This window comes from Phoenix dactylifera, chromosome 3 (assembly GCF_051530095.1).
Source record: "Phoenix dactylifera cultivar Ajwa chromosome 3, Ajwa_hap1_PhDact_Kaust_v1.1, whole genome shotgun sequence".
Lineage (NCBI taxonomy): Eukaryota > Viridiplantae > Streptophyta > Magnoliopsida > Arecales > Arecaceae > Phoenix > Phoenix dactylifera.
This window is the reverse complement of record NC_143192.1, coordinates 47426198-47710736: the sequence shown is the minus strand read 5'-3', so window position 1 is coordinate 47710736 and position 284539 is coordinate 47426198. Positions and strand designations below refer to the sequence as shown.

The window sequence follows — 284539 nt, the reverse complement described above, 5'->3', positions numbered from 1 at the left end:
AACTAGTGCCAAGGTTTGAAGTGCCAAGGTTTGAAGTACCAGTACCAGTATCTATAGTGGTATCTTATCAATTCAACACGGTACCAACACAGTACACCTCTTGGTGCCGGCATGACAAATAAGAGGTGATGTACCATGTATGGTTAAAGTCAGCATCAAGGGGCACTTTGAGACCAATACCTTATCAGTACAATACAGTATGGCTAGTACGAACCACTATGCACGGGTAAATAATTGAGTAGTGGTATCACAGTCAGTAATCCATGAGCAACAGACAACAACCGACATTTTTTTTTCTTTGTTTCCCTTTTTCTTCCGCGAGATTTTCCACCCTTCATTCTAAAAGTAGATATTTCCCTTCGTTTGTTCTTTAAAAAAATGGATAACTTTATAAACAAATGCTATGAGGAAGACAAGTCACTACAATAATCACAGAGCTTAGAATAAAATCACACACATATAATCTGCATAATCTTTCGCAAAAGCAAGACCCCGTAGGATGCAAACAATCGATATTGAATGATTGTAATGTAGAAACAAATAAATAGATGAAATAGAAAGGGCGTACCAAGGCTTCAACCCCACCAACTGCAGCAATTGCTTCTCGATTTCTATCATCAAATGATAAATTCCACAAAGCACCAGCAGCTTCTTGTCTGTTTAATTTTACAAATGGAAGTAGAGATTGAATTAATTTCTTTACAGGCATAAATAATATGCAGGAAAAAAAATGAAATGGTGTTTTATGAAGCAAAGTAAAGTGAGCTAAACAAAAGCACGTCATGCAACAAGACTAATGAAATCGCAAACAAGTTATCTTCAAGAGAAGATTCAATAGATCTCTTATCTAATGGCGATGAAAATTGCCACAACTAGTTAGTCTTTGAAAGTAGAGGAACATATAAAGAAGTTGCCCTTTCAGCTTAAATGTCCTCTTGGTGGCAAATCAAGCTAATCTTCCACATTAAACAAGATTTGGATCCAAGCAAAATATATTAGTTTGTTAGAGACTTAGAGCTGACAAATCCTTTATTAGAAAAGATGAGAGTAGATCACAAAAGTTATTTCTATAAGAACAATTACCTTACACCTTCATTTTGAGAACAAGTTAGTTGCACCAATGCCTCAAGTGCACCTGCCTCTTGACCGACAGCAGCATTATTATTATTGCTATCTCCATGAGCAGCCAGATTAGCTAAAGCCCGAGCAGCCTGGAGATGTGGACAGGAAAATAAGGAAAAAGACAAATAAGCAGCAGCATTCTCTTTGAAACAGCATGCTACCTCTGAAAGAATCAAATAGCACTAAAACAGATACAGTTCAAACTACGTGGGAAGGAAGGAGATTCTTGCAGACACAGTTTGCAAAATTTTCGGTAATAGATACAAAGTGCATCTAGCCAGGTACCTAATGCCATCCACTCCCAACAATGTATTCCCAATGCTTATTCTAGATGAATAAGTATTGTGGCATTTCTGTTGCGACTAATTACATGTATGGAAATGGCAATGCTAATTTGACCATGAAATTGCCAAAGTGCTGCAAAAACTACAGCTCTGGTGCTGGTCATATTCTAAGCATGTAAGCACAAAGAATCTTGGATGAGAATTTATAATAGAATGTAATTTCAGATAAACATTTCCATTAGAATGTAATCTAAAAGGAGCATGAATTAGTACATCTTCCACTCTCCATATAGCTGTGCTTGAACATGAATCATGTGAATCATTCCAATAGTGAATGAATAAAGGTTTGCAACACAGTTGATATTTCAGCCAAGATCTCGTTTTGTATCATTCTCAGGCCATTAGGCCCTTCCACTTTGGTGTAGTTGTTGAACCCGGCCGAGTGTCATAAAGACAACAAAGCCCACTGAGTTGTGAACTGAAAGCTGTAGACAGTAGGTAGGGGGTCTAGTTTCTAGTTTTTGTTAAACCTCCAATATGATAAAACCTATATATCTCATCCCTTATTATGATAAGAATTTTGCTACAGTGTTTTTTTAGAATTGCGAATTATTTTTTGAATTAAAAATTCAAATGAATATCTTAAGATAGAAGCTAATCATGGATTTACCAAACTCTCGGAAATCTCAGTTCTTTCCCAGTTTTGCCAAAGTTCCATTTCAACCAAGATAAATGAAGATCTTAGCCCATCTTAGAGTATCAGCCTCCCACTGAGATAGCTGACATATCCGAAATTAAAAAGCTTGGAATGAAAATGATTAATCAAGATAGACAAAAGTAATGTTAAAATTTAAAAAGAAAAGGTGCAAACATATATTTGTCTTTCTTTCGGCGTAATATAAATTGGTTGTCCACAATCATGCTAAAAAAAGTGCAATTCAAACAAAATTCGAGGGTGAGATGATCTTTTTTGGGGGGCAGGGGAGGAGGGGGTGGCACAGATATCTAATAATTATTAAGGAGATAAATATGTAGGATCATTGAATAATAAGAAAAAGCACAGATTGCAATCACAGATTGCAAAAAGGTTGAAATTATGAAAATTTGAAAGTGCCCAAGAGCATCATTTGCCAGCAAAGACCAAAATTCCAAACTACTGAGTAGAAATAAAAGCATCAGCCAGACTAACATCTACAAAATTATTCAGATTCTTTCTAATACAAACTTCCTAACAAACAAAATGTGAAAAAGTTACTGATGAACTATATATTTCTTGTAAAGCATATGACTTGATGCAACTAAAGGAGCTCCCTCTTGCAAAAATGCTTTGAAAGCAATGAAAAAAATGAAAGATCGAGAATGCACCACATAACGCACAACCATCCCATTGTCTGAGGAAGGTCATCCATATGGCCAAGAGACACCATGTCAAAGCGGAAACAGCCTGATTTCAGTACAAAGATGGGTACATAGGCATCCAATAAGCAACCCCAGCACTCAATAGATAGTTTGAGCACTTAGGTCCTATTTTAGGTTTATTTTGTCAAGCCACAACTATAGAAAGTTGTATCAACATCCTTGTATAATTAAGAGTCAATTAATAGTCCTAGTTGGTTAATATAAGCACACAAAAAAAAGATTGATTTTGCCAATTAGAATACTTGATTGTCCAAAGAGATAAAAGAAATACAATAATAAGCTTTCTAGCTTCTCTAAGACTCACGAATCAAAGTCAAGGAGAGGAAAATGATGACTACTTTTACTGAAGAACCACCAATATGATTTTGCCATTTTGCATATGCAAATGATGGCTTTTGGCAGAAGTTTGGCTTTCGAGTTTTCTTAATTAGGAACTTAAAGACTTACAAGAAATCCAAAGTTGGCATCGGTTGTTTTATTTTTTTTTAAAAAAAAAACTGTATAAGCACCTTTCTTTTTATACGGTTGAATAAGATACCAAATCTAGAGTGCTCAGTTGTGAGTTTTCTCTTCTTTCATCGTACCTGAGGTTCTTTTCCAAGGGCATAATGCATGAAGAGTTTTGTGAGAAGACATGAAAAGGTAATTGGTGAAAATAAGGACACCCTAAGGACCATGAAAACTTAAAAGAGAAAGAAGGTGGGGAAAAGCAGAAAAAAGGGACCTGATCTCCGAAGCAACCACTCTATCTCCATTTCCACTTGTAACCAAAAATTGATCTATATGTTTCATTTTAACTTAGAATATTTCCCATATTTTGAAGCTAAAACTTCCATCCATAAATCATTTCAGCATCAAATCTTATACCATCTCAGATATAAAACACTATATCGTCACAAACAAGATATACCAAAGGTTCTCTAGCTGAATACCAAACATCAGCTCATCTGCAAAATGGTCTATAAAGTAAATAGCTTATTAATCTTTTTCAATGACCAAATTAGCTCCAGTTGTTTCTTCTTTAGGAAGTAAGGTGATACCATCAACCACTAACCACAGAAATCAATGTCAATAAGACAAAAGGGACACAAAGTTGACCTCTTATCCCTTCTTACAGACATGAGTCAGCTAAAATATAACTTATCCAGTAAACAACAAAAGAAGAGGAATCAGCACATACAACTCCCCTAGGCTCCAGCATTTAGTGGTAATTGCCCATAAATCTAAATTGATGCTTCCTATATAAACCATCCACGAACAAAAGTATTAACATTGTTGGCCTTGTTTTGCATGTAAAGATCTCAGCATTCCTTGTCAAAAATATATGCCCAGGTGACTCAAATTCTTTGATGCTGCTTTCTTCAACATACTAAAGTCGGTCCCTTTAGAGATAACAAGCATATCTCAATCTTATTGAAAAGCAAGTTCCCACATTTATAAGTCATTCAATGCATGGACTAAAGTATCACATGATGGTACCATGTCAGCCTTGCAATAGCAAGTTCGTATAGTATCACAAATCATTTGGTATCAAAGCCAATCCATATCCAGAGTTAGGTATTGAAAGGGGCAAGCAAACCATGGAAAGGGCTGCCTGGGGGAAAGGCTAAAGTGACCAACCAATAAAAATGACTACCTGGTGACCAAAGTGCAACTGCCATATTAAAGGACTACCTAATTGTCCTAGAGTGAAAGCTGTCACAAGGAAATGAATTATTTAGATCAGAATAAGAACCATCAAAGAGTTGGCCACCAAAGATATTGACTACAAGCATAGTGGTTTGTATGCACCTGGTTGCCTAGGCATTTTTTATGAACTGGTAGGGGTTGTACTGTCATATCATCCCAGTGCTTGGTATGCACAGGCACACAATAGCACTGCGACATGTCAAGCAGTGGTATGCAATTGTGTTGCATGCTAGTAAGGCACTGTTATGCTAGTTTGCGCTAAGCACCAGTATGCTAGTTTGTGCCACACAACGCAATAAGGCACTTTAATCTATGAACAAAAATCCTTTTTTCCATCAAAATTTGGCCAAAGAGCGACCAAGTATCAAGTGTTCTAGTCATAAACCATATTCACAGTCAATAGCACCAATCAAATGCATTCCATACATGTTAAACATAGCAAACTTCTATGTTAAGAAGCATCTCGGGATTGCAAAATTCTTTGCTAGTTTAATTTATAATACCACTTTAAAGAAACATAAAAAGGAATTTATCAAAAAAAAAAAAACTTCTCCATTTTTCAACTCTTGCCATTTTCTTCATTTCATTTGATCTCGATCCCTAGATGCATTTTAGTAGTTCTCCAGTTTCCAAAACTTCAAGTATCTTTTACCTAATCTACAACTTAAGCTCCATGAGACTCTATTCTCATCCCTTGACCAATTTAAAGGAGTTCAAAAAGGTGTAACTTAAAAGGAAACTTGCAGCACATTATCATTTGATTATACAAAGTTGACAAAAAATGTGCTGTTACCAACAATTGCCTTATCAATAAAAATAGTGTAAAACTTTGTTCTCAGTAAGACGAATAGGTTCTGGAAAACACTGTCACTTTGTCTTCATATAAGTCCATTGTTCTTGAAAGGATTGCATGTCAACAGGTCAAATTCTAACCCTACTTGGTGATTTTTCCATTCTTTGTAGCATAATTCTTTTAACTTTAACATATCACCACCAAATTCCCCTGTTGTCAAGTTGCTTGTACTAAGAAAGAATTTAACTTGCTAGTTTTTGACTAAATATGCCATGTCATTTGAAACTCTATCATCACAATGGACATGACGTTCAATTTTCCCTCCTTTAATAGTTGTGGTAACTTCTCATTGTCAAAAATGTAAAGATTTTGACCCTTTCATTGGTTCTAAGATCTGATGCATGGTTATAAGCTCAACATATAGCATATTTTTCAAGTAAACACACTACAACATCCTCGAGCCATTTACCTGATGGAAGCTTAGAACTTCAGTACAACAGTCAAACTGACAAGCAATATTATGTTAATTGCCAAGCAATTTATCAGAAGAATAACAACATTCTCCATGCCAGATATATATTGCTGCAAACAGGGCCGGACCGAGCCCTAGGCGACCGAGGCGGTCGCCTAAGGCCTCAGGCCAATGGAAGGCCTCCGGGAGGCTGACCAAAAGGAAGCAAAGGCCCCATATAAAACGGGAACATGAGCTGGCTATGAGTCTTCCCCCTTGATGGAAGGGAGGTGGAGAGTTTCCTGGCCTGCAGAGGGGCAATTTGGGAAGTTGGGGACAGTAGTTTTGTTTTGGGTGGAGAGAAAGAGAGAAGAGGGATTTGGTTGGCTTGATACACGTCTGAAGCCACTCTTATCTTTCATCCCTTCTCTTTTTTGGTTTTGGTCTTGGTTTTCCTTCCCTCACATTACTCCTGATCTAGCTGGGCCATCAGGAAGAAAGATAGGGGGATTGGAGATGGACTTCTTGGAGGGTAGAGAAAGAAAAGGAGGGAGGGGGGGTTGAATGGCTGCTGTGCTGCGATGTTGCAGTGGCTGCTTGGGTACACGCTTGAAGGGGAGATGGTGGGATGGGACTTTTATTAATTAGATGGAGTGAATTTCCCATAATGCCCCTACTTTCTCTTATAGAGAGGTTCCTTTCTGGACAAATTCTTTCCTTTACCTTGACCATGAAGTGCCATGGGATAACCTTTTCCTACTCTGCTCTTGCTTGACATGGTAAACAGTACTGCCAAGCATTATCTCAGTTATTTAATCAGTTTCCTGGGCCCTTCCTTAAGCATAATTACTTTTCCGTGCTTCCATTTAAAAATTATATTAAACTGAAAAAACTTTCTATCTATCTTTGTTGCATACATGCATTTTTGTTGAAATAATGTACTTGATGGCTATCTATTTTCATATCTTTTTTCTAAGTATTTTATACTTATTAAAAAAATTTACTATTAAAAAAAAAAGGCCTCATTCACTGAATCCGTCTTAGGCCTTCAAATGTATTGGGCCGCCCCTGGCTGCAAACACCAAATTGATTTCTGTTCGTGCTGCAGCCAATACCAGTTAAGATTTTAACTTTTTTATCGGTACTAAGATCTTCTGTTCCTATTGTTAGCAGCTCAATATGGACAATATTTTCCAAGACAACTCCAACATCCCCAGGACATTTGCCTAATGGCTGCTCAAAACCATCTCACAACAGTTAATCGACAACCAATGTTATGTCAAACTAAAGCAATTTATATGAAGAATAGCAACTTTATTTTTAAAAAAAAACTACATTCCAAATAGCACTGAATAGGGAGCCGCCGAATACACCAAATTAATTTGGATTGGTGCTGTTGCCAATACCAGTTAGTTTATTGCTCAATTTATGGGCTAGAGGAAAAATATAAAACAGTGCACTAAACTGTGGGACAAGGAGAATGATTGCTGCTAGCATATAAGGAGAACAAAACAGATCAAAATCATTTGATGTAAGACAAAGCTTTAGAATTTTTTTTAGGTCTTCTAAATTTTGCGTGTCTCTGTTATGTGGACACAAGCTTTAAAGATGCAGTATGAGATTGTTTAGTTAAAAAATTATCTACATACAGATGAAGAAGAAGAAGATGATGATGATGATGATGATGATGATAACTAATAAGTAATAATAATAATGCTAGTAGGAAATAAGGATAAAACCAGTGATACCTGTTCTTGTACTCCCTCAACCATGCACAACCGAGCAAGCTTTACTAATGCATGGACACCACCAGCCACAGCAACCTCCATGCTGCATTTGTCATCGGCAGCCAAATTTGCAAGGGCACCAGCAGCACGTTCCTGTTTAAGAATAAATACAAGAAGGCAGGACCTGAGAACATTATGTCTACTCTAGATAAACCAAGTAAGTATCACATAAGCATGTGTCATACAAGAACTCCATCTATCCCAGAGGGCCATTTGAAAATCAGATCCACCAAAGCTTTTACCCCACCAGCCTCAGCAATGGCCGCCTGAAACAAAATCCAATAAATTACTAACACAAACATCATGGATGAAAGGTCATCAAAGTTGCAACAGACAAAATGTAAACCTTGTGCTCTTCTCCCACCGAAAGGTTCCAAAGCCCCCCGGCAGCCTCTTCAGCAACCAACCTGTTCATGGATCTTGCCAGATCTGCAAGAATATTGATACCCCCTTCATCAGCAACTGCCTTCGCAACTTTGGCATTCACTGACAAATTCGCAATGGCCTGCACATTGAAGAGGACATTTATATGCATCCGATAACTCAAGCTCCAGTATCTGCTAGTGATAACATGGATCAACACAAAATCTAACCTTTGCAGCTTCAGACTGTAAACCCTCACGACAAGACTTTGCAAGCTCCAAAAGCAAAGGTATCCCACCATTCCGCATCACCACCTCTGCCCTTGCCGGGTCCACCGTTGCATTCTCATCATCAATCACCACAAATGTAGCAAGCCCAGTTGCTGCTCTCTCTTGCACATCCTCCTGTGAGCTCTTCACCAAGCTCAGCAACAATGCAGCACCTTGCCTTAACCAAAACTCATCAATGCCGCGTGGGTTAGTCTCCGCGATACGAAGCAGTGATTGCGGTAGGATCCACTCAATCCAGCTCATGATATCATTCAGGTTCTTATCCTTAGTTTTCCAACTTCTCCATTCCCCAAAGATTCCCTGCTCCTTTACCACAATGCCCTTGAACAAAGATGCAATTCCTTTGAGAATATCATTGAAAAGGGCAAGCAGCAGCTTGCCCCTGGTATTGCTAAATGCCATCGGACTGTGACTCCCTTCCTCCTCGAGTGCCACACAGTTTAGAGCGCACAATACCTTCAAGCTTTTGGACAGGGAGAGAAGCCTTGAGACGGCACTTGGAGACACGTCGGTCCTTGAAACATCCAAACCAATCAAGTTTGGAAGCTTGCTCCAGGAAAGGGAGGCAGTAGCCCACTTCAAGTTTCGTGACCCTGCCACGGATAAGAATCTCAGGGACGCCACCTTCCCAAGAGCAGTCTCGTCGATGCTCCCACAGTCCAAGAAGGCAATCTCCTCCAACTGCGGGCAGTGCCTCGCAAGGGCCCCAACTGCCTCTCCGTCAACCTCTCGGATGCCGGAGAGGCGCAGCCTCCTCAACTTCGTGCAGCACATGGCAACATGACGGATAGCATCGCTGGTGATTCTCTCGCACAGGTCAGGAGCGATCTGGAGGCTCTCAAGGGCCTCGTGGCGGGCAGCAATCACCGACAGCGTGGCATCGGTGATGTCACTGCAGTACTCCCCGGCAATCTCTTGCAGTCCGCGGGCCTGAAGGTTCATGACAGCAGCGGCAGCATCTGCGCCCCGGAAGCGGAGGTGGCGGAGGTGGGCGCACCGGCCGGCAAGGGCGGCAGCGGTGTCGGGGTCGCAGCGGTGGGCGCGGAGGTCAAGACTGGTCCAGAGGCAAGGGGAGGAGCCGAGGAGGCGCCAGGTGCGGCAGGTGGAAGCGAGGCTGGCGCGGTCCCGGTAATTGAGGCAGGAGAAGAGCTGGACCACGGTATCGTCGGCGAGGCAGGTCCAGTCCACGGCAGCCTCCCCGGCCCAGTGGCCGCCGCCGCCGCCGCCGGGGCGGGGGATCTCGCAGTCCTCGGCGGTCTCGGGGAAGACCGGGGAGATGATGACCTTCGCCTTACCCTTAGACTGCGCGCCTCGCCTCCTCAACCTCCGGCTCATGGAGGCAAAACCCTAATTCGCGGAAACAAGAAGCGGAGAGAAGCTTTGGGAACTCGAAGGCTCTATAATTCAAGAATTCGAGGATTTTTCTAAGAAATCTTTCGAAGGTTTCCGTTCGTTGATGCAGGTGAACTCTCTCCAGTTTCTTGGGAGATCGATCAAGAACAAAAAATATAGGAAGAATCAAGGGGTTGTGGAGTACCTGGAGATGGCGTTTTTGAGGTGAGGGATTGGGACGGGCGCTTCGATTTAATTTTTTTTGATCGTTTTGTTTTAATCGTATAAAGGAGGGGGGAATCGTGGACTTCTATAAGGGGAGAAGGGCGAGGAGGGGAAGAGGGGAGGTGATATAGAGGGCGGACGGGATTGAGGAGGGGGGACGAGGAGGTGAAACCCTCACAGCGTGGATCCGCCTCTCCTCTCTCTTGGGTTTTCTCGTTGTCCGAAAGAAGGGCGAGAGAACGCGAGAGCTATATATATATATATATACACACACACACGCGAGAGGTCAGGGGCGGGCTATTATTGTGTGTTTGGCTGGTTTTCTTATGTGACCGGAGAACCTGAAATTTGTTTGAGTTCCCAGGTGAATGCAATGAGTGTGATGAAGATGATCAATGGTGCGTTTTTACCGTCTGGTGTTGTTGGTTTAATGGTGCTATTGGGACTAGAGAGTTCTTCAAGGGAAGGGGGGTAACTGGATCTGTATAAGTGGAACCAAAATTGTGGAATTTGATACCTAATTATATGGCCTTTGGTACATTACAAATGGACAGAAAATCTTTGGCTAAGTGGCACTGCATGCATGATGCATGTGTACATTTGTATGTTGTGATGGCATGAGATATCTAAATATTTTGAATTGCTGTTAGAAACCCCTAAAATAATTATGACGTGGAATCAAAATTAACTCAGTGCCCTTGTAGAGGTTGGATTCAAATCAATTTTATTACCGAGTTGCCCGATGGCATGAGCTTCATATACAACATGGAGCTTTATAATCAAAACGTATGCTGGGCTATGGATGTTAGCAGGAGGTTTTGTTGGCAATTATGCATCTTAGTTGATATTTTTTTTATCATCACAATTTCTTTTTGAACATCCATTGTACATACTTTCTATTACTCGCCTTAACTTATTGGTATCTTTTAATGAAAGATGAATTTTTCTTATATATCTATAAATTTTACCAGTTCTCTATCTTTTTTTGGTCAGCCCCATTAGTACTCTAAAGTTACAAAGTTGCCAAAATAAGTTTCAAGCTTCGGACGAAATCAGACACTTGTATTCTCATTTTACCCAATTCACAATTCTTTATTCTAATTTTATCTAGCTAGTATAACAATAAACTAGTTGATTATGAATTGTTTACGTCTTGAAAATGCGTAAAATCTTAAATATTTTATTGTTTGGTGAAAAGACAACTAACCCTTCTCTTCTTCTTTTCTTTTTTTGAACTAAGGACTCGTTTAATTCACAGGCAAATTTTCTCACCGAAATATTTTTTGTGAGAAGCTGATGATTAAAAATATATAATGTATAGAAAAATAATTTTTGCATATATGGTTGACTATCAGAAAGATCACGTCGCCGCCCTTCTCTCCAGATTTAGATGGAAGCAAACATTCTTGGTCTTCAAGGACTCAACTAACAGCAGCACTTCATGCCCGTTCTCGTCGTCGAAACCCTCAACTGTGCAAGCACACTTATGATTCACCGGTCTTGCTTCCCACATTTGTGCAAGTGCTCGACGCTGGTACGCCAATCGGCAATAATAGACGGGGATGAAAAGGATGTGAAAGAGGAGGAGGTTGCGAAGGGGGATGACAATGTTCTTGATCTTCTAGATGAGAAGTTCAAATCTGCTTTCTATGTGCAACTCCTTGAGAAGTCTGTAGGCATGCCTAACTTTCAACATCTCACAACTGACCAAGTGTATTAACTAATGACACCCTGGGACACTTCAATAGCCAAAACGACTCGATTATGACTACACATATCATATAGTCCGCATGAGAACAATTGGAACAAAAGCAAAAAAATATCTGATGGACATTCTACCATCATATTCCTTCGAATGGAGGGCTGCTTACCATTAGAAATGTTATGACAATAGATCCCTGGTATGATCGACTGTCAAAGCAGTGATATCTGCAAAGACCTCTAAGGTCTAAGACCCTCATAATTTTATTCACTTTTATAGTTTTCTGACGAGATTTAGTGATTTTCTTTAGTCTCACATTGCTGGTGCAAAAAAAGGGAGCCTCTTGAGGTGCTTGTATAACCCCTTTAGCCCAAGAGGCCAAGACCAAACCAAGCCATCAAGCATTGCGTAGTTTCTATGTGCCCTGTTAGCAAAGCCCAAGCATATCTTGTACAAGAAAACTAAAGGTTTACCTAATAAGGTGGCTAGGATTTGAGAGTTTTGTAATTACGATGGACGTGGAGGATCTAGAGATATTGTGGGAGGTACTGATCAAGGGTGTAGTGATTTGGGGAAACCTTTTTTTTTTTTTTCTTTCCTTCTTGTTCCTAGTTTAGATTTTAGTTATCCTAAATTTAGTATAAATATAGCATAGCATGGCCATATTGATCTTTTAGTCCCCAAGGGTATTAGGAAAAAAAAAGTGATCATGCACTCTTCCTTCCCCATCAACTTTCTAGGTTAGTTCCTCCACAATCAGTTTCTTGATGGTCCTTGCTTTGATTCCAATACTGCACCCAAGAGTCCTCATTCCGCTTAATCTTTTTTGGAAAAAATGGCGCTCTTGGCACAACCAAGATCCTTGAATAGAGTATACCATGTCCTAGAAAAGTAGAACCCACAAATCAGTATCTTGTGGAGGTGGAGCGAAGCATTGGGCGGCGATTTTAGAGCATTAGTTTAGTAATAAGGTTTCGGATTGAGGCTTATCAACTCCTACATTAGTGACAATTCTCCACTAGTAACTGGAGAACGGTGAAACCTGGTACTACAAAGATTATCGAGTGATTTCTTTCTTATTTCTTTGCATTTCTCCATTTTTTTCTCATCAAGTTTGACATCTTTTTCTTTAAATTATGAGCTATTATCAAAGTAATATAGGTTTTGACATCGATCTATATTGTTCTCTGATTATGAAGAGACATACATGACAAGCGATCCATGTTCTATATTCAATGTTATTTTTTTATTTTTTAAAATTTTTTCTTTGCCGATCGACCAACTTTGATCTGATTGATAGATATTTTAGCTCGATAAAGTCTATATCCTAAATGCAAGAAGCTTATCAGTTTCAAAAGGCGTTCTTTTGATTTTTTTTTTTTTCATCAGTGCTCACTTACTCTATATCATACTTTTATTTATCTATCAGTTTTAGGATTTGGAGATCAATTTGGTATTAAAAAAGTTGGCAATTATATGGAGCTTCGTGTGTCGTATAGATCTGATTTTTTTGTTTTTTATTTTTTATTTTTTCCGATACTCTGCTGTTTACAGCTTTCGTAAAGCAGAGATAAAGAGAGATTTCAACTTTCAATCAAAACTTTGTTTTTTTTGGTACAACTGCTCATCCTATATTAATGTAGGTGCAGCCAGCATAATCAAGAACTACAATCTGACACGAATGTAAAGAGAGTGCCCCTAATGTGGCCAAAAAAATCTCTTCGGAGTGCTGCGCAATATACATCTATAGCCCTTATCATCTTCCGATATACATGCACTACCTCGAAGGCAATATAGTCTCTCAGAATCAAACGGATGTGGCATAGTAAGAGACTCCCATCCCCTCTCTATCCCTCCTTCCATATCCAGTCGATCATTGTAGCCGAGTCTCCCTCAAAGATGAAGCACGCAGCCTCCAGCCTTCGTTTCGCATAGGAGATGCCTTTACATACTGCCATGAGCTCCACCCCTATAGCTGATAGCCCATCGGTGCTCCACCTGCCCGCAGCAATCATCTATGAGTCATGATCTCTAATCACAAATCCCACACCGACCTGCCGCCATATCCAGAACCACTACCATTGAAATTCACCTTTAAATAGTCGAAAGATGGGGGTTCCCAAAAAATAAGAAGGAATCTGGGTGCTGAAGCGGCAAAGCAGGGGTTCCAGATGTCCCTGACCATCCCAAATGAACTTATTGTAGTAGCCCTGATGATCTCAACCAGCTGGATGCGAGCTCTCTCGACGACAACTGCCTGATGTCCCTGGCAATCGGAATTTTAAGTAGCCGTCCATGTTTCACCTAGAGAGATCTCTACCACTTCTCTTGCAAGGAACAAGTGTTATAGCAGCTGGCGATCGTAAAAGATTTCGTTCAATAAATTATATATAAAAAAAATATGATGATGTGGTCGGATAGTCTTAGAGGCTCAATGGAAAAAAAAAAAAACTAGTGAGTTCATGTCTTGCCCGGTTATCATAAAACAATGGTTGATGACAAGATTCCAGAATCTGCTTTCATTTGTTGACACGTGGCGATTGTGAATCGCGACAACAAAAGTGTCCCGATTCGTCCCACGCCCACTGGAACCCGGTGGCCAAAAATCGCGCAGCCTCTGACCCGCGCGGCATCCCGTCTCCCTCGTCTTCGCCATGGGAGGGCAAAAGAACGCCGCCTCCTCCTCCCGCCGGTCGTTCTGCTCGGGGTTCTGGTCCTCCGCTCTCCGGAGGAAAACCCTAGCATCCCAGTCCGACGCCGCCGCCGTCCACGGCGAGGTCCTCGTCCGTGGCCTCGGTCTCTTCGAGCTCATCCTCCTCGGGATCGGCGCCTCCGTCGGCGCCGGTATCTTCGTCATCACCGGCACGGTCGCTCACGATGCCGGGCCGGGTGAGTCCTGGTTCTCCTCTCTCCCTTCCTCGTCTAGCATCCGGTCCTTCTATCCGTGGGCATGCACCTAGAATCTTGTTTCTTAATGTATTCTCCAGTTATCATGACGAATTTCCTCTTTGTTGACTTAAAAATAACATTTTTATCACGGAATACATGAATTTGATTGGTTTAATTTAGAAATGCAATAATAAGTTGGATCTTTGACTAAATTTCTATTGGGATGATAGATTTAGAATTGGAAATCTTGTAATTTATCATTGAGTACTCTAATTACCATTAAAAGCTCTAGCTTGAATGACAGTGGAATCTTGTTATATGTATCTCAGCGAACCCTGAGCAGGTTTATCAGTTTATGCATGAAAATCTGAACTTCTTGGGTCTAGATATGAAAAAAAGGGAAATAAATGGTAAATGCTTGCTGTTAAGTCCTCTTTAAAATGGTGAAAAACTTAATATGTATGACATACATTGGCAATCGCGTGGAAAGAAAATAAGAACTCCAGAGCAAAAATGTGTTTTTTGTTTAGGCTTCTTATCCAACAATAGTTGTTTCTTGGGAAACTAATTGATGATCGATTGGGTTGTTGGTGTGCCAAAACGAGCAGATCGATCAACGGTTTCAGTCTATAAGAAGACAGGGTTCGGCCTTATTCAGCAAGAGGACTTCACAATTTCTAGCAGAACGAGAATAACACAAAGAAATGAAGCAAAAAGGAGACTGGTAACTTACAAATAAGTGAAACAAACCAATAAGATTGATTAGCACAAAGATAATCGAGTATAGGGTAGGGGATTCTTCATGGTGGAATGATCATCATATTGGAGAATCAAGATACAAGAGATTCATGGAAAGTTCGCTCCATGAGAATTCTTCATACAAAGTCTGGATAGTCGTTGAAGTGTTGCAGATGTCTCTGATTGTGCCTTGCTTTCTTGTAAACTTGGTAACTGCAGAAAACCGATCGCATACAACAGCCGCTTAAAAATCATCAAAGGCCATGTTGCCTTTTAACCTTTAGTTGGTTTCTGGAGCAGTTCTATAGCTCACGTGCTAGCCTTCAGTCACTTGTTCCTTTACATCAAATGTCAATTGAATATAAGATTAAGCGAGAAATACCATGGTCCGATTAAACTGTGTTAACCCAAATTTCATAATCTTGACTTTTACAATGAAATCAGCAACTGTCAGCCAAATGGTTGCATATATATAAATTTTAGTGTAAAAACTAGCATACATGCATGGCTCTGCAAGGGCTAAATTTTCATATGATTTTAAATAAATCTAATGGCTTAAGCACCCGGTATTTCATTATCAATTTGACATCTGAAAGCCTTAAGTTATTGCTAAAGGGGAAATGCCTAAATTTAAAAGTTGTTGAGAACTCGCACTGAAAGCGCAATTGCACTAGTCTTCTGGATAAGATTGGCAAGCAAGGACTATTATAATTTTTTAATCTACTTATTTAATTTGTACATTCAATTTTCTCCTTTTCTGGTTGAAGAATTGTCTGTACCTGCTACTTATCCATCGCCTACTTGAATACAGGTGTTACAATTAGTTTTGTTCTTGCTGGAGCTGCATGTGTACTCAATGCCCTGTGCTATGCGGAGCTATCATCACGATTTCCTGCTGTGGTTGGTGGAGCATACATGTACACATATGCTGCATTTAATGAGCTCACAGCCTTTCTTGTTTTCACACAACTAATGCTGGACTACCACATTGGTGCGGCGAGCATCGCCCGCAGCTTAGCGAGCTATGTCATATCCTTTTTGGAAATATTTTCTGTCTTGAAGGGGCATATCCCTAGCTGGATTGGAGGTGGCAAAGAGCTTTTTGGAGGAGTTGTCTCTATTAACATATTGGCTCCAATTCTTCTCATTATCTTAACAATGATTCTTTGCTTTGGTGTTAGAGAATCATCAGTAGTGAACTCTGTTATGACAGTAACAAAGGTAATCCTTTATGAACTAGTATGATTCTCTTCCACCAGTTTGTTAAATGGGTAATATTTTGTCTATCGTGCAGCTTGGCACCTTGCAATGGTCAAAAGAAGTTCTTCTGTAAATTTTTGTGTGGGTTGGTGCTCTGTAATAATCATCTTTGTGTAGGCAAAGTAATAGGAAATTGTGTGCAACATAATTAAACTATACAAGCCTTTTTCATAAAGATATTTGAACTTATCCACCAAATGGGTCCCTTTTTCATGAAGAGAGCTTTTCCTCTTTCCTCTCTCACATGTGCAGGCACATAAACACGTGTTTACGTGCACAGAGTCTTTAAGGAGATGCTCTCAGGTTATTAGTACCTTATGAAGAATGGACTCCCTGACCAAAAAAATACCCTTCTGATTTCATTATGTTTAGATGAAATGTTCTACATTTTACTGTATGTTCTAAGAAATTGGAGTCTGCCATTGGGTGTTTTATTCCCTGGGCTCTCCTAGCATTTGGATAGTTCTGAGAGAGCTGAAGGCATTCTAAAGAAACTACTAGGTAGCAAAATGATGTGAGAAAAAAAAATTGTGCTGGATGTCTGAGACAACTCAAGTAGCTAATTGTCTTCTTTGCAATTAGTGTTTCAATTTCAAATATTTGTTATCATGCCTTTCTTGCACCTGAATTACTCATAATTAAACTGTGATTTTTGAAATTGACTTTAGCAACTGCTCTTGCAGCCTGGGGACAGATTGTTTTCTCAAGCTCAGTAGCTTAGTACTCTGATGTTGATATTCTGGTTACACAATTACCTATTGTTTCTAGCTAGTAATATATAAATCATGAAAATGTTATCAAATATATAAATCATGAAAATGTTATCTTTCTCCTCCATTATAATTCTTGTTTGCAATTGCTTTTCTTGAAAATATGCATTCATCATTGTTCAGTCTTTGCAAGTGTCTTTTTACAATCTCCATGTTTCTTTAATTTCCATTTATCTTTGGTTGTCTTGTACACATAAAACTCTATAATCTTTACTTGTCGGGCTTAAATTTTGTTAGTTAGGTAATAGTAAGTGTTGAAGTTTAAATTCATTTTTCAACAGACTTGCTGAAACTATGACATTTGTACTGCAGGTTCTTATTGTCATAGTTGTCATTTTTGCTGGCTCATTTGAGATAGACGTATCTAACTGGTCACCATTTGCTCCAAATGGTATTAAAGCTATTGTCACTGGAGCGACTGTAGTATTTTTTGCATATGTTGGATTTGATGCAATTGCTAATTCTGCTGAGGAATCTAAAAGACCACAGGTAGTGTTGCTTGAAGTTAATTGGTTAAAGTTAAATATTTTATGGTATATTGGGGGTTTAAGTGTTATCAGCAGTTTGATAGTCCATTCTTTTTAAGTTTTTCTAGACAAGGTCAGCAATTTTTTTCCTTGAGGTAGAAACCACCAAAATGCAGAATTTTTGGATCTTTTGACCATCTTCATTTTTCGTTTTCCTTTTCTTTCAGAGAGACTTGCCCATTGGCATTCTGGGGAGCCTTCTTGTATGTATAATACTTTATGTTGCTGTCTGCTTGGTAATAACTGGAATGGTGCCATACAAGTTTCTTGCTGAAGATGCTCCTCTTGCTCAAGCTTTTACTGCTAAGGGTCTGAAATTTGTTTCAATTTTAATTAGCGTAGGCGCTATTGCTGGCCTTACTACTACCCTTCTTGTCGGTTTGTATGTTCAGGTGAGGGCTTGAGTTCCAACATGATTGGCACCCATTTAGATTTTGAGTTAAACAGTAAAGAGCTTGTTGTTTACCATGTGCAGTCCCGCTTGTACCTTGGGCTTGGAAGGGATGGCTTATTACCTTCAGTTTTTGCTAAGGTGCATCCAACACGGCATACTCCTATCCACTCTCAGGTTTGGGTTGGTTGTGTTGCTGGTATCATGGCAGGTCTCTTTAATGTGCATGAACTCTCACACATTCTTTCAGTCGGTACACTGGTATATGCTTTATTCCTTTGTTTAGAATTCTTTATGTTTTGTACCCTACTTTGAATTCATATTCAGAGATTTAGCACGTGATTGCTTTGCTGTCATAAACAACCGACCATAAACATGTTATTTTGCAATCCATCTTTCATCGCCAATATCTAATTATTTGTTTTCCAGACTGGCTATTCTGTTGTTTCAGCCTGTGTGATAACCCTCCGTTGGAAGGATAAAGTGGGAAGCCAAGGTTCTAGAATGTGCATTTCTAGCTGGCATGAAGGAATTATCAGTCTTGTTGTAGTTGCCTGCTGTGGTTTTGGAGCTGGGATCTGCTACCGCTTTGGTGGCTCATTTATCTTTTTGGTAGTTGCTATAGTGATAGCAATTCTCGCTGCAGCTGCGCTTCATTTTCGACAAGTGAGTGCCACATTTTTTGATGTTAGTGGGCCATCCTTGTTTCTAACGACTTGCAATATTAGTCTGATTAATTTAGTTACTGTTCCTTTTCCTTTCGGTAATATGCATTCTACGTGAAAAGGCAGTGATAAGAAACAGGGTTGGTATCTAAACAGTTTATATGGAACTGACATTGGGATATAAATGTATTAGGAACCAACCATTTTGATGTTCAAAACTAAAGTGTCATGGTATGCTTGATAATGAGGCCTCTCCATTTTCTTGCACTCAAGGGAAGCAAAGTTTTTTTTTAACCATACAACTGATCTCAATTGCTCATCTCATTTCCATCTCTTGACTTCTTATAAAATGGTAGCGTATTTATTTCTTCAAACAATGATAGGACTATATAATGCAATCTCCATGTGTATTCTCATAGTTCATATATCAACAAGAGTGTGTGATACAACGTGATTTTACCTGCCAACATGCAATGGATAAGGTTGGGCTGGGTGTCTCGTGGAAGCCTTGTGCTGTGGTGGTGACCTACTGAAGCGACATGTTAGCAAAATTTTTATATTGAACAAAACAAGGGTATGTAAAGAACACTTCTCTGTCTAAGAGGATTGATGTTCACTATTATAAATCTGAGGATCTTGACGGGAATTAAAAATGAATCTGTCATTACTACGTTCAGGTGAGTTGGACATTAACTTGTTCATAAGAGACCACAATGGACCAGGCATTGTCAATGCAGCTGATTTAGAATCCAGTTCATTACCCATTCAATGCCACCTGTCTGCAACCCAACCTGTTATTGTTATCTAGCAATACGACACCTTGATGCGACAATAGCCTATATAAGTAGCAGCATAGATGCTGCTTTGTTATGTGGTGATGACACTTGCATTGATTCTAATTATTCAGATATGTCCTTACTGCTAGCACTGCTAAACTTGCTAGTTGAACAAAGCATTAGTGATGTAAGGGCATAAAATGTTCAAGTGAAAAAGGGAGCTTGCTTTTTAACCATAGAGCATTTTTAGTTAACGAGACTTTTCATGGTTTGGTTTCCATGCCATAACCATAACCGTTAAGCCTTGTTATTTGGAGTAGACTTTTGTGAATTTTCATTTGCAGGGTATTCTGGCTAGCCGTTTTACTATGAGCTTCTGCAAATCCTTATTCGCAACTTAAATCCATGCTAGCTTAGGGTTTCCTTTCTCTTTCCTTTGACATTGATTCAAGCATCTCTCTTTACTGGGACATGTTACAAGTTGGCACCACTCTTATATTGCTACTGCATTTTGCCATAAAAAGTACTCATCCTGTTATATGACTTCTTTCCATTGGACTTGATCCACATTCTTTCCTCAGTAGGAGTATGAGCATATTTGATTGTTGAATGGCCAAGTTTAGGTTAATAGTGAAAGTTTTAATTCAGTTGGTTGGATCCTTTTAACACAAAAAAAAAGGTGTCTTTTGGGACTAGCTGAGTTGCTGAGACTTGAGGGTTATAATTTAGTCAGCTATAATTTATCCTATGTAAGATAGGCAGGTAAAATGAAATTATATGCCGTAGATCATTAATTTTCACCTTTTAACCAAAAGAAGATGATGTACTTTGAGGATGGCTTCTGATATGCATACCCAGACTGAGAATTATGCATGAGTCTGGAAGAGGTTGGATAAGCTTTGGGCGGTGGAATATGCAAGGAAGCGGTGGTTGGGGTTGGGGTGGAGCCCCTGCACGCTGGGGGTGCAGGCCATCTGAACTCTTTTTCGATGTTATGGAAATCTCCTGTCATGCTATTTCCTTCCAGATGTTGCTAACACATGTAATTCACTGAAAATCTAGTTATAAGGCTTTCTTTTACATCGCTGCGCACATGCATTACAGACTATTGATTTCTTGGCTGTCAACTCTCTGCATTAATTACTGGAATATTGCCTGCTATTATGTGATTGCCTCGATGTTTATGATATTTCTTGTGAAAATTTCACTCATTCACTTTCTTTGCTTCTTACAGGCTTATTCAGATCCACCTGGCTTCTCATGTCCAGGGGTTCCTGTCGTCCCAATTGCTTCCATTTTTTTCAATATCTTCTTGTTTGCTCAGGTACACATCTCCATCCACATCTTACACTTACAAACTCACACTCACACTATTGCTTACAAGAATCAACTGTAGTCTTGATTCTTGAAGAAAGTGTGGCATGCCCATTGTACTTTGAATCTGGAAATGTGTAATATATTTTCTGAACTTTTGTCTGTACTATAGGTGCTGATATGAAATTGTTTACTTGCATGGGCAAGAAATTTGCTTAACATCTATGTTCTCTTTAAGTTTTCTGTTGTTTCAATAATGCTGATGAAAGAAGACATGTCATAGTCCCCAATTTGAACCAAGCTGACATGACCTGCAGCCCCACCACATGTACCTACTGGGCCCTGACTGGTTGGTTTCTGTCTTCCCGTCCGAGACCAGACAGCAGAGGAGGCTGCTGCAAACTTTCATATACTTCTAATGCTTCATCAATGCATTCCCGTGACTCTTCTTTTGCAGGAGTATATAAATGCCAACCTCATAAGGAATACTAATAGGGCAAATGAGACTTTTTTTTTGGTACAACGGCGGCTCACACTCGACGGGTGTGAATACGGCCAACAAGATCAAATGAGACCTTTTCATGTGAACAAAAATCATACGTTTAAGCACTACTCACTCACTGAATTGATATGTCTTCTTGATTCTTCTGTTTTTCTTATTAAGAGATGTAGTTGCACTTTATAGGACTGGCTGTTTAAGAAAGAGAAGGGAAGTGCCTCAGATAATGTTTATAATTTACTTGTATTATTTCATATTTCGATCAGTTGAGAAATGATGTCATGATAGTTTTCCTAAATTACTTAGTCATTATCTTCGTTTTGACCTTCATTGTCACTGCAATTAAATGAATTCCTCTCTTCTGGTAATTATTTATGATCATAGCTGTGAGCTTTCACCATGCTGAGACCTTTTACCATACGAAAAGCTGAAAAATGATTTTCTAGTACTATTTGGCTAATCATAAGGAACAACTGTGCTTGCAGCTCCATGAAGAAGCATGGCTTAGATTTATCATCGTCAGCTTCATCTCAGTTGGAATTTATGCCATTTATGGTCAATATAATGCAAATGTGGTGAGTTCAGAGCACTCAATAATCTACCATGGGATTCCTTCAGAGGCAGCCTAGTTAAGGCATCTTATGAGATCACCGAAACATCTCTTGATTTAACCCCATCAGTTGGTGATGGGGACACTGGGTCCTCTACATATCAAATCAACCAATCCAGGAAGTTTTGATATGGTGCCATTGTTTGAGAAAGTTGAGTGAATTGCCAACTTCTTCTGCATTATGTATGTTTGTGGTGTATTACTCTGTATGATAAAAGAAATCAACACAATTTTTTGATGGCCTTTAATCTGTTGTGGGGCCCTCATTTGCATTCATATACTCATATATGTATATAAATTTGATATAAAGATCTTAAATACAGGCATATAACTGGTTGAGTTCTTGTTTGTCCAATTTCAGGCATCAACTTTGTCTTCTTCTTTGATAGGGGCTCGTTTCCAGTTCTGTTAGATCATGCAGTATCTGATCTACATGAACAAGCTGGTTTTATTGATTTGTAGTCATGAGTTATGGAGTATGTGGCGTACTGCTGACATGTTTCCCATGGTATGAGCAAAAAGTCGCATGAAAACCATTGGTTTTGCAAGTCCCTTCCCTGGTTGCTTTCTTAATTAATGGCCCCAGATCTTTTGTCGCAGCATTTCTTGAAAATTTCAATCGATGGATCTTCAAGTATCGTTACATGACTCGCGGTTCTACCGATCCAAATCCAATTTTGCTTGGAATTTTGCTTCTACCTGATGCACCTCCAGGTTCCCTTGTTCTTGCGCCATTCCCTCGTATGGTTAAAATTTTGCTTTTGTTTGGATGTTCCCTGTTTCTTGAAGTTTTTTTAGCACCCTTGGATTTTGCTTAGGGATGAGGTGGCATGAATCTAGGTGTCTAATGGAATCTCCATTACATTTTTTTGTAATGGAGAGGAATGTGAAATTGCCACCATTCTATAACATCAGAATTTGATTGAATAAAACAGTGTGACGCCTTCTTGGAATGCCGCCATTCTACTTCTTCAATGGATCAGGTTATTGTTCCCCCCCAACAAAAAAGAACAGGTAATGGTGATGAGTGATCAACACCTGCTTGGATGTAACTGGAAAGATCAAGAACGCGTATTCTACGAGGTAACCCCAAAAATATATTTTCCCAAAAATACATTTTAGCATGAAAGAATCTCGTCAAATACAGCAAGTGTAGGGGGGTGAGACCGATAGAAACTATAATTATTCAAGTTTAGATAATTGGAATGGGTAACTTAAGAGCCTAGACATGTTGCTACAATTGGTGAATGGCTAAGAAGTATGCACCATCCACACACTATGTGAATAGTTAAGTAATTTGGTGATCTCCTAGGAGAAACTCAGTAATAAAATTGGAGCAACAGAAGGTAATCTGGCATGACCCAAATGACGCACAAAAGTCTAAAAATAGGACGGAGTGGAATTGCTTGGCGCTTTATATTAGAACTCATTAAAACCCAATTCACATTTTTGAACAAGAAATAAGTTTATATATCAATAGAAGTTGTTGCATTATTTAAAATATCGAGGACATGGTTCTCACTTAATGTGGGAAGAGCATTTTGTCTCAAAGTGGCAAAATGAAGACAAAAAAATGTTGATTTGAGGAAAAGAAAAGTTGATGTCAGTGGCTCTTGGATTCGTGTCTCTTTTTTTTTATGTCGTTATAGAATATGAGAAAAATATGAAAAAATACGAAATATCTGATAATAATTGTATAAAATAGATACGCATAATATGCAAGTAAAACACTCATCAAAGAGTAATTTGGGAATCACGACCAACTTGAATAAGTAATCCATCCAAAAAAATAACAAAGGGAATCCCCACGATAGATCTTATGCTGAAAAAGGCAATTGGATAACCAATGTGGCCAGGAAGCTAACATGCCCAATCTAAATCAAGCAAACTGAGAGTTGGATTACTGATCTTTAAAAGAATGTTCAGTACTCAGAGCCTTTCCCCTTGGGTATCACACATGCTTCAAAAACTTGCTTAGAGACCTGTTTTCCACAATCTAATTTTTGTATATTCTAAGACCAATCTATTTTCAATCACTTATACAAAAAAAAATCTCTTTTTGATCATAGTTCTACATTTTTTATTTTTACAACCACTTTTGCTGCTTCTACCCTAGTTCGTTTTATTGAAATTGAGCTGACTTCATGCTGCATTTTCAGGCTCAAACAGCAAGATCAGACTTCCTAGACAACAGAATAGATCCAAAATATGATGAAATAATGCAGTTTATTGGACAAAAGGTAATGACTTTTTCTGACCTTATTCACATATCCGATCACTTACTCATAAGTAGGAGCATAATAGCTCTGTCATCAAAAATTAAAAAAGAATGCAGCTCTAACAGAATCCTAGAGAACTGGGATCCTTCCTTGCAAATTTGTGTTCAAAACTTTACCGATGAGATTTACAGAAAACATAAGCTTCCGGCGAGGAGAATATATTTAACTTCTTATAAAACTGAAATAGGAATTCTGTGACAGATTTCATCATTAAAGCGCAATAATGTAACCCATGGGAGCAGGAAACTGAACTAAAGCACAATTTGTGGCACAAAAAGAAAGATATGCACTTAGACACGAAAGGGACCTCATTCACCATCTGAACTATCTTCACTGGAATCTGGCAGCATAGACACAACTGCAGCACAGCAGAAAGATTCTCGATCCTTCAGGAGAAGACAGCTTCCATCTGAATTCCATTTCAGATCATAGATAACAAAGTTTGGAAGTGGAATACTGACACAGCATGCTCCAGATGGGTTCCACATATACAAATGTGGGCTCCCAGTGCATAGAACAAGGCGGGGGCATGTTGGGTCCCAGGCTGCAGCACGGATTGGTTCTTTCTGCATCAAAACTGCAGCAAGCTCGAGATGGCAAATATCCCATATCCAAAGCACAGTTGGCATGTTATCATTACGAGTGAAGACATAATGGCTGTCATTGCTCCACGACAACAGACCTGCAAAATTGTATGGGTCAAAGAAGTTGACAATGTTTTAACATATCCTTACTACCGAAGTTAATAAAACCTACATAACCAAAATTACGAAGTTAAAACTGCTCTGCACAAAAGGAGCTGCAGACCCCATGTTTTCCACACATAATATATAGCTACTCTATTGCTTTTATGTTTGACCATTATACTAGCCTCATATTCACACTCAGATAAAATCTACATTCCTCCTAGTTCAGACAACACAGTCTAAGAGCAGAACAGCTATATCAGAACTATTGAAATTTGACACATCAATATTTCTAATGCTAAGCCAGCGAGAACCGTATGATCAGGGAGGTTCACAAAGTTTACAGAAAGTTTACAGGATATATAAGGCATGCGACTTTTGCTATAACAGAATCATCTCGGACATCAAGAAACATAATACTCAATCATGAAAAAGAAATACTTCAAAATTCAAATGAAAACTTTTATCAAAGATATATCACTTATTCAGGCCCAGAACTTGGGAGATTTGGCCCCTGCATTCTTACAATAAAGACATGGAAAAGAAAATGAAATTTCATTAAGTTAAGAATAAGGGATGAGAGGCTAACCAATGCCTTGCTTTGGGTTGGGCTTATCTATGGCTGGCTTTTGGGATGGCAAGCTAATAGGAAAATCCATTACTTTGTACTTCACTCTGGAATTTCCCTCTGCAACATTTTCTGTAAATGAAAGCCAAAGAAAGAAAAAAGGTTAACAAAGACCCTTTGCAAAGACAGGCATCTAAGTACTTGTGCATCCACTAATGTAGTCAAAATGTATTGCAAAAGAATTTACATCACCATTCAGCATACAATAAAAAATTCTTAGTCCTATTCATAAATTGCTGGACCTAGAGTATATACCGACATTACAATCACCAACTCAACTACTGTACCCCTTGTCAACTGACCACCTCATTTTCTTGATAGATGTTACCTAGTAAAGAAAGGAGACCATAATCATTCTCTGTGCGCTCCTTTACTCATCAAATTTCAGCAGATCCCTTCGTAGATTTGATAGTATGAAATTAAGGTGGCGCTAAATTATGATTAGGGCCAGCTTTCATGAAGGAGCCCCTTAAATATCTTCTTTCTCGATGCAGTTTTCTTGTATGGAGAGTGATGAATATGTAACTTATTGCTTGAAATGGTACATTGACTAGCATTTCTTTTATCCCTAAATTATGTTGTTGCCAGTCGAACAAATCAGAGAGTTGATAAAATCTGGACTAAATTATATGATGTTATATTTTTTTTATTAAAAACAATTTATTAACTGAAGTTGCTTTGCCTCTATACTATTCTCACAGTTAAAAAAAAAAAAGGTGCTACAATGTCATGTATAAGTACATGCCACCTCATCATTTGTATCTTTCTTCTAATTGTTCTTCTTAATTAGTAATTGCTTCATTTTATAACATATATTGATGGCATATAATCAACCAATAATTTCTATAGCCTAGTGCGCACCAGGACTGTTTCCTTGTATATTATGAGGGAAATCATCAGTCAAGCATAATCCAGACATATCAAGTTGCAAAGGTTCATCCACTTCCTACAAAACAGATACGATATAATTATGCTTACTGTTAGACCTGTGATAGCAGCACAGTATAAAAAGAAAATTGTTAATATAAACAAAAATGTTTACCTTGAAAATGGCAGCATTACAAGGATTGCGAATCGTGGAGATGTGCATAAATTCTGCAAAAGTTTTCCAAGTCAGGTGGTTCAATACCCGTAACATCTGATCATAACTACCCACTGCTAGAAATTGGCCACATGGAGACCAGGCAACAGTTTTCACGCCTAAGCCACTCTCATATGCTTGATACTTAAACAGGCATCTCCCATCTGGAGAATAAATTAAAACCTGTATCAAGAGCAGTATTACCTTCAAAAAATACTCATGGCCGAGATAAGGAAAATTTTTGGATATCTTGCGGACCATGGAATAGAAAATTAATAGCTTTTGCACAACTAGGAAAAAGAAGATGTTTATAAAGAAAAAAACCCTCAAAGGTTTGATAAAGCATGTGTCTGCCTACTAGATTATAAGCAGAGTAGACTGAAAGTGATTGATAGGATTTCAAGGAAATATCTGTCAATTAGCAATCAGCCTGTGAGCAAATAAAACTTGTGAACACTTATAACTGGAGTTGTCGGTCTGGTATTCTTTCCTTGGAGTTAGATTGGAAATTCATCCTATGGTTGACAACAATCCCCAAAGCCCACCCTGATAATGAAACGAAAAAGATTTCACTCTGTCACAGATTCACCTACTGTAAATGGAATTTTGCTAACTAAATGATCTGAATCAACTGAGACCCATGGCATCTTGTAAATAATATACATGACTAAGGAAGAAAAACAACATTCTAAAGCAAATGAATATACTCAAACGGTCAAACCTTTGAGAAAGATAGGATTCACTATCCAAGTTTCCAACAAATAAAGCTTTGGAGTTCAATTTTTCAAGTAAATGATATCGCTCAAGAAGCTACTGTGGCCAAGCTCGTTCCAGTCAAAAGAAAAGCAGATCCTAATCTGCCTATTTTTATTCTTCACTGAGTTAGGAAGAAAAACGACATTCTAAAGCAAATGAATATACTCAAACCTTTGAGAGAGATAGAATTCAATATCCAAGTTTCCAACAAATAAAGCTTCGAAGTTCAATTTTTCAAGTAAATGATATCGCTCGAGAAGCTATTGGGGCCAAGCTTGTTCCAGTCAAAAGAAAGCGGATCCTTATCTGCTTATTTTTTCTTCTTCACTGAGTAAGGAAGAAAAAATGACATTATAAAGCAAATGAATATACTGAAACCTTTGAGAGAGATAGGATTCACTATCCAACTTTCGAACAAATAAAGCTTCGAAGCTCAATTTTTCAAGTAGATGATATTGCTCAAGAAGCTACTGGGGCCAAGCTCGTTCCGGTCAAAAGAAAAGCAGATCCTTATCAGCCTATTTTTAATTCTTCACTGGTACAATGTTGGCAATCCATTCTGCATATTTTTCTTCGCACAGTTTCCTGCACTGAGTTTTAACTTTGTGATCTTGCCAATAATTCTTTCTTCCAGCTCAGTCCTCTTCCTCCAGAATAGGTAACAAAACACATATCATATCAATCAACCTAATACAAATCATATCAAAGTTTACACTCTTTTGACTCAAGCTAGCAATACAATTCCAGAAAATTTCTACCAGAGTAGGAATGATTGATTGTGAAAGAAATTCACAGTTTTGTTGCAGCTTCTCTGAGTAACTCTAGAGCTTCCATTACTAATTAAGAAAAGGCAAACAAACTACTGTATCAAAAAAAAAGAAAAAGAAAAAGAAATCGATGCCAAAAGCTTTTTGATAATGCATATACTGATTACCTTATATTCAAGAAGTGAATCCCAGATCACAATGGCACTATCATCTGGAGACCACTCAACACCTGCTAAGTCTATCGTGTCAACAGCAAATGTACCCATAATTTCCCATGTATGACAGGAGAGCAGGTTTATATAATCCTTGCAATCACGCCTAGTGCTGACTGCAGCAAACTTCCCATCCTGGGTAAACGAAACACCCTTTGAGGCATGTTTCGGCCACTGCACATGGACACAAGCAGTGTTCACCAGCGACCAAACAGTCAACCGCAGCTGAAACTCCGATGTGGTCAGTATGTGACGGCTGTCAGGGCTCCACCTCGCATAAGCAATTCCTGCAGGACCTTCATCTATCTTGCAAGTCCATTCTGGCTGGGTTAACGACCATGCCTGCACCATTGGTCGCTTGTAAAGACCACAGAGTATGTACTCCGAGTCGAGGGCCCATTCGACATAACTTATCTTGTCGACACATGAATAGAGCTGAATGACCTGAGAGCATAGCAATACAAAACGTAAATTAACTCAAAGCATGAGAGGGGCAAAAGGAAGCAGAAAACGAAACTGAATTTGGTAAAGCCGCTGTTTCTGATGAAGGAGACATTCTGACAAGCATTGATGCCTCTTCAGGTCGGTGAATTTTTGACAAGCATCTTCTTGGTAATTTGGGAAAGTAAGAAAGACGAGCATCGCTCGAAAGCAAAACAAGACATTAATACTAAATACCATTGGCATTAAAACGGCTGAAAAAATCACATTTTTTCCACTAAATTTAGTATCCAAATCTAAAGGGGCAGCTCAATGCGAGGCAACTGATTAAATTGGTGTCAGAAGAGAAATCTAACGCCGGCCAGTAGAGAGCGTTGGGTACCTTGAGGGAGACGACGTCGCGGATGACGAGGCGGTAATCGACGGCAATAGCCAGGAATCGAGAGTCCGGAGAGAAGCAACAGGGGCCCGTCTGCTTAAAGGCGTCGGTGAACTCCATGGATCGATGCCTCGATCCGAAGCCTAGCGAGTAAAAAATCTCTGTAGGGCTTCTTTCTCTCGTGGATCTCGGCGAGAGAGAACCCCCTATAGAAGACGGCGGCGGCGGAGCTCCGGAGAGGTCTTTACAGAGATCCGGCGACAGGAGCGCCGACCAATGCGAAATGGGGCGCGAGGGCGCACCTCGGACGGCTTCGGAAGCTCGAGCGCTGGAAAAATAAACTTTGCATGAAATCGTGAATAACTGGTTTTAAAATATAGTTAGTATAATAAAATAATTACATAAATCTTATATAAGGTTGCCAATACGTTACTTTATACTCGTTTAACATATTCTAGTAAATTAAAACATTGTTAGTTGTTTATCTATATATTTATTATTAATCATTTTTATGATTAATTGTTATGTTAGCTACATTTTATTGAACTTTGTCATCTACAAATCTATGAAAGCCCTATTCAAATCTTGTGTAAATCTTCAATGTGCCAGTAAGCAAAGCAGAAAATCCAATTTAGATAGGCATTGTCTAAATTTCAGAAAACTATATGGAATTTGAAAAAAATAAAATTATACTCAATTTCTAAAATGAAAAAAGATTTTATTTGTTTGCAAAATCTCCTTTAAAAATTATAGAAAAGTACCAGTTACCAGCCCTTTGGAAATTTGTTTTTCTCACTTCATGAATTTGTTACTGAAAATCATGAGTATCCATATATATATATATATATATATATATATATATATATATATATATATATATATATATATATTCTAAAAGCAATATTTCTTGATTTTGAAACTATTTTTTTTTTCCAAACATAGTATAGAGGCATTTCTTTAGAGTTTTTTTTTTTTTTTTTGCTAAGATCATGGTTTGAATGTTTTTGGGTCTATCAACTTCCTTGTCAATATTTTTATAAACCTTTCTTAAATACTTTTTAAAATTACTGTCAAGCTCTTGGTGTTTGCTTTGTTCAATTAAACCTGCTTAGAGTTATGCTTCCATACTGAGATCTCCAAGCAACCTTCTGTAATTAGTTTTTCTTGTACTTAATAAATAAGAAGGTGAAAGCTTGTCTTCCTCCTCCTTGGCTCCTCCCTCTGAAAAAACCACCCCACTACCAAGCAAGTCTTCCATTATGTGACTGATTGCTAGAGATCCTTTGACTCAACAAACACCATTTTTTGTTAATCCAAATAATGTTATTCTTCCTTTAAAATTCCGCCATCAAAAGAGTTGGAACCTGCAATCGACACCAACCTGTTGTTGCACTCTCTCTCTCTCTCTCTGAATGGTGATAGTTCCAAGTTGAACTGCCACGATTATCTCAGATTACAAACTATGTACCCCAAAAAAACTCGGACTACAAACTTCTTGTGGCAATTCTTTACATCAATACTGCAGTCAGAGTTTGCTGAGATTTTTCAAGACTACATGGCCAGGATCTTGAAAGTGCGAGATCAATTTATTTTATATAAATCTGGGGGCAACAACCAGTAGGCTTTGCTTTCTAGTGCTCATCTATTTTTGGATAGAACATTTTTTTTAAGCCTTGTAAAAAACCTTCTAGATCCACAAAAAAGAAAAGGAAGAGAGACTTAATGTCCATTTCCAACAGGAAAAAGTGGTCATGGTTTATTAACCAAATAGTCCAGAGGGAGGTATCTCATACTTAAACATATAAGTAGCAAAGAAAAAATTCATGAGAAAAAAAAAGGAAAAGGAAAGGAAAAACTGCCGTTATCATCAAGTGCATGATGATTTGATTCATTAGCAGCTGACAGTTTCCTCGTTGTTGACAGCCTGAGGAGCAAATTTACATGAAGTATTGCTCTGTGTTTATCTAGAGAGCGTAGGTAAGTTGTATTAACATATTTTCAGACAGATTGCTAAATTAAAATAGTATTTATCAACAGCAAACATACTGTTCCATCGAGGATTAGGAAAGCTGATTGTGTTGTAAATTATTGTGACAGTCCGGTGAAGCATCATCAAACAGTACATAAAGAGCCTTAGGATTTAAATTTTAATGGACATAAATAAAAGGTCCCAAGTATCTTATTTTTCGACAGAGAGATCATACCATATATTTTTAGCAATGCAAAAGAAATAGCTCATGTGATTGCTTGCTCGAGGTTCGCTGATTCAGCAAACACCAATATTTGGTTACAAGCAGTAATTAAGGATAAGACTTTTTTCATGTAGGAACCTATTATGCAAGAGGCATATGTTAAATTCAATATGTTGTCCATGGCACTGCTATAATTTTTTAGCACAGAGCATAATTTCAAATGATTGAGATGTGATAAACCATTAATAGTTGTAGATCATGATGAAGTCCAAACCAAAAAGAAAAAGGCAGCAAAGAGCACATTTCATTAGAAAACCCAAATCCTACCATCCACCTTTCTGTTGTATATAGATTAATGCTTCAAAAAGCAAGACAATAACTGGCAGTGGAGCTGGTTGCCATTGAAAATGTTGACATGCAATATGTCATTACTCCTCTTGGATACAAGCTTGAAAATGCATGTGTCATCTTCTTCCAAATTGTTGTTGATGCAAAAAGTCTCCCAGCCAGCACCAAGTTGTGCATGGGGATTCAAGGAATTGTCGCTTGAATAATATATTCTTACTGGCCACAACCGCCCTTTCGGATCTCTGAGGATTATTCAGTTACTTGAAGGTAAGGATGCATGTTAGTGCGAAAAAACATATTGAGGAAATAAAAGGAAGCATGACTAAATGAAACAATAGAATGTGATCACTAGGTTTTTTGAGATCTATCTGCATCAGAGTTTGAGTATGGACAACAAAAGTTAGCTTAAATCTTAATGAGAGTCCTTGATTGAGGATATAGAACTTTTGGAGTTCCAGAACTAAACTCAATGAGATCCATCCATAATTTTGCAATGAAAAAAGGATCAAGCACTTACCATGTAAGGTTTCCAGAAAAGGTTTGAAGGCTTTATGGTGGCCTTAAAATGTGGCCCTGATGCACAAAAACTATTCATTTCAGATGTCTTGTGCTTACTTTTAAATGCTCCGGCTGCCCGCCTTTTTCTTTTCATGGATTTCTGCGGGGTAGCTGCTATTTGCCAATAATAACATACCATCAAGCCTGCTTAAATATGAACAAACATGAATTCAATATAAATCTAAGCAAACATTTCTCAAGCTACAGACACTACAAAAAAAAGAAGTAAAGCCGACTCTTGAATGCCGACGCTAGAGAAAAGTATCGATAACTTTGGCTCCCGCGCCAAATTTTACTGACGCTTCTAATGAGTGTCGGTAATTTGAAAGAACCGACGATGCTTAAAAGCGTCGTCGTAGTCCTTAAGTGAAAACGACGCTGGAAAGTGTAGGAACTGAACCTAGAATGATACTTTTAAGCATCATTGTTGTCCCCGACCTAAAATGATAGTTATAAGCGTCGAGCTAACACGACGCGTATAAGCGTCAATCTAAGACGACGCTTATAAGCATCGTCGAAGGCGAGGACTCAGCGCCTGACCCCGATCGGGCTCTCATTCTGCCCTAGCTATTCCCCTATTTCTCCTCTCCGGCGCTGCCCTAGCTTCCGTCTTCCTCCTCTCCGGTGCTGCCCTAGCCCCCGTCTTCCTCCTCTCCGGCGCCGACCGTCCAACTCCAACCTCCTCTCCTCCTACCTCCTCTCCGACACCAACCGACCGACCCCAACTCCCTCCGATCGAGGTATTTTTCTCCTCTTCTCTCCGCTCCCTCTTTGTCGCTTGTTCTCCTCCTTCTCTGCCTCCTCTTATTCGTGTGTTCATGGGTGTTTTTTCCTTTTTTTACTGATTCTTTAACTTCGCCTCCGTCCGAGGATCTCCTCCTCCTTCCTTCTCTCTGGCGCCGTCCGAGCAGCCCTCAAGCCTTGATTGAGCGGCATCCCTCCTGTCCGGAGACCGGCATCGACCGACCGGTCTGAAGCAACGAGGTAATGCACTATGCACTTATACTATTCTTTTTATCTGATTTTTTATTTGTTTTCAACGAATTTTATTTATCTATTGTAGAAAATTGTTAACTAAAAACTAATTCTAAGAAAAATTCCTAAGTCATGCTGCTTTCTCTTGGGTGTCCGTCATCCTATCTAGCCAGCAAAGGTGGCAGTATAACATTGATGCTGATCTAGGATCCTATTCTGCCCTACATGCCAGTTCCATGTTTTGGCGATCTTTAAATACTTTGAGATATATTTTGAAATAGTTTGAGAAGATCCGGGCCTCCTTGATTTTTTGTTCGTTTTCCAGTTGAGTAGTTCTATAGATAGGATTTCTCAAAACATATCACCATCATTATTTACTTAGTGTTGAGGTTGAGCTCAGCTGTGGAGGGCAACTCTAATTTGATCAAGTTCCATGGGTTGATTCAGCAGGGTTTTACTGTTGGTTGTCAACCTGAACTCTTGAAGACCATCTTCCAAGAATCAAACTGAATTTCTAACCAGGGAACTTTAGGCAAGAAAGGGTCTGTCAAGCAAGATTCCATTTCCTGATCATTCCTTTTTCTAAGTGATCCCTTCACCTAATGCCTTGTATTTTCTTCATGTTTCATATGTCAAATACTAGATTCTTTGAAGCATGCTTATAGTAGGCCTCATTAGTCCCTTCTGTGCTTAAGTTCTGCTGTCATAGTCATCTACATGCTCAGATGTCATCTTGTACCTCCTTTCTTCTGTTTCTTTCCCTCCATACCTCCGCTGGTGTTCCCTTTTGCTCTTGGGCCTGATTCTTTTCTTGCTTGCCACCACTGATCATCCTCTTGATATCCATTTTCTGAAGCCAGCAGTAAATATACTTTTGTTCATTTGGTTTCATCTCCTTTATATGGAATCAGAGAATTAATGGAGTGCTGCTTGGTTTGACAAAAGAATAAATAAAACTTTTTATATGAACCGGTTACTCTACATATGTAGGCCATCCTTCTTCATCCCTAATTTTGTTTATCTTTTTTACATAAACTGCGATTCAATCGGTATTCTAATAGAATGGACAAAAGTTGGATAAATAAGTTGAGATCCAGTGTCGAATATTTGGATGGGTACCGGTACGGCCAACCAACATAGTTGATATTATCTATATTTTTCTTTTATGGGGTCCGGTTCACTAAATATGGACAAAACAAGCCTTAAGGGTTCTAGATATGGGGTTTGTATTTTAGCTACTTTTATCTTTAATTAGTTTATAACTATCATATAGTAAAAAATTTTAAGTTTATTAATTTAGATAAAACTTCTAAATTTATTGATGATATCTTTGAAGTTAAAATTTGATTGTTGTTTGTGATCATTGCATATCATGTTTTGCTTTATTTTTCAATTATATGTATGACTGATGAGTAAAAATTTAAATTGGTTAGTGCATGGGTATGCATTTATGTAAAATAAATTTGTCGGGTATGGGGTTTACATTTTCCAGCCAGTTATTGTACAAATAGGTTGGGTATGGCTTGAGTGTTACTAGTCCTAAACCTGGCTCTATTTAACTCGAACTTGACAAACTCAACGCATTGCCTCCCATAGTTAAAATATCAGGCGTTATGCCCATATTGATCAAGGGTATCATGGTATGCATATTGTTTGTAACTAATACAACACTTGGATGCATGGGCATAAGAAGAAATCTGTTACTGTTGAATGATATAGGTGTGATAAAAGACATTCTAGGATGCCTCTTCTTCACTAAGTTAGCTTTGATTAAATTCAAGTCAGAAGTATATTCTTTAAGATAAAAAGAAATTCCGATTATTAGACTTAACATTGTCGGTAGCACAAGATTCATGGTGAACAAAACCTTGACATATATTTCCAGAAATTAATTAAGTCTAATTCACAAACTATCAAAACACAATGTGCGGATAAAACCATCAAAAAAAATAACAAGCTTAATTTTAATTATGTAAATTTACATTTTCTTGATAATTTAATTTTGATTATTAGTACTGAATAAGAAAGTTAAAATAATAAAATGTCTGGGGGGATAGTAGAAAATGAAAGCACTAAAAAATCACATCTGATTAGATGTGTTTGAAGTCACAGTTATATTATTGGAAAAAACAAACACATGATTAATCCATAAGAGGCTTAATAATTCAAATTTGATATGTTAGCCATGATGAGCTCTCCAGAGTCCATTATGCCTTGGCTCAAGCAAAACAAAAAACCAAAAAAAAAGGAAGAAACTAAAAAAGAAAATTCTGCACCTCAATTGAGCAAGGTCTCCTACTGCTAACCAATAATTTTTGTGGTAACTCAACAGACAATGCCGGTCAGAATGTCTTTAGTTCATGACGAACCTGGACAAAGAGGACCACATCAATAAGGGCATATATCTCAATAAGGACATGAAACCAATCAAAAAATATGTATGGGATAAACAAGCAACATACCTCCTGTATGACACACCATGTGGACTCTAAAGGTTGTACCTCTATGGATCCAACTAAGGGTTTTTCTTCCAACAAAACTTTTGCACAAGCAAGAACTGAATTTGCTATAGACTTAAGATTGTAACCTCTTTCGAGGGCCATCACTATCTTTCCTTGGGCAAACCCCATCAGCTTACAAAGTAAATGTTAAAGATTAGAATAGTTCAGACAGAAGACACTGGATTCTGTAAGAGAGTGCAGGTGGAGACATGACAATCTTAAATACACAAACAGAGGCTTTCAAGAATGGTTCAAATAAAAATAAAGTAACAGTGTTTTTTTTTTTTTTTGAAATAAGTAGCAGCAGCGAAATATTGATGCTGTAGAGATGGAGAATTAATATAACGTCACAAAATTTAACATGATAAAGACAAGAAATGTTTTCATACTTGTTAAGGAATTTCTGTGGGATATATTTTAAAATTTTTATGAGACAAAAAAAGACTGTAGAAACTACTCACCTTTTTCAGCATGAGTGAATATCTATATGGGGTGATGCAACTACCACCAAGTGGATCATCAATAGCTGTTGAAAAAGCACACTAGAAAAATATTTTGGAAGAAAGAAACTTAAATAAATTGTTTAACACTCAGCCCAACACATTGATTTTAATTGGTGAATTTAGCAAATTAGTAAAACAAGAAAAATGTTTTCAAAACAAATAATGCTATATGAGAGTTGAGTTGCTTCATTAAAATTAAGGGCAGATGAAATTAGCTCTTCCCATCTGCTAGGTTATCAATACCATTATATGCACCTCTGCTAGGCGTTGAGTGAAAGCATCTTACTAGTAAACCATATATGAGCTTGAGCCTTGCAGGATATCACAGCAGAAAATCATGCAGTAGCTACATGACTGTTTCTCACCAAAAATGGCCTTTTACTGTTTAGAACCATTGTAAAAACATCGAGAGCAGAAGTCCAACAGTACTACAAGCTTGATTAATTTGCAAACACCGAAAGATATTCGTCTCTACCTTCAAATATAATGATCATGCTAGCCTAGTTTCCACCAATTTAGGATAAAGCATCGCCAAAAAGTAATGTGAAAAACATAATTTGAAACCAGCGAAACCACCTGAATTTTGTTAGTCCTAGGAATGAGGACCCAAGAGACCAAGACACGCTTTGTCAAGTGATTTAGTAAATATTTCCATCTACAAATGTGACTGCTTATCTTTACATCATTAGCAACTTCGTCTTGCATTAATTGGATGGAGTATGTATAACTTTCAAATTTATTGTTTGAGTTGATCCAATGAACCATTAATCCAATAAGTTGAGGATTTCATTCCATCACAATAGAGAAACTTATATCGGAAGTTGTCTAAGACCTCTTTTCTGATTTTTATAATTATAATTATTATGTTTTAATTGTATCAATCTGAATTGATCCAATTTAACAGACAAATTCTCCAATTTGGGATTGTTCCAATAGAAACCGTTTGAAATCACATGAGAAGCTGAAAAATCTAAGCTTAAACAATTTGAAACAACCCATTAGGCCTAAAGCTGCATGAAGAAACACTGGAAAGCCAAAATGCTGAATTTTGCTATGCAATCCGCTTGTTGGTGGATTAGATAATCTAATATTAACAGATCTATGTGAGTGCATCTATACAAGTGCACATATTGTTCAGAAAATTCGGCATGCAAAAGCATCCAGATGAACAATTTCCATTGCACGCCAATAATAGATATGGCACAAAATCCTGAACTGAATAGATGGTTTGCAGGCATGCACTAAAAGAAAACTAATTTCGACAGAAGTAAAAAGAAAATAACCTGCATCAAATCCAGCAGAAATCATTAAAATGTCAGGATTGCTAGATTCAGCCACAGGAAGCAATACATGGTCCCAGACAGCTATACAGTCTGCATCACCACATTGTCCTTGCTCCCAAGGAACATTGATGTTATATCCTGCACCCGGCCCTTCACCAATCATGCAATATGAACCATCATCACGAGCAGGATAAAAGCTTCCAAAATCAAACCTACAATATGTAATATGCTTGTTATGAACAGCCATGTTAATGAGATCACTTCACAACGAGTTAACATTCACAAAAAATAAAACAGCATAGTCTACTTGTTCATTATTCAGGATCAGATAGCTACATGTTTGGCTGATTTTGTAGAGATGCCACCCTCAAATTGGGTTTTGGTAAAGAATTTGCAAACAAAAATTATTACATACCCTTTCATTCAAGAGAAAATTAGCTGTAATTGCAACATTATTGAAGAGACAAAAGCCCATAGCTTCATCAGGTTCTGCATGATGGTCAGGAGGCCTCACAATGGCAATAGCAGAATCCAAATCCCCTTTGGCCACCTTTTCAGACACCTACTCGAGGAATAAGCAAAAACAGCATTTGATGTTAACCTAGAAGGTACCATTATTATTTTATAAGAGTAGAATGCAGCTGACTGAGGTGCTTTATTTTTATAAAATTCAGTAACTAGTCCAGTTAAGAGATGGTGTGAAATTATTTTAGAATGTTTCTAACTAATTGGGTGGAGATGATTTAAATTGCAACCGGTTAAGAATATTGAACATGAAATTACCTCAATAAGTGAACCTGCTGCAAGGGAAGCAGCTTCAGATGAACCCTTGTTAAAATATATAGAATTGAAATTTGAGGCAATCCTAAGACGTCGAGAATTAAATTTTTTTGAGATGATATTCTTGACCAGTTTGACATGTCTTTGGATATGAACAGATGTTATGTACTTGTCCTCAGCTTCCTTGGCACTCAGAACTACGCACCTGGACATAGGTGGTAAAAAAAAAACAAATAACAAAAAACAGAAGTTCAATAATTATGCATACTTCACACCAAACAGTGAGTAAAGGGTCCAGCGAGACAGAAAAAAGGAATAGATTTCCTAGGTTCTTACTACTGAAGGTCGAATTCCAGGCACAAGTGATGAATAAAGTCGACACCTGAAGCCAATTGTCGGCTAATGATGGAAGGTAGTTGATATTAATACAAACTTGCATCCCTTTCCTAAGTGGGAGTTTCGATTCCCTTGCCACGTACCCTTTGTCCCGATCCTCCTCAGTTTATGATCTATCCATCTACGTGGACGGTGGGCGATGAAATCACGGACTGCATCGCTAGATTCCGACTCGAACTGGGAGTATCCACAGGATATTATAAATAACCCTCGCTCTGGCCATGCGAACCATCATCAGCTATGGCCTCCACATTGAAACGCCTCTCCGAGGACGAAGTCGCCGGGATCCTCTCCTTCCTCCCAGCGAAAGCCATCATCAAGCTCCGAACCCTCAGTCGGTACGTTCTGCGTCGCTCTGCATGCAATCACTTCCTCCTTACCCAATCTCGTCACACCAAAGCCGACTCGGGCTTCTTCACTCGGCCATACTACGGCCCCGTCGTCCTCACTCTCCTCGACCCTCATGCCGGCATACCCAATGAAGGCCTCCGGTTCTTGCAGCACGCCGAAAGGGTCGTCCGGGCCTCAGCCAACGGTCTCGTGTTCTGCTCAAACAAGTCTAGAATCTTAGGCAGCTTGTGCGTCTGCAATCCGGTGGCTCCGATCGCCACGCTGCGCTTCATCCCGCCCCCGACCGGCGAAGAACATCACGACCTGTCATGCATCGGCGTCGCCGTCGACCGGATGTCGAGAGGCTACGAGCTGGTCTGCTTCACAAAGCCGCCAGATTGGCACTCCCCCTACTGTTTCAGGGTCTACGCCTCGGCGGATAATGCATGGAAGTTCCACAAGATGGTCGATGGAGGTCCAAGAGATCTGCAACTGGAGTATCCGGTTATTTGCGGCAGGACAGTGTACTTGGCTTCAACTTGTGGGCCGTACATGCATACGGCCCCGTACATTGTCGCCTTTGATATCGAAGAGGAGGGCTCCGAGATTCTTTCGATCCCGAGAGAGGCAACGAAGGCGTCTGATTGCCATGAGATTCGGATTGCAAGGTGGGGTGAGAAATCTCTGTGCTTGATAAGTTGCCGGAGATCTTCAATTTTTAAACTGTGGGCGATGTCTCGGGATCAAGGGACCATAGCATGGGTTGAAAAATATCAAGTTAGCATGATGGAGATGGGGCTTACAAGTCCGGGAGACGTGCACTCGTTTACGGTGATCAACAGCGACACGCTTGTTTTTGTGATGAATAGCTCTATCTATAGCTACGATATCAAAAAAAGGGCGTTGAAGGAGTTGCAAAAAGGCTACCCTTCAGGTTATCCGATTTTGATTTCCTATGCAAACTCCCTACGGCCCTACTGAAGATGCGAAGCTCGGCAGCTGAAAATTCTAGCGCCCATTAGCGCGCGATGTTGTGGGTAAATAGTCAACTTCAGATGCTTATTTAATTTTTAGTTTAGCTGAACTAGGGTAAAATGACAGAAATAAGGGATTTTGAGGAAGGTGTGAGTCATTGTTTTGAATTTTTACTGATATAACCCTCAAAAAAAAATCTTTTTATTTGGGTAACTTCGAGCCCACCTTTTATTTGTAATTGCAGAGAGACTAGGGAACAAACTTCTCTCCAAATTGTATGCAGAGATAAGATCATCGGCATGATTTTTGGCATTGGATTCGCTAGTATTGACAGGAGTGTACTCTTTCATGCAAATGCTCAGATCAAATACTGTGACATTAAAAACCATATCACCTTCATAATCGAACACCAAAAAGAATCCCGCATGTAATCTATGGGCTTGAGCAAACTCTTGCTAACCCTCTCCAAAGTACAAGTTTTCACTATTGCCTTGTACTTTCACATGCCATAGATTGCCTAGAGGACTCCTTAGAACTGCTCTTTTGCTCGTTTTTGTGTTGATTTTGCCGTTGAATTTCCGAGGTAATGACTGCATGCATATAAAAAATGTATGGTATCAAAATATTCACTCATATAGTACAAAAACCTGAACAACTCAGCTTGCATGCTCTAATGAGATAACAATGTTCTTTGGATTGATGGAAGAGAGATAGGTGCAAATAGGTAGCAGCATCCTCACTAAATGCACACACATCATTTAATATGGTTCAAATGTGTGTTACTACTAGTAAATGCTGCTTGCTAGCTGCTACATTTTCAGCCTTAAATGAAAGTGATATATGTTGCACTTCGGGGCCACTACATGCACAGGTACCATTATTTCAGTTGATGCCACTACTTCAGTGGCACCTAACCTGTTGTCTTCCTAAAACATATAGGCACCTTACCATAGTTTTAGATAAAGTGGAAACATGCTAAAAATACAAGCATTCTCACAACTTTTAACATCCTCCCACTTTAGTTTCACAAATCACAAGTATATCACGCGCTCCTTTTGCCTGTTGGAAGTATTAGCCAACATCAAAGAATGCAATTTATGCTACGAACGATCATAATCTCACATTCTTTGGACAAATTGTCACAAAGATAAAATAACACAATGTTTGGAAGTTTTTTAACTTCAAAGTCCTTATTTTTAATCCTCTTTCCTATCTTTTTATATCTTGTCTCATTCTATGAGAAAGGTTTCATGACTTTCATCCCTCTTCTACTTTTAGGATATTTCAATTTTGAGAGTCGAGAACGTTAGATGTAAAATATCATTAACATCCTTGCAGGAATGAAGACCTGAGGATGCATTAATAATTTCATATCCGTAGCTGACGGTGTTAGACTTCATAGGGATGTTTGGCTCTATTGCAACAAATTCGTAATTTTCGAAATTTAATTAAAAATACAATATTTTAAATAAAAATATAAATCACAAAATTTTGAAAAAAATTTATACAATTTTTTCTATATTCATTATTGGTTCTCATATAACTAATATTGAAATCATATAAAAAATTATAATAAATGCCAAGGACGAGAGTTTTAGCTTTCCATGTGCAGTTGGAAGTTGGAACCACACTTAATGATTCACTCGTTGGAATTTTTATTTTCTTGTACAAGAATATAACTCTGTTTTGGTAAGTTATCAATCATACCTCAATTAGATGACTCTTTTTTTGTAAGAGAATCTAATTTTAAAAATAATAAGATAAGCAACAGCTATTAGTCTTTGTTTTTTTAATTTATACCATAATGGCAAACATATGAAAATCTCGTCCCCTGTTCCAGATTTTCAAGATAGATGTTAACCTTAAGTTCACAAAATTAGAGTACAGATTATAAAAACATAGCCGGAGTCTATGACGGACAAAATGGCAATTATCTGATCTGCTATTAATGATCGTAAATCAAATTATTCTATACATAATTGGCAGCACAATGTTGATCAAAAGCTGCAGACAGAACTCCTCAGTGTGGCATAAAAACCAACGTGAATCTTCTGAAGCTTCTGTATAAAAAGGCGAACGCAAAAGTGTAACCAAAATAAATAAACAAATAAATAGCCTCTTTAGCGAAATTATCTTAAGAATGAAGAGAATGTTGCAACACTGAACAACATAAATACAGCCAACACATGATCAGCGGCATAGGCTTGACATTGTATTATGACCCAACACACTTAGCCCACCCAAAGTAGCGCCTTATTTTTTCTGGCAACAGGTAGGGTCCTAGAAAAGATGGATCCAGGTCTGGTGCCCTAGAATCTGACCAGATATAAACCCCTCTTTCCTGCCAGCTACCAGGAACTGTGTTGTCGAGCACAAACGCCACAAGGAGAGCAACCACCATGTTGAGAGATAAGAGAGCATTCAATGCGAAGTTTAGCTGCACAGATCATAAAACTAATTAGTAAGAAACAGTACAAATAAGATCCAGAATAAACTAGATGGTCGTTACAAGATGGACCAGTTCGTGCACTATGTATTGCAGTTCATGCTTCATTTTTCTTAACTATACCTGTAACAAAGTCTCATGAACATAAACAGAGTCCGATGCTTCCATCCTGACATGTAATAGTACCAGATTGTTGATGTGCTCAACAATGTTAATACTAGATGTTTAAGAAACTAGTTACCCTCACATCACATTATTTATACTGCTGGATGAATGAACACTTTTTGCAAGTCTTACAGGTGGGCTAATAGCATGTTATACAAATGATCAGCTCTAGCATTAGCCCCCGATGCTTGACTGAACTGCCTATTAGTTATTGTTTCCCTCATTTATGGCCCATGAATTTGTCTCACAAAGTAGAGGATGGCAGGCAAAGTGCTAATAGATCCATGTTACTATTACAATATTATTTGCACGAATGAGTTAGGAGATAATGCTGATGAGGCACACGTGTCACCAATGGAGATTGGAGGGCATCTTAGAAAATTAGACAATTAATGGTGTTTGTAATTTTGGGTAAGTATGCAAACTCATGCATGCATTATTTCATGAATGTGCCTGAAGGTCTTTCTGTGAAAGCTTACCCCTTTGCTGCCCGTATGGACTGGTCCATTTGATCCAGCCGCATAAGGTACAAAATAACTGGGAAGTATGAGGCTAGAACTGGGTTCATACTGTTGAAAATATGCAGGAATGGAGAGAGAGATGAATAAGGTAAACCCAACAATGATCATGTTCCTAGAGCTAGCAGTTTGAGTATATTGCATAGTTGATAGGCCAAGTGCTACGATCAGAGCCCACGTGAAGCACAGAACGGAAGCAGCCAAGGCAAGTGGGATAGAAGCAAGGAGTGCACCGATTTTTCCTGTCAAAAAGAAAAGGTAAAAGTAAAAAAATCTGTAACCAAAATACGATGCAATTCTTGTCCTGTTACCTAATGAGCAATCGCGCAAGGCCTGATAATTGTTTTGTTTGTATATTACATAGGTGAACTTCTGCTCTGAGGATTCTACCTATATAAAGAATGAAAAATGAATTTCAAGATGCCTAGGTACCACGCAGCATCTTACCTACAAAGGAAAAGAGGATCAATAAGGCTGCTCCAAGTTGCAAAGCTTTTCTGCTTGCCATTTTAGTAACATCAACGGTGTGTATATTTTCAGTCAGTGTTGTCGATCCAGTTCCTGTACCCCAGAGTCCAGCCAGAATACTTGAAACCCCCTCCAGGCCTATTCCCCTGCTGACAATTCCAGGTGTCGGGGGCCTTAAGTTGACTTGTATGGATGTAGCATGATAGGACCCAACCTGGAGGATTTTTAATTAGTATAACTACATTGAAATTCAAGCAGAAATTCAATTCTTATACTGAATATCATCAGATTGGGGCGAATGTCATCTGAGATAAATGGGTTAAGTCACAAAACAAAAGCATGTCTATTGTAATATTTGTTTTACTCTCATCAGTATCATAAGCACAATACTACAGGTAAATAGCTGTAATGCAAGAGGAAAAAAGTCATGGTGAGATCTCACCTTGCACAAAAAAAGGTGATAAACATTCTAAGAGACAAAATAATAACTGCTCAATAAAATTACTTGGCACCTGAAAACATAGATATGTTTGTATAACCGCCTATTTACCCTACGAATTGATGCTCATAAGATGGGGTGACTGGAACTTAAAAAATAGACTACATAAACCCCACAATTAGGACCAAAAATACAAATCAATTATATTAAAAGACAGATATGATAAGGATATAGGTTTCTGTTTCCAGTTGCATTAAGTTTTCTGTCAACTTATTTCAAATGTGCAGTTTTCCCTATTCATCTGGATTCAATATTAAGCTCTTTATATGGAATTAATATAAAACTCTAATGTGTTAACATAGCTAACAATTGCATGAAGAAAGGTGAATTTGATAGGATCTATAATCAACCTGTAGCTGAAGAGATTTATATCACCACTCCCATTGTATTAGTTTACTCAACTCCCAACTTCAAGTTGCCATAGATATGTTGTTAATTGATAGCAAAAAATAACTAAAAGATCAGAAATTCAAAAATTGTTGGAATCCTGTTCTTGCAGGTTACAGGGATCGCTTATTGCAAAAAGGAATTAACATCACAATCCGATAATGAAAGCCTCTAATAATACCGCAGCTTGATGTTGAGCAGGCATTATCTTTCAAATGCTCAGCTCAACAACTCTAAGCCTTCAGTTCTACATGTGTGTTCTCACTAGATGTTTTACAAAATGTCCAAGGCCACACTGGTGTGTACCATGCATCCTTGAGTGAAAAAGAAATTAGTGAATTTATCTGCTGGTTGAGTCCATAGCTACCTGGATAAAAGCTATCAAATGAAAAAAGAGAATGTCTTCAAATGACAGTTTGCTACCTTGGAAAGTAATGATCGTGGAAGAGCTTGATCAGAACCATATTGGTATAAGGCTTGTAAACCAATAGCAATAACCATCAAGCCTCATTGCAACAATTTAAGGTCGGCTTTATGAACCAGTTACTACTACCTAGGATGTAGGGATCAAGCTTGTGGTGATAAAATTTCAGAAACAAGTTATTGGGAATCTATAGGTGTATCCTAAGGGTCATCAAGATCAATATATGTTTTCCATGAGTCGAAATGCCCTTATCCTTTTTATAGCTGCACTTGTATGTTTAACATGCAACAATCACATAGAACCTAGTACTACTGCCCCAATTCAAAGGGTAAAAATAAACATGAAAGTGCAAAATAAAATGTCAAAACTTGATTTAATTATTTTGTCACCATAAATAAGAAAAGATTAATATTAGAAAAAGGGCAAAGACAAGATTAAATTGGGACTTTGATGAAAGTGTTACACTCCTAACCTAAAAATGGCATCCCTTGGTTGGCCAATGTATTGATGCTTGTGGCGGATTTGTTAAGGACACAACATGAAATGGAAATCAATCTATCATTTTCCCATTTTGGTCTGGGTGACTTATTTCAACAGTAACCTCAGAAAAGAAAATTATAAATCATATGTTCTTCATTGTAGACATGAGCTTCTCATAGTAAATAATACCTTCAGCATCAGTTGCCACTGGAAACTGTCATGAAGCCAGTGCTTATCAATATGCATTCATGCAAGTATATCTATAATGCAAGCGATGTTTTAAATGGTGCTTACCGAATCAACTGATGCGACCAGTGATACAATGACCATAATGAAAGATGTCTTGAAATTGAAGGTTGGGGAGCCCCACTGGAATGGATAAGGAACCCTGACCCAAGCAGCAGTTTTCAATGCATTAGAAACATCGGTCCGGCAATGCTTCATAGTATCTACATGTCTCCTGCAAGCATCCAGTAAGATGTTTGAACTAGGTATATTTGGGCTGCAGCCCTTATAGTTGAAAGCCCCACCGGCTGTCAGAAAGAAGGCATATGCCCATACAATTACAACACCTAGGGGAACCTGCCAGTGAATAATGTGAATAGATTGTAAGCATCACTTCCAACAAAGCTATATTAAAGTTGAATTCTATGAAACTGTATTAATTTAGATGGCCTGCAAGAGAAAGTCAGACATATAGTGTTTAGCCAGAAGCTAAATGTGCGGAAAATGGGTCTTGTGGATGCTATTCATGAGTTTAAAAGTTCACCAAAGGGACAAACAAAAAGGTTGAGGAAGATACCGCATAAATAAGGAATACATGATTCCCAAAGAAGGAAATTCTTCGAAGGTACTGCAATTAGAAAAGAGTGTTGAAATGGACATTATTGCACATTATCTGAATTTCATTACATTATACAAAAGCAAAATGATAAAGAATGTTTCACAAGATTGCAACATGTAAATCAGTATAACAGGCTTGCCAATCCTTTACCAGAGTGAAAATAAGAATTAATAAAATCAGGGGAATGCTGATCTCTACACAAGTTCCAGCTTGCGGAAATCCATAGCTGAAAAATGCCAAACCTATTGTGGCAACAGTGGGTGCAACTACCACCGGATTTATTAACCTGTGACATAAGCCAAAAAAAAACATAAAGCTTGATTTACCAGATGGTCATAGTAAACTTAAGTGCCGCACTTGCAGCATCTATCCAAAATAAGACAAAATTCTGAAATATTTATGTGTCCTATTTGGAATCAATCAGAACAAATTTAGTCTACTAGAAGTAAATATGGTGCCCCTTCAGAAAATGGACATACAAATCAATGCATGACATGGAAGCTAGACAGGCAATTAAAAAAATTAACAGTGAGGAAATAGGATCAATATTTCTTAATATTGAATGATATATTCATTTATTTTCCTGTAATTTTTAAAGCATTTCCCACATGTTCTCCTGCTTTGAGGGAATGCTGACTTCAATTCATTTCTCGAATGGCTTACCGAGGGAATGACAGGTTGCATGGCAAACATTTCTTAATACTGAATGATATTCTTATTAGCACCACATTTTTTAACTTTACACTTTACTTTTGTTGTTGCAAAGCTAGATTCAGTTTGGCACAGAGACTTCTTATAGTTTTTTTTTTTTTTCAAAAAAGGGGAGATCTTTATATTTAGTAACAAACACTAGTATGTTCTTTTTATCAACATTAAGTTCTCAAATGATACTTGTGCAAGTTGCATCAATCAAGTTTACACTCAATTGTCCATTATACGCAAAATTAGAGCAAATCTATGAATACATAAAGCCATGACAACTATGTTTGAGTATGAATTTGAAGGAGGTCCCAGGTTAGCTTTGTAAGACAAAGTTAAATCACCCGTGCCCCAATTGATATCTAGAGATTTAGTAGCAAAATTTCATAATTTTTTTTACACTTCATTCTCGGAGTTTACACCACATTATTTATTATAAGAAACACCAATGCTAATCTACAGAATTAACAAAACACAAAGGGAATTATAAAATCAGGAGGTGCATTATAAAGGGAATGCTATCATTTTTTTTTCCTTTATTCTAGTACACATACAATTCTAGCTCTAACATATTGGTTTCAGGCCATATCCTGTAATGAAATGATTGGACCAGTTTCTGCCCAGACTAGCCAAAATGCTTTAATTTCCTTCAAAAGTATGTTGGCCAAAGCTGGTCAACACTAGTAGCTGCAAGTTTGGACCCAATATGATAATCTGACCCTATTCAACCTCATTTGTACTAGGTTTAGGTTATTCGGTATTTAATTGGACCTGATTATGTTCATAGATTACTGCCCATGTTTCAAACAAGTCAGGTTTGGGTCTCGGTCTGCAAGTCATAAGTTGTGTATATATGCTTTTGAAATAATGTCAGGAAAAAAAGAATCTATGATGGCAAACTTCTTTAATAATACAAAATAAATGAAAGAAGAATATGCTTCTTTTAGGTGACATCATGTACCATAATTTACAGGAGGATAATCAACAGACATGGGAAATTTATGATGAAAGAAAATGGAAAAGAAAATCAGTCTTAGATGGCAAAGGAGCACCTTAAGCATTCTAAAGAATAACTTACTGCGACCACGAGTTGTTGAGAACAACCAAAAAGTTTAAAATATAACACACGGTTAAGGTCTTAGAGAACAACTAATTGAATTCAAAAAGAAATATAAAATTCAGATATACAAGAAAAGGATGAAGTTACATTCAACAGCAAAATTTCCACTTAATGCCCACTTACGAAAGCTTTCAATCCCTTCCCGCATACACACAAAACCAACAATGGATTTTTTTAAAAAAAGCAAAACCCAGTATTTGAACCCTGGACCTAATCCAAGGGCAAGACTCAGGGGAGAGGGAGGGGTTCCAACCAACTCTGCTAACAGTAATTGCAAACAGTGGATCAGTGTGAATTATACTGCCTATCATTTTTCACTGAACTGATGTATTACATGTATTTTATGACAATCACTTTTCAGGAAAAGAGAAAACTATTTGTAACTAAACATTTCAACATATTACTTCATAGGCAACAACATCAGATACTCCTGCTTTCTAAACTTACTGATAGCAGTGGTTACCCACCTAAACTATGAAATACAGTGACAACGACAAATCACTAAAAGCATTTGGCTCAAACAGAAAATTGCATGCTAGAAATAACAACATTGGAATTCAAGAATAAATAATCAAAATTTTTTTTAAAAAAATACAATTTAGCTTTAAAAGATACCGTAGAAGAAGTGACATGAGGCCACCGTATCCCAAGATTGTCTGAAAAACTGAACCAACAATTATGGCCCCTTGTAGTTCCCTCATTATGTGCTTAAACTTCTGCATGTGACCAAACAAAAGCACGTGATGTCATCAAGCAAAATAACAGCAGGACTGTTGCCCAGTGCAAAGTTTATAATTTTTTGAAATGTTAAAAGTTGGATATTACATTAGCATCTGAATTTCAGAGTCAACCAGCAAGTCACTATTATCGCTTGGTTACAAGTCGTACTCATAAAAAAATTACCTCTGAAGTACATGGATTGTGAGAAAATACAGAGATGGAAAAAATCTAATTTATTTATGTGGTCACATAACAAACAAGCTTCTTCAGGCATATGTGCACTGGAAAGGAAATGCTAAGATGATCAATTGCTCATTACGAAGGTTATGGTTTATTCTTCTAGCATAAGAGTGGCACATAAGTCTGATTATGGAAGTAAAACTAGATTCAGTTAGAGGCACCATGCTTGGTTGAATTAGGACACAAAATTCTTAACGTGGGTCCAAGTTCAAGTAGAACTTGGTTTGTCTTAATGAGGCTGCATGATTGTTTTTTTTTTTCTTGGGTTAAATCAATGAACTTTGGGCTAAGTTCGGTTGAAAATAGTATCTAGTACTAGTTGGACAAGGTTAATTGATCATTTATCAAACAATTCCATATTTGAATGAGGCCAAGTAGTTACTTAGTGTGACTAACTGCTGATGGTCAATATCAAGGTTGATAATCCGATCATGTAAAACAGATGTCCTTAGTACTTTAAGCTTGAACTTGATTAGAGCTTGATCTCAATTCTCAACTAAGCCAAGTTCAAGAATATTGGTAAGTGGTTGAACCAGTCCATACGAGTCAACTAGTCGAGGGAGACTTATGACCATTTATGAGTGTTTTGGGCCTTTCACAAGGAGGTTTCTGCTTTAGGATGGTTAACATAAGAGGACTTCACATTTCCCCTAGCAATTCTAGAATGACAGAGAGACCACTTGCTTTCTCTCTTGATGATATAGGTACATTTTATTAGACTCTTGGTTGCCCATGGTTGACATGAAAAAGGCAAACTAGCGAAACTACCCATTCCTACAAAGGGGGTGAATCAACAATTATCTGAACTTTGCCAAGCTACCAGATGCTCATCAAAGCTCAGGCATGACACTGTTCATCTCGGGTGTGACTGTAGCCACTTTCTTGGTGGTAAGATCACATTGAAATTTTGCTTAGGAGTAAGGTCAGACTTTAAGTTCAAAGGGAAAGTTGAACATCTGACCACTTTGCCCTAATTATTTTTGCCTAGTGAGTCATCCTCATGTATTAGGAAATTAACGATACCAGCTTCCTGTGCTTGGAAAGGGGTCCTCATTAGATGTCCTATGTTGGCTTTTTGCTTTAGCGTTGGAATAAAAACATCAAGAGTGTCAGAAAATATAAAATATATAAATAAATCTACCTCATCCTATAAGCTTAAGCTTTTGGGACAAGTGATGATTTTAACATGGTATCAGAGTAGAGGTCCTGAGTTCGAACCCTGTCTCCGCACTCTTTAACCCCATTATTAAAAATTTCACATGGTGGGCTCACCCAAAGAGAAACATGATATATACATAATGTCAACAGGTCTAAGTCCTCCCCCTTATGTCATGCATGGGCATCATCAAATTATTCTGCAAGGGTCTATGAAAATGGTATATTTTTTTACAGCAGCAAAGTTTCTGGATGACTGGCAAATTGTACAGGGCTTGACATATAAAAGTAGCAATTGATAACAATAGATCGACATGGTAAATGTTATCATAAGAACTAGAGACTTACATTTTGACTGAGATTTCGGAACTCTTCGGAGTTTATGATCACCAAAGCAGGGGCCAGATATACAAAGGAGCTTCCTTGAACGAGTGGAAGTCTAGTACCAAAAAAGGTATGCAATATTGTCGTAACACCAGAAACTAATAATGTTGTGGAAATGACATTAGCAGTGTCCTCCTGTGATCACAAAAGCTATAAGTCAATCTTCAAAACTTCAGTATGTTGCTTAAGATGATGGAATTGTAAAGGAAGACCCTTACATCAGTACCACCCATGGCTGGTACTATGATCAAAGGAATGAACACAAGTGAACCAGCCAATGATAAATAATGTTGCAAACCATAAAAGATAAGAGCCGCTGCAATAACAAGCATGATCAGTAATTGTCAGTGATAAAAAGAAATTTTCTTATTATTGATAAAAGATCCTAGTCAGAATTTCAATAGTTCCAGAAATGTACGGCTTTTGAATATTCATTGAAGAAGAAAGTGGAATAATATATATGAAACTTAAAAAGTTCATCTGAGTTGTATGGGGAATTTCCTCTGGAAAGCAGAAAATAATTCATTTCAATCGGCTGAAAAGGCTTATGTTAGTATTATAACATGTGAAAGAACGGAGGATTGCCAGGTCATGTATTAAAACAAGAAAAAAAATCAGAAACTGAAGACAGGGATTTCACTTTCGTTTCAAACTGTTTTGAGTTTTTAACATCGGGGTCAGACTAGGTCCGCCGTACCGGAACCGGTCGGCGTACCGGTGGCCGGCCGGACCGGTACGGTACCGGTCCGGTCCGGTATGTACCGGCCGGTACCGGTACCGTACCGGCCGATACGCGGTGGTTTCAAAAACCACAGCGCGCGGCGCTGTGGTTCTTTAAAAAAAAAATCGTACTGGTGCGAACCGGCCGGTACGGGCTCCAAACCGACCGGTACGGGCCCGTACCGGCCGGTTCGGATAAAAAATCGGAAAATACCGGTTTTTTTGTCATTCCGGTACCGGTTTAGGACCGGACCGGTACGTACCGACCCGTACCGGCCGGTACGGGCCGGTACGGCATTCCATGGGGTCAGTACTTCCACAAGCTTACTAATGCATGCCTGTGAACCATGAAAATATTGAAGTTGACAAAAATAACAAGAGAAGTTTTTGTTTTTTAAAAAATCTCCACATGAAACATGCATACTCGAAACTAGGTGAATTGACAGAGAGGTCCAATTTCTTTGAAACCTTCTCTAAAAAAAATAAAAACAGAACGAAACAAAACAAAAAAATCATTGAAAGCAACTGCTTGAGTGATTGTAAAATAATTCCCCAGTTTCAAAGACAAAGATTGCATGAATGAAGAAAACCAATAACACAAAGATAAGGGCAATGCACTAACCGAGACCCGGATTATCTGTAATGCCACACCGAAGCCCTCCAGGTCTGTAAGTCGACGGTTGCTCTGGCTCGGGAGATTCGGAAAACATGTCAATTTCCACTTCCCTCCCACCTTTCTTCTCATCCTTCTTCCAATCTTCATCAACTGCCACCGGAGCAACTGCGGGTCCCCCATTCCCACGGACATTAACATTCAAACCATCATTATTTGCTCTCACCGGATGCTCCTCCCTTATTCTCCTCATCTCATCTTTCAATCTCACTACCAGCTCAACCCCAATCCTCTTCTTATCCTTCTCAACCCTCCTTTCATCATCATTAAAATCCAGATTCTCGACATCGTCATTGGTTCTGGGCACTGGATTAATTTCAATTCCCCTATTCTCAGTCCGAGTCCTTCTCGTGCCCAATATCGGCTCGATCTCAGCTCTTTTAGTCAACGCTTCTCCACGGCGACCGAGACCCTTCTCCAAATCCAGTCCACCTCCGCCAGCGGCGGGGGCGGCGGCGGCCACCGGAGCTTCAGTTCTTTCATCGGGGTCCCTCTCGTCGATGCTACTCACCGTCGTGTCGCCGGAGAAATTGGGGTTGAAGCCAGTCCTTTTGGCCCAGGATTTCAGCTCCTTGGGATTGTGATCCGTCAGCGGCACGAATGGCTCGATCTGTGCCGGCCATGGCCCCGGCTTCTGCCGCCCCTTCGGCCTTTCCTTCCCCTTCCCGAAGCCCTCCGAGCTCGACCCAGACTCCATTGACGATAGAGAAAGAGAGAACGAGAGAGAGAGGAATCGACCTCAAAGAAAAAGGAACGAGGGAATAATGCCGAAGAGAGTGGGAGAAGAGTAGAAGGGAAGGAAGCGAGGATTAGAGGCGGCTTTTTTCGGTGGCAGTGGGGGAGTATGGAGTGAGGAGGCGGTGAGGTGTCCCTCTCTCCCGTTTTTGAAGATGGTGAGGTGTCCCTTTCGTTCGCTGTCGCCGTGGAATAAACGTTCGAAAGGTGGTTGGATTTCTTTTAAGCTTTTTAACGTTCGAGAGCAAGAGATTTGGACTCGTGCGTCGGGAATTAGTGTGCCACCGACGGATGGCACGGGCTTTGGTTTTGGAAGTTAAACGAGGGAGAGAGCGGGAGCCTGGGATTATTAATTCATGAAGCGCACTACTTTAGCATGGTGAAATTATATCCTCCACTAAGCCCTCAGCTCCAATATCAAAAATAGGGGCTGTAATTAGCTGCATGCATGGTTACATATTACATATCATGTAAAATATAATTTTTCTAGAAGACGCCCTCGTGATCTATTTGTTTCTTCAATAAAATAGATTATTGTATAGATAGGAGATCCACTTCAAGTTCAAGGCCTGATTTGGAGTTGGTAAAGTAATCAATAAAAAAAATTGATATTTTTTTAAAAAATTTGGTGGAAAGAGCTTATATTGTATCATATTATAGGAGAAAAAGTTGACACTAACTAAAATGGCACCAAATGAGTGGATGGATTGCTTCTTTTTTTTTCCGACATTTAAAAAGGAAAAAAAAGGTGCTATATCTCATTTGTTATATGATTACATGATGTATTTCTTTAAAAGGAGATTCATATTGATGAGCAATATCATGTTTCTTAGCAACAAACTATAATCCGTAAACTTGTATTTGACAATATTTGACAAGATAATGCTCGAACTACTCCTTTAAAGAAATTTGTTAAGTCTATGGAAATATATAAGACAAACTCAGCCATCGTTAAATAGCTACAAAGATATATATATATATATCTGTGTGTGTGTTCTCCCGTTACTATAAAATATAAAAGTTATAAAATCTGGACTTTCATGCTAGCAAGTGGGTATATATGTGAAAAATACAATTAATGTTATCCCTTTCGGAGAAATATGCATGCTTGTGCGACAATATCCTCTTAAAAGGAAGCATTTGAAAATGAAACATGACTAATGTTTCCTTTTGAAGTTGGTTAAATTTTTAGTTAGTTACTTTGATGAAGAAATCCTGATAAAATAAAATGCTATCAATATCAAAATGCTATTGTAGCAAATAAAAGAAAAAGAACTAAAAAGAAAAAGGTAGAGGCTCCATGTGGGGAAGGAAAGCCTTTGTAATTTACATGTATTTGTCCTGCTCGAAATATAGTACACTTATATTAGTTAAGTTTAAATGATCGGCAGAGATTAGCTTCCAATTTTTTCCGTCCAAATCTCAAAAATAAAACCTATAATCTATTTGTGTACGAGACCTTTTTTGCGATTGGATTGTTTTGCATCATTCTCTACCCGGAGAATCATTTATCTTCAAGGCAATGATTCCCGCCCCACCCCCCTCCCTTTTTAATCTTTTAGCAATAGGGGAGATGCCAACGCTAACCAATATTATTCAAAAATTTTGACTTCCCTCTACATTTAGAAGAGCTTCAGGATTCAATGCTTGGAGATTTTATACCCACTATATTTCTTAAAAGCAGTGGGGTTATACACGCATCCGCATACATACCAACCGATCTTGTGCTTGTGTGGCAAAATAGGATTGACGCAATTATTTAGAGACGAAGGAGGTAGCTCAGTGGAACTGGGCCTTACTTTCAACTAAACGGTTTCGAGTTTGAAACCCGCAGACGTCGATTAAATTGTAGAGACCGGATGCTCTCTGTTCGGACGCGTGGTTTGGAAGGACTTATTGGTCCGCTGATAGCCTCAGTGGTGCTACGTGTGACGTACTTATACGGAGGGTAACCATGCCGGAGTCCCAAAGGATAACGAGCCAGATCCACGGGTGGGGACTGTATGAATAAAACCGGCCGGCATGCCTAATATACGGTTATTTATGCCAGTATCGAATATTTTTCTGACGAGGTGAAGTCCAGTGGGGGTTGCTATGCAGGGATGGGCATGCCTCTTCCTCCCTCCTTCCCCTTCTTCCTAAACAAAAAAAAAAAAAAGGACAATGTCTCAGCAGTTAAAAACTTTTTTGCGGGAGTAACTGTTTCCATCTGATGTTCCAATCAAGTTTAACTTGAGAACCTTTAAGATCATATCCAAGAAGGAGCCTCCACACGGCCACACACGTACGCTACCCCAAACCTGGTTGCAGGGAATCCCAAGCCCGGTCTGACGGGTCGAACTCGGTTCGGCGTCTAGTCGGATCAATTCGTTTCAGATCAAGTCCGGGTCGACCTGACCCCACACGCACCATCGGTGCGTAACGGCCCAACCTCCTTCCTTACCGACCGCTTTCCGGGTCAAATGGGTTCGAATCCGAAGAAGCACCAAACCGGCTTCGTAATAATGGGTATTTAGGTCATTTCACTTCATGCATGGAAACCTAAACCGGCCCCTTTTGTCGATTGATCCTCCCTCGGCGAGCTTTCCTCTCTCTTTGTTAGGCCTGGGGTTCAGGGTTTATGCGGAGACTCGAGAGCTCCAAGACGTTTCCGACGTTTTAGTCCAAGAAGCCTCCTCGCAAAAACCCTAACCCTAACCTTTATCCCTACTTCCCTCCCGCCCTCCCTCGCGCGTTTCCTCTCCCAAATCCGCCATGGCTTCCTCGATCGCGTCACAGCTTCAGGCGATCAAATCCGTCCTGAAGGGAGCCCCAGATCCGATCAGAAGGCCTCGGACTCGCCCCTCCGTCATCTTTGATCCGAAAGAGGCCGCGGACATCGATCTCAGAACGATTCTTCCAATAGCCTTATCTGGCGAGTCCTTTCCTGGCCTTTCTTGATTTCAAGATCGAGCTATGGTGTTGATTTGATCCCCTTTTTTCTTCTTTTGGTTGATTTTACCGTCTGTCATCGAATTGCAGGGTTGGAGGTTCTTGTTGATCTTGATGGCCGCTTTAGAAGCTATGAAGATACTCTTTTTAGCCAGACCAGTCTCGAGTTGGACAGGGAGAAGATGGTTCCCAAAGAAGAAGAAAAGATCAACAAGTCGATACATTCATACCTGCGGTTGCTTTCCGGGCACTTGCAACTCCCTGCGGCTCTCAGGACCCTAGAGTACCTTGTTCGACGATACCAGTACATCCTTTTCTTGCCGCTAAATTTATCAATCTACTTGCTGCTTCATTAATCTTCTCGAAGCTAAAAATCTTTTGTCACTGGAACGGGCAGGGTTCATGTGTTCAACATGGATGAGCTGGTTCTTTGTGCATTACCCTACCATGACACTCATGCCTTTGTTCGGATCGTCCAGCTGCTGGACTTGGGGTGAGCATGAGATAATATATATATTTTAAATTTTTAATCTTATCTTTTTACTGACATGTAGCTCTCAATGACATTTTCAACGAATTGGTGCAGAAATAATAAATGGGCATTTCTCGAGGGCGTTAAAAACTCGGGTGCTCCTCCTCCTAGACAAGTCATTGTGCAACAGTGCATTCGTGATAAAGGGCTTTTGGAGGCTTTGTGCAACTATGTATGTAATTTAATTGCTGCAAATCATTTGCTTTTGTACACTGTGGAATATGTTAATGAATGATTTTTCTTTTTGTTTTGCTTTCAAGGCATCACCGACAAAAGAGTTCCAGCATTCGAGACCAGTAATTTGTTTTTGTACTGCAGTCATTGTGGAGGCCCTAGGTGTGATTCCTGAGCTCGACACAGATACTGTGCAGAGGGTTTTGGGATTCGTGTTCGATGGACTTAACCCTTCTATGCAGGGAGGTCGTGACCACAAGGTGAATTTCGCAAGTTTATACAACACTTGTAATTCTTTGTGCCATTTCTCCATCATCAGAGCCTTATCTGTGACATATCATTACATGAAACCAAGGTATGCTGAACCGACCGGTTCAGCCCGTACCGAACCGGTGCCGATAGGCACCCGTCCGGTACGACATATAAAATCGGTTTTGGTCGGTTAAGCCTGTACCGAACCGGTGCCGATAGGCACCAGTCTGGTACGACATATAAAATCGGTTGCGACCCCTTCTGGGTCGGAACCGGTTGGGGAAGAAGAAAGAAGAGGAAGAAGAAGAACAAGAAAGAAGAGGAAGAAAGAGGAAGAAAGAAGAGGAAGAAGAAGAGAAAGAGGAGAAGAAGAAGAAGAGGAAGAAGAAGAGAAAGAGGAGAAGAAAAGAAAGAAGAGGCTTATCGGTACCGGGCCTCGTCGGGGCGATCCTCATAGGGGCTTGCTCGCGGGAGAAGAACGAAGGAGAGAGGATCCTCGTCGGGGCTTGCTTACAGAAGAAGAGCGGAGGAGAGAGGAAAAAAAAACGAGAAGGCTCGGGAAGAAAAGAAATTCCGCACAGAAAACGCGCCCACGCGGGAAATGCGTCCCGCAAGAAAAACAGCGCGGGGCAAATGCATTTGCGGGCTGCGGTTTTAAGTGGAAAACGAGAAAAACGTGCGGAAACACGTTTCACACGCGCCCCGCGCGCTCTTGCGCGTGTTGTTCCCGAACCGATTCGGTGCGACCCAGTTCGATACGATACTGGTACCGTACCGGTACCAGTGCCCACCGGTATGTTGGTACTGTCGGTATGGCGGACCTTGCATGAAACTCATTTCTTTTGTGAAAACATTGGATGCCTTCCTTTTCATATTTGGGGTATTAGGTAATAGACTTAACATTTATATAGCTTCATTTATCTTCAAATATATTTGGCAGAATGTGGCATGGATTGCCACCAGTTAAAGAATAAAAATAGAGACCCTTTATTTACAAAATAAATCTTGGTTCTCATTCCATGAATATGCCTATGCTTGGCTTCCTCCTCCTAATGCATATTCAGAGGATTTTTTAATAACTCTGATTACTCTAATAAAATTTGGTTGTCTTCCTTTTTGTATTCATGGTGGTATGTAATAGACTTAACATTTATATAGCTTCATTTATCTTCAAATATCTTTGGCAGAATGTGGCATGGATAGCCACCAGTTAAAGGTTAAAAATAGAGACCCTTTATTTGCAAAATAAATCTTAGTTCTCATTCCATGAATATGCTTATGCTCGTCCTCCTCCTCGTAATGCATATTCAGAGGATCTTTCAAAACTCTGATTACTTTAATGATCCTTTTCATATTCGTGGTACTATGTAATAGACTTAACGTTTATAACTTTATATAGAATCATTTATCTTCAAATATCTTTGGCAGAATGTGGCATGGATAGCCACCAGTTAAAGATTAAAAATAGAGATTTATCTACAGAATAAATCTTAGTTCTCATTCCATGAATATGCCTATGCTTGTCCTTCTCCAAATGCTCTGATTACTTTAAAAAAGTTTGAATGTCTTCCTTTTCATATTTGTGGTACTATGTAATAGACTTAACATTTATATAACTTCATTTATCTTCAAATTATCTATGGCAGAATGTGGCATTGATACCCACCAGTTAAAAAAGATTAAAATTAGAGACCCTTTATTTACAAAATAAATTTTAATTCTCATTCCATTAATATGCCTATGCTTGTCCTCTTCCTCCTAATGCATATTCACAGGATTTTTAAAGCTCTGATTACTTTAATGAAGTTCAAAGGCACATCACATAACTGCATAACACAGAAACCTCTCTAAGGCAACACAAAGCATCAATCCATTCTCTCATGGGGAAAAATGAATTTCACCCTTAACTATAACGATCCACCGTGGGAACCTTAAACACGGAAATCTCATCAGGGCAATGTTTGTCTTCTAATCTAACATCTTTCAGGGGCAATTATCTATCACTAGTGATACAGTGCCTGATGCAATGGACTGAATTTTTTTAATTAAATTATTTTACCTTAGCTTATATCATTATTGACTCCTAGATGCTTTACAAACCTTGAAAAATATTGAGTACCATTAGTGTCAATGCATTTCTGTGGTGCATGCCTTTATCTGTTTAATCAGCCCCCTTTAGGTTGCTTAAGGGGCTAAAATTCAAATTCAATTTTGTTACCTGATTTTTGGAATGGACTTTGAGGATTGGTTTTGTGTATATGGTAGATTCACATGCATGGCAATGCATCATGGTGCTTACTGATTTATACTTGTGCATCTTGATTCGTAGAAGAAGATAAATCTCTCACTTTCATTGCATTCATTGTATGCATCTAGTATTGATTTTTTTCCCTACATTATGCATATTCAAATTTGGGCTTGATTGGCAAGCAAAGTCATCTATAGGACTTTGCCTATTCAGTTACTTGAAGTTGGACCAAACAAACAGACTTGAGCGATAAAAAGTTGGCTTGGAAGGTAGGAGAAATTACCTCCAAATAAATGTTAGATATTTATTTGGTTATTGCATATTGAAAGATACATGATACAATAGACTTGAGGAAATTATATTGATTTTGATATACGGAGGGAACATTAGGAAGAAGATGTGAGAACAAGAGCAAGGCTCGGAAGAAGGTTCAACATTCGTAACTTTGAGGTTCTGAGTATGCGGGGCTTCCGACATGGTATTTACAAAAGACAAATGTTAATGGCCAGTTCAACCAGAGGAGATAATTAACCCTAAGGGAAAAAAAATCCATGTCTCGTTTTTTTTTTCTTCGCTTTTTATTTCTGTCAGATCATTTTTTCCCATTTCAAGTTTTTTCCCTTTTCCATGTGCTTCAGCAGCCTGCCCTGGGTTGGCAACACCGACTAGTGCCCCCCACCAATGGGAATGGGAAAAAAGATATTATAGGGAGATTAAAATATAGAATGAAAAAATGTAGAAGTTGATAGAAATACATCGTTAGACTTCCGTCCTTTACTATTCCTCTGAATGTCCCGTTCCAAAAGACTCGTGCAATCTTCTTTCAGGCGAATGGATTGTGAATTAAGATGGAGATAATAATGGCATGTCCATTATTAAATCAAGCCTCACAAACTAAAAATATTAAATCCTAGTATCCTAGTATAAAACATATTCCATCCTGATTTGGCGGGCAGCCGAGATAGGATGTCAATGAGGACATCACAGGGCAATTTGGCTACAAGGTGATGCTCTCTGAGACGATCCATCTTCAGACACGGAGGGGAAATTGTTTAGCTCGAAATAGAGACTAGGCAAGGAACAAAAGTGGAACAGTTTTTTGGTGGGTTACATGTCTGGTAGGTAGGCTAGGAGATGCATGGGGCAAGAACTTTAACAGGTGGTGGCATGTTAGAGTCTCTACTTTCAGAAGATTCTTAATAAGAAAATTGTTTAGCTGAAGAAAGAGACTAAGCAATGAATAGAAATGGAATAGTTTTTGGTGGGTTACAGTCTGGTTGATAGGGAAACAATTTCCCCCTGCAGGTGCAATGACTGGTGTCTTCACCACTTTGATTATTATAGGGGCCTTCATCTTGGTAAGAGCAATTGCATATGCAGGTTGTTGGGTGGTGTTCCTGGCTGCTAAATCAATGCTGGGGTGCTCTCACTCTTTCTCCATATTTCTTTGGGTCTAAAATTCTATTTGTTGCTATGCCGGGATGCCTAATTAGGCCTTTTGAAGTACTCATTTGAGGCCAGGAACATCTATTGCTCACATTAGCTGCAGTTTGAGAAGATGATGCCACCAGACAGATGGGAGTTGTAAAGATTGGATAATAAAAGAGTCAGCTTCTTTTTATCTAGATAAGATAAAGACTGTGAGTCTGTTAAAAAAATGGCGTTATACTACAGTTTCTGGTCCATTATGTGGTATAGATATTTGCAAGCTTATGCACCAGCACAATTCTTTCCAGTTGTCGCATCATATTGGTGGTTAGTAGGCTTCATGCTTCTAGTGTTGCTTTATGGTACATTAGTTTATCTTCATTTTTAGAGTTTTTGCATTACATATATTTCTAATTAAATTATGGATTTCCATGCTTTGGTATGTGAAGCACTGTATAAAGGGCATTATCAAATGCTATTAACATATTACATCTTAAATTTTTGGGAATAGTTGTTTTCATACTTATGATATTTCTTTTTCATGTGTCATCTCCTGTTGAACAGAATAAAAGTTTTAATTTTCTACTATTGATAAATCTCCAAAATATTATTGCAGGCTGGTGCATTGATGGTTGTTGGTTTACTAGCAACTAGAGCAACATTGGCACCTAAACTCTGCCAAAATTTGGTTTTGTTTATTGCACGAATGGCTCAGCATGATGCAAATCTATCAGTGGACTTACCATGGCTTCGTGTGATGATAATGGCTATAATTAGCCTTGTGCAGGTATGAAGCGGTGGTATTTGATCTGGAGCACACCATTCCATATTTACTTGTAATTATTTGTATAAAATTGTTGACTTTGGAAGGACAACAAAATGGAGGATGTAAAGGAGATTATCTGGATCTCACCCCTTTAATACCTCCACAGTTTTTGAAAAAGTAATCTCTTGCATTTATCTGTTTTGCACAACTAGAAGTGCTCCTGTGAGAATTGTAGGTGCAATTGGATGCTGGTATATCATGAGGGAATAACTTTTACCTGGATATCCATATTGATCAATGACTGTTAAAGCCCCCTTCTGCTGCCCCCTTATTCCCCTGTGAATGATTTCTCTTCTTTCAGGAAATGAGTAACTTACAATCGCTGCCTTTATGCATTTGTCCACTTGTTCTTCAATCTTCCATTGTAATACTTCAAATACGACATCAACTTGAAAACTGAGCTGCTTCAATGAATTAGCATAAGCATTCTTATCTTGTTTTCTCCTATTTTCCTTGTGTCCTTAATTAGTTGGTGATTTTTTTAGCAAATATTCAGAAGCTCAATGAGCATGTCAGTGATGCTTGGTTCTCTGCGATGTCCTTTGTGTTAGGTAGATTGAGACATGTCTCAGCATGATAGCCTGTGTTTCTGGAGCTTCTCTACAATTCATGATATGTTTTGATATAGCATGAAATATTCAGACTCCTTGATTATAATTAGTGGGTTAATGTCACTTGCTGATGTATAACCATTATTTGCATTTGCATTGTTTTTGGCTTTTTGGTAGTTATAATTCTGTCATTTAATAGTTGGGGTTCAAGATTTTGCTATCTTGAAACCAATACTATTTTATGTTTTCTTGCGTTTTTGCTTCCATGAGAATTTCTCATGTTAAAGAGTTAGTTATAATTAGCCTATTTAAGGGTGCAACTTAGTGTGATCCTTTGCTTACCATAAATCTGATAGTAACTACCAACTACTTAGGTCAAAAATTAGGTTTGAGCATGTAGATCTAGTCAGTGATTTATAAATCTGATCAGCTGACTTTTCTGTATCGTACAACATTGTCTTTCACCCCTCTAAAAAAATGACCTAAGCATTCATTTCTAGTTTCTAACCATCAATACAAGAAATATAATCTTCATCCAGAGGTGGGTTGTTCAAATTCCATTCTTCGATGTAAGCATGAATGTAAGTTTCCTTTTCCTTTTTGCTGGAGCATTTGATATGTCTTGGCCATTCTAAAGTTGTATATTAATCATTTAATTTTATATTATAAGTATGAGCTATATCTCTGTCATAATGATATTCCCTGCAAATGTCGTCCTCTTAAGTTACCCATTTAATATATAATTTACTAAAATATTTTATGTAATAGCAAATCACATGGAGGTTTTTGCATATGCACCCATACATGTTGTCATATTTTAATGAAATCCTTCAAAAAAACTGTTTGTAAACTTGCAATTTTCTTATGACCATTACATAATTATTAAGCTTTGCTCCAGCTGTTTGGAGTTGGTGTAATGCTGAATATTATAACTTAAATCATGGTACATCTTGCTGACTAGTAGTAAAAAGCTCATCCATAATTCAGATTATAAGAGATAGGCTTAATGCTGATTCTTTATATGGCATTTTGGTTAAAACCTTTGTTCATTTGTCCGTTTTGTCATTTACTTTCCATAATATAAAATCATGTATGACCCATTCATAACTTTATACTCATCTCTTGGACTGATTTGACTTTTCAAATCCAGTCACAGTCAGTGCAGTTGTTTCCAAAGAAGACTTTGATGTTTCTGAAGGATATAAGGTATGTTTCTAACCTATGTTTTTCTTAAGGAGAAATATTTTGGTCAACTACGGAGTTTTTCTTTCCTAATATTTTTTTTGTACTGCACTGCTAATCCTTATATTTTTTTGTACTGCACTTCTAATGACCTAGTTTTGCCCTTTTTAAGGGATCTTCCTGGTGTACTTTCTGGATTGTCCAGTGAGTTCAATATTCAGAGGTTCTTGGGCCTGTATCTGGAGTCACTGATTGAATATAGGTGCTTATTTTTTTGACTTGTTCTTCCAATTGTTGTTTTCACTATTGTGTGGAAACTGATTGCTTTTATTTTTGCAGTACATCAGATGACTCCTGCTGCATTAAACTGATTAATATGATAGAGGCTCTAGATTTAAAGGATTTTGTTGGAAAGATTGTTTCTAAGGTGCTCTCATATTGTATGAAAATGTCACGGGGCTTGGAGAATTCAAGTTTACGTGAAGCAGGTATCCATGTTACAAATTTGTTATAAGGAATGAAGTTTTTTTTTTGGGAATGAGTCATCTCTATCAGTCGACCTTTTTCCCTCAATTTCAAAGTTTATATGCCAAATCTTTACCTGTATCTGATATGAGCACGTGTTTTTTTACTCTTCTTCTGTTTCCCTCCTTTTTATAGCTATCCTGAACTTCGTATTGATTTTGTGGCACTTACATTAGGTAACTGGGCAAAGAAAATTTTGGTTGTGATTGATAAGCACTACCCATGTGAACTTCGTGGAGCTATTTGCAAATTTCTTGAGGTTTGTCACAGTATTTTGGTTTTTCTTTTCTTACCGCAGTTGCATTTTTATTGCACTGTCTTCTTCTGCCTTGCACGGTCTTAAGTTTGTCTTGCTTGTGTACACCAGAACTCCAAAATCGATGCAGGTGATGAGCAGTCCATTTTGGAAACACTATCCCAGATGTTCAATGGAAGTTTAGACATCCCAATGGAGGTCTCTGATCCTAAAATATGGTTCTCTTTAGAACATCCAAAGGTATTGTTTCTTTTGAAATGTCACCTTTGGAAAACTAATTCTTCAGCTAATTTATTGATGTTAACTGCCCTTCCAATTGTCGGTTCTCATCAATATGGCCTAGGTGGCGGTTCGTCGAGCTACACTATCAAATATAGCTGCATCTGGTGTCCTGAAAAGTATGGCAGCTAATCCACAGGTAGTTTCTTGTTATTGTTAATGTATGGAACATTTGCTGTAGGAAGCTGTTTAGTTTGCAATTCTGAAAATTAGAAACTGTGATGTATATCATGGGAGCCATAGGTCAGAACCGACAACTGCTTTGAATTGCCACATGTAACCCAGATCTATGTCCCCTTGTGATACACGTCGCATGATTGCTAGTTCACAGGAAACTGTAACTGAACCATGTCCTTTGTGTGACTTAGATTTGTTTTGTTTGATCTATGTATTTGCTTTTTTTTGTTTTATATGTATATCAGCTCTTTGGGTTTCTTGTGTGTTAACTGATTTGATCTTTAAAATTGATGGCTCTCTGCCTCTTTTCTTTTAAAAATGGCGCAGAAGGCTATAAATTTAACAAATGCAGTAATACGTGGGCTTCATGATGATGATCTAAGTGTTGTTGAAGCGGCTTTGTCCATAGATGGACTGGCTGGGATAGTTGATGCTCCTTGTCTTGTCAAAGCTTATCGTGATGTTCTTTCCAGATGCACTGATGTACTTAATAAAAGTGAGTACTGTCCATGTCCTTTACAATCTTTTTGTATTACTTATCAATTTTATATTTTTATATATCTTTTCTTGTCGGTCAAATTTGCATGATAATAGCTGAGATCTTCTGTCTGATGTGGTTTACCAACTTCAATATTTTCCATTGAACCCTTCACCTTGTCCCCAACTCTTCTAATCTCGTCAGCAAGAACCTGGTATTGCTCCCATTGATTATCATTGGTTTGATGACCAGATCCATGCGTATCCAAAGATGCAGAACATCAAACTCACCTTCAGAAAAGAAAATAAGACCACTTATTTTGTCAACCATAATTTTCTTTTGGTAATATTTGATGTTATTCCAGTTAGACATTCTCTAGGCGCTAACCAATCTTAAAAAGTTGTTAGAAAACTATATCTGTTCTTCCATACCTAAGCCAGCTCTTGCCCTTGTTTTCATTTCAGGTTTCTTTAGGATATGACTTTTGATGTTTGTTCTAGTGATTGGCGATGAATGATGAAATCTATTCATAGTTTCTTGCTTGTGCTTTCTGTCCATTGCCTGGAGTATATTATAACAAAAGTCAATGGTTGGCTGTTTTTGTCCGCATAACTTGCATCCTTATGGTAGTCTTTCTGAGACTTGTTTTGACTAGATATCCTTGCCAATCATCTTATTGCTACTAAATTCTAGGTACTATTTATAATTGTCTACAGCAGTTCTGCTTGGAAGCCTCATGTATCTCTCTATTGTCAATTTTGCATGGAAGATATATGTTATTTGAATGTGGTTCTATGGTTGGTTGATTGAAGCTGTTATTTGCAGTGCTAATGCAGTTAAATGATGTTTTGAACTGCACACTGCTGGAACTACACTGTTGAACATTGTCGAAAGGGTTTCACATTCTTACAATCTTAGAAAAGCAAAGTGGCTATCTATGCTAGCACTTGATGCATACAATGCATGTAAGTGGGAGCATGAACATCTATAGTCCATCAGATGTGATATTGTCATGTTTTTTTAGTCTAACTGGCTAAATACATTCCCATTTTTGACTAGTGAACTTGTTGCTCTCTCTCAAGAGAGCTAGGGGTGAATCAGGATAAGCACGGTTGTTAAAGGTTTTTTATTTTATTTTATTTTATTATTATTATTATTTTTTTTTTGGGGGGGTTGTAATTAGGTGTAGAGAGTGGAGATTTGAGGAGTCTTTCAGCAGACTTACCGACGATGTTTATCAATCCATGTAAAGGAATTGGCATTGTATATGTTTAATAAGTAGAGATGCTTACAGTCTACTCATTTAATATCTTGCAAATACTTTGCAAACAAAAAATTGGAAAGTTCTGACAATCTATTAGCATGAGTATGAAGCCTATGTATGTACAATATTCATGGTAGGTTTAAAAGTGTGAGGCACATTAAGGGAAGCATAAATAGCTAGCATCTATTTGATAAGATATTTTTCTTTCCTTTAATCATTTTATGCAACTAGATAAATACAATCTCCACTTCTCTTTGGTGGATTTTCTTGTTCTTTCTAGCTGTTTTTTTCCTACCTTAGAGCAAGTGCTGAACTAAGGGGACCAGCTATTGTAAAGTTGGAACCACTTATAGGAGTGTGAAGAGTGGATATTCTAGGAGGAGGCGGAAATCAGTGGACAGGCTTTGCATGCAATAACATAAGAAAACAACATAAAATCTATTTGAATGCCAAAACGAATATTAGCTTAAGAAATTGCTGACATACGGTCTAATGGAATAGCAATTAAATGTGCAAGAAAAAGCTATTGGAAATTTCCCCTGGTTCAGTATTCAATGCCTCTTGCTTGTCCACTTGAATTTTGATCTCTTCCACTTTACATACGTGTTTATGTCATATGTATATATATTTATATTTACGTCCATATATTATGCATGGATGTATGCATAAAATATATATTCATCGATAAGGTTCGCCGCCTTGGTATTGGATACTGGTATCGTCTTATTACAATATTGGTATGCAGTTCGGTACAAGAGGGTGAGTTGTATCGAGCATCGGTACAGTATGAGACTGCGTACCGGTTTGGTAATGATATGGTACGGTACACTCGGTATGGCAAACCTTGTTCATCGATATATCCAGTTGTACAGCTTCCTATGTTTCAAAGTTTATCCTATTGGCATTTTTGTATATTGTCAAATTCATATCCTGTATCTGCATCTGTGCTTTGTTGTTCTGTTCGTATTTATTTGTGTGTGATTTCCAGATTGGGCATTTGTTCTATCTTGATTTCAGTGTCAGGCTATCAGAATGCATTCTCAAGTATGCTGAGATATGTATTCTTAGTGCCAAAGAGTGTGATTCTAGATAGAAGTTTTGAGGAATCCCACTTTGTTAGGGTTGCCAGCGAGGGATTGAAATCATTCGCTGAAGTGATAATTTGGTCCTTTTGTAATGGATGTTTTATATGATTTACATGGTCTAGTAAATAGGAGAGACTGTTTAGTTAAGGAATTGGACATTACTAAATCATATCGTAGTTAATAGCTGCTATAATGAAATTCATGCTTTAGTTGTTGTTGTCATAAAATAAAACCATTGTTCATAGCTGCTAATAATGAGGTTCATGTTTTTATTGATGTCATCGTAAAATAAAATTAATTCCAACATGTGACATGTATTTTAAAGCTTTAGAACATGTTTATTTCCAAGGATGGCAAATATAGTGTTCAGTTTTAAAAAAGGATTTTTTGCATAGATACCCTTCTAAATATCAGATTTTGCATGAATATCCTTTCAAAATTGATATTTGCATGTATACCCTCGTAAAACTTTGTTATTGTACAAATGGCCCTAATATAACGGTTGTTCTAATGGTGTTAAAAAAAATTATATTTATATTAATTAAAAATAAAATAAAATTTTAAAATTCTGCTATTGTCCCTGCCTTTTTCTCCTACCATCGGGATCGCGATCTATTTGCATGTCTATCCATTAAGGATATTTTAATCATTTTAATTTAAAACCGTTAATCTTTTAGCGTCGTTACATAACATGAGTACATATGCAAAAATAAAAATAAAAATAGGGTAGAATAGCAAAACAAGTGTTTTACGAGGATATACATGCAAATATCAATTTTGGAAGGGTATTCTTGCAAAATCCAATATTTAGGAGGGTATTCATGCAAAAAACCCTTTAAAAAAGGGTTCTATATCCTCATGTATTATTAGTGTATAGGTGACTTCTCTACATTTCTTCTGTCTGGACTTGGTATGACATGTTAGAAGTACGTTCCTGGCTGCTGACAGACAAGGGTGCAAGATGCAGTACTCAATCTTGGTTTGGGCCAATAAAAATAAGAACAATGATAACCTTTTTAAATTGCTCTTACATAGTTGCTGAGACGTCAAATAGGTGTTTCCGCTTGGTGTCTGAGGTTTATATTAAAATTTTCTGCGACTTAGAAATCCTTGTAGATAATTTCTTAGAATAACTTACTTGGTGATGGATATTACAATGCTGCTGCTTTGCACTTTTCCTCTTTTTATTCCATTTTTTCCTTGGTGATGGATGCTGTCTGCTAATTTTTTGCAGTTTTTAATTATTTTAATAATTTTTGTTGTTCATCACAGTCATCAATGAACTTTGCATTGCTTGGAAGGAGTTCTTATACTATGTGCTACTTTCTTGTAATGTTCATTTTATATGCATCCATTTTCTTCTATCTCTCTCATTCGTTTCCTTGTCTCTTTAGATACATCTAAAACATCACGAGCTTGCAATATTGCTGTATCATGCCTCGAGCGCTTGGTTGTGGAGTTTCGATCGCATCACTTAGATTGTTCAAAGGAAATTGCTACCACTATATTCCCTTTGCTTCTTGTTCTTCCAAAGGTCACATTTCGTTCTATTTCAATTGTTATCTTCCTGTACACCTTTCTTTTCATGATGCATATCTAGTTATGATTACTAAATTGTCCTCGTTCCGTACTTCACAGACATGGAGGGTGAATTTGAAGGCTCTGGAATTAGTTAAGCAAGTAGAATGGCCATTTTATATTGAAAGCTCAATTGTATGTGATTCATCTTTTTCTGATCAAATGAAGGTAAATACCTTGAATGTATGAACTTCAGATGACTACTATCATACTTTGATTATTGTATGCATATCTTTTTGATTACTGTAAGCTTTCTGATGGTAAGCTGTGTATCATCCTTGAACATTGACGTTACAAACTTTTATATCAACTATGTCATGGCTCAGATATAGAAGTAAGGGTTGGTAACCAATTGAAGATTGCCCCTTTTCACTATCTTCTCATCTTCGCTTCCATCCTGCTGTCTATTTCCCAAATACTAATGCTTGAATTCATGCAAAAATATTCTTGTTAGCATGCTCTGAATTATTTCCATGGACCATTTCATGGAATATCTGTATTTTATATCCTTATGGCATATGATTTATAAAATTTGTGATATGTGAAAATGCCTAGAATTCTAGTTTCTTTGAAATTCGTTTTAGAAAGAATGTGAGTAAAAATGTTTTGGGGTGTGCTTGGATCTCATCGTTTGTCTATATTATAATTAAAAGCACCCCTTTCTGTCCAGAAGCAATCCAGCATTTGGATTGTCGACTCTGTCCGGGCACCCATAGCTTTTTGATTGTTAAGTTGTTGAACATACAAATATTCTCTCACACATATCTCTTGCTCATATCACAATCCAGTTTTTGTATCAGGATTATTTCTACATCTCAAGCTTTGAGGTCGAATCTCTGTCATGACTAGATGAACTATCTCCCACAAGTCTCTTGCCTTCATTGCATTTCAAATCTCTCTACCATTCTTATCCTGATTCTTTGTAATTTCTCTCTTTTCTTTATCTGAATTTCCAAGCACCCCCCTTCCTTTCTCCTCCATGCAGTGCTGTATGCCCTGTGATACGAAGCCGGCACCCAACTTCGTCACGAGAGAGTTTTTCTTGCCCTCAAATTCCTACCTCTTGTCCTGTTCATATGTTGTTTTCTTATTCCATAAAGTGAATAACCTACCTTTGCAAGAAAATGTTCTTTTTCTATCCTTCTTCCATTGGAATTGGATGGCAAAACTATACAAGTAAAGCAAAACTATTCCCCCTTTGTAGAGAGAATAAAACTGGAAAAACATTCCTAAACTATGATGTTTTTCTCAAAAATAGAGGAATGCTTACGATAACTGTTAGTATATTCATATATATATATATATATATTATTGAGGGCATATGACCATCTTAAGTCCTGCTTAATCCCTTCCTCGTACCTACAACTCTTCCTCTTAACTTTTCTTTGGAGTTCGCTCCCGCTAGAGCTTGAATGCCACCTGTTTCCTTGAGCAAACAGAATCCAATGCCAAAGAGACATAAGCAAAACCCTTCCCACCTTTTCTGGATTTTGAGGACAAGGGAACAAAAACATAAAAAAATGTGAACCCAAAGGGAGGAGTTTGTGAAGCAGGTCTGGATATCATATTGATTAATGTTGTGGCAAGAAAAAAGCCAACATAAAGTGTAACTCTGTGATTGCTTGAAAAGGATGCTACCTGACAGCTTGGTCAAGGTGAGAGTCATGACATTCTTGTGGCTCATACATGTCTAGTTGTGTAATTGATCAAATTAGAACCGATAAAATGTTGGAGGTTTCAAAGTGGACTTGTTAAAAAATGCGGCACAATGAAGTTTTATCAAGGCTCTATTTCTGCTTGGCCTCTCATAAATACTGAAAAATTTATATATTCTAGCTGGAGGATTGGGGCAAAAATCATAATCATGCAAAATCTGTGATAGGCATTTTAAATTGAGGATTTATGCAGTTGTTCATGATCTTCCAAGAAGAAAAAACACTAAAAATGATGTATTTGGTGGTCTCTTGCCCTTGCATCAGGTGAACAAAATAAATAAAACCTAGAGTTACCATGCTATAATATATTTAAGCCACAAGTTGAGAACTCAAACCAGTGTTGATGATCTTTAAATGTTAAAACATGTAAAAACTCAGCTTATTTGGATGCTTTTAAAGCATAAACCAAATCAGAATATTTACATGATGCCATTAAAATTGTATATTTTGGGAGCACCTGATGCATAGTGATGAAGTTTGTCAGACTTAAGATTTGATTAAAGGTATTTTGGATGTTGTGATTGTGTTGTGTGTTGTGTTTATAAATAGATACACCTGTCAACTTGTCTTATCTAATATGTTATTCAGATACTGTGTGCTTTTTTGATCATGATTAGTATAAATTGTCTAATATCATCTGCTATTGTGGGTTGTTTGATATCTTAATTCTTCTCGTGAATCATCCCAAATAATGGAACAAAATGCTGATTTCAAGTCCTCATGTTCCATTCCTGTTCCATTGTGGCTCCTATTACAATTCTTTGTTATTCCTCTGAACCAAATTAGATGCGAGTAATGGTCATTCGTATTCGTTTGGGAGTAAGTGATATGTTTAATATGAATTAGTCGTCAGCATGCATGGTACAAAATGGGAACAGAAGATATCTTTGTATGAATTAATTAGTGCTATCTGGGGTATATTATGAATACAAATCATTCAATTAAAGATAAAATTTTAAAAATATGGTTACTGTTTGTGTTCCTTAATCAAGGATATATTCAGAATATTGATAAATTGATTCCCCTCTAGAATATTACTGTTTAAATTGAACTTTAGAATGGAATCACTATTCATTTCCTGTGCATTCTTTCATAACGTCAATTCCGATTCCTTATTTTCCATTCCCTCCCATTCTGATGGTCATTCCTACTCTTTTTTAACCCTGAGAACGAAACAAGGCTCATGACTACATGACAGGAGCCTGGAAGCAATTTGGTTTCTTGAAACTTGATGGGCAAAAGTTGTATAAACAACAAAGAAGAATGAAATATTGATTAGAATGCCCATATAAAATTCAATGCAGCACGTCATTGTATCTTAATATCGTGGGTGCATGTGCATTATATCTTTGTATGTGTATCTACATGCATTTGTATTCATCTTGTTTTGCATGTGTTTTCTTTTCGTCATACTTGTTAACGATGCATATTCTAAACTGTGATAAGTGTAAACCTAATGCAGAATCTGGAATTTGCTCATGCCACTTCCATGAACATGAAAACTATTGGAGCTTTAGCAGAAATGTTTGCAACAAATCCTGAAGAGCATATGCAGTGGTTGGTTGAATGCAGCAACTGTGGTGGATTGTCAAAGAGTTTATTCTATCTCATCATGTTACAGGCACTAATGGTGCAGAATGAAGGTATGCATATTAATTATTAATGATTTGTTGGGAGCACCTAAATCCAGCTATGATTTTCTGTCACATTTGGAATTAACTTTTATTTGTTGTTGTCCTGCTAATTCGTGCTGATTCATATATCTACCATTGCTACTAAGGACCTGTTTCTGAAATTGGAATCAGCACATGCAGTTGCTCTATTTTAGTTGCCTAATTATTGGATGTGACAACTTTTAACAAGTGTTCTATATCTCATGCTGTTAGAATCTGGGAGCCTATTGAAGCTATATCAAGCTTGCTTTTCTGCACTCAAGAATGAGTGGCATGAGATGGAACCTCAGGGTGGTTTTAGTCTTGTTGATGAGGTATATCTGTAGTGTCAGACTTTTTATGTATATTTTTTTAATTTTTATTTTTATTCTTATTCTCTTGCACCTTATTTGCAGCTCAACTTGGACAAACTTGATAAATCTTGCATAGGATTGGTGAACCAGCTGCTGAATGCTGATGTTGACATTTTGAATGTCAAAATCCTAATTTGCATTTTTTGGAGCCTACTGAAAAGATACATGGAAATAATTAAACAGAATACCACGGTGTGTGGATTCTTAATATTACCTTTTTTTCCCCAGAATTTCAGTAGAACACAAGCCTTGGATGCTTGAAGTAAATGCTGCCATTCTAGGTTTTGGTGATTTGGTCTTCTTGTTAACGAGTATCTACATTCTTTTACATGCAGGCGGTTACTGATGAATGGCTCTCTATACTAAATGAATTGTTTGTCTTCTTCGTAACTTCACTGTCGAAGAATGTTTTTAAAAAGCATCTTCAATTTCTTGTGACTAGTTGCAGCAAAGCTCCTTTTCAGTTTCTTTCGAAATATTTTGCAGAAGAAGGTTTGTGATGATAAATAATCTTCCTTTTACCTAGCACTTGTTCAATTATGTAATGTCTCAAACAGTTAAACTAATATCTACTGCAAAATATCCTTTCTCTGGATCTTTCTACCTTTCTTTTTCTTTCATTTCTCATCCGCAACAACAGCTGCATATTTGGAAACTCCAAAAAAGCCATAGCAGTTTTTATCTTGCATTTCTTTACTGATTTGTTTGAATAATTCCCTTTTTTACTTATTGTGATGCTCTTTTTGAAAATATATGTTTCTATTTATAGTATCTTTCCAGGATGATCTCGTGTAATTGGATTGAACCATTGTCATTCTGTGTTTACTTTCTACTCATGTATGATTGTTTATTGTAAAGCTTCATTCTAATTTAAGGTTTAGCTTATTCAAATTTATTTAAAGGGCTTTTTTGGATTTAGCTTATCCAAATTAATTTAAAGGGCTTTCTGATAGCTTAATTTTTCTTTTTATATTTCACATAAAATATATATTTTTTGACTTGGCTTGTGGGATCTGGAATGGCCTTTGAAATTGCCGTACGTTTGTGTTATATCATTGCAGATTCTTTATTTTTGTTTCTATGGAGATGGGTATGCCTGCTACTAGATTGGATTTGTTCTGTCATGCTTGCAGTGGTCGAGGAATAAATTGTTGAGGTATATGCATTTATATATTTGATAGGATGCACATATATATGTCACCTGTCTATATTTCTCGACCACCGCAAGCATTTATGTTGGAACATATTGAGTCTGGTATCTCTACCCCCTACCTTCCCCCTTCTCTCTCTCTCTCTCTCTCTCTCTCTCTCACCCCCTCCCCTCCTGCCACAGTAGAAAGGATTCACAAAGTAATGTTTGTGTATGCATGTTACTGGGTAGCCTAACGAGTGGGTACGGGGTGTAATTTCTCTTGTGCATTTGTGTGTTTTCTACTCCTTTTTTTCTTTTTCCCTTTTTTTCCTGTTTGGCGGGGCGTGGAATTCTGCACATTGGTCTGTGAGGCTGAGTGCGAAGGTGCTCTCATGTGTGCATGAGAGAGAGAGAGAGAGAGAGAGAGTATCACAGTATTTCTCTAGTTGATATGTAGAAACTGTAAAATTAGGACCAACCATGTGCATGCGTGTGCATATCACAATATTGGTTAACTTCACACTTGATATGTAGAAATTATAAAGTGAGCCTAGATGAATTGATGCTTGCGCTTATGTTGGATCTAGCAGTGTACTGAATGCAGAACATTGAGTGGACTTTGTTATGTGTACCTGTGTTTTGTTACTATAACTCTGAACCAATACCTAGTTGTGTTTGAGACTAAATTTGAAAATTCAACCTGGATATCCAGGCCTCTCATATATTATTATATTGATGGGCTATTGCTATCTAGAATAGAAGGTTCCAAGTTGGAGATGTGTCATATAATATGATCTCATTGTTATGTTTATGGTTTTTATGGGTCATTGTACTATAGCAATTTAAAAGATATTGCAAATAGTGAGTTTTGGAATTAATTGCCATTATATTCTTGATTTCTGTGCGTTGCTCGTATTCAATGGCTTCAAGAGCTTATATCAATATATTCTGGCCATTCAAGCCAGTTCTTTTAATTAGGATTACTTATTTAAACTGATCGTTACAAAATTTAAACCAGTTCATTGACTGATTCTACAAAATCTTATTTTTGGCTTATCCTGATTTCTTCAATATTTTATCATTGATTTTTGGTGCATTCATTTCCAAATTTTGTCATGTTTTCACTGCAAAATATGATTAGACCAGGGAGCAGAGATCATTGCAATAACAATGCTAATTTTGGTGAATAATAATCATTATAAGTAAATTATTATTTTTTTACTCATAAAGGAACAAGTGGGAGCTCATTGTATTCTGCATGCCTACACAGTACTTGTAATTGAGAGTTCTTTTTTGGGGTTTTAACATGCTATATAGAACTTGACATCAGCTGTCTTTTTCTGAGTATCCTTTGGCCTTGCAGGTGTTCCTGTTGAAATTCAAGTTGAAAGCCTTCTTTTGTTTTCTACTATTTGTTCTATGAGTGCATTATCTGAAGGAGGCATTGATGAAAACAGTCATTTACAGCTTCTATTGGGATTTCCTTCACTTCTCATTCCACTTTCAAATGAAGACAAGGTTTTGCTTTTGACTCTTGGAGCTTCTTGTTTGTTTCCAGTTCTTACAAAGTGTTGAAAATCTGGGTTTTTTTCAAGAAAAAAAATGAAGGTTTTGAATATTAGATGTGAATATGATCATCTACACTCAGTTGCAACCTTTTGTTTCTTTTCCAACTATAGAGTCAACACTGGCTTTTTGTGTAGGATGTAAGAACAGCTGCTGTGAATTGCGTTGAAGGACTCTACAAAATGTGGCGGCTTTTTGATGTTTCTCGGCTAAGAAATGGTTTTTAAAATCTTTTCAGGCTTTTCTTTTTTACATCTTGAACTTAAATGATTCTCATGAGTAACTGACTGTTATAATATGCTGTACTGGCAGGGAATGATACCATATTGCCTCGTTGTGTATCATCACCGACCTTTGGGGACTTTTTAGAGTCTATAGTGAGCCAAAAGAAGCTGATTTCCTCGGATGTGAATTTTCTTCCTTCATATTTGACATCAATGCTAAGCTTGTCTGGACATAACTTCTTAGTTCCTGAGAGCATTCACAATAGGTTAACCTCTTTTTCTCTTTCCTTTTTTCCCCCCAAATATTCTTGATGTATTGAAAATCACGGTATGCTGTGGCTTCACACTGTATAGGTCATTTGCTAGTTTTCATGGCTTTTATGATTTCCATATCATATTCATTACTATTGGACAGTCTTCTGGAATTGTTAGTTGGGTTTTAGATGAATTATTTCCCATCTAGTATGAAGGTAATACTAGTGGAGTGACATGCTGTGGTGTTACTTTTTTAGTTTCTTTGCATGTATATCTGCAATCAGATTTCTTGTAATGTGCTGGTTGGAAGGTGTAGGATTGGTCTTATGCATTATAGGCTTATCATGATTAGTCTTGCTATTAGAAAGTAAAGGAGCAAAAAGAACAGTGTCACCAATGGATTTTTTTTTTGCTTTGGCCTTGACATGTACATGTATGGCTATTTATATGCCTAAACCCACATGCAGATCTATAATGTCATCACTCCCAGGTTATTGTTAAGTAGATATGCACCGCTTATTACTCTTAAATTGCCATGGTGTATAAAGCAATTTGTGAACTTTGACAGAAAACTTGTTAGGGTGAGGTCATCACTGTGAATTCTCAGAGTTACTGCATACAACCTGACAGAACTTCATTATGAATGACTATAATACAAGCAACTTACATCAGCAAAACATAATGATTCATACTCTAACCTTCCTCTTTCAAGTCACAAGGCATTTATATAAACACGCCACAAAATCACACTACAAGTCTAAAGATTCACTGCTGCAACTTTCATATTAATCTATTTTATTGGCTTCATGTTTGCTGCAATAAAAATCTTCCAGACAAATTCTGCATTAACCTTCATCTATTTTTTCCTCTTGTTTCTTTGGCCAATCTGGAACCTTTCTGTAAAATTGACACTCAATGAATCAGGACATTGTTGATGATTAACTGATTGCTATTGCGATCTACTGGAAAGGATGGACTTCTCCATCCATGCTGGTGCATAGAGTTTAGAAATCTGACCATTCTTGAAAAAATTATTCAATTTATGACCTTAAGGATGAACTTCTCCATCCATGCCATGCATAGATTTTGGAAATCTGGCTATTCTTGAAAAAAGATATTCATATTATCATTGGCTGTCTGACCTTTTATCATCCTAATATACAATTTATCTGTGTTTTCTTTTCAGGTTTGATCAGCCTACAAAGGATGCCATATTGCTTTTTATTTTGAGTTTTGCTCTCAGATTTTCCTCTTATGGAAAGGTTTGTCTTAGTTTGGGTTAATACAATGAGTTTTATTCATGGTCTGCTGGCAGTACATGGTATACCATACCATACCGAGAGGAAATCGGTATGAAAACTTAACTTGAAGTTGGTACGAGCTCCGTACTATCCGTTCTGAGGCGTACCGCCCCATACCGAGGCATACCGAAACGTACCAAAGTATGTACTGGTCTGTACCGAAGCGTATCAATATGGACCAGGGCGTACCGATATAAAAATTAAGAATGGTTAGAGAGCTATTTCGGTATAGGAGTGTATCGTACCATACTGAACCGATAAGGTACCGATATGGTACCCGGTACTGAGATTGTGGACCATGGTTTTATTTGTTGGCCATTCAAGAATTTCTATTTTTTTTATAAAATTAATTGTGCATTGCTTGCATATAAATGTAACGACTTTCTTACTGTTTAGCTATATATAAAATGGTCCATATAGAAAGCTAATGAATTTTATACCTTTTCCCAGCTAATGGTATTATCATTGCTCAAAGGAATGGGAGATAGAATATTACATGTAGAAGGAGTCACATCATTACTGTTAGCACTTCTGGAAAGACGCAATAAATACCACTTTGGACTTGACAAAGTGCAGCAAAAACTGTCAAAGACTGAAGTAGAGACCTTATGCTTGCTTTTGGAGGTAATTTTAACAGTATTACCTGAAACTATCCTTTCACACTGTATTGTACTGTGGTTCCTCCTTTAACATGCCTCGCCTGTTAACTATTAGGATGCTTTAAGTCAAGCTTCTAATGTTTATAATGTTTCTGCAGGTTTGTGTTCCAGTATCAAGCTCTGCGCATATTGATGCTGACATCGTAGATTGTTTAAGAGTAAGTTGAAGGGCCATCGATATTATTTGATTTTGTGATTTCATTCTTTTGCGACAGCTTTATCATATATGTCGATATTCTAGTTGGTCTATCTTTATTTTATCTCCTTGAATGTTGCGACTTTCAGGTGGATGCTTCGTCTCCTGATGATGCTGCTGTTGTACGACCATGCGTTACTGTTTTGCAATCTCTGACACCTGCCATGTATGGTTGTTTGAAGACTGAAAGACAGGTATATGCTGAATCATTTTAGTCCATATTGTCAGACTGTACTTTGAGCTAATAAGCTCAGGGCCATAAGACCCATAGCGTTTATTTTTTTCTTATGCAGTTGTTTGTATGCACTACATAAACTTTTCTTTTGATGAACTAGCTAGTAACTTCTGATGGTGATACTGTGGTTTTACCATGACTTTGTGCCATATTCATATCAAATAATTTGCAGATAGACATGCAAAGGCAACATACATATAAGAAAAGATTCATGTTTTACTTGAAGTGGATTGGTGTTTTTGAAATTTAATTCTTGATAACCCAAAAATACAAATATGAAAACAATCATCAACTTTTCAACTTTTCCTGGAGAAAGTATGTAGTTGCAGATAGTTGGGCACATGTCATTATGTTATGTGGTATGAGACTGGATATATTTAATATGGGAAATGCAAGATAGAGTACTAAGTTTGTTCAGTTGTTCTCAGCCTCTAGATTCCTTATGCTGTCCATTACATGTAGTGTTCACTTGTTATGCAATCAATATTTCTTCTTGTTTTCTGTTATAAGCATCCTTTCTCTCTCTCTCTTGATGTCTTGTCCCTCACCATTTATTCTCTCTCCAAGTTATTTAATGTGAGAGATCAGTATGAAGTTATCTTCAAATCCACAGGCATTGCAGAACATGCTATTCAAACACCTAGTGACATAATGAATCATTGTTCCATGTCTTTCCATGCATCCTTAGGAGTAATAGCTTAAAGTGGTTGTATCTATGTTGTACATGTTGTACTTGTTTGTTAAATTGAGAGTCAGCAATCTCTTGTCAAGCTTGTTTGTTAGCAATATTCTGGAGAATATATAGTTACCTTGCTAGTTTGGTCTGGAGGTAGTCTTTTCTGGATTGCCATTCTTTCTTTTTGTCTTCTGATACCCAAATATCTCCCATCTTTTGCTTAGAAAATAAGTTTGGGAATCATTGCAGGAATTTATATAATTGTTGTTGGCATGTTAATTGCAGTGACATGTACTAGATTGTGAACTGACATTCATGTGATGATCTGACATTTATATAATTTTTCAGGATCAGCTTTTTGGCAACCTTGTTTTGCTATTCCGGAATGATAATGGAGACATACGAAATGCCGCTAGAGAAGCTTTGTTGAGAATAAATGTGCGTACTTTCTATAAGAAACTTTTCTGTTTGCTGAGATTTTATGTAGTCGAGTTTCTTCTGCTTTTGGTATATCATATTGTAGCCTTCTATATTTCAACTTTAATAAGACTGATTTTGTTTCTGTTGTTAAATGCATGCTATCATGAGTTAGCAAACCTAGTTTACTTGGAAAGGTTTTTTTGTTGGTTATCTAGTTTGATATGTTTAGTATTCATTTCAAGAAATTTGTGCAGTCTAGATTCTAGCTGAAAAATGTAATGCTAGAACAAAAGTCTGCATAGGAGAACTGCAGTACAGGAGTCCTATATTTTGTCCTTTTTGATACATACAATGATGCTACATGTTAAAGACTGCTTGCTAGGTTGGACTAAATTATAGTGCTGGGAGAAGAATCTGGGAAACTCCATTGCTGCTGACATAAACCACCTGGAAAATGAGTATCTTATGTAAATTCTTTATACACATTCACTGAGGGCAGGGAAATTTGGGCTCTGGACGTTTGTCAATTTCTCAAGTCCTAGCATGATAGGTGACTAAACTAATATGTAAGCAAAGATGTTAGGTGAAAGTAAGATGTTTTTTTTTTTAAACTTCTGCTTCATGTAGCGTATAATCCTTGTTTATATGTTTTGATTGGAGTGCCTTGGGACTATTATCATCAACCATTTAAATATTACTTTTTAATCTAGTGCAGAGCTTTCACATGCAATATGTTGCCAACTTACAAGGTTGTGTAATGGATACGATAATTCATTACTGATTTTGTTGATTGATGCAACTCACTGACTAAGCTGGCATCTGTTGCTGTAATAAATTGATATATTGATAATTGAAGGTTACCGTTGAAGTCACTAATGGGTACTGGAAGACTTGCTATTTTTCAACCGATCATGGACATCATGCTGATATGCGTTAGTAACTAAATGCTAGAATCATGCATGAGATTTTTTTTGGAGACTTAATCATTGCGACATTTATTTTTCTATTCACTTAATTATTCTAATTAATGTATGTTTTGATGAATCTTGTATCATATTGCATGGAATTTTTATATACCTGTTATAGTTCTTCAACAACTTGCTCATATTTTCTCAATACTGGTTCATATGTATTTGGACCTAGAGTGTTTGAGGTCTTTAAGATCTTTCTGTAGGTTGTTCTGTGCTCCATCAATTACACTCTCTGCTACACACTTACACATATTTCAGTTTGTGTTGGAATATAATGGAATAATTATTGAAGCACTCTAGCTTTTTTTGCATACAACATGAAAAAGGACTTTCATTCAGTGGGAAGAAAATTCTGATGAAGTAGCTAGTTTAATATGAAAAGTATACATGATGAATTGTGAATTAAGAGATGGTTCTGTGCCTCTCTCTCCTAGAAATGAGTCATGGCATGTTGCCCCATAGCTAAAGCTTGGCACATACTTGTAGTTTCATACATTAGAGTTGTTACAGAAGAGTTAAGAAGTTTTCTTAGCGTTATTCCATTGCTCTCGTTTGCTTGTTCTTTGCGTTAATTGATGTAATTGTATCTGTTTTTCTTGACTAATGTAAATCAACAGTAGTACTAAACAACATACTGGATTCACTTCCAAGCATTATGCTTCTTGTTTGGAGTCCGTTGCTACCCTTGTCTAAAGTGCTGGTTATGCTGTATGATATAATTGATGGTTATGCTTTTTCTTTGGCAGATCAACCACTCAACCATAGTTAGGTTTCTTGAATTTATTCTCTTACAAGGTCATGAGATTGGCTCCTCAAAAAGAGTGAAGAGAAAGAAAAATCTGATTCATTTCAGTTTTGGCATCTCTCGAGATACATTTAGTAAAGAAGAACCAACACTGTCCATTCTTGTCTCTTTTCTTGATATTTTGTTATTCAAGAAGAATATAGAGAAAAGGTTTGTGCCAACCATACCTGTCAATCCTCCCCCCTCCTTTTTCTAGTCTTACCATTATATCTCACCGGTTGCTTCTGTATTTGCAGGGAATCCTTGGTACAACCACTTTTCCAGGCTCTAGAAAAACTTTTTTCTAATGATTGGCTTCTTGGTCTGATTGGTCAAGGTGAAAAAGGAAGCGGAGCCTTATCAGAAGTTCCTGAGTCCCTCATCAGTGCTGTCTATCAAGCTCAACAAATAACATTATTAATTCTTAAGGATATTAGTGATTCACTTTTACTGGATCATCCAATAAAAGTAATTATTATTTTCTTGTAGTGATGATTTTAGTTTAGCATGTTCTTTCTTATCATCTGCTTCTTCCTTATCAGAAACATTTAATTTTTATATCATTTTACATTTATTTTTCAGGATGACATGTTTGATAAGGTCAACATGAATCTTCTGATTGAATGTGCCCATACTGCTAGGGATGTCGCAACTCGCAATCATGTATTCCTGTTGCTCTCATCTGTTGCAAAGGTTTCTTCTAGATGGATTTCAGAACATATCGTTGATATATTTACTGTAATTGGAGAATCTGCTGTAAAGCAGGTTGGTCATCACATCTCTAAGTTGAATATTATTTCTGTCATCTGGATGGCTTTCAATTTTGTTGTGTTCCATGAAATGCTTTGGCCTCAGGAAGATATTGACATTTATGTAGGAGAGTTCTGTAAGAAAATAACTGCTACTAAAAATTGTTAAATTGGTGGTTACTGCAGATTGATGCTAACACCATTAGTCCTTGTATATTGATTGCTTTCTGTATGTACTCCTGGGGTCAGACTTCTTTTGTATAAAAACATTCAGTGTTAATGAAGTTGTGTGCTAAGGTTAATGAACTATATGCTACGGTTAATGAACTATATACAAGAAACCTAACAATTAAAAATTGTAACCTTATTATGTAAGTGATATGTTTGACATTATTTTAATTTGTCTTGAAGATCTCGTGTACATTCAGCTATTACTAACATGTTTTAGGTATTATGTTGTCCAGACTTCCAAAACAATATAATCTAGAATTTTACTTGATTATTAGTGATGATTCAGTAATACAAGAAGCAAAACAGAGGAATTAACTAATTCCCACTTTATTTTTCTCATTGATGTCAAAGAATGACAGTCATTCCCAACAAGTTTTGGAGGATATGATATCAGCACTGGTACCTTGTTGGTTATCAAAGACCAACAGTGTAGGAGAGCTGCTTCAGGTATTAAGATGTTGCAAGTCCTCACATGAACTTTGATTTTGCCTTTCTTATCATCCTGTTGATTGCATGGTTGCTGCTTTCAGATATTCATAAAAGCTTTGCCAGATGTCGTGGAACACCGAAGACTTACTCTAATGGTGTACCTTCTGAGGTACCAAGAAATTCAAGTTTTGGTTTAGATGGCTTTCTTCTTCGCACTTTGCTTAAGTTATTTAACAAATTGTATTACATTGCTTTTCAGGACATTAGGAGAAGAAGGTAGCTTGGGTGTGCTTGTTGTATATCTTTTCCACTCGTTGGCTTCACGGATTACAAAATTTCCTTCTGAACATCTGAGGGATCTGCATGATTTCTTTTCTTCATCCTCCTTAATCCTCAATGAGTGGGAATATGAATTTGCAGCACAAATATTCGATAAGTATTCTTGTAAAATATGGTTTCCTTGCTTGGTAAAGGTTCTGCAAGAAATAAGAGCACATAGTGAACAGGAATGGCTATTGCATGAACTATATTTGGCTATGCAGTTTATTCTATATAAGTTGCAAGATACTGAATTGGTTTTTGAGCTTGAGTCTGGGCAAGATGTGGATTATCTGCAGGTACGTTATTCTTGTATAAAGGATCATCAAAGTTCAATTTTAGCTTGAAAACTGTTTCAGAATTGTTGAATCCAGAAGCATCATTATTTGACCTTGATATGCAGAGCTAATAACTGAATTTTAGACCATTGTATAGTAGAATATAGCCATTGCATGCCTGTTGCATTGAGCGAGTACTGCATCAGCGAAGCTGGCGGTTCACTTATGGTCATTCTTAATTTTAAATTCTCTGTTCATTATCAATGTAAAAATTCTGGGCCAATTTTCCAATGATATGGTTGATGAATTATGTAATTTTACAGATTACACTTGGAAAACTTATGGAGCAGGTTGTTTTGCACTCGCAACTTGTCACTGTGAGATGCAAACAAGTCAGCATCACTTCAGATGTCATAAAAGCATTTAAAGATTGTGCTAATAAAGTACTAAAAACTATTACAAGGTGGATGTTGCCCTCTGCATACTTCAAAGGAATAACTCAGTTACTGGGGCATGCAGATGGAAGGGTGAAAAGGAAGGTAATTTATTCAGCTACATGAGCCATTCTTCTGTAATATGCACATTGTGGTTATGCATGCTTGGCATGAAGTGAAAATTTAATTGTAGTAGGAATGGAAGTTATAAACTGAAGACAACTTCACCTTTTGTTCTGTTAATGATTTCAAATGCTTTTACTTATCCAGCATTTCTCTTGATGATTATCTTCTATATTAATCTGGATGCCTGTGAATTGTTCTTTTACAAGACTCTAATTGATTAATTGTCAACTTTGTGAACAGACGCTTGGACTACTATCTGAAACTGTTAAGGACCATAGTTTGGTTCAGAAGGATCCCAAGGAGTTGAAAAAAATGAAGCAGAAGTTTATAGCATTTCCACTTTATATAGATGAAAGCTCCGCTCCATCGTTCAATGAGTTGTGTTTAAAAATAGTTGAGTTGATTGATAACACCATGGACGGTTCAGACAGTCCTGTGAAGCTTGCTGCAGTTTCCTCCCTTGAAATATTGGCCAAAGAGTTCCCATCTGATAACTTAATATACGGCACATGCCTCACAGTTATTGTAAAGCACATTGGCTCCGATAATTTGACCTTTTCTTCTGGGTGCATTCGAACCACAGGTGCTTTGATCAGCGTGCTTGGCTCCAAAGCACTATCTCATCTTCCCCTTGTTATGAAGCATATGATAGCCAGAGCTCATGAAATCTCCAATTGCCCCATTGGAAATTCCAAATATAACCAAGTTGATGTTTCTAAGGAAGTTACGTGCCACAAAGTGTCTCTCTTGCTGTCCATACTTGTCACTTTGGAGGCAGTTGTAGAAAAGCTTGATGGATTTCTGAATCCATATTTTGGAGATATCTTGGATCTTTTGGTACTTCATCCGGAATATTCTTTAGAATTAGATATGAAAGTGAAACTGAAAGCTGCTACAGTCCGAAAGCTTTTGTCAGAGAAAATTCCAGTAAGTTTTTGCTCATAAATATTTATCAGATACTGTACAACTACCTACCCTTGTTAATTTTCATGAAAATATTTACATTGCAGGTTCGCCTTATGCTCAAACCTCTGCTGCAAATATACTCCAGTTCTCTCAAATGTGGAGAATCAAGCCTATGTTTGGTTTTTGAAATGTTATCTAGTATGATTGGTGCTATGGATAGGTCATCTATAGGAACTTATCATGCAAAGCTATTTGAACAGTGCTTGATAGCACTTGATCTTCGCCGCCAATGCCCACAATCAGTCAGGAACATAAATGTGGTAGAACAAAGTGTCATCCATGCCATGATTGTTCTGACAATGAAACTTACGGAGACCATGTTCAGGCCTCTTTTCCTTCACAGTCTTGAATGGGCAGAGTCTGAATTTGAAGGAAGCGATCTTACGAAAAGCAGAAGTTTGGAACGAACCATTTCCTTCTATATGTTGGTGAGCAAACTTATAGAGCATCATAGGTAAGCCCTCGTGCATATTGATTTTCCCAGTTTCTGTTTCTGATTATGGTGTCTATTTTCTTTGCCGAAGTGACGCAAAATGACCATGATGCTACCTGGAATATTGTTGATGGGGAAGAAAGAAATGTTCCTCTATCACCTGCAGGGTTTGGTTGGGGATGGTCCTTTGTGATAGCTTGTGATTCAAAAGTTCTTTAACCTACTTGATTCTTGAATATTCGTAATATTCTTAGGGTCCATTTGGTTGGGGGGTACTCTGGCATGGGAAAATAAATCCCATGTCAGATTACTAGGTTTGGTACGAAAAGGAGACAAAAGAGATGGTAAAACAAATGGTAGATCCCATATCTATTTTTTGAAGGTAAAACAAATACAATCAAGGGGTGGTATTTGTTTTGATTACCAAATGAGGTAATCTGAAAATATCATTTCGTTACAAAAATTCTCACTTATATTATATTAATAATATTATATCAAAATTATATTAATATATTATAAATATATGAATATATTGATGAATAAATATTATTTATTAATAAATAATTAACATATATTTACTTATCAATAAATGTAGCATAGGATTTATTAATAATAAATATATTTATTTATATACCTAAATATATTAAAATTTATTTATAATAAGAAATACATTTTCTATTATATGTATAATTGATTTAAAATATTTAAATTAAACAGCATTTATATATATTTTAATATTCGAAATGGCCAATATTGATAACATTTATGTAAATGAGCCATAAATGCCCAACAAATGGATTGAGAAAAAATGTTATTCTTGGACCCTTTATTTAAGGGCATTGTTGGAAATTTGGCAAAATTTTCATATAAGATTACTTCTAACTAAATATAGTAATCTTTTTCTGATACCATTTTCCAAAGTAATTTTTTATCCTGCAATTATTTTCTTAGATAAATGATTCTTAGGAATCGTCAGAGTACCCAGTAATCTGATATAGCCCAACCAAACGAACCCTTAGATAATTTCAAGTCTTTTCTCTTGTAAATTCATTTCTGTTCATCTGATACAATGATTTGATGTCTTGTTGTTGAGTCATTGAAGTATGTGTAGAACTTGGTCCTTCTACAAGTATTTTAGAAACCTAATCCACAGACTTAAATTGACTAGTGAAAGATGATCTCCTTAATGCAAAGGGTCAAGGGGAACTTCAACTCAGCCAAGAGAGGATTCTTGAAAACATGGGTCCTGTAGCTCTCTATTTTTGGATCAAGGAAATTCTAAGGCAAACTTAGATTCCAACTAGTGCATTTAGGAAGCCTTAGAACATGAATATTTCATGTTTATGACTCCCATTCCTCCCACCCCTGAAGAGAGAGAGAGAGAGAGAGGTGCTGAAAACTACTTCACACTCATATCTTGCATGAGGGGGAAATTGTAATTGGTGACTGTTTTGACACTATGACAGACTTATGGAAAACCTGTACATTTTCATGCAACACCGATTGAAGTGATTCAAAATATGTTGGAATGGTGAACCCTTCTCTTAGATGGAGTTTTAGATTCCATTACTTGCTTCTGGAAACCATTGCCTCTGTCTCTGATTGTTACTCTTAGACAAAAACTTGCCTTTTGGGTTGCACTGATTCTGTCCTTGTTCATAAAACTTTAGCTGACCAATTTTACTATCTCATTTAGTTCTTTTCACACTTCGGGAGTTTTCAGCTTTTCTAAGGATGCTAGCTTTATCCATGAATTTTCCAACAATTAATTTCAGTGACATAGGCCTTTTTTAGACCTGTCACTAAAGAGATGATATAGGTGGTGGTCACATGTCACAACCAATGTAGGTTGAAGCCCCAGAACGACTTAACCAGAGGGCACTATAAGAATGTGGGAACCAACAATATGATCCAATGTGACAGTCTAATATCAGAAGATATTTAATGGTTAGTCACCATTGTTTGGTATAGGTTACATTATCAGAGAATCTGGCACTCATATTCCTTTGCCAGATGCTTATATTAGCAAGAAATCAGGCTAATGTTAGCAAACTAGGTAGTCTGAGTCATATTAGATCAGACTCCCAAAATTATGCTTTATTTACTATCTGATGAGCTTGAGTTATATTATGTAGTTGCTATTGAGCATAGACCAGCACAGAGTTTGGTTTCATTCTTTGTAATTTGAGTTATGTGGTGTAGTTCCAATATTGGCTGTTTAGAGCTCCTGAAGTATAGCATATCTTATGAATAAAGTTTCCTTATTCTTGCGTGGTGTGAGACCGTTGCGACTAAGAAATGAAGATTTTGAGTCCTTTTGAGTGAAAATCTGTATGGTGCACTTACAACAAATACACGCCCATGATTAAATTTCTTTGAACAAGAGAACTGCCTCTGTCATAGCAGCTTAAGCTAATTAATTTAGTTTCTCACTTTGTTAAAGCTCAACTTTGTTAAAATATTCTTACACTTTGAATTTGCGCTATTACTTTATTTTTCTTTTGCTTCTTTGGTCCATTAGAGGCTAGACAGAGAAAAGACAACATTCTGATAGGAAAATACATTCGCACCTGTGGCAAGATAGCATGGTTCACTGAAGATGTATAAAAATTCCTTTTCAGATATCATCATTTTCCTCTCTGCTAAGACTTCTTCCATCAATGGTATGTTTGAGGGTTGTCCCCTTCTGTTTGAGCTTAAACTAAACTAGAAAGGTAAGACTTTTTAGTCTAATCATTCCCCCTCTACTATGACTCCTTTCTTGTCAAGGGTATGTTTGAGGGTTATCCCTTTTTGTATGAGCATAAATAGCTTATCTAGGAAGGTAGCTTTTCTTAATTCAGTATACCTTCTTAAGAGTTGTGGCTGGCCCATCTTTGTTATCTGACCTAGGAAGTTAAATCTAGTTATGGATTCAAGTACCATGATATGGTCTTGCCTGTTCTTGTTGTATCGCATGTACTGCATTGGCCAGATATGGTCAGAGTTCCGGTGTATGTACCCATGTGTTGTACCTGTATTAGGTTTCTGGTGGTATGTCCTAGTTCGCCACGGGCTTAATTTTATAGCATGAGCTTTGGCATGTGGCTTAGCATGTGTTCGGCATGATATGGCGCTGAATGGTACCCGTCCATTAGGGCCTTGAAACTAATATCTGTAGGGGGTTCCCATGTGGTTGAGGGTTGGTTGTTAAATACTCATTCGAAAGTTGATCTTATATGGATAGGACAGGACTTACTGGTTAAAATCAATGTAGCTTCATAATTTATCTACCACGAAGGATGATTGTCTGCTATATCTATTGGTGCAGCATGTTTATCCAAGTCTTTGTCATAATTTCACATTGATGCCTTCTTATTAAGGTTCAATACCATAGATGTTCTGAAATCTTACGGCAATATGGCCATATAAATGTGATAAGGCTTACTGGTTAGGGTTAAGGTAGTTAGCTGCAGTGTTTCTAAAGAATCCGTGCATCTACAGTAACTAATGACAAGCATCTGAGAACAGTGATTTGTCTAAAACTACTATGCGAGAGTGGCCTGCCTGAAACTACTATGGAAGAGTATGTGCTCCAGAATCCTGTCCTTCGATTGACACAGGTGATACTTCCCATTTTTCCATTTATATACCCATTTTTTGCCAAGGTTTCTCACCAACACAATTTCTCCTAGTAACAGTTGTCCATAATTATGTTGAGACATGTGGCACTAAGTTGTCCAATCTTTCCCTCCAATAATGAAGGGAACCCCTGAAAGTCAGATAATGATAGCTGGATCTTTCAGAGAAATGGGACTGCTATAGCACCTCCTTTCCTGGTATTTGAAATATTTCCTTCAGTTAAAGTAGTTGACCTGCAATTGCTTCCTCTAGCTTTAAAGTAGAAAGCAATCTAGGACTGTAAACATGATTGCCAACTGAGTTCCTGAAAACATTTTATGCTATAAGTTCTGACTGATTTTGATTAATTACTAATGTCATTTTCCTGCTTATTCCTAGCAATTGGGTTTCAATATATAAAACATAGTAATATGTCCATCTGTTATAACCATAATATGTTAGGAGCTGGTTTGCTTAATCTTGATGGTAATGAAGTTTGATTCTTGTCAGTTAAATGTTTTCTTTATTGTCTATTCTTTTTTTTATTTTTCCCCCCTTTTCATGTTAACATCCAGGTGACATCTTTTCTTAATGCAGGTCCCTTTTTGTACCTTACTTCAAGTACTTGCTTGAAGGTTGCATACGATATCTAACTGAAGATCAAGATGCAGGTTTACCTACTTCAACACAAAAGAGGAAAAAGGCCAAAGTTGGGGACACACATAATCGTGGACAGGATAATGTTTTGTCAGCAAAGCAATGGCATTTGAGAGCACTGATTCTAAAGTCCTTATACCAGTGCTTCCTCTATGATACTGACCTGAAGTTTTTGGATTCCTCTAACTTCCAGGTTATCCTTTTCACCATTTAGATATCTGAAAAACATACAGCCGCATTTTGATATATGTTCATGTCATAATATCCTTCTCTTCCCTAAGAAATTTAGAATTGTTCTCCATTAGAAATTCTGGATTTCTTATATAGGTGTAGTAGAAGTTACGTTTCACATGGATTTATTTTATTAACCTGAAAGGTTGTCATTAAATCTATAATCAGCCTTCGCTTTTAGGGGAAGTATTTTGCTATACGTTTTTGACAGTATCATCTACCTCAACTCTTGCCATTTTAGGCAAGTTTTTAGTGCCAAATCTTGATTTATTAATTTTCAATGGGAATCCCAGCTTCGGACTTTGTTGAAAATAAAATCATGGTAAGATAAATAGGATTTACAACTTTTTAAACTTACTCTAATGCCTGGACACTTTCTAAAATAATTTCGGAATGAAAATTAAATACTTGGACATTGAATTGTTGGATGATCCTTAAGATAGTACTTATGCTGTCTTCAGCACAACACTTAAGGTAGATATGTGGAGTGCCTTGTTAATGGCACCTTATATAGAACTTGCATTAACTTTTCAAATGCTCATAATCTAAATTTTTGAGCGTGTTAATTGAAGTGTTTATTTTCTTTGCTTATTCCCAACCAGGGCCCATGAGCTGGTTTCAGTTTGGCCGAGCCAAACATATTCTTGTGGTTGTTTCCCCATTATTGTCTCAAGTTGCAGCAGTGGACATCTGGAAGTAACAAAAGATCTAAAGGAATTTAAATATGATAAAAGTTAGAAAATATAAGAGTACAGAGAGAAATAGGTATTACACAGTATAAACAACACCAAGTCCCACACTCTTTCGCTCGCACAGGAGGATCACATGCTGTTGGGTAAAACAAGTATGGAAAATGTAGGCATCATTAGATTGTATTGTATCATTCAAAATCTTTGTCTAATTTATCAGTGCCTGGTTTAGTTTGACATTATCAAAAAATTATTCCAACAAAATAAAATGCTAAAAATGTTTGTTTCACGTTTTCTATGTGATATATAGTTCCTTTGTTTGCTGGCAATGTAATTCATGACAATATGGATGTGTATAAAATTGTGAGCCTATAGGATATGAATTATCGATCATGCTAATGAAACAATAAGAACCTTTTTTTTTTGTAAAAATATATACTTTCATGAAGAAGTTGCAAGTCTGTCACATAGAAAACTTTGTATCCAGAATATTTGTCCATGAAGATTTAGGAGATCTTTAGGGAGTTATTAATTGTAATGAGCTTTTTTAGCTTCAAACTTGGAAGCTTGGGAGATGGATTTGAGCTTAAGCTTCAGAAATCCGATCTCATATCTTACTAATGCAGTCATTGGGTGGTCCAGTCTACTTTGGGAACAGCTAAGATTTCCCCCAAACCTTGAAAATGTTCTTTCTACATATTTTTTTTGTTTCCCTTGTAAATTGAATATTTTAAATTTTTAATGCTTCCAATTTTGTGAGTTTGTAAAATTCCAAGTTTATTCCTTTTTGCACAATTGCTGAAACCCTCTCTCCCCCCACACAGGATCGGTTCTGACCAAATGCCAAAACTGGCCTTGGTTTTGGATCAGTTTCAGCTCTATATTAGAACACTTAACTGTTGATTGCCAAGATATAATACCATGATTTTTACTTCAATAATTTTTGTTGAAATATATTAATTGAATTGTATTAGTGACTTATCAACTGGTTCTTTACTCAATGTCAAAACAAGCAAGCATGCCATGCAAGACATTTGGGACATTACTACACTTGGCTTAAGTACACAGCACCTATTCTAAACTACATGATATGATAATAATTGGTATATGTTTCCCTTCAATTAACTTTGAAATGATGATGATGGAATGTTGAAGCACCAAGAATTAAAATCATTGATATCTTTTTTTTTTAAAAAAAAATATTAAGATGGAATGTTGTAGCACCAAGAATTAAAATCATTTATATCTTTTTTTTTAGAAAAAATACTAAGTGTTCTAATTTTAAATGGTTTCCTTTTCCTTCTTGTTACAGGTTCTTCTGAGACCTATTGTTTCACAGCTTGTGGTGGAACCCCCTGCCTATGTTGAGCAATTGGTGGATGTTCCTGCTGTGGAAGAAGTTGATGAATCACTGGTATTGTGCCTGGGACAGATGGCTGTCACGGCACGCTCTGATGTTCTATGGAAGCCACTGAACCATGAGGTGAGCATAGATGCATTTTGTGGAGTCCTATTCTTTACTCTAATGTGCATTGTGACTTGTTGGAATATATAATAAATGATGAGCTTCATGTCCTTGTGCTTCTGAAAAGACAGTTCTCATGAGCTAATTCACTGACTTATTCGCATTGCAAATGTTTATTTATTAGCGAAAAAGATTCTAGTGAATTTCAGAACCTGTCAGGGACCTAGCGAATTTCCTTGAGGGGGTAAGAAAGCTAAGAAAGCTCACAGTTTTATTAGTTGATGGAGACTATGGTCATTTTGTTCTTTGTAAAGATATTACATGCGTAGGAAGTGAAATTCCTATTCCCAATTTTAGCCAGCAAAGCGAGATTTATTCCACTTTTTGTCATAAATTTGGTTTTGTGGTTGGCATATCGAAGAATATGAAAAATGCTACCACCTTGATTCTACTTTCATATAGTAATGGAGGCAACTCACTTGTAGAATGGCCGGCAGTTAATCATCTGGTTTTAATAAGCCATTTTTGGTTAATGTTGTCATCTTTTGTGAGGTTCCCTAGAAATATTTTCAGTGCGTGGAGTTTGGAATGGTGTCGAGACTCTGTAACCATTTTGTCATTTCTAGTTACCTTGTTATATTTCATGTTCTTTGTTAACTTATTTTACTAATAGACAGCAAAATGTTTGTTATTGGACTCATTAACTCAATTTTGAGGGAAGTTCATGTTAACTGGTTAATGTTGTCTTTGATCCCATCTTATAGAGACTATATTCAAGGTTCAGTTTGTTTTCTCACCCTGGCATCAGATCTCTAGTACATAGATACTATTGGTTATTTTAATGCAGGATGCTGCTGTTTGTAAAAACTAATCTGTCTGCTTGTTTTGGCAGGTGCTAATGCAGACAAGGAATGAGAAGGTCCGCCCAAGGATTCTAGGCTTGAAGGTCGTCAAGTACTTGGTAGGACACTTAAAAGAGGAGTATCTGGTGTTCTTGCCCGAGACGATCCCATTTCTTGGTGAACTGCTTGAGGATGTGGAGCTTCCTGTGAAAACTCTAGCCCAAGAGATTCTCAAGGAGATGGAGACCCTTAGTGGTGAAAGCCTTCGGCAGTACCTCTGAGAAGTTCAACACTTCGTTCTCTTTTTTCATTGATCAAATGTAAAAGGTCGAGCATATTTGCAGGTGGAGCCAGCCTGAAAGAGCTACCTCACTGCCATCATTATTCTAGTTCTTTTTCTGAATTTTTCATCTTTCTGATGACATACAAACTAGTATATGTAAATTAATCAATTCTTTATCAGAGATCAAATGTAAATTAACCCACCAAGCTTTTTTGACTAAAAATTTAAGTTAATTTCTTGATGGAAATCTCCTAATCGTCTATTTGACTTTGTAGCCCTTTTGGCAGCATAGCTTATACAGGTCGGAGAGGGCCTAAAATAGTTCAATGGTGAGGTGAAATGCGTAGCTGAATTCTTTGCTATGGTCGAATCAAAAGGTTAACTGTCTAGAACAGTTCAACTTGGCTTCAGATTGAACTCGGGAGACTGGTGACTAGAATTATACAGAGAATAATTTACACATACTGCTGTTTATGTTTCCCTTGGGATTTGATGGTTACCAAATTAGAACATGTTAGCAACATGCGAGCCGAGGATGTTAGACTTTGAGGACCCGGTTGATTGCAGAGATAATGCAAAAAATATCGATGGTTTCTTTTAAAACGAACCAAATCATGTCTTGTCCATGATGGGTAGCTGGACTGTTGCAATTTAGATTTCTTAATGGCTATGACTCGTGATAATGTTAACATACAAGCTGGGCAAGCTGAGCGGTGGGTTAAAGAGAGTGGACCTTGGATCGTTGACAGGTTACGCAATGGGAAACCTAAAACATTGACAAAATTTGCTGGTTGGTATGATTTATCCAATCCTTCCATAGGGTCTTCTCAATTTAGAGGTTCTCTACACCTGATGCCATGTTTGTTGGACACGTATGGAGGAGGAGGATGATGATAACAAGAATTTCAGCTGCTCATGTGGCATAGAAACTATGCTCAAGAAGTCTTTATACGCCTTGCAACATAATTGTCAAACCGATATCTAAATTTTTGGAAAAAATCCTCTCTCCGGTCAACTAGAATATACAATATTAATTAGCACGATAGGACTTTCATTTAACTATCAAGGAAATTATGAAGGTTGCTCAGTTGCACACGACATCAGAGTAAAACACTATGGTTCTTCGTTGACAGTCTTGCACATTGAGTAGTTCTACATCAAAAACTTCGAATTGTTTTGCACTGAAGAATGTAGAAGGTCCAACCTGTAATGAAAAGTATAATCGTCAGAATTTTTAACTGATATTAGCATAAGACCTGTCAACCAATAGAGCTGCTTGCTCGAGTTATACCCATTAATTACTATCCCAGTCCTTGTTTTCTTTGGCTGATGGAACATATTGAATTTCATGAATTTAGGTGTTTCAGGAGATTTCACCACACAATCAAACACTTGGTGTTGCAAAAATCATGACTTGCGTTTCTAAAAATCATTCTAAGCCATGATCAAAATTTAGTTCTACATTCAGATGCTCACAAAATATTCTTCACAGTGGTCTCACAGCAAACTAGGTAGCACTTTTTCCTAAAATCAAAGTGCTTGGAGGCATAAACTTTATGAGAATCGGCTCAATGCAGAATTATCCTTCACAAATGTAGAAAATTTGAGAGAATTTTTCTGATAACATCTAGGGGAAAAAAAAAAAAAACAAGAAAATGATAAAAGGTGTAACTTCTGCTTGTAGCTAGGTTAGGACCTAAAAAACATTGAATTCGTTGATCAATGGCAGAAATATTGTATACTATTGTTTGTTTCATGTATGATGACTTGGGTACTAGAGAGCATGTCATGCAGTGAAAAGTGATGATAACAAAGTAAGGACTCCAAATAAAACAATTGAACAAATAGAGAATACAGGGAATTCATCATGGGATGATTCATTAAATGCCACTCTATAAGTATTCAATTTCAGTAAGCCATATATCATAACAAACTTACTAGTATTTGTAACCTAACACTCCAAGGGAAGAAAACTTCTTGGAAAATATTATGGTTGGTGGACCAGAACTTGATGTCAAGTAGTTAAGCACCAAAACATAATGTTTACAATTCTGCAAAATTTCTCAAACACATGCACACTATTTCACTTTTGTTCCCGGTAGCAATCAGAACCTATAACTCTCTTCAAAACCAAGGGTTCAAGCCGTGCACTCTATTATGCATCTTCCTCTCTTCTGTCTCTTGCTAATCATCCCTTCTGCTCTTCCTATCTCTTCTTTTATCATTAATATATTATTTTCCTACCTTCCCTTTTGGGATTTTGTTCCAGGAATTTTAACCAACAAACAGTCACTCCTTGAAAAGATTTAGGCATCGGTCAGTAGTTGTATCAACCATATTGAAGATAGCCATAGCATTAGAGCAAGCTCCATTGAGATGCCTTCCTCTTCATCCTCTAATCATTGATCTTCCTTTTGCCTGTCTGTTTCATATATCTGATCAAATCTTGTCCAGAATATGAAAGAGGACATCAGATTTATAGGAATGAGTATAGAATGCTTATGGATTTCTTGTTGGGAGGTTAGCTAAAGCCTTTCTTTTAATGGGAGAAACACATATATTGCTGCAATGAGGTGAATATGCTGTTCCAAAAATGTTTGTGTGGATGTAGAACATGTTTGATGGCTGTGGCTCAAAACAGAATGATCAATCATGATGTTGCTAGTCTAGACTGGTCACTTGACTACACGAGTTTGTGCAATGTTTCCCAACATGGGGTTGTTTTGGTGTAATTTAAGTAAGCTATGTCAACCAAGAAGTTCTGCCTGTGAACAGAACAATCTCTGATAAGTCAAGTTTCTAAAATCTTGTGTATATTTCACACACGAGCGCACGCGCGCGCAGAGAGAGAGAGAGAGAGAGAGATTGGACTTCTAACAATTAAAGGAACACATTTAAGAAAATTTATGTGGAATTGCCACATGTTTGAAGCTTTAATAAATCCTTGATGACAAAAAGAAAAGGGAAATGGAATGAAATGGTTCATATGCAGCTTATAAATTCTGATTGAAATATAAACCAGTACTTGATATATGGAAAAATGATCTTTTCACAGTAGCACGTCATTAATTTACTTAAAATATCTGATCTCTATGTTTTACAAAAAAATGAAAATATCAACTTAGACACCATCCATGCAAGAGAATTCCAGGCCTGAAACTAGCATAGACAGGACTAGGCAGCTTAACAACCTTATATACTTATCCTATGAAAAAACAGAGAATAAGAACTACAGAAAACATCAAAGTATAGGACTTACTGGAGGGCCAAGTTCCGGAGGGATGATGATTCTTCGCTTCCCCCCTGGTCTCATGTCTCGTATTCCTTCTTCAAATCCTGCATTGACTTATATCATATTTAATGAATAGATATGTACAAGAAGATGCTAAAATGGCTCAACGTCTGGGCCTAACAGTCTTGCCTGGGACTAATGCTTTATTGCCCAACCGAATTTTGGCAGGTGCCCCCTGCAGGTAAGTGCTATCAATACGACGGCCTGATTCATTGTAACCAATGTAGTGAAATGTCACCTATTATCCAAAGGAACCAGCGTCAGTTACCTCCTTTAAGGCCTAGGAGAAGAATTTACAAATGAAAATAGTGAAATCTCTAAACTAAACATCTACAAAAGATCACAGAGCCAGGTGAAAATGCTCATTTATCTTCAAAAGCTTGATTCCCAGATATTCATAACATCAGATAGAAGATATTCTTCCGTACTTTGGCAACTATGGCCTGTACGAGCCACATTTTGAAGGGTGAAGTATGCAATGTCCCTTCAAATTTCCAGAGGGAGAGAAACAACAGGCTCAGGACTTTGGATTATAGCCAAGCCATGCAGGGTACTAAAGGTAATCATTAAGCTCATGACAAATACGAAATAACAGGATAAAGAGCTTGGGAAGAAGGGATTTGTTCGGATTTTGTTTCACAATGTACACTGCACTGGGAGGAAAATATAAATTGATACATGAGCAGTGCTGAAGTGACAGGTCAATCGGCTGAAATATACTTTATGGAGCAGCAGAAGAGTAACACACCAGCATCTAACTTTTCCTTGCAAGATTTCTGTGTTACATTTATGTTAGCCCTTTTTTCTCTTATGACTCATATATATATTACTTGTTTTGTCCTAGAAACTTTTGACAAGTGCGACTGTCTGATAGGGGGTCGTTATTGCAGGTACAGGATTGAAAAAAGGAACTTAAGAGCAGCAGGACCATCAGAACTGAGGTCTTGATGTAGGAAACCAGAAGACATGGGGAGTTGGAACTTGGAAAAGGGGCTTTTGTTATATGAGTAGCTGGTAGGAGAAGACATGTACTGTGATGACAGGGGGCCAGTGATCCACATCAATGTAAATCAACGAGTTTTGCGTTCCCTCTATCAAATTTTATGGCCCCGGCAGTGTCTTCTTGCACCTCAAAAGAAAAAATGACATGTAGACTCACTTAACACATAAAAATAAGTAAACTGAATCATTATTAAAGTCACAGAACGAATTCTTAAAACATCTCTGCAAGAGAAGAGGACATCCTTTTTTTCTGCTTTCATTCTGATCAACAACATTAATAAGCATAATAAAATTATGACTCTTACAAGACAATGAAAGGAAAAACCTGTTGACCATCCTTTGGGCAATCACCTTTACCAACTTGTATATCAAGATATATCAGTCCAGAGTCACGCTTTACATAGTTATCAGATGTCACAACTTTGACTTGAAAACCTGAATTATGTTCCATGGGCAAGAGTTAGTCTAATAGATTCTAGAAATAATGTCTCTCTATATCAAATTTAGATGACCTAGCTTACATGTATCCAGCATGGACACCTCTAACAGGGAAATAAAATGAACAGGTAGAGCACAGAAATTTTGCATATCAATTATCACCATTTAGGCACCATAACACTTAGCGAGATATTTTAATACGACATCATTGCAAATATTATTCAACCATGACTTGTGGATGACGAGATATATATCCATTCTAAGTGTGTCATCCCCTCTTTCTTTGTTTTTTTTTGCTTGTTTTTTGGTCTCCAATAGTCTACCATATAGCATATTCATCATTGACATATGAAACACCCATTCCAATTTGTTTCCCAATATGCTGGATTTCTGCTCAATTAGAGGTTTATCAGAGTAATGGAGATATAGAAACATCACCAACCATTGTGCATGTGTTAACTGAAAGTTAAGTAAGCAACATCGACTTTTCAGCATGTGAAAGCAAATAAAGAAACAACTAATATTCAAAATTTATCGTACACATAATTGCACTAAATGAACCGTCACCGCCCAGGCCTTAATCCATGAAAATAGGATTTGCTATGGAATGCAACTCTAGTTTAGAAGGTTATAGGGAATGACTAAGCAGAACTTTAACTGGAGCAGTTAATTCAAGGATCGTTGTAGCAGTACCGAGGTCTGTACCGGTTGACCGGCGGCACGGTTCAGTACACCCCCGTGCTGTCCCATGCCAGACCCGTATTGACATAGCAGAGAGGGCAGGGGAGTGAGAACGGGAGAGAGAAAAAGAGAGGGGGAGGGAGGGAGAGGGAGAGAGAGGAATGGCAAAGGTCGGTGAAGCGCGGTCCAAACATGGTAGAGAGGGTGGGGGAGAGGAAGAACGGGAGAGAGAAAAAGGGAGAGAGAGGAGGGCAGAGAGGGAGAGAGATGCAGAGTGGTGGATGGCTAGCCCCTTGCCGACTTTACTTAATATTTTTAAAATAAAAAAAGAACCCTATTTGAGACCCTTGTTTTGAACAAAATAGAGGTCCGGAGGGTGGAGCTTCTCCTCCGCCCCTCCGCAACCCTCCCCGACCGTCCCACCCTTCATCTCTTTCCCTCCCTCTCCCTCCCTCCCCCTCTCTCTCTTTCCTTCTCTCTTTCCTTCTCCTTCTCCCCCTCCTTCACTAGTTTCTCATTTTGAATGCCGGAACTATCCCGGTCAGTTGCTGGTACGACTCGGTATGCCCCAGGTGGTTCGAGACAATTACACATTCCTTGGATTAATTTAATGTCAACTTTGTAACATTTACTTCCAAGTGCATGGCCAAGGCAACGTTGGGGTCATGCTGTGAAACCTAGGTAACTAGTGGTACTGAAACCTACCTGGTTGTTCACAATTTAAGTTTATGCAACCAAGGATCAACCCTTCAAAATTACCCTAGACTTTGAAGAATCAAGAGAACGGAGGATAACAAGTTTTGGCATCCCGACTTGCGTTCACAAATGTTAAATTAAAGAATAAAAATGGAATAGTCCCATCTATTTTAGTTGTCTATTGCATTCACATTTTGTATTTGAGGGCCATATCCTTTTATAATTCTAAATGCTATGCTACTACCCTCAATAGTGGAATTATTGCACACATGCAACTTTATTTACTTGCCATCAGACTTAGTAAAGCTTTAATTGAAAAAGGCTCAGTGTGATAGATGCACCAGAGATAATTACATCAGCCATCAATCTCCTTTAATAATACCAAGTTCAATTTTTAATGCTTCTGTAAAGTAATTGGTACCAAACAACCTAATCGTCTGAAAACAAGTTTCTTGAGTACTTTGAGCACTAATAACTTTGGGGGTCATAACAGCCTCCTTCAGGGGGCTTACAAAACTGTATTTAATTAGTTATCAGCTATCAGAATATTATGAGTTAAGCGACGCCTTGTCAATTGAACAAATGGAACCGGAAAAGAAAAGTCATAGTTCCTTCAAGCTCGGGAAACTAAGTGATCCAAATCTTTTAAATAGGTTTTTTTTTTTTGTTCTTTCATTTGAGTTTTACTAATTCTTCTGTAGAATATGCCCTTCATATGACTTGAATGAATCCAAATTTGTTCAAATTCAATGTACTCTTTTTTTATTCAAAATACTTTCTATGCTCTTTGTATTTATTTCATGTAAGTTTAAACACTCCATTTCGTGTTTCTTCCCGACCCTCTTTTGCACACAACTTTAGCATCTTAAATTTCTCTTAAAACTTTTCACCCATTTTGCATGTCTATCTACTCCCTTTCTTGGTTTGCAAATCATTTCTAGGTGTCAATATGATCTTTCCTATATGAGATTTGTTGATGAATCATTTCTTACTCTTATTTTCACCCATTTTGGGTTTAGTAATCTCAATGAAGAACCTGATTTCTTTGATCCTTTATGTTACTCCACGTCTATTTCTTGCCTTGTATCCACCCAGGTGTCAGGTTCTACTGTTATGGCTGCTTACTCCTACCATCATATAATACATGGATACCCAATACTAAACTAAGCAATGAAAAAAATTAGGTGCACATATCATTCCATGATGTGCTCATCTTGTTAGAAGGGTCATGTGGGATGACCACGATGACTTCAATTGAAACTCATTTATCTTATATCAGATCTCCAGCTCTAGCTATGCCTTATCCTAACATAACTGCCAACAACATCAAATCAATTAGTTGCTGCTCATGTTTAATGGAAAAATTTGTCATCTTCCTGACAATTTGGCAGACATGGGCTTTACCTCCAAGGCTCTATGTGCCACTAAGAGGTGCTTGCTTTGTGATAGTCTAACGATGCAGTTTAATAGGAGATTGATGTATGCATTTTTAACATTTGGATATTAACACAAAATCTATGGTATCGTGCTAGGACATGGTCCATCTTAGTAAGTAAAGTATCACAAGATGGTATCTTTTAACATTAACCACAATAAAATGACTTTCTTTTGGAGAAATAGAAGTTGTTGGACTTAGTAAAATTGGTATTTGGTACAATCATAGGCATATTGTCTCACAAATTACTTTCTCATCCTTTTTTCGAGTTTTGGAATACGAAACACCTGTTAAACATTAAAAATTATGCTTCAAGGTCTAAAAAGCTCACATCTTAAGGCAAGGCAAGGATAATAATATTGAGGCATCTGCCAAAAGGTTAACATTTAATGCTGACGAGGGCTTACACTTGTGCGGCTCTATGTTGGGAGATTTGGAAAGAAAGAAATGCAAGAATTTTCACTAAGAAGAATTCATCCATTTATTTTGTTCTTCTAACGACACTACACACATTCGACCCTTGGGAGAAGTTATGCTCCAAGATACTGATGGAGGGTCATGCTAAATTGTGCAGCAGCCTAGGGTCTTTGGTGCAACAATCATTTTACTGATGTGGACCGATTCTGTTGCATTTGGCCTTTCTTACTTGTTTCCTATCAATCACCTTTCCTCTCTTCTCCACTCTTCTACATAATTACTTACTTCAATAAATAGGGGGAAGCTACTTACTTCTTCCATTTTCTCTCTCTCTCTCAAAAAAAAAAAAGATAAGGGCTTACACTTTTGCAAAGTGAGAAATGGGATAAACAATTTTCAAGGTAAATAAAAACAGTCATCATTTTGTTTTTGTATAACTTACTTTTAATAAAGAGATAATAGTTAAATGAATTTAATGATAATTATGTACCTTTTTAAAGGTCTTAACAAGATTCGTGAAATCGGTATTGCGACCCGAGGTTGGTATGTTATAGTACCATACATATTGACACACAATATGCATGCCGATGCCGGTCAGGTTCTGATTCACCAATCTAGAATTTTTCCTAGATCCGAAAGAGAGAGGGTGGGAGGAAAGGTGGTCCAGCATCCTATCGATCCATGACTGCCACGGGTTAGATCTAAGCCACTACATGGGGTTTTCAAGGTGGATCACCAATGAAGCAGAAGCCGGTGGCGATGGAGAAGGTCTCAGAGGCAAAGATTGTCAGCAAGAAGTTGGGCATGGTGAGAGTGAGCAACAGTGAGAGAGAGAGAGAGAGAGCAGGAGAGAGAGCAAGAGAGAAGTGAGAAAAGAGAAGTCGGGATAGGGTTTAGGGGGATGGGGAGGGGTACTTATAACCCTGATTGGTTTGGCCCAGCTGAATCGGGGTGTTACAGGGCTGAACTGGGCAATTCTGTTCGGTCCATACCAGTTTTAACCAGTTTATGTGCTGCAATAAACTAACTTGCAAAACCGGCTTATTTTTGCATTGGTTTGGTACGGTATGTCCCGACCCGAGCGGCTCAAGTTAGTTCTGCAGATATTGGGTATTAGCACATTTAAGAAAGATATTAAAGATAAGGGGTGATAATTAAATTGACTATTGTTGAGCATTCCCTTGGACAGACAAAATAACTAACGCTCCCTTTGTGGACTCAAGTTTGTAACTTAACAACTGAAACCCATGAAGCCTTTGGCTCCAGACTCACCAGAGATGACAAATGATGTACATCAACCTCTGTGTTTCCATTTAGAGCCATGATATTATGTGCGTTGCCTCTGCATCTATCCTTTTTTTATACAAACTCATGAATAAATGAACAGGCAAAAACATGAACAAATTTATGATGCCAAGAATGTTATTTCCAAAATAAGTGAAGCATCATATGTTTTCTAAAGGATAACATGTTATATGATAAGAGAAAAAAATGTCAATTAGCACTACACCAGCAAAATGATCTTGGTGCAGGCCCTAGGACATTAAGTCTTGTGCCAAACCTGCTTGGATGTCTGATTCATCCAAGTCTGGAAAAGTTGCTTGCAATTTGAAAGGAAGCAAAATATCCTAAGAAGTCCAAAAGTATGCAGATTTTACTTGTTCAGAAACTTCATATTAATAATTAGACAAAGTCATCTTAAGTTGCGACTTATATTTGTAACAGTAGAACGAAAATTACAAACTAAAGCAAAAACATCCACGAAAGATAAGTGTGAGGAAGATCCATCCCTTTTGTCATTAGTCCTCTAATATGCGGCAACCAATTTCTTATATTAGTGGTCTTCATAATCCAAATGGACTTGAGCAACTGGTTAAATGCACTCTAGCAAACGAAAATCTCCAAAATCAAAAAGTAAATATTCCTCAAAAAGCTGGCAGTTAATGGTGTTTTACTACCCCATGTGAGTCGTGTCATCTACTAATACTAATTCTCCAATTTACTCCTGATTTTTTTTTTAATAAGACATCACATGAACTACTAAACTATTGCAAATGTCTCATCAAGATAGTTCATAAAGCAATAGTCCTCCTCCGTTATCATTTTAACCATACTTCAACTTTGAAACATTCATTAGAATTGATTCTTGAGTAGCCCCTCAACAATAAATAATTTTATCCATGCATGCATATAAAAAGAATGGCAAAAGGAATCAAGATTTACCTTCTCTAATAAAATTTGGGAAGTCCTCGGGCGCATTGTTTGCCTGCTGCATCTTCTTGTTCTGCTCAAACAAGCGTTTCTCATCATACGGGCTTCTACTTTTCACCTTCCCAGAGGCAGCTAATGCCACCAAGAGGCCCGAAGAAACAAACGAGAGCGCAATGATAGCTCTCCGGCTTCTACTCTCCTCCCAATTCCATGTACCAACACTCCTTTCTTCGCCCCCCAAGAAACTATTTCTCACAAACAAAGCATCAAACAGTCAACACAGTCAATTAGTATAAAAACGCCAAGAATCATCAACTTGTGCCAACCGTGAGGATTTCTTTACCATTGTGCCTGTTTCTTTTGGAATTTAGAAGACCCAATGGCTACCTTTATCGGTAGAAATTTTCCTGCGACATGGAAATCGTATAATAACACCAAGAATTATATCAATTTGCGCAAAACATGAGAATCCGTGCCCACAGAAGAAGCCCAAAAAAACGAAAGAAGGGAAGATGTAAATGGGAAGATAGAGGGAAAGAGGGACGTACTAGGAGGTGAAGGTAAGAGAGAAGGAGAAGAAATAGTAATCTGCATGGTTCTCTTCTCTTCTTTTCTCTTTCTCTTTCTTTGTTCCCCCTTTCTTTGTAAAGTTTCAGGCCACCGACGGCGGCGGCATCCGGCGTTATCTCCGTGGAATCGTTTCTTCCGTCCTTCGCAGCGGACGGAAGGCCAGAAGGGGTGGGTGGCAGCTCCAGCTGCAAGCCTGCTTCTCCTTCGCAAGCCGCGGCAACCACCTCTTCGTGACTTTATCCTCTCCCCATCTCCAGTGGGGCTGATTGGGCCGTCAGATTGCCGTTTTCCCGAAGCTGATGGGCTTTCTTCACGCACATGGGCTGGCCGTTTGGGCCGTCTGATTGCCTCTGTTCCCGTTTTTCCAAAGCTGATGGGCTTTCTTCACACACATGGGATGGCCGTTTGATGACACAAGGGCACTGATTAAATTGCATCACAGTACACCGGTGTGCCCGGTGGGTAGCATATATGATGGTTCCAGGCAACCTGTCGTCATTGCCATCTTTTCTGTTTATTAAAATAAACGATAATTTTTAAATACAAATCTTTCTCTCTTTTTTTTGATTTTTTTCCTGGATATCCTTTCAAATTGATATTTACATGCATACCCTCGTAAAACACTTGTTTTGCTATTTTACTCTTTTTTTTATTTTTATTTTTACATATGTACCTGTGCTATCTAACGCCGTTAAAAAATTAACTGTTTTAAATTAAAATGACTAAAATATTCTTAATGAGTAGATGTGCAAAAAGAAATATTTATAACGCGATCACGATAGGAGACAAAAAAGTAATTTTAAAATTTTATTTTATTTTTAATTAAAATAAATATGGTTTTTATTAACGGTGTTAGAAGAATCATTATATTAGGGGCATTTGTGTAAAAATATTGTTTTATGAGGATAGAAAAATAAATATAAATTTAAAGAGAGTAAAAATTTCTTTTTTTTTGAGCCCAATGGCATGTAGCACTATGAACCACGGTGGCGCTGTGGGCCAAATTTGTTTATATGAGGCCTGCAATCATTGAACTGGATTTAGTGTTGGATATTTTTCTCTGTTTCATAGGTATGGTGATTATCTATACATACCTCTTATATAAGTTCTTGGAGTTGTCGTGTTTTCTTGCACATTCTATTCATAATCCAACATCATGATATGTAAGCATTTTTGATAGTAAAGCCGCATCTTAATTTTACTAGCTGCTGTAATGAAGATGGTTATGACACTTTTATATCTTGGTTACTTATTATGAGATGTGGAGTAGATTTAAGATGATAGATTATAGCTGTTAACTCTCTGACTGATCTTTTTGACTAACAATCGCCGTATCCTCTCATTCACCTAGTTAGAAGAGTCTTTAAAGTTTCAATTGGATGCAGTTCTTTCCCAGAATTAAAATGATAGCCGTGGCACAAAGCCCATTTTAGCAACTCAAATGATCAGAAGTCTTCTCTGTATTCTTTTTTTGCCATCAGGCAAGCTAAAAGAGCTGTCCGTGAAGGCATTAAAGTATGAAAGCTAATTATGACAGAGAAGAACTGGGATGGAGGATATGCTATTTTAATTTGGTAGGTAAGAGTTGCCATGTTAGTTGAAATGTCTGCTCTACTGGCAGAGAGCTTATCGATAGCTTTGCTGATGCACTACCGGACCAGTCAACAACTTCAGAATTGGCAGGGAACCAGATTTTTTCGGTGCAGCCAGCCATTTGGATGCTCTTTTATACCATCACAATTCTTAGCTCATAAAAAAAGAACTTTGTCATGTCTCATATAATTTTCTTATAAAATATAAAAATTTTATTTTTATTAAAAAATTATTTTTCACAACATCTCTCAAAATAACTAAATACGAAATATATTTTTATTTTTTTATTAATTGTTTTTTTGCAAACCAAATAAATCTAGTGAGACCTGGTTTGCTTCTTATTCTTTGGATTTTTTTTTTTTTTTTTTTGCATCAAAAACCTTTCCTTTGAAGCTGGCATGCCTTGTTCTTTTTCTTGTTCTTTTTTTTTTTTTTTGGTAAAAATGGTATATCATATAACTCTAATATAAGCATATCTTGTTAAATCAAAAAAAAGTAAAAAAGTATAAAAAAAAGAAGAATATTCCTCGTGGATGTGCAGACCTGTTCTTTGGTTAGAGAGACTTGCACGAGTTTCTATTTATATTGCTCACATACATGCTGCTCCATCTAGCTTCTTCTTGTCCGCCATTTCGAGCAAAATCTCATCCACTAGGTCTTGTTGCTACCTCTGTGATCCTTCCAGTTCCTCTGGCAAGTAGTTTTCTGTGCATAATTTGGAGGCTTTTGATTGCTGACATATTATTCCTTGATGCGGCTGCCCGTCTCGGAACTCAAAACTCCTGGTCATTTCATGTTGACCGAATCTTTTCTAAATTCTGTTTCTCTTCGTATTTGCAGCTTGAGTCAATTCATTGATCTCTCACAATCTTCTTATTTCGCGTCATTGTTGACCACATTTCCTTGTTATTGTCTTTTTTCTGTGTGTGATTGGAGTAGGATGGGTTTCCCTTTTATAAGGTATGCATGCCAACGGCACTTACATATGTACTTTTTAAATATATAGAATTATATATAATTTTTGCAAAATTTTAAATGTCTACATGTTAAGAATATTTCAATTATTTTAATTTTAAAGCCCTAATATCTTATTGGCCTTAGATAATGTGGATACACATGCAGAGAGAAAAAAAAAAGATACACATTTAAAACAAATATTTGATATAACTACATATATAAATATTAATTTTAGAAGAGTATTAATGCTAATTTCAACATTTAGGAGGGTATGTATATAAAAAAAAACTTTAAAATATAATAAGTGAAAATTATGTATAGTCTTTTAGGCAGCAAAAAGTTTTTTGTACTTGGATCTTCGAGGGATATCGTATGGACATAAGCAGCCTATTTTAATGCCTTGCCCTAAGAGCGAAGCAACTAAATTATACTAAATAACAAGTGCAAATGAAATATCTGACATCATAATCTCTGAACGGTGAACTTGACTATAAATAGCAGGCCCTTAGTCAATAAATATTATATATATATAACATTCATTGGATAAGGACCTGCTATAGATATAGAAATTTGAGACTTTCTTAGAATCATCCCACCGCTTTGAGTCCCCCGTATTGTGTCCAAAGATCTTAGTATTATAGAATAGATAAGACTACCAAGCTTATGTTTTCTATTCGAAAAATGCTTAGAATTTTGACCTTCTTTTCATACTATTTTTCTCCTTGTGTACACCCTCGGTTATGAACTCCTATGCCGAAACCAATAAGATCACACATTTTCACATGGTCTTTGTTCTCGAAAGCTTTTGTTTAGTTCAGAATCTTAGACCGGAATTGCATTCATTTGCTCTGCTAAGGAATATTCAAATTTCCATTCGTCTTTCGTTTAGTTTCCCTGTAAAAACCATTCATCAGTTTGCCAAATTCACTAATCACCACTGATCTATATATATATATATATATATTCATTCTTTTGTTTCTGTTATTATTTAGACTGTTGAGGAAGCATAAGGCAAAAGAACCCCCCTTCTTCCACCACTTCGGAACGAGCTATATTGAAACTATTTCCCCGATGGCTTGTAGGAAGATTTAAGCAACATAAACATCAAATTATTTGATTGTTAAACATCATAATCTCCCATGACCACGAGGTAGTGTTTAATGTTATATGACTTGGCCTATCTCTTTATTATATTATAGTGCAAACTCCCCTAATCCTGTATTATCTACCAGCAATTACTTGTTTCATCTGTCATATCAATAAATACTCTTATATTAAAAAGAAAAAGTTTGATTCAGTTCTCAATCTCTTCAAACGACAGCAGAAACAATTGCACTAGTAAAAACTGGGAGTTTACTTTTTTAGGCTTATAAAAGAATCTTTAATTGGATGAAAGATGACAGCATCCATATGTGCCCTCTCAAGTGCATTTACACATGCCCACAACTTGTTGACCTTATAACAAATTTTATGGTCCTATATATATACAGAGTTATTAAGTATGGCCAAGTCTATCTTCAAGGTATAATTGATTAGGATTCAACACAAACAAACAAAAAAAAGGGGAAAGAAATGCAGTGAATCAATATTTCAATGCTTATGCTTCTCTTAAGCTCAAGTATCATGTTGATGTTCCAGCTTGGCCTAACTTCTAGAGAGGGAGAGAGAATGATCTTTGGATGAGGCTGAGATATAGAACGATCTTGTCCATATTAACCATACATAATTTGAAGCCTTCAATTCAACTTAGGAGATACCAAGGAGCAGGAGGGATTAAAGTGGCTTTTGATCCTGCGGTCCTAAGATTTGAAGATGCTACGTGTCACCTTTTTCTATGATTGAAGTAGAGGGAATATGGGTGTAGTTGTAGACTATTGAATCCAATTCAAGGCCTACTGATGTAACTGTCGACTTCTGACTCCAATTCAAGGATCCATGGCCCCCCGTTTTAGACTCACATCCATCCTAGCTGAAGCTCTGAAAGGAACCCTCCTTGAATTGACCAAACAGAAAAGCATGGGCTCCATCACAGGATCGAATCCTTTGTCAGATAGAAAAAGTTGGTCTAGCAGTGAGAAGGTTGGAATTCTCAAGTTTATGTGAATATAAAATAAACTAGAATCCTCAATTTAAGCAGAATTTCAGCAGATCACGATGATAGCATTTGAGATTATTTTATCCATGATCAGAAAAGTTTCACCTTCTCTAACTCTTGAATCAGATTATTTAATTTCATACAGCACTATAATTAGAATCTACACGGCAGCTGCGAAGAAGCTTCTCCGATTATTAAAAAAAAAAAAACAAAGAAACTTCTCTCGTGTTTAATTTTTTAAGTAACAGGGTCGCAAGGTCACCTCTGGTTTTACCAGACAAAATATTGCGAGGCTATGTCTGCATCTGCATTATAGTGGATATAAACAACAATTCTGCAATCGAGAAAGCGAAATCTTCTAACCCTTTGCCTCAGATGCATCCACTTCATAAGGCCCGAAAACTTCGAAGCCTCTTAAACTAATCTCGAGCTGATCCCTCAGCAGACACACGTTGCGATCGATCTCATCATCAAACGATTTGTAGATTGTTTGCATGAATCCAAAGTTTATCTTGATTTGTTTAAGCTGGTGGAATATAGAGAAGTAGCAGGAGTCCATGTTTAACAAACAAAGAGCGCTGCCGAGGGCTGACAGCCTCATGTCATTCCACAGTGTATTCATACCAACTTTTGTTTGTTTCCATTTGGTCTTGCCTCCATTTTAACCAGATTCGAATCCTCTTGAATAAGTCATGATAATGGAGTGCAACAGAGAAGACAATCTTCTTTAATTTAAATGAATCAATACGCGGTCAGGCAGTCCCTTATGAGGCCGTTGTTCATAAATCACCTTAACAGGGCAAAGTGAACTTATTGAATAATCTCATGTTCTTCATCTAATGCAACAGCTGTGACCGCACACCCAGAGTGATCCCTCGAACAGATCGATCTGGGGGTTGACTTGGTCCCTCCATGGTGGCTGAAACAACTGCCAGACAGTGAATTTAGTATGGTTTAATTTACAGCCAATTGGATTCAACGCATGACCTATTGACCGAAACTGATACCTAAGCTATTATTTTATATCAAGATAAATTTATCACACCACAGCTAATGGATAAGCTGGAAACCATGAAACATTATTTAATTATGGAGTGGTGTCGTGATCTAGCTTGGTCAACTATTGAAACCGTGTATATGTATCAGAAATGATACCTAGTTTGTATCATTGAAGTAGTACTTCAGGAAAAGCCATGGCTCCAGCCTCTCTACCTTCCTTCTATGGCCTTGGAAGACTTACTCCTAGAAGCAAGGTCCGTCTAGCGCTGCAAACAAGAGCTCACGGCTCAGCAGATGAAGGTAAGTCGATCATGTCATCACCTAAAAGCTGAACTGACCATTAAATGGCGGGATAAGCAGTTCAAGCACTATTTTCCCTTCATTCTTCTAACTTGTTACTTGATGAATGTTTTTTCTTTTTCATTGTTGGGGGGTGGTGGATCTGGTAGGGAATTCGTCGCAAATAAGCATCGTTGATGCGAACATGGGTGCGCTCAGAGAGAGAATGGTGAAGTTGAGAACGCAGGAGAGATTGCAAAGGTGGTGCAATGGTGGCGAGGGCTGGTATTATCAAAAACAGTATGATTCTAGTCTCAAGAGAAGCGCAATGCTTTCCGAGACCTTGGAGGCTGCAGAACTAGTTGCCGGGACCTTTGGGATGACCATTCTCAGCTGTACTTTTTGCCTTTGCCTTGTTTCCTTGATGGCTCATTTGGGTAGATGAGTATTACGGACTACGTTAAATTTGTTTCCTTTTTTTGTTTTTAGATGGAAAGTCCCATCACTAATTCATTAAGAGAAGGAAATTATGCTAAATTCGTTGTTTATTTTTTCTGATATTTCCTCATAATAGGGATTCAAAGTTTTCAACTTTCAGTTTTTCTTTCTTTCTTTCTTTTTTTAAGACACCTCCTGGGACATGGCAGACATGAACCTCCCTATTGCATACTGGCATCTCTTCATGAAGAGGAGTCTCTCTCTCTATCTCTCTCCCTATGTAACGTGGCGTAGAAAATTATAATAAAGGTGATAACGAACCGTCTAAGAAAGATCATGCCCAAACTGATTTCACCTGCCCAAAGCTGCTGTTGCTGATATACAATAAATAGCTAAGATGGATTGCAGAAGGAAAGTAATAGACCTTTCGTTTTAGTAGCATGTGTTAATATGGTAGATGGACTGTTTCCATTTTCTAATGTATGTACCAAATTAAATAGTCATCAAACAGCTGCTTGGAAGTTTCTAGCGGACAAAAACAAAAAATAGACGTCCTTGCTGGGCTATTGCTATTAGCATGCTAACATGCTATTAACTCCTAAAACCAGGAGTCTAGAAAAGACGAGCTAATTTGGTGGGCTACATGAGCAGAGTTTGGGATTGCAGCGCCTGACACCGTTTCACATCAGCTATATGATAGTATTTGCATTCCCCGTTAACAAAGCTCCCGGTGTTTAAGGATATGGTTTTCATCCTGGCCTCTATTTTCAAGCAATCCAACAGTTGATGGAACAATTTAAGAGATTCTCTCCCTTTATTTGTAAGAAAAATCCAGAAAAAGATGACGTGGAAGAGATTCGAGCTAATGGAAAGGCCGAAACGCTAAGGATGAATTCTACTCACACTGTAAAAAAGAATGCCATAATCAAGGCCCGGTTTTGTTATCTTGGCATCGAGATAATTTAGAAGTTGGAAAGTAAAGAGAAAATTGCAGAGTTTATTTACATTATATATGAAATATCATCATCCTCCCTACTCATGTAGGCTAAGCTATCATCGGGCATCAGCATGAAATTTTTAACCTTTATTTTTTTTATTGACTTATTATTAATTTTTTATGGCCAAAGACTAAAATTGTATTAAATCCTTTTTTTTTTTTTTGATATCTATATCGACAGTTAATTGCACTAAAATTGTATTAAATTCTACTCACACTTTAAAAAAGAATGCCATAATCAAGGCCCGGTTTTGTTATCTTGGCATCTAGATAATTTAGAAGTTGGAAAGTGAAGAGAAAATTGCAGAGTTTATTTACATTATATATGAAATATCATCATCCTCCCTACTCATGTAGGCTAAGCTATCATCGGGCATCAGCATGAAATTTTTAACCTTTATTTTTTTATTGACTTATTATTAATTTTTTATGGCCAAAGACTAAAATTGTATTAAATCCATATATTATTTTTTTTTTGATATCTATATCGACAGTTAATTGCACTTCTTATTAAAATATCGGCCACCACATCAATGTATCAGTTGGATATGTTGTCTGACGTATTTGAATGTCTGCATGAGAGATTGGTTCAAACACAGATCATAGCACAGAAGCAAAACTAGTTGCCAATGACAGCATCCTAGAAATAATTAAATTTATTACAGATCTATATTTTACAAATTGCAGCACCACACTTCCTAGAGAGAGGTACAAGTACTGCAATTTTAATGATTGCTGCATCTCATGGCATTCCCCACAGCTAGATTAAACTACAGTGGCTGACTTCTGATTTCCCATGCCAAATAAGTTATCAAATAATTTTGGGGCCATAGGAGGAAGAACCGCCGGCACTGGAGCCATGAAATTAACAATCTTTTCATGAACATTGTACCTGAACATAGATTTCAATGAGAAGCAATAAGTCCAATAACTTCATTGGAAGACCCTTGAGTAAAAGAATGATGATAGTGATGATCACCTTATCTTGCGGCTCTTAGAAGCACGACGGTCAACTACCTTGCGTTTCTTAGGCTGCAATCTTTTCAAAGCATAAAATGCTGTCTCTGCAAATAACAACACCCGAGGATGCAATTGAATAAACATGATATAATAGCCTATAATCCAAACTTCAAATATTTAAGATTTTTCTTTTCATGCATAATTCCGTGAGCTGCTATGAAAATTTCCCTTTTGCAGGGAAAGAACGTGCAGAATGAAAGGCTTGCACAGGCACTGACCAGATGATGCAAGATTGCATGACTCTAAGAATTCCTTCAGGAGTTGCTGGTAAAATTCAGAGTCATCGAGAAGTTCAGGATCTCCATCCACATTCCCATCCTGGACATTGCATCAACATATATAAAATAAAAATGTATCAGAACAAGCCTGTGAATTTTTGAAACATGGGCACACTTAATAAAGCAAGGAATAAAGATGGAAAGATCTTTCAGTGTTAATCCATGTACAAGTTCTACAATTAAATATTTGGTAGTATTGCTAATGCTGATACAGGAACTGAAAAAATCATCAAGTTACCAGATGCCCTTCTAAGTGCAATCTGAGCTTAGATGCATCTCGAGTCCATTCAAATACTTGGGTGACTTCAAATTAGAACAGAGGCATGATATAACTAATAAGTTCATGAAACAGGATTGAGTAGGGCCAACAGGAGTCCCATTGATGTTGAATGCATATCCATTTTGATCGTTTTGGTGCTACAGTAAGTGTCCATTTTATTCTTCACAGTTCATGTTTCGTAAATCAGTCACTGGAAACTCCTAAGCCTCATAGAAAACAGAACGATAACTAAAATAAATGCATTGATCGAGATTTAGGATCAGTTGAGACCTCATCTTTTCTACTTTCAAACTCCTCAGGAACCTGCAGTGACGCATACATATTGGAAGCAGTCCATGTCAGGAACTGGAGAAATAGAGAAAATAAAATGTTATGTATTGTTTTAGATATTAAGAGAAACTTACTTTTCCAAACATGCCAACAGAAGACCTCATTATTTGCATTCTCTTAATCATTCTGCTCGGATCCCTCATGTAACCAGCTACTTGCTCACTTATGTTCTGCACTCGCAGGAGGTAGAAAGGAACATGAAAACGGTTTAAGCTAGAAATTTTGTGATAAATACAGACTGTCCGTCAAATAGTTTTGAAAAGTACCTGATTAAAGGCATGCAATTTGCCTTTAAAAGCAGCTGCACCAGTTGTCACCTGTGTCTTCCTCTGCCATTTGTCTACCGAGTTATTCCTGAATTGTGCTATTCTGCAAGTAATATGAAAAATGATAAACTTTCCAGCTTGATTTGTGAAAATAATTTACAAAATAAACAGCTGAAAATGGAGATATCTCCGGCATGAGAATCTGCCAAAAAAGCTTTGTTATATTATTTTTCTTGTTGAATAGTATATTTCTAGCGTATACTTGCCAAACCAGATTCCTCTTCAATTATATAGGGCTCGTTTGGTTCGCGGGAAGCATTTTCCTTCCTAGGAATATGATTCCTGGGAAACAAATTTCTAGGAAGAGGATGCCTAGGAAAGTACTTTTGGCATGTTTGGTTGACCATGGGAAATTGACAAATTTCCAAGGTGCTTATGTTTGGTTGGCCATCCACTTTCCTAGGAAAGTTATATATAATTCCTATTATGCCCTTAATAAAAATTAGGTTTTTAATGCCTCTTTAATGCTTCTTTAATGCTGAAGGGACTTTTTGGGAAAAAGTAAAAATGGAGTGATTCCCGCCTCATGGGAAAGTAACTTTCCCATGTTTCTCATGGGAAAGACTTTCCCATGAAATGTAGGAATCACATTCCCATGGGAATACAACTTTCCCTTCTCTCTCCTTTGAAAACTCCAACCAAACAAGAGGCATCTCATTACTTTCCCGTTGACCACACTTTCCCCCCTTCTTTTCCCGCGAACCAAACGAGCCCATAGTGCATTTGTTGCTCTTCATCAGTGTTATAGTATTGGGAAGAAATAATATTTCTTCTGGAATTGTATCCTACGAACTCAGTTGAATATATTGTATTGAAGAGGCTAGAGGAATTTTACAATAGCTCCAATGTGAATGTGAGAAGATACCTTTGATGCATTCTGTGTATTTGTAGCCACTCCTCATCTTCCTCTCCCTTCAAATTATTAGAGCAATCTTCATCCTTACAAGATTCTTTGCTGTTTCCTTCATCAAAGCATATTAACAGTAGAAATCAATTAGTAATGAAGCAATTCACAAGCAACAGATGCCAACCAGCATGAAGATTATTTAAACTGATAAATATACAAATATACATATTACATACAATCACAAATCTGGAAATGTTGATCTAAAGTTAACATGGTAGGTAATGTGACGTGATAGTGATCTCCAACAGTGTACAATCCAATAGGCAATTTTGAAAAATAGCAAACTAAAAATGAGAAATTCTGCCGAGCTAGGAAAAATTACCAGTAATATATAATAAAGGATCACAAGCAAGCTGAACTAAGAAAATTTTACTATAGCTTGATTAATATTAAAATATATGATTGGCACAATTTCTGCTGTTTGAAATTTTCAAGATTACATAACAACTAGTTCTAGCTTTGAACACAAAAGAGCTGTCTTTCCTTTTGTCTCAGAAGAAAATTTCTGGTCTATCAGCAAATAGTATGTAACGAATAGTTCCAGCTTTGAACACAAAAAATGTCTTTCCTTTTGTGTCAAATGAAAGTTTCCAGTCTATCTTGAAAAAGTGATAATTGCTATGGAAGGAAATCCTTTCAAGTCAGGAACAGATGTGGAAAGTTTATGAGTAAAATTGAGATCAGGTGGGTCTTCACTCTTTTGGAAAAGTGTTGGCACTATTGGCATCCAGCAGTTGGTAAAATCAAAGGGCAAAAAGAGTCAAAAAGCAACATGACGAACTAGCTAGTTTTAAATCAGGTGGAGTATCTTCTGGAAGCATGCAGAAAAATTCTTATGCAGGCTTCAGACTTGCAGTACACACTGCCCCTGTGAAGATGACTTATTAGCACATGCATGGCTTAATACCAGGAAAATGTAACACATAATATGACGCTATAAACAGGCAGCATAGATAAGAGATTCTAGTGCCTGCACAGAAATTTTTATGCACAAATATGTAAAATAACTTTGTTTAAGCGAATGACCCTGCAAAGGAATTTGGGGCTACTATGCAGATGTATCGTAAAAGTACCCAGTCACCCTGTCAGCATTACCTCTCATCCCTCCATCACTTCCCTCTATCTTCCCTCTCATCCCTCCATCACTTCCCTCTATCTTCCCTCTACCTTTATTCATTCATTTATTCACCTCCGCCCCTACCCCCAATGACAATTATAATCCCCCTCACCTATAGCCCATTCCAACCCTCAACCCCACCATCACCACCAGGTCCCCCACTCTTTCTCTGTTCTTTTGTGATCCCAAAAACCCATCCCACCTTCATCACCAGCCATCCCTTGCTCCCTCTTATAGATAATCAAACCTTGTGTGTGTGTGCAGGAAACCATTTTTTCGTGCTTCTATTGGCTGCCTCTATCATCATCAGTAACAGGATTAGATCGATCCAAGTCCCACCCCTTCACTTACCCCGACCACCACTGTATAATCTGTGATTACCTATCTCTCTGTTGCTACACCAACTCTTCATGGCTAATTATACCAGACATTTACCTTGCATTAGTCTATAGTAGCTTCATGTTTGGATTGGGTTCTTACCAATCCATCAGGTTATCACATTGGATTGAATTTATCCTTCTTTCATGAACCAATTGAACTTAAGTCACCTTGATCTAGTCTGATAATTCTATAATAGTGGTTAGTAAATTTTACCTAGCAATTGGAAAAACAACTATACATGGTTTGGAGATTCTAAAGGTCCAAAAATTTTGTATTAGTGAAAGAGATGCTGTTATTTGGAAACAAGTAAGATACACGTTACATGGCTTCTACTTGTCATGCATATTATTCATAACTTGCAATTCTAGAAACTATAAGTTGATATATAACACAAGTATTATCCAAAATGTCAAAATGTTAAACCCCCTCCCCTAAAACTTGCATACAGTAATTACCTTAAAATTCTGTTACAAAGATAATAAACAAATTTTAGGACCTTTCTCCAATTTTTACAATTAGATTTCATGTTTTCCTCTCACAATATTAAAAATATAGTTAAATAAATTATGAGATATTACTCAAGACTTTACCCAATCCTAATGAGCTGCTTCAGTTTAAGCAAGTCATATTGCAAAAAATCAGTTTAGCTTTTTGACAACTGACCATTCTAATTAAGCACAGTTCATGACAACAATATAAGGAGTTCCGACATGGGTAGACAGGAAGTAGAAGTAGTAGTTCCATGAAAATATCACAGGGATAACAACAGTATCATCATGGAACACAGAGCTAGTAGGCACCATGTCAGAATATGCCACGTGTGAAGACTCAAACTAGAAGCAAGAAAGACTGCAAAATTACAAATCATACCATCTGTCCCTTGAACAATTGAAGGGTTTTGCTCAATCAAAGCCTGTAAACATTATTAGCCACAAAGTACCAGGTCAGAGGTTTTAGCAACGAATTGAACCTTTAATTAATAATACATTTGTTTTACAAACCCCTGAGGTGAAACAACTATACCTCCTGTAGCTCCAACATACAATTCAGTGTCTGCTTGGATGACAATATCAGGTCCGAATATGCTTGAGTAACCACCGCATCAGAATTGTGAAATAAGGATCTAATAGGTTCCTGATACAAACGTCATCATAACTACTAGGTCATCTAAATACCAAAATGTCGATCCAAAAAAATGCTTAAGAGGTTTTCTTGCGGTGGGCTTTCATGTAAATCACACCTGTGGCAGTCTATTTGAACTTGAAAATGCTTTGTGCAGCAAGAACCTGACCTCCAAGGTTCGGTCCCAGAGAGCCTTCAAAAAAAGAATAGGATAAAAGGTTAATGATCAGAAATAGCATACTGATATGAGACAGAAGCAACAAGTCACATGTTCGGAACATGAATATAATTGTAATATCATAATGAACAAAACTATAGCAGAAACTAAGGCACATAAAAATCACAAGTCAACTAAGGCACAGAAAACCATCTAGTTAGTGAGAAAAATAGCAGGAATATAATTGGACCCTATTTATAATTTAGATGGTCAGAAATGTTACAGAAAACAATCAGATTTATTTAAAAGAACTCCAGCAAATATTAAACAATAGAAAAAAAGGATACAAGCTAGACACAAATGATTAGGAAACAAATTTGAAACTCTAGCATCTTACCTAGTGAAGAAACAAAATTGTCTAACTTTTTCCATACATATGCATATATGCATGCATGTAGAGTTGGGCATCGGGCCGTGCCGGGCCGGCCCGGCCCAGGCCCACCGGGCCCGAGGTCTAAACGGGCCGTGCCGGGCACGGCCCGTTCAGCACAGAACAGTAGCCCGGCCCGGCCCCAGGCCCGTCTATTGGCGGGCCGGGCCGGGCACGGCACGAGACGGGCCGTGCCTGGCACGGCCCGCAACGGTTCCAAACGGGCCGTGCTTGGCAAGGCCCGTCTGGAGAGGGGGGGAGAAAAATAGCCGTTTCCAACGGCTATTTTGGAAAAATTCCAATTTTGCCCCTCCCAACAGTCCAAAAACGGCTAAATTGAGGGGTATTTTGGGAAAAAAATTTTGGGCTTCTATAAATAGCCCTTTCCTCCCTCATTCTCACCACACCAAACCAACTATTCTCTCCTTCTCTACTACTATTATTTCTCTCTTCTAAAGTGCTCTACTAGCAATTTAATTTTTAGTTTGCATTTAGCAAGTGTTCAAGTGCTACACAAGAGGAGGTTCCTGTTGAGAAGAGAAGGTCACTCCTGTTGAGAGCACAAGAGGAAGCTCAGAATCTCGACTCTGCCTCTGCCCTCCGACCCTCTACTCAATTCCTCCTTGTGGTTAGTTTTTATTTTTTGAATTCATCAATTTAGATATGTCATCTTTTGAGAAAAGTCAGTTTGGCATTCCTCCTGTTTCTGAGGAAGAAGAAACTAATCCCCAACCCCATGTTCCTAGTTCCTCTAGAACTAGTGAACCGAGTGAAGATCAAACCTCTTCTCGTAAGAGGACTAGTGCTGTATGGAATGAATTTGATAGAGTTATGGTTGATAGAGTCTGGAAAGCTAAATGTAAAAAATGTGCCAAACTTTATAGTTGTAGTAGTAGTGGGGGAACAGGGCATTTAAAAAGACATCAAGAGAGTCATAGGATGCATGATTCTCATGCTCAAACTCAAAGTACCCTTAATATACAAGGGGGATTACTTGTAGGTAATTTTGCATATAATCATAAAAATCAAAGAAAAGCACTTGTAAAATGGATAGTTAAGGATGAATTACCTTTTAGTTTATGTGAATCTTTTAATTTTGAAGAATATGTTCAATTAAACCTACAACCTGCTTACAAAAGAACTAGTAGGCGTACATTTAGAAGAGTAGCTATGACTAACTTTTTAGCAATGAAACAAAGTTTAATTGAAACACTTTCTAATTTAAATATAAAAATTTCATTAGCTTCTGATATTTGGTCAGCATCTGTAGGTAGTAATTGTTTTATTGTCATTACTGCTCATTATATTGATAATGATTGGCAATTAAATAAACGTATTCTTGCTTTTCGTGCTTTTGATTTTCCACATTCTGGGCAACAAATTTCAAATGTCATTTATCAAACTGCATGTTCATATAATATTAATGATAAAATTATGTCTATTACTTTTGATAATGCATCTAATAATAATTCTGCTGTTGCATTATTAAAAGACTCATTGCATCCCATGTTAGATGAAAATTTATTGCATATTAGATGTGCATGTCATATCTTAAATCTTTCTGTTCAAGCTGGCATGGGCATGATTCAAGATGTGATTTCAAAAATTAGAAATGCAGTTTCTTTTATTCATGCTTCAAGATCAAGACTTCAAGAATTTAAGAAACTATGTATAAATCATGGTAAACGTTTTAAAAAATTTAAACTTGATGTAATTACTCGTTGGAACTCAACATATAGCATGATACATGATGCATATCCATATAAAAACTTATTAAGTGCATATATTAATGATCGTGGATTAGGCTTTACATTGACTGAAACTGATTGGAATAAAGAAAAAATTTTGGAAGATTTTTTGCTTAGTTTTTATAATGCTACCAATGTTCTTTCTGGTATTTATTATCCAACTTCATGTTCATTTTTACAACAAGCATATATAATTAGTCAAAAATTTGCAGAACATAGATATGATGATGTTTTAATGCCTATTATTGACCTAATGGAATCTAAATGGAATGAGTATTGGGACAAGATATGTCCTATGCATAACTCAGCTGCTGTATTTGATCCTAGAGTTAAATTAAATGGCGTGCTAATTTTACTTGATGCATACTGTGAAAATATGAATCAAGATCCTGAACCTGCTAAAAATGAGGTAAAACAACTTCTTTATGATATTTATGCTATATATGATGAAAAAATTCGTGGATCTAGATTTTCCGTACAAACCTCTATTTCTTCTTCTAGTAGTTCTCGTTCGTCATCTATTTTTTCATTCATTGCACAGAGAAAACACACACATGCTTCAAGTTTATCTTCATCTTCTTCATCTTTAAGTAGTGAACTAGAATTTTATTTATGAAATGATCTTCAATCTGCATATGATGAAAATCAAATAGAGAATCTAGATGTATTATCTTGGTGGAAGAGTGTTAGAAATCAATATCCTGTTATGTCTGCAATTGCACGCGATATTTTAGCTGTGCCGATGTCCACGGTAGCATCGGAATCCGCTTTTAGTGCAGGTCGGCGTGTTCTTGACGAAAAGAGTAGGATGACGGACGAAACGGTGGAGATGCTTCTCTGCTTCAAAGATTGGTTGGATGCTGAGGCAAGACTTCAAGATAAAGGTGGACATAATACAACATCCTCTGATGATGATGATACAAACACTACTGAAGAGTGAATACTGATTCACTGAATCACTGATGATTAGTAAGATTTCTTAATTTTTTATAATTGTACATTTTTATTGTATTCTGGAGGTCAGACCAAGGTCCAAACCTCGGCCCTTTCTTATTATATTCTGGAGGTCAGACCAAGGTCCAAACCTCCCTTCATGTACCATTTTGATTTAAATTAATAAGTTGGTAGGGGTCTATGCCAAACCCCCCACCATTAAGGTGGCTTTATATTAATAAATCCTTAGTTTTCAATATGTATTAATTTATTAAAAAAATTTATGAAGCATTAATTTTTATGGAGACGGGCCGTGCCTGGCCCGGCCCAGGCCCGGACCGGGCCAGGTCCGCGCGCCGTGCCGTGCTTGGCCCGCGGGCCAAGAGCGGGCCGTGCCGGCCCAGGCCCGAAGCGGGCCGTGCCGGGCTCGGCCCGCGGGCCAGAAACCCGTGACCCAGCACGGCCCCCTTAAATGGGCCGTGCCAGGCACGGCCCGCTTCGTGCCGGGCCGTGGGCGGCCCGGCCCAGTGCCCAACTCTACATGCATGCATGAAAGCCACCTAGTTAGTGAATTTTAGTTACTTTTGCTTACATTACTATACATCATGAAATGTAAAAAAGGTCGGTCAATACCTTGAAAAGATTGTACAATTGCAAAATTTGACTACAATATTGTTAAACTTCCTAAATAGTTTATTATCATCCATGAGCAAAATCAACTCATTGTATCAAGAGAAACCTCAAAATGGTGCTTTTGGCACGTTATATGTTGGTTTAGTTGAAACCACCAAATTTACTGAATCTAAGCAAAGGCTTTAGTAGTTTGAGCTAATACTGAATGAAACCAACAGTTTCAGAATAGTTTAGACCAAAACAGTCCATTTTGGTCAGTCTTTCAATTTCAACAAAAATTTCAAGCGTTGACATCTTATCCCAATTAGTTTGCATTAATTTGTCTTCTCATATCTACAATTTCTTAAATGATATGTGACTAAATCTATATTGACAAAAATTAAAGTCCTCTCCCTTTTTCCCTCTCACAATTGGTAATATTCTATGTACATGTGGTGGAAAGGAGAAAGAAGAAAAACCCAAGTCCCGGAAATGGGTGAGCCTTACTGCAATTCACATCAATGATGAGATAGATCAAAATATGTTGATTTTGGACTTTGTAGAGACTTATGTAGGAGAATCATGTAGACATAAAAAAGGTACTATCAATACATGAGCTTTGCTTAATATTCACCACCTATAAACCATTAATTTCATAACACATAGAGCTTGCTTTTATTAATCACAAATAAAAAAACTGCTTTCGGGATGATAACTACAAATTACTTTATCTTGTTTTAGAACCAAGACTAATCTCATCTTTTAACTTCGCAAAAAAAAATTACTGTTTATAGTTCAATTTGTGCATTAAAATAATTTGGTTTATGTTCATGTATTATTATATGTACTTGGATAACAACACCTGCATATACAGAGAAGTCGAACAGATAATAATCTGATTGGAAGCAAGCAAGGTAAAAAGTAAATTGACAGTGAACATAAATACCTTTTGATTCTTTACTGCTTGTCCTTTTAGAGCATCTTCATCCTTATGACGCTTCAAACTCTTCAAAAGATTTCTAAATGACACCATATGGAAGATATTATTTCAATAAGATTTACTCATGGCAAGGAACATCTAAACAGGCTAGATTACACTCATTTTCCCACTGATTTGTGGAGCAAGTTTCATAATCTATGGGGAATTGTAAAAGATGCGAGACAGAAACTATTGCAGCATGGACAATGATGAAATAAGTGCCATGCATCAAAAAAATGTTTGTGAAAACCTACCAATGAATTATTAAGTAAACAAATAATAAAACAAAATATCAGCAATTACTATTTGCAGCATAGGCACAGAAGTTACATTTGTTGACAGCATAATAGAAAGCACCTCAGACATACAAATTAATGACAAACTAATAAGCTTCCATATTTCTTATTTCTAGAAAGTGACTTTCTTGCGCATATTAAGTACAAAAAAGCCAGGACAGGAGCATGCATGCATGCACGCATGCAGCATATGCAACGCAAATTTTCATTTACCAATTGTGAAGCAGCATGAACCTGAACCATAAAAAAGAGATAGCACTTAAAGATCCACAATGACAGACTAATAGGTTTATGTTTGTGCAACTCTAATTTAAATGTGTAACTCTACTTTAAAGGACAATTTTACTTATGTAATACTTAATCATTTGATATTGTAAATGACATAGTTGACCATAGATGTAGTTTCTTTCAGTATCCCTCCCTTTTCTATATAGCAGCATTAGTTGTTTTTATTAAAAAAAAAAAGGCAAGAAATGGTTTCATTTCTTGCCAACCATCACAAGAATTAAACAAACTGCAAGACAATATACTGATCTATAAAGAAACAGAGAAATTATGCGGGAAGCATTCTTCCAACACTGTAGCTTACAAGCTTTTCTACCTCTTTGGAGTCTGGTATAATGTACATCATGGACAACTTGGTAAAAATACCTAATTCATGTATTTCCATAATGTTGCCCACAAGTCATAAGTCCCTATATTCTATCACACTAAAGTAGAACCACAAGGAAATGGAGAGCAGCATGTGCCATGCCACAGGTTGGTGAGACTCAAATAAGAAGCTGCCAGCATGGATTAGAGCTTTTGCATCGATAACAATTGAGGTGTGCAGAATATAAATTTCTTGAAAGGTTTTGCATATTGGGTACACATCTAAGCATTGTGAAGGGAACGTGCAGAGAATTTCGCATTTGCATGACACTAGCAGTATATGTTGACGTATTAGATGCTAATATTCGGAAAGTTTCCATCTCCTACATATATGTTACATATTTCTTTCTAAAAAAGGATTTTATTTTCTTGTGTGCACTGTAACTACTTGGCTTGGATTGCTTTTCTTTAAACCTTTATTTGGGTGGAGGAAAGGGGGTTGGGTTTTTCTCTTTCGCAAAATTCCTTATTTTATCGCTATGTCCGGCAAGGTGCTCCATCACCTCTGATTGAAGTTTGCAGTTATGTAAAATTTCATTTGATTTTTTTAGCAAAATAGGGCTAAAGATGATTTTAAGAAGAATCCTCAAAAGTCTTGTATTCAATGTATTGTATTTGATAAGAATTATTAAAGTACATGTTCTGTCTAATTTTGGTTAGTAGTTTGTGTTCAGGTATATGAATGTGCCAGGCTTATTCTTGTCTTTTGCTTGACTCGAGAATCTTAGTCTACCCAGCCAACAAATGATATCAAAGTGACCGAGAAACATAGTCATATGACAGCTCCAGAATGAGTGGCTTTTTCCTGTTTCAATTCTTGTTGGGGGAAATGGTTCCAAAGTGCTCAAAGGCAGACCTTAGCTTATTGGTGGCCCATAATCAGCTGAAACCATATAAAAATTGAATTAAGGCTTACACATCCATACTTTTCAACAAATTGGGCGTTTTGCCTCCGTCGCCCCCTTGGGAGTTTGGATCCTCTCTCTAACTTAAATGTTTTCCCTTGGAAAAAAAGAGAATCTTCGTACAACCAGGTCAAAGGGTTAGAATAGGATTAGGTCTCGGTATTTCACAGTATAGAATTTTATAATTATGTTTACCGATAATTTTCTTTTTAGATTTTTCTTGGGCACAATGACTAGCAAGGGAAAGACAATTGGATGTAGGAAGTTGCTGTATAAGGTGCAGATTATAAATGGCTGGGCTAAACCTATGACCAGAGGGGAAAAACTACCATTTATGGATGGTGAAGCTCATTTTTTACCATCTTGCTTGAGGAATTGCCTTGAATAACCAAGGACTCAATCTACCACAAAATATTTGCAAAAGGGCCTGATATGCTACCTCCCTCCTCCTTGAAACCGGACACCAAAATCCATGGCTGTGTTCAGTTGCTGATTAAATGGTGGATAAGGTCAGATTATCAATTTAACTAACCAGACGCATGCCAAAAAATGATGGAATAAGCTATTTGGCCAAAGGCCCCAAAAGCCACATAACCTGGGTAAATTTATTTCATAGGGGAGGGTGAAACACAATTAACTACTTAAGCTTGTTAAAGCTACATCTCTTTAATTTTTCACTTTTTCCACAACTAATTCCAACAACCCTAGGAATGTCAACCAAACAGCAGATAGCATTAGCCGCTGATTAGCTAGTTAGGAGGTGGTTATAAATGGTTAAGTCTATCTGCCCCCTATTTATCTGTTCCATGTCCAAACACAGCCCATATGCTCACACAAACACTTATCAAATAGTTTTGCACAAAATCAAAATGTTTCCTTCCACAGAAATTTAACTGCAACCAGAGAGAAATTCTGATTATTTAATCGCAATGGGAGAGATTCTGATTTGCAGTGAATATTTTAGACCTATTCCGGAAACTAAAATACTAAAATCTAGACTTTTATTGTAAAGGAGCACCATAAATGGTGAAGACTATTCTTGGTCAGCCTGTAATGAGTTGAACAATTTACTGTATTTTCTGATTGAATGTGAGCAAACAATGGATAAAAGATCATTAGTCTCATGGGCAGCTTCAATCATATTTTCTGATTGCATAAAGCAGAACAACTATATATATGATGACTTTTTGCATGTATTATTTTTTAATTTGATCCAAACCCCTTATTACTGTCTTGAAGGAAGATCAGCACAATGTTCTATAATTTTTTATCCAACATAATCTGTTAATCTAATCTAAGCTGCTCCAGGGAGAATTTGGCAACCTTCCCAGACTGCATTTCCTTCAAGTAGCTGATTTATGCAGATGTCCATTCTAGATGATTGTACAGTTGGATTTTGCTGTTAGAGCAACATGGAAGTCTCCAATTTCCAATTGTTTGAAGTTGATGGGTGACTCATCCATCGATTTTTTCTTTCTATGAAGCCAACTATTCTTTCTTTTTCCCTGTTGGAACTCACCTCAATATCTACGGGAATGCAAAGCCAACATTTTTCACAAATTTACATAATTTATTTCGAATTTACTAATTTTATGGTACCTAAGTTGACATGAGCTATAAATTCGATATACATGCCTGTGATTCCATTATTTGAATACATTGAGGGAGTTAATTATGCTAATCCTAGAAATGTTTAGCGTAGTTGGAAAGCTACTTCAATTATTCTGAGTAAGTTTGGCAAAGTTTTGCACTTTTCAGAAAAACTATTGCAGGAATAACATGCCTAGATCAAACATTGTAATTGTTCCTCGTCAAATATCAATCAGGTAATACCCCCTGTCCCATCCTAAGCTGGGAATGTTGGTACAATTGTTCGTAGAAAAGTTGAATGTATAGTCACATTCAACCCTTCTGCAGATCCAATCTTTCAAAGTAGTTTTAACTTCATCCTTATAAAAAAATGGTTTCTCAGATGTTGCCATTCTATGTACCATAATACAATCTTATGCAGGTCTTTTGGTTTAAAAGTGAGCTATAGGACGAACCAGGTTCCAAAACTGATAAATTTCACTCAGAACCCTACCTAAACCACTTCTTTCTTTTTTCCTAAAAAAAACAAAAAGCAAGAAACAATGCACCAAAGAAAGGCCATCTTATACTGAGAATAAATCAAGAAATTAAAGGAACAGCATCTCCAGACTACCACAGTATGTGCAAAAAGTTATAGATCAAGAAAAAAATGACTTACTGCTCCTCATTGCGAAGACTGAGGTACTCCTTTTCAAGCTCATCCATCTCTGCATCTCTCTGTCCCTCAGTGTGCTCCGCGTCACTTCCATCATCCTCTCCCTCCTGGTCCACAACTCAAAATACTTAAAACAGAAACGCAACAAAAGGAGCAAACAAAAGCAGAAGTTTTGTCAACTTGACATACCATTTCACTTTCTTGATTGCTCTCTCCTTCAGAGAAACTCTCACTTGCATCATCATTGCCATCATCATCATCATCATCCACTTTCAATTGCGCAGGATCCAATTCCATCTCGCTTTCTGGATTGCTCTCGGCTCCTGAGCCGCTTTCACTATCATCATCTACTCGTTTGACTCGCTTCGAAGCTGCCTTCATTCTAAGTTCAAGGAATCTAGATAAAACCGTAGAACCATGAGAAATTAAGAAATTATCAAGAAAAATCTTACAAAAAAAGAACAGATCATAAGCAAATTTCTGAACTTTCTTGTGAACGATAGTTGTTCTTCAAGAATTTGGTCAAAAACTCCTATGAAAGGCTTTTGGTGACGACTTTTACCCGTCTCACAGGCTCTTCCAGGGTTTTGCTTCTGTAGCCTAGGGTTTAGATAACGAGTAGCCAGGGTTTTTTTTATTATAGCCAGGGTTTCTTTTCTTCTTTTTCTTTTTTCTTTTCTTTCTTTTCTTTTTCTTTTCTTTTCTTTTCCTTCCCTTTTCTTTTTCTTTTCTTTTCCTTCTCTCCTTCCTTCTTCCCGAAGCTTCTCCTTCTTTCTTTCTTCTCCTTTCTTCTTTCTCTCTCCTTCACCCACGACCCAAGGGAGGGGCGAACGGAGCCTTCGGGAGGGTGCCGGCCAGTGGCGCCTGCGGCGCCCGCGGCACTCGCGGCGGCCACGGCCTGCGGCAGTCGGCCCTCTCTCTTCCCGAGGAGGGGGGAGAGAGAGAGAGAGAGAGAGAGAGAGCTCGGGAGAAGGAGAGCCCGTGGCGGCCGCGGAGCTCACGGCCGGGCTGCCCGCAGCGGGGCCGCCGCGGCCGGCTTGCGGCGTCGCGGCGCCCGCGGCCGAGGCCAGCAGCGCCGGCGACGCTCGCGTCCGCACACGCGGTGAGTCCCTTCTTCCTTTTCTTCCTCTTCTTCTTCCTCTTCCTCTTCTTCTCTTCTCTCTTTTTTTAAATTGATCTATCCTCCCGAGTGGATCGGGAGGAGGAAAGGCAGTGCAGAAAGGAAAGGAGAGCGGAGACCCTTACCTTGCTCCGGGAATGAGCTGCAACGCCCCTCTCCGGCGGCAGAAACCCTATCTCTGAGGAAGGAGGAAGAGAAACAGTGAGAGAGAGAGAGGGGGGGGGGGGGGGGGGGAGCGGAGGGGGGGGGGTGGGGGGGGGCGCTTTTATAGCCCCTGGAGAGATTCTCGAGTATGGCCCTTAGGCTGGCCAGGTTGGGCTAGCCCACTGGCTCAACTGTGTGCAGGCCGGTCAATGGACCGGGCCCTCACAGTTTTGGCATCAAGTTGAAGGAAAAGCCCAGACCAACTGTGACATTCATGGTAGTAGAACCTCAGCTGTTGCTACGCATACTATGCTGTAGGAATAATATAGCTAGGAGTTAATGATTTAATGGTTTTTAAATTGACCTAATTCCAATAAATTTGATGAAGCAATGCAAAGTAAAAATGGAAAATAAACAGAAGTGATTTGTGACGGACAGTTTATTAATCCTATATGAGTACAATAAGTCCAATTGAAAGGTAGGTTGGATGCTAGGTTCTTTGTTGTGTAGTGGTGGATGATGTTGGAGGTATAGAAAAATGGGAGGGGATAAGAATTTCGACAAAAAAGTAGACTTTTATAAATTCTCTTAGTGCAAATTAATTTAAATACAAATAAAATAGCTACGTATGTCTTTGTAGTATAATAATCACAAAACATTAAGCCAGTAACCATTTTAACTAACTTATTAAGTTAAATCTTTGTTGTACAATGTTGAAATGATTGGCTTGTCTTGGTACCATGAAATGCCAAAATGCTATATAAGGGGAAAAAAATGCAACCAATCTAAAGTTGCATTGGATTAGCTTCAATCAAGTAGGTCCTTCCAAAAATTGAATCAGGCCTTGGGCCTCAACCAGAAACTGAATTAGGCCCGTCATTAGCTCAAGTCCGGACTGGCAGCTCAGGATGCCGATCTAATGGAGTCGGTCAATTCTTTGGTTCAGTCGTACAACTCGTGAAAATGGTCCCCTGATTTGTGATTGGGGTTCGTTTTCAGGGTATGGAAACCATAAGATTGACACGAATCTTGCAGGATCCATGGAGCCTAGGCTGAAATATCCTACAGATGGGGCCCTTCTCCTCCTCCTTCGGCCAAACCCTCCTTCTGCTTCTAATTAGCCCCTTTTTGTCAAGTCCATCGCCGCCCACTGCCCCATCTTCAACAGAGCAGCCGACTGCCGATCTCTGAGGCTCCAACCGCTGTACCACCCGGCCAATCATAGCATGCTCCACCTCTACCTCGAGGCCACAGCAGTGGAGCGCCTCGAGCTCTCCATCGCCATCGAGATTGACCCCGAACCAATTTGGTCATCTACGTACTCAATTATATTATTTTAATATTTGATAATTATATTATATAATTAATATTGACTATATTAATATATATTATATTAATATAATATAAATATTTAATATATTAATATTGATTAATAATATTTAATAATATATTATATTAATATTTATTAATAAAATTTAATTATTAATATATAATTAACAAATAATATGATGAAATTTATTTTTTTATAATTATTTTTGTAAATAAATAAATTTTGGGAGGTAATCCTATAATCTATATACTCCAGCCAAAGAAACACTTATAATATTTAAGGGACGTCAGGAGGCCAATCGAATGGCGGGACCCATTTTTAGAGAGCCAGTGAGAAGAATCTGTTTACTCTGGGCCCAAACCCGATGGGCTCTGGAAGATCCGGCAAAGAAAAAGAATTTCTTTTGTCCCCGGTGTTCATCAGGCTCTCCCCTCATGCCCCATTCATTTTCGCATCTAAGGTCACGGTCGCCGTCTAAGGCCAACGCCAGCCGCCGGCCATCTCCCAGGTGAATCTCTCCCCCAGTCTCTCTCACCGCTGCTGCCGACCAAGGCCCACAATCACCAAGTGCCCGTTCTTCTCCTCCACTTCCTCAACCCCTCTTCCACGTTGGCTTGCCGCTCCTTCCACCACCAGCGCCACCTCCTTGCCATCGACCACCACCGGAAGCCTTCTTCTGGCTCCACCATTGAAGCCAGACTGGTTAGCTAGAAAAATCTGGGGCTCTCGCTCAGCTACCATAGTGCTCAAGATTGTGTTTGTTTTCTGGATGCTCTTAACCCCTAGCTTCCTCAAGATGAAATTTGATGGCAGTGTGGCTGAGGGAGGGAGATGTGGAAGCGTAGAATTTGTCATCTGAGATCATGACGCCAGACTGGTGGCAGCAGGGGGTAGTGGATCTTGACACGTCTGTTACGTGCGCCGAGCTCAGAGCAGCATGGGAGGGCGTTACCTATGCGAGATGCGTTCTGGACGTGAACTGCATCCATTTGGAGGGAGACTTGACCACTGTGATTGAGTGGGTCCGAGGTCAGGGGTGCACTGTAGAGAAGAAGAGGCCGCTGCTCCATGACATATGCCGACTTCTGGAGGAGTGACTTTCACCTGGCCGCTCATATTTATATGAAGGCAAACTATGTTGTGGACTGGTTTGCCTCCTTTGCTGCACATCACTCGAAAAATTTTATCTGGATAGACTACACATCTACGCCAAAGCCTTTCTGTAGCCATTTGTTCTCTGATTTTGTTGATCGTATTCATATCCGATAGATATGAGCTGCCGTTGTACCCAAAAGAAGAAGAAGCACATGAACATATTTTACTTTTTATCTACGCTATCTGTTTGATGTAATGCCAAAGAATACTTGCGATTAGATGGATTTTTACACCTACTCGGGTTTCAGCGGATTTTATCAAGATTCGAGTTGTCGGATGGTGCCCGTGCCCGATCCTAAATGCTTTGTTTTGGTCAAAGCCCTGTTCATCGGCTCTGGCTCCAAACTCGCCTCTGAGAGTAGAAGAACCACAATTTGAGGGCATCCGACGTATAATGGCTCAAGCTATTGCTGTTTTATAGTAAGCAAAGCAAATCCATTAGGGGGGGCAAATGTGGTATATCAATGAATCAAATATTAGGTTGATCGGCCTGCTATTTATGATAGTAAGAACCACTTTGATGAGCTTTGATTAAATTAATTTTTAAAAATTATTATTGTTTTGATATGATCTGTAGCCTTGCATGCTTGTATGATCCGCTATACAGATATGTGGCGTCTGTTTCGCTAGATTTCACATATTGATGGTCTAAAAAATAAAAAAAGAAAGTAAATTAAATTCTAGGTTATATCATTTGCAATTTTGTGCCTATGCGGTGTATTCATGGGTTTTAATAGCATCATTGTTCCAAACTAAGTAAGTTGCCTCGCCTCATCAAGTGTACTTGTTTTGAATCCACTCTAATAGCTTCTCTGTCACTGCTGATACTACAGAAGGCAAAACATCGGAACTTAAATCAGCCTAAAAGCTTAAACCATTGAGTCTTGGATCCAGTCACTTATATGAATCCTCATTCTTTATATTACTTATTCATGGAACGAAAATTTCACTTGGTTTCTCAGCACCATGTGACCTCCCTTCAAAAATGTTGCAAGTAAAAGTGAATATTTGGCCAAAAAATAAAAAAGAAAGTTTTAAGATCCCGGAATTTGAATTATCTTACTGGGTGACAGACATCGGGATGGATTAAGGTCTTGATTTATCTTAGCCAATATGGTAAGAGTAATAATTTGGAAGGAACTATTGTTTTTTTATTTTTTTTGAGATTTGGGCTGGTATTATAGGACCAAAATATAGATATCTTGAGCAACATAGTAAATCTGAAATTATTAATTATATTTAGTTATTAATTTAAAATTGATTAGTTAGAAAACTAACTTAAAAATTAAAAAAATAAAAAATGGTTGATATGAATATACTGTATGGGCCGATACCATGGATTTTTTCTGTTTATTGCCTGAGACCGAAATTATATTGATATCTTCGATAATATAGTAAATCTACGATTATCAATTACACCTAAGCATTAATTTTGAAATTTATTAACTAAAAATTATTTCAGAAATAAAAAAATTAAAAAATATAGTCAATATGAAGATATTATATGAAATGATATCATAGATTTTATCATGGCTAAGATGATAGAGTCGAAATTTTCATGAATCTTATTTCAGGGTTTGCCCCATATCAAAAGAGCTGAGAAGACTTGCTTGCTAGCCCCAAACCAAGCAGGGCCCCAATGATCCAATCAAATGTCTGAAATTTCATACATAAAATCGATATAGCTTCATACAACAAAAATATATATATAAAAAAAGAAAGAATTGCGGAAACGCTGAGAAAGAACTTGGAAGCCTCTCCCACCTTGGTCGATGGATTTACTGCAATTCTTGGCTTTTTATTTTTTGGTGCAAAAGTTCTCTTGGCTTGCTCCACATTCTTTGGGTCTTTTTTTCTTTTTGCATCAAAAACCTTTCCTTTGAAACCTGCAGGCCCTCATTCTCAAGCTAGAGAGACTTTAGGCCTATTTAGAAAAGTTTTTGGAGGACCAAAAAGTACTTTTTGGTACTCCAAAAATACTTTTAGATGAAATAGAGGTGTTTGATAAAAATTTTGAGAAGTTGTTTTAGCTTTCTCAGAAAGCTAAAAACAACTTTTTGGAAGAAGCTCCATTTTAAAGCTTTTCGAAAAAGCACTTTTAGCCCCATCGGAAAGCTGTTTTTTTACCAAAATATCCATGATAAAATATAACAATTACACAAAATGTTCCTTTATAATTCTGAAAATCCACAGAAGGGTGAAAAATAAATTTACACTAATAATTATAATATTTTATACCTTTATTATTGTATTATACTATAAATATAATATTATATTACATTATATCATAATACATTAATATGTTATATTAAATAATTTAATATTATGGTATATTATGAAAAATTAATTTATGCTAATAATTATAATATTTTATATCTTTATTATTGTATTATACTTGTTGCCCAAGATAACAACCCGGGGGGGGGGTAAATTGGGTTTTCTAAATTTTTTATGACCTTAATCAAGTTGATAGATGGGTGAATTGTTTTGACTTGTGTTTAAGTATATAAGTGCAGTGGAAGCAAAATAAACACAATGCAAACACAAAAGAGCTATAGTTGTCCGGTGCACTCCAAAGCACCTACGTCCACTCCCCAAGCGTCCCCTTGGAAATTCACTATAATCTTTCAGATTACAGTTAGATTGTTTTACCGAGCTCACAATCCAAAAATCCTATAATTGGTTTTACGGGATCACCAATTAAACCTAACCGTTGGTTTTACAGGCTCACCAGCAACCTACACCGTTAGTTTTATGGGCTCACCAACAAACCTTACAAAGAGAAATAGAGAAGAAATTTAAAGCTCTTAAATGAGTAAGTAATACAATTATGCACTTAAAGAAGAGGTAAGAGAATAGTTATCGTTTTGTAGATTGCTTTTCTCTTTTTTGCCAATGTTGCTTCACTCCTCAAAGGGTTGGTAGAGCTCTTGAAGACACTTGAAGACTTCTCAACTACCTTCTTTCAGAATTTGAATGAAGCAAATTGATAAAAAACACTTGAACTTTCTTTTCTCTTGAATGCACTATTGATTTTTGCAAAAGATCCATTTTCCTGATGAATAGTGTCCCTTAAATACTTCTTCAACCCCTATTAGTCACTTGTTAGCTGTTGGAATGGAGAAACTAGTCGTTTCTAGCCGTTGGAGCACCAAAAAGTACATCTGCAGAACCAGTCGTCATGCTATCAATCCTGCTGGGGTCGATCCAAGCAAATCTGAGGTTGGCTCGAGTTACTGTTCCATAGGCTGGGGTCGACTCATGTTTTTCTGGGGTCGACCCGAACTTGGCTGGGGTCGACCCTCTCAAGAAGTCCAGAGAGTTGTTTTTCTGACATTTCAGGCTACAGTCGGCTCAACTCTTCTTGAGGTCGACTCGAGCTTGGCTGAGGTCGGCTCTCTTAGGAAGTTCAGAGAGTTGTTTTTCTGACCTTTCAGGCTGGGATCGCCTTAACTGTTCTTAGGGTCGACTCGAGCTTGGCTGGGGTCGGCCCTCTCAGAAAATCTAGAGACTTGTTTTTTCTGATGTTTCAAGTTGAGGTCGACTCGAGCTTAATTGGGGTCGACTCGACCTTGCCTGGGGTCGACTCCAACTATCTTGGGGTCAGCTCTGACACTAAATCCAGAGAACTGCTTTCTTATGAAACTTGTTGGGGTCGACTCAATCTTCAACGCTGATTTTTGGGGTTGACCTAAACCTTGTGCCAGGTGTGCCAGAAGTGCCAGCGTCGACTCCAATTCTTCTGGGGTTGACTCTAACTTTGTGCTAAGTGTTCAATAGGATGCCATAGCATGCCAAAACGTGCCAATTGTATCAGAGTCGACTCCAAACTTGCTAGGGTCGACTCTAACCTTGATTTTTTTGCATCTTAAGGTTAGTTTAGCTAACTAAATCAATAAAAAGATATTCCAATGAACCTAGGATAAATGGCACATATAAGTTTCATTTCTTTGACTAGTAAAAAGATAGAATTGCCCCTTGTCAAGAAAACTTCACTCTTAGTTTTGTCAAACTGAAAATTAGGTTTTTACCCAAGTTCTTCTAAAAAATTTATCCTATGATGAGTTCTTGAGAGTCTTTTTTAAACGTAGTAAAAAAGTGTATCCTGGATGTATCGAGTATGTATCGCTTCTTTCTTTCTTGAATGTATATATACTTAAACATCAAAATAACATTAAGATTCTCAATACTATAAATATAATATTATATTACATTATATCATAATACATTGATATGTCATGTTAAATAATTTAATATTGTTGCGGGAATAAACGGTCTCGGACTTAGTCCCACATTGACTAGATAGCGGAGCGGTCTATTCCTTAAATGGAGGAGGGCAACCCCTTTCTCTTCAGAGGTGCCTTTTGAGGGGCAAAATCGTGCGTTGGGAAGAGACTATAAAACCCCATTCAAAGCAGACAATAGCTACGAGGAGAAGCAGTCGCCTCCGGGCCGGAGGCCAATCTCCCTTGACCTCATCAATGGTAAGATCGGAAGGCGGAAGATCCCTCTGCAGCGCTGGACGCATGGGCTGGAGCCCGACCTCACTTGACCTCATCAATGGTGAGGTCGGAGGGCGGAAAATCCCCCCGTAGAGTTGGACGCGCGGGCCGAAGCCCAACCTCAACAAATATTATATAAAACTATTATGCTATAGTATACAATATTATATTACTATATTATAATAATATTATATTATATTACAATAATATTATATTATATTATATATTTATGTATTAATATATATTATATTTTATTATATTCTGTTGTATAATATTATGTAATATTTTTAATGGTTATTTTATTATATTAAAAATATTTTTTATCAGTTTGTTTATCAAATATATATATCAAAATTTTATAAATTTTAAAAATGTAGTTATCGAACATCAAATAGCTTTTTATAAAAAAAAATATTTAAAAATTTTTAAATCTAAAAATCCTATTTTCAAAAGCACTTGTTAGGTCTTGCTACTGCCTCTGTGATTCTTTGAGTTCCTCTGATAAGTAGTTTCCTCGCAATGCCCTGGAGGCATTTGATTGCTGGCATATTATTACTCGACGCTGCTGCCCGTCTTGGAACTCAAAGCTAGTTTTCTCATGTTCTGGACATATTATTACTTGAGGCTGCTGGCCAGGCTCGGAACTCAAAACTCCACGTCATTCCAGATTGATCGAATCTTTTCTGATTTCTTTTTTTCTTACTACTTGCAGCTTGAGTCAATTCATTGATCTCTCACAGTCTTCTGATTTCGCGTCGTTCTTTTCCTTTCCAAAAGGGGGGAGAATTTGCTTTACTATATGGTATGCATGCCATCGGCGCTTACTTTTATTAGGTTCAAATGTCCATATCCAAACTTCTCCGGTTCCTATATATTTAGTGAAAAGCATCCTATCCTTCAGGAAGCAGTACTGGATTGGTGTAACAAGAATTACTAGTTTCAGTATTAAAATATTCATGTATATTTTTTAAATATACAAAATTATATAAATTTTTTGCAAAATTACTATATATATATATTCTAATAAATATTTTTTCTGTATGTTTAAGTGTTAAGAATATTTCAATTATTTTAATTTTAAATAGCTAATATCTTAGATATATATAGTAATTTTACATAATTTATTAGAATATAATTTATCCTAATGGCCTTGAATAGTGTTGGTACACATGCAGAGGAAAAAAACAAAGAAAAAGATATATATGCAAAACAAATATTTAATAAAAGTACACATACAAATATCAATTTTGGAATAGTATTCATATTAATTTCAATATTTAAGTAGGTATGTATGCAAAAAAAAACCTAAAATATAATAGTAAACGAAAATTATGTGTGGTCTTTTAAGCAGTGAACATTTGTATTTGGTCTGATTTGATATCATTTTCTATTGGTTGGCATAAGTATCAATTTATATACTATGGGGCCTATAGTCTCCTCGATGTTCCCAAACCAAAGTCATGCCATTGGAGCATCAGTTTGTTAAGTTGACACAATATAGTAGATCCAAATTGGTCTCATCGCCATATATTCAGGAAGAATACTCATGGTTTTTGGATTTAAGGGATCCTGGAGGATTTTTTTATCAGTTTTTTGTAAAAGGGTATGTATGCAAAAAAAAATTCTAAAATATAATAGTAAGTGAAAATTATGTGTGGCCTTTTAGGCCGCAAAAATTTGCATATCATCTTCCATTGGTTGGCATAAGTATCAATTTATATACTATGGGCCTATAGTCTCCTCGATATTCCCGAACCAAAGTCACGCCATTGGAGCACCAATTTTGTTAAGTTGACACAATATAGTGGATCCAAATTGGTCTCACCGCCACATATTCAAGAAGAATACTCGTGTTTTTCGGATTTAACGGATCCTAGAGGATTTTTTTGATCAGTTTTTTGCACTTGAAACCTGGAGGGATATCTATGGACATAAGCAGCCTATTTTAATGCCTTGTCCCAAGAGCGAGGCAACTAAATTATACTAAATTACAAGTGTAAATGAAATATCTGATATCATAATCTCTGAATGGTCAACTTGACTATAAATAGCAGGCCCTTATCCCATGAATATTATATATATATATATAATATTCATTGGATAAAAATCTTATATATATATATATATATATATATATATATATATATATATATATATATATATATATATATATATATATATATATATATGCATGCATGTACGTGCGTCAATCTAAAAAATTTAGACTTTCTTAGAATCATCCCACCGCCTCGAGTCCCCCGTATTGTGTCCAAAGATCTTAGTATCATAGAATAGATAAGACTACCAAGCTTATGATTTCTATTCAAAAAATGCTTAGAATTTTGACCATTCTTCTTTTCATACTATTTTTGTCCTCGTGTACACCTCCGGTTATTAACTCCTATGCGGACCTCTCGCTTGGATGCAGAAAACTTTGCGCAACCAATAAGATCACACATTTTCGCATGGTCTTTGTTCTCGAAAGCTTTTGTTTAGTTCAGAACCTTCGACTGGAAGTGCATTCATTTGCTCTGCTAAGGAAGCCTCTTAAACTAATCTGGAGCTGATCCCTCAGCAGACACACATTGCGATCAATCGATCTCATCATCAAACGACGTAGATTGTTTGCATGAATCCAAAGTTTATCTTGATTTGTTTAAGCTGGTGGAACATAGAGAAGTAGCAGGAGTACATGTTTAACAAACAAAGAGCGCTGCCGAGGGCTGACAGCCTCATATCATTCCACATTGTATTCATACCAACTTTTGTTTGCTTCCATTTGGTCTTGCCTCCATTTTAACCAGATTCGACTCCTCTTGAATGAGTCATGAGAATGGAGAGCAACAGAGAAGACAATCAATACGCGGTCCGGCCGTCCCTTATGAGAGGGCCGTTGTTCATAAATCACAGGGGAAAGTGAACTTATTGAATAATCTCGTATTCTTCATCAAATGCAACAGCTGTGACCGCAAACCCAGAGTGATCCCTCGAACAGATCGATCTGGGAGTTGACTTGGTCCCTCCATGGTGGCGGAAACAACAGCCAGACAGTGAATTTAGTATGGTTTAATTTACGGCCAACTGGATTCAACGCATGACCTATTGACCGAAACCGATACCTAAGCTATTATTTTATATCAAAAGAAATATATTTATCACACCACAGCTAATTGATAAGCTGGAAACCATGAAACATTATTTAATGATGGAGTGGTGTCGTGATCTAGCTTGGTCACACTTGGAAACCGTGTATATGTATGAGAAATGAATCCTAGTTGGTATCATTGAAATAGTAGTTCAGGAAAAGCCATGGCTGCAGCCTCTCTACCTTCCTTCTATGGCCTTGGAAGACTGACTCCTAGAAGCAAGGTCTGTCTAGCGCTGCAAACAAGAGCTCACGGCTCAGCAGATGGAGGTAAGTCGATCGTGTCATCACCTAAAAGTTGAACTGACCATTAAATGGTGGGATAAGCAGTTCAAGCACTATTTTCCCTTCATTCTTCTAACTTGATGAATGTTTTTTTCTGGGGGTGGGGGTGGGGGTTGGATCTGGTAGGGAATTCGTCAATAAGCATCGTTGATGCGAACATGGGTGCGCTCAGAGAGAGAATGGTGAAGTTGAGAACGCAGGAGAGATTGCAAAGGTGGTGCAATGGTGGCGAGGGCTGGTATTATCAAAAACAGTATGATTCTAGTCTCAAGAGAAGTGCAATGCTTTCCGAGACCTTGGAGGCTGCAGAACTAGTTGCCGGGACCTTTGGGATGACCATTCTCAGCTGTACTTTTTGCCTTTGCCTTCTTTCCTTGATGGCTCATCTGGGTAGATGAGTATTACGGACTACGTTAAATTTGTTTCCTTTTTTTTTGTTTTTAGATGGGAAGTCCCATCGCCAATTCATTAAGAGAAGGAAATTATGTTAAATTCGTTCTTTATTTTTTCTGATATTTCCTCATAATAGGGATTCAAAGTTTTCAACTTTCAGTTTTTTTTTTGTTTTTTTTTTTTGAGACACCTCCTGGGACATGGTAGACATGAACCTCTTTATAGCATACTGGCATCTCTTCATGAACAGGAATCTCTCTCTCTCTCTCTCTCATCCATGGAGCTAGCGCTATATATGTTCAATGCTGTTGCTGATATACAATAAATAGCTAAGGCGGATTGCAGAAGGAAAGTAATAGATCTTTTGTTTCAGTGGCATTACTATTAGCTAGGCGACTACGTTTTCAACGCATCTTATTAGCATGCCATTGACTCTTAAAACCAGGAAGTCCAAAACAGACGAGCTAATTTGGGGGCTCGCACGGATCGGGAAGCAATGCCACCGTTTCACATCAGCTCTAAGATAGTATTTGAATTCCCCGTTAACAAAGCTCACGGTATTTAAGGATACGGTTTTCATCCTGGCCTATATTCTCAAGCAATCCAACAGTTGATGGAACAATTTAAGAGTTTCTCTCCCTTTATTTGTAAGAAAAGATCCAGAAAAAGATGACGTGGAAGAGATTCGAGCCAATGGAAAGGCCGAAACACTAAGGATGAATTCTACTCACACTTTAAAAAAGAATGCCATAATCAAGGCCCGGTTTTGTTATCTTAGCATCTAGATAATTTAGAAGTTGGAAAGTGAAGCAGAGAAAATTGCAGAGTTTATTTACATTATATATGAAATATCATCATTATCCCTACTCATGTAAGCTAAGCTATCACTAGGTACGTATCAGCATGAAATTTTTAACCTTTGTTTTTTTATTGACTTACTATTAAATTTTTATGGCCAAAGACTAAAATTGGAATCTGTTGCTGGTGGTCCAAACCGAGAACGATTGACACGACGGTGTGAACGGGGTTCCGCCTGAGTTGTCTTGGTTGGTGCTGGTTGCGCTCCACCTTCCGCCAAGGAACCTGCAAACAAGCCTTGCACCACCACCAGGGTGGTGATGGCCCTCCGACGGTCAAGTCAGAGGAGATTGGAGGAGGAGAGATGATAATCACAAGTGGGAGAGAGTGCTCTGGGAGGTATTGCTTACCCCCCCCTTCTCCCCCCAGCCGCATATATACCTGGCTGGGAGGTCTCTCAGGGGGGTTTGTCGTCGTGGGGCACGATAGAATGGCCACTGACATGGCCGTTACGGGGCGTCGTGGAGCAGCGCTGGGTACGGTCATGACAGGGCGTAGTGGAGCTCCGCTTTGTACGGTTGATACAGGAGATCGTGGGCAGCATCGGGTACAGCCGTTGCAGGGAGTAGTGGAGCAGGAGGCCGCGGCGTGCCTCTGGAGAATAGCCTGTCGTTATCAAAAGATCTCCGACTCGGGGTCGGAATGCTGGATCATAGGGCAGCCGACCCGGGGTCGGGCTGCGAAGCCGAGGAGGTCCGACTCGGGGTCGGAGTGCTGGATCATAGGGCAGCCGACCCGGGGTCGGGCTGCGGAGCCGAGGAGGTCCGACTCGGAGTCGGAGTGCTGGATCATAGGGCAACCGACCCGGGGTCGGGCTGCGGAGCCGAGGAGGTCCGACTCGGGGTCGGAGTGCTGGATCATAGGGCAGCTGTAGCTTTCCTGGATACGCGTGCCGATCACGTGGGGCATGGCGGCTCAATTCCCCCATAACAGTAGCCCCCCACTTCCGAGCCTGGAACCAGAAGGGGAACAGGTGAAGGGAGTGATGTTTCGAGATTGCCGCCATCCTTCGGAGAGGCGCGCGCGCTTCAAGCTTCCCGCCTTCTTTATGGCGTATGGCGGTTGCTGCTGACCTGGCAACCTGAGGATTTCGGCGGACATCCTTCCTTAATGGTGTCGATTCGCCTTTGGGGTGCGAGCGACCCTTCGGCGGCCAGGCGTCTTCTGGCGTCATCGAGGTGTCACTTGCCCTCTCGCCTATTTAATCGGGGGCCCTCCCCCGTCCGTCTTCTTCTTTACGGACATTTTCGAGTTTCTCCTTTGCGCTACCATTGTTGCCGCCGAAACGTTCGCTTGCTTTTCCTTTGACGCTCTCGGAGCCGTTCTTCCTCCTCTTCAAGTGAGTTTCCCACTCTTCTACTTTGAGCTCTTCATACTTTTTCTTTTTGTACTAGTGCACCCCAGTCGTTCCGGCCTTTCCCTCCTTCTTGACCCCGTCCTGACCGTAGATTGGCCATTAGGGATGGGCGAAGTGGGAGCAGATAGCATCAAGTCAAAACTGGTCGCCGAGGACTTAGACGGATTTGTGGCTCGGTACCACCTTCCCGAGGCCTGCAATGTCACGCTCCCAGGGCCTGAGGAGAGGATGTCTCATCCTCCTCGAGGGAAGATCGCCATCAATGAGGGCATCCTCCAGGCCGGGTTCCGCTTTCCCCCTTCAGACCTAGTCTTACAGGTGCTCCGGGGTTTAGGAATGGCACCGACGCAACTGGTGCCGAACTCGTGGCGTGCTCTGACGGTCTTCCAGGTTCTCTGTCGCTTGCATGCGATTCCCGCCACCTTGAACGTTTTCTGGGAGCTCTACGGCCTGAGCGGCCACCCCCAGGACAAAGGGTGGTGGTGCTTCGCAGCGCGGCGAGGGTGCGGCCTTGTCAAGGAGGGTCCTACCTCCATTCACCACTGGAAGGAGCGCTTCTTTTTCGTTGATGCAGACCCCTCCTGGGAAATCAGGGCAATCTGGGGGACGCCGGTGAAGTCCCCAATTGGCCTGTCGAAGTTGTCGAGGGAGGAATCCGAGGGCGTCGCCGCCTTGAAGGGGTTGGTCGCCGAGGGCCAGCTTCCCCCGGTGGGCCGCCTTATTTCTGAGGATACCTTGGTGAACGTCGGTTTGAGCTCGGTCCCCACCGACCGTGAGTCCGCCATCGTTTCTTTAGCTCTTTTCTTCTCTTTCGTTCCTTCTTCCTTTCGGTTTCTCAGTCCCTGACCATCCCGTCCTTCTTGCAGAGGTCGACGACGTCATGCGGTCGGTGAAGTCGAAGGCTGTTGGTAGGGCGTCCCTGCTGGAAGCAGTCCGGAGGAGGAAACGAGCTCTTCCGAGCGGGGCCCCACCGGCGAAGAAGTCCCGTAAGGAGATACCTCCGATGCCGACCGACGAGTCCGGGCCCACCGGTCAGGGAGATGTCGTGGGCACCGACCGGCAGCTGACGCTGTATCAGCCCTCCGGTGGTAAGGTTGCCGCTACTCCGGAGGTGCCACCTGAGCCTGCTCAAGACGGACGGGTCGGACGTGATCGGTCCCCGACCCGGCCTTCGACTCGGTCGGCTCCTGATGACTCGAGGAGGGACGCGCCGAGGCCCCGGCCGAGCGGGACCCTATCAATTCCTGGGGCGACCCCCGCCCCGAGCGCGATCAGCCGGACTCTTCCCCAGGCGATGGATAAGGGTAAGGCTGTAGAACCACCATCCGGCTCCGGGGAGAAATCGGGGTCTGCCTTCACTACCGATGGCGCCCGAAATCTCATCGAAACAGTGTTGCTGGAGAAGGACCGTCGGCGGGTCCGGGAGTTGGATGTCTCTGACGTTGGGGCCGCCAGCTGCGTCTGTCTCATGTCGGTGAGTGTTCTTCTGGCCGTCTTTCACCATTTATTGGTTCTGTTGTTCTCCGCCTGACTCCCTTATTTTTCCTATTTCTTAGCTCGCCCAGTACATGATCCGTCTGGAGGAGTGCTACAAGGAACAGGCGGGGCTTTTGGCGAAGGCCGAGGACCGGCTGAAAGCAATGGAAGAGGGAGGCCGGGCTGCGGCAGGCAGGACGACCGGGGACCTCGAGGCGAGGCTCCAGGAGGCCGAAGAGCGGGCACTCGGCTTCGCCGCCCTGGAGGAGCAACTGTCAGAGGCTCGGGAGCAACTCAAAGCCGCCTCGGGCCTCGAAAGCAGGGTCAAGAAGGCGGAGGAACGGGCTGAAAAGCAGTCCCGGAAGATCGCGGACTATCGAGAGCGGTGGGAGAAGGCCCAGCGGTCTGGCGACAACGCCTGCGACCGAATCCGCTCTTTTGAAGCCAAACTAGGCGAACTGGAGTCGGCCCTGGAGAAGTCATGCATGGACGTCCAAGAGCTCCGTTCGCGCCTGAAGGAAGCCGAGGCCGCTCGGGTTGCTACCGAGGCGAAGCATAAAGAGGCTCAGGCTGATCTGCTGAGGGTCTCCTCTGAGGCCGAAGGCCGGATTGTGGCGAAGGTCTTGGAGGCCAAGGCTCAGATTATGGAGCGAGCTGAGGCGGAGCTGGCCGAGAAGAGGGCGGAAATCGGGCGTCAGGCGGTAGAGGCTTATCGCCAGTCCGCCGAGTTCGCCCATGATATGTCGGAGGCAGTGCGGACCTATCGCCAGTCTGACGAGTTTGTCCATGACGCGTCGGACGCGGGGGCCGAAGCCTTCACCTTGGGCTTCGAGGAGGGCCTGGCAAGGGTGTCGGCTAAGTATCCCGAAGTTGACCTGAGCGAGATCTCCCTCCTGGACTCCTCTCCGGCGCCATCGCCTGCTGGTTCTCCTGCTGCTTCCCTACCTCCCGCGGACGAGCCCGGCGTTCCCGACCCGGGAGTTCCTCCAAGCTGACCTCTTGTACCTTTCATTGTCTTTTTTATTTTTGTATGTCGGCGTTTTGCCCAATTGTATGGGCCTCGGCCCTGAAAATTAATGCACGTTGAATATTTCTTCATCTCGCCCTCGTCCTCTTTTTTTTTTTTTTTTTTAGCTCTTGGTTGCTTCTTGCTGACTTTTGATTCCCGAAGTTCTTCCGGCGCTAGGCCAGGCATCCGAGGGTTAAACCTCAGGAAACTCTTCCGGCGCTAAGCCAGGCATCCGAGGGTTAGGCCTCAGGAAATTCTTCCGGCGCTAAGCCAGGCATCCGAGGGTTAGGCCTCAGGAAATTCTTCCGGCGCTAAGCCAGGCATCCGAGGGTTAGGCCTCAGGAAACTCTTCCGGCGCTGAGCCAGGCATCCGAGGGTTAGGCCTCAGGAAACTCTTCCGGCGCTAGGCCAGGCATCCGAGGGTTAGGCCTCAGGAAACTCTTCCGGCGCTAGGCCAGGCATCCGAGGGTTAGGCCTCAGGAAATTCTTCCGGCGCTAAGCCAGGCATCCGAGGGTTAGGCCTCAGGAAACTCTTCCGGCGCTGAGCCAGGCATCCGAGGGTTAGGCCTCAGGCAACTCTTCCGGCGCTAGGCCAGGCATCCGAGGGTTAGTCCTCAGGAAATTCTTCCGGCGCTAGGCCAGGCATCCGAGGGTTAGGCCTCAGGAAACTCTTCCGGCGCTAAGCCAGGCATCCGAGGGTTAGGCCTCAGGAAATTCTTCCGGCGCTAAGCCAGGCATCCGAGGGTTAGGCCTCAGGAAACTCTTCCGGCGCTGAGCCAGGCATCCGAGGGTTAGGCCTCAGGCAACTCTTCCGGCGCTAGGCCAGGCATCCGAGGGTTAGTCCTCAGGAAATTCTTCCGGCGCTAAGCCAGGCATCCGAGGGTTAGGCCTCAGGAAATTCTTCCGCTCGCTGGTCGGCCAAGGCTGGCGCAAGCCGAAGCGACCGGTCGGGGCTTCCGGCTAGTCTGCTCCCGGGATGATCATCGGGTTAGCCAGGCATCTGAGGGTTGTCAAGCCTCAGGGAAATTCCGCTCGTTGGTCGGCCAAGGCTGGCGCAAGCCGAGGCGACCGGTCGGGGCTTCCGGCTAGTCTGCTCCCGGGATGATCATCGGGTTAGCCAGGCATCCGAGGGCCGAGCCTCGGGAGATTCCACTCGTTGGTCGGCCTAGGCTGGCGCAAGCCGAGGCGACCGGTCGGGGCTTCCGGCTAGTCTGCTCCCGGGATGATCATCGGGTTAGCCAGGCATCTGAGGGTTGTCAAGCCTCAGGGAAATTCCGCTCGTTGGTCGGCCAAGGCTGGCGCAAGCCGAGGCGACCGGTCGGGGCTTCCGGCTAGTCTGCTCCCGGGATGATCATCGGGTTAGCCAGGCATCTGAGGGTTGTCAAGCCTCAGGGAAATTCCGCTCGTTGGTCGGCCAAGGCTGGCGCAAGCCGAGGCGACCGGTCGGGGCTTCCGGCTAGTCTGCTCCCGGGATGATCATCGGGTTAGCCAGGCATCCGAGGGCCGAGCCTCGGGAGATTCCACTCGTTGGTCGGCCTAGGCTGGCGCAAGCCGAGGCGACCGGTCGGGGCTTCCGGCTAGTCTGCTCCCGGGATGATCATCGGGTTAGCCAGGCATCTGAGGGTTGTCAAGCCTCAGGGAAATTCCGCTCGTTGGTCGGCCAAGGCTGGCGCAAGCCGAGGCGACCGGTCGGGGCTTCCGGCTAGTCTGCTCCCGGGATGATCATCGGGTTAGCCAGGCATCCGAGGGCCGAGCCTCGGGAGATTCCACTCGTTGGTCGGCCTAGGCTGGCGCAAGCCGAGGCGACCGGTCGGGGCTTCCGGCTAGTCTGCTCCCGGGATGATCATCGGGTTAGCCAGGCATCCGAGGGCCGAGCCTCGGGACATTCCACTCGTTGGTCGGCCACTTGTCGCTCGCCGCCCATCGGGGTTTCTCTGTGCCCAGCCGCGACCGTGTTTCTCCTCTCCTCCAAGCGTTGCCTGGGGGGAACACGAGAAGGGTATTAAACGCTAATTAATGCGTTACCTGGGAAATCGGATCGCCAGTTGCTGCTGGTGAGGAGTGTTAGTTGAGCGGCCGCGATACGCGGGTTCTTCGAGGAGGATGCGGCCTGGGCGCGAGCGGAGACACGTGGACCTAGGGGTATACGTCACCCGGATCGTCCTGCACAAAGAATGCGATTTAAGGAGAATGACGCTTAGGAAATCGCGGGGAGATACGCCTCGGGAGCCGGAACGGCTCCGGATTCAGTGCGCCTGCATTTATTGGAGCCACCCGTATCGGAACTACCAGGGGGCCGCAGCTTGGCTATAAATACAGGTGCAGGTACGATGGAATTTGCCAAGCCGGAGCTGCAGGTTGCCATGGATCGCGGACCTCCTCCTTGGCATATGACTGAGAGACTCCTGTCGAAGGAAAGGGGAGGCGCTCCCCTTACAACTTCAGCCAACTAGCCGTTTCATCTGGGATCAACAAGGAGGGTCTCCCCGGCGGAACTCCGCTCTAGGCGTTTCATCCGGGATCACATCTCCCCTCCTTGAAGTTCAGCCTCCCGGTTGAGCTCTGCGCCGGACGCTCAATCCGGGACCGCGCCTCCATATACTCTTCCCCCTCGAATCCCTTCTCTTCCCTACCACTGGGGAAGATGGGAATATCCTTTGGAGGCGGCGTTCCCCTGGGGGCAGCGGGAGCTTCTTCTGCGGCGGCTCCTCCTCTTTTTGGTGAGGTGCTGGATGGCGCCTCCGGTTAGAAGCACCCACTTCTGGTGGGACTGCAGCCGCCCTGGGTTGAGGGTTTGGGTCCCCACCTCTTCTTTACTTTCTTTACTCCCTAATTCCCCTCTGGGAATTCCTTGTAATCACACGAGCACGCCACTGTAACCAGAAATTATTGAAATGAAAAGTATTGCACCTTTTTAAATTGTCTTTCTGGCCTTGTTGTTCTACTGGTAATACATCCGCAGGTTAGCGGAATTCCAGCCCCTTGGAATTTCTCGGCCATCTAGGGCTTCCAACTGGTAGGAGCCAGGTCGGTTTACCCAACGAACTTTATACGGGCCTTCCCAATTTGGCGCTAGCTTCCCACCTTCCGTAGGTTGAGATGCCTTAGCTCGCCTCAGCACCAGATCTCCAATTCTGAAAAGCTTCGGTCGGACTTTGGAGTTGTAATATCGGGCCACCCTCTGCTGATACATTGCCATCCGTATTTGAGCCATTTCCCTTGCCTCTTCCAAGAGATCCAAGTTCCCTCGGAGTTGCTCTGAATTGGCCTCGGGTCGGTGCGCGGCCACCCGAGGCGAGGGGAGTCCGAGCTCCACGGGGGCAACGGCTTCCGTGCCATAGGTTAGGCTGAAAGGCGTCTCTCCAGTAGGAGTCCGTTGTGTGGTCCGATACGCCCAAAGGACATTCTCGAGTTCCTCGACCCAAGCTTGCCCCGTCCGGCCGATCCGCGCTTTGATACCTTGGAGGATTGTCCGATTTGTGACCTCGGCCTCGCCGTTGGTTTGGGGATGCGACACGGATGTGAACCGATGCTCGATCCCGAATTCCTCGCAGAAGTCCCGGAAGTGCTTGTTATCAAACTGTCGACCGTTATCCGAGATGAGGACCCGAGGTACTCCAAATCGGACAATGATGTTCTTCTTCACGAACTTCCGGACTTGTGCCTCCGTGATGGTGGCCAGTGGCTCTGCCTCCACCCACTTGGTGAAGTAGTCGATGGCGACAATCAAAAATTTCCGCTGGGCCGAAGCGACGGGGAATGGTCCGAGGATATCCATTCCCCACTGTGCGAAGGGCCAGGGCGCGGTGATTGGCGCCAAGGGGACAGAGGGGACTCTCTGGACGTTGGCGTGGCGCTGGCAGGCGTCGCATTTCCGCACGTGGTCCTTCGAGTCCTCCAACAAGGTCGGCCAATAGTAGCCTTGCCTCATGATCTTATGCGCCAAGGACCTAGCCCCCAAGTGCGATCCGCAGATGCCTTCGTGGACTTCGCCGAGGGCGTAGGCCGCTTCCGCGGGGCGGAGGCACCTTAAGAGGGGGGCGGTAAACGAGGTCCGATACAGCCTCCCTTCATAAAGTACGTAGTGGGCGGACTTCTTTACAAGCCGCCGGGCCTGATCTTCGTCTTCAGGGAGGATTCCTTCGGCGAGGTAGGCGACGAGCGGGTCCATCCAAGACGGCTCCGGATCAATTGCCATCACCGCTCCAGCCCCGTCAATGCTCGGGGCATCCAGGGTCTCCAGGTAGATTGCCCTCGACAAGTTGTGCGCGTCTGCGTCCACTAGGCGGGACAACCTGTCGGCCCTGGCATTTTCGCTCCTCGGGACCTGCTGAATGTCAACACTGCCGAGGTCGGGAATGAGTGTTTGCACCTTCCGGACGTAGCTCTGCATGGTCGGGCTCCGCGCCTCGAACTCCCCTCGAACCTGCCCGACCACCAGCTGGGAGTCGGTGAAGACTTTCAGACGCCGGATGCCGAGCTCCTTGGCGAGTTTGAGTCCCGCGACTAGGGCCTCGTACTCCGCCTCATTGTTGGTCACTGGAAATCCGAACCTCAAGGCATACTCGGCTATCACTCCATCGGGATTGGTGAGGACCAGCCCAGCCCCTCCACCTTCAGGGTTCGACGACCCGTCAATGTGGAGCGTCCAGATCGGGAGATCGAGGCTGGGTGTCTCCGGCGGCTTAGGTTCCGCCTCCTGCACAGTGCACTCAGCGAGAAAGTCCGCGAGCACCTGGGCCTTGATGGCTGGTCGGGGCTGGTAGCGGATGTCGAACTCACCAAGTTCTACTGCCCACTTCACCAGCCGTCCCGCATTCTCTGGATTGCTGAGAATCTGCCGCAGTGGTTGATCGGTCAAAAGGGTGACAGAATGAGCCTGAAAATAGGGGCAAAGCCTCCTGGTCGCAGTCAGCAGCGCGAAGGCGATCTTCTCAGCCTTCGTGTACCGCGTCTCGGCATCCCGGAGGACTCGGCTGATGTAGTATACAGGCTTCTGAAGTCTTGCCTCTTCCCGAACCAGTACTGCGCTGACTGCGGTTGGGGAGACCGCCAGGTAAAGGTAGAGCATCTCCCCCTCTTGCGGCTTGGACAGCAGGGGAGGAGACGCCATGTACTCCTTGAGCTGGTCGAACGCCGCATGACATTCGGCCGTCCAGAGGAAGTCTTTTGGGCGCTTCAACACCTTGAAGAATGGTTGGCAGCGTTCGGCCGACTTTGCCACAAATCGTCCGAGCGCGGCGACCCTTCCAGCGAGCTCCTGAACCTCCTTCACTTTGGTCGGAGGGGACATATCTTGGATGGCTTTGATCTTGTCCGGGTTGGCCTCGATCCCGCGCTGGTTGACAATGAAACCGAGGAACCTCCCGGCCGAAGCACCAAAAGCGCACTTCGCTGGGTTTAGCTTCATGCGAAACTTTCGCAAGGTGGTGAAAGTCTCCTCCAGATCTGCAATGTGCTGGTCTGCATGGCGGCTTTTTACCAGCATATCGTCCACGTACACCTCCATATTCCGGCCGATCTGCTCCTTGAAGATTTTATTGACGAGGCGCTGGTAAGTGGCGCCAGCGTTCTTCAGACCGAAGGGCATTACCTTGTAACAGTACAGCCCCCGGTCTGTTATGAAGGCAGTTTTCTCCTCATCCTGTGGAGCCATCATTATTTGGTTGTAGCCGGAGAAGGCGTCCATAAAAGACAGTAGCTGATATCCGGAAGTCGCGTCGACCAGTTGGTCTATCCGTGGAAGCGGAAAGCTATCCTTGGGGCACGCCTTGTTCAGGTCGGTGTAGTCGACGCACATCCTCCACTTCCCGCTCGCCTTCCGGACAAGTACGACGTTTGCCAGCCACTCGGGGTAGCTCACCTCTCTTATGAAACCTGCCTCCAAGAGTTTGTCTACCTCCTGGTCGACCACCCGGATCCGATCCGGGGCACAGTGTCTCTTCTTTTGCTTTACTGGTCGGTGGGTCGGGTCGACGTTGAGGGCGTGAGAAACGACCTCCGGGTCGATCCCAGGTACATCGGCCGCCGACCAGGCAAACACATCTGCATTGGCTCGGAGGAATTCCACTAACCGGAGCCGAGCTTCCAAGTCGAGGTTGGCACCGACCCGGACCGTGCGGTCCGGGCGGCCTTCTTCGAGGGGAACTTCGATTACGCCCTCGGCCGGCTCCCCGTGCCGCAAGGCCACTTCGTCTCTGGCGTCAAGTGACTCGACGCTTAGGGCCTCCATGGGCTTCTTCCCTTTGAGAGTTGCTAGGAAACACTGCCGTGCGGTCGGCTGGTCACCTCGGACCTCTCCAATCCCGGCCGCTGTGGGGAACCGCATGAGCAAATGGTAGGTAGAAACCACCGCGCGAAGGGCGTTCAGTCCGGGTCGTCCGAGGATAGCGTTGTAGGCCGAGGGGACACGGACGACCAAGAACCCGAGCCGCACCGTGGCTTCTGCGGGTGCAATGCCCGCAGTCACAGGCAGCTCGATGACACCTTCGGCCGAGATAGCGTCTCCAGTGAATCCTATGAGGGGGGTGGATGTTTTGTGCAACAATTATCGGGAAAAGCCCATCTTTTGGAAGGCCTCGTAATACAAAATATCAGCTGAGCTTCCACTATCCACAAGAACACGCCTTACATCATAGTCCGCCATAGTGAGAGAGATCACCATGGCGTCATCGTGGGGAGTCTGAACCCCCTTTACATCTTCATCACAAAAAGTGATTACATTTCCGACCCGCTGCCTCTTCGCGACGGCCACTCCTGATACTTCCGCCGAGCCCCCTGCGTTCCTCACGGGCCGAGAGCAGCCCCCAGTGATGGTGTGGATCACTCCCGCAAGGGGTCGATTCTGCTCCCGAGGCTCCTGAGGGGCCGGGTCGGCTAGACGCGGGTCTGCGGGGGGACGTCGGTCGTTTACATATCGACCGAGACGCCCCCGGCGAATGAGAGCCTCGATCTCGTCCCGAAGCTGGAAGCAGTCTTCGGTATCGTGGCCGTGGTCTCGGTGGTACTCACAGTACGCCCGAGAAGGCTTCCTCCCAGGGATCTTCTTCATCTGCCTCGGGACCGGGAGGTCCTCCCGCCCCTTGACCTCCATGAGGATCTGGGCCCGGGGGGCCAGGAGTGGGGTGTACCGGTTGAAGCGTCGGTGCGGAGAACGAGGGCGTGTGGCGCCGTGGTTCCTTGCTGGTGACGGGCTTCTGCGCCGGCGTTGAGGCGTCGGGCTCCTCCTCTGGGGTGCCTCTTTTCGCCTTTTCTTCCCGGGTTTTAGAGGGGCCTCGGCGCCTTTTCTTCTGGGCTTTAGAGGAGCTTCCCGGAACAAGGAGGCCGCCTCCTCGGCGTCTGCATACTGGTTTGCCCGAGACAACAGCTCCGGGAAGCTCCGCGGCAGGCGTTTGTCCAGGGAGAAGGTGAGTCTGCCCTTCCGGAAGCCTCGCTTCAGGGCTGAGAGAGCCACCTCCTGGCTCAAATTCCGGACCTCCAGTGTTGCCTTGTTGAAGCGGGTGAGATAATCCCGCAGGCTCTCTCCCTCGTTCTGCCGGACATCGAAGAGGGAGTCGGAGACCAGTCTTCGCCGGCTACTGACGGCGAAATGGCTGATGAAGAGACGGGTGAACTGGTGGAAGGACTGGATGGAATTAGCCTCCAGGCCGGCGAACCACGCCCTTGCCGGGCCGCGGAGGGTCGCCGGGAAGGCCTTGCAGAGGAGAGGATCCGATGCTCCATGGAGGAGCATAAGAGTCCTGAAACTCTCCACGTGGTCCCGTGGGTCCGCCGCCCCGTCGTAGGGTTCGATCGCCGGCATTTTGAACCCCGGCGGGTTTAGGGTTCGCAGGATCCTTGAGGCAAGCGCCGGCTGGGAGGAGATTTCCAAGTCGGCGAAGGGATCTTTGGAGTGGCCCTTCAGGACCTGGAGCTGTCTGTGGAGATCGTCCACCCGCCGGTCTAGGGAGCGCGACCGGTGGGTGGGAGACAAGGAGCGGCGCGAGGGGGACCGACTGGAGTGCGGGCCCCTCGAGGACTGGGGTGTCTGAGAACGCGCCCGGGTCCGCCTCTCGTACCCCGCGCAGCTCCGATGAGAAGGTCCTGGCAGAATGGACCGCACTCGAGAATCCTCCCCGCGCCGGCGCTCCTCTCCATGGGAGAGGAAGGAGCGCGGGTTGTGAGGAAGAGGCGAGTGCTCGGGGAGCAGCGGCTCCTGAGCCCGCTGCGGCACCCGAGAGATCACACCCTGCAGATTCTGCACTGCCTCCGCGAGGGTGCGAACCTGCTGGGCTAGCTGGTCGAACTGAGCAGGTTCGACCGTCTGAATGGGAGGAGAAGCGGTGGAATGCTGCTGAGAGTGTGTTGGGGACGCAGCAGCCTCCCGGCCAGAGGCGCGAGAGGTTCCGCGACCGGAAGCATTGGAAGCTCCGCGACCACCTCGCCGTGCCATTACGATCGTTCTGAGATTCGTGCCCTTCCTCTAGCGCCAACTGTTGCTGGTGGTCCAAACCGAGAACGATTGACACGACGGTGTGAACGGGGTTCCGCCTGAGTTGTCTTGGTTGGTGCTGGTTGCGCTCCACCTTCCGCCAAGGAACCTGCAAACAAGCCTTGCACCACCACCAGGGTGGTGATGGCCCTCCGACGGTCAAGTCAGAGGAGATTGGAGGAGGAGAGATGATAATCACAAGTGGGAGAGAGTGCTCTGGGAGGTATTGCTTACCCCCCCTTCTCCCCCCAGCCGCATATATACCTGGCTGGGAGGTCTCTCAGGGGGGTTTGTCGTCGTGGGGCACGATAGAATGGCCACTGACATGGCCGTTACGGGGCGTCGTGGAGCAGCGCTGGGTACGGTCATGACAGGGCGTAGTGGAGCTCCGCTTTGTACGGTTGATACAGGAGATCGTGGGCAGCATCGGGTACAGCCGTTGCAGGGAGTAGTGGAGCAGGAGGCCGCGGCGTGCCTCTGGAGAATAGCCTGTCGTTATCAAAAGATCTCCGACTCGGGGTCGGAATGCTGGATCATAGGGCAGCCGACCCGGGGTCGGGCTGCGAAGCCGAGGAGGTCCGACTCGGGGTCGGAGTGCTGGATCATAGGGCAGCCGACCCGGGGTCGGGCTGCGGAGCCGAGGAGGTCCGACTCGGAGTCGGAGTGCTGGATCATAGGGCAGCCGACCCGGGGTCGGGCTGCGGAGCCGAGGAGGTCCGACTCGGGGTCGGAGTGCTGGATCATAGGGCAGCTGTAGCTTTCCTGGATACGCGTGCCGATCACGTGGGGCATGGCGGCTCAATTCCCCCATAACAGAATCTAAATCCATTAGTTTTTTGTTGGTTTTTTGATATCTATATCGACAGTTAATTGCGCTTCTTATCAAAATATCAGTCACCGCATCAATGTATGAGTTGGATATGTTGTCTGACGTATTTGAATGTCTGCATGAGAGATTGGTTCAAACACAGATCATAGCACAGAAGCAAAACTAGTTGGCAATGACAGCATCCTAAAAATAATTAAATTTATTACAGATCTATATTTTACAAGCATCACACTTCCTAGAGAGAGGTACAAGTATTGTAATTTTAATGATTGCTGCATCTCATGGCATTCCCACAGCTAGATTAAACTACAGTGGCTGACTTCTGATTTCCCATGCCAAATAAGTTATCAAATAATTTTGGGGCCATAGGAGGAAGAACCGCCGGCACTGGAGCCATGAAATTAACAATCTTTTCATGAACATTGTACCTGAACATAGATTTCAATGAGTAGCAATCAGTCTAAGAACTTTAATGGAAGTCTCTAAGTAAAAGAATGATGATAGTGATGATGTGAGGATCCGTGCGGACGTGTGTTTAGTTCTACATCGGTTATTCGCTGGGTAGATCTTGAGTATTTATACAGGATCAAGGAACCTAAATAATACCTTCTGGCTAGCCATTTTGGGTGAGGTTCTGAGTTGTTACAAATGGTATCAGAGTGGACCCAGCCCATAACCTATGTGGACTTGGTGACACTGCAGCACGGATCCATCGGAGCTGACCATGGGCCAATCGTGGTGTTTGTGATTAGATTTGAATAAATTTGAACCCTTAGCCTGACGAGGACGTCAGGGCTTGAACGGGGGGAGTATGTGAGGATCCGTGCGGGCGTGTGTTTAGTCCTACATCGATTATTTGCTAGGTAGATCTTCGGTACTTATATAGGATCAAGAAACCCAAATAATATCTTCCGGCTAGCCATTTTGGGTAAGGTCCTGGGTTGTTACAAATGATCACCTTATCTTGCGGCTCTTAGAAGCACGACGGTCAACTACCTTGAGTTTCTTAGGCTGCAATCTTTTCAAAGCATAAAATGCTGTCTCTGCAAATAACGACACCCAAGGATGCAATTGAATAAACATGATATGATAGCCTACAATCCAAACTTTAAATATTTAAGGTTTTTCTTTTCATGCATAATTTCGTGAGCTGCTATTAAAATTTACCTTTTGCAGGGAAAGAATGTGCAGAATGAAAGGCCTCACAGGCACTGACCAGATGATGCAAGATTGCATGACTAGAATTCCTTCAGGAGTTGCTGGTAAAATTCAGAGTCATCGAGAAGTTCAGGATCTCCATCAACATTCCCATCCTGGACATTGGATCAACATATATAAAATAAGAATGCATCAGAACAAGCCTGTGAATTTTTGAAACATGCGCACACTTTATAAAGCAAGGAATAAAGATATTTTAGTGTTAATCCATGTACAGGTACTACAATGAAATATTTGGTAGTATTGCTAATGCTGATACAGGAACTGAAAAAATCATCAAGTTCCCAGATGCCCTTCTAAGTGCAATCTGAGCTTAGATGCATCTCGAGTCCATTCAAATACTTTGGTAGATGCATCTCGAGTCCATTCAAATACTTTGGTGACTTCAAAGTAGAACAGAGGCCTGGTATAACTAATGACAAAAAGTTCATGAAACAGGATTGAGTAGGGCCAACAGGAGTCCCATTGATGTTGAATGCATATCTATTTTAATTGTTTTGGTGCTACAGTAAGTGTCCATTTTATTCTTCACAGTTCATGTTTCGTAAATCAGCCACTGGAAACTCCTAAGCCTCATAGAAAACAGAACGATAACTAAAATAAATGCACAGATCGAGATTTAGGATCAGCTGAGACCTCTTCTTTTCTACTTTCAAGCTCCTCAGGAACCTGCAGTGACGCATACATATTGGAAGCAGTCCATGTCAGGAACTGGAGAAATAGAGAAAATAAAATGTTATGTATTGTTTTAGATATTAAGAGAAACTTACTTTTCCAAACATGCCAACAGAAGACCTCCTTAATTGCATTCTCTTAATCACTCTCTTAATTGCTCACTAATGTTCTGCACTCGTAGAAGGGAGGTAGAAAGGAACATGAAAACGGTCGAAGCTAGAAATTTTGTGATAAATACAGACTGTCCATCAAATAGTTTTAAGAATACCTGATTTAAGGCATGCAATTTGCCTTTAAAAGCAGCTGCACCAGTAGTTGTCACCTGTGTCTTCCTCTGCCATTTGTCTACCGAGTTATTCCTGAATTGTGGTATTCTGCAAGTAATATGAAACATGATAAACTTTCCAGCTTGCTTTGTGAAAATAATTTACAAAATAAACAGCTGAAAATGGAGACTATCACCGGCATGAGAACTCTGCCATAAAAGCTTTGTTATATTATTTTTCTTGTTGAATAGTATATTTATAGCGTATACTTGCCAAACCAGATTCCAATTGGATTATATAGTGCATTTGTTGCTCTTCATCAGTTTTATAGTATTGGGAAGAAATAATATTTCTTCTGGAATTGTATCCTATGAACTCAGCCGAATATATTGTATTGAAGAGGCTAGAGGAAGTTTACAATAGCTCCCATGCGAATGTGAGAAGATACCTTTGATGCATTCTGTGTATTTGTAGCCACTCCTCATCTTCCTCTCCCTTCAAATTATTAGAGCAATCTTCATCCTTACAAGATTCTTTGCTGTTTCCTTCATCAAAGCATATTAACAGTAGAAATCAATTAGTATGAAGCAATTCACAAGCAACAGATGCCGACCAGCATGAAGATTATTTAAACTGATAAATACACAAATATACATACAATCACAAATCTGGAAATGTTGATCTAAAGGTAACATGGTAATGTGACGTGGTAGTGATTTTCAAGAGTGTACAATCCAAAAGGCAATTTTGAAAAATAGCAAACTAAAAATGAGAAATTCTGCCGTGAGTTAGGAAAAATTACCAGTAATGTATAATAAAGGATCACAAGCAAACTGAACTATGAAAATTTTTCTATAGCTTGATTAATATTAAAATATATGATTGGCACAATTTCTGCTGTTTGAAATTTTCAAGATTACATAACAACTAGTTCTAGCTTTGAACACAAAAGAGCTGTCTTTCCTTTTGTCTCGGAAGAAAATTTCTGGTCCATCAGCAAATAGTATGTAACGAATAATTCCAGCATTGAACACAAAAAATGTCTTTCCTTTTGTGTCAGATGAAAGTTTCCAGTCTATCTTCCCTCTGTTTCTCACAGTCAATGACAATTATAATCCCTCTCCCATCTAAGCCCATTCCAACCCTCAACACCACCATCACCACCAGGTCTCCCGCTCTTTCTCTGTTCCTTTGTGATCCCGAAAACCCAAACCCACCTCCATCGCCAGCCATCCCTTGATGCCCTTCCGTGGACTTCAATCTTTTTCTTTGCTGGATCGGCCAGAGCCCATCGGGTTTGGGCCCGGAGTAAACAGATTCTTCTCACTGGCTCTCTAGAAATGGGTCCCGCCATCCGATTGGCCTCCTAACACCCCTTAATTATTTATTTTAAAAATAATTATAAAAAAATAAATGTTATCATATTATTTGTTAATTATATATTAATATTTAATATTTTTATTAATAAATATATTAATATAATAATATTATTAAATATTATTAATCAATATATTAAATATTTATATTATATTAATATAATATGTATTAATATAGCCAATATTAATTATATAATATAATTATCAAATATTAATATAATATAATATAATTGAGAGTGTTTTTGTGAGAAAATAATAATTTTAGATTTTTTCTACTTGGAGGGTCCGATACCCGTGGTTCTCCCTACAACTTAATGAGACGTATGCCTACCATAATAGATTTCCGCAGATGACTAGATTGGTTCGGGGTCAACTTCGATAGCAATGGAGAGCTCGAGGTGCTCCCCTGCTATGGCCTCAAGGTAGAGGTGGAGCATGTTATGATTGGTCGAGTGGCACAGCGGTTGGAGCCTCAGAGACCGGCAATCACCTGCTCTGTTAGAAATGGGGCGGCGGGCAGCGATGGACTCGACGAAAAGGGGCCAATCAAAAGTGGAAGAGGGGTTTGGCTGGAGGAGGAGGAGGAGGGGGAGGGGCCCATCTATAGGATATTTCAGCCTAGGCTCCATGGGTCTTGCAGGATTCGGGTCAATCCAATAGTTTATGTACCCTAAAAACGAACTTCAATTATGAACCGACTTGACCATTTTCACACGTTGTTCGACTGAACCAAAAAATTGACCGACTCTATTAGACCGGCATCCTGAGCTGCCGGTCTGGATTTGAGCGGATGACGGGCAAGCTGGCCTACCCAGCCTGCCCCGGGTATTAAGGTTCCATTTGGAAAAGCTTAGTATTTTTAGAAGAAATAAAAATATTTAGTAAAAAGAAAAAAAATCTGTTTTGGAGTTTTTCCGAAAAAATATTTTTAAGCCCGACTGAGAGCTAATTTTTTTTACCAAAATATTCCTCCCCCCCCCCCGGCTTCTCTTTTCATCCCCCTCTTTTCCAAACCCTCTTGATGGAAGCCTTCGATCATTGATCTCTGGGAGCGGGGAGATTGGAGGCACTGGAGGAGGAATTCTAGGATTTTGTTTAGGTTTCTTGGTTCATTCCTGGAGTTTTAGGGCATTCCTTGGGCAATCCGGAATCCGGTTTCCGGCGCTTGGAACCCTACATCTGAGGTTTAAGGAATCGAGGAAGCAATCGGGATCTGTTTCATTTGGGCCTGTCAACATATTCTGGCGCATAACCGGATTGTCCACGGCCTCGCCCGTAAGTTTGAAAGCTCTTCATGCGTTTTCTTTTAATTTAGTTTCTTACTCCTGGAGTTTGGATATGACTTATGAGGGTGTAATTGGGGAATCCGTGGGAAAGTTAGGGTTTTCCTGTATTTACGAACTCTCCGAGTTTAGAGAGTAAGTATTTGGATTGGGTTTATGTTATTCTGTGTGATTATTATTGATTTAGAGTTGCAGCCTGGATTTTTTTTTTTTGTTTTGTTTTGTTTTGTTTTGAAGGCAGCCATATTTCCCTTAGTGTCGAAAACATTAATAAATCTCTTTTTTATATTTTGCTGTCGAGTGTGATTTTTTTATTTTTTTTTTTGTGAATCAGCGGATCATACAATGAACTGAATTAGCAGTTTTAAATGTTATTGTGAAGCTCAGGAGGAGTCGCCTTTTCTTTCTTTCACTTTGAACAATTTGAATTCTAGAAAGCAGGGCAATTGAAAGAAGAAAAGCTGTCATGGATGGAGTCCTATAGCTCCCTATTTGAGACAAGAGTTAATAGAATGACCATGCTGTCAAGAGAGCATTATACAAGAACCTAGATAAGAAGACAAATCACCCATGCAGCAATGTGCGGTAGCATATTTTCAATAGATGTATTACATTTGGCTTCGATGTACTCTGGGAATCCATATCATTGCTTGCGATCTTTTATTCCTTCAATGTATGTATTTGTTGCCCTTTTTTTCCCCATTGGGTTCCCATTGGAAGTCATGGTCATAAGGGCAATAGTGATAAATGATCCAATGAACATAACATTGTCCACTCTTGTGTTGCGGTGAATGAATGGATTTCAATGTAACTAATTCAATGGTTGCTTGTGGTTTCATTGGTGTGGTACCAGCACTATTCATCGTAGTCTTGATGTTATTCTACTTTCTTCTTCATTAAACAGTATTTATATTTTTCATCTCTTGGTTGTCCCATTGAAATGATTATATTGCATTTTTGTATTGCAGAAAATAGAAACTTAACTCTGTGTTAATTTTGGAAACAGCCGCACATATACTTCAAATTGCCAACCTTTTGAAAGAATTAATGGTTCTGAGAATAGAATTTATAGTTGCTTTCATTTTTGGGCATCCTTCTTTGAAAATACCATCAAACTACTGTCTATATATGTTCAATCATATGCCAATGCATCATTTTTTAACTATTTGTATACAATTCTCACATGGACTTTATATCTACAAGTATTAAAGCATGTGAGAGCTGACTGAGTGACTTGCACCATATATTAAAGTTATCTTTCAAGCCTGAAGGTTCTGACTTCTGAGAAGTCTTTATCACTAAAACTGAAATGCATGCTCTCATGAAAGTAGAATGAAATTAAAGTAGAATGCAGAACTCTGGTTGCCATTGTCACACATTTTGCTAGCCTTGCTGCATTGTCAATTTTGCCATCAAAGTTAAGACCTTGTTTCTTCAGGCACCCGCTGTGATGTCCATTGGTTCCAACAGTAATATATGCTGTACTGAGAGTACTTCTTCACTCCTTTGAGATGTGCAGCGATTCTCATCCCACTGGTTCATTCCAGGCAGTCAGCATGCATGATGCATCTGGAAGCACTCGTCTCTCAGTTGACTCTCTTTTGATTGACTTTCGAAACAATAGTCATGCACACATGAAACTGTTCCATCCTATATATCTTGCCAATGCTTAAATAGAAACATGAAAGGTGTAGCTGAGTTAATTATGCTTGAAATTAAACTGCAAATTTATTTTTCTTTTGGATGGTTGTTATATGGCAAGAGATTTTTTTTTGTGACTGAAATCACTGTCACTCATTGCAAGTTACTTCTAAGGAATCTTCAGTAACTTTTATTAGTTGTGGCTTTGTTCGTGTTTTGGGGGTATTGGAGAGGTTTTATTATGCTCTATTGTATAATACTATATAATGTTGTTCATGGTCATTTTGTTATGCCAAAAATATTTTCTCAGTTTGTTTACCAAACACATGTTAAAGTTCTACAACACTTTAGAAATGTAGTTACCAAACAACAAATAGCTTTTTATAAAAGCTCTACTTTCAAAAGCTTTACTTTCAAAAGCTCTACTGCCGACAGCTTTCCCAAATGGGGCCAAAGAATACTTGTGATTAGATGGATTTTTGCACCTACTCGGATTTGAGCAGATTTTGTTAAGATTCGAGTTGTCGGATGATGCCTGTACCCGATCCTATCAGCTAACCCAAACCCAAAGTACTTCAATTCGGGCCCTTCGAGTCGGAGTTGGGAAAACTAGTAGATGTGTACCAGCTCCGCACCTTTCATTCTCTTCTCCTCCCACTAGTACCGGTCGAGTTAATATGATCTCCACTTTTCTTATCTTGATTTGGAATTCTGAAACTCTTCTAAATTTTCTTTTCCTCTTCTTAAAAGGGTTTTCAGAGGATGTTACCGATATGGAGAAGGGCGGCTTCCCATCTCTCCGCCCTCGCATCGCAGCAGAATAGATTGGGAGCTCGCCTTGTCGACCGGAGCTATGCCAAGGTTGCTGCCGCTACCGCTCCCTCGAGTCCGCCTACTTCGCCCCCCAAGCGCGTTCCAAGCAGCCCAAAGGTATGAGCAAAAACTATGGTTCTTGCTGTGCGGTAAATTGGCATGGGTTCCTTGCTTTCATTTCCTCCTTTATTCATCCATTTTATTGGCTTGTGGTGCTTTGCCCTTTTTCCCTCTATGATATCTTTATGTATTGTGTGAGCAATGACTATGCAAGTGTATCTTTATGATACATTGCCCTTGCTTTATTTTGGTGTTTATTATTAAATTTGGGTTATTTGGGTTAGGCTAAATAGTGGCAATTTGGGTCATTTTTCTTTTTTCTTCTTTTTGTGTTGAAAAGAGTGGATAGTTACTCATGGATGGTAAAAGTAACCATTGATCGACTAAGGGATTTGGTAAGGCTCTTGTTGCAGTACTTTATAAGACTTAAAAATTTATATAAAAGGACTTGTTATTATTATTCACAAGAACAACATAAGGTTTTTTTTTTAATATCCTCCTAAATATTGATATTTGCATGAATGCCCCTTTAAAATTGATATTTGCATATATACCCTTATAAAATATTTGTTTTGCATGTTCTTGCATATGTGCCCACACCATCTAACATTGTCAAGAGATTAGCAGTTTGAAATTAAAAATAACTGAAATATCCTTAATGGATAAAAATATTTATAAGGGTATACATGCAAATAACAATTTTGTAAAGGTATTCATGCAATTTCACATATTTGGAAGAGTTTACATGCAAAAAATTCTAACTTTATTTTTTTCTGTTTCAACTTGTTTTAACACTTAGATTTGTCTAGTACCTGCTCAATATTTTTTGTAGAAATATTGCTCAAGAAAAAGATTGATTTGACAATTAGATAATAAAAGGAGTTAAGAAAGTTCTTTCACTGATCATGAAATTATTCCATTTTATTCTTCTTCATTCATAACAACCACTATATCTTATTTCATCGAAATATGTCTTGTAATATTTATTGTTATAGATGCATATATAAGGGCATGTATTAGAATATAAAAAAAGATTAGAATCTCTTAAAGGCATACGATAGATTATAATGATCAAGCTTTCTTGCTACTGCTATACTCATGGGTGGAAGAATAACATCAATCATTCCCAAGAAAATTTATTGAAGGACTTCAGAACCTCTCAGATTTATTAACAACCTTTGTGGCCATGTGGTAGAAGGTCGCCCCTTACATTTTGTATCTTAAGCCATTTTTTATTGGAGCTTCAATTTTCTAGAAGAAAACAAGATCTAGTATATGGGGCATATCTTGTCACAGTAATATTAAATTAGCCACCAGCCTGCACACGGAAAATTTTACAGCTCTAAAAGATAAACATTGCAAATCTTATATACTAAAAAAATCTGTCACAACACCTTTCTTTAAATAATTCATGAAGCTAAAGGTAGGACCTGGCCATTTTCATGTAAAAAAGATACTATGAAGGATTGTCTATGGTGGAGAAAGGGGTCGAGAGAATGATTTTGATTTTGGACGGAAACGTAAAAGAGAGATAAGAAAATTTGTAAAAGGAGGTAGAGATATTAATTTCTAGCTTACTTGTTAACATGTTACCCGCTTCAGGAATAAAAAGATAATTTCATAATTTAAATTAATTTTTAATTTAAATAAATATAATTTTGGCTAATTATGTCAGCTGAATCGCTATGTCAAAGGTATTCATACAAAAATAATTTTTTGCGAGGGCATACACATAAATATCAATTTGGAGGGTATTTATACAAACTTCAATATTTAGAAGGATATTTATGCAAAAATTTAAGAATTTTTTACGTGTATGCCCTCCTAAATATGTGAAATTGTATGAATATCCTTCAAAATTGCTATTTGTATGTATACCCTTATCAATGTTTCTTTTTGCATGCTTACCTATTAAGAGTATTTTCGTTATTTTTATTTTAAACCGCTAACTTCTTAACAACGTTACATGGCATAGATACATACGCAAAAAAAAAGAAGAAGGGTATGCATACAAAACACGTGTTTGATGAGGGTATACATGCAAATATCAATGTTGGGGGGTATTCACGCAAATTCAAATATTTAAGAGGGTATATACGCAAAAAACCCTTTTTCTAAATATAAAGCTAATTTAATATTGTTACATGTTCTGAAATAACCCCTTAACTTCAAATTTATGATGAAGAAATGCCCAAGTTCAATATATTTGTGAATTCTAGTACAAAGTAATGAAGAAAATGACTTGAATTCAATAGGCATTGAAAAAGGTTTACAATTTATAAACATAACCAGTCATCAAAGAAATGAATTGAAAAAGTGAATAACATACCAATATACAAAGTACCATTAAGTAAATTACAAAGAATTTCACTTATATATAATAAGTATTTGCTTCATAGTTTCAACATATTATCTCAAAGTCGTGCTTCTTTTGTGGCAACAGTTTTCCTCATGGAGGCAAGGTTGAGGCCCAAAATTAATAGAGTGGACCACGGACCTTTGACTGATACCAACAATAGCAAAGTTTCTTCAGATAGAAATGATGGACACAGATCTCCAACAATTATAGTACCATTGACATAACTTATAAAATTTAAATCTGTGGATATGTTGTACTAATATTTGTAATAACTCTTCCTAAAGCCTATATTAAGGAGCTTTTTAATGTGGCCACAATTCTATTTTTCTTTTCATTTGTTAATGTTTGATGGTCTAAAAGAGGGTTGGCCTTGGTATAATGGTAAGGTTGTTCCATTGTGACTTGAGCGTCACAGGTTTGAAATATGAAAATAACCTCTCCATACGTGGGGATAAGGTAGCATACATATGACCCTCTCTAAACCTTGCAATAGCGGGAGCCTTGTTCATTCAGATGCCCTTTTTTAATGTTTGACTTGCAAGGTGGTGAGTGATGCATCATGACATTATATCTTAATTTCACGGCCTTGCATTTTTGAGAACTAATTGTAATTTTTTTGTCTATTTAAGAGTATGTATTCGTAACACACCTATAATGGTCAAACCGCCATGGGATTTAAATAACCAGTAATTACATGTCTAAAGCTTGATAGTTACAGTTAGGATTAACTCTGTGATAATTGCACTCACAGTAGAATGCAATATTGCCAGTTCATACATCAATGTGAATTATGTGCAAAAGAGTGGATATTCTAGGATGCTATGCAAGAATACTTTTGCAACATGAGTACAACTATTATCACAGAGGACTGATTATATGAAAACAATGCAGATCCAAAAGGTCAACTTATTTTCTTTTATAAAACAACTTAGGGATTTATCTTAAAATTTTTGGTTATTCTTCTTTCATTCATGGTGCAGGAATTTGGACCCATGTTTTCCCTATCGTACCATCTTCATTCCAAGCATGTTATTTAGTATTAATCCTTTCAAATAGACTGTTATTATCAATTTTTCTGTTGTGTAATGAATGTGCATGTAAATCATATTCATTCCTGTGTTGTAGCATAGCTTTTTGGCGCATCAAAATTTGTGCCTATCAGCTTTATCTATTGCTTGTATTTAATTAATTGCATATGTAGTGGAATATTATGGTGTTGGCTGGTTGTATCCCTTCTGTTAGTTTTTCTTTGCTTCAGTTAGTCCTACATGTGAACTAGTGGCTAAATAACTTCGTTACAAACTCATTTGTTTGGACTTTAACAGGTTATCAGCGTAACTAAGCTTTATAAGTTACCAGATCTTCTATATTAACTAATGTTAACTGCTATATATTAGACTGAAGCCTTACTGCTTCCTCAGGCTGTCAACAAGTTCAATTGTGCAGTTTTGAACCTTTGATTTCATGTTATCGATGCTTTTGATATACTGTGGATTAAAGATGTTCCTTTTCTTTTTTGAAAAGCGTATCATGTTTGGCTCCGTGTTTGAATGCACTGAAGCTGGAGTTTCATATGTTTTGACAGGTCGGACTAAATGCTTTGTTTTGGTCAAAGCCCTGTTCTCTGGCTTTGGCTCCGAACTTGCCTCTGAGAGTAGAAGAACCACAATTTGAGGGCATCCGACGAATAATGCTCAAGCTATTGCTGTTTTATAGTAAGCAGAGCAAGTCCATTAGAGGGGCAAATGTGGTATATCAACGAATCAAATATCAGGTCGATCGGCCTGCTATTTATGATGGTGTGCCTTCTTAGTAACCACTAATTAGCATATAACATTTATTTGCCTTCGTTTATTTGATCTTTCATCTTTGCATTAATTGACTCTCATTCGTGCAATGTACATATATGTTAGTTTGACTTTGACCGCTTATTATTAAGTTTTACTGAGTTAACAGTACATATTGCACGATTATGATTTTCCCAGACATTAATTATAAACTTATATTTTTGCAGTATTTCACTTGGAAAGAACATTTAAAACTACATTTTCTTTGCTTGTGCTTCATATGTGGCTCTTCTTACGTCGCTTAAGAGAAGAGGGTAAGGAAGGAGTTCAATTCGGACAATACCTATATGAGATCTACAATCATGATCTAGAGTTGAGAGTGTCCAAGGCTGGGGTTAGTGATCACTTCTTTTTAACTGATGTCTTTTAGTGTAACAGAGTTTTTGTTTTCTGTTCAGTTTAACTTCCTTTCATTTTTTTTGAGTTTTGACATAGTTTGTTGCTTATAGACTACAAATCATGTGTTGTGGACCAATCTGTACATGTACGTGAATCCTTCATCTTGCAGTGTCATGTTGCTTGCAATGCCACCGACTCATAGATATCCTTCTTGCGCCTGCTATCATGTAGAGTAAACAGAATGTGCATGATTATAATGAAGAGTATATTTTTTTCTGTGAAAAAGTACCATAAAACAGATAAAGGACATTGGTCAGTGCTATATTTTGACATTAACCCTGTGCTGCTTGTTTCCTGTTGCACCTTGGATATTGCTTATTGAGTAGACATCTGGACTAATTTTTATATGTTAGTGAGTAATGTTTTACTAGCAAGGAAATATTGCTTCATCCCATGCTATGTTACACTATTTTTGGATGTCTTGTGTATATTTTGACATTAGCCCTGTGCTATCATGTAGGGTAAACAGAATGTGCATAATTATAATGAAGAGTATATTTTTTTCTGTGAAAATGTACCACAAAACAGATAAAGGACATTGGTCAGTGCTATATTTCGACATTAGCCCTGTGCTGCTTGTTTCCTGTTGCGCTTGGATATTGCTTATTGAGTAGATATCTGGACTAATTTTTATATGTTAGTGAGTAATGTTTTACTAGCAAGGAAATATTGCTTCATCCCATGCTATGTTACACTATTTTGTGTATATTTTGACATTAGCCCTGTGCTATCATGTAGAGTAAACAGAATGTGCATGATTATAATGAAGAGTATATTTTTTTCTGTGAAAAAGTACCATAAAACAGATAAAGGACATTGGTCAGTGCTATATTTTGACATTAGCCCTGTGCTCCTTGTTTCCTGTTGCACCTTGGATATTGCTCATTGAGTAGACATCTGAACTAATATTTATGTGTTAGTGAGTAATGTTTTACTAGCAAGGAAATATTGCTTCATCCCATGCTATGTTACACTATTTTTGGATGTCTTGTGTAGTATTGCTGCTAATAAAAGCTGTCCGACCTGATTTAGTTTTGTCGACTTCATGTGTTGTAACAACTTAGCTTAGCCCTTGTCTATGATATGTCAGATGTGGAAAATAAAATAAAGCAAAACAAACAAAGCTCATCTTGCTCATGCTTTCTTTTATATTAATGAATGCTCTTGTGCATCAGGACTTTCCTTCCTTAAAAGATTGCATAGTTTACGTTTTTCGATGATTATGAAATGTTATTTGTTGACAGTGGAAGACAATCTTTGCTTGCATTTGCGAGTTCTTTGTACTTTTTTGACAAAAGCACTTGTTATCTGTACTCGTATTGCTGTGGAATTTGGTGTAGATAATTATTATGTAGTCTGCAATATCGCAGTCTGGAATCTTAGCTACATATAGTTTTAAAGTCAGATGGCCAGTTAAGTAAAAGAACAATTTTTCTGCTTTGAAATGGTAAACAGGTCAAAATTTGCAAAATAAAAGCCATGTGGAAGCGCAAGTTAATGTTGGTTAATAAAATTTTATAAATGAGTGCTGAAAGTGCATAATTAAAATTAGTTGAAGATTGTGCAACCAAGAAATAGATGAGAGGTCAAGAAGTTAAACTAAATTGGATCTTGTTATGCTCACTGATCCTCAAAAACTAATTCAGCATCTCTCTCTCTTGTTATTTCATGATTTTCTGGTCCTAATAGCTCTAATAACTGCCCAATCTTACAATTAGAAACATATTTGTGGATTATTACTGCTGGATTGCAGGTTAACTTGCTGTTGACAAAGTGGATGAAGGATCTAGAAAAGATATTCTATGGGAATATTGTTGCATATGATGCTGCTATGAGTCCTGAAGCTAAACATGATGATCTTGCAAACGTGATATGGAGGTGAGATATCTATTACAACCATATCTAGATATTTTGCAACAGGAATATCTATGGAAGTTTGGGAAGTCAACAGTTCCCACACAGTAACACATAATATTAAATGGATAAAGCAAGAAAAGAGTTTGAACAATTTAATGATAAAAGTAGTATAACTTTGGTGAAATAAAATAATAAATAAATTCATAAAAAGATTTTCTACAATCATTTATTAAAATTAATCATAAAAAGGGCAGTCCAGTGCATAAGGTTCCAACCATTGCAGGGTCTAGGGAGGGTTTAATGAACGCAGTCTTGCCCCCGCATGCAGAAGAAGTGGTTTTCGTGTTTCAAACCTGTGACACCTAGGTACAATGAAGTGACTTTACTATTGCACCAGGACTCATATTTATTAAAATGAATCATATTAATAAAATATTTAAATGTATAATAATATCAATGTGGAGACGCGCCTAGATTATTTGTTTATTAAAGATTTGAATTGTTTTTCAGATTTTATTGAAAAATATTTGTAATAATCATTATCTAATGCAAAAGTTTTTTTTTGTTGAGATAGGTAAATCATTGTAAATTGACATTATTTCAAAAGTTTAACATATTTTTTTGGTGAAAGCAAACAATTTTTTTGTTTTTTCAACAATTTGTGATAAATCTTACATTGGTGCTATTTCAGGAATATTTTTTCTGATGATGGCTCAGAGATATTAAATAATACTGCTGCTACTGCAGTCCAGGCATGTTCCTTGTCTATCTTCTTTATTCACTATTGCACGGGTATCTACAAGATAGATGCGCCATGTTCCTGCTTTTTTTGTCTGATGCCACTCTTGACTACCATGGGTTTACTTTTAGTCATTATTTGCCACTCGCTGAAAAAAACTTGGTTCAATTTTCTTGTGCTTTTAGGCTATGGCTAGATACACAAGGAGGGAGTCTACCTGCCTTTCATTGACAGGCAAATCACTCATTTTGCTGGATATTTTCATATCTTGACTCTAGCCTCTGTGCAGCATTTTCATATAAAAAGAATGTTCTGATAAATTTCCGTCAGCAAAGAAAACGCGCTTCAAAAAATTTGGTCTCACTAACACAATCTTTGCACGGACAGATGGAGAAGCAATATTCTCTGGCAACTTCACGTTCACCTCATTGGAAAACCAAACATCTAATCAAAAGAAGCCGACCAAATGAACCCTATGTGCCTTGGGAGAACAGTATGTTTCAAGAGCGACAAAATCATATGCTGAATAAAAATTTGTCCGGCCTTTGACTTTTTTTGGAACAAAAGGGTATTCATTATTTGTAATTTGCATTGATGGATACATTCCAACTCACTTAGGAACTTTATTTTCTTGAGTGCCCTCAAAATATCCGGTGGAATTATTTGTAAGTTAGTAAACATTTCTATGTCAGAGAATAGTTGGTGTACAGCCATTATGTGATCAATGTCAAGCTCCAGTAGGAAGATACATGACAAAATATTTGGCTTGTGAGTATTGTTTGATGGAAAATTTGAGCAGCCCCCTCCCCTCCCCCTGGGGGTGGCCACAGTACGATGAGCTTATCTTATTTGCTTTATTGGCACCATACTTCCCCCACAAGTTGTCCGTCCTGACACCTCTTCCTGTGTCTTACATAAATTTGGTTCATTATGATGGCTGAAGATGGGAATTGTCTTCCTCTGGATGGTCAGTATGTGAATGAAGAGTCAATTTTTGAGGGTAATGCTCTTTCTGCTAGTATTTGATTTGTAAGCAGCATCAAGAAACCAAAACAGTTGGTTGGCTGTATCAGCTGCTAGTGTTTGAAACTGGAATTCTTGCTTGAGCCTATAAAAGATTGTGGCAAAATGGGAGCATCAGCCAAGCAATTGATTCATGAGTCTACTAAAGAAGTATCTTGTGTTGTTTGATCAATCATCAATTTCAGATTTTGTTAAAAATTTAAAATCCTGGGAACAACTCGGGCCTCCATGGCAGCAGGACATAAACAGCCATTTTTGCTCGCATGTCGAAAGCATATATTTTGTTTTAATTTGTGTGAGGGATATGTCTACAGGCATCTGTACCAAAACTATTTTTGCACCATACAGTAACTAGTGCCGCGAAGTTGATGTTTTAAACAGATTTGGCTTCTTCTCATGCACCTTAGGCAAAGATACAAGCATGGATAAGTGCTAGTTTCATGGAAAGTTCAATTAGCTGACTACATTCCGAGAACCTGCCACCTCCCATGGCTGTCGACCTGTTCAAGTGCCTTCATGCCGAAATGCAAAGGGAAAAGATGAGCTTCTTTACATTTTGTCGATGAAGTGATCATGTTTCATATATGTTTCCACATTCTAGGGGAGATTGGAGAGGATAATTCATCATATGAAGACAGATAAAGAAATGAGGCCACAGAGCTCTGTTTAAATGCTTGCAGGTGCTTTTATACTTGATTAGTAAAAGGTTCTGTCTCTTGGCCAAAATGTAGAAGAAACTTTAGAAACATCAAAATCTGTTAACTGTTCAGAGGAATGTTTGTATGCATGACACTCTACATAAATAGCACATAATGGTTTGATAGATGGCCTATTGCATTTGTACTGGTCGGGCCAACAAAAAGATGGGTACTTCTAAAAAACCTTATTTCTTGATACCCTTAATCCTAGAATATTCAATTATCTATAAGCCTAATCTAGATAACAACAATAGGGATGAATTGGTGCCTTATATCATGCGCAGCTCTTACTTTTGTGATCTTCTTGGATCCAGCAACCCGTTATAGTAGCATTTCTCTTTTATTAAAAATGTCTGTTTCTTTTTTTTTTTTTTTTAAGGTAGGCTTGAGCATTTCTTTCAAATTTCACAGTGTTATCAACTATTCACCACGTACTGGTTGTGGGTATAATGCGTATGCCATTTTTATTCTAAATATGAAATTTGCGATCTTTTGAGTCATGGAATTTCAAGGATATTGATGGTCTAAAAATTTTAAAAAGAAAGCAAATGAAATTCTAGGTTATATCATTTGCAATTTGTGGCGTATTCATGGGTTTTGATCGCGTCATTGTTCCAATCTAAGAAAAGTAAGTTGCCTTGCTTCTTCAAGTACTTGTGGCTTCATCTAAGTCTACCTGTCCTGTATCCACTCTAATAGTTTTTATGTCACTGCTGATACTACGGAAGGCAAAACAAAAGGCTAGATACATATATCGGAACTTATATTAGCCTAAAAACTTAAACCATTAGATCTTGGATCCAGTCATTTATATCTTGGGAAACATAGTAAAACTGAAATTATTAATTATATTTAATCATTAATTCAAAATTTATTAGTTAAAAAAGTAACTTAAAAATAAATTAAAAAAAATGGTTGATGTGAATATATTGTATGGGTGATATCATGGATTTTATCTGTTTATTGGTCAAGACTGAAATTATATTGATATCTTCGATAATACAGTAAATATGAGATTATCAATTAAACCTGAGTATTAATTTTGAAATTTATTAACTAAAAATTAATTTAGAAATAAAATTAATTAAAAATATAGCCAATATGAAGATATTATATGAACTGATACCATAGATTTTATCTTACCCAAGATAATAGAGTCCAAATTTTCATGAATCTTATTTGGGGGTTTGCCACATACCAAAAGAACTGAGAAGACTTGCTTGCTAGCCCCAAACCAAGCAGGGCCCCAATGATCCAATCAAATGTCTGAAATCAAATAGAAATTGCAAGGTTTGTGAAGTTTATAACGAGGAGGGAGAACAGCCCCGTAATGATTAAGAATAGAATAAAAAGGATGATGGCGATACCTTTGTTTTCATACAAAAAATCGATATAGCTTTGTACAACAAAAATATGAAAAATGAAAGGATTGCTGAGAAAGAACTTGGAAGCCTCTCCCATCTTGGCCGATAGATTTATTGAAAGTCTTGGAAGCCCTACCCATATCAAGATAAACTTCAACTGTAGTGCGTTAGCGAATGGAGAGAGAGAGAGAGAGAGAGAGGAGGGACGGGGTTTGTGATTAGAAATTATAACTCCAAGTTGATTGTAGCTAGAGCAGCACACCTGTGACATGACAGTTATAGGGACAAAGTTCAGGACAATATGGGAGGGCATCACTTACGTGAGGAGTATTCTAGGAATTGACAACATCTTCTTGGAAGGAGACTCTGTTATGGTGATCGAGTGGATTCGGGATATAGAGCGGCGAGGCAACGACCACCCATTGCTCAGAGATATCTATAGGTCGGCGAGAGATTGTGGCTCATTTCAGGTTGCTCATGTATACTGGAAGGTGAACAAGGTAGCAGACTAGATCGCCTCCTTCGCTGCTTGTCATTCTAGAGAGGTGCTTTGGACATGGTCTGATGTCCCAAAAAAAAATGTCTTGGCTTTTTATTTTTGTGGTACAAAAATTCTCTTGGCTATAATATCCAACTCATAACAGCCAATTAACCACATAACTAAAATGTTATACTGCAAATTGTGTGCACCCATTCACGACATGAATGGAGGTATTAGCATCATTACAACAACTCCTCTAAGTGGTACATCAAATTATCTTGCATATATCTTCTGCATATATCTTGCATATATCTTCTGGCTGAGATCTCCATTTCACCAACATTATTCTTGTGTAACTTAGGAGTGGACAACCCTGGCTATTACTTTAAAGACTTGGTTTCTCGTAATCTGTCCGCCATAATAAGGAAGAAAGCTTATTGAACTGACCAAATCATGTGAACAGAATATCCAGTCGGCAGAACTGTTGAGGATGGATTGGGAAAAGCAAACACAGTATACAATACAAGTGGGGGTTTTGGAACAATGTAATAAGACCCACATAGTTGTTGGCAACAGTGCATTCTTGCAAACATCCATGAGGACAAAGTTTCGATGCTGGTGAGGACAAACCTTCAACTGTGGAGATCTAAGAGGGAATCTTGGAAAATTCAATCATCCTTGACGCATACATGTGGCCATATGAGCACCAGATGCACCCCTGGAATCAGTCTGGCTTTCGAATGCATGCAACAATTTCCACTTAATTCAGTATCTGATCTCTGGCTATTTTGTCCATCTAAACAACTGATTTTTGCTTGTCACCATTTGTGGGATAGAGAGAGAAGCCTGCAAGCTCATGTGCTTTAGATCTGTTAGTATTCCTCGGCTGATGACATAATTATCGAAACAAACCGTGCAGAGAAGGGATGGGGTCCTCAGCTTCCAGCCAAGCCAGCTTGGCTAAGAGGCCCAGGATTGGTTTTTCCCTGTCACATGGTTCTTCTTTATAATGCTTCAGCACAAAGGGAAGCGGTCAGAAGAAGCGGACCCAGAATCTGGGATAAAAGATGAAAGTAAACTGATGTCACAGGCCTGTGTTGGTTTTGTACTTCATCACAGACAACTCCAAAGTTCAAGCTATTTCTCAGCAGAGCCTAAAGGGTGATTCAGAAGAATTCTGCAGTAAAATTCTTCGAGCACTTGATGATCTGTTGCTCTTCTACACACTGCTTGTGGTGTGTCCTTCCTTCTTCAATTTGATCTGTAAAAGCTATACATGTCAGTGGTTCAACTGGTAGAATCAGAGAGGACCCAATGGAATCCCCTGATTGCTGCACTGTTTGTTGCTCGGCAACCAACATATGGTCCACACCACATCTGGTTGCTGAGGCTCCTGATTCAACGGTCACGAGGCATGTAGGTTGGTTGCTCAGAAGAAAGATTAAATTAGTCCCCATCTTTTTTGTCAATATCCCTGTGGTTCTTGATGGCTTCCTTAACAAAATGTCATCGATTTCCAAACCACAAAGAAAAGTTGTCACTTCCATTGCTGCCAACACAAAAGATTGCCAATTGTCACTGCCCAATTTCTTCGAGCCTTTTGACAATGTGCTTGATATCCGGTCTCAAAGCAGGTGAAGGAGAGCAGCAAGCCATCACTAGTTGGAAGAACATCAACAAAGTGTCCTCATTAGCGGAATTTTGTTTCCTACTCTGATTAATGAGCTCGGAGCTGAACACATCCGAGATTTTGTGCTCGAGTACCAAGTTTCTCAAGGAGGTTGGCAGATGAAGATCCTGAGAATGCAAGAATTTGTTGTTCGTAGGCTCCTTGTGAGTAAGCATCTCAAGCAAGACAACCCCCAAGCTGTAGATATCGCTCTCCGTGCTGGCATCCTTCATCTTAATCAGCTCTGGGGCTTTGTAGCCCTGAGCTGCAGAGGCTTCAAGCATTTCTTGTCCTGCTGTTGGATTCAAGAGGAGGTGCAGGCCAAAATCTGAGAGGCGAGGCTGGAAATCAGCATCAAGTAAAATGTTGTTCGACTTGAGATTGCCATGGACAACAGGCCTCTGCAGGGCAGTGTGGAGGTGATCGAGTCCCTTGGCGATACCCAGAGAGAAGTTATAAATAACGTCCCATCTTTGGGATTCAGCAACTCCGTCTGTAAATGTTAAAACACAATAGGTCCTTTAACAATTGGAATTAAGCTCAATTGGATAAATCAGGAAACAAACAGGAGATCAAGAGATGAAGAACACACACACACACACACACAAAAGAATAACAGTTGATCGGTAATTGAAGGGCAAGAAGACATGACACAGGAATAGCATTGTAGCCAGATATATAAACATAAAATGAAGAAAAACATCAAATGGGCCGGCTTTTCTCCAATAGCACGGAAGGTGACATAATTAACCATTTACAGTTCACATTTTACCAAAAAAAAAAAAAACGTTCTATGTCCAAAGATAAATAAAACTAAGAAAAATCAGTTAATAATGAAACTCCAAGGAAGATAAAACTCATCTCAGTATCCTTGCCAACAGAAGAAGAAATCTAAAATGATCCTACTATAAACAACAGCTTGAGAACTTTGAAATCTAGCTTAATTTGTCAACAAATCAAGCAGGAAAAAAATAATGTCAACTAATCAGCAAACAGAATATTGTAGTTCCAGACATATCCAGTTCTTCCATTTCTTCTAAAAGCATGTTTTGTTTTTCCCGATCTTCTTTCTCATACTGCAAAGCTATAGCACAAAAGCCCAAATGATTAATCCCTTCCTCAAAACATTTATGAGAATTTATGAAATAATTACGATGACATTCTCTAAATTCGCAGAAGGAGCATCATGACCTTCTAAATGGAAAGACCAAAGAAATGAATTGCTCTTTATGGACATTGCAAATAAAAGAAGAGAAAATAGAATCATAAAGTTCAATAAATGAACCAAGCACGATAATTAATAAGCCCATCCAAACATTCAAAAAAAAATGAACTTTATCTTGTTCCATATCCTCCATTTCTTCAAGATATCAGATAAGGACACAATCTTTATAACAAAAACAGCCAAAAATATCAAAAGAAGAATAAAAGGACATTGCAGATAAAAAGAGAGAGAAGGTTAAACGATTTAGTCCAGAAAAACGAATGAAGCACAAAACATAGAATGCCAACCCAGGAATTCCAATAAAAAAGTTCCTTTTTCTCAATCAAAATACTCAATATCTTCCAAATATCGCATAAAGTTGCAAACATTATACCACATTCAGCCAAAAATATCAACTTTAGAGCACCAACGGATCATGTAACTCACCCCGGAGGAACCGAGACAGAGTCCCGGCGGCGTAGAAAGGGTGGACGAAGAGCTTCTCCCCTCTTGGCCCGACATACAGCGCACTCAAGGGGACCAGATTCGGATGCCGGACGAGCCCCAGCATCCGGATCGCCGGGAGGATGTCCTTGGTCCGGCCGACACAGGCCGGACGGACGAACCGGAGCAGCATCACTGAGCCGCTCCGCTGGAGGCTAGCCCTGTAGAGCGTCCCGTAGCCAGACTTCCCCACCACCTCCCCCGGCGCGTCCAGGATGTCGTGGACCGTCAGATGCTCCCCTCCGGCGAACCCGATCAGCTCCTCCGCCTCCTTTACTCCCTCCTCCTCTTCATACCCAAATCCCCCGCCCTCCAACGACTCCCTCTCCCTTCTCCACCCGAATCTCCTCCGGAAACAGCAGTACAATGCATAAAGGAGTAGCAGAACTAGAAATGGAGACATTACACCGAGAGTCATCTGAATTTTTTGGTGCTTCTCCATCTCTTCTCTTTAAGAGCGGCGTGTTCTCAGAAAAATTCCAGTTCTGATGGTTTTGGGGGAAAATGTGATGTGATCGAGGTTTTTGAGGGGGTTGGAAGCTTCAGATCTGGGAGGAGACGAAGAGGAGAAGAAAGTCGATACCTTTCGGGCTCGGGAGGAAGCGTGGATGGATCGATTGCAGAGAACCCTGGGGATTCCTTTAGGAAGCGTGGATGGATCGATTGCTGAGAACCCCAGGGATTCTTTCAGGTTCCTTGGGAGGAGTGAAGAAAAGCTTCCACTCTGGTTCGAGAGAGAGAGAGAGAGAGAGAGAGGGAGAGGAGTGCGAGAGGGAAAGGAGTTGAGTTAGTTTGGTTAAAAAAGCTGTGGGAGCTACGTGGGAAGAACTGATTGGTGGGATCAGTGGGTAGTTTAACGCGGAGGCAAGCGGGCGTAGAAAATCTATTTTCCTCTGGAAATGGGATCTTTGTAGCTGTTTGGAAATAAACAGCAAACATCTTTTTTAATATATATATATATATATATATATATATACACACTCACGCACATCTTCCAAGAGATGCTTTTAACTTTTTACTGCCCGTTCTTTAATGGGCATATCGATAGGGGAGCAGATCAACTTTTTCTTAGCATATGAACAAATTAATTTTTGATAGATAACATTTATTTATAAAATAAAATAATATTTATCTGAAAGATAGGTAAATTAATTTTCCATTGACTAAAAATAATTTCTCTATTTTGTCCCAAAAATATTCCTAATCCTAATCCTAATATAATATATTATGTAGTATTATATTATATTATATTATATGTTATATACAATATAATATAATATAATGTATATAATATATAATATATAATTGTTATTATTATTATTTATGGAGGTAAAGAGGTAGAACTGTACTTAACCTGCTCCCACCTAAGTAGTCAGGTTGATTTTACATTTTCACTGGTAGGCTAGCCAAGTACTGCTAATAAATGTAAGAATTAATATCAAGAATTACAAAACACTTTATTTATTTATTTATTTTGGTAAGTATGGTAGTATAACACCAATATTTTTTATTATGAAACATCTTATGGTTAAAAGATGATATTATTTTTATTATCCAAAATATTATTTTTATACTGGTATATATGATAAAGCAGTGTTTTTAATCAGGTTAGCCATGAAAAGATCAAATAATGGCAATTATTTCTGCTTCATAACAAGTATCATAATGGAAAATAATGGTTATTTTCAACCAACTGACCCTAAGAGGGAGGAGTTGCTGTGGTGCACTGCACAAAACGGTGCTTCCGGCAAATGTCTTTAGGACATGCATCGAGCTGGCAGGAAACTGATACAGTAAATTAGGCTGGGCTGGGCCTGCCGCCCAACCTTCATGAGGAGGAAATGGAGACCAAGAGAAATGGCTTGAGAGGCTTTTAATGGAGTTTGTGGATTAAAATGATGGGATTTTAAAAAGGGGAAGATGGTGGTTGGCTCCTGGCTTGGGCGAGGAGAGGGATTCAGTTGATACTTTGGGAGAGGTTGGTAGGGTGGGTTTGTTTGTAGGGGTTAAATTGAACATCATAAGTTTAGGGTGGGCCTTTAATAACCACAATGAAGACCCAAGGTGGAAAGGAGAAGTCGTGAGCTGTAAAAGGAAAAATGTAGCTTAGACAACTATCATGCCGTTCCCACTTTGTGTTAATACACACACCCTTGGCCAGTTCCAATTGTCATGCTATTGATCAGCCGCAGTTGATGGCTTCATTTTGTTAGTTGGAGACTGCTAAAAGCTTACTAGGCCTCTACTTCAGGTAAAAGAGGAGTGAATTGACATTAGCCATCAGGTTAGGGGGTCGAACCATGTTCTACATAGCAAGCAAGCATCGTGTTCTAAGTCGATTCGAATTAAAATGAAGCCCACCCAGCCACATCAACTCCAAAATTGACCCTAGCTCTGATGTTTAAACATGACAAAATTTAGGGAGCATGTCGAGTTAAATTAGTTCGAACTTATAGGCATATGCTACAACTAAGAATTCGGGCTTAGAATTGCTATTTGCAAGGATGAGTTGGGAGAAAGTTATGAGATGTGTTGGAAGGATGAGTTGGAAATATTAGGGATTAGGTACAGGTAGGATGGGGCTTGTTAGGTTTGGGTTGCATTGAAGTTCGGTTGCATGAGGATTATTCAAGGCTTCAAAATGACAAAATCCAAATTTTACCCAAGAAACACATTTGGCTCAATCAAGTTCTAAATTACAATGTGGGTATGTGCATGTTCGGTCAGCATAGCTTTAGTTAAACCTTTGCATAACTTCCTAATTGAGGATGACTCGGCGATGGTAATTGGTTTGATCCAAGGTCAAGCTAAGAAGGCGGGGTCACATCCCCTAATTCAGAATATCTGGTGCTTGGCGAGAGAATGTATCTCTTTTGGGGCGAGTCACGTTTATTGGGAGGAAAATGGCGATGCGGACTGGATGGCCTCCTTTGTGGCTGGTCATTTCAGTGGATTATTCTAAACTTCGAAGGCATTTGTACCTAGAGTTTTAAGGGATATTTAGTTTTTTGATCTTCTTGGATGTATTCACACCAGAATAGTATGAAGCACCCATCTAAGCAAAAAAATAAAAACCTCTATATAACTAAGCCTTTTCCCTTTCTTTTACTTTTTTTCAGTTAAAACAAATCTTCTTCAGTCGCTTCTTGAAAGAAAGATCCAAACATAATTGCCTCATAGCTCCCTTGCTTAACTGCTTCCTCTACTTCTGACCCAAAGAGTAAACCAAGGATAACAATTTGCTGGTTTCGTATATACAAGTCAAGCAGTAATTAGCAGAGCTGATAAATGATTAATATATATACAGAACTTTTTTTGATTTGGAATTTTAAAAAAATAAAATGACACTTTCCACAGACCACCTCCCAAATCACAACAACCTTGTTACTAATATATATTGATTTTTCCTCAAAAAGATTTAAAGGTAATCTTTAGCACTCTGGTTTCCTCTAGACAAAAAAAAAAAAAAAAAAAAAAAAAAAAACCACTTCTAGCACTGCGGCAACTTCAAAAGAGATGTGGCAATCAATGAACCAGGAGACTCAGATAAAAGTAAAAGAGTAGAAGTGTCGTGATATCGACTGAAAGTTAAAGTATTCTGGTATCATATGGATTGATATCGAGTGAAAGTATTCTGGTATCCTGTGGGTGCTCGGACAATAGGTTTAATTAACGAGGTGGGTGAAAGCCTAGCGATCATGATGTGCTCCCTGTACTCCCTGTACCAAGAGCCAAACCTGTACCCGCAATATTGGACCTATGACAGCACGATGAACCGACCAATAAAAGCTCGACCAATAAAAACTCACCATCTAGATATGTGTAGCCTATCCAAAGTTCGTGCATTGAGTCACCCTGTATCTCAATCTCTCTCCACAGATGGCATCAACATGGCCATTTTTTATTAACCAACTTATAGCCTCCCAATTATTCGACGATGGATTTTGGTCTTCGTCTATATATCATGTTGTCTAAGGTTCTTTAGATAACTCTTAGGCATTCTTGTATTTTCTGAAAGTTATGTCTGACTTAAATATTAGAGCATTCCTCGCGAAACACGCTTCAGCGGGCAGATATTTTTGCTTTTCCTATTTCAGGTTGAAGCTAGCGCCATCCGAAACCATTCCTCCGTCATCCGACTCCACTAGAGCATTGTTGTAGAGATGTGCAACAATCCATTCTGATCCCTCTGATCCATATGATGGACTAGCCGAGTACTCCAGCGGCCACCACCAACTTGGCATTTGGATCGGAGCGGTTCGATAAGAGTATATGCTTTATTTCTAGTTTTAATTTACCAGAGAGAGGAGATAGACGCATGAAGTTGTCCAGGAGTATATGCATTATAGATGTCATTAAATAATGAAACTTTATAAATTCACTAAATAATAAAATTTTACTTTTTACCTTGAGACCGAGTATCAATTTGGAGACTCCTTTTTTGTTTAATGACATGACATATCTCTTGGTGCATTAGAGTGATCACAACGGCGCAGAAAATCTCAAAAAACTAGCCCTGTTAACTTAGTTTTATAATGGGAATAAAGCTTCCATAGGACCGAAACCATGGCTCGCGGGAAATGAAGAAGTGCGTGCATTAGTAGAACCGCCGAAAATACTGCAATGAAAAGAGTCTACATCAAGGCATCATGTGCACTTTCGCATGCTCATGGCTAATGGGTTGCACACGAGGAGCAAGCTTGATCACGGAGGAAAGTATGGTTAATACAAGAACGAACAAAGCTTCTTATTTGGTTGGAGTTTTCAAAAAAAAAATGATGAAAAAATAGCATTCCTATGAAAATAAAATTTCTATATTTCATGAAAAAAAATTTATGACGGATATGAAAAAGCTACTTTCTCACTGGTTGAGAATTGGATTTTTTTTTTTTTCTAAACATACCCATAAGTTATTAAAATCCATAGATAAGATCTTCCACTTTATTAAGAATATAATATATATTTCGCAAAAATTTTTCAAAAAATTAAATTTCCACCAAACATAAACCACTCTAAAATAATCTCTTTTTATGGTCAATCAAACATGCAAAATCATTTTTTCAGACATCATATTTTTAAGAATTAACTTTTTAAAAAAATACATTTTGCTAATCCAAAAATTCTTCTTGTGAACTAAACGAGCCCAAAGAATAACATTTATGCACTAATTTCTTGGTAATATAGTAACTTTGTGGCTTTTTTTTAATTAGTACATTTTAACATTATTCTCATTTACCACTTCAAGGTCTAATAGAGCAATGTGTGGGCATTGTTTTGGCCGAGATAAAATCGGTGTTAAGAAGGTATAAGGAGCTACAATTGCTGGCTCCTATTATCAGTAGCTCCCTTTCCTGACCAGACATGAACCCAAATTGGCCCCACTAAAATACTCAGGTCGTAGGATGCTTGCCATCACTGGAATTCTTCTTTTTGGACCAACCTGAGCCTGCCGAGTACATGGTCAGTCCTGGGCCCACATGTATTTGGCTGGGTCAGATCGTCCTGGACCTCTGAGACAAACTATTTGCACCCATATATTTGGCTGAGTTCGCAGGAAGGGCTCATCATATTATATATCACCAATCGCTCTCATATCATTCCACGGAAGCTTTTAGAAACGGTGACAACATAAGCATGTCGCATGCGCACACGGTAAAGTATAATAATGTTAATTATTTTTGGTTGTTAATTAATGAAGTTTGTTGAGAAGGAAAATCTAAGAAAGAAATCATACTTGGAGATCCATGAAAGGAATCCAAAAGGATTGGTCTGAACTAGGGCAACCACAATTGTGGAGAAATTGCTCTCTCATAAAGTGGTTGCCGGAGTAAATACCTTAGGAGAGTCTGAAGTGGAAATTAAGGAGCATTCTATATTCACTAGCCCACAGGCTTTGGAGGTAGGGTTTTGCATGTAACCACACATAGCTTGGTTACCAAGTTCGAGGCACCTATTTATTGGTAACATATACTATTGTTAGGGGTGATTTTTTTTTTGCTACCGTTTGTTATTTTTACCTTTCTTATGTAAAAAAAAATAAAATAAATATTTTAGATTCTTATGTATTTTTTTAATTTTATTAATTTTATTATTTTCTGTCTGAATTCTTTCCAAACTCTTAATGAATTTTTCGAATTTCCAATTATTATATCCAGCCGAATTGATTTCAAACACCAAATTTGTAACTATGGCACGTAAAAATTGGACACGTTAGATGGGTCTTGTTTTTCCAATTAGTGAAATAACAGATCTTGGATAGACTATAAAAGTGAGATTGAGCAAAGCCCTTCACCAGCTTTCTGCAATTATATTCTCCGAGTCTTTGCACTATAATTCAATGGAAAACTTTCCCTTTGAGATTCTGGCAACATGAGCATTATTTCTTATCCACCACGCGTACATACTCTATGTAATCTAATATTAAATGTAAACTAAGGACATTATTGCTGCCGATCATAAGAGATTGTTAGTTGAGGAGTCCCAAGGGTTGAGAAGAAAACAAAATATTGCAAGAGGATGTTGAGAAAGGACTCAAGAACGGCGGGTCAGTTTATATATATATATATATATATATATATATATATATATATATATATATATAACCTTTCGTTCTCAAGCCAATTAAATTGTGCTGGATAAAGCTGGCTGATTTCATAGAGTTATCAAGGCCGTGCTCCTAAACGTTACTAAATAACACATTGATGTTTTTTTAAGGAGGTGGATGTCTAATTGGCTACCCAATATCTGACTCCATAACCATGGAATATAGTTGACATCAAGGAGAAGGCATGCTTTATTTACTCTATACCGGCACGAGGGTGAATTGGATCCTGATACGAGTCCATGCCTACCTATAGATTGACGAGTGAAAAAATTAATCAATGCAATCTACATTCAAGAAGAGCCATCTGCGGTCTGCTATAATTCGGACCCTGTTTGGCAGAAGTGTTGGCAGCAGAGTTTTCGGAAGGAAAGCTTTTTAAAATAGAGCTTTTATAAAAAGCTATTTGCTGTTTGGAAACTACATTTCTAAGATGCTGTGAGACTTTAATATGTTTTTGATAAACAAACTAAGAAAATATTTTTGGTATGACAAAATGACCATAAAAGACATTGCATAGTATTATACAACGGAGCATAATAAAATATAATATATATATATTAATACATAAATATATAATATAATATAATATTAATGTAATATAATATAATATTATTATAATATAATAATATAATATACAACACTATAGCAAAATAATATAACATAATTTGATATTATATTATATTATATTTATAATATAATACAATAATACATATATAAAATATTATTATTATATATTAATAATATCAATTTTTTGTAATTATTATATTTTATCATAAATATTTTAGTCTGAAAAGAAAAAATTTATAACTCAAAATAATTTTCCGACGGAGCCCAAAAGTACTTTTTCGAAAAAGTTCCAAAATGAAGTCGCTTCCAAAAATCTATTTTAGCTTCCTAATAAAATTAAAATAGCTTTTTGATTTTTTTACTAAATACCTTTATTTCATCTAAAAATGCTTTTTGACTCTCCATAAGCTTTCCTAAACACAGTAAGTCTTGCAGATAGAACTTCCATGGCTCAAAATGGAAGTTGGTGTCCTGCTTACATAATTTGCTTATCCAGCACATCTCCTTTCTTACCATCCAAACCAGATATTCTATCCATCGTCAGAATTTTAAAATTCTGGTGTTCATTCCTCAAGATAGTGGTCATGAACTGATGCAGATTCTGCTGCTGAACCTCCATCAGGTCGGTTCGAACCCATCTACAACAAAGTCATTCAGACAATTTAGAAGTTCAAAGGGTGCATTATAAATGCCTGAAACAAAATGCTATGACAAACCAAGTACTAGATCTTTCGTTTATACGCAAGGAGAAAGGATGCAGTACATACGATGTCATTCGTTATCTCATTACATAATGTTGTACAATTTATTTCACATACATACAAGTTGTACTCATGCATGCAACCCCGACCTGAGTCCTTTTGCTTTCCCAGCTATGCTAAAACATGCCAAAAGGGACTGAAGATTCGGATACATGAAGGAAAACCAAAAAGATTGATAACAACATAATTACAATTTCACCACCATTCCTTGCAATAAACAGGGATGTCCACTTCCCAGCTGATCGGCCTCCAAAGAGCAGCTCTCCCTCCCAACCTTATCAGTCAACAGTATCTCCTGATTAGCTTCACACCCAAGCCAGAAACATGAGAGCCTTGCAATAGCTGCTTGGCTAGCAAACTGCACCCTGTATGCTAGGCTCAGCTCTGCCCATATGCTACTGCCTACATTGCTTGGTCCAACATCCCCATCATACCCATCAAGGTCAGATTCTGATACTACCACAAAGGAGCTGTCCTCGAAAGCCACCAGGTTTCGAGTGGTGACCAGTGCTGGTGACTTTACAATTGGACTGTCCAGACAGCTAGATCTTCCAGAGTTCTTCACCTTTAGCCGGTAGTACTCTTGGACAGCCTGCAAACCATACGGCAAAAGCAAATTTGTCAAGGATAACTAATGCTCGCAATGCTGGTCATCTTGGTGCAAACAAAAAGTAGAGATTTCATCGAACAATGTCACAAACAAGATTACAAAGGATCAACACTTTTTCCTGAAAAAAATTTACATTACAAAACCAATTCTAACACTTCAATATTAAGTTTCTTCTAATAAGTTAGCACCTCTACAAAGTATTACAAGAATGAATACATTCACATAGCAACTTGTTATTGCCTTTTCCTACTAGGATTGAAAATTCTGTATTTTTACATATCCACATGATGAAATCAGGTTTCCAAAATAGTATAATCTAAAAAGAAGTGCTTGGAATCATTGCCATTACTCGGACCTGTCACCTGACTTTATATTATGAATCTATGCATCTTTTTTATATTATAGTACTTTTTTATTTTTATTTTATAGAGTACAGAGATAATGTAATGATCTAGGACCTCCTTCAAAAATGCTAGCCAAGAAGGTATTCTTTGGGTTCCTTGGCCCCCTATATAAGTATCCAAGATCTTCCTAGCAAATAACTAGGGCTGTCAATGGGCCGAGCTGCTCGGGCCCGGCTCGGTAAAAGCCCGGCTCGAGCTCGGCTCGTTAGTCAAACAAGCCCGAGCCCGAGCAGCTCGCGAGCCCAAACGAGCCCAAAAGAGGGCTCAGTTCAATTAACAATTTAATTGGGTCCCAATTAAATTTGGACTCAACCTAATTAAATTTTATTTGGCTTAATCAATTTAAATCCCAATCTGATTGAACCCAATTGGATTTAAATCAGACCCAAACCGAGCTAACCCAAATCCATTTAATTTCTTTAAATCGAATTGGATTGGTTTAGGTTCGAACTCAGCCCGTTAACCCAAACCCAATCCGTTAACCCTTCCCTCCACCTCCTCTTTCTTTTTTTTTTCTTCCCCTTTCTTCTCATTTTCTCCAGAAGCTTCCCGCACCGGCGCACCGGGTGTCCCTCCCCTCCCCTCTCGCCTTCCTCCTCTGCCGCCGATGCCTCGCCGCCTCCTTCTGCTGCTGGGAAAGAAATCACACCCGAGGCCCCTCCCCCTCTTTCTTCTCCATTTCTCCCCCTCCCTTTTCCTCTCTTTGCCGACTCCTCCACGGCTCCACCGGCGAGACTGCATCTACGATAGATCACAGAGGAGGGGAGTCCCTCGCACAGGAGGGTCGGGCCATGGCCGGCGGAGCCCGCGGCTGGGCCCGCGGCGTCCTCGGCAGTGCCTGCGGCTGACGCCCGTGCCGGCGATGCTCGTGGCCGAAGCCAGCGGCCGCCGCACGCAACGAGATGAGTCCATTCTTCTCTCTTTTTTCTTTCTTCCTTTCTTTCCTTCTTTCTTCTTCTTTTCTTTCTTTCCTTCATTCTTCTCTCCGACGACGAACCGTCGGAACCGAGCTCGGCTGCTCGTTCTTCTCTCCGACAGAGATGGAGACGGGGATGGGGATGAGGATGGGGCGGGCTCGGGCTCGGGCAAACGAGCTTTACGAGCCCAAGCTCGAGCCGGGCTGTGCCGCCCGAGCCCGATACAAGGCTCGGTACCGAGCCTGAGCCCGAGCTCGAGCCGGGGAATCTGTGAAACGAGCCGAGCCAAGCCTACGGAGGCTCGGGCTCGGCTCGTTAAGAGCCCTACAAATAACTGATGTGAAACTAAACACACGCCCATATTGGTCCTCATATACTCTTTTTTTGTTTTAAGGCCTAGCATCTTCACCAGGCTAAGGGTCCAAATCCAGTTAAATACAATCAAAGTACCATAATCGATCCATGGTTAGGGCTGTTAACGAGCCGAGCCGAGCTCGAGCCTCCACAGGCTCAACTCGGCTCGTTTCACAAATTCCCTGGCCCGGGCTTGGTACCGAGCCCTGTATCGGGCTCAGGCTCGTAAAGCTCGTTTGCCTGAGCCTGAGCCCGAGCGGCGAGCCCGAGCCCGCCCCATCTCCGTCGGAGAGAAGAACGAGCAGCCGAGCTCAGTTCCGACGGTTCGTTGTCGGAGAGTGATGAGAGTACAAAAGTGAAATTTTCATATTATCTTAATTAGTATTATAGCTAATCTTTATTAATAAAATTAATAAATTAATGTTTTATTTGTGTCTGAGTGCAAGTAATTCAAGAGATTCAATAACGCTAGGTTTCAGCCCAATGCCTGGCAGCCCGAGCTCAATAAATTCTCCAGTGTCCGTGATGTGGCGACTTAACAGTTCCTAACCTAAAATTCCCATGTATCCACGTCAACGGGCTGAAGCAAGTGATTTCCCAACCGTCGCAACATTCCATCCGTTCGAGCCAGCGGCTGTGAGGAGCTTCCCAGTTTTCCCAACCGACCGTGGACCTCCATGCACATGCAAACGGGCTCTTCAATTCCAAGCACCGTGGCATCTCATCCGCCAAGGAAACACGAAACCAAACCGTCCGCAAGCCATCTGCCCGTGTCGCTTCCACATTCAACGCTCCCCATCTCAGCGCGTGGCTTCTATCAGCGACGTTCGTGACCACTCCGCTTCCCAGCCAAGATCGTCTGACCAAATTGCCCAACTCTTCAACGATCCAACATCCAGAAACCGTCCGCATGGCATCTCACGTCGTCCCCAAGCCGCGTCTCATCCGTTTCCAAGCACATTTGCAACGTTCAACCTCCCAACGGCAGTATTTCAGCAGCGCAAAAAGTCTTCAAGCCGCTTGGTTTCCAGTCTCCCAAACCGGCTCTTTCTTTCATCCATGAAGCAACACCCCAACGGCCATCCACGTGTTCCAGCGGAACCATCCCAGCAGCAAAAGCATCCCAGTAACTAGATCATTCCCAAGCCGAGTCCTCCACTTCATTTCCAGCAAATAAATCCCAACTTGTTCCATGAGTCTTCTCAACTTCCCAACGTCAATATCTTCCCAGCTTCCCATCTCAAGCAACCGCAGCATTTAGAATTTGGAGCACTCGTGGCGTCCGCAATTCTCTCTAATCCCTGCATTCAGTAACAGCAAAGAGGATCATTATTGTCCTTTTTTTGAAATGGGGACGAGAGAGAGAAAGGGGCAGCCTATAAAAGGGCCCAGGCGAGAGGAGGAAAAGGGGGGGGGGGCCTTCCATTCTTTTTCCAACCAACTACATTCCCCTGGGAGATGCCACGAAGGAAGGAACCATTCGGGAGGAAAGGGAGGAAGCCATTCGGAAAGAAAATAGAGCACTCTATTTTCTGAATAGGAAGGAAAAAAGGATTTATGTTTTATTTTAAGTTATTCTTTGCTTATCCTTTTTATAAAAATGCTTCCATCTCATATGAGTAGCTAAACCTTTTTTAGCTAAGGCTAGAGAAAAGCCTAGCATCTTCTTTATGTATTTTCTTTAATCATCAATGGGATTTCAATGTTAGTGATTTGATTTATGGTGCAGTAAATTTATAGAAATCATTTCAAACTTATATATTTTTTTTTTGATTTGTTATTTCCCCCGGGTATAACAGATACTTAGAAATCCCTGTAGTTTAAAATAGAATTACTGCAGTGCTGCCCATAAAATTAAATCTATTTAATTATGATTAATAGATGATTTTAAGAAAAGCATGATTAAGTGCTAGGCTGAATCCTAATGCCTTAGTTATATTTTTGTCAATCTGAATATTATTTAGTCTTTAGTTTTTGTTCATTGTCAAATCCCTGTGGATTCGATCTCGGACTCACCGAGTATATTACTTTGCTACACCCTATACTTGGGGTATTCTACATTTAATTTTCCTTTTTAAAAGAGTAAGATTAAAATCGTAGCAAGTTTTTGGCGCCGTTGCCGGGGATTTGCAACGTGCGAACGAGAACAAGGCTGCAAAATTTCAATTTTTACTTTCTGTTTCTTCAATTTTTCTTTATTTCTAATACAGCTGAAATTTCAAATTTTTTCAGATTCAAGGACGATACAAAGCAGGACCAGTAACGAGGAAGATCAAGATCACATTTTTGGATTCCCGGAGTGAACGAACTCCGACCGTGAGTATTTAAATTAATTTTTCTGTTTTGTTCATACTAGTCCTATTTTTCCTAGATTAGAATTTTACTCTTGTTTAAAAAAAATTAAAAAAATTATTAATTAAAATAATAAAATAATAAAAAAATAAATAAATAAAAAGAAAAAAATTTTAGCTAGTTTGCTTGATCAACTATTCAAATGCAATTTAATGTCATGACATAAAATGTTAAAAATCTTCTTGATTGTTGCATATAGTATAAAGCATTTGCATAAAATAATCTAAGGGCTGAACCCATTAAAAAGATAAGGTCGGAATTTCATCACTCGTCCTTAGCCAAAAAATCATCCCAGTGCATAAATATCCTAAGCCTAATTAAAATCAACTAGACGTTGGCCCCTAAGGATATTCGAGCTCAATAGGACGAAGACCACTGAAAGTTGCACCAATTTCGCTCTATGACCCCGGTCGATGTCTAGGCAAGCTTTGTCCCTCTAAGTGATTGAAGGGAGACAGTTTCTGTTCGAGGAAAGTGGGTTTTAAGTGGGACCTTTGCTATACGCATCGTGACCCCTCCACTTACCTGGGAGCTTACCTGGTCGACTAGGTTATTAGACCGGATTGGAGGCTTAAGTGTACTCTTCAAACCAGTTAGGAGCTGTCTAGAAATTTTTAGGAAAACATTAGAAATAAAGGTGCTATGCTTTGATACTGTTTGATTGTGAATAATTTTAGTAGCAGGGTGTCAATATTCATAGCTTTAGGTAATATTCATACTCATCCAAAACTCTAAAATATATATATATATATACAAAATAAATAAATAAATAATTAATAATAATAATAATTAAAAAAAAAGTCGACTGGTTAATTAGTCAGTATATGCGGTTGTGGCAAAGGGATAAAACGAAAAGATTATTCCGAGTTGAATCTAGGGATAAAAGTTCAAATAATCAAATGGAAGATAATGGTAGTAATCAGGGAGATAATGAATTTCAAGATGACTTACCTATTAGAACGCTTCGTGATTATCTACAACCTACTAGGACCAGTACTCCATCTTGCATGGTTATTCCTACTGCTGCGGGAGCCTTTGACATGAAACCAGGAATAATCCAATTACTCCCAAAGTTTCATGGACTTGACTCCGAAAGTCCCTACTTGCACCTAAAAGAATTTGATGAAGCGTGTTCAACACTTCAATTTAATAATATCAATGAAGAGATAGTGAAGCTTAAGTTATTTTCTTTTTCTTTAAAGGAAAAAGCTAAGTCATGGTTACATTCTTTAAGACCTAGGACCATAGCTACCTGGCAAGAGATGACAAGGAAATTTTTAAAGAAATTCTTTCCAACACATAAAACGAACACACTTAGAAGAAATATCATGAACTTCGCTCAAAAAGATGGAGAAACATTTTTCCAGTGTTGGGAAAGATTTAAGGACCTTCTGCTTGCTTGCCCACATCATGGATACGAAATTTGGAGAATCATCAGTTTCTTTTATGATGGTTTGACCTCCAATATGAGACAATTCGTGGAAATGATGTGTAATGGTGAATTTATGAATAAGAAACCAGAGGAAGCCTGGGACTATTTTGATCTGTTGGCAGAAAATGCACAAGCTTGGGATACAACAGATAAAAATGAAAAATCTAAAATAGCACCTAATGCAAAAGGAGGAATATATCTTATTAAAGATGATAATGATGTCAATGTAAAAATTGCTAATCTGACTAGGAAGGTTGAAGCCATGGAATTAAGCAAAGCCAATATAGGAAAAGCACAAACTATTGTTGAAAGTATATGTGGAATTTGCGAGAGTAATGCACATGTGACCAAGGATTGTCCTACAATCCCTGCTTTCCAAGAAGTGTTGCATGATCAAGCAAATTTCACAAATGCTTATAAGAGACCATTTCCTGAAACATATAATCCTAACTGGCGAAACCATCCTAACTTTAGTTGGAGACATGGACCCACTGCCAATGAATCTCAAGGGAATTCCATACCCTATGTGCCACCCCATAGGAGATCTCTTGAGGATACTTTGCAGGCATTCATGCAAGGGCAGACCCAGATAAATCAGAATACCATGCAGTCACTTCAAGAACTTAAAAATTCTGTAGGTAGAATTGAGGCTCAACTCAATGTTAGGGAAAAAGGGACATTTCCAGCCCAACCTCAATCTAACCCAAAGGGTCAACATGAGGTCCATGAAGCAAGTTCATCCCAACCTAAATTTGAACAAGTTAAGTCTGTTACGACCCTTCGTAGCGGAAAAATAATTAACAAAGAAATTCCAACGAAGGATGACAGACCTGAAAAATCCATTGAGAAAAGGGATGAAAATAATACTGAACAAGATGATCCAATACCTCATCATAAAATAGTTGCTCCATTCCCTCAGCGCTTACTTGCGGCTAAAAAAAGAGTACCTGATCAAGAAATTTTGGATATCTTTAAACAAGTAAAGATTAACATTCCTCTATTAGATGCCATTAAGCAGATTCCATCTTATGCCAAATTTTTAAAAGATCTTTGTACCATAAAGCGAAAGCTTTATGTACAAAAGAAAGCTTTTCTAACTGAACATGTGAGTGCTATTCTCAAACACAACACCCCACCTAAGTATAAAGATCCTGGTTGTCCTACCATATCTTGCATCATAGGAAACTTCAGGATACAACGAGCCCTTCTTGATTTAGGTGCAAGTGTTAACTTACTACCCTATTCAGTTTATGAACAGTTAGGACTTGGTGAACTAAAACCCACTAAGGTTACTCTCCAACTTGCTGATCGATCTATAAAGATACCAAGAGGAGTAGTCGAGGATGTACTTATCCAAATTGATAAATTCTATTTTCCAGTCGACTTCATAGTATTAGATACCCAACCTGTCATGAATTGTACCACTCCAATACCTGTTATCTTAGGCCGCCCATTTCTAGCTACTTCCAATGCTTTGATCAACTGTCGAAATGGAATAATGAAAATGTCATTCGGGAATATGATTATAGATTTTAATATATTTAACATATGCAAACAACCCGATAACGACAATGAAAATGATGAAATTCATGGAGTTAATTTGATCGACTCCATTGTAGAAGATGCTCTTGTCCCATCTCTTTCTTCTGATCCTTTAGAAACATGCCTAACTCATTTTGGACATACAGAGACAAACCAAAACTTTAGAGAAATCAGTGCTATATTAGATTCAGCTCCTTTGTTGGATACAGATAGGTGGAAATCTCGTTTTGAAGAATTACCTCCATACAACAATAGTCCTCTACCATCTAGTGTTCAAGCACCTAAACTTGAGCTAAAGCCTTTGCCATCTGAGCTCAAGTACGCATACCTTGGTCAAGAAGAGACTTTTCCTGTGATCATATCATCCCAACTCGAACAAAGTCAAGAATTAAAATTGTTAGAAATTCTCAAGGAACATAAGGGAGCAATAGGGTGGACAATTGCTGATATCAAGAGAATTAGTCCCTCAATTTGCACTCATAGAATCCACCTAGAAGTTGATGCCAAACCTTCTTGTCAACCTCAACGTCGATTGAACCCAAACATGAAGGATGTGGTTAGGGCAGAAGTTCTGAAACTTCTGGATGCGGGTATGATCTACCCAATTTCAAATAGTAAATGGGTAAGTCCAACCCAAGTGGTCCCGAAAAAATCTGGTATTACTGTAGTCAAAAATGCCAACAATGAATTAGTTCCAACTAGGGTCCCCACTAGTTGGCGTGTATGCATTGACTATAGAAAACTTAATTCTGTCACTAGGAAGGATCATTTTTCTCTACCTTTTATTGATCAAATCTTAGAAAGGTTGGCAGGCCACATTTTATTGCTTCCTAGATGGCTATTCAGGATGCAACTAAATTGCAATTGATCCTGAAGATCAAGAAAAGACCACGTTTACATGTCCTTTTGGCACTTTTGCTTACAAGAGAATGCCATTTGGATTATGTAATGCTCCTGCAACCTTCCAAAGATGCATGCTCAGTATTTTTTCTGACATGGTTGAGCGCTTTTTGGAAGTAATCATGGATGATTTCTCTATTTTCGGCTCCTCTTTTGAAAACTGTGTGAACCATTTAAGGCTAGTCTTAATTCGGTGTGAGGAGAAGAATCTAATCTTAAACTGGGAAAAGTGCCATTTCATGGTAACTAGGGGAATTGTTCTCGGGCATGTCATTTCATCTGAAGGAATTGAAGTAGACAAGGCTAAAATTGACTTAATTGCTAATTTACCCAACCCAAAAACTATTAAAGATATACGCTCATTTTTGGGTCATGCAGGATTTTATAGGAGATTCATTAAAGATTTTAGCTCAATATCTAAATCCTTATGTAATCTCCTTCAAAAGGAAACCCAATTTGTGTGGTCTAAAGAATGTCAAAGAGCTTTTGATAAACTTAAAAGCTTGCTGACCTCTGCTCCCATCATGCAACCACCTGACTGGTCGCTTCCTTTTGAAATTATGTGTGATGCTAGTGAATATGCAGTTGGGGTAGTTCTAGGACAAAGAAAAGAAAGAAAGCCTTATGTTATCTACTATGCAAGTAAGACTTTAAATAGTGCACAAAAGAATTACACCACTACGGAAAAGGAACTACTCGCCGTAGTATTTGCACTAGACAAATTTAGGTCTTACTTGATTGGATCCAAAATCATTATCTACACTGACCACGCTGCCCTTAAGTACCTTCTTTCAAAAAAGGATGCTAAGGCGCGTTTGCTTAGGTGGATCCTTCTGCTCCAAGAATTTTTTCTAGAAATAAGAGATAAAAAGGGGGTAGAGAACGTAGTAGCTGATCACTTGTCCCGTCTCACTCTTCCAGATTCCATAGACAATTCACCCATAAGAGACACTTTCCCTGATGAGCAACTCTTTGAGATCCAGTCGTCACCCTGGTTTGCAGACATTGCAAATTTTCTTGTCACGGGTGAACTCCCGATTCATTGGAATAAACAGGACAAAAGAAAATTTGACCGAAATAAAAAATTTCTTCTGGAATGATCCTTATCTTTTCAAATACTGCCCAGACCAAATTATTAGGAGATGTGCACCTAATGACGAATTTATTAGTGTCATTTTCTTTTGTCATTCTGAAGCTTGCGGTGGTCATTTCTCTGCTAAGAAAACGACTGCAAAAATTTTACAGTGCGGTTTCTATTGGCCCACCTTGTTCAAAGATTCCCATAACTTTTGCAAAGCTTGTGAGCGTTGTCAAAAGTTAGGTGGGATAACTCGTAGGAATATGATGCCCCTCAACCCAATTTTAATTATCGAAATATTTGACTGTTGGGGAATAGATTTTATGGGTCCATTTCCTCCTTCATTCGGAAATTTATACATCTTAGTAGCTGTAGATTATGTCTCCAAATGGATAGAGGCAATTCCTTGCAAGAATAATGACCATAAAACTGTGTTAAAATTTTTAAAAGAAAACATTCTTTCTAGATTTGGAACGCCTCAAGCCATCATCAGTGATGGGGGTTCACACTTCTGTAATAAGCCTTTTGAGGCTTTAATGCGAAAATATGGAATCACCCATAAAATCGCCACCCCTTATCATCCACAAACAAGTGGACAAGTTGAAGTATCCAATCGATCAATTAAGAATATTCTAGAAAAAACGGTTAATCCAAATCGCAAAGACTGGTCTTTGCGTTTAACTGATGCACTTTGGGCTTATCGTACTGCTTTTAAAGGCCCGATTGGTATGTCTCCGTACCGTCTTATTTTTGGTAAACCGTGTCACTTGCCTGTGGAATTGGAGCATAAAGCCTACTGGGCTATTAAGAGATTTAATTTTGATATAGATAAGGCTAGTTCACTACACAAACTTCAACTTAATGAACTAGAGGAAATCAGGAATGAAGCATATGAGAATGCTCGAATTTATAAGAACAAAATGAAAGTCTTTCATGATAGAAATATTATGAGAAAAACATTTGAGCCTTCCCAGAAAGTTCTATTGTATAATTCAAGACTTCATTTATTTCCAGAAAAATTGAGATCTAGGTGGACTGGACCGTTTATAGTTAAAACTGTTTATCCGTATGGAACTGTTGAGATAGAGAATCCAAACACCGGTAATATTTTTAAAGTAAATGGCCAACGTTTGAAGTTATTTTTAGACAACTTTACCCCAGAGGTTGAATCGACCAATCTGGAAGATCCTGTTTATCAGGATTGATCTCTATATCTGCTAGAGATCCTCTGTTTGTATCATAATTTGTCTTCCTTTCATTTTCTGTTATAATGACAATTGGAGAGCAACAACAGTATGCAGTCATTCTATCAGGTAAATTCTCACCTTCAGCCTTATTATCCTTCATACAATCATTAATGCCCTATTTTGTGCATTCATGTTGCAACATTGGGGACAATGTTGAAATTAAGTTGGGGGGGAGAGATTACTGTATTTTTCTATATATCATATCAATTGTCATATCTTTCAAAAAAAAAAAATAAATAAATAAATATATAGATATAATAATAATAATAGTAATAATAATAACAAACATATATTTTGTTGCATTTAATTACCACTCTAATTTTTCTAAGCAAATAAACATATGCAGCTATTAAGGCAAGGAGCGCATTATGACTTATCAGAGACCTATTACTAGATCCCCACACAAGTATTCAATGACAATAAGAAAACCTCAGGAGTTCACTTGTGTTATCTATTTGTTTGTTGACCTTATTCGCAAGAGAAGTACGAGTGTCCTTGTCCTAAAGTTCATGATTTGGTTTTCACATAAAGATAGAGTTTGAAATTTCCGGCTAGATCACCTGGGTGCCTTATGTTCTGACCTTGGTTGACCTATAGTCACAATACAGTCACGTTACATAAAAAAAAAAGAGAAATAATACAGTTTGTCTTCACTAAGCAACCGGGCCTCTTGCCTACAAAGCAGCGAGTGTTCGCGTAAAAAGATGAAAATAACTGAAATAAGTGATTAGTCTGGCCTCGTGGCATAGTCTGGTTCGAGTAATTAAGTCCGAGGGGTGTTTCACCTAATGCCTTGAGCCAACTGGATCGAGAGTCATTGACCCAAAGCTCGTTACATGGACCTTACTACAGCCTAATGGAGTTGGACTGTTGTAGTCACTGTAAAAGAAAAAAAAATATAATAATTAAAAATAATAATAATAATAAAAAAATGAGTGGGTTAGTTAAACTAAAACTAAGTGACATGTGGATGACTGGTTTGACTCCATTATTTTAGAACTCTGTGTACCCGGGATATCTAGTTGGGATTGATAGCTTCATTTTTATATGCGAACCATTCTGGACAAATAACTTGTGATATTCGGAAAATTTAGTGGGTCGGGAGCTAACAAATGGTAGTTAACACTTGTGAATTTGAGTAGTGCACCTAGAACTCAAGGGGTACCCAATTGTGGTGGAGGTATAGGTATTCTGAGACGTCACATTTACATTTGCCTTAAGGGTTGCTATGTTTTAAAGTATCTTCTAACTTAAAAACGATGTTTGTGGGTAACATCACTGCAAACCCTCACGAGACAACACTCGTCCACTAGGATAACCTAGGGGTTTAACGGCTTGTTGCACGTGCTAAGTGTAATCGTAATGCTCTACGAAAGTGAGTATTTATTTTAATTCATGCATATTGATATATATTAATAAAATAAACAATACTTTTGCACCCTCATTTTATCATTTTCACACTAAATTGCTAGAGACTAGCAATAAGCTAGTTGGGGGGTGTGATGAGAGTACAAAAGTAAAATTTTCATATTATCTTAATTAGTATTATAGCTAATCTTTATTAATAAAATTAATAAATTAATGTTTTATTTGTGTCTGAGTGCAAGTAATTCAAGAGATTCAATAACGCTAGGTTTCAGCCCAATGCCTGGCAGCCCGAGCTCAATAAATTCTCCAGTGTCCGTGATGTGGCGACTCAACAGTTCCTAACCTAAAATTCCCATGTATCCACGTCAACGGGCTGAAGCAAGGGATTTCCCAACCGTCACAACATTCCATCCGTTCGAGCCAGCGGCTGTGAGGAGCTTCCCAGTTTTCCCAACCGACCGTGGACCTCCATGCACATGCAAACGGGCTCTTCAATTCCAAGCACCGTGGCATCTCATCCGCCAAGGAAACACGAAACCAAACCGTCCGCAAGCCATCTGCCCGTGTCGCTTCCACATTCAACGCTCCCCATCTCAGCGCGTGGCTTCTATCAGCGACGTTCGTGACCACTCCGCTTCCCAGCCAAGATCGTCTGACCAAACTGCCCAACTCTTCAACGATCCAACATCCAGAAACCGTCCGCATGGCATCTCACGTCGTCCCCAAGCCGCGTCTCATCCGTTTCCAAGCACATTTGCAACGTTCAACCTCCCAACGGCAGTATTTCAGCAGCGCAAAAGGTCTTCAAGCCGCTTGGTTTCCAGTCTCCCAAACCGGCTCTTTCTTTCATCCATGAAGCAACACCCCAACGGCCATCCACGTGTTCCAGCGGAACCATCCCAGCAGCAAAAGCATCCCAGTAACCGGATCATTCCCAAGCCGAGTCCTCCACTTCATTTCCAGCAAATAAATCCCAACTTGTTCCATGAGTCTTCTCAACTTCCCAACGTCAATATCTTCCCAGCTTCCCATCTCAAGCAACCGCAGCATTTAGAATTTGGAGCACTCGTGGCGTCCGCAATTCTCTCTAATCCCTGCATTCAGTAACAGCAAAGAGGATCATTATTGTCCTTTTTTTGAAATGGGGACGAGAGAGAGAAAGGGGCAGCCTATAAAAGGGCCCAGGCGAGAGGAGGAAAAGGGGGGGGGGGGCTTTCATTCTTTTTCCAACCAACTACATTCCCCTGGGAGATGCCACGAAGGAAGGAACCATTCGGGAGGAAAGGGAGGAAGCCATTCGGAAAGAAAACAGAGCACTCTGTTTTCTGAATAGGAAGGAAAAAAGGATTTATGTTTTATTTTAAGTTATTCTTTGCTAATCCTTTTTATAAAAATGCTTCCATCTCATATGAGTAGCTAAACCTTTTTTAGCTAAGGCTAGGGAAAAGCCTAGCATCTTCTTTATGTATTTTCTTTAATCATCAATGGGATTTCAATGTTAGTGATTTGATTTATGGTGCAGTAAATTTATAGAAATCATTTCAAACTTATATATTTTTTTTTGATTTGTTATTTTCCCTGGGTATAACAGATACTTAGAAATTCCTGTAGTTTAAAATAGAATTACTGCAGTGCTGCCCATAAAATTAAATCTATTTAATTATGATTAATAGATGATTTTAAGAAAAGCATGATTAAGTGCTTGGCTGAATCCTAATGCCTTAATTATATTTTTGTCAATCTGAATATTATTTAGCCTTTAGTTTTTGTTTACTGTCAAATCCCTGTGGATTCGATCTCGGACTCACCGAGTATATCACTTTGCTACACACTATACTTGGGGTATTCTACATTTAATTTCCCTTTTTAAAAGAGCAAGATTAAAATCGTAGCAGAGAGAAGAATGAAGGAAAGAAAGAAAAGAAGAGAAGGAAAGAAAGAAAAAAAAAGAGAAGAATGGTCTCAACTCGTCGCGTGAGGCGGCCGCCGGTTTCGGCTACGAGCACCGCTGGCACGGGTGTCAACCGCAGGCACCGCCGCGGGCGCCGTCGGCCGTGGCCTGACCCTCCCGTGCGAGGGACTCGTCGGCTCCTCCCCTGATTCGCCGGTGGAGGGCTTCTCCTCCCGTGCAAGGGACTCCTTGGCTCCTCCCCTGATTCGCTGGTGGAGGAGGGCTTCTCCTCCCCTCCTCTGTCGCAGTCTCGCCGGTGGAGGAGTCGGCAAAGAGAGGAAAAGGGAGGGGGAGAAACGGAGAAGAAAGAGGGAGAGGAGCCTCGGGTGTGATTTCTTTCCCAGGCAGCGGAAGGAGGCAGTGAGGCATCGGCGGCGGAGGAGGAAGGCGAGAGGGGAGGGGAGGGACACCCGGTGCGCCGGTGCGAGAAGCTTCTGGAGAAACCGAGAAGAAAGGAGAAGAAAAAAAAGAAAGAGGAGATAGAGGGAATGGGTTAACGGGTTGGGTTCGGGTTAACGGGTTGGGTCCGAACCCAAACCAATCCAATTCGATTTAAAAAAATTAAATGGATTTGGGTTAGCTCAGGTTGGGTCTGATCTAAATCCAACTAGGTTCAATCAGATTAGGAATTAAATTGATTAAGCCAAATAAAATTTAATTGGGTTGAGTCCAAGTTTAATTGGAACTCAATTAAATTGTTACTTGGACTGAGTCCTCATTTGGGCTCGTGAGCTGCTCGGGCTCGAGCTCGGATTTAAACGGGCCTCATTTTGGGCTTGGGCTCGGGCTCGTTTGACTAACGAGCCGAGCTCAAGCCGGGCTTTTACCGAGCCGGGCTCGAGCCGAGCCCGAGCAGCTCGGCCCGTTGACAGCCCTATCCATGGTAGCCCCAAAAGAGCCCGTGCTGCACCTTCCCTAGTCCACATACATCATGGACTGAGTTTGCTCCGATACAATTTATAACAACCTAATATCTCACCCAAAAAGGCTAGCAAAGAAGGTGTTGTTTGGGTCCTTGGCCCTACATAATTACCCAAAATCTCCCCAACGTGGGTCCTCACAAATAAAGTATAGCAAAACCAAGACAAAGCAACAGATTTAGTCGGTGCAAAAGAATGCTATTTCTACACTATATATCAAAATAGAATTGAAATAAAGAAATGCAAGCACAGCAATTCTGATTCACTCATGTAATAGTGATGCATCAAGCAATAATATCATGAATTCATACAACAAAGATTTGTCAACTAATTTATCTAAAAACCTAAAGAACATATGAGATGCAGATAAACAAGGCATCGAAATTCAAATATACAAAACATTATGCAGTATTTCACCATATGGTAAATTTTAATCCTCAATGGTCCACATCAAGTTTGTGAATAGTGAGCAAGCTCCACATGCTTGATGCCGAGCTTCAAGGTAGGTCGGCAGTTCCTTTGAGCTACTTTTGGTAGAATTTAGTTTTGGAAAATGCTGAATTTGGAAAACCATGTACATGCTACTATGCATGTAATGGAAATAGGAAAACTCCAGTAGAAAGTGTCTAACAGGTATGAACATGGCACCGAAAATTGCAAAATCAATTTACCCTGCTGTACTCTAGAAGTGATTCCCCCAAAAATCCACCTGACTCAAATGTGAAATAGTGTCTCAAAATGCATGCAGAAAATGTGCAAAATAAGATAACCTTTATGGAAGATGATAAAAGTCCAACTTTTTGCAACTTTTACTACATACTTAAGTCCAATAATTTAAGGGACCCAAATAACATAATTACTAGCCACAATCTGCAGCAACAAGCTCAGCTAGCCCATTGTGCACTATTAGGCTCCAAGTCTCCTATAAGAAAACTAACAAGGCACTTAATCAACCACCTCATAATGCTAGTGCACAACTTTGACAAAAACAAGCATCGGGAATAGTCTTTGAAACACTATTAAGTCTTCCCCTTTCAGAGTTGTTTCTCACTATTTCAAACCCTACATATTGTGCTGTTACTAAAATTGTGCATTTCCAACTCAACAATATGGTCAGCCTAACAAGTACTTGAAACCAATCACTGTGCACCTCGTGAAGCCTCCAATGGCAATGATGACAAAACTACTTCCACAAACAACTTGAACACAAAAACACTAAAACTGCAAACTGTACGCTTCCGTTTTGGTTTAACTAATATGCAAACTCTTTTTCTTCTATTCATGTCTATAGTTACACTCAATTTGGTCCCTTGATATTTTAAAAGCTTGTCCTACAAACAATCTGTTTATGATTCAAATTTAGCATTTACCTCTTCACTAAAAACACCATAACAACTTGCAAATAATCCAAGGCAAGGGCCTCATGAGTAAACAATTCAAAACCCACATCAGAAGCTATATCATAAATAAGGGCCTACGCCTCCAGAGTAGAGCACCTTATAATGGCAACATTTGTATGCATACCATGAAGATCCATGCAGATTGTCAGAAGCAGTAGCAATACAAGTGAATCGGCTAGAATTTGATATCAGATTTTGACTTTTAAATAAACTGAAAACAATAGCAAAAGCTATCCCCCTTGGCCCTTGGTGAAATTTATGCTGCTCAACTATGATTTGATTTGATCCACTACAATCCACAAGCAGCGTCACTTTTGGAGTTTCACAAAACTTGTTTATGGGTCAAACCAATTGCATATATGGGTAATTAATACTGATCATTTTAATTTCTTTGAATTCCAAGTATTTTCCCAGATTAAGATTGAACTTTGCAAGTTTAGCAGTATATTTGAAAATAGTGTGACTTGAATTCCGAAAAAAATTATAGTAGTAAATTTTTTGAGATAGGATTTGCTATTTAAAATTTAAAACAAATAATGGTTTAGCTTATATACACTACATTATCATCAAATAATAAAATGATACATCACACTCTAAAACAATGTAAAGTATGAAATGATTTTAGTTTTAAAGAAAAAGAGGTGGCATACATGCGTGCTTGCATTCAATACATTATATGTTTCAACATGACACCAACAAAACAACATATTCAATAGTTGCAATCAATATAATATTTTTAAAATGAAGAGTGATTTGATTTATTATTTAACATTCTCCTTTTTTATATATTTTTCAATATTTTTGGGCCAAAACTACCAAATCTCGAGTCGATACTACTAAAAAGTGAAACCCACATGACCTGTCCAATGTCAAAATGAAATGAAGTTTTCAAAATCATGATTTAATGGTTCAGAATAAGCCAGTGAATGGACTAAATTTCTTGGCTTGAGTTGCTCATCTATACAACTAAATTAAAGGGGAGTTCAGCTCTCTCAATGCATGACATGTGTTGAAAATGTGATAGCCGAGTCCTGACCTAGATTCCTTAAGCAGGCCATATCTGCTCTCCATATGAGAAGTTGGGGCAAAGGTCAACACCTCCATGCTCCATTAACCCCTCGCTGCCCCCCATACCCACCTCATTCCCCCGTATGGGGCGGGCACCCTGCAGCATGGCTGCCCATCCGGAGCATCATTCTGATAGGGGAGGGACATGGCCTACCCTTCTATTTCTCATGTGTGCGTGTCCTCCCTCACCGTCGGAAACCACCACCACCGACGTTGTCCTCTTCCTCTCTTTCTCTCGCTCTGCCCCATCCCCACCTCTCTCCTCCCCCAAAGCAACGGTCGATTGTTGCTAGCCACCAGATTCGGCAGCCAAAAAGGTCCCCTTTTCCCCTCGGTTTCGTGGCCAGCCTTCATCTCCGCCATTGCCTTCGGTAAGCAGGCTTGGCTCCCAGCTCAATCTCTCTCTCTCCCTCCCTCCCTCCCTCTCGAATTCCATCAAGGACAGCGCAAGGGCCATCCTCTGCTCCCGCCTCGCCCGCTCCGCAAGAAAAAGTCCTTTTCAACTGCCAATAAAATATTTGTTTCAGATAAATCTGTTCCCCAATAGATTTCACAATTTCACCACCCGTTCCGTTTCTCACTTAGCTCTTAATTAGCCTGTAGTCGGTCCACCTCATCTCTTCCTCCTTTTCTTTCACTTCACAAGTAAGTGGCTGGAGTTTGAAAGGAGTGTCCCATTGCATTCTTTTTTATTTGTTTTGTTTTTTTAAGGTTTCTCACATGTTTTGAGGGGTGGGTTGGGAGAGGTAGAAGAGAGAGATTGGAACGGCATGGCATTGGAGCCAGTATTTGGTAAAGGGGGTGAAGAAGAGAGTTGGATGCATTAGTGGCATGCTCCACTACTTCGACTTCCACCACCTTCTCTTCATTGTTAGCAGTCGAACCATGCCAACGGAGTCATCACCTAGAGTCCATCACCCCACTTCTCAGCTCAATGCATTCTTTTTCTTTTGTTTTATTTTTTTAAGGTTCCTCACACATTTTGAGGGGTGGGCTGGCAGAGATTGGAAGGGAATGGCATTGGGGCTGGTATTTGGTAAAAGGGGTGAAGGAGAGACTCGGATGTATGAGTAGCATGTTCGACTTCCACCACCTTCTCTTCATTGCCAGCAGTTGAACCGTGCCACCGGAGTCATCACCTAGAGTCCACCACCCACTTATCAACTCAGGTAAATAAAGAAAGGTGGTTCAAAATTTTACTCATGTTTTCTTTTCGTCATGTTTTTTTTCTTCATATTTTCACTTAGACCAGATAGAATCTATGAAATTTAAGCTATTTGTCTAGATAACACAAGGTCTTGTCTACTGTAAACTTTTTGCTTAGACCAAGAACTATGGCCCAATGCAAGGAATATCAGTTGATGTTCTGGTTTGAATGAGTTTGGAGGTTTCAAGGGAATCGGACTGGCATAGGGCATAAAATGAAGCTTACTGATGATTGACAATGGTTTATAGGGACTTGCAAAATATCTAACATGATGCAACCATGCAAGGAAAATGATAATGGAGAGAATATGGATCGAGATAAATGATCCAATCATGTAGAATTCTATAGATGATAGATATGGTGGAGTCAACTGTAAGATGGATAGAAGTCTTTGACTTTAGACAACATTTCAGCATGAAAGGTTAATCCAATATGTCACAATGTATTGCCTCCTAATTTCTATAGAAGTTGCTGAACAAATAAACTAGATGTTGACTGGTAGGTTTCTAAGAGGAAAAGAAGATCTTTCTAAAACAAGGTTTGATTCTCATTGTTTGAACAACGTTTTGGTTGATATGCACATTATTACAAGAGAACAGGCTGTGACTCAGAGCTTTAAAATTATGATCACATCAGTCACCTTGAATATAGTCTCATATCTTTCATCAAGTTTGTGGGTGGAAATGTCATCATCCAGCATCTTTACTCATTACTTGGTGGATTTTACCTGGATTTGCACGAAGTGTCTATAAAAGAGATCATTCTTTCATAACACCAGAAAGCCATGTATTCAGCTCTCTGCCAAATTGGTTTTTCCATTTTATTTCTTCAACAAAGTTCTATCTGATAATCAAATCTAAACTGAAGTAACCATCCTGAATTTTCTCACTCATTTCATAGGATTAATACGTTGGGAGCATTTTATTGATCAGTCCAGCAATGGGTGCACATTTTACAATGTACCTGGCAAAGATGCAAGGTATGTTACATTTAATAACTTTTCTTTCTTTTTTTTTGAGGAAAATGCTACATCACAAAATTTGAAATACAGAAGATGCATTTCACAAATATTGAAATCACAAGTTAGTATGACCGCTACATGATTACTACGAAGTGCCTGGGAAGAAGTTTAAATTTGTATCCACATTCAACCAAATGGAATTGGCTGAATGTCCTGCTACAATTGATTTTGCAGTGCCTCTTCTATATGAAATTAGCTTTTTTTTTTTTTAAAGTGTGAGCTTCCAATTGAGCATACCAGCAAATTGCAACATTCTGATTGACCAAATATCCTGTTACAATTTGTAAATAGTTGACTGAATAAGCCATTAGTATTTTTGTGGCACTCATATGTGTATTTTTGCTAAATGCTCAAATATCTTTGCATCTGAGGTTTAGTGATATCTGAAGCTTTTTTCATTCTTGATGTTAGAGATTTCTCTCTGATCAACAACGGAAACTTATGGTCACTCATCATACTTTAAAACTAATACCTTTCTAATTGATGCTATTTTCTAATGCAGAGAATTCAAAGTCAGGATTACCTCTAAAAGATGCTGAAAGGTGTACTTTCTTTTATCTATGTGCCGCTATAAAATAGTTATTTCCACTACCTGTTATAGTATCCAACATCTTGCTTTGTGTAACGTCTACATGAAGAGTTGTAAATATCTTCATTGTCTTGCATTTATCAGCAAAAGCCAATAATATATTGTAATTGTAGATTTAAGTGTAATAAAAGGGAGAAGGGAAATGATAAAAATGGATTATAGAGAAAAATGGTAATCAGTAACAGCCAATAATATATTGGAAGTTTGGAACAGTAGTTTTAAGTGTAATAAATGGAGAAGGGGTAATGCTAAACATAGATAAGAGAGCAAAAAAAATCTCAAACGGAGGAACGGCAAAATCGAGTTATAGAACGTTTTTCAAGGATCTTTACCATTTTGCTATTCATAAACAAAAACAGTCAATCAAATATGTTGCCTTCACATGCTTAGGACGATAGTTTCTCAGTGGCCAAGAGCTTCGGTTGCCCTATCCTTCTCTCCCCCTCCCCCCTCCCTCTCTCTCTCTCTCCCCTCCCCCCCTGTGGTCTGCCGAACACCACCACCACCAAACCCTGCTATTTTTTTTCTGTTATTCAATTTATCCTGCCACACGTAGCGCGGGTTATTTTCTAGTAACAAATTAAATAGAAGCTTGTTTTGCAGCAGTTCTGCAGGGGAAAAAAAGAAACAGATTATAAAGTGCTGATAAGCTTAAAATTATTCATTATCAATACCACCACCCTTCTCCAAAAGAAAGAAGGGAGGGAAAAAAACATCATGACGAAATACATACTGATAAACCTAATGTCAGTTCTAAGCAGCCAGCATGTCAACATGTATCTAACTATCAAATAAGTGATTTGTGCAATTAGAATTATTTTGAAAACCTGCCGAAATGCCAATCAATACAGACATAGGAGACAACAATCTGATTTGTTTAATCTGCATACTTATTTATCAAATAAGGCTCAATCCAATAATTAAATAGAAAAAAAAAATCAATAAAGATAGCCTACAAGATTCATCTTCATAATAGAGAAAAGAGAGATGAGAGAAGAGTAGACCGAAAAATAAACTGATGATGATAAAGATGACAGAACAATAATGCTTATCAAGAGCCTGCAGAGGCTGTTATGAGTTACCTGCCACTGTGAAGAAGCTAAAAGAACTCTTGGCCTGCTTAATCTGACATATCGATATGCTGCCCTAGGTGTCATATGCCTATGTTGCACCTAAAAGATAAAATTCTATTACAAAAGATATTGCAAATGGACATCACTATTTCCTTAAAGAAAGGCTAATCATGCAACAAACCAGGTAACAGAGAACAATGGTTGTGCTGCGGCCTCGACCTGCTTTACAGTGAACATATGTAGTCTTCCCACTGGATGCATTCTCTTCATAGAGTCCACAAAAAAGAAAAGATCAACATTAAAAAAATAAAGAAAAATCAACCAAAAAGACATGCATAATCTTTTTTCACAACTCAATCCCAAAGAACAGAGGTCCAACTTCGCTAGTGAGCATGGGAAAATATGAAAGTTAAAAAAAGGGTTTCAATGGCACCATGGTAAAAAACAAGCATTATCATGTCATCTATATTATAGAGAGTGCATTGGAGCTTTGAGCCTGTAAATTTTCCTTCCAAATTTCCCATAGGTTTCGAGAACTGATCTATACCAGGGTTTGTTTTGTATAGGAGTGGGTGGAGTGGTAAGATACCAGTATAGAGCCTGACTTCGAGACTTAACATTGGCTGTAATGCCATGTATCAGCAGTAATCATGAAAGAGGTGCCCTTTTATCCAACATAAATGACAAATTACACAAAAAGATCTCTCCATAAAGAAAGAGAGAATACTGATTATGTCTCTTTTCTCACTGATAACTAAGTGCTCAAAACTAGTGTTTAAACATTCCTGAGATATCTAGCAAGAACTCTCTAAGGGAAGAAATTAAACCACTTAGGTCTATCCTTTCTAGGAATTTGTGGCTCGAGAATCCATGAGATAGGCCAATTAATTAAAGAAGCTGCAGCCTTCCAAACATGTGATATAATCTTATAATAACCCCCCCCCCCCCCCCTTCTCTCTTCTCCCCCCCCCCAACGCCACCCCCTCGCACAACACACACACACACACACAAATACAGACATGCACACACCCACTAACCTCATGCTCCATCCCCCCCCCCCCCCCCCACACACACACAAAAAACACCAATGCCCACTCCCACCTCCACCGCACTTTCTCTCGTGATTCTCAACAAGGTCCCTTCAACAAATGTCTCCACACATTTCATGCTTAATTAGGAGTATGAAAGAATCAGTGAGGAACATGGCCATGTGTTCTTGCTATTTTTCACATTATGTATCATACATATATTTTTGACCTTTTCTGTTTGTGATATACCACACAACTGGAGTACTGAGTGACAGGGTCCACAAGGAGGTTTGCCACCCTTCAAAATCAAACCCCTGCCCCTTAAGTGGCGAAGGGTAGAACCATCTGAACTAAAGTTTGGTGGTGCATGAAAGTTTCCTTAAATAGAAAAATAATATATAATGATTTGTAAGCAAGGAGAAGGTTATGAAAAAGGGCATCAGATTATATAACTGAGAAAGTTAGACAATATCGCAATATCGCTACCAATAATTTGTATATGTCAGGAATAACAAAATTAGGATTGTGTATTGTAACTTCTTCAATAAGTTGGTCAAAAGAAATCTCAAATAGTGTTTGCATACAAAAATATCGTTTTTTTTTTTGAAATTCTAACAGATTTTGTTACTTACTAAATGTTGGTGAATCAGTGAACTAGACCTCACACAATCAGGTCTAATTCCGATAATGCAACTACACTAAATAAATATTGCATCATAATTAAGGCTCCGCACCATAGAAGATAAATTTATCTGATAAGCATGCTAAAGTCAAAGAAGGCAAATGCCTACCATGGATGAAATCTACAGCTCGACAAATATCTCCAATCAATGGGGCAAAGAGGTAATCTCTTGTAGGTATCACCAAATGTTCAATCCCATGATCCTACAATAATAATTAAAAAGAAAATGTATATAAAGAGTTGTCTCATTTAAATTCATATAGAACAATGAATAAAAAGAACTGCCTTTTATGTACTTGAGAAGAAAAACGTCCAAATTACTTTAGTCATCAAAAAACAGTCATAACCACTGAGGGTGAAAATAGCACTGCCCAGAAATATGATGAAATACCAATAAACTGGTAGCAAATTTCAAGAATATAAAAGTAAGGAAGGATTTGCAGTTCAAGTATTGCAGTCACTTGCTTTTACATAATTCTCTCAATACTTTTTACCAAGGTCCGCCGTACCGGTACCGGTCGGCGTACCGGTGGCCGGCCGGACCGGTACGGTACCGGTCCGGTCCGGTACCGGTCCGGTCCGGTACGTACCGGCTGGTACCGGTCCCGTACCGGCCGGTACACGGTGGTTTCAAAAACCACAGCGCGCGGCGCTGTGGTTCTAAAAAAAAAAAAAAATCGTACTGGTGCGAACCGGGGGCTCCGAACCGGCCGGTACGGGCTCCGAACCGGCCGGTACGGGCTCCGAACCGGCCGGTACGGGCTCCGAACCGGCCGGTACGGGCCCGAACCGGCCGGTACGGGCCCGAACCGGCCGGTACGGGCCCGTACCGGCCGGTTCGGATAAAAAACCGGAAAATACCGGTTTTTTATCCGTTCCGGTACCGGTCCACGGCCGGACCGGTATGTACCGGCCCGTACCGGCCGGTACGGACCGGTACGGCATTCCATGCTTTTTACCATATAATCAAATGCAAGAATTTGCTGAAGGCAAGAATCTATGCACAAGAAGGCAAATGGGAGTAAGTACCTGTCGTGCAAGTTAGTAGCCAAAGTTTGCATTGTTAGAAATCTCTATAAAGGCAAGGATGCCTTGCATGAATTATGCCATTAAAATAGAAACCTCAGAGGACAACATAAACAACAGAATTGCTAAACAAATAGTGGTGGCAGCACTTTATGGCAGAGGCCTTAAAGTGAAACTGATCAAATTCAATCTGAATTGTACTGGCTTTGGACATAAATTTTGAAATTAAAGTATGAACAAAAGTCTACAAAACACGACATAAACAAAAAGCAAAAAAAATATAAATGAGAAAACATTAAAAGTAGACATTTATGTTCCTATCTATGAACTAATGTATTAGAAATTTTTTAACAATAACAAGATATAAGAATATATGTAGCAGGACATTGCCTGTATTAGGAAAATTCTAAAAAAAAAGCTGTCATGAACACAAATTAAAAAAAAAAAAGAAGAAACATTAACAGTAGATTGTTTATATTCCTATCCATTCTATCTATTAACTAATGTATTAAAAAAATTTAACAATAACAAGATATGAGAATATATGTAGCAGGACATTGCCTGATTTCCCTTCACAAAGCAATATTCGATCTTTTGCAGATTTGAAAGGAATAAAGCAGATTTATTTCTACCAGTTCACAATCCATTCATATAACTTATCCATGGTCTGAGATGGCTGGACAAAACAAATACAGGTTACATTTGAAATTTATGGAAATCTAATATTATCTTTGTAAAAAAACATAATATGTTATGCGGGCATGGTAGTTGCTTTTGTCAAAGATAGTGCATCAGATATCACATTAAGTTAAGATTATATAACTTCAAATTATGATTCAAGATTAGTTAAGCTCAAACTATCAAATCCACTTGAGGGCTGTGATTCCTCTATGCATTGCTCATTTCAAGGGCCTGTAGGTACATGCAGAACCAATTTAATCAAATCATCTTTATTCCATTGCATTACCTTTCTCAACTATGTACAATTTACTCTGTCACATTACAAAAAATTACACGAGATGAGGAGAACAAGATGCCTGCGAATATATCTATGTCATGCACATAAAATAAGGCCAACAGAAAATAAAGTACTTACAAGATATAGTGATGTAGGGACCAGGGTCTCATATGGTTCATTTAACGTGACAACTCCACAAACACCAAGTTGCTTCAGGCGAGGAACATCACTAGGGAATGGAACAGCACCTAGCAGTAAAAACTGATGGCAATAAGTTAGTCTCTATAAAACACATCATATAAGAAAAGTAGCATGGAAATCAAAATTATGCAAGAGAAAATGATCTGTCAATGTGACCACTTTTTAATATACATGTATATAACAGGGATAATAATATACAATATCTTAATGCATGCAGTATCTACATATCATAATTGTTACAGACACCTGCCTGGGCACCTAGTTGCCTACCTAGACTGAGAGCTCCTAGGCGAGGCCCACCGCATGGGCAGTCACAGGTCACCCTACTTTCAGGGCACCTACCTAGGTGATCGGGCCTCACCAAGACTGCCCAATTTCTTTGGATTATCACACAGCACAGCTCAAATGAACCAAGCCTGACTTGATTTGGTCAAGATTGATTGGAATTTGGCATGCTCCAAGCTTGATCCATATTTGAATCAGGTCAATTTTGAATCAAAGCCCAATCCACTGACTTTCTGGTAGGTTGGGTCAAATTTAAAATTTATTTTTACCGACCAATTGGTTTTTTTTTTTGGGGGGGGGGGGGGGGGGGGAGGGGGTGAATCAGGTTTTCCTTTTAAAAAAAACACAAATAATAAGAAAAATGCATTTATGAAAAAGAAATCAACAACCAAAACAACATGGATGCATTACCAAAAAAACCATTTCACAAAAGATTAATAAACAAGCACAATAATCAACATCAATAACACAAATCCATGAATAACTGTATAAAATTATAAATAACAGGACATAGCTTCTTAAATCCATATCACATGCACATTTGAAATGAGCCAAAAGTAAATAAGCCTGATTCAGAACTCTTCAGTTTGGATTGAATAAGGTCATGCTCCAGTTGCTTCCACATCATTCGCTTGCAGCCCCAAACATAACACTGATATCTTTTGACTCAGTTTTCACATGATTTTCTTCCTCTTGCTATTCATTTATATATAAAGATGAATTCATGAAGCTTTTGCCTCACATTCAAAGGTTTACCAATCAGACTCTTTTTTTCATCTTTGTTTACTTTTGATATTAGAGGAAAATTAAAATTATATGTAATGGCTGACTCTTGCTGCCAATCAACTTTGTGTTGATTTTTTAAATGAAACCAAACTGTTCCAAAATTTAACACAATATCCAAAATCTGGCTACAGACCAGAACAGTAATCAACTATTTATGACTGGATTGAATAATTTTCATTTTTTTTTTTGTTTTATTCTAACATCTTGCTTGCTGACTTCTAGCCAGCACCCATTGCTAGATATACATTAAGGCTGAAATCCATGTTCATCCTATATTTAAAAGATTTATAATAGAGTCTATGTTTTTTACTCCTACAGCTATTTGAACTCTCTCGCCCTAGCCAATGAATTTGGTAAACAATAGTGTGCCACTCAATTCACCCAGCATCGCACCTGCCTCTCGTCAATCTAAACCTCATAAACTACAATCGTAACAACTGAACCTTCAAATCCGTCCCTCTATAGTTTTATTTTTATTTTTGTGCTAATAAGTATGAATTTACCACCACCATAATTCCACATCATTCTTCAATTTTATGTAGTGCCAACAAAATATAGTCTATCACTTCTTGATAGGAAAACAAGAACTGATCATATCTTATGGCAATCAACAGTCATCCAAAGTTGGAGGGCAAAAATTTCATAAAATGAAATAAACAAAATCTCAAAAGGCAAAAATAAAACTGCAGAATGAGGAGCAAAATGACAGAATCGCACAAACCTGATCGACCTCATCCCACCAACGAAACTCGGACTGGATTTTATTGCGAAGAACATTATACAAAAGAGTCGGGTAGAAGAGAACCCGAGCCCCAACCCCAACCACCGCCCTCTTCGCATCCAATAACTCAACCTTCCTGTCATTAACCCCAGCAATCGATGATTCACCTTCCCCTCCTCGTCCTCGTCCTCCTCCTTCTCCTCCTCCACCTCCTCCCGAATCACCCTCGGTCAATTCCTCAATATACATTCCTCAAATTCCCCAATTTCCCCCAATTCAATCTCAAATCCCAACCCACGAACACAAAATCCCCAATTCCAACAGACGAATTCTTCACATCTCACAGAATCCGGAGGGTTCTATCGCAACCGATTGAAACGACCAAAGAGGGAAAAGAAACCATAGGTTTCCGATCCAAGAGGGATCGCATCAAAAGGCAACGATGGGGGAGATAGATGGGAAATAGGAGATAGCGAGAGTGTGTGTGGAATCCACGGCCGCAAGCTATTCTCCTTTTCTTGATCTCAAATCGAAGAAGCCATCTATCTCTCTTCCAGATTTTTTTCTAAAATTTTACGCCTCCTCGTTTCATCTTTCCCTCCCTCAAAACGGAAAGAGCGGTCACCCCTCGGAAACTACCAGCTGTCCTCCCTACCCCACCGAATAACTTAGAAGGCCAGTCTTCGAGAAAGACGGTTTACGTCGCTACCATATGCGTTCGCAGCTTCGTCGATGGAGGCCTCATGTCGGTTTGGTTATAGATCTAACGGCCTCCGCTTCCGCAATCGCCGGCGAGTTTAACAGAATGGGTGAATTAATTTGACCGTCGCATGCAATTGGGATCGGCGGGCCGTTGGATGTAGTAACGGATGAGTGAAACGGACGGCTGACAGTCACAGAGGGTGGGCGCCGCACGTCCAGGTGATAGGATGTGTGTGTCTCAGTCGGCCTTCGTACTTGGCTGTCTACGGTCTCGACGCGTGGCTCTACCGATCACGTGCTGTACACGTGATATACAACATCTATGGTCCCCTTTGCAGCAACACCTAGGTTTTGCATTTCATCTATTCTTTTTTCTCTTTCATGTTTCCAGAGAGACCAATAGAACCGTAAATTAGGTGGCTTTATATGTGATAAATCACCGTGGAGATGTCCTATAAGTTGAAAAGGGAGAGCTGCCTAAAGGATTCTAAAATATATTGTTTTTCGATTTTTTTGGATGTATCCTTACTAAAATTATCTAAATCATCTATTTTAGTAAAAACAATTATTTTTTTATCCTCCTACAAAGCCTTTAGGGGAGCAGTGCCGACCAACCTAGCTAATAGTTGTCAGGTTTTGCTACCGTACCCCAGTGGGAGTATGCAATCTCGATCATCTCTTTTCATATAAACGGTTGGGAATAGATAACCAGTTGACCGGTAGTGTCAGTTAAATAATTATTTTTTTTGTAATTAGTGGACATGTGTCAACTACTCTTTGAAGATTCTTCCTGCAATTCCTAAATGAGAATTTTGGCAATGAAAAAAGAAAAAAAATCAAAATATGATAAAACACAGTGCTCTCAATTTTTTTTAGGAAAAAAAAAATTTGAGTAATATACTAGTCTTGAAGCTCTAATGCTGTCGACCATAATAATAAGGTTACCATAGAAATTACTAAATATTCCAGTTAAAATGATCTCAGAAAGATAAATCCAAAAAATTAAACGCCTGACGAACTAGAAAATTCAATTGAATTAATTCATTCCAATGATAAAATTAATCTTCTAGGTAGGATCAAAGTTCCTTTTTTATATGTTTTACACTTAGGTAGCCGCATGCTATACTCGAAAATTTGGTAATCCACTGCAGAGCCTTGGTTATCTAGTCTTCCATAGTTTGAAGATACGTTGCTCTTGTATGGCAGATGATTTACTTGAAAGTCAGATCAGCTTTTGCGATATGGGAATTTTGGATCTATTTCTTATTTAACCCTTAAGGTACTTGAACCTTATTCCAACAGGGACCACCGTTAGTAAAGCCCTAATCATTCTTATGATTCTCTGAGTAAGCCCTATGACTACTTGATGTATGTAACACCTAAGTAGTGCTTCGAAAGGTGTCAGCAGGTGCGCGGAGCCTTATTGTGTCATCCCTCTTATGATGGATTTCAATTCATAAGGTGTGATTGTTAATAGTGGAATCCGATCATCAAATGGACTGCCTTTTCCATGACCTAAATCTCATAATGTCAATGTCCTCATATTGGACCCTCTTCCTCTCCATTTTCCGAAATAACATGGCAATATGCATCTACTTTTCTCTTATGTCCCTTAACTTTTTTAATTGCTTGGTGAAATTGCCCCATCGATCCAATGCCAATGACACAGAATCAATTTTAGTATAAATGTTCATTATGTACTTGATTACCATACATCAAGTCTGAAAGTTAATGATTTAATCACCTTTACCTATATAAAATTAGGCAAAATGGCCACAACATCCAACCACCTTGAATATTTGGATGTGGTTGTAATTGAAGGTTCTCTGATAGCAAGGAGCAATCAACAGCACTCGCAAGAATGAAATATAGAGATAACTACTGATGCATTTACTGTGCCAATTGATTACAAAATGCCTTGCTTACTAATCTTTGGATTTCCAAGATCAGTGTTCGGTACAAGAGTTGAATAGTGATCGAGGAAATCACATGCTCCAATAATCTAATTTCAAGTACATTGCCAAGGCAGAACGATTGCCATGAAAAGAGAATGAAGAACAAGATTAACAAATTTTGAATCTTCATTCAACTAGACTGGTGTTTGGAACTCTTTAAACTTCAGGAAAAGAAGAAAAAGACAGCATCATAGAGAATAAAATGTAGTAAATATCATCGGTTTCTAAGGCACCGAAATATGAGACTACTTTGGGTTTCTAAGGCCTCGCTGCCCGGTGGATCTCTTGATTGATTCAATTCTCTGAAGCCTAATCTGTTCCCTGAACTTGGCTATGAACTCATCGGCCTTCTTATCAACTTCGTTCGCCTCCGGGGCTGCTTCTGCCGCAGGGTTTGAAACTAGCACATGATCAGAGGCCTCGCTAGCGGCGTCATCGGCATCAGACTCATCCGAGGAAACAATCACCTTCTCCATGATGAATTCATTCTCCTTTTCAGCTTGATATTTTGGGATCGGAGGAGGCTGGTGTGGTTCATAGCCGAATGATTGCTCGGCGCCGCCGATCTTTGTTGCTCGATCTGGCATTGCGCTTGGGACGTCCTTCGCTCTGACCGTTCTGACCGACCTTCCAACCGAATAGATTTCTGCTTCATTTCTTCGTTTTGATGATGAGATCAAGGGATCAAAGCCTTCCCTTCCCCTTCTGCTCAAACGTTCCAATTCATCCTTGAAACTTTTCGATACGGGCTTTTTGTCGGAGACGGGGGAATAGCCATGACCAAGAAATGGAGGTGGGGGTGGCGGTGCCGGGGGTGGAGTAGACTTGTAGAAGCTCTTCTTCCTCCCCAAATCCTCGCTGCTTTTGGACCTCACTTCTGGGGAAAGAGAGGGGGAGGGAGAGAGCCTGTTCGTCGGAGGAGTGGAGGAGGGGGTACGGGTCGCCGGAGAACGGAATGATGGAGTCCTGGAAGGCCCGAAATCGGCTTCCAAGACGGAAGGTGGCGGAGAAGAAGAAGGTGGAGGGGCCATACCTGTACCCGAAGCTGATTCGTCCTTCACCTCCATCCTTCCTGATCTCGATCTCCATGGAATAGGAGATGGAAGGACGGCTCTCCCCTCTGGTACATTCTTGGAATTCAGAGCATCAAAATTTCTGGACTCTTCAATTCCATTAACCGAGCCAGAATGTCCATCAATGAATTCATTACAAGAATCCAGCAACCCCGAGTCCTGGGCACATGATTTCAAGCTTCGGACAGGCAGATACAGAGGCTTATTGGTTGCATGGCCGGCATCGGTTCCATCCTTTTTAACCACAACCACAGGATTATTTGGGTAGTACTGTGAGCTCCAAGTCTGGATCTTGCTCTCATCAAGAGGCCCATGCGGGCTATCAACCTCGTCGTCGTCCAAGTCTGAAGAGACATGAAGGATTTGGGAGATGTAAGATTGGGGGCTATCGACCTTCCAAGCAGCCTCCTTTTCGGGCTCGGGTTCGGTGTTGCGGCGGCTGAAAAGGCCGTAGGATATGGCAATCCCGACGATGAGAAGGTGGAGGAGTTCCCAGCTTCTGGTGAAGATGGATTGGTTTACAGACTCTGGGGCTTGGGAGGGAAAAAGAGGGAGGAGGGCGATGAAGACGGTGACGAAGATGACTTTGTACAGGAAACTGGAGAGGAATCTAGCTGAGGATTGTTGGGCTGGTGGGTTTGGAGTTCTATATTTTGGAGTTGGTAATTTGGAGGGGTGGAGAGGAGGATTTGGCTCTGCCATTGGAGTTGGAGGTTGCGATGCTCTTCTTCTTCTACTCTTTTCTTGCTCCTCCTTTCTTCTCTTTTGATCTCCCTGTTTTTCTGGAGATGAAGAGAGGCAGGAGGAAGAGGTGGAGAAGGAGAGGAGGGCAGAGGAGGAGGCTTCGTGACGAAGGGAAAGCGGAGGGAAGCAAAAGGCTGAGGAGAGGTGATGAGGCTGCCGTTTATAAAAAGGCGTGGGACGCCGCTTTGTTACCGTTGGTGGAAAATGCAAATATGCCCTCAACTATGCTTAAATTTTCCGACTATGCCCCACTCCACTAAGGGTGCATAACTATCTATCCATGTATACTTGGCTATGGGAGCTTCTGCAGTGCGCCTAAACCATACTACTGAGAAAATTATTGGTGATAATCATTGAAAGGTTTCATAAAAAAGAAAGCAAAATGGGATCTGGATCCAATAATATGTATTTGCATATTGAATACACTATTAACATGCGATAGATTAAAAGGATGTACAACCATCATTACTTAGTTTTGATTTTCTGTTTAAGTCCTGATGTCCTCATCGGATTAAGGGTTCAAATCCATATGAATTTAATCATAAGCACTATGATCGTCCTGTGGTCAGCCCCAATGGATTCGTATTGCAGTGTCCCCTAATCTATAAAGGTTATGGGTTAGGTTTGCTCTGATACTATTTGTAACAATTCAGGACCTCACTCAAAATGGCTAGCTAGAAGGTATTATTTAGATTTATTGATTCTATATAAATACTCAAGATCTATCCAGTGAATAACCGATGTAGGACCTAACACACGCCTCTACGGATCCTCACACATCTTCTAATATAATTTGCTAACTCATGGGCTCCTCTGTAATCATCTTCATCGGCAGATTCATTTTATGTGCCTTCCTTTCAATGCTAAAAGCAACTCCATATATCTAATCAACATAAAATGCTCGAAAATAAGATGTTAACATTGTGGGCTTGGGAGATTGGCCGAAGTACTGATGAGGTATCAGCTTAGAGTATCATGCTCAAATTTTGCTGGCATGATGAGTTTCAATTTGCAAAAGAAGGGGATTTTGGTCATTTGCAAAAGAGATTGGGCAGGGCACAGCTGAACCTCTAGAATTCCCCAAGGCAGTAGAGAAACAGAAGAATACAAGGAGCAAATGGAGGCAGTTCTGCAGGGAAGGCCAGGGATCCTTGGGGAGAGGACCAGGGTATCATCGTCGTAATGGGCAAGACAGAGGTCGAAAGAAGAGGGCGGATGTGGCGGTGGATTCTTCTTTTGGGGTGCATACGCTAGCTTTGGCTTGGGAGAATGTGGGTCTGAGGTGGTTTACCTTTAATTCCCCTCCCCTTGTCCCACTTTTGCGTCCCTCCTAGTTATTCATTGCATGTCTAATGGTCCAAAGGAAGAATATGAGATGCTCTTCGATTCTCACGCAGTCTTCAGTTTTTCTAACGAGTTTGAATTTATGCTATTCTTTACCAAATGGAGTGGGTCCACCATGGATGTTGCAGATATCTGCTTCAAGAAAATGGTTTCTTTCCATTGTTAAGATGTAGTAAACTAAGAAATCCCACACCAAACAAAAAAGTTTATATTATTTTATAGCAAAAAAAAATCATACATATACTCTTTTTTTTAATCATAAAGGAGGCTGGTAAAGCAGCCACCCATATTGAAGAGAAGAAATAATTGCAAAAGAAGAAAGAAAGAGTTACAAACAGCTAATAGAGATTGACCTATAGCAAAAAAGTTCATACAAATACTAAAAATTGTGCTCCTTCTTACGACAGATGCTTACAAGATTCCTGTCCTATTGACCTATTTGTTGATTAGCAAGTGGAAGAGGTTGGTGTTAGAAGCATACCTGTTGAGAAATTTTCTTACAAAATAGGCATCCTTGGTTTCAAATTATTTAAGAATGGGAAACCGAGATAGTTTTGTAAGAATCTAAGACCTTATTGAAAATGGTTAGTCGAAAATTATTATTTGGATTTTTTGATCCTATATAAGTACCTAAAATTTATCTAGCGAATAACCGACGTAGGACTAAATACAAGCTCGCATGGATCCTCACATATTTTCCCCGGCACAGGTCCTCACAGTTTTCATCACCTTTTTTTTTTTCGAGGACAGGATACGAATGTTTGTGAGAAGTTGGTGATGCAAATTTTAGGTTGGACGATTGGATCGTATCTATATACTATTTGGTTAGCTTTCTACTTAGCCTTCAAATGTCAGAAATACCTGCATGGAACTTGTGGGACATAAATGATCTCGCAATTATCGGTTGTGATAATCTATTACAGTTAGATGCTTATGCGAGGGATTCTTGGTGTTGTTGGAGTCTCCTTCAAGATAAGAGAACTTTGTTTGCATTCAGCTTAATAAAATAAGGGAACAGAGCAGGGTAACCATGTTCTAAGCCCTTCCAATTTAAACAAAAAGATTCCAACACTGCGGATTTGCTTTGTTCCACTTGGTGAATTCAATATACTCCTGCAGAATGGCGTTGGACCCACGCAAACAAACCATTTGGTGGACCAAGGCATGACATATTCCCCACGCATGTAGACAAATGTGCGTTTCTCGCTCGCATTCCTAGGCGGCCTTTTGGTTGTGGGTGTGACTTGGATGACTTTTCCATCCAAAAGGGTTAGGGACCATTTTGGTTCCACAATAGTTTCCAAAGGTGTTCCATCTAGCAATTTTATCATTTAGAATTTTGAAATCTTACATATACAAAAGTTCCGCCGAAAGCTAAGTAAAAGAAAACCCCATTGTCCGACGGACAACAGGTGTCATTCGTGTTGCTGCTTGCAAATAAGTGAGTGCATCATGCGTGCGCCACGGATGTCATCGGTAGTTACTGGGGAGACCATTCGGACAAGTATTTAGTTCTATATCGGTTATTCGCTTGGTAGATCTTGAATACTTATGTAAGATCAAAGAGCCCAAATAATACCTTCTAGCTAGCTTTTTTGGATAAGGTTTTCAGTTGTGATAAGTTGTATCAGAGCAGATCCGGTTTGTAACCTATGTGGATTAGAAAACACTGCAGCACAGATCCATTCGAACTGGCCACGGATCGAACATTCAAAGATTTGTGTTTGGGCCTAATATTCACGATGGCGGGTGTCGCCATCCGCGCCACTGCAGAAAGTTCCATTCCTCGACAAACATGCAGTCAAGAAATATGGACAATCTTCATCAACCAAAGCTAAGAGTGACGAGGCATGCATACTTTCTTACTCAGCTGCTTCTTTAAGTAGTAGAAAGTGCAGGAGATAGCTTAGAATTCTATAGAACTGATTCTAAAGCTTTGGTCTGATAAGTTTACATGCGTCTCATCTGAATCAACTCCCATCTCAGCACATGCTGATGGGATGAGATTCCATGTGCCATCCACTTAAAAAGATCATATATATTCTCCGATTCCATCCCATAGGGAGAAGGTCAGTTGCTCGCTTGATTGTGGCTTTATGCTAATAAGGTTTAATTAGATGATCAAAGGGAAGCTTCTTGAGCCTCGTAGATGCTTAATGGGCTATATGCGTACTTTATAAGCACGGTGATGCTTCTGAATTTCTCTAGTCCTTTCTATAATTTAAAGGAAAAAAAAAATCTATGAGGGCAGCTAAATGTATCCATCAAATATCTCAGACCTTAATTGGATTGCATGAGTCTTCTGGTTGGTCAAAAAAAAAAAAAAAGGGCCTCAGGCTTGCGCTGAGAACAGCTGATGAAAACTAAATGGAAGTGTACCACTTTCATTAGCTTTCTTATTTCATCAAAATAAAAAAGCTTTCTTATGATCATGTCCACTGCCGCAGAGTTTTATAAAGAGAATGCACACTTCTATGGTTTTGAATTTTGAACTCACAATATGATTTCTATTCATACTCTGTATATTTATACAATCAGAGAAGCATAATTTTAAGCATACAAAATATGTAACTAAAAAGAAAATTTACGACACAATAAATGGTCATATTTACAAAAATAAAAAACTGATTCTAGAATCATGGGAGGCACAAAAATCTGGCAGTGTTTATTGCGGTAGCCGGACTTGAGTTGTCACTTGCTTGACTGATCCTAAAATCATGGGAGGCACAAAAAATCTGGCAGTGTTTATTACGGTAGCTGGACTTGAGTTGTCACTTGCTTGTTTTCTTCATTTTCTTTGATACGCCCCCGCAAGAACAGGCTACCATCGGATAGGCCGATCTTGTCTCTTAGATAGCCTGTCCTTTGTCTTGAAAGCGGCTTGGTGAGTAAATCTGCGAGCTGGTCATTGGTGTGCACATGCCGAACATTAATAATTTTTTTCTCAACCAAATCTCGCACAAAATGAATGTCTATTTGGATATGTTTCATCCTTGAATGTTGGACAGGATTAAAACTTAGCTGTATTGCTCCTAAATTATCACACAAGAGTATAGGTGGTTGTGATAATGAGAACTTCAGTTCTTGGAATAGAGATAGCAGCCACATGGATTCTGCTGTTGTCGTTGCTAAGGCCCTATACTCAGCTTCCGTTGATGATCGTCCAATGGCACGTTGCTTTTTGGAGCTCCATGAAATGGGTGTGTTACCAAGGAAGATGAGATAGGCTGAAGTTGATTTTCTATCATCCAAACTGCCGGCCCAATCAGCATCCGAGAAACACGTTAGTGCTGGGTTTGATGTTTTTGTGATATTGATGCCGTGAAAAATAGTGTTCTTTAAGTAACACAGCAGTCTTTTAGTGGCCGTCCAGTGAGTTTGTGTGGGACAATGCATAAGTTGCGAGAGTTTATTCACTGCGAAGCTTATATCAGGTCTTGTTAATGACAAGTATTGCAATGCTCCAATCACTCTTCGGTATTGTGTTGAATCAGCTGATGAGGAACCATCTGCCAGCTTTAGAGGTATTGCGGTAGATAGAGGAGTTGTGACATCCTTAGCTCCATCCATGCTCGTTTTATCAAGTATATCTCGGATATACTTATGCTGAGTTAGAAACAAGCCTTCTTTGGTAGGGATGACCTCAATGCCAAGGAAAAAATGTAATGATCATAAGTCTTTGATGGAGAATTTTTTTCCAAGTTGATCAATAATGCTTGCAACGAATGTCGAATTATTTCCGGTGAGAATCAAATCATCAATATACACCAAGCAATAGGCAAGTATAGAACCATCATGAAACACAAATAGAGAAGAATCAGATTTAGCATTGAGAAAACCAAATTCTAACAGTGCTTGTTTGAGGGTAGAGTACCAAGCACGAGGTGCTTGTTTTAGCCCATATATTGCCTTTGTAAGACAGCAAACATGATTTGGTTTTTCCGGATTCCTAAAACCTGGTGGTTGCTTCATATATACTTTTTCAGTGAGATGCCCATGAAGAAAGGCATTATTAACGTCTAATTGCCTGAGAGACCAACCTTGCATAACAGCAAGGGTTAACATAGTGCGTATGGTGACTGGTTTTACTACAGGACTGAATGTCTTTTTGTAATCCAGTCCTGGTTTCTGATTCAACCCTTTTGCCGTGAGTCTGGCCTTGAATCGATCAACAGATCCATCAGCATGCCTCTTAATTCGAAACACCCACTTACAACCAACAATATTACAATCACTCGGTGGTGGAACTAGTTGCCATATATTGTGACGCATTAAAGCAGTCAATTCAGAGGACATGGCATCACGCCATCGTGAATCAGTGAGTGCTCCAGTAACACTCATGGGTTCCAAGGAAGGTGGAAGAGGATGCTTAGCGACTACAAATGATTTTTTTGGCTTATAAATATTGTTCATAGAACGGGTAGTCATGCGATGAGTGCGCACTTCATTGTTTTCAGAAACATTAGATTCATGCACTTCTAATGGAGAAATTTGATTGGAAATCAAGGTAGAGGAAGAGGGGTTACTTACCTGGTGAGGAGGCGGTTCTGGAGGTGACCCAGTCACACACGATGGCGAGACTTCAGCACCCAATACCGGAGATTCTGGAGCTTGAAGCGGAGCGAATGTGACTTTTGGCAACGAGATCACGACTGAGGGATTTTCTTGGCTTGATGTAGGTGAGGTGGTCACGGAAGTTTTAGGGCTTGTGTTTTGAAAAGGAAAAGTCCCTTCGTGGAAGATGACATGCCGAGAGTGAATGAGCTTTCGTGTAATGGGCTCAAGGCATAGATATGCGTTTTGGGAGAGTGAGTAACCCACGAATGTACATGGTTGGGCCTTGGGCTCAAGTTTATGTTTGTTATATGGCCTAGTTAAGGGATAACATAGGCAGCCAAATTGCTTGAGCTTGATGTAATTTGGGATTTGTTTGAACAATTTTTCAAATGGAGATTGATTGTTCAATGTTGAGGTGGGCATGTGATTTATAAGATACGCAACGTTTTGAAATGCGTATGGCCAATATGAAAGAGGCATGTGAGCGTCTGTGAGTAAGGTGAGACCAGTCTCAACAAGATGGCGATGTCATCTTTCAGACATACCATTTTGTTGTGGAGTGTGGGGAGCGGTTGTGTAATGACTAATCCCATGGACGGAAAGGTAAGATTTGAGGCCAATATATTCTCCACCATTATCGGAGTAAAGACTCTTTATTTTTGTATTAAACTTATTTTCCACAAGATTTCGGAATTGCGGAAAAATTGTTTGAACATTGGACTTATGAGTCATAGGATAGAGCCAGATATATTTGGTATAGTGGTCAACAAAAATAACGTAGTAATTTGAACCATCAATACCAATTTCATGAGATGGACCCCAAACATCTGTGTAAATTAATTCTAGGGGAGTAGTGCTAGTGAGGCCATAAGAATTAAACGGTTGACGATGAGCTTTATTTTGAGAACATGAAGTGCAAAGAGATAGATGTCCATGCTTATTGATGGGTAAAGAAAAAGCATTAATTAAATGATGAACAATTTTTGAAGAGGGATGACCAAGTCTTTTGTGCCATCCATCGGTGGTAGTATGTTCATGAACATAGGCAACGACATTTTTGGAGTTTATTACTAGAGTCTCCGAAAATGGGTACACTCCATCTTCACATTCGTCTTTGAGAAGTGTCGCCCCCGTGATTCGATCCTTCATAAAAAAATAAGGAGGATGAAATTCAAGGTAGACATCGTTATGCTTGGTAAAGTGGTGAACAGAAATAAGATTTTTTTGAATTGTGGGAACACAAAGGGTATCATGTAAATGAAAAACACGATTAGACGATGCAAGAGATAATGAACCAACATGAGATACATGCAAACCTGATCCATCACCGATTACCACCTCATCAGTACCATCATATTCAGTGTTTATTGACAGATTAGAGAGGTCGGTGGTCATATTGTGAGATGCCGCCGAGTCAACTAGCCATTTTAAATTTTTTTCCTTGAGAGGATCCTACACAGTTTGGTGTGAATTGAGCTGAAGGCATTTTTGGGCAGCTTTTGGCCGTATGGCCAATTTGATCACACCATTGAAACTTGGGCTTATATTTTCTGTAGCCCGAATTGGAGGAAGACTGCTGCGAGGGCCCATTTTTGTTGTGTCCGTTGTTCTCGCGGGGCTTGTTGGAGGAATACTTAGGGCTTTGTTTGAGGAATACTTAGGGCTTTGTTTGAGAGTAATTGGTTGTCGGAACAAAGCTTGCTACTGATTGATTCTCCAACCGTCGAAGGTAACTCTCATGACCTACAAGAAGATCATGTATTTCTTCAAATTTTAGGGAGGTCTCACGAGCACGAATGGGTGCCGCAATTTCTCTAAATTCGGAACCCAATCCATTGAGGATGTAGAGAGTTATCATCCGAAACGGGATGATCAATGACTGCGAGTTCGTCGGCAATCACTTTGATTGCTTGAAGGAACTCAGTGACTGTGCGATTTCCACGAGTGATGAAGGTCAAATCCTCCTTGAGTTGCATCGCACGCGTTCGTGATTTTCCTGCATATAAACGGGTAAGTGCTATCCAAGCCTCATGAGATGTTTTGTATGCAGCAAGGAGTGGGATAATAGTGGTGGAGGTGGAGGCAAGAATTGCGTGGAGGATGAGTTTATCTTGGCGAACCTAATAGGAGTTCGTGGCTTTGGAGGCAGCGTAGTTCGTTTCATCAATGGCAGGATATTTTTTGTCACCAGTGACAAAGTCAATGCGATCATAACCAATCAGCAATATTCAAATTGAGCCCTCCACTGAGGGAAGGTAGAAGGGGTGAGTTTTTCGTTAATGGTGGTTGCAGCATTGATGGTGATAATTGGGGAATCAGTGGTAGATGTAGGAATGACAACCATGTCGCAGGAAGCAAGTAGGGATAGACACTCGTTAGAGATTTGTGGCTCTGATACCATAAAGAAAATGCACACTACTATGGTTTTTAATTTTGAACTCACAACATGATTTCTATTCATACTCTGTATATTTATACAATCAGAGAAGTATAATTTTAGGCGTATAAAATATGTAACTGAAAGGAAAATTTACAACACAATAAATGGTAATATTTACAAAAATAAAAACTGATCCTAGAATCATGGGAGGTACAAAAAATCTGGCAGTGTTTATTGTGGATCCTAGAATCATGGGAGGCATAAAAATCTGGCAGTGTTTATTGTGGTAGCCGGACTTGAGTTATCACTTGCTTGACTGATCCTAGAATCATGGGAGGCACAAAAAATCTGGCAGTGTTTATTGCGGTAGCTGGACTTGAGTTGTCACTTGCTTGTTTTCTTCATTTTCCTTAATATTTTATAGATATTTATTATGACCTCTGTTTCAGTGCTGATCTCCCAAGAATCCATCACAAGTAGCTAGCAGTCACGCTGAGGTTTTAGTAATCATAAGAAAAAGAGCATGAGCTGAAAAAAGTCATCCATGCGAGCTTTAAACTGATACTGGTAGCCAAAGTAGCATGATTTGAAGGGAGAAGCATTCCAACTGGAGAGAAATCTAAAAATATCATCTATATTTCTCATCCCTTTAGGGCTCGGGTTGCACGTGCTATGCACGTGGGAAAAAAATAAAAGGCTAGAGAGAGAGAGCAAAGATAACTATGCAAAAATGATATGATAATTCAGAACCACACCCAAAATTACTCACTAAAAGGTATTATTTGAGTTTCTTGATCCTACATAAGTATTCAAAATCTATCCAACGAATAACTAATGTAAGACTAAACACACGCTCACACGGATCCTCATATACTCTCTTCATTTAAGTCCTAATATCCTCGTCAGGCTGAAGGTTCAAATCTATTCAAATCTAATTATAAGTACTACGATCGGCTTGTAGTTAGCCCCAATAGATCGGTGCTGCAATGTCTCTTAGTTCACATAGGTTATGGGCCGGGTTCGCTCCGATACTATTTGTAACAACTCAGGACCTCATCCAAAATTGTTGGCTAGAATGTATTATTTGGATTTCTTGATCCTATATAAGTACTTGAGATCTATCCAGCAAATAACTGATGTGATACTAAATATACGCCTGCACGAGTTCTTACAGATGAAGTCAAAAGGAGGTGGAGTCCTACTCTCAAGAGTTTCTAATGATGATGGTGGTAGAGACAAATAGATCCTAGAACTCTTAGTCTGATTTCTTATTACATATGTTGCTTCGTGAGCCGCACCCATATGGGTAATTTTAAAATGCATGGTTGTGATTCCATATGATGGTAGGGTTGACAATGATTTAAAGTGTCAAGTAATTGGAGTTGTCCAGCTTTAGTTGAAGTTTGAACTAAATCTAAATGAGTTAAATTTGATCTTGGCTCCTAAACTTTCTTTGAAATAAATAGTAGCTTCTAAACTCAACATTAATTTCTAACCAAGCTTTAGCAAATTTTTGTTTTCTAAATGAGGTTGGAAAGTATGTCGAGAGCCTGATAAGCATTGGTCAAGCATTACAACAATCTATAGAAAACTAATTTATTGGCTGACTGGACTCTTTGCATACAACCATAAGTACCAATATATATGTAATCACACCCAACCAATTTGAGCATTATAATATATTACAATCCTAAATTATGGGGTTGGTCGTATTTTTTCTACTTATAAATTATTAGTTGAATCAGATCCACTAGTTCAATAGTTGGATTGGTTCACTGCTCAACTGATAAATTTGAATCAACTAATAGTTTCTTATATCCACTGAAATGAACTTGTATGAGTTGTTCTCACTTTATTAAGCAGTTGCTCGAATGGATGACTGTGTCCAAATCAATGTAACGTTACCAATGATGTTTAAAACTTGTTTTGGAACTTAAGATCGTGGTATCGTGACGTCATGGAAACCTTGCCCAACGTCGCCCCAACCGTCTTATTAACTTCCCCTTCTCCTTGCCGTTTCCCGTTAACGTTCTGTTAACCGAATCCCGGTTCCAGAGCGGAGAGGATCAGGTAGTGACCGCTCTGCACGAAACAAATGGTAGTGGGCTTCTCACCGATCGCCACGTGAGAGAAGAACCCGTAAAACTGCTGGTGGGCGGAGCGCTTGGACTTGAGGGAGGAGAGGACGGAGTAAGGCAGCGGCGGCGGCAATGGCGGCGGAGGGGTTTCTGGAGGTCGAGAACCTGGAAGCCATCATCACAAGGATCGAGCAGAAGTCCCGCAAGATCGAGAGCTTGCTCAAACAGTGAGTCACGATCGAAACCCTAGCTCCTCAGAGATCCAAAAAATCCAACCTTGTAAATTTTCAACAGATCGAAGCCCGTGGAGGCTCTGAAGACGGCACTCGAGGGATCCCCTCTCAAGACCAGAGATGAGAGGTGCAAGGTTGGTCGGAATCTATTGCAGTCTTCTCTTTCGCTTGATTACTAGGGCTTATTTAAAATCGGATTCTTTGATTGGTTTCTTTTCGTCTGCAGTCGGCGAATTGGATAGTGGTGCATCGAGCGATAATGGCCATAAAGGATGTAGATGGCATGCTCGCTTCTTTGGATCCCGAGTACTACGATATTCTGATGAAGTGAGATCTCTATCCTCGACATGCTTTGTTAATCTTAGATTTTAATTTATAATTTTATTTTTAGATTCAATGTCGGTCTTGATTATTATTATTATTATTTTTGGCCAATTACAGTTCTTTGCTGTTTCACTGACAGTTGTATGAACATATTCTGGTAACTATATGATATTTTCTCATAGGTTAAACACTTCTTTTAGTTTTATAGATTATTCTGTTATTGTTGTTCTTCTTCTTGTTGGTGTTGTTTTAATTTATTATAATTGGTAGTTTGGTACTTTTATTAAGAGCTGGATGTAAAATGTGGATGTAAGAATTGAGTGCTGGCCAAAATCTAATTGGGAGCTAGATGGCTGTCCTGTTTTTGATGCAATGGTTGATATTATTGCAACAAACAACTGTGCTAAAAGTGAATTTTGGGGTGTTGGAGTATAATTGAATTTTCAAAGTTGTTAAAAAAGCGCTAATATCAAAAGATTTGGTCGATCCTGCAATGCTTGTATGTGCTTGTGTATGTAAATAGACCGAAAGCTTGCTATAAGCTTTTTATGACTCTAAAATCAAGGAGCATGTCGAAAGAATTACATTAGTGTAAGACTTCTTCATGAAATTGTGATATAGATGTTGTGTCTAGTTCTGTTTTATCTGTGCACCCATAGCCAATGCACTCATTGCTCTTGCAGTTAAAACGACTTGCTGGCTTGATTATGATGTGGTTGGCAAGTATCAGAAAGGTCATTTTCTGCTTTATTATGATTTTTGGGTCCCTCGATTAACATTTACGGGTCAACATTTCAATTATTTGGCATTATCTACAGCTTGTTATGCCTTTTGTATTGTACATGATTGGAGGATTGGTGAATGTCATCGTGTTGGAGAAATGGCTGATCTGGCTAATCTAAAATTTGCACGGTCACATAGTATCGAATTGAAATTCTGTTTCTTTAAGCAATGAATGAAGATATTTTAATAGAGTTCAACATGAATTAGGGTTTTCCTTCTAATATGTAGCTACTAAGTAGGAGTGACAGTACCTCAAGGTTTCTGCATGAAGCAGAAAGTGTCTGTAACTGAATTATAGGAGTGTTGTCAGAAGAGAAGCACATTGGCAGACTGTTCTTATAAGATAAATTGAAAATCGACATTCTTTGCTAAAGAGATGGGAATACTTTTATTGTAAACTTCATGAATTAAGGTTGCTTAAATACATGAATGATTGATCATGTGCTGCATATAAGATGCCAATGACTTTTATTTTATACTGATCCAGTGAGCCACACTGTATAGAAAAAGGACAGTTTCATTAAAATATTTTTTTTTTGAAATTTGACGTTCATTTTAAATGCTTTAACCATTGCATGTTTCAATGTTTGAGGTCCTGTAAATTGTTTTCAAGATAGAGTTGGGAATATTCTTTTTTTCAAAAGATTCCATTTCTTCATGTGGGCTAAAGAACAACCTATAGTTGTTGCTGGAATATCAAGGGAAAGTATATGCATGCATGATAATAATTATTTGCTGTTTAAGCTGAGAAAACGCTTATTTGCTCATCTTAATTGAATAGGCTTTCTAATTATGACACCCATATATATAATTTATAGCAAAGTTGGCTTGGAACTTTCCAGTTTGCTCATCCTTATTTTGTCTCTCCTTAGAAATGATATTTTCTCGAATATTTTTCATATGTCTATTTGTGTATCATATTACAGTTTACTTGTGAATGTATTTTATTTTTAATTTCTTCTCTGTTTAATTGCATCGTAAGTAAGTGCATGTCTATTGCAAATTATATGACATTCTTAGTATATTGACATGTTTTTACAACCACAAAAAAATTATGTTTGAATGAGAGTAAAATGGATGGGGCCCTGGATTGAAATCTGGAATGCTGGCCCAATATCATCTACAGAGTTTGAGGGAATGAAGAATGGAATTGGCACTGAACTTCAAGTATAGGATACTTTGAAAAGCTTTTGGTGCATACCGCGTGATAATTAAGTTCCTTTCTTGTTTCAATTTACTAGTGCTGAAATTGTTTTACTAGTATATAGTGCTCTTTTGTCTTGTTGTCAATTTGATGTATCTGTTATGGTTGTTGTTTAGTATATGTTGAACTCCCTTGTTTAGTAGTCCTCAAAAGGAAACATTGTACTCGAACTCATTAGATCTATAAAATCTAGAAAAGTTGAGGAAGGAATATGGAAGAAGAGAACATGGTACAGCAAACGTGGAATGTTGAGCATAGGACGTGGACCTAAAAAGATGGTGAAGTTAAGATGATGTTAGGAGTGCAGTTTTATTAATAATCTTCCTGGTTGATGTTCCTAAGTTACTGCATATACACATAGCGGTAGTTTAAAAAAAGCTAAGGAGAAATCTAACAAATTATATATGATCCAGCATGTGGAATATGATATAACATATAAGATGTAGTAAGTCAATACAAAATGCTTGGCAACATTCAATTCCAATCTGTTAGCTCGTTTCATCCTCCATGCTCAGACACAGTGCAACATACTAAGTTGGAAACCTGGGCAGCCGGGGCACTTATCTTTTTAAATATGCCCTTCAAAGAATAATGTGGGGCTGAATTATAAGTTGAAGATAGAGGATCTGAAGTGTAGGTTATCTGGAAGTTGTCCATTGAGCAGCTTTTGTGGCTGGATGTGATTTTGATGAGCCTTGTCGAGGATTTTGTTATGAGATTAGCAATTAAAAAAGAAAAAGAATCATGAGCTGGGTTAAAGGTGATAGCAATGGAAGGTACCAGAGCCTTCTTAGTGTGTGGAAAACGAGGGGCTGATCATCTGTATTTTAGCTGGGTGAAAGGTATAAGTTTAAAGGAAGATTGCTCGGTGTTGGTCATTTTCATTCCAAGAATCCTTGTAAATGTGGTGGTTAGTCTAGGAGCTTAGGTATGGAGTTGCTTAAACTTATTTGATACCTCATAATTGGGCTGCTTATCCAGTGATGCTGTTGATAGAATAATTATCTTCCTTCATATTAGTTCTGAAAGGACTGGAAGCAAAGCCGTTGAGAGCTAGAGTCTGCTGCTGTTTGGTATAATGGAAGGCTTTTCATCTGAGACTTATTTCTTTGTCAAGGGAATTCATTATGTTTTTTCCCTTGATCGGCAATAGAGGGCTTTTTCTTCTAAGAGTAGAATTTGCTATTGATTGAAAGAATTCTGCATTTTTCTTGTTGGTGGGATCCCCCCCCCCCCCTCCCTTTCTTTATTTCAGAAACACGTGATTGTTATCCTCCCTTCCTCTCCAGTCTTGGACCTTTAACATAGGAATTTGACACATGATCTTCTGAGCAAGCTTCACTTTGTTGTTTTAAGCTGTTCATCGCTTTCCCTTTTAACAATTGAATTCAACAACCTTTTCAAAGAGACAATGATCCCTTGCACCTTGTATCACTTCTAGTGGAACAAGAGCAGCCTCTACACTTTTCCCTTTCATGCAGGTATCGGTCACCACTGCCAAGTGTATATATACATAATGCTTACAACCTTAGTTGCTAAATTTCCAGAACTAAATATGAAGAGTTGGATCTGATTGGTGGGTGCACTTCTAATGTTTTTCGCTTTCAGATTGTGAATTATCATGGAAGGAAGTGGAAAAGTGCCTCTAGTTCTCTCTACTAACCAGCCAGCTTCTGAAATTGCACTATTGTTAGTTTGTGACAAGGACCTCTAGCTAGTTTCTGCATTTCTGCTGGGAATCACTTCTCTCATTGCTCGCCATCTGCTGCATTTGTATTCATACTTTTGTCATAAAACAATGCAGGTATTTGTATAGGGGCTTGGCAACTGGAGACCGGCCAACTTGTGACCAATGCCTGAGGATTCATGAAAAGCTTACAGAGCGAGCAGGGTTGGGCTGCATACTGCGCTCCCTCGCTGACACTGTAAATACTGTGTAAGCTTCGTTGCCTGTCGGTGTAGTATTATTTTTCTCTATATGTATTCACAGGCCTGTTTGTGTCATACAATTTCAGAACTTTTTGCGATTTGAGATCATTAAATAACATTTGTACTGGAGTTCTATATGGGGAAAAATGTGCAAGTTCAGAATTGCATCTCATTGGATTAACTGCAGTAAAGGGCTGACTTATGAGCATTGGCGCGTAATTGAGCTAAGCTTGAGCGATCCAGTCCATGCTCAATCTTAGTCTGAACTTTCTTGAGCCAATCCAGAGCTCAGCACAATTATTTGTTTTTTTGTAACTCATACTTCCTGTTTGAGAAATTGGCGAGAGCCTGGCATCTATTTTTCGTTTTTGTCTTGGAGCTCATCCAGTTTTTATACTGACAGAAATCTTATCTATAACTGTAAATAATAGCGCCTATTAGAAGGCAATTCGCTGCAGACTCCATCTTTTTGGTTTGTTTCTATCTCTGACTTTGCTGGAACCTCTTTAGCTGTATACAAAGCGTACGTCCTTGCACCAAAAAAAACTGCCTTCCTTTTCTCTTCTCTTTCTGCTCCTTTCTTCTTCTTAGTATATCCTGTTTCTTCTTCATTGGCCGTCACAAGATCCCCATCAAGATGAGAGCTAGATCTACTTCGTGAAGCGACGGAAGAGCCTCTTCTCGAAGGCGATTGGTAATGTATTTACTATCAGCCACCCTAGCAGAGAAGCTGTTGCCGATCGCTTTCTCAGCCTAGAAAACATCAAAGGCAGATAATCTGAAGATGATAGATTTTATGATAACATCGACATCATGGCTCGAGGTCGGAAGCTGCAAGTGAAAATCTTAAGAAAAGGTGAATCATCAACTGAAGAGTATAATTTAGATAGACTGCCCAAAGATTATCCACCCTGTCCAAAGATTATCCAACCATGAAGAAGATAGACTGGACAGTGAGAGCAGCGCAGAGGCTGAAGGATCGAGTGCGCAAGAGGAACATGCAGCGATGCATGATGGATAACATGAGGAAGTTTATTGTGATGATGAAGGGTATAAGAAGAATGAGAAGAAGATGATAGAAGAGAAGGCTACATTAATAGGAGAGAGTTCGACCTAGGAGACACTGTATAGCAGTCAATTTTGATGGAACAAGTGAATTGATAATCTTGAGTTAAAATATTTTATCTAAGAATGAATCATGGCAATTGAGTTTGATTGATAGAGACGTTCAACTAAGTTGAATAGATTAAACTAGGATCAACTATCAATTTAGATTAACAATGACTAAGACTACAAAGATGTTATAGGAAATATGGTTAGTGACAGTTTAGATTATAGAATAGGTTTAGTGGAGCGAAACTAGTTGTATTAAGGTATCAGGTTATGAATAATGAAAAATCAGGCTTAAAGTTAATCATGTTGGTTTATCATTTGAACAAGATATCTACAACCAAGGCCTCAAAAAAATAGAAAATTAATTTGCATTCCTGAATCATTCCATTGCCTTAGATCAATTATATATAAAATAATGAAGATGTGAATGAAACTATATTGAATAGAAATGGAGCTAGTTGTGTGAAGTTGTGATGTGCCTTAAGATACTATATGATTGTTATATCCAACGAACTATAGACTAATTTTCTGGAAAAAAAAACCTACAAACCAAATTCATTCCTAGGAAAATAAAAAATTATAAATGAATAATAAATTCGTAATATTATGTGATCAAAAATTTTGACCGATAAAGTGTAAGAAGAAAGTTCAAGCAAAAAAAAAGAGCACCAAAAAGATAGAAAAAATGCAGTTTATTCATGATAAACCAAAAATGAGAAGATAATATTGGGCACATAGACATTACACTAATTGAAGACAAAGTGATAAAAAAAATAATTAGAATCACAATGCCTATATAAATGGAGGTATAAAGAGGCTCTAAAAAGAAAAGCTACTCCTCCCATAGTTCTTAAGAAGTTATGATAAAAAATTTCAAAAAGAAATTGTTGCAACATAAAGATAATCTTAATTATTAAAAATTATTTATTTTATATAGTATATTAAACTATAAATGAAAGAAAAATTTATATGTTTATAGTGAAGTGAATAGAGCGGCTGAATTATGTAGATCATTTTATAAACTTCTACTTTTGTAGTTCCTACTCGATTTTTAAATATTTTATATATTGATTTTTTTAGAATAATATAATAAATCCAGATTTACACACACACACACACAAAATAATAATCTGTGGAGCACTTTTTTTAGAGGATTTTTTTTTTTTTTTTGGAGACTACCCGATATGCACTAGGTGCCACAAATAACCGTTACGGTTGACTACTCTCTAGTCTCCATCGCAGCCAACAGAACCCGCAGCACGGAAACCTTGGGATCCACACACGTGGCAGCGGTTTATTGCCCATCGCCCAAGTGAGCCGTCACATCGTGCGGAGCCCGTAGGATTCCAAGTCCGCGCCGGCTCTATCTCTAATCTCTCTCTTTGCCTGCCGAGAGAAAGAACGATCATCTCACCCTCTCGATCCATTGAACTTTCCAGCCCTCCTCCGCTCTCTGCTTCAAGGCAGAAGGAAAGAAGAAAGAAAAATCGAAGGTAATTCGACATTTTCTTGGATTTTAGGGTTTCGAATCTTTCTTCTCTCTGATTGAATTTGCTGAAAATACGCCGCTCTGCTTTTCCATCGATTCAATAGGAAAAAAAAAAACAATAACCTACGAGATTTCAGGATGGCATGGTTTTTTCCCCCCTAATCTGATGGATTTCGTCTAGGTTCGAATGTGATACTTTTGATTTACCACTTCAGTTTCTTGGTTGGATTGAAGTTTTGCATATAAATTACGCCGTATATGGATATAGGGCTCGATTGGTGATTCTTTGAAATATTTATCGATTATTCGATCGTTTTGAGGCTCGTGTCTTTTCTTTCTTGGAAGATAAAACCTGTTCTATTTCAGGTTTTCTTCATTCGTTTGATCGCACTTCGCCATGCCTTCCGAGGACTCGCCTCGCTGGCGTGAAAAGGCCACTGAATTCTTCTCTTCCTCTGGTAATCTACATCTAGTTATTCTTGATTTCTTTTTAATTAGGCGGTTTTGTTTTTGTTTCTTTTTTTACTCTCTTGTGATGCTTAGTGTGAGAGGCTTCGATTCAGGGGTGAGGCTTAAGCAAGCTGGGCAATCAGCCGGGGCTTTTGTGGGAGATGTAGCTAAGGATGCAGGCGAAAACGTATCTGATATGGCTGGGAAGGTCGGGTCGGTGGTCAAGGGCCGGTGGGTCCTCATTCAGCAAGCCAGGCAAAACAGGCCGGCAGCACCGCCAGGAGAGAGCATGCAAGAACGCCTTCTTTCTGCTGCCGCTTCCACTGGATTGCTCCTGAGGAAGGGCTTATCAGAAACAAAGGAGAAGGTTACCGTGGGAAAGTTGAAGGTCGAAGAGGTACAATTCCAATAGCTTTTGAAGTAGATACCGATTTCTTGGTTTTTATTTCCTGAACTTTATGTACTTATGTTGATGTGATGCATTAGTTGATCTCGGCCACTGCACCTGTCCTGTAGCCAGATTAGAGAAACTTGTTCTCATCGACAGTGAGCCACTAAAGAAAAAATAAAAAAAAGCAGGATTGCTTGATTAACTTTGACAACATGTAGCTATTCATTTACAGGAAATCATCTTGAAGATATAATAAGCCCATGAAAGTATTTATTTTGTCAGGATGTGTTGCCTATGTGGTGAAGCGATGTGCCACTCTTACAAGGATTCAAGTGCCAAGGATGCAGCTTTTGTTCTAAAAATTAGTTACCCTGTGGAATTCTAACATAGTTTTCTGTTGAGGTCTATCCTGTAGAGGCACTCTGATTGGATAGGATGACATGGACACACACACAAAAAGAAAGAAAGAAACATTGGCGGAATTTAATAAGCTGCACCTATGTAAACAACATGCAGGGCATATAACTGCTCGATCTTAAATCAGTTTTGACTTTCTTGGAAAAAAGAAGGTAGGAATAATACATGTAGTGGAATTGGCCATTGTAGCTACCTCCAATTCATCGGGCACCTACTATTGTTCCTCAATCAGACAACATGTTCAGGATTTTATTTTGTTACATACACATAGATAGATGAGGAGTGAGAGGCTTATCTGACTTATCCATCATTATTTTGTGATTCGCTTTCAATAGCTATTATTGTGTGGAACATTTGGGCAACTACCTAATGCTAAGTAGGTTGCAGACAACATGTAATGCAACCACGTCATGACAGAACCTATACCAAAGAAAATCATCAGATCAGGTTTTTATCAGGAGTTCTCGATCATATAACTCAGAGTATCTTATCCATTTTTGCAAAATGGAGGTGCACGCCATGAATGCATGTTAAAAATATTTATAAATTACTGGAGATCAAAAGCGTAAGCTATCATGGAAGGGTTCAATAATGTATACCAGCCTTAACATCCTCCAACCACCCCCCTCCACCCCCCCCCCCCCCCCCCCCCCCCCCCCCTCCCCTCCCCTCCCCAACCCCAACCAAAAAAAAACATGAAGGCATAAACGAGTCAAGAATGACTCAATAGGTAACAAGGCAAAGGGAAGAAAAGACTCGAGAATAAATGGGTAAACTTGGCCCAACTGGAGATTTGAAGCCATGATCTTAGACTTTGAAGCCATGTTATCTAACCACTAATCCATAAAAGCTGAAGTTGTTAGGGAAGAGGTCAACAATGTATATCAAGCCTTAACAAAAAATTGAGAAGAATGGTTCTAAAGAAGTGTCTCGGATTAATTAAAAGGCCAATAAGTCCTACTGATGCTCAGGCTAATGTATTCGACACATTACTGTTCTTAACACTATCAAGCCTGGGCTTTCTTTTTCTTTTTCTTTTTCTTTTTCTTTTTCCCTTTTCTTTTTGGGGGAGGGATGAGGTGTTGGGGTCAAGATTTAGTCCAATAAACTTTTGATATATCATTCAGTGGTTTCTTTGTCCTAATTTTTGCTTGTCATGTCTATGTTCTATTTTTTTTCTACTTTGCCACATTTTCATTTTTTGTGATACCAAAAAAGAAAAAAATCTTAAATCCTAAAAGAAATTCTTTTTAGGCGTTTCTCTTTGTTCTTATGAGGTGCACCAAAAAAACCTGAATTTAAAGCCACACTCTTGCTCTTCCTTCTATGTATCATCCCTTGTAATTTGAAGGATAATGCATGTTCTTTGCCTGTACTGCTTTCAGGCTTCCTTTTCTGGCATAGTTGCTAAAAGCAGCCAGTAAACCTCATGAAATTGAAGTCTTATGCTAAAAAAGGAAAAAAACAATGCATGCTATCATCACTTAGCAGCAGTTGGATATTGGTTATCCTGCAAACCTACTAAACTCTGCGGTTGACTTGGATGCTTTTAGAGATTATTGCTCGTGTTTTGCAACTTTGTTTAATATAATGTCATGGAAACATACTAATCTTAACTAAATATACTTTTGTCTTTTCTCTCCTTCATAATATAGTACAACTTAACTATCTTCTTCTTCTTCTTCTTCTACCTTTATTTTTCTTCTCTTTCTTTCTCAGAATTCAATTTCATGTTCTGCTGCATCATTTTAGTCTTCACCAAATATCACTACATTTTTTTCCTTAATAATTCCAGGCAGCAAAGAAGACAGCAGATAAAAGTAAGGGCATTTTAAATAATATTGAGCGTTGGCAAAAGGTACATCATTTATCATAATACAGAAAACTTGTTCTCCATTCAGCTGCATTCCTGCATGTTCTTACATGTTTTTGCATTTTGCAGGGAGTGGCAAGCAATGATGGTAAGTTTACATTCTTTCCTTGTGGTCGTGTTTTGGATATTTGTTTATCCTTGTTATCTGAAAATTGTAAGAGGATGGATTACAGCTAATATCCTCAACTGTTCTTTTCTGTCAATCATCTTGTAGTAGGATTCACCTGTAATTATTATAGGCCAAATTTAACCTTTAAACTTCTATAACATGATTAAAGACACCTGGTCAGCCTATCAAGGCTTGGTAAGCCTTTTCAGAAGCTCAAAGCAAAGCTTCACATTAATTGCTGTCTTGTAGCGAATCTCCAGAATTGTTTGCAACATATGGTCAGTGAAGCCAACTCAGTGCATTCTACAGAATTAAAGTTTGGTAGAATTCCAAATTTAATTCTCTTGGGGTCAAAAAATGCAGCAGATACATGATTATATCTTTGTAGCTAGGATGTTGTTATGTGGGGAAGCAAATGAAATGCATTCATAAAATTTTCTCATAGAATCGAGAATGAAGTTTTCATTCTATACACTGCATCCAATCTCCAAAAACTCTCAATTGTTTCGAACTTTCTATTTTTAGAAAGGGATTTTATGGAATCTCCATGAATAGATCAAATCTTATTCCATGATATTTCCATAAGATTCCTCTTTCTTATTCTTAAGAAAGCCCTTGAGGCTTAGTTGATCATCATTTATGTTTCATCTTTCTTTTCCTTTTTGTTTGTTTTAAGAAAGATATCGTCTGATTCTTTCTACATAAAAATATAAATATAATGTATAAATATACAAATAAATTAATATATATATATATATATATATATATGTATTAAAAATTAAGTATAATGTATCTGATTTTATGCAGCTGAGATGATATAGCTTGATGAAGAACAGAAGCACAAATAGTGTCTAATGGAGTCTATCGATATTGATACTTAGATGAAATGTGTCAAAATCTGATTGTTACAAAACAATACAAGTGGAAGGCAGAGACAAGTAACAGGCGATTTTGAAATAGGTTCTATGAGTTAAACCAGAATCTAATGTAGCTAATCTATAAGAGAAATATATATCTCAGAACCATAATGTTATGAATCCATTTAGATCTAATTTCAAAATAAATTATGTCTCATAGCTTCACTCTTAGTGTTTCTTAAGAGGGCATATGTCTGTGTGTAGTATCTTATTTTGAAACATAAGTGAGATAAGACACTGCAAAGACAAATGGGCAGTATGGTTTATTTTTAAGATTTTGAGATTAATTCTATGAAACTGAGATCTGTTGTTGTGATTATTAAGAGCATCTTATCATTATGGATGTATTTGCATACCTGATGTTGGCAACTTTGTCAGTTGAAGAGTCCAAACAACCTGGTTTAATTAAATTATTGCGACCATTATTGAAAATAATAACATGGAAAAGGGTAGAGACAACTGCTGTATGGGACCTACCAATAAATTCCCTCTAGGAAAAGGGATAGGACTACATTTTCCTATGACATAGGCATATCCCTTATAACCTGTCAGCATAAATGATGGCAAATATAACAAGTGAACTAAAGTGGGACTCTGACAAATTTGTCATACGTCAGCTACTGAAAGACAACTGATTTCTCCTTATTTTAATAGCCCGTCCATTGAACTTGCTAGCTATTGAGAAATGGAAGACAATGGGATCTTGGTAGCACCTTCTGGACCTTACGAGAAGTGCTGGTCCTGCTGGATCTATGGATTCAGCTTCGGATGACAATTTGATCATCAACATAATGAGTATAAGATTAAACTCCTATACAGTGATGGTGATCTCTCATGAATGGTTGGTCTCCAATAGTTTGTCTATGGCGTCGGTGTTACGAGCTTGAAAATTCAATTCCTAGCTTTATAGCATGTTACTCAAAAGGGGCAAGTGCTGGACAGTAGGTATATCTACTCTTTGCAATAAACATGCTATGGAGATCAGCAGCTGAATTGCATAATTTCACAATAGAAAATGGTCCTTCACTTATAATATGAGATACAGTTTGAGTACTGATTTTTGTGCTTATACAATCATTTGTACACAATGTTTATTTTGATCATGTTGATATGACGAATGTAAACATCTGAGCGATGCGAGATTTCAGTTGTAATAAGTTGTAAGACATATTTGTCACACCTCTGGACTTCATTGTATTTGAGCTTGCTTGCTGGTAAGAAGAATCGTTAATTTAGTTTGGTGCAGGTGGATTGGTTAACTGATGCATTTGAGCTAGAAAATGCATTGAATTATATCTGAATTTTAATCAGTTCTTGGAAACACAGGCAGTGAATGGCGCAGAATAAACACTTAACTTCTAATATAAAAGTTTAAGCAGTGTTCATAAAGTATAAGCTCTCTCTGTCATGTGTATGTATTTTCTGGAATGGTACAGTATTCCTTGTACCATCTCATTCTGGTGGTTTTTAAAACTTGTGTGTGTGTGTATAAGGGCCATTACCCAGTTGTCCTGGGACGGGCGGACCAGGGACAAACCTGTGTTTGTATAAGTGTCTGCCTCAAGACTCGAACCTATGCATTGCACTTGTCAACCCAAGCCTTTCTTATCATTGTCTCTAAATTTTTTGTTTAATTTAACTTGAAATAGTAATGATTTGTAATGTTGTATGAGTAATGAACTGTTTCATATGTAACGGGAAAAATATGGGAAGTTAAGCTAAAGCATGTTGTAATGAATTTGTTGCAGTATTTGGTGTTCCAATTGAGCTTACGTTAGAACGGCAACATTCTACCAGGCCTGTTCCTCAAGTATTGGTCAGATGTGCAGATAATCTCATTATATCAGGTGGTTTCAGATAAAAAGTTGTAGGAAATGGTAGTTTATGCATGACAATTGAAAAACTGATGCTGAAATTTGCCTCACTAGGATTAAGCACTGAGTACTTGTTTAAATCTGAAGGAGACAGAAAGGTTATTCGACACTTAATTTCGCTTTATAACCAAGGTATCGCTTCCTATCAATTCTGTTCTACTCTTGGATTGGAGATAATCATGAATTTGATAGTTTTATTTGAATGTTACAGACTGGAATGCATCTTTGCCAGAGGGTGTAAGCCCAGTTGACTTGGCTACATTAATTAAATGTTATCTCGCTAGCCTACCTGAGCCACTTACTACATTTGCTCTGTATCATGAAATTAGAGATGCAAGGAGTAGCTTACATGACATGAGAAATATTTTGAAGAAGCTTCCAAATGCTAATTACATGACACTGGAATTTGTTACTGCTTTATTGCTCCGGGTGAGCCAGAAATCATCACTTAACAAGGTAGTCTGTTCTTTTCTGGTCTTTATCTATCATGGTTGTAAATTTATGCAGTTTGAAGCTACACTTCTTTTTATGTGGTTATAACATACCGTCAGTTTTTAAAACAACTAAGCATTTACATACCCTCTGACCAGACATTTTATTTGTTATGTATGTTCCTTATTTATCTACTGCATGTGTTCATTTTGTGAGGGGCTGTTAATGTGGGTGAAAAGAGTAGAATTTGAGTATTCATTAGTTGATTCTATATGATCGAAATTCATTTGCATGATTTACAGAAATTGTAACCACTGATAATATTGCACATATGCATTGATGGTGTCACTTGTTGTGTTGGTCCCTATCATTCTCGTGAACTCTCTCAACATCTCAAGATATTCTCTTTGTAACCCATCTATAAATATCCATAGCCGTTTCAAGATATGCTTGCATATGTAGGTTTTTTTATTGTAGCCAAAGCACAAAAATGCTTCAAAGATCATTTTACCTTGAAGTATTCCTGGACACAATCTAACAGAAGTTGTTCAGCACCAAACCATTCATCTGGCAAACTTATCATTGGTTGTAGTGGAAATAATGAATTATATTTCCAAAATAGAAGTTGGCAAGATCACCTTAGCCTACTTTCAACAGTCACTTATCTAGGGTTGCAAGATGGTCGAGTCAACATGGAGTTGCATACTAGTGGTATTCTATTACAAGACACATTTCTGAATAGTCAAAAAATAAATAGAACCCTATCTAAGCATCATCAAGCATATACAGGACTAATTATCTTAAGATAAATTGGACCTCATCTGTTTATCAAAAAAGAATTGAAAAGATATGGGTGACAAATGGTGTCTCAAGGTTCTAGAGGGCTCATGTAGTTGAAGAGTAACTGGTCTTCAATGATTTGTGGTCCATGTTACATTAAATTCTCTTCTATACAATATATGGAACCTTATGAAGACCACAACATGTGGACCTCTACTGAAGTAATTCTCTGCTGTTTTTCTTCAATGGGAAAAGCGCAAACATGAGATCAGCATGGTTTATTGATGTCATGCCAGATTTGCATTAGCATGGTTTGTGCCAATGCTTGGCACAGATTAGCTCTCAGCTGGGTGGCATGGCCATCTAGGTTGGCATGGTACCTGCCTGTGCATCATACAGCCAGCATTTGATGCTGAACAAATCTCACTGGCTGGAAAGAGTAGTTGGCATCACATGATTCCAGTGCTCATGGATTAATTTAAGAATGGTAGTATCCAATAATAGAGGTCAACAATGGATGAGCTAATCTTCCATGCAGCAAGACATACCACCTGTAGAGAGCCTACCATGGTACATACCATGCTTTACCACCCTGCATCGGCAAACCATAAGTTGATATGGGGTTTTGCTGTGGTACATACCAAATCCAATACATGACCTGTACACCTTCACACCATGGTATTTCGAATCTTGGTCATGACGTATCATCCCCACAATGATGCAGAAAGTCCTATTTGAAGGGCAATATTTCTTAAGAGTTGCAATATGCATAGCCCAAGGCACTGAAAACACATGCCGGGAGTATTTTATTGGTTTCTAAATGAGTAGACAATTCATGATGTGTGGTATGCAAACACATGATGCAACTATGTGCAATCCATTGTACAATGAATGTCAATAGTACATGCCATCAAATTAAACTTCTTTCTTCTTAAAATAACTGGAGAAGGTGTTTGATTATTAGCAGAAACTAAGACAATCTTTGCCATCTCCTCTTATTTGCTTATAGCAGAAATCAACCTCTGGCATCCTATTAATTCTTGAGATTATGTTATACATCTATCTGAGAAACCAATTCTAGTGTGATTTCTTTAGGCATATCTGCTTTATTATATGTTTTTCTTGCTGGAAGTTTCCTTGTTTATGTTATTCACTGTTCTATTTTGTGTTTGTGTACATGTTATGTAGTTGTACACATGGTTGTTGATGCAATATTACTTAACAATATGAACTTTGTTCAAGTTCGTACATTCAGCTTTCCTTAATAAATGTTGGAAACAGAGTACTTTTTTTCTGCCATTTGCTCTGCATAGTCATCTCCTTGAAAATCCTTCTAGTTATCTGCATCTTCTTGTCATTCTAGTTGTTCTAATCTTCAGCAACATTTTTAGAATCATGAAAAAACTGCAACCTGAGGAAGGCATCCGTTGGATTAAATTAAGTTTTATAGGTTTCTGTCCCTACAAGGCATGTTTTGCATTTTGTGAGGTCACAAAAAAGAGCTTTCGAATAGATCCAAAATTGTAAGAATATTGTTTTTTCTTTTGTGGGAAAAGGAGGCAAAGGAACCATATTTATTCAAAGGAAGAGAAAGAATTTTAAAGGAGAAAAGAAAAGATTAGACAGAGTCTAATCAAGAATACAAAACAAGTAAACTGCTTGGTGACCTATGTCTATGCCAGAAATTGGAGACAGAGTAGTTACTTTTGTGTACATAGGATGGACCAATCATTGAAAAGACTGAGACGGGAATGGAGGTTTTGCTTGGGCAAGGCAGCTTTGTTCAAGAAGGTTTCTCGCATTCTGTTCTTTCCAGCAGGTCCATAAGAAGGCAGCACAGAGCTGATCAACACCAACTCCAAGGCTTTTAGTGACATTGGATCTCTCCATGTAGTCCAGAGAGATTGAACATTAGCAGGCAGATTAAGGAGGTTTAACTGAGCTAGTATTACTGACCAATGATCGTGAATGAACGAACACTTGGAAAGATGGGATCCAACATCCAAGGATTCCACGGTCTCACTACAGAAGGCATATCCACCAAGATCTGCTTCAGTTTCACTTTTTGAGATTCTCTCTGGTATTGAGCTATCTTAAGAGGAATAGGAATTTTCAATAGTTTACTTCCAAAAGGGCAGTGTGGACACCCAGTCCTGAGGAGTCCTACAAGGAAGCTGTAGAGAATTGAACTGGATTCTTACTTCGCCATAGGACCGAATATGTGCATGTGGATGGCCTGACTAAGTTCTTTGTTTTTCTTCTAATTGCAGTGGGTGGAGGACTTTGATATTCCATACAGCTCTACTGTGTTCCATTTAGAGGCAACGGTGATCCTAATCTTCCTTGAAACAGCATAGAATTGGGGAAAAGTAAACAAAGCGGGATGTCTCCCAGCCAAGTATCCTCCCAAAAATTGATGTTGTGACCATTCTCAAGCTCAGGTTTTAGTCCATTCCAGAAGGGAAGAGTGGATAGGATCCTTTTCTAAACCATAGATATTCTTTTCCTAGCCTTCCAGATAGATGCTAATTTGATTTTTCTGTGATAAGCCCATCGTATCTGAGTTCTCCAAAGTTCTGTGTCTGTTTTCAGGAATTCCCAGCCCCATTTGGCTGGGAGTGCTTGGATCTTGACTTCTAGATCTTTGATTCCCAACCCTCCTTCCCTTTTGGTTTTGCGTACCAGTCTTCCAGATAGCCAGACAAGCTAATGCAGATGCAGAAGAGAGGACCGAAGCAGTGGAAGGTCCCCAAAGCTGAATTATCTCTCAGGATACACGTCTTACAGGTGCTTTGTGACTGCTGATGTGGCTATAAAGATTGGTACATATTTCCAATTGTTTGGTGGAATGGATATTTGTCCAGCTCCTCGTAGTCGCCAATATGGGTTGGGTGATGTCTTAGAAAAGGTCTAGCTTACTACTAAGTGGAGTAAATTAATTTGGTTCCAGAGTAAGGTTCTCCTTTGTGTTGGATTCTCTGCTTCTTCAAGCAAGTTTTTATGAAAGCATTTAATAGGGCTGTATAGGATACTTTTGATGTTTTCTTCACGATTAACTGAAGTTTCTGATGCATGTTAGTCCGTAATTCTCTGTTGCAGTTGAGATTCTGGACCTCCTCTTTCTTTATTCTCCCCTGCCTGGCTTGTTTCTATCTTTTCTTTCTTCTCTCATTGGAGTATCTTCCTATCTGTTGAAATCAAAGAACATTCTTTACATTTCCAACCCTTCTTACTTTTCTATTTCAGTTATGAATGAATTTCATGTGCATATACAGGCAGATTGTTATTTTAGAATTGAATATATCATTAAAATTAATTAAATGCAGATGGACGCTCATAGCCTTGCTGTGGAATTAGCACCATTAATAATGTGGCAGAAAGGTGATTCAAGAGAAGATTTCCATGTTCATCTTAGCTATACATCAAAAGGTCCTTCGAAGACTCTGGATCTGGCATCAAATCAGCATGCCTGGGATGGCCTTTTGGGTAAGTATTTTTTTTTTTTTTTGTGGGGGTGGGGGTCGGGGCTTTGGAATGTGATGGATTTTTGAGTAGTTCTCTGTACTTGGACACACACACTTAAGATCTATTATGAGGTCAATGATTTAGAGTATCTTACCTTCATTTGACAAGCTATATGAGTTTTTAGGTTTCTAATATGACAATATGGAATTGCAAAAAAATTTCATGTGCATCTAAGCACAAGCCTTGGTGATAACATATTTCAGCCTAAACATTTCTGGAAATCCACAAGGCTTTGCCACATTAGGTTGGATATAAAGCAAAGAACAACCAGTTGAAAAAAAACATGCGTATAAGTCTACACAGCAAACAAAAGACTCATACTCTGACTTTTTGTTTTTTGTTCTAGTTATAGGTCAGTTATTTTGACCTTAATTTCCTGCGCTCTTTCTTCCCTTGGAAAATGCTTTTCTCAGACTTTTCTGTAACAAATTTTGACATGGATTTCCATGTTTTGCTTCACTTATTTTGAATATCCACATGGTATTGGCAAATAATAAAATCCAGCTTATAGTGTTAAAGGTTCTAAACAATCTTTTGAAATTTACTCAAGAAAGGGGGGGGGGGATTAAGAAGTGCATCTTCGACTATATTGATAAAACTTTGATTATTATTAAAAAACTTTATTTGGTGGCAGATGAAGATGATGATGATGATGATGCTTCTTCCCAGATCCCCTTGGATGATGATGCACCCCCAGATTATGGTGCCATTGAGGTAATCCAGTGCCTCATTGAACATCACAATGCCATTTTCACAGATGCAAATGAGACCATATGGAGATGATTTAGGTCTTTGCTTTCCCATTTGTGTGAGCTAAGGTGAAATTTGATGTATACACTTCTTCTGATCTGGGAAGTGCCGTTTCTCTCAGGAATGTGATTTTCTGTAGATTGCTGGAAAAATATATTTATCTAGGAGAGTCTTGAGCTTTAATATATTTGGATTCTATATGGTTTAGCTTCTTTAGGGGAGACTTAGAAAAGATTTTGTTGTTTCATCAATAACACATAATTTATAGCTTGTAGATATTGTACAGTGGAGAATTTTTTTGGTTGTATTTGAATACCAGTTTGGAGCATTAGCCTTACCAAGAACAATTTTTTATATCTTTTCCCTCTTTATCTCTTCAAAGGTACGAATATGCTCCTTAGCAGATAACGGTCATCAATTTGATTTGCATCTGGCGATGATGTAATTGCATTTATAGGAATGTGGCCACTGATGATGATATAATTTCACCTATACAACTTTGGTTGGATCCATGTTTGACAGCGTATTGGGGCCGGATCGGAGTCTAAGGCCTTGCAGTTGGGGTCATTCATAATAACTCGTGGCCTAGAATTAGAGATGGGCACTGGGCCGGGCCGCCCATGGCCCGGCACGGCCCGGCACGAAGAAGTAACGGGTCGTGCCTAGCACGGCCCATAAAAGGGGGTCGGGCTGGGTTACCAAATCCTGGCCCGCGGGCCGAGCCCAGCACGGCCCATAAGGGCCTGGGCTGGCACGACTCGTGGGCCAAGCTGCCCAAGCACGGCACGGCCTGCGAGCCAGCTCGGCACGGCCCATAAGGGCCTGGGCTGGCACGATTCGTGGGCCTGGGCCCGGCACGGCCCGCGAGTCAGCCCGGAACGGCCCATAAGGGCCTGAACCGGGCCTGGGCCGGGCCAGGCACGGCCCGTCCCCCTTAAAATAAATGAAAATAAATTTTTTTAATAAATTAATAAATATTGAAAACTAAGGATTTATTAATATAAAGCCACCTTAATGGTGGGGGGTTTGGCATAGACCGCTACCAGTTTATTAATTTAAATCAAAATAGTACATGAAGGGAGGTTTGGACCTTGGTCTGACCTTCAGAATACAATAAGAAAGGAGAAAAAATAGAGATGACTCACTTTAACAATTAAAAAAATAAAAATATACAATTATAAAAAATTAAGAAATCTTACCAATCATCAGTGATTCAGTATTCACTATTCAGTAGTGTTTGTATCATCATCATCAGAAGATGTTGTATTATGTCCACCTTTATCTTGAAGTCTCGCCTCAACATCTAACAAATTTTTGAAGCAGAGAAGCATCTCAACCGTTTCGCCAGTCATCCTACTTCTCTTCTCGTCAAGAACACACCGACCTGCACTAAAAGCGGATTCCGATGCTACTGTGGACATCGGCACAGCTGAAATATCGCGTGCAATTGCAGACATAACAGGATATTGATTTTTAACACTCTTCCACCAAGATAATACATCTAGACTCTCTATTTGATTTTCATCATATGCAGACTGAAGGTCATTTCGTAAATAAAATTATAGTTCGCTACTTAAAGATGAAGAAGATGAAGATGAACTTGAAGCATGTGTGTGTTTTCTCTGTGCAATGAATGAAAAAATAGATGACGAACGAGAACTACTAGAAGAAGAAATAGAGCTTTGTACTGAGAATTTAGATCCACAAATTTTTTCATCATATATAGCATAAATATCATAAAGAAGTTGTTTTACCTCAATTTTAGCAGGTTCAGGATCTTGAATCATATTTTCACAGTATGCATCAAGTAAAATTAACACGTCATTCAATTTAACTCTTGGATCAAATACAGCAGCTAAGTTATGCATAGGACATATCTTGTCCCAATACTCATTCCATTTAGATTCCATTTGTTCAATAATAGGCATTAAAACATCATCATATCTATGTTCTGCAAATTTTTGACTAATTATATATGCTTGTTGTAAAAATGAACATGAAGTTGGATAATAAATACCAGAAAGAACATTAGTAACATTATAAAAACTAAGCAAAAAATCTTCCAAAATTTTTTCTTTATTCCAATCAGTTTCAGTCAATGTAAAGCCTAATCCACGATCATTAATATATGCACTTAATAAGTTTTTGTATGGGTATGCATCATGTATCATGCTATATGTTGAGTTCCAACGAGTAATTACATCAAGTTTAAATTTTTTAAAACGTTTACCATGATTTATACATAGTTCCTTAAATTCTTGAAGTCTTGATCTTGAAGCATGAATAAAAGAAACTGCATTTCTAATTTTTGAAATCACATCTTGAATCATGCCCATGCCAGCTTGAACATAAAGATTTAAGATATGACATACACATCTAATATGCAATAAATTTCCATTTAACATGGGATGCAATGAGTCCTTTAATAATGTAACAGCAGAATTATTATTAGATGCATTATCAAAAGTAATAGACATAATTTTATCATTAATATTATATGAACATGTAGTTTGATAAATGGCATTTGAAATTTGTTGCCCAGAATGTGAAAAATCAAAAGCACGAAAAGCAAGAATACGTTTATTTAATTGCCAATCATTATCAATATAATGAGCAGTAATGGTAATAAAACAATTACTACCTACAGATGCTGACTATATATCAGAAGTTAATAAATTTTTTACATTTAAAGTAGAGAGTGTTTCAATTAAACTTTGTCTCATTGCTAAAAAGTTAGTCATAGCTACTCTTCTAAATGTATGCCTACTAGTTCTTTTGTAAGCAGGTTGTAGGTTTAATTGAATATATTCTTCAAAATTAAAAGATTCACATAAACTAAAAGATAATTCATCCTTAACTATCCATTTTACAAGTACTTTTCTTTGATTTTCATGATTATATGCAAAATTACCTACAAGTGATCCCCTTGTATATTAAGGGTACTTTGAGTATGAGAATCATGCATCCTATGACTCTCTTGATGTCTTTTTAAATGGCTTGTTCCCCCACTACTACTACAACTATAAAGTTTGGCACATTTTTTACATTTTGCTTTTCAGACTCCATCAACCATAATTCTATCAAATTCATTCCATACAGCATTAGTCCTCTTACGAGAAGAGGCTTGATCTTCACTCGGTTCACTAGTTCTAGAGGAACTAGGAACATGGGGTTGGGGATTAGTTTCTTCTCCCTCAGAAACAGGAGGAATGCCAAAATGACTTTCCTCAAAAGATGACATATCTAAATTGGTGAATGCAAAAAATAAAAACTAACCACAAGGAGGAACTGAGTAGAGGACCAGAGGGCAGAGGTAGAGCCGAAATTTCTGAGCTCCCTCTTGTGCTCTCAATAAGGAGTGACCTTCTCTTCTCAACAAGAACCTCCTCTTGTGTAGCACTTGAACACTTGCTAAATGCAAACTAAAAATTAAATTGCTAGAAGAGCACTTTAGAAGAGAAAAATAATAGTAGTAGAGAAGGAGAGAATAGTTGGTTCGGTGTGGTGAGAATGAGGGAGGAAATGGGTATTTATAGGACTCTAAATATTTTTTTTCCAAAAATACCCCTCAAATTAACCGTTTTTGGACTGTTGGGAGGGGTATTTTGGGAAAAAACCAAAAAATAGCGGTTTCCAAACGGCTATTTTTTTCCCCCTGCCAGACGGGCCGTGCTTGGCACGGCCCATTTTGCGGCCCGTGATGGGCCGTGCCAGGCACGGCCCATCTCGTGCCAGGGCCCAGCACGGCCCGCCACCCCACGTGTCACACCTCTGGCTTTGGCGCGCACGGGGCGTGCGCAGGCTCTGCCATGCGCAGGCCGTGGCACTGGGCGCACGGCCGGGCAGAGCGAGGAAGTGTGCGGCGGAGCACACATGAGTGGCCAAAGGCCGGCGCTGGCCTGTGCACGGGCTGTGCGAAGGAGGAGCACAGCCGGGCCAGGCGCCGGGGCGTGCGCGGGTGTACGCACGCAGGATGGCCACGGGCGCGCAGATGGCGTGCCGAGCACTTGGCCGTGGCCAGGCCTTGTGCGCACTGCACAGTGCGCAGATTACAGCGCAAATGGCAGTGACCCTGTGCAGCGGAGACAGGCCGGATCGAGCCTGTGCACAGGGGCGCACGTAGCGGAGACGTGCGCGGACGCTGGCCCATGCGCAAAGGCGCGCGTGGATGGGTCAAGCGTGGAGGCCAAGAGAGCGCGCGGAGCGCGTAGGCGTCGGCCCACCTGCAGGCCGTGCGCGGGGCACAGAAGGGCGGACGCTGCGGCGTGCGAAGGAGGCGCACGCACCAGGCCTTGGGACGGCATGCGCAGAAGACGCGTGCCCAGACTTGGCCGTGAGCAGGCCGTGCGCAGGAGCGCGCGCGGCCAGGCCGAGCGGAGTAGTGCGCGCGCGGCGCGCGCACACAGTCGGCGGACCGTGCGCGGGCGTGCGCACGGCAGAGCGGCATTGACGCGCGTGGGGCGCGCGCAGAGGAGCTGGACCGCGCGCAGGTGCGCGCGCGGCCAAGTGAGCCAGGGCCGGCCTTGCGCTAGGGCAGTGCGCGGGGCGCACGGCAGGAAGGACGCGAGGGCCGCGCGAGGGGCGCGTGGCCGAGGCCAGACCTTGACCAGCGTGCGCGCGGGGCGTGCACGCGCAGAGACGGCGAGCCGGGCATGGGCGCTCGGTGGATCAGCAGGGCCACGCGCTGGTGCGCGCGCGGCCGAGCGACCAAGGCCAGAGCAGTGGCCGGGCGGGCCACTGCAGCACGCAGGCAGGCGCGCGCAAGAAGCCGCGGGCGCAGGAGCGCGCCCGCCCTGTCTGGCGCAGGGCAAAGGCCGCGCGCAGGCGCGCGCGCGGCCGGGCCCGGGCGCGCGCGCGCCGGGCGAACCAGGGCGCCGGGCGGCCCTGGGCGGCGGGGCAGACAGCCGCACGTGGGCTGTTTCCCCTGCGGGCTACAGGCGGCGGCGGGCTGGAAGCTGGGCAGGAGGCGGTTTCTGCCCAGGCGCTGCCATTGGCTGATGCCTCTGTCCAAGGACACTTGGCGGCCTGCTGTGCATTGGGCGGTGGCTGGGCAGGCAGCTGGGCAGCTGGGCAGCTGGGCAGGAGGAAGCACATTCCTCAACCGCCAAGGAAGCACAAATCCGGGTGAAGGTCTTGTTGGCCAATGGGAGGCGAGAAAGGCATGGCACACGGATTGTGGCTGCAACCAGATGGCTTTGGGTTGGCTATAAAAGGGCCCTAGCCGGATGCATGGAGAGGATTTTGGCTGAAGTCTTGTGGTAGGATTCTAGCGAAAGGAAAAGAGAGCTTAGAGGCTTGGGCGGGGCTGCTTTTGGGGCTGTTTTGAGGGTCGCCAAAGGAGCGCCGGGCCACTAGGCCCTTGGCCAAAAAGGAGCTTGGCCAAGGCACGCTTGGCAGAGGCCAAGGCATGTTTGGCAGAGGCCAAAGAGAAGGCTTCCTTGCGGAAGACTTGTGAGCCAAGGGAGGGTTCCTTGGCCGACCACTTTGGGGTTCCTTGGAGGCTTCGGGAGGAAAGCCTAGGCCTAAGTGTGGGCTGAAGGGGAGTTCGAAAGAGGTGAGCTATCCTTGTACATGCGTCCACCAAATGGAGTTTTGTGAGGGTCTATTTGGGCTTGGGGGCCAAGGTTGGCTGGGGGTTTTTAGAGGGGCCAATGTAGTGGCTATCTCCTCGGCTTGTGAGGAGGGATTTGTGTTGGTATGAGCAATACAAACCTTCTTTCCCCTAAAGACTTGTGCCTATGTGTGTGCTTGGTAGGATAGGGTCTTGGCAAGGGTTTCAGCCGAGCCAAGACGCATGCGGGGCTTGATCCGGCCTTGGCGCATGCAAGAGGCTGACTAGTGGTGGGTAGCCAACTCCACACTAGTGCCGCACACCGAAAAGAGGGAGAACTCAAGGAAAAAATTTGGTTACTCCATTCCGACCTTTTCAAGGGTGTGATAGTTGGTATCAGAGCTGCGTCGGGAGCGGTTCTTGGAGGATTCTTGGCGGGCAGCTAATGGCACAGTGCGCAGGAGGCGCACAGCAGCCTTGACGGCAGGACGGCGGCACCACAGGCCTTGGCGGGTGGCCAAGGCAGGGCAGAACCTGGGCGCAGCCCTTGGCAGGCGGCCAAGGCAGTGCCCAGGCCACTGTGCAGCCAGGCCGTGCGCAGGTGCACGTACGGCGCGCCCAGGCCAGACCGTGGACGGCGCGCGGGGCGCGCGCATGGGTTCTTGGCCACAACAGCAGGCCGAGGCGCGCAGGGGGCTGCCGGGCGTGGTGCAGGCCCGTCGGCCAGCAGGCTGGCCAGGCCCAACGTGCGCCCAGGGCGTGCGAGCGGGCAGGCTGCGCGTGTGTCGCGCGGCAGAGCGGAGGAGCCGGCCATGAGGAGGAGTCCTCGACGGTGGACTTGGACGATCTTCCGGGTATGGGACCGGGAGAAAGGTCCAAGGCCGCGGGCTTGACCCCACTTTCGGGTATGGGACCGAAGGTGTGGGCAAAGGCCGTGGACGGGCGAGGCAACGTAAGGCGAAGGTCCACCATCCGGGTTGCCTTGAGGGGAGCCGTCGACGAGGGCGTCGACTTCTTCCGCCGGGGGAGGATTGTCACACCTCTGGCTTTGGCGCGCACGGGGCGTGCGCAGGCTCTGCCATGCGCAGGCCGTGGCACTGGGCGCACGGCCGGGCAGAGCGAGGAAGTGTGCGGCGGAGCACACATGAGTGGCCAAAGGCCGGCACTGGCCTGTGCACGGGCTGTGCGAAGGAGGAGCACAGCCGGGCCAGGCGCCGGGGCGTGCGCGGGTGTACGCACGCAGGATGGCCACGGGCGCGCAGATGGCGTGCCGAGCACTTGGCCGTGGCCAGGCCTTGTGCGCACTGCACAGTGCGCAGATTACAGCGCAAATGGCAGTGACCCTGTGTAGCGGAGACAGGCCGGATCCAGCCTGTGCACAGGGGCGCACGCAGCGGAGACGTGCGCGGACGCTGGCCCATGCGCAAAGGCGCGCGTGGATGGGTCAAGCGTGGAGGCCAAGAGAGCGCGCGGAGCGCGTAGGCGTCGGCCCACCTGCAGGCCGTGCGCGGGGCACGGAAGGGCGGACGTTGCGGCGTGCGAACGAGGCGCACGCACCAGGCCTTGGGACGGCATGCGCAGAAGACGCGTGCCCAGACTTGGCCGTGAGCAGGCCGTGCGGAGAAGTGCGCGCGCCGCCGCGCGCGCGCACACAGTCGGCGGACCGTGCGCACGGCAGAGCGGCATTGACGCGTGCGGGGCGCGCGCAGAGGAGCTGGACCGCGCGCAGGTGCGCGCGCGGCCAAGTGAGCCAGGGCCGGCCTTGCACTAGGGCAGTGCGCGGGGCGCACGGCAGGAAGGACGCGAGGGCCGCGCGAGGGGTGCGTGGCCGAGGCCAGACCTTGACCAGCGTGCGCGCGGGGCGTGCACGCGCAGAGACGGCGAGCCGGGCGTGGGCGCTCGGTGGATCAGCAGGGCCACGCGCTGGTGCGCGCGCGGCCGAGCGACCAAGGCCAGAGCAGTGGCCGGGCGGGCCACTGCAGCGCGCAGGCAGGCGCGCGCAAGAAGCCGCGGGCGCAGGAGCGCGCCCGCCCTGTCTGGCGCAGGGCAATGGCCGCTCGCAGGCGTGCGCGCGGCCGGGCCTGGGCGCGCGCGCGCGGGCGAACCAGGGCGCCGGGCGGCCCTGGGCGGCGGGGCAGACAGCCGCACGTGGGCTGTTTCCCCAGCGGGCTACAGGCGGCGGCGGGCTGGAAGCTGGGCAGGAGGCGGTTTCTGCCCAGGCGCTGCCATTGGCTGATGCCTCTGTCCAAGGACACTTGGCGGCCTGCTGTGCATTGGGCGGTGGCTGGGCAGGCTGCTGGGCAGCTGGGCAGGAGGAAGCACATTCCTCAACCGCCAAGGAAGCACAAATCCGGGTGAAGGTCTTGTTGGCCAATGGGAGGCGAGAAAGGCATGGCACACGGATTGTGGCTGCAACCAGATGGCTTTGGGTTGGCTATAAAAGGGCCCTAGCCGGATGCATGGAGAGGATTTTGGCTGAAGTCTTGTGGTAGGATTCTAGCGAAAGGAAAAGAGAGCTTAGAGGCTTGGGCGGGGCTGCTTTTGGGGCTGTTTTGAGGGTCGCCAAAGGAGCGCCGAGCCACTAGGCCCTTGGCCAAAAAGGAGCTTGGCCAAGGCACGCTTGGCAGAGGCCAAGGCACGCTTGGCAGAGGCCAAAGAGAAGGCTTCCTTGCGGAAGACTTGTGAGCTAAGGGAGGGTTCCTTGGCCGACCACTTTGGGGTTCCTTGGAGGCTTCGGGAGGAAAGCCTAGGCCTAAGTGTGGGCTGAAGGGGAGTTCGAAAGAGGTGAGCTATCCTTGTACATGCGTCCACCAAATGGAGTTTTGTGAGGGTCTATTTGGGCTTGGGGGCCAAGGTTGGCTGGGGGTTTTTAGAGGGGCCAATGTAGTGGCTATCTCCTCGGCTTGTGAGGAGGGATTTGTGTTGGTATGAGCAATACAAGCCTTCTTTCCCCTAAAGACTTGTGCCTATGTGTGTGCTTGGTAGGATAGGGTCTTGGCAAGGGTTTCAGCCGAGCCAAGACGCATGCGGGGCTTGATCCGGCCTTGGCGCATGCAAGAGGCTGACTAGTGGTGGGTAGCCAACTCCACACTAGTGCCGCACACCGAAAAGAGGGAGAACTCAAGGGAAAAATTTGGTTACTCCATTCCGACCTTTTCAAGGGTGTGACACCACGGGTCTAGGGCCGAGCCGGACTTAGCTTTTAGGCTAAGCGGGCCGGGCCAGGCACGACCCGTTCATTCTGTGGCCCGGTGGGCCTGGGCCGAGCCGGGCCCGGCACGGCCCGATGCCCATCTCTACCTAGAATCGACATCGGAAGAAGTTCATTTATTATAGAAGATATAATATAATTGGACATTGTAGGACACTAAAAACTTGAGGTACCTTTGGTATCATCTTTATTTTATTCTATTTTCAGACAGAAAAATAGAAATATGTTTTTATTTTTTAAAATTTAAAATTATAAACCTGTTAAATATAATTAATTATTTTTGAAAAATATAAATATGTTGGTGGTAGAAGTCATGTTAGTAAGGGCAGCTGCTAGTATTGTTGCTTGCAAGAGGGATAGGGGTAATGATGGAGGTGATGACAATAGTAGTAATGGTGTGGTAGAGGCAGCAATAATTATGGTAGTGGTAATATGGTGGTTGATTGTGGGGTTATTTGTGGTATGCTGTAGGGGTGATGGCAATAGTGCGAAAAATATTGAAAGTAAAAATATTTTACTTGCATTTAAAAAAATAAAGTATTTTTTAAAAATATAAAATAAAAATAAAGTATTTTACTTGCTGATACCTATATGTCCTCGTTTCAGAATCTGGCTTCGATTTCTTTAAATCATACCATGGACATAAAACTTTATAGCACTCACACCCACGCAAAAGTAGCAACCCACATAATACCATGCAATGTCGGAAAAAAGAATCAATACAGGAAACCAGGGATCGAGTTCAAATCCCAGTTCCAAAGGAATACAACAGTACGATCAAATCTAATTGGGTCGAACTTCTCATTCTCCCCCGCCCCAAATGGATAACGCTACCATGATGTAGATGAAGCCGGGGGCGGCGGCGGCGGCGGTGTCGGCGGCTCCAGGTAGTCGAACATGTCCGCTGGTAAGTCGTCAAAGAAGTCCCCTGGATGCTCGTCCACCCTCTCGATGCCATCGTGCCCAGCATCCAGGCCCAAGAACGGTAGCCCTTCAGGTGGTGGCTCCGGGCAAGCAAGTTCTTCCGGGAAGCTCGCATCCCCGAAGCCCGGCGAGAGTCCCGGGGCATCCTCCGGCAGGACTGGGAGGCCGACGAGCGGGTGCGGGAGGTGGTCGAAGGGCGGTTGCGACGGCGGTGCCGTGTCCGACAGGCACGGCTCTTTCTCCATGGCTAGTTCGAGTTCAAGCAGGGGAAGGGCCGTGTGAAGGTCGAGCGGTACCGGGCTCAATATATCCCGCATTTGAGTCATCTTTGAGGCCTCCTGGCTGCATTGGCCATCTCCCTCAAATAAAATTCGATCCAGAGAGGGATCCTGATGACAACCGAGAAGATGAGAAAATAATGCTGGCAACAAGCACTTTAAACTGTGCTGAAAGCATTTGCAAACAATAAATGTTGTAATTTGTAAACTACCAAAGCATTGGGCAGAAAATCTGAAACCACTTCTGAGAGTTGAAGCCAGTGTCTGCCATATATAGTGGGGGGTCTTAATTGAGAGAAGCTTCACCTAGATTTCAGGAATACTTTCTTTCTTTATGCAAGAAGACTAAAATTCAAAATAAAACAAGAAAACTGGGCAGTAAAATTCACCACGCTTTTGGGTATGGTAAGAGTTGAAGATGATTTATATATATACATGTATTAGTGCATATTCAACAGATAATAACAAAAAGAAAAAAACAAACGGCGAGTAAGAATGTCAAGAGTTAAAATACCAAGGTATTTCAAGAACCTATGAATGATCAGTGAATGGTTCATAAAATAATTCATGATGGACAAATAATTCATAAAATATAGAATTGATGCTTTCATCCATGCATATTTTCTTAGGTTCATTTTTTCAGTTCCAGAGAGAGTGCAGTTCGCATGAATAATCTATAAAGGAATAGCCCATCCTCATCTACTCCCAACTTGAGGCATCAAATTAAGAAAGCGAGTCAAAATGCAACTTTCAAACTTCATAAATCCATGCAGTCTGACCTCCAAATTGGGCAGTTGATGAGAAGGGACAGGCATCTTCCCATGGTTCTTATTGGATCTGGACGGCAGGGGTGTCCTGAGGATCCTCGCGAGTCTCTTCTGCCTGGTGCTCCAGAAATTCTTCACATCATTGTCCGTCCTTCCCGGCAGATACGTTGCGATTCTCGCCCACTTGTTCCCAAATCGCGCCTGCAAATCGATCACAATCCGCTCTTCCTCCGGAGAAAACTTGCACCCACTGCTCCATGCATGCATGCAGCCATCATCGTCGTTATTCAACAGCCATCCAATTTAATTAAAGCCCATCAGCATCATCAAAATGATCGAACATGCAAGCCATAAATTCATGACAACCATCACCACATAATATTGCTTGCAAAGAAGAAAGAAGAAAAGAAACGAAATATTTAAAACACTAAGAAACAGATAGTTCGCTCTTTCTGTAAGATTCAAAGCTTATTTATGAATTTCTGACGGGGAACAAGGAAGGATGGAGGAGAAAGAAAGCGAAGTTGGCGTACGTTTTCAAGTCGGGCTTGAGTTTGTTGACCCAGCGGAGGCGGCAGGACTTGCCGGAGCGGGGAAGGAGGCCTTTGGATCGAATGGAGCTCCAGTCACGGGGGCCGTGCTTTCGGACGTACTCTATTAAAATCTCGTCCTCCTCGGCCATCCATGGGCCTTTCTTCAGCGCCATTCCTCCACCTTCCTCTTTGCCGTTGTTGCTGGGGGTCTTACTGCTGCTAGTGATGCCTCCTCCGGCTTCTTGCATTGTGTAGCATGGAAAGAAATAGTTAACAGACCGGACTTCTTTCAGTCTTCTCTTTCTTGCAAACGGAATGAAGGGAGGAGAAAGGAACAAGTACTGCGTGAGCCCCGGATGAGGGAGAGAGTGAGTGAGAGAGAGATAGAGATAGAGAGAGAAAACAAAGTTTCAAAATTAGAAAAATAATGTAGTTCACTGCTGATGGCTTTTTTATGTTTTCCCCCCTCTTCTACATTTTTTTTTCTTTCCTTTTTATTGTAATTTCTTTCCTAACCCACTAATACCCACTATCCCCTTAACTACCAACCACTAACCATCCTCCCAAAAAATGCGCCCCCTCCTCTCTCTCTCTCTCTCTCTCTCACACACACACACACACACACACACTCACAATCACACTCACTCTCTCTCTCTCTCTCTCACGCACACACGCACACACAATTCAACTCCATGTAATTGAGATATGATCATTTCTAAAAATAAAGTGATTAATTGTTCATAGATAAGGCACTGTGATGTGTTTCTCTGGTTAAATGAAATCAACGAGCAATTTGGGACAATAGAATAAGATAGACTGCACATCGTTTCATACTCTGATGAAGCCGAGAGGTGAATTTAATTGAAGTCTTCAGCACAGTGCAGGTTTTAATATATTTATTTGACATCAAACAATCTAACGATTGTTATATTCATTAAAAAAAAAAAGTCAGTCATCAAATTGAAATCTAATTAACCACCAAGATTAGCTGAAAGTATGTATGTATGTATGCATGTAACTCCTAGAAGATCTCAAGCTCTTGCAAATCTCTTACGTGGCGCATCTGTGAATAGCGTGAACTATTCTTGGAAGTTGTGAAGCCAAAGGTTGAGCAATATAGATAACAGCCATTCAAGATTTCAGACCACCTTTGTTACGTTATATATAATAACAGAGAAAAGTTAATGTCAATATATTAAAGCCCATATTTATTTAGTATTATAACAACCTGTTGTTGTACGTATCATTACTTTCAAAAAAAATGACCTACAGTAAAAAATAAATTATGACATTTATCTGATATTTGTATTATTTTTAATAAAACATTACATTTTAAAATTCACATTTTTATATTTTCCCTCGAAAAAGCTGATATGGTCTAAAATAATGATATTAAATGAAGAATGATTTAGACAATAATATTGTTACCATTTATTTCTTGTTATTTGCCATTATATCATTATAATAGTTATTATTCAGATATTACATAACTCAACCGTATGGTTTTTATAATGATCAATAATGGTTTTTATAATGGAACAATGCCACTATTGAAACCTTGGTTGAAAGTGAAATTGGCTCGGTTACTTAACGTAGAGCAAGAGAGAATGGGAGGATAACGACGAGTACTACAAGGATGAGGACAAGTAGAACATTATGGTTTTCGTATGAGTACGTGCCAATTGCCATGTATGTTTAGTTCGTGCCTTGTTCCTTGGGTGGCAGGTTCTACGGCTAGCTGACGAGGGAGAACGCCAAAAAGGTTTGGGTTGATGGTGGTGGGCAAATAGAGCTGTGGATGTTCGAGGGAATAACAAGTCTAGACCTTGGGTGTTGAAGACATGCCAATGATGCCAACAAGAAGCAACATTCTACGTCACAAGGTGATAGGATCGTTATTGTAGTTCTACTTTAGATACACAGCCTACATCTTGGATTATAAAGTATGACATCGTATCCAATCGTTCGAGTAACAAAATTACCACGAGCGGGACTATATGATTATTCTTCATCTACTTTGGTTTCTATTTAGGTTTTCCATTTTCAAACCCCTTGCCTCTTTTTTTTTTCTGTACAAAGAATGCTTCCTACAACTAGCTAGTTAATGTATTTAGGTCGATTACAATATCACCTATCACCATAGTGCGCAGACTCTCCATCTTAATGTTACTTAAGATTACTACTTTCCAAGGGTAAATATTTCAAGCCATGATCCTTTACCACGATCTAGCAACTTGACCAAGTCGTCTCGAAAGCGTTGAGACCGAATTAAGCAAAAACGTTAAGTGTACTATCAAATCCATATCTTGGTCATTATCCTAATCTTGTGACCACAGACATTGTTAGCCTCGGTCACTTAAGTACCATGGGTGTTGTAATAGGTGATGGTGACAATGGAGATAAACATGTCTCATCTTGATAGCAACTTATTACACCACATTACGACTTGTTTCTTCTTCAATCTTAATTCAATCTTACTGAACTGTCTAACCATATGGAATGCCCTCTTTACTTCTTCCATACTCGAGCACAGTTCAACACTACTTTCGAAATATCAGTTCATAATACTTGATCTCAAGGCATGCCAACATGCCCTATTTCAGTTTACACAATAAACTGGCAAGTGATGGACTCCTTATGATTGATACAGTCTGCATTTATCTATGATTCCTTGGAAATTAAATCAAAAGGCCATAGTCAGCTACAAGAAGATTTCTTATGCATCAAGGTGCTCCGAAAATTTCCTGAAAAAATTTAGAAGTTAAATCCCCCAACATGTGCTACAAATTAATGAATCGTGTATGATTATGTTGATATCACAGGAATTGGGGAGAGGCAAAAAAAAAAAAAAAAAAAGCTATTAGAGAGACAAGAGTAAGCGTTAGATGTGTGCATTCCCCGAGCAAAATAATGCCTGGAGGACCCTATCATTTGGTCTCCTTTGGAGGAGCCCCTATCCGTCTCCGTATGCTTGCACCAACCTTCTTCATGTCATCCACCTATATCATCGTCATCACCACCATCACCGTTACATATCAATAAAGATATTTGTTTATAAAAAATGGAGCCTCTAAATACTGATATGTAATGGTCTTATCTGAAAATATTCTGAAGAAAAATAATGTTGATTTATAAATTTGTTTCCTCTGAAAATGCTCCCAGGAAATAATAGTAGTACTATTGTATAAAGGGGCTTATCTGGAAATATTCCTGGGGAAAAAAATGGAGGAGTATAACGGTAATGATGATTTATGAAGGGACTTCTCTGAAAATATTCCAAGTAAGAATTGGAAGGAGTCTAATGGTAATACTGAATTGTGGAGACGCTTATACGAAAATATTCCCAGGAGAAAAAACGGGGACGTAATGGTAATACTGAATCAATGAGGAGCCTATATGAAAAACATCGCAGAAAAATATTCGAAACTAATTCATGAAGGACTTATGCGAAAACATTCCAAGGATCAAAACGGAAGGAGGTATAATGCTATTCTTATAGGTGACGGGGCTTATCCGACAATATTTTCCGAGAAAAAGAAGGGCGTGTTGTTAGAGTTACCGTACGAATGCCGGTGGCGTGTACGGCGCCGGCTGCGGCGGTGGCGCCGGCGCTAACGAAGACGGTAGAGATGGCAAAGGCCTTGAATGGCATCATGGCGCTGCTCTTCCCGCACCCTCGCCGGTACCACGCGATCCCCGCCGTCAGCTGAGCCGAGCTCGCCGCCACCCACCACCACCACCCCTCCCCTCCTCCTCCTCTTCTCTCCATCTCTCTTCCTCCTCCACCGCGCTCGATCGGTCAGCAGAGAGAAACGGCGATAGAGATACAGGGCCCTTTTGGCTCTAGGGTTCCCGGAGAAACGAAGAAAGAAACTGAGGTCTGATCACCGACGGATGAGGTTACCTTCTTTATAAAACAATCATGCAGGGTTTATTCTTGTTCCACGAAATACGGCAATCTCTAAGACTGTGAGAGGAGCCCAGCCGTCTGATAGATGATCCTCCATTTTTGTACGGCTCTGATCATCTTCGCGAAGCCTGGAAGAGATACACTATTCTCACCGGGGAGTCGGAGATGACCACCACGCTATTCGTCGCAAACCCCTCTCTGTAGCTAGGTAGTTGCCATGGCTCTCAGAAATCTCTCGCTTCTCCTCCTCCTCCTCCTCCTCTTTGAATCATTTTCTAGGGTAAGGGACTGTAACTCTTTAGATATGGATTTGTTCTTGTTTTCATTAATAATTTTGATCATTTTAATTAATAGCTGGGATGTTGGACTCGATCTGTAAGCATGTTTGTTGTCAGGAAATGGGGCCTGCGGAGGGGCAGAGCTTCCCGGTGGTGGTTAGCACCTGGCCCTTCGTGGAGGCGGTGAGAGCCGCTTGGAGGTCGGTCAACGATCGTGGATCGCCGGCGGTCGATGCCGTGGTGGATGGCTGCACTACATGCGAGGAGCTGCGGTGTGACGGCACAGGTTAGGTTGCTAATACACTTGGTTTTGCGGCATAGTTTGTGAAATTCTCGAGTCCATAAGTATGCTTTGCCTTTTGTTTGGGAACAGTTAATCATTTCTTTTACTCTTGGATTATTGAATGCTGCTCAAATTCGTTAAGGAATAAGGAAGAGCTAATCAATTCTACTGAAAATGGGAGAAAGTGTTAATCCATGCCAAGGTAGTGGACAGGAGGTAAAAACTCATTCATAAATACCAACCGCACTCCACTTTGTCCTTTGGATAAGCTCCAATGGATTAAATAACATGTGGGAACATTGGTGTCGAGGGAAAAAAAAACTTCTTGTAGCTTTTTCTTGAATTCCTAAATGATGTAAAATCAATAAATGATATTGATGAACCAAGTTGTCCTTTCAGCTTTAAATAATCTTATGATGTGGCACTGATTGACTAACAGTGATAAAGGAATCCTCTTAATAATCTAATGTGGATGAAGAAGAATGAATTGTTGGATAACTGATTAAGGAACTAGAATGTTTGCTGAAAATAGCGGGGCGAGTTAGACATTCTAGCTTCAGTTTACATCCTAATGAATTAAAAAAGTCTATAAAAACAATTCTTTAACCATAATTGCCACTCATAATGCTTTTCAAGAAAAGAAATAAAACATACAATTCGCTCATAATTCATCAAATCACGTACCCCTGTATTAATACGTTTTGGACACATCTAAATCATGTCCCAAGGTGTCATAAATTGTTCGTAGCAACTTGCTGTAGTGCTAAACATTTTCTCAAGTTTCCGCAACTATTTCTTAATATTGCTGGGATATAAAAAAAATTCAGCGTTGGTCATCTATATAAAGAGTCAACTGTACCAGACTGCCAATCTGTTTATGTTGAAACCAAAATGAACTATTATCAAAACCTTCTTAAATCTTGTATAGTGAAGATGAAAAAGTGGTATTGATATTTTAGGCTAGTTAGCTAATGGGTTGGGCTCGTTTTAGCTAAATTGCCTCTCCTCTCGATCCAAAAGATTGGTTACAACCGATGCTTTTTAGTGGTCTCAACATTGTATGATGCACGTGATACTAAAATTACCAAATTGAGAAAATACCAACTGATATTCTGTTGAGCATCAAGATGAAGAGAATTGTTTGGATAAATATATAGGACAAGGAAAGATATCGAACATCTTTCTTGAACAAGAACAAATTGTTGCAACTTCTTGGCATCACCATTGATAAAATTTGGAGTCTATTCTCTGAAAAATGAAGTAACTTTTAGCATAAAAATTGAAGATTATAATTGTAGTGTTGTATAAGCCAATATCAGGCTTGGGACATATGGAGTACCCTATATATCCTCTGGCACAGCAAGGGTCATTTTACTCCAGATATTGAAAAACAATGAAGCATGGAGAACTGGGCATGCTGTAGATATTGTCCGTCATTGTCCTGTATTTTTCATCATAACCTATGTTTATTTGAGCACATTGTATGAACATAATTCTATCGATCTTTACGCGAAACAAAGCCTTGCCTTCCTTGATAATTGTTGTGTTTTGGATATATACTGTATTTTTACATAACAAAGTCAAGTATGTCACTCCTTCCCTGTTATAGATTGATTAAGTTTGTATATGGACAGTTGGACCTGGTGGCAGTCCAGATGAGAATGGAGAAACTACATTAGATGCTCTAGTTATGAATGGGGTAATTATCCACCCATTTGCATGTCCTTGCTTCCATATTTGGTTAAAGATTATCTTGCTGTTACACGTATAGAAGATGATGGTCCAGTGCTTGTTTGCTAAGGACGTTGGTAGGCAACAATGGAGGTCGGAGCTGTGGCTGCTATGAGATATGTCAAGGATGGTATTAAAGCTGCGAAGTTAGTTATGGAATACACACAACATACTTTGCTTGTTGGAGAGAAGGCCTCAGTATTTGCTATTTCAATGGGTCTTCCAGGACCTACCAACCTCAGTTCACCAGAGTCCATTGAAAAATGGATTAAGTGGAAAGAGAACAGCTGCCAGCCTAACTTCCGGAAAAATGTCATTCCTGCATATGACTGTGGTCCTTATCATTTTAGTAATTCTGCATCAACGGCACTTGAGAACACTTGTAGACTTTCCAAGAATGGGATTGGTGAGGGGAACTGGTCTGATGGAAACAATCTCTCGAGTCTTGAGTCAAATTCCAAGTTGATAAATCTCCATAACCACGACACAATCTCCATGGCTGTAATTGATAAAGTAAGTCTCGTTGACTAAGTTTGATTGGAGTTTATTTATAAACCTAAAAGTTTACTGTGCTTTGCATAGATGGGACATATAGCAGTTGGGACATCGACCAATGGTGCTACATTTAAAATCCCTGGCAGGTAAGTGTTTGGTTGATATATTAGTTTAATAATGGGAATGTCTTTAAATGCTTAGGAAAATTGAAATTGTGCTTGAGCCCATCAATCTTTAACAAATTCCTAATTTGCATTTCCTTATAGTGTTTGTTCATGCTTTGCATCTTTAACCTTTTTGCAGTTCATATATCTCTTGTTTGGTTGGGCCGAGGCCTGAGGCTATATATTTTGCAGTTGCAGTTATTGCTCTGTTCAACTTATGTGGACACGTACATTCGATAATTGATATGTGCTCTCCGAGGGGCAATATTTGCAAAATAAAGCTTTTTTCAAGCATCAACTTGCAGTTCAGCTTTTTAATGTTTTGATTTTGTCATATCTTGATCCAGAACCCTTCCAAGGAATACATGAGTATCAACTGGAAAGCCAGAGAATAGATCCATTTTAGAAATTACAATATGTTCTGACATGAATAATCATCACTAATCCACTCCTATCTGCTGAATGCTATGTTATACTCTGAACATATGAGTAACGAGGCTCTTGATTCCAGGGTGGGTGATGGCCCTATTGCAGGATCATCAGCATATGCTGATGATGAAGTTGGTGCTTGTGGTGCAACTGGAGATGGTGATATCATGATGCGCTTCCTTCCATGGTAATATGCTCGATCTTTTCTTTTCAGGTCATTCATGGATGAATGTGACCACTGATCCTTTTCATAGCCTTGATCCATGATTCACATTTCACAAATTGGTTACTTAGAATTGGTTTACCTGCTCAGAGAAAAACAATATCCCAAGACAAACTCTCTTTTAACCCATTCATGTAAATGAGATGGTATTGATTACTAATTCTGAGGGACCTTTTTAGGTTTCTTGGCTGTATTAAACTTGTAGTTCAAAATTGTATAATGCTTCCAAACCGGCATTTTGCAATGTTAATTGTTATTTGTTTGTCAAATTCATTTTAACATCTATTTATATTACTAAGCAAACCAGACTTTTCTTGGAGAGGAGAGAGATCCTCTAGCTTTTCCTCTCAAAAAAAAAGGCTAAAGGAGAAAATTTCAATATTTTAAGTTCTAACAGTCCTTTCATCCTTTACATGTCCTAAATTGTGCCACATGCCAATATTGATTTGGACGTAGCTTGTTAGCAGTTCTCTCTCAATCAGTAGTAGCGGTATCTCTCCCCTTTTTCCTCTCTTGGGAGGCTGAAGATGGAGAAAGGGAGGATCCTCTTCTTTGATGGTCTTGTTCTTAAGTGCTTGGGAAGGTTAACTAGTGATGAACGAACAAACAACATTTAGTGGCCTCCTTGGAGATGCTTGTTGATCACAGAATTCCAAGTGGTGTATAACCTTGTAACCTTCTAGTGATTTCCTCATCCTCATTACCCTTCCAAGGCTCACTTTAGACTTTTCTATACTGCCTGTGAAGTTTGACTGTACAGTAACTTGAAATAAGTAGAAGACAAGGCCATTATCATACCAGAGTGTGTCTGACAAAGTGATTACTGCAGCTATCAAGTTGTGGAGAGCATGCGGCGTGGAATGGAACCTAAGGATGCTGCAGCTGATGCAATAGCAAGAATTGCCCGTAAATATCCACATTTTGTTGGAGCTGTTTTCGCCCTGAACAAGATTGGCACACATGCAGGAGCTTGTCATGGATGGACATTTCAGTACTCGGTGAGAAATCCCAGCATGGATGATGTGGAAATATTCACAGTGGTGCCTTAGAGAACAGCAGAAAAGGCCAACGATAATGAACTTGGAAGTCATTGTGGTACCTTTTTCCCTTGTACTGGGAAATAGCTAATGAGCTTGCCACTGCTTTCTGATTATTATGAGAAAAAATTGTCTATGTCAGATTCAGTTGCAGGCTCATCATCCACAGGAGCATGAACAATACTGAGCCTTATCCCGTTTTTACAGGGATGGCAAGATTATTATGTATGTTGTGGAATGGTGCTTCTAATGATCACTAGACAAAATCATATTCATTTCTTATTAAACTGATGTTGATTTCATTTTTGCAATCTGATCTCTTTGTTCTTCTCAGTTAGGATTTGCTCCATCGTAGAAGAGACTTTCAGTCATCCAAAAGGCACGTCTTCATCACTTATGACTGGAAGGTTTCTAGATTTGTGTTGCTGTGAGTTAGGACTTGCCACTTAATCTTGGAGGTCATGATAATTCCTTTGCAAAATTGCATGGAGTCTCATATGAAATTACTGTGATTGATGTGACAATTATCTTGCAGTTCTCCGGTTCCACCAGAATTAGTGGCGATTAAGTGCAACTATCTCCAGCTTCAGGGATGTGTCCACTGAAGTGGTGATGTTGAGTTTCTAACCTCGCCCGTCTGTAGATTTATTTTTGCTACTATGAGAGGAAGTATTCTATCAAATTGTTTAAAAAGTGGGAACAGTGTGTATGGCCTCTGACACTTTGGTCATCAAGTTAAACCATTCTGATCCAGAAAAAAATGCAGTTGTCAGTTTATGGCCCGACCCATCCATGACTAACCTGCTTTAAACAAGTTCAGGTATAGCATAAATGGCGTTGGATCATAAATAGATCAACCAGTTTAGATTCATTCATTAAATAAATTTGGTTCAAGTTTAGATATTTGCGGCCCCTAACATATTTTGACCCATTTAATACATTAAAGACCTGCTTGACCCATTTTGAACATATTTAATCCATTTAAGACCCACTTAACCTGTTTAGCATGATTTAATCTATTTATCGAACAAGTTATACGAGCTTGAACCGGGTTGCCAAGGTTTTTTTTTTTTTTTTTTTTTTTTTTTTGATAAGAAAAGAGGGGGGTGAGGAGAGCCTCACCCGCGTAGCAACCCCCATTGGACCTCCTTTCTGCTGGAAAATGTTCGATGCAGAAAGAATATTTTTTACTTGTACCTTCTCCATCCGTGGCAGAGCACCACTAGCGTAATAGCCCTATCACCGTGTGAGTACGTCACACTAGTACCGCCTAAATAATGACAGACCAAATAGCGACTTCATAGGACAAACCAGATGGAAGGCATCCAGTCCCCGCATTTAATCGATGCCTGCACGTTTCGAACTTGAGCCACTCTGGTGAAATCAAAGCCCTATTCCCACCGTGCTACCACCTCGATGGTTAAGTCTGAATTTTTGATCCATTTAATAAGTAAATCAAGTTCAGGCTAACAGAATTTTAACCCCATCGGCATCCAGACCTTTTGTATGTATCCAACACGACCCTACCTGAATGCCCTCCTTGCTTGCAAACTCCTCCACTTCCGTGGACTTTGTTCCAATTTGTAGAACCCTACCAGGAGTGTTGCCCTAAATGCCTTTGCCAAAATCCAGAAGAAACAGAAGACAGGCATCTAACGTATAAGCAAGTCCAAGCACATGCCTCGAGGGATGAGGTTTATAAAAGAATTACAATGGAAATCCGTTACAGTGATAGAGAGAGATTTGGAACATATAGATAGAATACCAGGGTCTGTCTTTTATTCTCCCGAGGATAAGAATATTGGTATAGCTTGTGCAATGTTTAAGATTCCTTGGTTATAATGACAGGATGAGATAACTCCAAAATCCTTCACCTTCTGAAAACCATATGAATGCCTGAGAAACTATTGCTTGGGCTGTGCAGAAGCATAGTCGCAAGCTCACATGAAGCTTCTCCACACACAGGTACAAGAGAACATTAAAGCTTACACGTCGAAGGAAGAGATCCAAAGTCACCAAAAATATATGGTGACTTCTACCTTGTTATCGGGTCCCAGCAGAGCTGTAACATCAATAGGTTCACTGATCTATTGTTGCTTGCTGATAAACTCTTGCTTGCTCCAGCTCCTAACGCTTGTAGGATCAAGACTGAACAGATTCTTTCAAGACTTGGAAGAAAAGAAAAGGCAGAGACTCCAAAGCACATGCAAGTAATATATAACACAAAGTTGTTATCATGGTGTCTGTGTCACCCAGCCAAATCACAGATAGGCAGGCCATTTATTCAAGCTAATGAATCAGAATAACAAATCATTGATCTCATCCATCTTCCAAATAAAATATACATACAATTTCTGCTTATTGAAGATTAAAAACATTACCATTATCGAAATGTGCTCCTTGATATCGCTATCAATCGACCAGCCCGCGGAAACTGCAAAGAAAGTGAACTTAATTTTAATAAGAATACATGCTTCAAGAGCCAACTAGAGCACGTAACATTAAAGTATGGTTTGCTGCATTACTACTTTATCCTTGTCCCACAATTAAGCAAAAGAAGAATTCATCTGTGAATCATCGGACCCAAAAGCAAAAAGAATACAACAAAAAATGACAAATATGATATGTTTAATTATTATATGAGGAGCATCATCCGGGATGGATTCCTTCTTGGTTAAAACCAAAACATCCTTTTATTACAGCATTGTCCGGTATAAACACGTCTTGTTCTGCAACTTTCCAGAATTCTAGCCATTATAATATACATTGCAGGCATCGCCCAGAGGACGCATCACCGTTGTGCATCGACAAAAGCTAAAAGAAATGACAGGGAAGGACATAACGATGATCATCTTGCCCAATGCTTTCAGGCAAAGCAATTTCATCCGTATCATGCAAAGCACATTTAATATACCATTTACCATGATAAATGAATGAGAAACAAAAGGCACAAATGTTGAGTGTCCAGCCTACTCACATTGATCCAGAAAGTAAAACCCACTCCGTATAATGCGTCCTTCGATGCACCTTGACAAATGATCCTCTATAAACCCTTAGGACTGTGTTTGGTTGTGGAATAATCCTGGAAGAGAGGTGATTTATCCTGTTAACCTGACACAACTTTGTTTTTTGGGGGATGAGATTAGTTTGATCCATTATGCCCTTGGGTTAAAGTTATTGCTAGGGGTAGTAGAATAATTTTAACCCTGCATAATGTGAGTTATGCCTTCTCTCTTACTTTTTGTGTACACCCTTATTTTTTCATTTTAATTGTTCCTACCAATTTCCAGTCAAATGATAATTTATTTTCAACTCAGGGACAATGAAATCTTGGAGAGATACTAAGGTTAGGGATAGTTATCCCTAGGTTTTCTATCCCACAACCAAAACACAGCCTGAAGGTCACTGAACAAGGCATTTAGAAAGGTTAGATCAAAATTATCAAGGTGCAAAAAGATAAAGTGATAAGATGGTTAGTAACCAAACATAATTAGTGAAATGGAATCCACATGTGCATCACTACATGGGACCACCAGACTTTGTATATATAACAAACCACTGGCAAGAAATGTATGCCTTAAAGCACCAAATAACCATCAGGATTCTATGCAATGCTGATACTGGAATTGGGAGTCTGGCTCATTCCCTTCACTCTCGTTCTTGCACCATGCAGGCAGTTTGTTCTTCTGGTCGCAAAGCTCCAGCAGCTTCATAAAAGTATAAGATATCAAAGATCTACATCCCCAGCCATTTGGAGCCGGTTGGCGAGGCTCAACACCATGACCTTTACACTGTAACATTACAGTCCTTCAAGCAAATCCTATGGTGAGACAACTCAGCTTCAAGCATGTCTGGACATCTCACATATAACAGGCATGACAACTTTTGTATGTATCATGTTCCTTCTTCAGTTCAATCAAAAAAATAAATGGTGAAAACTTCTTCGGTGAGTTATTTTGATAGAGGAAATACAATATAACAATGAAATTGCCCTTGCTTGGTTGATATTCTCTTTTATTCCAACACAAATCCAGCTTTGTTGAAGATGGATACATACAGATTGAAATTTCATGGAGGAGAATGATCAATATCTGGGGAAGAAACAGCAGATTGAGCTATTTTTGGTCTTTGTGGAAGACCTTGCGCTGTCCATTTTTCCAGCACAATTGGGTGTGACAAACAAGAAAATTATGAGTATTGCAATGCAAGCAAAAAATTCTCAGAACATCAAAATAAGCAAATTATCTTCCTTCCCTCAAACTAACAAATTATCATAGACAGAATGTAGCTAATAGAATGTTTAGAGGTGTCCTCTGGAAAAGAATAAAATGATTTTTGAATTTTCCTACCTCAATGATTATTTTGAAATGGGACATGATCAATTGCAGGACCAGTTTGATCCAAGATCCTTCTGCAATAAGCCGCTGTTACCTCAACTCCTTTTCTCAGCTTTGCCATGCTTAATTTTAGCTACTAGTGTGTGATTGTATCTGGTCTCTGCCTATCTTCAGCTTCAATCCTTCCCAAATTTTTCTAGGCCTGTTCATCATCCTTCAAAGACATCAACCAGAGCTGGTACATTTCTTGACATACTTGTGACCCATCAGAGTCAGCTAAGAGGTAGTTTTCTTTTGCGATTCTATAGTACAAAACAGAATTTTTGTGTTGCCTCCAACTGTGGCAATAGCTAGCAATGATGTTTATCACTCGAAAATATCGCGGGCAGGGAAACTCCACACAGCGAAGCATAAGTAAATTTAAGCAAGAATCCATGGAGATCAGATTGCATGGTTCAGTCCCCAAGAGTTCTTAAAAGAAACTTCAGCTTCATCCAGCTCCCTCAGGCTACAGTGAGCTGCTGCAATTTAAGCCTGGATGTAATCACCAAACTGAAGGTAACTCCACAAATATTTGTATCTTTTCAAGGTTCTTTGTGCATTTTGAGTTCTTGATAGCTAGACAAAGTCTTTCATCCAGTGGCTTTTAAGCTCAAGCTTGTGTAAAATGTCACTGGCACTGCTCGAGACTGCATCTCTGACCAAGCACTCCTAGGGTAGCTATTAAGAAATTCCATAAGCACGGTTATAGCAATGTTTGCACAGCCCATTCTCTCACTATGATATTATGAATGCCATAGAAGTACAAAATAAGTAAATTAATTGCCCCAGCTGTAAGCATCTTAAATAACTCTCTTTGGGGAAAAAAAAAATCCACATGTTGCAGCATTGCTCTTGCCCAAGGACGCCTCAGGTTCCATTATATCTTCCACTGTTTGCTTTTCTTGGGTCTAACATGGAGGAAGATACAAATTCAGAAACATAAATAGTAAAAAAATTTATATACTTGAACCTTCAAGTAAATGTTAAATTAAATATAGGAAGCAAGACACTAATAAACCCAAAGACCTCAAAGAAACTGTGAAGGGATATCTGCTGATAAGTTTAGCTCCCCTGCTTCACATAATATTCTACATAGACAAAAGAGATTATAATTGTAGGAACGATAAATCCAATGACAAATAGTAGATAATCACAAAACAAAAAGCTCACTGAAGGACCAGGGTGAAGTAAAATTCATTCATTGAGCTAATTCAAGAACCCCATAATACAGGAGATAAATATGTTCAACATATTACATTACTTTCCATTCTTAAAGAGCCCCCAAAAATCAATACAAAATTATCCTTCAGCACATTCCACATTTCATTTCTTTTTTTTTCCCGGGGGGAGGGGGGCGGTACATGAGAGAGAGAGAGAGAGAGAGAGTGCCATCAGCACTTATCTGTTTTCTCATATCTTAAGAGACCCTATGAACATTATCCACCTTAGAAATTTACTATTAGAAGTGGAAATATTCACCTACTCTTCCCCAATTCATCTCAACTATCAAATTGGTTCAACAGCTCATAACTTTGCATGTGCATCTCATTCATCTCAAATTGGTTTAATTGATCCACCCGTTACTGACTGCACAAGCAGCATACTCTGAAGTTGACTAGGACTTCTTAATAAACAGAAACTGCAGAAGACAAAACCAATCGAAATCATTGACCCTTGTTCTCCTCAAACATTATTTCTTTAGGGACACCTTAAACTAAAAAACTACATAACCATCTAACATCTCATAAACCCAGATCATATCACCACTATCTACCAACTTTTGACCATCATGTATGCTACCCCTAGCACAAAAACTTTTGCTAATTCTTCAACTTAATACCATCCCAACCAATGTAAAATCACATCTCAGGTCCCTCTCACCATCATACTAAATTTTAGTCTTGTCTTCACTGCAACAGATCATTAGATCAACAGTTCAAACAAAATCAGCACTTTCATGTATAATCTCCATAATTGACAACATTGTATTGCATTGAGCCTCATGGCAACTGAAGACACAAGGATGGTTTTTTGCCTCTAAAGATAAACACCACACCAACCTTCAACAAGACAACGTGATTCAACAGCACCAACATAATCCCATTCAACAAATGGACCAGTGGTACTTAGATACTCGGAATTGACATTTCAAAATGCTTAGAATATCAAAATTCCTTGCAAATCTTATTAATAGTTCATATTTTCAAGCTAAAGTGCCATCATCTTCCCACATAAGCCTTCAAACTTCTAGCTGATGATGTTTAACATTTCTTCAAGAAAGCATTGTTGTTTGCTTTGGGCATATAGCATTAGGTATGATGGTTTGGAAATAGTATATTTAAACCATACATTCTCGCAGCTCATCTCATCCATAAAGACATATGTCCATATGTCAGGTTATATTTAAGGTAATTATGTAATAAGTTTTAAGATCCTTGGAATTCATGTTATGTCTACTGTAACCTGCCATAAAAAATGCCCCACCAAAGGCCTTCAATGACCTTGCCTTTCAACCATTGAATACAGCCTTCAACCTTTAATGTACTTCTACATTTCTACCATATTGTGTTATCGGCCTTTGTGTATATTATTACATCCAATATTCAAGATGGCATGTTTCTTCCATATGCCTCCGAAAGTAAATAGGCAGAGCATTGGATAAAGGAACAACCGAAATCTCCAAGCTGAAGTCCCAGCCACCCTTTTTATCATCCACATTTCTCTAGCTTGGAAAATCTTGTCACACAAATTAGTAGAACCACCTGAAGCACAGCAACAGCCCCAACAAAAACAGAACCTTTCCCTGTCTACTCACTCCATTAGTATTTGCTTAGCCAACCAATCCATACCTTAAATTCAACCATCCATTCTTAAATTCACCTTCACCAAAACTGAAATTCTTCACAAGCCAGAGGAGCTGCCCAAATCCTTGATCTTCAGGCTAGCTCTTCTCAGTTTTAGTTGCTCACCGAGCAAAGCACAATGCTCCATCAGCAAATGGTTCATTCCCACCCATCCAGAGTTACAAGACTCTGCATTCCTGCATGAATTTTTAATAACTCTGCCTCCTTGTTCCTGAAATCAGATCTGGCCATTTGTACATATGGACCAACTTTAACCTTTTCATGCTATTTAGTTTGAACTATCTGACCAAATAACAACAGTCAATCATCAACTTAAGGAGTGCAATAAAAGTGTGTTCGTTGATGACAAAAGCTGATTTCGGTTAAGTAAATCAACTCTAGTTAATTACGTACAAACATTTAGGAAGTGTTGAAACAAGCAAACAACTAACAAGATGCAAAGGTGACCAGAAACATATTACCTAATTCAATGCGATTACATATAAGAATGCACAACACTTAAAACTCTGCTGTAAATAGCAGAAACAGTTCTATTTACCTACGATCGAATTATATTTCTTCGATGCACCATTGCCAATATGAATCCAATGTTAAGAAACAAATTTACGTAACTCAAAATAAGGACTTGTGTTGGATTGGCACAACATAAACGTTAATAAGAATTTTGGACCAAAACAAAAAACGAAAGAGGTAAAGTAAAGGAAAAAAAATCGAAAGTTTACTCAAGAAATAGAGGTACAAAAAGCAAGATTGGCCCCTCTGTAAAAACAATTACACAAACATAGATACTATTTACACCCCCCCTCCTTTTTTTTTTACATCTCTTAAAAGAATTGACTAAAATCATGGACGATCTAATAAACTGTCACTAGTCATTTTCAAACAGTGCCCATGTTAAGTAGGAAAACCAATGTCTGCGGATCCAACTGCCAAAGTCAGTTATACTAAGGCTATTGAACTGGACCAAGAGAGCATGACTTCGCACAAAGATATAAACCTTTAAAATTGCTGAAATAAATGAACACTAAACAAGAGAAACAGGTGATCAAAACACATGTTTCTTTACAATCAAATGCACTTTACACAGAATATGGCCAGTAACTATAGGACTGTCATATCTGGCAGTGTTCCAACGGTATAAGAGGTGACCATGTCAGGAACAGAAGATGGCAGCACACTTTCCAGGTCAGCCTAACTGAATTTTCTTAACAACCTTGAAGTTTGTTGTCCCAACAAAGATTTTGCAGTCACAGATAATTCAGAGATGTGATATACCAACTATAGCCTGAAACTAATGTTCAGTGATGCCTATTGCCATAGTTCATCCCTACAATCTGAAAACAAAACCATAAATGTATATATATGTGAGATTCAATTCACAATTTTGAAGATCACAGATGTTGATAATGCTTATAAATGTACCTTTATGATGATGAAAAATTTGTAGCAGCTCAACTGATGGCTAGATGGAAGGCTTTCAACGACTCAATTTTTCTTTTTTGTAATCATTCAACAATTGGCTCGAGATTCTGGGCGAGGCAAAAATAAGTTTCTCTGACTACCATCAGTGTTACTTCTAGAAGAGAAACACTCCAACCATTGTTTAGGAGCTGCCGGGTGTATGCTATAGAGGTTGATCATGAACCTCTTCTCGGAGTTAGCAAGGACAGTAGCTGGGGCAAAAGGCTTCTTGAGCAAACCATGCTCCTTAAGCCAATTAAGGATCTTATATCTGGGCCTGATCCTATTCTCCAGATCAAAGCAAAGAAAAGCTGGGAAGACATTGAGGTACTGCAAAGAATAGTTCAAGTCATTACATAGGTAATTCACCTTCTCATGGAGCGATTCCTTGCTCTGGTTAAGCAATTTGGGAGTCGCGCTTATCATTCTACAAAGCATTGAGTACCCAATCCCCATCTCTAGAAGGAAGTCGAACCGCTCCTGCAGCTGATCTTTCGTGCTGTTTATCAACGAGGCAGCTCTGATGGTGCTCTTGTTCTCACCAAAACCAATACCAAGCAAGAACTCCACTTTATTGTCCACAAACTGCTCCTTTTTCACAGATTTTAACCTTTCCAGATCGTTCACAAAATCACTCTCAATCTTCCTATCGTGCAAAGAGGCAGTATTAGAAGCAAAATCCGCTGAGAGGTACTGGTGATTCCCCTCTGAAACGATCTTGCCAAGGAAGCACTCGTGGAGCTCCATAGCTCTCAGTGAGCCCGGCAAATTGCTCAATTTATTCTTGCCCATCACGTACGGGAACCTCCGAGACAGCGAAGCCACTTCCTCTTTAGTTAGGCCGATGCATTGCATATACTCGGGCATGGCAATGCTCGGGTTCTCCAGATCAAAATCCAAAATTTCAGGATGCTGCAGAAGAAAGGTCCCGGCTTGCTCGCCCTTCATATCTAATCTGATGAAAAAACTCAATTTTTGGGCCAATGCGGCCTCGTCCAGCTCGAGAAAAACCCTCCGATTCCTGCCAATCAGCTCTCCCATCCGACCTTTCGGAGAGCCGAGCTCGTAGAAGACCCGGATCCTCCTGCAAATCCGAAGGAAGACGTCGACATTGCCGTCGTCCTCGCGTGTTGTGCCAGCAACGGCGCACCCGGCGAGATCGAAGTCGACGAAGGCGCGCTTCAAATCGTCGAGCAGGAGGTCGACGTCGCTGCCGGCGTCGGCGTCGCGGTCGAGGACGGAGGGGAAGGCGAGGCAGACGGCGATGACGCAGAGGCGACGGAGGCCGCGGGCCTCGAGGGCGTGGAGGCGGGCAAGGAGGACCGCCGGGGGGGTGGAGAAGATGGAGGGCTGCTCGCGGTAGAGGAGGCCGAGGCGGGTCCAGGGGAAGGCGAAGCGGACGAGGGCGGAGACGGCGGCGAGGAGAGGCGGGTCGTCGGAGAGGAAGAGGGCGCGGGAGGGAACGGCGGGGTGGGTGGGGGGGAGGCCGATGGACTCGAAGAAGAACTCGAACTCGTTGACGGGGCGGTACGACAGGAAGCGGCGGAGGGTGCGGGGGAAGTCGGCGGGGGAGGCGGCGGGGGGGAATGGTACCTGGGAGACGAAGGCGGAGAGGGAGAAGGGGGAGTTGGAGGCGATGAGGTCAGCGTGGGAGAAGGGGAGGGAGCGGGTCGAGTGGAGGTAGTCGGTCAGGGCGCGCTGGGCCTCCAGCAGGGCGCGCGCGCGGTGGCGGTAGCAGAGATTCTTGAGCTTGGGGATGGAGAGGGTGCAGAAGAGGACGCGCGAGAGGATGAGGAACAATGAAATCTTCGGTTTCTTACTGGAAGAAGAAGAGGAGGAGGAGGAGGAGGAGAAGGAGAAGGGGAGGAGGCGCATGGCGCATGGTGAGGGGGGAGGGGACAAAGAGATGTGAAGGGTTTTACCGTTCACTGCTAGGGTTTTTGCCCCATTCCAAATGCCAGGGAGGGGAAGGGGAAGGGGAAGGAGATGGGGCAAAGTAGGAGGACAAGGGGATATCATATCATTTGTGATGCCAGGATTGGAGATATCAGACGGCTGAAATTTTTCAGTAGATTTAGAATGAGGTTTGGAGAGCCATTTGTGTGATGAGGCTCAAGGGCTTTGCACCAAGAGACCAAACAAGGCCTCATGCTATTTTTTTCTTTTAGAGAAAAAAAAAAAACATATTTCATTACATTGTAGGCATGGTGCAGACACCTTCGAAGGGCATTTGTAGAATTAGATTGGACCTCTCTCACCCAGGGGAGAACCATTCTGTAAATTTCAGGACTCAGGTTTATACTTGGTGATTTGCTTTTCCTTCACATATTTAGGTGCATTTGGGTAGGATTAGAAAAATCAGCTTGTTAGTTTGTGCAATGGCATCCTAATTTTTGCTGTGAGTTGAAGTGATTTAGATTCATCAAGTTCAAGAAATAAGCTAAAAGCATTCTGAGTATGAATGAAAGTGGATCAGATAATATCTATTTAGATCAGTTTTTGTATCCGAATTTATACGGATATAGATAAAAATTTGAGCATCCAACTAATATCTACATTTATATCCATACTTTCGGTATCCAATTTGTATCTGTATTTATTTAAAATAAATAAATAAATATATATATATATATATATATATATTTATTTTTGCATCCGACTAACATCCGTATTCGTATCTGTTTTCGTCTAACAAAACAAATATGGATATGGATATGCTAGTATCCTATCTGTGTCCAATCAGATTTGGACCCTAATCCTGAGAGAAATTTAGAGGAATAAGTAAAGAGAGATTTAGCATATTTAGCACTAGTCAATAGGCTTTCGCATAATTTTTCTAGTCTACTATGTTTTTTTTTCCTTACTTTTGATCATAGGATATGGAACCCTATTGCAACTTGCAAGTTGATCTGATTCCTACTAATTTGACAGTGCTAACGAGTCATGACTCAGTGAATTAGGTGATTAAGGTTAGATCTTATTCCAAAGAAAATTCTCATGCAACCTTGTAAACCACAAATTATGTGTGTGACTCATTTAGTTTCAAAATGAAGAATGTCTGTTAGCTTCTAAAATCAAGTTCATAGTTGGATTCTAAAATCAAGTGCAAAGAAACTTTTGTGGTTTAGTAAATGTTTAATAAAAATTGCATAAAATGCGAATAGACCCTTAAACCATGCCTAGTATCTTCACCCAGTTTTCCTTGGACAATGTTACTATGCACCAAAATTATGTTCATTGATCATGTTTTATCATTCATCAACCCTACTGAACTCCTAATGAAGAAAAGCATGAGCTTTGGACATTGCAAAATATTTAAAAATTTTTGAGAAAAGGAAAATAATAACAATTGTGGTAGTTTATATTTATATCCAGCAAATTATATATTATCAACTAAATAGGCTGTATTTTTGTATATTAGTTGCATCATCTATCTGTTCAGACGAAGAAATCTATACAAAATAAATAATTAAGTAACCGTTAGGTTTGCATTATATTTTTTTTATTGTAATTATTTTGTTATCTTTGCACTTAAATGAATGTTTGCTTGGACTTTTTTTTGTACAGCCTTTAGAGCAAAACGTCCTTAAAATTAGAGTAATGGCATGAGGGTCTATAGAATGATAGTTGGCTCAAATTTCAGGTTTGGATATTTTATTCTCTTAATTTTTTGGCATGAGATTGGGTCCGATTTATATCCAACGTAGAACTCATCCACATTGGAATTCTTTATCTCTTACCGGATTGTTTGTTGCTAGGTGAGAGTTCGATGACTAATGTACTCGACATTGATGCGGATGTATGCAATTTTATGTTGGTTATGTTGGTTTTAAATTACGCACTCTATAACATACTATGTTAATGCTATGGTTCATTCGATAAAATTTTTTTCATCTCCAAACAATTCAAATGATGTTTGATATCAGTTTCTGATTCTTTTTTCTTAAAAGAAAAAAAAAGAAATAAACTCTAATGACGCTAAGGTTCTCGAGTTGGTAATTAGATGGTTCATCGTTAAGATTTTAGCTCCACGCAAATAACTGGGAAAAGCTTGGTGAGTATGATCATGATTACTTAATTAGTTTAGCTTATCCTTCAATTTTTTTTATAAATTATCAAGAAATCTTGACATCTTTAAATCAGACAAGTAAGAACCAGATCCTGTATGCAGGACAGGAACATAACATAACATACATAAAAGGGTCATATTTTAGCTCTAATCTTTCTTTTTCTTGATAATTAGGTCAGATTATTGTTGGGCATATTGCACATCCTTGTCCTTAACAACATCAAATATTCATCATAACAAAAAAATCATTTTTTTGAAAAACTCCATCTGCTTCTATAGAAAGATTGTGGCTGAATTTTGAAATAACAAATACACATATTTTAATTAGCAAAAGTAGAACCCTGAAGTTCCTAGAGTTTCTTTCAACCTGCAAAGAGGATATCAATGTGCTGGTCTCAGCCTAGTCCTACTTTGCAAGCTAGAAGGAGGCAACCAAGAAAAAGGCAGTGGCTCCAACCCCACCAACCATATAAGGATTGTTCTAACTTGTCATCACATTATGCCTCCGGAACATATCCTGGTTTTTGCCAATCATGAGCTTTCCACTCGGGCAATTGTTGGATGATCATCTGCAAATACAGAAAAACAGAGCAATCATCTTCGAAGCGCAGAGATTTGCTCGTAAATATGAAGATATATAAAATTAACCATCATTAGTATTCTCGAAAAAGAGATCGGCCACTTCGATATATAGCAGCTCACTTACTTGTCCTCTGGAATCTTGTTTACCGACCACAGTTTGGCATGCCAATCTCCATGTCTTCGGTTTCTGAAATTTATAAGATGAGACAAAACATTTTCTACAAGGAAAGAGCAAATGCTAATATAAAGTTACGTAGATCCAATATTCCAACTACTACTAGGTGAGCTGGTTGGACGCCAAACACCTGAAGTGGAGTTGCTCAAAGTTGTGGCCATTGGCGTGGTCTCCAGTGCAACTAAAGAATGATCTTGGAGTGTGATTAGAGAAGAATTCTAGCATTGCACTTAAGTTTTTCCAGTGGGGCATACCTTCCTAAGTTTTTCCTTCTCTTTCTCAGTGCGTGGACTTAGTAATTCCTTACCCTCAATCACCTGCCAATTTGGACATATCTCTTTGCTTATTCGAGCTGTCCATTTGCATGTCAAAAGGAAGAGCAAAACTATCTTACACATGAGAATGCACTTAAGAAGTTAAATATTTGTCGAGCTGCATGACCGTTGGATGCAGAATTAAATAAGTTGTCTACCAGTATGACAGGAAATATGAACCACCTAACAAGCAAAGACTTCAACAGCCATGATTTTGTTGAATAGCTGCTCATCACTGCTAAGAAGACAACAAACCCTGGCCTAAACAGAGCTTAGAGTTATACCTCCACGATGCATGTTGCACAAGTGCCAACTCCCCCGCAATTCAGCAGCGGTTTCTCCTGCAACACCAAACTGTTAACATCATTCCCTAGAGGAAATGCACCAAAAAATAAGGTTAGAGATAGATAGATACTAGCAACACTGCTTACATAAGGTCCATATAGATCAATGTTAGAATCCAACATTATATCCCTTAGCTTCTGGCCACCGCATGCCGACCGATAGTGTATGTCCGGCGTCCCATCGGGAAGCAGCCTCGACTGCATCACCATCATCACCACCACCACCACCACCATGAATTGAATTGATTGGGAGACCTCTCAGAAGAAGGAATATGAACATAACTTGTAGGCAATCTTATAGTTGTACTTACACCGACGAATGCGAAATCAATTAGTGGGGGTTCTTGGGGCATGGCAGCTTCAGGTCCACTGTTTCCAGTGGCTGTTTCAATGGCATGAAGCTTTCCTCTAAGGAGGCCTAGCTGTTTGGTTGGGTGAAGGAATTTATGGGATTTGGTATTGTGGTTGAAACCTGGGGCTAGTGGGACTGAAGAGAACCCTGGAGGATTGCAGTGAAGAGCTCCCATTCTCGTCAGCGATGGAGATCAAAGCCGAAGGGAGGGGAGTGAGGGTGGATTCGGTGCTGTGCTTTGCTTTGCTTTGTTCCGCCGAACTTGGGTTTGTTTCTTATCTTTGACTGCTCTCTGTGTGGCCCTTGTTTTCCTTATCTGCAGCTGAGGTGCAGAGCTGCAGTTGGGTCTGCCAAGTCTGGGTCTGGTGTTGGCCTGAATTAATTAGTTTGGGTCTAGGATTTGTGTCTGAAGCTCACCACTAATGGGACTGGGTTTTGATTCTGTTTCAGGTAGGGGGCTTGAAAGAAGATTGATCATTCTTTTGTTGGAAATTGGTGGGCTGGAGTCTTGGTTTTGGCAACTGATCCAATCTAAAATTCTAAATTCAGTTTGGCTTTAATTGTGCAGGGATTGCAGATCTTTTAGCACCATAAATCTTATACTCATAGGGTGAATATTTTTTTTTTTAAAAAAAATGGAACTGGTTTAGTTGTCATGGACCATTAGTGGAACTTGGAAGCACCACGGTTCCACAGGGACCATTGGATCTCATTCTGAACCCCTATGTCATGAGGCAATCACCTTCTAAGCGAGTTAAATAAAGTGGCTTGGACAATTTTGGAGACGGGTTCATCGATGGACGTGGTTGAGCATGGTTCATTCAGAGTGGCCGGTTAGGTTAGCTTATATCACCCGAAAAATGACTTGACTTAGAAATCTCATTCAAGTAGGTCTTGCATATCTTGAAAAATTATTACTCAATTCTCTCTCTCTCTCTCTTTTTTGAGAAAATATCATACCCTTGTTGAACAAGAATAAGTTGCAAATCTCTCATATTTGTATATGGATTTCTTGTATACAATAATATGTACAGAGTGTATATATAAGTCTAGTTATAATAGATTTTGAGTATGATAACAGCTCTATTAATATGACAAGTTGGTTATATCAACACCCTTGATTAGTCAATTACATATTTGCACGGAAATCAAAAGAAGGGCATAGCGCTACAGACATCATTTTATGTGAAGAAAAATTATAAATAGGTCCTGATTAAAAAAATAAATAACTTATAATTCTCCGATAAAATAAGGCCTTGGCAAACCATAGTTAGTGTATGGTGTTGGTGGCTGAAACCCCTGGATTTGCTCAAAAGGAGAAAAAGTGGCAACAAGGGAGATTTTAGGTTTGGGGAATCAGCCCCATTTCGTAGAAAATGATGGCGTAGTGATCACGTTGAGTATATACAAGAAGGATTAAGATAGATGATCATCCGTTTGAGATTTTTTGATTGATGTTAAATGAGAGGTAATTTTTAAAATTAAATTAACAAACCAAAATAATCCAGCTTCGGAAATTTAAAAAGTTGGTAGTTTAAATTAAAGTAACATGTCCATACTAATTGTTGAAGAAGAAAATATTCATAAATTAATTGAGAAAAAACTTCTTGTAGGTAAGTAATGCGACCATGAAAAAGATGACCACTAGGGTCAAGAAAATAAGCAAGAAACATTTCATTTTGGCCACAGACGTGGACTAATTCAACATGCTTGCCGATGACTCTAAAGAATAAATTAAATGGATTGGATCATTGCATCAAATAACGTTGTCTCCAATGGCTTGCAAGCAGTCCAGCATCGAATTGCTCGCTGTTTTCCTTGGTTCTACATGTGGTATCGTTTGTGATGTACTTAGTAATTGGCTGCATGTAATGAGGCCTAGGCACAAGGCCAAATGAAACGAGTCAGAACTTTGGCAAACGATTGCTTTATGTCTTAAATCAGATTTCAGTTAGTAGTTAACATGATAAAATTATCAAATTGATAGCATTAAACTTTAAAATAACCTCGCAACATTGGTGTCACACTTTGAGATACGTTGATCTATCTCTTTAAAAAAAAAAAACTGACTCACATCAGGATATAGTTATATATTGAAGATATAGAGATTCTTCAAATCATTTATGAGATTGTTTCAACTTGTTAAATAGTTTAACAGGTCTACTTACAGACCACTAACTTTTGTAAAAGATTTTTATTGCTCTTTTGTGTTTTTTTTTCTTGCAAATCCTTTATACTACTGTAAATTTTTTTTTGTTAATAAAGGCCGAGTGTTTTTGCCTCCTTCTTCGTCAGTCTTAGGAGTCTTGCCACAGCCAGGTTTCTTGCCTAGCAGCAGTCCAACTCTGAGCTATCAAAATAATTCGTTGGAAGCCATCTATGATGACAACTGAGCAGCACCATCCCAGCAAAAAGAAGAGGAAAATAAAAATGGCAGTACTATGGATGAAAACAAGGCCCTTCCCACTCCAAAGTTAGTAGACTTTGTCTCCTTAGAAGAAAACTCCCTGCTGGCTGTATTCCTGAATTAATTTATTCTCAAGTTGAGGGGGACTTTTAACTCCTTGCTAGCTGTATTCCTGTGTCATCCAGTAAATCACCCACAATCCAAGCAGATATAACAAGAAGACTTGGTCCAGTCCGTGTTCTATCTTATTCAATCAACCCATAAAGGATTGGCTAGACTCATCCTACTCATTTCAGTCTCTGCAACTTTCCAGAACTTGGTTGACACGACTCCTTGGGGAGTCAATATTCCTCGGTCCTGCTCGTCCCGAGTGGAAATTTAATTGTTAGCAAAGGAGTCAAGGCAACAGAGTGTTAAACCCGCCAGAGAACGAAGGAAGTGATAAAACGCTTCTCCACAGTCTCTTGTTACCACCATTCATTCCAATGTCGACACCAGGAGAGTATGCCCAGCCTGCCTTCTCTCTCTCTCTCTCTCTCTTTTTCTCTCTCAAACACACACACATACATCAATAATCTTATCCCTGTGCAATAATTCTAAATTTCTAATGGATTTGTACATGATATGCAATTCTTCTAATCCTATCGTATTGAGTTTTTTTAAAAAAATTTATCTGTGACCTTTTTGATTTAATTGTATTATTGAACTTATATTGGATCCAGCAATCCGAGCTTTCAAATTTTCTAACTTTTTTTTTTTTGAGAATATGTATCTGAAAATAAAGTTTTCTTTCTAACTACGCACCCAATTCGATAATATTTCTCGAGTTCTTGTTGTATGGATGCTTGAAAATGTTGTACTCTATGTATTTTCCCTAACATATTGATAGTTGTTTCATCAAAACACACACACACACACACATTGCTAGTTGTTTTCTCAAACTGTAAGTAGATGGGTAAAGAATTGTTGTATTATTTAATAAATACTGAATTAAAGATAATAGAGCACTGGAGAACCTTTGGCTCTCTTACCATTTTTATTGGATGCCATTTCAGATACTACAGATCTCTTCCACCCGTGACCAAGGCTTATGGAGTCTTCTGTCTGATGACCTCGGCAGCTTGTCGTCTCCACTTGCTCAATGCCCGCTATATTTTGTTATTCTATGATCTCGTTCTGAAACAATTTCAGGTTCTATACTATGATTTAATTAATGCGACCAACTTGTACAGATTAATGCTGTTTTTTTTTATGGAGGGTAGAAGGGCAAGTACCACTTCGTTGGGATTGTTGCATGCAAATCATCATCTTCAGATAGAATGACTGCAATTTAAAAATCCATAATTTTGATCTTTTTGTCAAGGCATGCATATAGATCCTGGGCAATATATAATAGATTTAGATTTCCCCTCATCTTTTTTTTTTTTTTAAAGTCCATTTTTTATTTTAATTTTGTATATTTACGTTGTTAATTTTTTCTTTTGTGGACAAATGCAGGTTTGGAGGCTTGTAACGAACTTCTTCTTCCTTGGTCCATTTTCCATATATTTCGGCTTACGCTTTCTGATGCTGTAAGGAACTTTCTTCAAGCAGATTCACTTCATAATTTTCATCGACAACACCGCACATAGGAATATCGAGGACAGACCTAACATGGTTTGTGCCAGGGAAATTTCAGAAATTTTGTAGCACAAATTAAGACTATCTCTCACTACAATTTTCCATTAGCTTTCTCCTACATGATTGAAGATTCTCCTCTTAAATTAATTCAAGTGGCCATGAGGTAGGTGCTTCATTAGAAAATAAGAGATGAAAAGCTAAAACATATCTGATGAATTCATGTAATATGCGTCGAACTGTAGAATAAAATCTCCAAGAATCCTGAGCAAAAGTATAGAAGGAAGCATCTTGGCTATGTAAATGTATTACTCCTGAAATGGATCATACGATTTGCTTCAAAAAAGAACATCTTAGTGATTGCTTTCAGTTACATACAAGTCTTACAATCTAAAATGACTATAGTAAATTAGCAGTTATGTTCAAATTACGTAAAGGTTTAAATTGACAAATTAGGAGAGTTCGAGTTAGGCTCATATTTTCCATGGAGTCGTTAAACTTTTGGCTTGAAAATTTTTTGGCCACAGAGCAAGATACGGTGTTCTGCTGGAGAAGGGGGCATTTAAACAGAGGACTGCAGACTTCCTATGGATGATGATCTTTGGAGCATTGTCATTGCTGGTAATTGATTCATGTATATCATATAATTAAACTAAAACTATCACACTTTTATCCGCCATTAACAACTAGCAAGTAGCAACTGCAATTTGCTTGTTGTATTCCTTTTTGCGACGACAAGGCTGTGGAATTAACATTTTGGTGTTTTATCATAGGTAATTGGCTTGATCCCGCAATTTCATTTTCCGTACATGGGTCCCTCCTTGGTGTTCATGATGCTCTATGTTTGGTCAAGGGAGGTTCCAGATTCACAGATCTCCATTGCAGGCTTAGTGACTATAAAGGTATATTGATTACTTGGCATGTCACGTACTTTGCTTTTAGTTCCCAATAGTGCAAGAAGCCTAGGAATCAGAGCTTATATGCTACTCTTTCTATAGTGGTATTTACTGAGTTTCTGCACTGTTTTTCTTGAAGGGTGTCTATCTCCCATGGGCTATGCTTGTACTGGATTTAATCTTCAACAATCCCCTGGTACCAGATATCTTGGGAATCCTTGCTGGGCACTTGTACTACTTCCTTGCAGTTCTTTATCCTCTTTCTGGAGGGAAGAACATACTGAAGACTCCTCTATGGGTGTATCCTTCATTGAAGTTTCTTTGCTGAGTTCACTAGAATTGTTATTTTGAGTACTTCGCATGACTATAGACCATCGACAAGGTTGAATTCATTTTATCAATCTCAAATAATTTTGATTGCACTGTCATGATTTCCTTAATATAATTTACAGTCACAAGTTGGTTGCATATTGGGGCGAGGGAGCTCAGATGAACAGCCCGGTGCAGCCTAATCGGCATGCTGGCGTCGCATTTAGGGGAAGAAGCTACCGATTGAACAGATAGATAACGGAGAACCAAGTACTAAATTGGAGAACGAGGTTATGTTAAATATCTTGAAACTTCACCTGTGCTGAGCTATGTATATGAAAGGTCTGGATTTATTAATCTTCCTTGTTCTGAGGATGGGATTATGTTAGATATCTTGAAATTTTAGTAGTGCTGAACTATGTATATGAAAGGTCTTGATTTATTAATCTTCCTTGTTCCATGTCAGAAAAGAATGTCTTTCGTTTCATGTGATTAGTAGCTTCACATGATGCAATTTTGGCATGAATCTGGAAACCTGGCAGTTAATCCTTCTTGTTGTATAAGAAGGCCTACCAACTTTACAAAATCTCTTCCAAAATTTAACAAAATTCAGTTTTCTTCTGGAAATAAATGATAGACATTTGCACCAGAAAATCAAAAGAAAGTGCAAAAAAAAAAAAAAATTAATCCTACAGCTCTGTTTCCCTTTTTTGATCTCCCATACTTATATAGCACCCCAATCCTTGCAGTCAAATGAAAATTATATCCTATCTGGGACTCCATCTCACTTGAAGATCCTCTCTGGTCCTCTCTATCTGGCAGTAGCAGATAAATTTTCTACCATCCAATTAACAACACAATCTTCGACTGTTGTAAGGTTTGTTTTCCTCATTAGAGTTAGGTTAGATACAATTAATATTCCAACCTATTTTTATTCACTGATATCAGTAGGTAGTGACTTTTTATTTTGTAAAACTAGGGATATGCATAATACTACTAATATGATCGAATTGTTAAGAGTCTCTTATAATAATTTCTGACTTATGCTTTGCATACAATAATATTCTTCAGGTATAATCATGAAGCAATGACAGTTTATCTAATTTTTCATTTATCCTTTTAGCACCAAGATCAATATTTTGCAGTCTATTACTTTCCAAATTTCTACTTATCGTGATACGACGACGCTATTAGTAGACAGAAAAAAGAAACCATAGAAGATTCAGCTGCTAATCTTTCTCGAGCCTGGGCCTTTCTTGTTTGTTTAGCTGCTAATTTGTAAGAGGGAGAAAGAGTAGAGAGAAGAAACAAGACCATTACAACATGAAGAGGACTTCGTGCTTTCTTCTTCCTCTGCTCTCTTCCTTCCACCTCTCGGATGACAAACGGCCGAGCTCCGGTTGGGGAGCTTTGGGGTTTCTAACCTCCGCCGTGGCGAGAAGAGGGAGAGACAGAATCTATCCAAGATGCAAGGTCTTAAAAAAAGTATTATTTTTGATATAGGAGCTTAAATGCAATATTGCCTGCTGCAAGTTTGGACTAGTGTCGGCAATCAACCTGCCGAGACTAACTGGGGAACTTTGGGGTTTATAAGCTCCGCCGTGGCGAGAAGAGGGAGAGTCTATCCAAGATACGAGGACTTAAACAAAGTATTGTTTCTCTATATGAGCTTAAATGCAATATTGCCTGCCGCAAGTTTGGACTAGTGTCGGCAATGAACCCGCCGAGACTAACTGGGGAACGTTTTGGTTTATAAGCTCCGCCGTGGCGAGAAGAGGGAGAGATGGAATCTATCCAAGATACGAGGACTTAAATAAAGTATTGTTTCTTTATAGGAGCTTAAATGCAATACTGCCTGCTGCAAGTTTGACTAGTGTCGGCAATCGCCCTGCCGAGACTAACTGATACGTGTACATGCAATATTATAAATAACACCCGGTACAGTTTAATCGTTCCAAACTATAATTATCACAATTTTTTTTTGAGAATAATATATCGCAATATTTGAACTAGTCCCGGCAGGCTGCGTGACAGGATATAAGCACTATTACGGGTAGCTCTCTGTCCAATTTAAATATTACAAAAACGATCGTCCTGCGTTTGCAGGACCAAAATTTGAGCTAGTTGCGGCAATGGACTTGCCGAGAATAGTTCAAATATAATGTACAACTAAAGGGTTGCAAAATTTGAATTAGGTCCGGCAAGCAGGGTCCCTTCGCTCTGCTTGCCTGCTCGCTAAAACTAGTTTATACTTAACAATCCGTGGAACTTGAGTATTGTGGAAAATTCCTTGTTTTAAGCTTGAACTAAACACCAAGGTTACAGCCATGGAATCAAGCTTTTTCCCACCTTAAATGTTCATGTGTGCATGTGTGACCAAGGTCAAATAACAGCTACATCTCAAAGAACCAAAGTTTCGATTGCATTCATGTTCTTGAACAACACATCCCTTCCCAAATCACGATCTACAGCAATAACGAATACAATGACCATCATGTACCCTGCTGAGCCGGAATTGATAAAATGTAGAGCAATGATTTTAATGGGAAAACGATGAAGTTGTTTGCTGAAGCCACTGGTCACTGAATTAAAAATTATTTTGCTGACTAATCTAAGCATTATTTTGATAGCCGTAATCTTGTCTTTTGCAATGAATTGCAAGTGCTATGTACATATTTATCCCTAGACCATCTTGAAGATAAGTATCTTTTCCAAGCTGGGACTAATTTGATTGAAGAATCTCAATATGGATTCCATATAATCTTGTCTTTTGCAAGTGCTATTACATATTTATCCCAAGACCATCTTGAAGGTAAGCATCTTTTCCAAGTTGGGACTAATTTGATTGGAGAATCTCAATATGGATTCCATACCAGCCGTAGGGATTATTACCATCATATGGTATTCTAATCCTCAGTTATAAGTCTGCAAGCACTATATTAGGCTTACAACAATTTGTTGAATAAAAGGAGAGGAATATGTTGAGTAAAATTAGTTTCGGATACTAGGTGATGGGATTTCATATGCCTCTTGATGCGCCTCTAGTGTTTCTTTGTCTAGAGAGGAAAACAAATGAAGACTTGGATGACAATAGTAGAGGGTATAACCTTGGCTACAAAGTCGAGGACTTGACTCCAGATAAGCAAGCTAAGAATTTGGTAAGGGATTCATCCATCCAAGACTTGTTATGCAATTCCTATCCTAGATTTGGAAGCAGGAATTCCTATCCCTCACATTCTCTGAGAATATACATTAGAATTTGGAAATTAAAGAACATTTGTCTAAGGCCAAGGTTGTCAAAATATTTCTCAATCAAGGTGGCTAGCTTCCTAACTTGAAATGAACAAGAACATATCCTGTTTGGTTAATCTCTGACTTCTGGTTCAAGAAGTTCTGCTTCTTTTTCTTCTTCGGGCTCGTTTGGTTCGCAGGAAGCATTTTCCTTCCTAGGAATATGATTCCTGGGAAACAAATTCCTAGGAAGAGGATGCCTAGGAAAGTATTTTTGGCATGTTTGGTTGACCATGGGAAAGTGACAAATTTCCAAGGTGCTTATGTTTGGTTAGCCATCCACTTTCCTAGGAAAGTTATATATAATTCCTATTATGCCCTTAATAAAAATTAGGTTTTTAATGCCTCTTTAATGCTTCTTTAATACTGAAGGGACTTTTTGGGAAAAAGTAAAAATGAAGTGATTCCCGCCTCATGGGAAAGTAACTTTCCCATGTTTCTCATGGGAAAGACTTTCCCATGAAATGTGGGAATCACATTCCCATGGGAATACAACTTTTCCTTCTCTCTCCTTTGAAAAC

At 39.5% G+C, this 284539-nt stretch overlaps 20 protein-coding genes, 1 long non-coding RNA gene and 1 pseudogene across 39 annotated transcripts in view; 9 read left to right on the top strand and 13 right to left on the bottom strand.

Annotated features, from left to right (window-relative positions):
* LOC103713583 (protein ARABIDILLO 1-like) overlaps positions 1 to 10157 on the bottom strand; it is a 22927-nt gene extending 12770 nt beyond the window's left edge. The window contains exons 1-7 of one of the 2 annotated variants that reach the window (XM_039120124.3): positions 9736 to 10049; positions 8139 to 9595; positions 7892 to 8050; positions 7731 to 7811; positions 7507 to 7638; positions 1084 to 1211; positions 569 to 656 (exon numbers count right to left, since the gene is read on the bottom strand). In XM_039120124.3, the coding sequence (XP_038976052.1) occupies positions 569 to 656; positions 1084 to 1211; positions 7507 to 7638; positions 7731 to 7811; positions 7892 to 8050; positions 8139 to 9533 (1983 nt within the window). In that variant the 5' untranslated portion in view covers positions 9534 to 9595; positions 9736 to 10049. Of the gene's footprint in view, positions 1 to 568; positions 657 to 1083; positions 1212 to 7506; positions 7639 to 7730; positions 7812 to 7891; positions 8051 to 8138 lie in introns of both variants that reach the window. The other variant, XM_008800563.6, reaches the window with a different exon arrangement.
* A 3849-nt stretch (positions 10158 to 14006) lies between these two features.
* On the top strand, positions 14007 to 22251 carry CAT9 (cationic amino acid transporter 9). The gene is made up of 8 exons (XM_008800561.5): positions 14007 to 14346; positions 15896 to 16305; positions 17427 to 17603; positions 17809 to 18033; positions 18117 to 18293; positions 18462 to 18698; positions 20708 to 20797; positions 21772 to 22251. The coding sequence occupies exons 1-8, from the start codon at positions 14112 to 14114 to the stop codon at positions 21913 to 21915; spliced, it is 1695 nt and encodes a 564-aa protein (XP_008798783.4). The 5' UTR covers positions 14007 to 14111; the 3' UTR covers positions 21916 to 22251.
* A 20-nt stretch (positions 22252 to 22271) lies between these two features.
* On the top strand, positions 22272 to 24136 carry LOC149768125 (uncharacterized). Its single transcript, XR_016399940.1, has 3 exons — positions 22272 to 22404; positions 22497 to 22610; positions 24056 to 24136. It is a non-coding gene; the product is annotated as an uncharacterized LOC149768125 (long non-coding RNA).
* Positions 24137 to 24317: 181 nt separating this feature from the next.
* Positions 24318 to 29507, bottom strand: LOC103713581 (Transducin/WD40 repeat-like superfamily protein). Its single transcript, XM_008800560.4, has 6 exons — positions 29129 to 29507; positions 28261 to 28749; positions 26532 to 26753; positions 26351 to 26435; positions 25451 to 25561; positions 24318 to 24857 (listed from the first exon to the last, which is right to left on the bottom strand). The coding sequence occupies exons 1-6, from the start codon at positions 29243 to 29245 to the stop codon at positions 24484 to 24486; spliced, it is 1398 nt and encodes a 465-aa protein (XP_008798782.4). The 5' UTR covers positions 29246 to 29507; the 3' UTR covers positions 24318 to 24483.
* A 9394-nt stretch (positions 29508 to 38901) lies between these two features.
* LOC103716347 (uncharacterized) lies at positions 38902 to 39972 on the top strand. Its single transcript, XM_008804308.4, has one exon. It carries the CDS (start codon positions 38902 to 38904, stop codon positions 39970 to 39972), a length of 1071 nt encoding a protein of 356 aa, XP_008802530.4.
* A 2094-nt stretch (positions 39973 to 42066) lies between these two features.
* Positions 42067 to 52845, bottom strand: LOC103716321 (nucleobase-ascorbate transporter 11-like). Its single transcript, XM_008804273.5, has 10 exons — positions 51858 to 52845; positions 50734 to 50831; positions 50480 to 50650; positions 48632 to 48732; positions 46348 to 46483; positions 46156 to 46206; positions 45648 to 45935; positions 43543 to 43777; positions 43057 to 43337; positions 42067 to 42403 (listed from the first exon to the last, which is right to left on the bottom strand). Exons 1-10 carry the CDS (start codon positions 52603 to 52605, stop codon positions 42182 to 42184), a joined length of 2331 nt encoding a protein of 776 aa, XP_008802495.4. The 5' UTR covers positions 52606 to 52845; the 3' UTR covers positions 42067 to 42181.
* A 2374-nt stretch (positions 52846 to 55219) lies between these two features.
* Positions 55220 to 92547, top strand: LOC103716322 (ARM repeat superfamily protein). Its single transcript, XM_008804274.5, has 39 exons — positions 55220 to 55557; positions 55665 to 55878; positions 55972 to 56067; positions 56161 to 56278; positions 56367 to 56540; positions 60825 to 60995; positions 62736 to 62791; positions 62940 to 63029; positions 63107 to 63255; positions 63469 to 63551; positions 63660 to 63788; positions 63892 to 63966; positions 64332 to 64500; positions 68226 to 68365; positions 68470 to 68577; positions 71587 to 71767; positions 72011 to 72111; positions 72193 to 72342; positions 72486 to 72642; positions 74646 to 74800; positions 74986 to 75067; positions 75161 to 75338; positions 76514 to 76589; positions 77079 to 77252; positions 77386 to 77445; positions 77573 to 77677; positions 78743 to 78832; positions 80532 to 80740; positions 80827 to 81037; positions 81152 to 81334; positions 81901 to 81996; positions 82080 to 82147; positions 82238 to 82595; positions 82898 to 83113; positions 83375 to 84061; positions 84145 to 84554; positions 88731 to 88983; positions 91023 to 91193; positions 92068 to 92547. The coding sequence occupies exons 1-39, from the start codon at positions 55398 to 55400 to the stop codon at positions 92296 to 92298; spliced, it is 6534 nt and encodes a 2177-aa protein (XP_008802496.4). The 5' UTR covers positions 55220 to 55397; the 3' UTR covers positions 92299 to 92547.
* Positions 92548 to 93203: 656 nt separating this feature from the next.
* On the bottom strand, positions 93204 to 103270 carry LOC103716323 (FKBP-like peptidyl-prolyl cis-trans isomerase family protein). Of its 4 annotated transcripts, none has more exons than XM_008804275.6 (7): positions 103021 to 103270; positions 102816 to 102879; positions 102485 to 102717; positions 96920 to 97029; positions 95722 to 95830; positions 95560 to 95636; positions 93204 to 93504 (listed from the first exon to the last, which is right to left on the bottom strand). In XM_008804275.6, the coding sequence occupies exons 1-7, from the start codon at positions 103064 to 103066 to the stop codon at positions 93385 to 93387; spliced, it is 759 nt and encodes a 252-aa protein (XP_008802497.4). In that variant the 5' UTR covers positions 103067 to 103270; the 3' UTR covers positions 93204 to 93384. The 4 variants fall into 4 exon arrangements, with proteins under 4 accessions (XP_008802497.4, XP_088574844.2, XP_088574842.2 ...); XM_088718718.2 differs by lacking the exon at positions 93204 to 93504 and adding an exon at positions 94153 to 94722 and having other exon boundaries at positions 103021 to 103246; XM_088718716.2 differs by lacking the exon at positions 93204 to 93504 and adding an exon at positions 94541 to 94718 and having other exon boundaries at positions 103021 to 103246.
* A 7666-nt stretch (positions 103271 to 110936) lies between these two features.
* Positions 110937 to 126474, bottom strand: LOC103716325 (uncharacterized). The gene is made up of 14 exons (XM_039120163.3): positions 126363 to 126474; positions 125307 to 125514; positions 125121 to 125224; positions 120988 to 121060; positions 116280 to 116354; positions 116063 to 116173; positions 115910 to 115952; positions 113500 to 113596; positions 112575 to 112677; positions 112383 to 112478; positions 112249 to 112281; positions 111639 to 111738; positions 111380 to 111464; positions 110937 to 111292 (listed from the first exon to the last, which is right to left on the bottom strand). Exons 2-14 carry the CDS (start codon positions 125496 to 125498, stop codon positions 111166 to 111168), a joined length of 1239 nt encoding a protein of 412 aa, XP_038976091.1. The 5' UTR covers positions 125499 to 125514; positions 126363 to 126474; the 3' UTR covers positions 110937 to 111165.
* Positions 126475 to 151418: 24944 nt separating this feature from the next.
* LOC103716348 (protein bfr2-like) lies at positions 151419 to 153999 on the bottom strand (annotated as a pseudogene). The gene is made up of 6 exons (XR_016400057.1): positions 153798 to 153999; positions 153352 to 153457; positions 153045 to 153119; positions 152407 to 152503; positions 152149 to 152233; positions 151419 to 151618 (listed from the first exon to the last, which is right to left on the bottom strand). The product of XR_016400057.1 is annotated as a protein bfr2-like (transcript).
* A 1510-nt stretch (positions 154000 to 155509) lies between these two features.
* LOC103716326 (ubiquinol-cytochrome C chaperone family protein) lies at positions 155510 to 166481 on the top strand. Its single transcript, XM_039120167.3, has 8 exons — positions 155510 to 156000; positions 158400 to 158579; positions 162467 to 162680; positions 162896 to 163062; positions 164881 to 165005; positions 165676 to 165736; positions 165909 to 165957; positions 166111 to 166481. The coding sequence occupies exons 2-8, from the start codon at positions 158412 to 158414 to the stop codon at positions 166191 to 166193; spliced, it is 867 nt and encodes a 288-aa protein (XP_038976095.3). The 5' UTR covers positions 155510 to 156000; positions 158400 to 158411; the 3' UTR covers positions 166194 to 166481.
* A 2944-nt stretch (positions 166482 to 169425) lies between these two features.
* On the bottom strand, positions 169426 to 173437 carry LOC103716327 (putative kinase-like protein TMKL1). Its single transcript, XM_008804284.6, has 2 exons — positions 172610 to 173437; positions 169426 to 171451 (listed from the first exon to the last, which is right to left on the bottom strand). Exons 1-2 carry the CDS (start codon positions 173106 to 173108, stop codon positions 170865 to 170867), a joined length of 1086 nt encoding a protein of 361 aa, XP_008802506.4. The 5' UTR covers positions 173109 to 173437; the 3' UTR covers positions 169426 to 170864.
* A 7108-nt stretch (positions 173438 to 180545) lies between these two features.
* Positions 180546 to 208359, bottom strand: LOC103716328 (phosphatidylglycerophosphate phosphatase PTPMT2). Its single transcript, XM_008804285.6, has 6 exons — positions 207719 to 208359; positions 205864 to 205986; positions 203851 to 203944; positions 202213 to 202295; positions 202041 to 202130; positions 180546 to 181190 (listed from the first exon to the last, which is right to left on the bottom strand). Exons 1-6 carry the CDS (start codon positions 207965 to 207967, stop codon positions 180786 to 180788), a joined length of 1044 nt encoding a protein of 347 aa, XP_008802507.4. The 5' UTR covers positions 207968 to 208359; the 3' UTR covers positions 180546 to 180785.
* A 1930-nt stretch (positions 208360 to 210289) lies between these two features.
* LOC103716329 (uncharacterized) lies at positions 210290 to 212326 on the bottom strand. The gene has a single exon (XM_088718715.2). It carries the CDS (start codon positions 212148 to 212150, stop codon positions 210621 to 210623), a length of 1530 nt encoding a protein of 509 aa, XP_088574841.2. The 5' UTR covers positions 212151 to 212326; the 3' UTR covers positions 210290 to 210620.
* Positions 212327 to 222578: 10252 nt separating this feature from the next.
* LOC103717290 (actin-related protein 2/3 complex subunit 5A) lies at positions 222579 to 227161 on the top strand. The gene is made up of 4 exons (XM_008805613.6): positions 222579 to 222778; positions 222846 to 222918; positions 223011 to 223111; positions 226900 to 227161. Exons 1-4 carry the CDS (start codon positions 222684 to 222686, stop codon positions 227033 to 227035), a joined length of 405 nt encoding a protein of 134 aa, XP_008803835.1. The 5' UTR covers positions 222579 to 222683; the 3' UTR covers positions 227036 to 227161.
* A 2330-nt stretch (positions 227162 to 229491) lies between these two features.
* LOC103717289 (small G protein family protein / RhoGAP family protein) lies at positions 229492 to 241498 on the top strand. 2 transcript variants are annotated; one of them, XM_008805611.4, is made up of 10 exons: positions 229492 to 229630; positions 229993 to 230084; positions 230190 to 230473; positions 232680 to 232742; positions 232827 to 232845; positions 235532 to 235630; positions 235712 to 235789; positions 235869 to 236113; positions 240196 to 240355; positions 241029 to 241498. In XM_008805611.4, the coding sequence occupies exons 2-10, from the start codon at positions 230024 to 230026 to the stop codon at positions 241175 to 241177; spliced, it is 1158 nt and encodes a 385-aa protein (XP_008803833.3). In that variant the 5' UTR covers positions 229492 to 229630; positions 229993 to 230023; the 3' UTR covers positions 241178 to 241498. The 2 variants fall into 2 exon arrangements, with proteins under 2 accessions (XP_008803833.3, XP_088574840.1); XM_088718714.1 differs by having other exon boundaries at positions 229525 to 229630; positions 229972 to 230084.
* Positions 241499 to 250194: 8696 nt separating this feature from the next.
* On the bottom strand, positions 250195 to 252926 carry DUO1 (myb-like HTH transcriptional regulator family protein). Its single transcript, XM_008780027.5, has 3 exons — positions 252409 to 252926; positions 251888 to 252125; positions 250195 to 251219 (listed from the first exon to the last, which is right to left on the bottom strand). Exons 1-3 carry the CDS (start codon positions 252654 to 252656, stop codon positions 250737 to 250739), a joined length of 969 nt encoding a protein of 322 aa, XP_008778249.1. The 5' UTR covers positions 252657 to 252926; the 3' UTR covers positions 250195 to 250736.
* A 132-nt stretch (positions 252927 to 253058) lies between these two features.
* LOC148714420 (uncharacterized) lies at positions 253059 to 256177 on the bottom strand. The gene is made up of 2 exons (XM_088718713.2): positions 255968 to 256177; positions 253059 to 255407 (listed from the first exon to the last, which is right to left on the bottom strand). The coding sequence occupies exons 1-2, from the start codon at positions 256175 to 256177 to the stop codon at positions 255336 to 255338; spliced, it is 282 nt and encodes a 93-aa protein (XP_088574839.1). The 3' UTR covers positions 253059 to 255335.
* Positions 256118 to 261859, top strand: LOC103698063 (N-terminal nucleophile aminohydrolases (Ntn hydrolases) superfamily protein). 10 transcript variants are annotated; one of them, XR_015976519.2, is made up of 9 exons: positions 256126 to 256598; positions 256699 to 256882; positions 258514 to 258578; positions 258692 to 259123; positions 259193 to 259251; positions 259781 to 259885; positions 260751 to 261183; positions 261293 to 261385; positions 261494 to 261859. XR_015976519.2 is itself a non-coding variant. In XM_008780026.4 (7 exons), exons 4-7 carry the CDS (start codon positions 258698 to 258700, stop codon positions 260968 to 260970), a joined length of 810 nt encoding a protein of 269 aa, XP_008778248.4. In that variant the 5' UTR covers positions 256118 to 256598; positions 256714 to 256882; positions 258514 to 258578; positions 258681 to 258697; the 3' UTR covers positions 260971 to 261245. The 10 variants fall into 10 exon arrangements, 6 of the variants coding, with proteins under 6 accessions (XP_008778248.4, XP_008778247.4, XP_088574838.2 ...); XR_015976518.2 differs by having other exon boundaries at positions 261293 to 261416; XR_015976521.2 differs by having other exon boundaries at positions 256126 to 256526; positions 256714 to 256882; positions 261293 to 261859.
* Positions 261860 to 262594: 735 nt separating this feature from the next.
* On the bottom strand, positions 262595 to 271684 carry SHOT1 (Mitochondrial transcription termination factor family protein). 3 transcript variants are annotated; one of them, XM_089929731.1, is made up of 3 exons: positions 269624 to 271684; positions 263936 to 266245; positions 262595 to 263392 (listed from the first exon to the last, which is right to left on the bottom strand). In XM_089929731.1, the coding sequence occupies exon 1, from the start codon at positions 271679 to 271681 to the stop codon at positions 269711 to 269713; it is 1971 nt and encodes a 656-aa protein (XP_089785857.1). In that variant the 5' UTR covers positions 271682 to 271684; the 3' UTR covers positions 262595 to 263392; positions 263936 to 266245; positions 269624 to 269710. The 3 variants fall into 3 exon arrangements, with proteins under 3 accessions (XP_089785857.1, XP_089785856.1, XP_008779561.4); XM_089929730.1 differs by lacking the exons at positions 262595 to 263392; positions 263936 to 266245 and adding an exon at positions 266381 to 268377; XM_008781339.5 differs by lacking the exons at positions 262595 to 263392; positions 263936 to 266245 and adding an exon at positions 266381 to 269535 and having other exon boundaries at positions 269624 to 271683.
* A 2342-nt stretch (positions 271685 to 274026) lies between these two features.
* On the bottom strand, positions 274027 to 275785 carry PNSB3 (NDH-dependent cyclic electron flow 1). Its single transcript, XM_008805610.6, has 6 exons — positions 275458 to 275785; positions 275234 to 275344; positions 275087 to 275143; positions 274743 to 274805; positions 274438 to 274500; positions 274027 to 274300 (listed from the first exon to the last, which is right to left on the bottom strand). Exons 1-6 carry the CDS (start codon positions 275671 to 275673, stop codon positions 274229 to 274231), a joined length of 582 nt encoding a protein of 193 aa, XP_008803832.2. The 5' UTR covers positions 275674 to 275785; the 3' UTR covers positions 274027 to 274228.
* Positions 275786 to 278196: 2411 nt separating this feature from the next.
* Positions 278197 to 281200, top strand: LOC103717287 (derlin-1.2-like). Of its 2 annotated transcripts, XM_089929972.1 has the most exons (7): positions 278197 to 278407; positions 278961 to 279096; positions 279403 to 279476; positions 280050 to 280143; positions 280296 to 280424; positions 280558 to 280718; positions 280871 to 281200. In XM_089929972.1, exons 1-7 carry the CDS (start codon positions 278391 to 278393, stop codon positions 280980 to 280982), a joined length of 723 nt encoding a protein of 240 aa, XP_089786098.1. In that variant the 5' UTR covers positions 278197 to 278390; the 3' UTR covers positions 280983 to 281200. The 2 variants fall into 2 exon arrangements, with proteins under 2 accessions (XP_089786098.1, XP_038971330.3); XM_039115402.3 differs by lacking the exon at positions 278197 to 278407 and having other exon boundaries at positions 278442 to 279096.
* Positions 281201 to 284539: the final 3339 nt, after the last annotated feature.

What these genes read in the sequence shown, in the direction of transcription:
- LOC103716328 (XM_008804285.6), bottom strand. Translation starts at nt 207,967, where the DNA reads ATGTATATTGAGGAATTGACCGAGGGTGATTCGGGAGGAGGTGGAGGA. An exon ending in CCATTGTTCTCTGTTACCTG is followed by an intron (nt 202,131 to 202,212) that starts GTTTGTTGCATG and finishes TTTATCTTTTAG; the next exon opens with GTGCAACATAGGCATATGAC. An exon ending in TAGCTTCTTCACAGTGGCAG is followed by an intron (nt 181,191 to 202,040) that starts GTAACTCATAAC and finishes TATGGTTTGCAG; the next exon opens with GCTGTCCAAGAGTACTACCG.
- LOC103717287 (XM_039115402.3), top strand. Translation starts at nt 278,857, where the DNA reads ATGGGTAAAGAATTGTTGTATTATTTAATAAATACTGAATTAAAGATA. An exon ending in GGCTTACGCTTTCTGATGCT is followed by an intron (nt 279,477 to 280,049) that starts GTAAGGAACTTT and finishes TTTTGGCCACAG; the next exon opens with AGCAAGATACGGTGTTCTGC. An exon ending in CTGAAGACTCCTCTATGGGT is followed by an intron (nt 280,719 to 280,870) that starts GTATCCTTCATT and finishes TATAATTTACAG; the next exon opens with TCACAAGTTGGTTGCATATT.
- LOC103717289 (XM_008805611.4), top strand. Translation starts at nt 230,024, where the DNA reads ATGCCTTCCGAGGACTCGCCTCGCTGGCGTGAAAAGGCCACTGAATTC. An exon ending in AGAAATCATCACTTAACAAG is followed by an intron (nt 236,114 to 240,195) that starts GTAGTCTGTTCT and finishes AATTAAATGCAG; the next exon opens with ATGGACGCTCATAGCCTTGC. An exon ending in TGCCTGGGATGGCCTTTTGG is followed by an intron (nt 240,356 to 241,028) that starts GTAAGTATTTTT and finishes ATTTGGTGGCAG; the next exon opens with ATGAAGATGATGATGATGAT.
- LOC103716322 (XM_008804274.5), top strand. Translation starts at nt 55,398, where the DNA reads ATGGCTTCCTCGATCGCGTCACAGCTTCAGGCGATCAAATCCGTCCTG. An exon ending in TACCTTGTTCGACGATACCA is followed by an intron (nt 55,879 to 55,971) that starts GTACATCCTTTT and finishes TGGAACGGGCAG; the next exon opens with GGTTCATGTGTTCAACATGG. An exon ending in CTAATGGTGTACCTTCTGAG is followed by an intron (nt 82,148 to 82,237) that starts GTACCAAGAAAT and finishes ATTGCTTTTCAG; the next exon opens with GACATTAGGAGAAGAAGGTA.
- LOC148714420 (XM_088718713.2), bottom strand. Translation starts at nt 256,177, where the DNA reads ATGGAGAGAAGAGGAGGAGGAGGGGAGGGGTGGTGGTGGTGGGTGGCG. An exon ending in ACGCCACCGGCATTCGTACG is followed by an intron (nt 255,408 to 255,967) that starts GTAACTCTAACA and finishes ACGATGATATAG; the next exon opens with GTGGATGACATGAAGAAGGT.
- LOC103716347 (XM_008804308.4), top strand. Translation starts at nt 38,902, where the DNA reads ATGGCCTCCACATTGAAACGCCTCTCCGAGGACGAAGTCGCCGGGATC.
- LOC103716325 (XM_039120163.3), bottom strand. Translation starts at nt 125,498, where the DNA reads ATGAAGGCAGCTTCGAAGCGAGTCAAACGAGTAGATGATGATAGTGAA. An exon ending in ATACACAGAATGCATCAAAG is followed by an intron (nt 112,678 to 113,499) that starts GTATCTTCTCAC and finishes TATTACTTGCAG; the next exon opens with AATAGCACAATTCAGGAATA. An exon ending in ATGCAATCTTGCATCATCTG is followed by an intron (nt 111,465 to 111,638) that starts GTCAGTGCCTGT and finishes TGTTATTTGCAG; the next exon opens with AGACAGCATTTTATGCTTTG.
- PNSB3 (XM_008805610.6), bottom strand. Translation starts at nt 275,673, where the DNA reads ATGGGAGCTCTTCACTGCAATCCTCCAGGGTTCTCTTCAGTCCCACTA. An exon ending in TTGATTTCGCATTCGTCGGT is followed by an intron (nt 275,345 to 275,457) that starts GTAAGTACAACT and finishes ATGGTGATGCAG; the next exon opens with TCGAGGCTGCTTCCCGATGG. An exon ending in TTGATCTATATGGACCTTAT is followed by an intron (nt 275,144 to 275,233) that starts GTAAGCAGTGTT and finishes TTGGTGTTGCAG; the next exon opens with GAGAAACCGCTGCTGAATTG.
- LOC103716323 (XM_008804275.6), bottom strand. Translation starts at nt 103,066, where the DNA reads ATGCAGATTACTATTTCTTCTCCTTCTCTCTTACCTTCACCTCCTA. An exon ending in TCTCTTACCTTCACCTCCTA is followed by an intron (nt 102,880 to 103,020) that starts GTACGTCCCTCT and finishes TCCATGTCGCAG; the next exon opens with GAAAATTTCTACCGATAAAG. An exon ending in CCCAAATTTTATTAGAGAAG is followed by an intron (nt 97,030 to 102,484) that starts GTAAATCTTGAT and finishes AACATAATTCAG; the next exon opens with GTTTTCAAGTCAAAGTTGTG.
- LOC103716327 (XM_008804284.6), bottom strand. Translation starts at nt 173,108, where the DNA reads ATGGAGAAGCACCAAAAAATTCAGATGACTCTCGGTGTAATGTCTCCA. An exon ending in TCTGTCTCGGTTCCTCCGGG is followed by an intron (nt 171,452 to 172,609) that starts GTGAGTTACATG and finishes TAACATTTACAG; the next exon opens with ACGGAGTTGCTGAATCCCAA.
- LOC103716321 (XM_008804273.5), bottom strand. Translation starts at nt 52,605, where the DNA reads ATGGAGTCTGGGTCGAGCTCGGAGGGCTTCGGGAAGGGGAAGGAAAGG. An exon ending in ATGTATTCCTTATTTATGCG is followed by an intron (nt 45,936 to 46,155) that starts GTATCTTCCTCA and finishes ATTCACTGGCAG; the next exon opens with GTTCCCCTAGGTGTTGTAAT. An exon ending in TGGTCGCATCAGTTGATTCG is followed by an intron (nt 43,778 to 45,647) that starts GTAAGCACCATT and finishes AAAATCCTCCAG; the next exon opens with GTTGGGTCCTATCATGCTAC.
- LOC103716326 (XM_039120167.3), top strand. Translation starts at nt 158,412, where the DNA reads ATGTTACCGATATGGAGAAGGGCGGCTTCCCATCTCTCCGCCCTCGCA. An exon ending in TCGGCCTGCTATTTATGATG is followed by an intron (nt 162,681 to 162,895) that starts GTGTGCCTTCTT and finishes ATATTTTTGCAG; the next exon opens with TATTTCACTTGGAAAGAACA. An exon ending in TACCTGCCTTTCATTGACAG is followed by an intron (nt 165,958 to 166,110) that starts GCAAATCACTCA and finishes TTGCACGGACAG; the next exon opens with ATGGAGAAGCAATATTCTCT.
- LOC103698063 (XM_008780022.6), top strand. Translation starts at nt 256,536, where the DNA reads ATGGCTCTCAGAAATCTCTCGCTTCTCCTCCTCCTCCTCCTCCTCTTT. An exon ending in TCTTTGAATCATTTTCTAGG is followed by an intron (nt 256,599 to 256,698) that starts GTAAGGGACTGT and finishes TCGATCTGTAAG; the next exon opens with CATGTTTGTTGTCAGGAAAT. An exon ending in ATGATGCGCTTCCTTCCATG is followed by an intron (nt 259,886 to 260,750) that starts GTAATATGCTCG and finishes TGATTACTGCAG; the next exon opens with CTATCAAGTTGTGGAGAGCA.
- SHOT1 (XM_089929731.1), bottom strand. Translation starts at nt 271,681, where the DNA reads ATGATATCCCCTTGTCCTCCTACTTTGCCCCATCTCCTTCCCCTTCCC.
- CAT9 (XM_008800561.5), top strand. Translation starts at nt 14,112, where the DNA reads ATGGGAGGGCAAAAGAACGCCGCCTCCTCCTCCCGCCGGTCGTTCTGC. An exon ending in CTGTTATGACAGTAACAAAG is followed by an intron (nt 16,306 to 17,426) that starts GTAATCCTTTAT and finishes TTTGTACTGCAG; the next exon opens with GTTCTTATTGTCATAGTTGT. An exon ending in AGGAATCTAAAAGACCACAG is followed by an intron (nt 17,604 to 17,808) that starts GTAGTGTTGCTT and finishes CTTTTCTTTCAG; the next exon opens with AGAGACTTGCCCATTGGCAT.
- LOC103716329 (XM_088718715.2), bottom strand. Translation starts at nt 212,150, where the DNA reads ATGGCAGAGCCAAATCCTCCTCTCCACCCCTCCAAATTACCAACTCCA.
- DUO1 (XM_008780027.5), bottom strand. Translation starts at nt 252,656, where the DNA reads ATGCAAGAAGCCGGAGGAGGCATCACTAGCAGCAGTAAGACCCCCAGC. An exon ending in CTCAAGCCCGACTTGAAAAC is followed by an intron (nt 252,126 to 252,408) that starts GTACGCCAACTT and finishes TGCATGGAGCAG; the next exon opens with TGGGTGCAAGTTTTCTCCGG. An exon ending in ATCAACTGCCCAATTTGGAG is followed by an intron (nt 251,220 to 251,887) that starts GTCAGACTGCAT and finishes GGTTGTCATCAG; the next exon opens with GATCCCTCTCTGGATCGAAT.
- LOC103717290 (XM_008805613.6), top strand. Translation starts at nt 222,684, where the DNA reads ATGGCGGCGGAGGGGTTTCTGGAGGTCGAGAACCTGGAAGCCATCATC. An exon ending in ATCGAGAGCTTGCTCAAACA is followed by an intron (nt 222,779 to 222,845) that starts GTGAGTCACGAT and finishes AATTTTCAACAG; the next exon opens with ATCGAAGCCCGTGGAGGCTC. An exon ending in TACTACGATATTCTGATGAA is followed by an intron (nt 223,112 to 226,899) that starts GTGAGATCTCTA and finishes AAAACAATGCAG; the next exon opens with GTATTTGTATAGGGGCTTGG.
- LOC103713581 (XM_008800560.4), bottom strand. Translation starts at nt 29,245, where the DNA reads ATGGAGTTCACCGACGCCTTTAAGCAGACGGGCCCCTGTTGCTTCTCT. An exon ending in GCGACGTCGTCTCCCTCAAG is followed by an intron (nt 28,750 to 29,128) that starts GTACCCAACGCT and finishes CTATGCTCTCAG; the next exon opens with GTCATTCAGCTCTATTCATG. An exon ending in ATTCACTTCTTGAATATAAG is followed by an intron (nt 26,754 to 28,260) that starts GTAATCAGTATA and finishes CTCTTGATACAG; the next exon opens with GTTTTAATTTATTCTCCAGA.